This window comes from Lycorma delicatula, chromosome 9 (genome assembly GCF_047948215.1).
Source record: "Lycorma delicatula isolate Av1 chromosome 9, ASM4794821v1, whole genome shotgun sequence".
NCBI lineage: Eukaryota > Metazoa > Arthropoda > Insecta > Hemiptera > Fulgoridae > Lycorma > Lycorma delicatula.
In genome coordinates, this window is record NC_134463.1 from 113224007 (window position 1) to 113512364 (window position 288358).

General features: G+C 30.4%; 2 protein-coding genes and 1 long non-coding RNA gene across 4 annotated transcripts; 2 read left to right on the top strand and 1 right to left on the bottom strand.

The window, feature by feature from the left end:
• The first annotated feature begins 14216 nt into the window (after window positions 1-14216).
• Window positions 14217-189828, top strand: LOC142329842 (uncharacterized). The gene is made up of 6 exons (XM_075374704.1): window positions 14217-14434; window positions 126246-126333; window positions 177508-183285; window positions 184442-184518; window positions 188054-188165; window positions 189503-189828. Exons 2-6 carry the CDS (start codon window positions 126267-126269, stop codon window positions 189682-189684), a joined length of 6216 nt encoding a protein of 2071 aa, XP_075230819.1. The 5' UTR covers window positions 14217-14434; window positions 126246-126266; the 3' UTR covers window positions 189685-189828.
• On the bottom strand, window positions 54683-219370 carry LOC142329844 (uncharacterized). The gene is made up of 3 exons (XR_012757599.1): window positions 219262-219370; window positions 64991-65054; window positions 54683-55216 (listed from the first exon to the last, which is right to left on the bottom strand). It is a non-coding gene; the product is annotated as an uncharacterized LOC142329844 (long non-coding RNA).
• On the top strand, window positions 210823-228124 carry LOC142329843 (uncharacterized). 2 transcript variants are annotated; one of them, XM_075374706.1, is made up of 2 exons: window positions 210823-211049; window positions 226948-228124. In XM_075374706.1, exon 2 carries the CDS (start codon window positions 226948-226950, stop codon window positions 228073-228075), a length of 1128 nt encoding a protein of 375 aa, XP_075230821.1. In that variant the 5' UTR covers window positions 210823-211049; the 3' UTR covers window positions 228076-228124. The 2 variants fall into 2 exon arrangements, with proteins under 2 accessions (XP_075230821.1, XP_075230820.1); XM_075374705.1 differs by lacking the exon at window positions 210823-211049 and adding an exon at window positions 223008-223106.
• The last annotated feature ends 60234 nt before the right edge of the window (window positions 228125-288358 follow it).

The following is a 288358-nucleotide window of genomic DNA, read 5'->3' on the forward strand; positions in this document are numbered from 1 at the left end:
ACTTCCACGTGAATTAGGAACAAATCTGTCTTCTGCTTTATATCTTTTTAAAATCAATGCAGAATCAATTGGTTAAAAAAATTAATAAATAAATAAAAAATAACGACTCTACTATTCAGTGAACATCTGTCTACAATATATATTATACATTCTTCCAAATCAAGTGTTTTAATTATACAAAATAGTGAAAATGTTATTATCCGTATGAATTAAACAGAATATTATTTATTCTTATTGAATACTGTGTAGTATAACTGCACCATTATTGCTTTTCTCTCTCACTCTCTCTCTCTCTCTCTCTCTCTCTCTCTCTCGTCTCTAAATAATGAGGTTCCATTGTATTAATAAATGTCTTGGATGTTTAGTTATTGTTTTAAAAAATAAATTAGTTCCTGTATAATTCAAAAGAAGGATGTAAAAATTAAGTAGCCTATGTTGTAAGCGTGTGTTGTATAAAGTGTCGTAAAACCTTTCATGAATTCCTTTTAAGTGGCCATAAAGAACAACAAATAAATACATAATAAACAAACAGAAAGTGAAATAAAACGCAATATGAGATAAATTTTAACATATTTTTAAAATGTTTATTAAGAAAAATTAAGCTATTTAAATTAAATTTGGATGTAACATTAATAAGTAATTTAGAAGAATTTAGGCTGTCAAGTTTAATAACTTATACTATTTCTGAAAATAAATATAATGGGAGTTTTTTATAAATATTTATCAAGTAATTCCCAAAATTATATTAAAATTGTAATACCGTGTGTTTGGAAACTAATATCGAGGTTTTAAAGTTATGTAATATTTATTAAGTTTTACTTACATACATAAATTGTTTGAGTGTCTCTTTCATAAGAGCACCTAAAACAGCTTTTCCTGTAAGTGTTCAATGTGAGTAGCATTCGTTACACGGTAAACATTCAGCCAATAGGAGAGTTCATTCCATACTTTAATCAACATGTCTGGAGTAATTGACGCGACAGCTGCTTCATTCCTGTGTCTCAAGTCAGACAGATCAGCCGGTAACGGTAGCACATACACTTGATCCTTTATAAACGGCCACGGCAAATAAGCCCTATCATCTGGTCCCTAGCGACCGATCAAACGGTCGGGGAGAATTTCATTCAACCGTTTACGTACAGCGTTATGCCAGTGAGGAGGTGCAGTGGACCGACCATCTTGTTGCCAATTAAAATTCTGCAGTTCGTATTGCAGTTGAGAAAAGAGCCGTAGTTATAGCATATCAAGAGAGTTCATTCCAGATACACTTGGTTCCGCGCAAAAGTATGGCCCGTAAACTTGCCGTCGGGGTACAAAACAAAAAACATTCATTTTTGGGGAGACTCATTCACACTGCAATATTTCGTGAGGATTTTCTGACCACCAGATACGCACATTATGGGTGTCTACTTTTCCATTAACATGAAATGTTCATTCCTCACTGAATACGACACGATAAAGAAAGTCTTCATAGTCACGGTGTATCATTTAATTAGCGAAGCTAGCACGCAAACCATAATCTATAGGTTTTAGAGCTTATAACAGCTGTAAAAGATATGAATGATAAAAATGCTTGACTTTCTCTTTAATTTCATGTGTAATTAATCAATGTATGTGAAAATTGAGAAATATTACGTAATTTTAAAACCCCGATATTCATTTTGAAACACACGCTATTTAAGCAACGAATATTACACCAATTTTAATTTACACATCTATTTAATTAAATTTAAAGAATATCGATGAGATTTAAAAGTCATGTATGGTTACCGGGTTGGGCAAATTATTAGGTTTAGATAGCTGGGTAGAGAGGTTAACTTCGATTATAGCTATAATACTACCTAGGCTTTATGTAGCAGCTGATAAGTAACAAATTAAAAAAACAGTTAAATGCACTGCAGATGATATTAAATAAGATTGATTCTTTAATAATTTCTTAAGTAAAGATCCAAAAAGCCAACTTTTTTTTACAATTTTTGTAATCAGTTTATTTATTAAACGTTTTATTTTGTTTTATATTTATATATGTATAACAATTAATTTATTGAACAAGCATTAAAAGATTCGTGGGTATAATATTAGGCTGACTGACCTAAAATCGTTTTCTAGTTTTCCTACTTATCGAGATATGTAAAGAAACAATAGATTTTTGTTTACAACTAGTCAATATATAGGATAGAGTACTGGGAAATCTGTCTGTTTATTCTTACTTCGTCCCACTCGATGTCAGATCAAAGTTATATTTTTTACATATGAATAATTATACAACTATTTATCTTTATGAACCTAAAAACAAATACGATATACAGTTATTTGTGAATAAATAAGTGATTTAATAAAATAAATGATTATACCTTTCTTATATGTGTACACTTTTTTAAAAATATTTATTTGTTTATTCTTTTAATCACTGTAGGCGCAAATATTATCACTTTAATATAATATATTCTTTACTTTATAATTATAGAATAAAGTAAATCTTGTAACGTTTAAAAAATAGAAACCGAACCGGGATTTGATCCCAGATTCTTTCGAATGAAAGGCAAATGCGGTGAACATTTTAAGGTATATCTAAAGGTGTATGAGGTTTTCAAATAAATAAAAATTAACTTAGTTTTAATAGAATTCATTCTATCTATTAATCCTTAAGGTAATCATCAGCACATAGACGTAACTAGAGACCGGATTATATACATTTGCATATTAAGCCCATTCTCACCGGTTATTGCATATTTTCCTTAAAATCTAGTGATGAAGCATATTTTCGCTATATTTACAATAGTTTTCGGTAGAGTACCTTGTTAATAAATGAAATCTTACGTTGCAGCCGGCAAAACCTATAAGATACACGCCTCTTAGAGCGCACTTAGCAGCCGCGGAACAGTACCTCTAATTGTTCATGTTTACAAAAGTAACAAAATGTAAAATAATTGTTAATTATCTATTTAATATATTTATCTGTCAAAAAAATATATAACTAAAAAATACAATTATCTATCAATATATTTAAATTAAAAAAAAGGAGATGAAGTATGATTTGAAGCGATATCCCTTCCCCTTGCAAGACCAAATATTTCATTTGGCTATAACTCTGGAACCAATGACAATAAGTGCCACTTACGACATATCGTTGAAAAGCTCTCAATGAGGGCTTATTACTGCAGTTAAAAAAAACTACGATAGAAATTTTTTTAGATTTTTGGCTTTTTTGGACACTTTTGGTTCAGTCGATTGCAATAAAAAGGGAGGTGCACAACTAGACGTTACAACAGTCCTAAATTTAAAATTTCAACATAATCCGGCTAATCGTGTTTGACTTTTGCAAGATACATAAGTACGTACAGACATCACGCCGAAACTAGAAAAAATGGATACAGGGAATGGTCAAAATGCGTATTTCTGTTGAAAACTGAAAACCAAAAATTTTCGCGTACAAGGAAGTAAAAAGAAAACAAATAGAAAGAAGAAGAGGACATTATTATGAAGATAAGGAAAATCAGTTAACTACAGTGAAACGGAAATAATTATGCTCTTAAAAGTGCATTAAATGGTTTGAGATGCAAAAAGATACAATTACCTTTTTTTAAATATTTTTTCTTGAAATTATTTGTTATATTTAAATTATTTATATATATATATATACTATGTAGCTTAAATTAGATATAACTACTAAACTGAAGTTCCCGGGATCAGTTCTTTACAAGGATCTTAGATTTTCACGGCGATATTCATCGGAGATTTTTCAAGGCCTTAAGATCAACGAAAATATAATAATACTAAAAATTAGTAATAAAGGTAAGATAAATTAATTAATGAAATATTCTGAATTTCTTTTAATTCTTAATCTATTCTTACAACGAAGATGGATGTGGACAAAGCTTATACGTTGATATGTAGAACAGAGAATTATAGCGTAATAAAAATTCCAATTCTGAATTTGATTTGAACATGAATCCTTCAGGATAAAAGGCTTGTCATTTCGCCAATTATAACAACACAATTGAAACTTTTAGAATACTTAATTTTCCTTAAAAATTTGTTTATTTTTACGGACACACACACACACACACACACACACACATATATATATATATATATATATATATATATATATATATATATATATATATAATTAACAGTTAAATCCACACTTGACATTTTAATTTGAGTAAATTAAAGAGATTACGGTCAATGAGTCATACAATACCACTTATAATAACCCACCTGTAAATAATTAAAATATTTAATAATTCAATTTAACTTAAAAGCATAATTAAAATAATTTTTTAATACATATTTATTAAAATTTGCAATGAAAAAAAAAGATGTTTGCATATAATAAAATTAATAATTAAAAAGAGAAGATATAATTCGCGTGAAAATGCGTCTGAGCATATTAAGTGTGCTGAGATGCATATTTGTCCTCCCACAGAATCTCACAGTTATTATAAAAAGAACCGGTTTTCTGATTGAGGAAGTGTGTAAGTTTAATAAAAGAATAAATACGGAGACCGACCACAAATATGCAGATTGCTTTATTGTTTCATTGAACTTTGATTGTTGTAATGAAGCATGTAAAGAAAAAATAATTATATAAACCATTAGATTACAGGTTCTAATAAGATATGCCGTTAAAATAACGTTATTACAATATTACGTATATGTAATATTTATTTATCTATATAATAACGAAACGTATGTAATTATAACCTATCTATGAATCATTCAAAAATAATTAAATCGTTTTATACAAAAATAAATAAATAAATATAAGTGAACATCGATTTAATAATTATTTAATAATATAAGCAAATAAATTACTAAACTTGTCGTTCAAAAATTAATTAAATAAATTGGCAATAATGTTGTTTTACTTTCCCAAGCGATTTCTTTAAAACGCTTGAAATTTAAATCTTCTCTCAAATGTAATAGAATAAAAAGAATTTACCTTTATAATTTTTATGTGTAAAGAAAATAATTAAACAAAAGATAAATATTAAAAATTAAAAAACACGCTGCCAAAAAAAAAAAACCTTGCTGACAGATACTGCTCTTTTTGTTTGATTCCATCGTCACTTTGTATTACACTAGCAAATACCCCGTTTGAATTTTGAAAATCGGAAGATTGGTTCCGAAGATATAAAAACATTTCCGAATAACCCGTGTTCTGTTAGATCGAGTGTGTACTTGATGAATGGAAAAATTAGCCTTCAACTACTAACAAATACACCGTTTGAATTTTTTAAATCGGACGTTGCTTGCAGAGATATTATTAGAAAACCCCATTACACCTCCCAAAACAACGCCCCCGGGGCAACCCGATTGTTACCAGTTGATGGTGATGATTGACCTACCCTAACACGAGGTGCTCGCATCACCTCACCACTCCAGCCTCACACGAAGTCCCCACGGGAAGCCCATTATTATTAAACAGAAATTTTCTTAAATTTATTTAAAAAAAAAATTATTTATTTAATCTCCTTTTTTTTTGTCTTCAGTCATTTGACTGGATTGATGCAGCTCTCCAAGATTCCCTATCTAGTGCTAGTCGTTTCATTTCAGTATACCCTCTACATCCTACATCCCTAACAATTTGTTTTACATATTCCAAACGTGGCCTGCCTACACAATTTTTTCCATCTACCTTTCCTTCCAATATTAAAGCGACTATTCCAGGATGCCTTAGTATGTGGCCTATAAGTCTGTCTCTTCTTTTAACTATATTTTTCCAAATGCTTCTTTCTTCATCTATTTGCCGCAATACCTCTTCATTTGTCACTTTATCCACTCATCTGATTTTTAACATTCTCCTATAGCACCGCATTTCAAAAGCTTCTAATCTTTTCTTCTCAGATACTCCGATCGTCCAAGTTTCACTTCCATATAAAGCGACACTCCAAACATACACTTTCAAAAATCTTTTCCTGACATTTAAATTAATTTTTGATGTAAACAAATTATATTTCTTACTGAAGGCTCGTTTCGCTTGTGCTATTCGGAATTTTATATCGCTCCTGCTTCGTCCATCTTTAGTAATTCTACTTCCCAAATAACAAAATTCTTCTACCTCCGTAATCTTTTCTCCTCCTATTTTCACATTCAGTGGTCCATCTTTTTTATTTCTACTGCATTTCATTAATTTTGTTTTGTTCTTGTTTATTTTCATGCGATAGTTCTTGCGTAGGACTTCATCTATGCCGTTCATTGATTCTTCGAAATCCTTTTTACTCTCGGCTAGAATTACTATATCATCAGCAAATCGTAGCATCTTTATCTTTTCACCTTGTACTGTTACTCCGAATCTAAATTGTTCTTTAACATCATTAACTGCTAGTTCCATGTAAAGATTAAAAAGTAACGGAGACAGGGAACATCCTTGTCGGATTCCCTTTCTTATTACGGCTTCTTTCTTATGTTCTTCAATTGTTACTGTTGCTGTTTGGTTACTGTACATGTTAGCAATTGTTCTTCTATTTCTGTATTTGAACCCTCATTTTTTTTAAATGCTGAACATTTTATTCCAGTCTACGTTATCGAATGCCTTTTCTAGGTCTATAAACACCAAGTATGTCGGTTTGTTTTTCTTTAATCTTCCTTCTACTATTAATCTGAGGCCTAAAATTGCTTCCCTTGTCCCTATACTTTTCCTGAAACCAAATTGGTCTTCTCCTAACACTTCTTCCACTCTCCTCTCAATTCTTCTGTATAGAATAATAGTTAAGATTTTTGATAAATTTTAAACTAATTGTTCTGTATTCTTCACATTTATCTGCCCCTGCTTTCTTTGGTATCATGACTATAACACTTTTTTTGAAGTCTGACGGAAATTCCCCTTTTTCATAAATATTACACACCAGTTTGTATAATCTATCAATCGCTTCCTCACCTGCACTGCGCAGTAATTCTACAGGTATTCCGTCTATTCCAGGATCCTTTCTGCCATTTAAATCTTTTAATGCTCTCTTAAATTCAGATCAGTTATAATCAGTTTAAATCAGTTTAAGAACGTAAAAAATAATATTTTGATCTAAAAGAATAATTCATTTCTTTCTTTTTTAAATTTCATTAATTCATTAACTTTGTTTATACGAATTGATTAAAAATAGTTAGCGAAAATTTGTTATTCTTCGCAAATAAAACGCTACACAATTACCACAAAATCCGGAAGAAAAAGTAAATTACATTAAGAAATGAAAAATACTGCCAAAATACATCATAATCTAAAAATCTAATATTAATTAATTATTCTTTTAAATAAACTCCAAGACAATTCACAGATTAAAATATATAAAAGTAATTGATTTACCGCAAACAAATTTCATTAAAGATGTCATCATTCAATTAATTAGTCATGAACATCATCAATGGATTTAAATAATTAATTACATGTAATCGACCGAGTAAAGCAAGGTCTTATTTTAACTTGACTTTTTTCATTTCATCTACTTGTGTTTGTGAAACAGTTACGGTCGAATGATTTTATGAAATCTTGTCTTAAGATGCTATTCTATTACTCAAAACTACATATTACGATTTTTCGTAAAATGTTACGTTTCGTACTGATGGCTGTTATATTTATTAGGCTGGGGAGGATGAATTAAAAGCGAGTGAAGGTAGAGAGAACAATATGTTGCTAAAGCAACGAATTAATATCTAGTCTCCAAACTACTTCTGACAAGACTTAACTCCTGACGTTACACCATTTATAGTTGTCTCTCAGCGGCTGCGCGTAAGATACTTTACTTATTCTCATTTTATTCCATCATAACTTATTATTTGTCTTTTGAGATCTTTCTGTTACCGTTTCTCACTACATTATTACCTATTTAATGTTAGTTTTTGAAAATATATGATCATAATCTTCTTATCTTTTTGAAATCGTATTTACAACTTTTTTTTTTAAATCGTGGAAAACAGTATTTTTGATATTACTAATACAGTAATATTATTTGTGGCGCTGGCTAAACTTCCACAATCTATTATAATCAAAATTCATTTTATACTTTATTCCTACTTTCAATTTATTAATTCACTTTCGTTTGAAAAATACATTTTATTTATTCAGTATAAATAATCGAGGTCAACTACTGACAGAACAAGTATGTCTTGCGGAGTATTTCAATGAATGAGGTCTACATAAAAAAAAAATCAATTACCATATTAGCTAAATATTTTTGCAGATTAACTAAATGTAAAATGCTTTTCTACTTAAAAAATAGTAAGTGCCCCTTATTAATTTATAAAATATTTGATTATTTAATTTATTAACCTTCTAACAAAGGTTGAAAACTTCGATGTTTCATTTTCAGGAAAAAATAATATAAAAATTTTCACTGAATAAAATTAAGCAGTAAATTTTAATAAAAAATTTATTAATAATAACGCTAAACTTATCCAACATTTGTATAGAACTTATAATTTAACTAGCCCTGTAATGAAATTTAAATTGTTCTATTCTTAATCCGCCTAATTTGTTACATCAGTTAAGATCTATTCACAAAAATTTTATTTGATTTTTATATGTTTTACCAGTATAACGAGTACATTACGGTAAAAAAAAAATCCCAAAAACATAAAATAAGCAAGTTATCCTACCCAACTAAAAGGCATTTGTCTGTGTGTGGGTTCTTCTTAGCTTAGCACCGTAATCGATCTCTAGCGGAAAATCCCGATTCGTAAGTACATGTCTCGTGGTGGTGGTGAGGTGTATATTTTTTTATATTATTATACATCGGTGTACAGTATATATGCGAAATATTCATCGAAGTTTTGGGAAAATTTAGTACTTTTTAACCGAATCCGAATTTTCGGACAAAAATCGCAAATATCTCGGAAATTATTAATCCTAGCGCGCTGAAAAGTTTTTTCTACCCCCTTACATAGCAACTCCATCTGCTTCCAGTGGTACCCGTTGGATGACAATATTTTCAAGGGCCCCGGGGCGTCGTTTGGAAGTTGGGGAGGGGGTGCGATTGGGTGCCACCGTAATATCTCGGCAATCACTCCTTCGATTTTCGCGATTCAAACGGCGAATGTATCACCAGGTCGAACGCTAACTGTTTAATGCATCGCGTACACTCCTGATCAACCATCAAGAGAGATCAACCATCATTTCCGGGTTGGTTACCCGGAAATTAAATCGTTTAGTTTTGATTGCACTCACCCACTGTAAAACGTACCGATCCGATCTTTCGCTAAATTTTTGCGCTAGCGCAGCTGTAAAGTATAAACCTATGAAGACTAACATTTAGAAAATAAAAAACACATAAAAAAATTTTTTAAAACACCACTCTTAAATTAAACCCACTAAAAGGTAAAAAATAATTTTAGGAAGATATAAAGAGTGGGGTGCGACCGCACCCCACTCTTTATCAAATTTGTAATTTGAAGCTATAAATTCACATAATCTTACATATCACCATCAAAGCTTGTTGTCAAATTCATTCTAAGATACCGTCCTAAATATATATTTTACCTTTTACTGCATTTAATTTAAGAGTGGTGTTTTACTTTTTTTTTTACATATTTTTTTTTTTATGTGATTGTTTTGTTCATAAAGTTCATAAACTATAACCAAAAAGAAGTAGGCACCGGAATGTACTGATCACTAGCGGAAAATCTGATTCGTTAGTTTCAATTTCTAGAGTTAAATTTCTAATTTAACTTTCATTTATATCAATTTTCATCATTCAAAAAAAATATTTTTACTACTCAAGAGGTAATCGATTTTGGACACCTAATGATCCCATTCCGAGACGACGTCCGGAGGCGTGCCATAGGCACGCCCTGCAGCTAGTGTTAAATATAAAATAAAAACACCACTGAACAATAAATACTATTATTATAAATCATTTAAGCTAAAAAAAAAAACCAAAACTAAAACTTAATATCCCCCAAAAAACAAACATATCTAGAGGTTTCCATTTTTTGTTTTTTTGATGTTTTATTTTGATTAGTTTTTTAAATTTTATTAATCCTGTGATTATGCATAATTACCGATGGACTTGATTAATCGCCTCCAGTGTTTGAGAATAACATACATAATTTGTATATTTAACGTAAATTAGAGGTTAGCGAGCGTAGGTTGTTTGATTAGATTAACGTAAGCTACGCTTGATAACTTCGTCTTAACAGCAATATTTTGATGATTTAAATAATACATTCAGTTATAATTGAAATCGAGTTGTTAGTTTATTACGTAAAATATGTTAATATGGAGATTGTGTAATATGACCGGTGTATTTAATAAATTGCTATATATTTATTAAATTCTCTAACATTGGAGGCGATTAGTCAGATTCACTGATAATTATAGATAATAACCGGATTAATCAAATTTACCGTTAACATATATACATTCTAGTTTCATTTTTATTACATTTTAGTTTTAAATCCTAATAAAGGTTTTATACGGATACTTTTATACGGATTTGAATACTAGATCGTGGATACCGGTGTTCTTTGGAGGTTGGGTTTCAATTAACCACACATCTCAGAAATAGTCTGAGACTGTATAAGACTACACTTCATTTACATTCATACATATCACCCTCATTCATCTCTGAAGTAATACCTTACGGTGGTTCCGGTAACTAAACGAAAACTAGAGAGAGTTTCATCTTTATGCCCTTCAGAATCTCTTCCGGTTTAAAATCATCGAATGAAAAATATGCCCAAAGTATGACATAACATACTATTTAGAATTTAACATTCCTTACTATAATACATATATTTTATTCATACTTTTTCTACAAGCTCTGTTTTTTTTTTTGTTGCTAAACTCCAGCATACTTTAAACGTAATTTTAAATAAAACATAATATAACTGCTAGTTATAAAAATTAAAAAAACGGAAATGTTTTGAAAGAAAAATTAGTAAACATATTTTACATTAGCGAATTTATGTGAAGATTATTAGATAAGCTTAAATGATTATTATGCAGTTTAAAGGATTTACTTACAATCAATGTTGTTGCTATTTATATAAAATGCTAAAAAAATTAATATTTTCCATTTAATTTCTTCTTTTTTTAAAATCAGAAACATGAATTTGATAAGTATTATGACTAATAGATTAATTTTATTGTGGTAAAAACAATAAATTTTAAAATAGATATAAATTAAAGAAAATGTAATCACACCTAAAAATAAATTTTAAAATCATTAGAGTACTTTAAAATTAATATTCTTACTGAATTTTCCTGAAGCATTAATATTCTTCAACAGATTATGTTGTTAATAAATTACAAACTGATATAGTGATAAGGAAGTATATTTTTTAGATTCAATTTAAGTTATTTAATGTTACAAGAAATATACGAATAACTATTGAATTAATGTTATAATATTTTGTTTCTACTTTTAAAACGATAGATATTGGTTTTTTTCCAATAGAAAAAAAAACACAAAAAATACTAGTTTTCCACTAGAAAAACTAAACAGCTAGTATTCTTAATGTAAATTAAATAGTATATATACCTCTAGTAAAACAACTTTGGTTCAAAAAAAAAATTGAATTTTGCTTCAGCAGTTAAACGAAATTGTAGTGAAAAAAGGAAGGATTAATAACAGGATTAAATTCAGATATTTTAACCCTTATTTTATATAAATATAACCCTTATAAAATAAATAAATAAAATAACATACTCAAGTAATACAGAATTGTAAACCATTTTACTTCTTTGTGCGAAGTAAAGGAAGTATTGTGATCGCGAAAAATTTCGGTTTTCAGATTTCAACGGAAATATCCATTCCAACCAACCTTGAATCTATTTGGACTAGTTTAGGCGTGACGTCTGTACGTACATATCTCGCATTACCCAAAAAATATTAGTTATAGGATGTTAAAATTTGGATTTAGGACTGTTATAACATGTAGTACTGCACCGTCCCTTTTGATTGCAATCGACTGAACCAAAAGTGTCTAAAAAAAGCCCAACATTGAAAAGAAATCTGGATTTTTGACTTTTCTTAACTCCAGTAATAAGCCCTCATTGAGTGCTTATTAATGATATATAAATGGTACTTATTTTCATTGGTTCCAGAGTTATAACCCACCGAGTTGGTCTAGTGGTGAACGCGTCTTCCCAAATCAGTTTATTTGGAAGTCGAGAGTTTCAACGTTCAAGTTCTAGCAGAGGCAGTTATTTCTATAACGATTTGAATACTAGATCGTGGATACCGGTATTCTTGATGGTTGGGTTTCAATTAACCACACATCTCAGGAATTGTCGAACTGAGACTGTACAAGACTACACTTCATTTACACTCATACATATAATCTTCATTCATCTTCTGAAGTAATACCTGAACGGTAATTCCCGGAGGCTAAACAGGAAAAAAAAGAAAGGTTCCAGAGTTATAACCAAATTAAATTTTAATTAATGAAATATTTGAATGTTACAGGGGAAGGCACATCGGTTCGAATCAGACTTCATCTCCTTCATTTTTTTAATTTAAATATATTGATTTATTAATAATTATTAACCTCTGATTGTAAAAAACATTTACGATAAATAATAATTCAATAATAACAATAAAAAAATATATATATATATATATATATGAAAAAATATGGGAAGTTATTAATGAAATAAAATTTTATGTACTTTTCATTTTAAAAAAAACTGTGTATATATAATTTAATAGATGTACAAGGAAGTCATGTGGTGTCCACATCAGATTTTTTTAGAACTAATCTCCTCCAACACATTTATCTCATCACTATATTAGAAATCAAAAACTTGCTGGATAAAATTCTTTGAAATGTTATCTCAAAATCAAACTTACATGTCATTCAAAATCTTTAACTGAAAGTTTATCGCCTAAGTATTATTTCATTATAATAAACAGTTGGAAGTCACTTGGTGCTAAAGATAGATATTAAAGTAGTTGGAACCCTCCGAAGTTACACCTATGTTCAGTAAGCCTGGATTTTTTTTCGAATTGTATTCTGAGTCACACACATCCGTATTTAATTCGCGCGGATGTGGCGTTACTAGCGGCGACGGTCAGCACTAATTAAATTAATGTAATTTCACAACTTACATAGAGAAAATTTCGCTTGTACCGTCAGCAAACTGGTGTAGCTGCCAGGCATATCGCACCAAGTACCGGATCGACCAAGCGATCGAGTTTGAAACCCAGCCATACCGAGTTATTTTTTTAAACTTTTAATATTATTCACTTATTTAATTCTACCGCTCACCTGTGACGTCACATCAAAGAAGACGACTACAACAAGAATTTTATGAGGTGGGGGTACAATTTTGCAAATTTTTTTTGGAAAATATTATTTTTTAATTGTTAGCAAATGCGCGTAAGAAAACATGAGGGGTGCAATTTTTCAAAAGTTTTTTCCAAACATTGTTTTTTTTTTAATTGTTAACAAATGCGCCTAAGAAAAATATGACCTTAGACGAAATCTCGAGATATTGAGAGTGACCTTGCTCTACAGTTTCACCTCCTTGATCTTTTATGTTGAAATTTTAATGGTATCAATGTCCCATATATAGAAGTAATCTGACCAAGTTCGGTCAAAATCGGTCCACTACTTCTGGAGATATAAAACAGTCAAGATCCGGTGAAAACCGCATATGTCTAAATTGGACCGATTACAATACTTTCCCTTCTAGAGAGCTACATCGCTATCTAAACAGGAAATTAAAAATTACACGAAACAACTAAGTATTAAGTTTGAAATTCGTGGATTTTATTTTGAAATATTTCATGAAACATTCCAAATTTTCTTAAAGTTATGTAGGAGGGAAGAATTTCACGGTGGTTTTATCGCTGAATACTTTTATTTACAGAAATAAACTTCAAGAATTATAGGTGATGTAAAATTAATGTCCATCTATCGATTTATCAGTCATAAATCAGTATTACACAACTTGTTTTTATATGATACTTGTATAAACAAGATTAAGATACTGACTTTTTTTTTTTTACATTTATTATTAATAAATAAATAATATTATATTTTTCACTGTGGTTATTAGACATTTATAACAATCCTATGTATAATAAATATCAGTTGAAAAAGAAATATACTAAAAATATTTTGTTTACCAGTAAGTCTAGATAAATCAGTTGAAAAAGTTCCTTCTCCCCACCAATATCTATTGCGGTTGCTATGGTGACCAGAATGCAGGGAGTAAACAGGTATAAGAATAAGGTAGGATGGCTACTTCCAACATGTAACGCGATTATCAAACTCAACCGAGGTGTTCTTCCGGAACAAGGTGAGCAGACCGCCAACAACCGCCAATTCAATTCGACCTTATTCGCAACAAACGCTATTTTACAATATTATTAACATTTTTTTTTTTATTCCAGTTAATATTATTTGTGAAATTTAATTTTTTTTTTGTGAAAATTATAACAATTTTTTTTATCGATACAAATATTAAATTGCGTCACCAAATTGCGATTCTGTAAGTAAAAATTTCATAAATATATACTGTACATATTAATTTAAATGAATATAATAATTTTGTATTTCAATGTACGTATTTTTTTTTAAATTTAGATAAATTTATGTTAAAATTATATCAAAATTTCAAAAAATTAAAACATATTAAAATTTATTATTATCAGATTAATTATTGTACACTTCTATTATTTTTTTAAACAAATTTCCCGTTCGATAAAAAATATATGTAAAAGTATTTGAATGAAATTTATACATTAAAATATATATTTATTTTTTAGTTATAAAAAAAAAGTTGTTTCAAATAGTAAATTAAAAAAAAAATATATATATATATATATTTTTTAACTAAAACATAAATAAGATAATTTTTATGATTTATTACGTTTTAATTTTTTTTTTTACTTACTATAACACTATAATCTGTTCACTCAGCAGAATAATGAAATAAACAGAAATGAAACAATATCAGTAAAACAAAATGAAAAACATTATTAACAAAAATAAATAAATAAGCTAAATTTGATGGAAATTTTTAATTACAAAAAAAATTAAAAATACTATAATAATAATTTTAACAATTAAAAATTGCATTATTACTTCATATGATATATTCACGAAACAATTTTAAATGTTGATGTTAAATTACAGCTGTTATTACTGGGATGAGAAATGAATTTCATAATGCATAAAAAAATTCCATGTCTGAGTACGGATTCAAAGCGAGAACCTTCCATATGAAAATCAAAGATACTATCACTGCCATGTAAATAATTAGATAATACAATAATTTTATTAATATATAAGAAAACATGAAATTCAATATCGATCGACGGTACAGCCTAAATACCGATGTTATATTTTCATTATTTATTATTTTATTATTAAAAGAAAAAAAAATGATTAAAATATTAAAGGGATTTTCCGATTTCTGTAGTAGCGTTCTGCCTTCCATTTGGAAGTTATTGTTTCGAATCCCGGTTAGGCATGATTTTTTTCACACGTTACATAGTAAATTAATTTCATTATCATCTACTGTCAATTGTTACACAGTCCTAGCCAGAATAAAACGGAATACGGAGGAGTCAATTTCTCTTATAATTCCTCTCCATTAAGTCAGATGTAGACATTCAATACGTCTATTCCTAGAAAAAAATTGTAGATATTTAACTGAGTAAAAAAAAAAGAGTTTTTAATGATTTTTTTTCTGTTTTAAGAGTTTTTTATTTTATTTTATTTTACAGAGCTTTCATTTTATTGTTTTATAATACTGAAAAAAAAAAATAGTAAAATTAAAAAGTTACGTAAAATAGGTAATTTATTTATATTATTTGTTAAAAATTAAAAATAAACGTTATAGGAAATGTCAATGAATCAACCACCTTTCATAAACATACATACAATACCATGTAGATTATACCGTTACATGATTTCAGTGTGCATATACAAACAATTGTACATATAAAGCAAATTTTTTACCTTCAGTTCATATATAAATTTAAAAAAAATCACTCCCCCTGCTTAGAATTGAAATATATGTTTCTTTTGTTCTTTTGCTCTATCTACCTTTGGTTTAAATTTTTTTAAAGTTTATACTTCATATATAAGGCTATAAATAAATGTTTACCATTTTTCTAAATTATACCCAAAACCTAAAATGTAGAAAAGATTTTTGAAAAGTTTATTTTCCCTATATTAGCATTTACTGAAGGGGTGTCAGATTCAGAGAAAACTTTATTTAAGAAAATTTGGTAAACTATTTATAAAGACATATCTTGTTTTTTTATTTTTGGTCTAACTCTTTTAATTTTTATTATTAATTTCTCAGAAGTCAATGCAGTATTTTGCTAGCTTTTTATTACATAAAAATTTATAGAATTTTATGCATAAAACCATTAACAATATAAAAACTTAAGGTTAATTTCTACGTAATATTAATTAATCGTTTAATTGTTTTAAAGCACTGATAAATATACATTATGAGTTTTCTAATGATAATAATTATTTTATTATTTTTTAATTGAATAAACAATAGAAACGTTATTAATAATTATTTCGTTTCATTACATTTCAATTAAATAACAATTTATTTCATTAATAATTTTACATAAATGCTTTTATGACATTCCTTTTATTATTAGTTATTTTTATCATCTTCATTATAATACTACAATACAAAAGAATTATATAAAACTTTCAATTTATATCTATTTAAATTAACAGGATGAATATTTTTCTATATAATATTAAATTTAACACAAAATAACAATTTGTATAAAATAATGAACTACATTGAAAATTTTATTTAAAAAAATTTTTTTAAAAATATTATTTATAAATACCGTTTTCCTGAAAATACAGAATAAAAAATTTAGTAATTAATTTTTTTTGTGGATAAGGAAGAATATCAGTTAATAATCTTTGAAGGAAAAATCCTTTACCACCTAAGATACACTTTTAACTTAGACAAGTATTACACGACTAGGTATGCAAAAATATAAAGGAAGAAAAACCAAGACATAAAATTGAATTAATTAAGGGTTTATTATTTCATTCATTTACTAGCCGGTCGGGGCTCCACCCCCTGGACCTAGGCAAACCCCAAACCCGACTCAGGGACTCCCAGAGCCAATACCAGGGGTGGAGAACTCACTTCACTCGCCATTCCCATCTAGTCAGAGGACTCCCTGGAACCACGCAGTGTTCTTTACCTTCATGGTAGTAAGGATAATAATTAATTATTAACAATAACTATTAAATATTCAGGCTTTATAAAAAAGTAAAAGGAAACTAAATTACAAAAGATAGAATAGCTATGATAACTAAAGTATACACACCTTTGACAATGAAAAATTATAATTTATTTCTGTTGCCATGGTGACAGAAATATAATAATGAAGTAAATGGATTAATCTTTTTACTTCCTTGTACAAAGTAAAGGAAGCATTATAATCGCGAAGAATTTCGGTTTTCAGATTTCAACGGAAATATCCATTTTTACTATCCCTGAATCCATTTTGACTAATTTCGGCGTGACGTATGCACTTCGCATAACTCAAAAACGGATTAGCTGTAGAATGTTGAAATTTTGGATTTAGGAGTACTGCAACATCTATTTGTTCATCCACCCTTTTGCAATCGACCTGACCAAAGATGTCCAAAAAAGCCCAAAATCCAAAATATTTGGATTTTCTTAATTATCGTAATAAGCCCTCATTGAGAGCTTTTCAACTATATATTATAAGTGGTACTTATTTTCAATGGTTCCAGAGTTATAGCCAAATAAAAGTTTAATTAATGAAATATTTGGATCTTACAACGGGAAGGCATATCGGTTCGAATTTGACTTCATTTCCTTTTTTCTTAACTTTTTTTTTAATTTAAATATATTGATTTATTAATAATTATTAACCTCTGATTGTAAAAACAATTTACAATAAATAATAAATAATTCAAAAACAATAAAATAAAAAATTAAATAAAATCAGAAGTTATGAGTGAAATAAAATTTTATGTACTTTTAAAAATGTGTATACGTAATTGAATAAGCGTACAAGGAAGTCATGTAGGTCCACATCAGATTTTTTTCTTTAACAAATATCTTTAATTTGAAACTTCACTCCCAAGGGATGAAGTCTATGGCTAGGGTGAAGTCAAGGGGCCAAGTCTACGGCGGGTGAAATCAAACGGCATTGCTCTATGGCTTAAAACCTTCACTCGGATAACACGAATGTATCCTGCAGATTTGAAAGCTATCGGTTGGTTGGTTTTCGCATAGTACGAGAACAAATAAACAACAAACAGGCAAACTTTCGGTTTTTTATAAAAAAAATAATTAATTATAAAACCAATATATGTTTATATTTATTTATTTTACTTATTCTAAAAAAAAAAATTACAAAATTTATCGTGAAAATTGTATATATATTTTTTAATTAACTACTTGGAATAGTAAATACTATAAATTAGGAAATATTAATTCTTTCATCGATTATAATAAATAAAGCAAATTATTTCATTAAGTAGGATTCACGTTGTTGCAAATACAACTTCCAGGTACTCAACGTTTACTGCGTTAAAGTCTCCACCCACCTAATATACTTAACAATATCTTCTCTTTCCGTTTACGTTTGCCAAACCATCTAACCGTTTTGTTATTATGTTGATTAGCATCTTATAATTGGGTTTAAATTTATGGTAAAATATAATTTAAACAAAAACTAATAATAGTATATTATGTTTAATGTAATAAGTATATGTTATATGCTTTTATTTTTACTTTCTCGGCTTTATTTAGCCGTGAAATATTAAAAAAAGTAAAAAAAAATGTTACCCTACCCAAAGATATTTGTATTTATCCACTTATTGAATTTATAAGATAAAAAATATTAAAATTATAGTTAAAAAAATGTTGTATGGATGGAAAATATATATATGAATTTACTTCTATTTGGAACAAATGTAACTTGTATAACAGTTCATTCATAGAATTAATTTGAATGAACAACAAAAAGTCTTTAGAGGGATTATTTTTTTTCTTTAATTGGTTTATTAAGACAAGATAATTTCCAGTTCTTTTTCTGCAAGTTTAGGTGAATACACTTTACCTTAAAAAAAAACAAAAAAACAAAAAACAAAACAGGAATTAGATTGGCAGAAATATATTTATATTTTATATTTTTTACTGTTTCAACATACCGATTTGAATAGTCGCTTTTTAATATTTTTAACGTCTTCTAAATGAGCATTACCAGAAGTAAAAATTTTTATCACTAAATCATATTTCATAAATTAAAAAAATAATTATTTTTTTAAATATCTAAAATATTATTTATGGTAATTTATACCGTAAATACCATACCATAATGTTTTTATTTATGGTAATTTTCGTAATCTTTTATAACAGTTTAAAAAGAAATACAAAGATCTAATTTTTATTACATTTTACTGGTTGTTGTTTTATAAAAATATATAAGTAATGCAATTAGAAATATGATAGTTTTCATCTTTATTACTAGAAAATCCTGTGAAAATTCGTGAAACGTCCAACATCATTGTCAGATTATTAAATTTATTCTTAAAGAAAGAAAATACTTAAATTTTTAAAAGAATTACCTTAAATTAAAAAATATATAAATGCGGTCAAAATCTAGAAATGAACAGAGCCTTTCTGCGGAACAATATTCCAACCAAGTTCAACTGCTCAATATATTGTATATTACAAATTTTTTTAAATACTTTTATTTTTACTAACTATTAAAATTATAGAACATAATAGGATATAAACATAATATATCATATAAAAACATAATATATCAGATAAAAACAATCTTGATAAAACCATTGTCAAAACTGTTTGCTTCAGTTATACGTTTAATCAATATCCATACATTCGGTAATTAATTGTTCATATTTATACGTTATTTGAAAGCTATATTAATTTTCTTTTAAATATCATATTATTTACACAACTTAATTCAAAATACATTATGTAAAACTTCATTTATATCTTTTCCATTTATCGGATGTTTATGCGAAAAATATTATTTAAAGTTTTCTTCAATTAAATCCTTTTTGTATCTTGTTATAATTCAACACATAACTGTTGTATACGTTCACTTACCTTTGAGTAATTTTCATCTACTCTTCCAATAATTACTTGTTTTTCCAGTTTTAGTGACAATTATATTTTTTTCTCCTCATTAATTAAATTATTATCGTACTTCTGTTTTGGAATTGATCCAATTACCGCTTAAATATACAAAAACATAAATCTTCCATCTTTTATTTATAATTTAAAACGGGACTTGAAATATCTAAGTCAAACTTCATATTGAATAATAATATCCGCTGACAGAGTTATTTAGTATCATAAAAAGTAAGGATTCTAAAAATAAATAAAAAAATATGAAAATTTAGTATTTTGCTAGTTTTTCCTTTTTGTATAAGTAACACTTTTTATATATTTGTGACGGAGTAAAAACATGAACATGTTTTAATTTTGGAACATACTAATGTTTTTGTCATTTTTAAACCAATAATAATAATAATAATAATAGTTTGTATAAAAAAAGACAACACAGCTGTTTCTGATATACGGCTTACACACACAACATTTTCTTGTTTTCAGCTACATGTTTTGACCTGCACAGACATGATTAATTTTATCCATGAAGGCTCGCTCTTCAATATTAGATTTTTTTTTTGTCTTCAGTCATTTGACTGGTTTGATGCAGCTCTCCAAGATTCCCTATCTAGTGCTAGTCGTTTCATTTCAGTATACCCTCTATATCCTACATCCCTAACAATTTGTTTTACATATTCCAAACGTGGCCTGCCTACACAATTTTTTCCTTCTACCTGTCCTTCCAATATTAAAGCGACTATTCCAGGATGCCTTAGTATGTGGCCTATAAGTCTGTCTCTTCTTTTAACTATATTTTCCCAAATGCTTCTTTCTTCATCTATTTGCCGCAATACCTCTTCACAACTTAATTTAAAATAATTATCTTTTTATTTAAATATAATATTTTTTCTTTTATTTAATTCAACAACGATTTTAACTAAAGCGCGCGCGCATACCGTATTTGTTTCGAGAGGTTGTGGTTATAGTAGCGGCGACGGTAGGCACTAACCAAACTAATGTAATTTCACTACTTACATAGAACAAATTTCGTTTATAATGGTATAGCCGCGAGGCTTAACGCACCGGGTACCGAGTCAACTGGGCGATCAAGTTCGAGACCTAGCCAGACCGAGTTACTTTTTTACATTTGAAATATTATTCATTTATTTAATTATTCCGCTCACCTGTGACGTCACAACATAGCGGACAAATACAACAGCATTTTTTAGGGTGTTGTTGCGATTTTGCAAAACATTTTTTTTGTAATTTTTTTTAATCGTTAACAGATGTGCCTAAGAAATGTATTACTTTAATTGTGCGAAATCTTGAGATGCTGAGAGCGACCATGCTCTACAGCCTCACCCCCTTCACCTTTTAAGTTGAAAATTTAATGGTATCAATGCCCATTTGTAGAAATAATCTGACTAAGTTTAGTAAAAATCGGTCCAGTAGTTCTGGATATATAAGGTGATTTAGAGGCTAAAACAGAACACACACACAAACACTAACACACGTTCATATGAACATTAAACGGTTTTTTGGGTTCCTTAGGTGTCAAAAAGTCAAGATCCGGTTAAAACCGTATATGACCAAATTGTGCCGGTTACAATACTTTCCCTTCCAGAACTATAGCGCTATCTAAACGAGAAAGTAAAAATTAATTATGTCAAATTAAAATATTTCTAGAATGTGTCCATTCCAATGGTATATTTTAACCGTTCAATATTAATCTAATTCCAAAACTCATACTATTTTTATTTATTCTACTTTTTAACATTAATAGGATAATAATTCCAAATTTAAGATCGTATAATTTTGAATAAGATAAAATAACACATATCTCAATCCGCCAAATTACTTAAGTGGTTAAACTCGTCATCGCAAGATCAGCTGATTTTCGAAATCGAGAGTGCTAAGTTCGAGTCCTTTTGAAGGTAGTCGTTCTTATATGGATTTGAATACTAGACTACGGATACCGGTATTATTTGGTGGTTGGGTATTCAATTAACCACACTTCTCAGGAGTAATCGACTTAAGTCTGTTCCAGACTACATTTTATCGGTGCATTTACATTGCACATCTGCAGCTATATCAGGCCTGGCAAACCGGTAGCAGTAATTGTATTTGCTTATACACACGCATCCAGACCCGGCAACAACCAGAAAACTGGTTGGAGAAATAAATATATATATATCAACTTCCTAAATACATACCGCAGATAAAGCATTAAAAAATTCAAAATAGAAACAAAATACTTAAAAAAGTATATCAATATTTTATAAAAAAAATATGTTATGAAAACAGTCATAAAAATTGTTATTTTTTTCGTGTAGTTTAAATACCTGCTCTGTAAGTTAGATAATTTTAGTTCGTTAAAAATCAATGATAATATTTCTCATAAACGTTTTCATATATTTTTCATCAAGAGAAATTAAAAAGATTTAACATCAGGATATCCAGATGCATATCATCTGGAAGTATCTGCGTTTGAATCTCCTGGTCAGATTTGGAATTTGTCATATGATATAAAATTCTTAAGAATTATTAATTCTTAAAAAAACATTACGATAACTGTAATATCATACAGCAGTTACAAACCTGAATAAATCCGAGGAGTGAGCAATGTTATTCCTTTTCGAATATACCTGTTCTTAGATGTCTATTTAATTTCTGGAAAAAGTTATTATTTTTCTTGTGGCAGATAATTATCATGATCAACATAAAATCGTTGTACAATTATGTATTACTACAGAAACTATGAATTTAAGCCATAACTAATTAAATAAATCTTTAAAAAAAATCCTTTAAATAAATTCAATTAAGAAGCGATTTAAGAGGAAAATCAAAGTATCAAACTTGAAAGAATATTGGAGGGATTTATTTCAATTTATTGGGTCCTTAATTTCAAGATTTTATCACAATAGTTACAGAAAATATGTTCATATTTTAATAAATAAACATTTAAACCTGTTTAACTCTCTTTTAGGAATAATTTTAAATACAATTATTAAACCTACTGTAAAAATTCTTGAAAAGTTTCAGTGTTGCTTCTTAACCGTAGCTTACGCTTGTCTTAAAAATTCAGTTTGCACTCGATTACCATTTACTGAATGAGGAAAAATTCCTTTTTAGCGATAGCTAACCTTAGAGGAACTTTCCTGCCAGGTTTCAATTTTCAACTCTTCCAATATGAGAATCCTTTTTCAACCTTCTTTTATTAACTCCTTAAGGGATTTTTAAAATACTTTTTACCTTTTTTAAAGACTTTTAGAGATAATTCTGTTCATTTCTACTACCCTAATCCAATAACAATTGGGAAAATTCGTGATAACTGAATCGGTGGAGGGTTTCTATGATGTACATATTAATTCTAATACTTAAGGTCTATGTCATTCGTTCTCAAAGTGGACGATAACGCCCCTTGTGGGCACTGGAGGTCTTCAGAGGGGCGGTAGAAGGCCCGAAGAAAATTGGAGGCGTTCTAGCGGTCTAGGAAGGCGATGGCTGATTAAAAAAATCAAAAATTATGTTTTTATGATATTTTAAACTAAAATTAAATACCTGCTACACTAGTATAAAAAATTAAAGGAACACCTATATTTTATGATAAAAATGCTTGTATTCAAACTACTTTAACTTTCCAACCAAAAGGCTTAGAGATAATTTTTAAAAAAAGTTAAATCTTTAATACACTAATTTTTGACAGTATACTTCAAATTTAAAAAAAAACATCAAATTAAAACAGAAATCAGTGAGAAGAAAAGTTTAAAAAATTTTAAAGTTTTCTTTGAGAAAATTCAACGATTTCTGATAGCATTCCCATCGTCGTATTTGACTGAACGTAGGTTTAGTGCTGCAGCAACATTACTAACCAAAAAGAGAAATCGGCTGCGTGTTAATTAACGCGGCGACTTACGGCTGTTTTTCAGTAAATTCGAGCCTGATATTAACAAACTCGTTAAACCACATCAGATTCATCTTTCACATTAATGTATGTGTAATTTTTCAATCGAAAACTTTGTTTTAATTATTGTATTGTTGAATATGCTATCACTATCGTTGTTATATAACTATATAGATACAACTGTAATTTTTTGAAAGCAATTTTAATAAAAAATATTTCCAAATATGACGTTTTAATTGCTCTCATTTAAAATGTAAGTTTCAAATCAGAAATAGAATATGCCAGGTTTAAAAACAATAATTACAGTTGCTGTTTTTAAGAGCGCATCTTAAAAACAGCAATTGCCATTATTATTTTTAACAGATGGTAAGATTAAAAATTTAGGGGGTGGTAGAAAATTTTTGATTCTCAATGTGGGCGATGGGCGAAAAAGTTTGAGAATCAATGATATATATATTAATAAATTTTATTACGCATATAAATTAATTTAGAATACTTTTATTTCCTAAATTTATGTTCGGACTAGTGACCCACAAATAAAATAAAATAACTAATTTAATTTAATTATTAAAACAATGATTACGGCCATTACGTATAATTAAATATGTGTCGTTAAAGTACTATTAGATTAGCAAATTTTTAGATAAGATTTATAAAAAAAAAGATCATAAACAATATGTCTGGGTGAAAAAAGTATTATCTTCATTATATATGACATAATCAGTTAGGTATTCTAAATCATTGTGATATATCTTGTATAACAGAAGATAACAATACAGTAAAAAACAACCGCTGATCTCATATACTAAATTACTACCACCTAGTAAGACATAAATGAGTGTCCACATTATATCTACCTTTTATCTAACGCATAACTTTTCGAAATAAAGACTTCCAACAGAGCTGAATCATCCTTCGATAAACACCACGTATATTTTCATCATGAATTCTTTATACATCAAATGAATTAGAATGATGATATCGACCGCTAGAAGTATCGGATAATTAATTATCTTGTTTTTAAATAAATTAGTAGTTGAAAATGTATTTTATTAGAGAATCAAGATTTTTGCATCGATTATCATTTTTACAATACGTTAATAAATTATTTTTATTGCCATTTACAATACGTGCTTTATTAAAATATTATTGTCCAAATTAATATTTAAATAATACGTAATTTTTTATCTGTATAACGATGAAGTCTAACATATTATAATGATTCAATGTGAACGATCTAATTCGTTATATACTTTAATGTTTTTATATATAAAATTAAAATCTTATAAAAATCTGCTTAAAAAATAAGAAAACTATTTTATTTCACTTCTATATTAAATATCTATTTTTAAATTCGGCGGAAAAATGAACAGCATCTAACCAACATTTTCAACACTAAGCTTTACTTTGGTACCGATTTCAGTTAAAAATTTAAAGAAGTATTTTTAAAAATTATCTTTTACTTTTTATTTTTTCAATTACGTTTTATTTTATTGAATTTTCTAATATTTTTATTTAAAAAAAATAAAATTAAAATGTTTAAAAAACCCACGACAAAAAACACCTTTAAAAACTGATATAATTAAATAACTGTATTTTTACCTTATAATCCTCTGTGACATGATACTAATTTTTAAAAGCAATAAAATTTAAGATTTTGATTAACCGTCGTACATGACTGTGATGATACCTAAAGCTTATCTATGCACTCTACGGGTCACGCACGGCGGTCAATCAAAATCATAAATTTTATTGCTTTTAAAAATTAGTATCATGTCACAGAGGATTATAAGGTAAAAATACAGTTATTTAATTATATCACGTTTTTTAAGGTTTTTTCGTCATGGGTTTTGTAAAATTTTTAATTTCATTTTTTATTTATTAGTTTTTAAAGAGTAATAGGTCTGTTCCCAACAGTGGGACGTTTGTAGGCTGACATGACGATGAAAGTTTACCACTGTGACTAGTGCAAATTATTTAATAATCCACCATATTAATGTAGCTTTGCTGGAGTTAGAAAGACTTAAAAATATTCAAAAGCTGTTTTAAAGAAACATATCTACTACAGCGCTCCCTTTTACTTTCTTTTTCCTGTTTAGCCTCCGGTAACTACTGTTTAGATAATTCTTCAGAGGAAGAATGAGGATGATATGTATGAGTGTAAATGAAGTGTAGTCTTGTACATTCTCAGTTCGACCATTTCTGAGATGTGTGGTTAATTGAAACCCAACCACCAAAGAACACCGGTATCTAGTATTCAAATCAGTGTAAAAATAACTGGCTTTACTAGGACTTGAACGCTGGAACTCTCCACTCCTAAATCAGCTGATTTGGGAAGACGCGTTCACCACTAGACCAACCCGGTGGCTATTACAGCGCTCCCTAGCGGCCTATAACCGTAAAACGAATCTAAAAACCTGTTCTGAGGTGATACCTATGTAATGGAAAAAACCGCACCATAATCGACCCAGCGTTTTAGAGAAAACATCTACTGCAGCGCCTCAAGGTAGCCTATAACCGTAAAACATCTATATGAAATGTAAAACATGTCTAAGAACCTGCTCTGAAGTGATACCTATGTAATGGAAAAAAACACATTAAAATCGGCCCAACCGTTTTAGAGAAATACAACTACTGCAGGGCCCCCTGGTGGCCTAAAATCGTAAATACCTGCTCTGAAGTGTTACCTATGTAATGAAAAAATCGCATCGAAATCGGACCAGTAGTGTTTGAGGAAAATGGTAACAGAAATACATACAATACAACTTCTTACACCAAACGCATAAACCGTCTCCGGGTTCGAATCCCGATCAGGCATGACATTTTCACACGCTACAAATCATCCGCCTCATCCTCTGAAGCGGTACGTAACGGTGGTCCCGGAGGTTAAAAAAATTTACAAAAATCGATATTTTGTAAAAATTAAAGCTGGAAGGAAAAAGATTTCTTGATAAAAATTTAAAAAGGATGCTGAGAAATGATGTATACTATTAACACAGAAAAAGCTAACGTTGTCTGGAATGCAGAACATAGTTAACTTTTTTTTTTTTAACTTACTATATCCAACTATTTTGTTGAGAATATTATTTTAGAAATACTTTTAAAAACAAACTGACATTAGGTTTTGTATCATTGCTCACTAATAATCCAATATATAACAACGATGACAAAAATATGAAAATTACCCTGTAATCCTCAGTCTAGTTGGTTGAAATTTTTGTTTGAAAACATTTTCCGCTTAAGGCGTCTGTAAAAAAAACAACTGTTACTAACAGAAGAAATTCCTCTACGAATTAAAAAATAATATGCAATATCCGTCAATTTGGTGTAAGGTAAGCGTACTTTAAGAAAAACGTACTAGTCGAATAGAGATCTAGATTTTAAATTTAGTAATCAACAACTCCATCCACAAAAAATCAATTAAAAATTAAAAAAAAGAACATAAAATTATCAGACTCTTTTTTTGTTTCAAGGAAACCGGAATTTTAAATATATCTATATGAAGTTGTCTTATCTAGAAGTCTATATGAAATGTAAATCAAATTTTTAATTGATAAGAAATGCTCATGTTTTTAAAAATAGATCTTGACTTATTAAAACGAAATTTAATATTTTATAAACATAATTATAATATATATATATATTTTGTTAAACATAATATTTCCTAAAAATAAAACCGTTAAAATAAAAATGTAAGAGACTGCCATTACAGTTAAGATCATTATACAAGACGTATGATAAACATTTTACCGTCCATTGTTCTTAAATCCGTATTTCATGTCGTACATCAGACAACATAAGAATGACTATATACTGCAGCACAAACTGCTTCTGCTGATTAGTGTGCTGATAGCATAGTCTGCAGCGAAACAATACCAGTAGATTTACTAGACACTACCTTATACAGATGGATGTGAGGTTGTTTTTAGCCCCCGTATGTTAGTGATTTCTGATTTTATTCTGTTTTTTTTTTATTTGTTTTTTAGAACTTCTCACAAAAGAAATTATCTTATTTAGTACACAATTATTTATTTAAAATAAATGGTTTATTTGTTTGTTCTTAATGTTAACAAATCAAAATAATAAATTTAGTATCCAATTACTGAAAATATTTAATCTACTCGTATTTTACTTTTTTATTCTGTAATTCAAGAAATAGGATTCTACCTTTTACTTTCTAGCACTATAGCTTTAGAAGGGAAAGTATTGTAATCTATGCAATTTGGGCATACGCGGTTTAAACCGGATTTTGACATTTTGACACCTTCTTTCTTTTTCCTGTTTAGCCTCCGGTAACTACCGTTCAGATAATACTTCAGAGGATGAATAAGGATGATATGTATGAGTGTAAATGAAGTGTAGTCGTGTACATTCTCAGTTCGACCATTCCTGAGATGTGTGGTTAATTGAAACCCAACCACCAAAGAACACCGGTATCCGCGATCTAGTATTCAAATCCGTGTAAAAATAACCGGCTTTACTAGGACTTGAACGCTGGAACTCTCGACTTCCAAATCAGCTGATTTGGGAAGACGCGTTCACCACTAGACCAGCCCGGTGGATTAACGTTTTGACACCTAAGGAACCAAAAAAACCGGATGGAAATTTTCCGGTTATTGATGTTCGTATGTACGTCTGTTCGGTGTTAACCTCTAAATCACCTTTTAACTCCAGACTTCCTATACCGATTTTGACCAAACTTGGTCAGATTACTTCTATATATGAGGAATTGATGCCGTTAAATCTTCAATTTAAAAGGTCAAAGGGATGAGGCTGTAGAGCAAGGTCACAGTCAGTCGAGATTTCACCTAATTAAGATCTTATTTTTCTTAGGCACAACTGTTACCAATTAAAAAATAATATTTTCAAAAAAATCTTTGAAAAATTGCAACCCCACCCCAAAAAAATGCTCTAAACCAGTGGTTAAAGTAGATATACTTTTTCTTTTTTTATTTAGCTTCCACCACCGTAAAGTATTACTTCAGAAGATGAATGATATGTATGAATGTAAATAAAGTGTAGTCTTATGCAGTCTCCGGCCGACTGTTACTGTGGTGTATGGTTAATTGAAACCCCAACCACCAAAGAACACCGGTATCCACGATCCAGTATTCAAATCCGAATAAAAGTAATTATTTTTACTAGGATTTGAATATTAGAACTCTCGACTTCGAAATCAGCTGATTTGCGATGACGAGCTCACGACTAGACTAACCCGGTGGGTTAAGTAGGTACACTGCATCAAAAGTACTCCCTGTCACCACAAGAAGCGCTAATGTAGCACTGACCTGCTAAATTAAGTTGTTTGGGTATGCGGGTGTAAGCGGCGTGAGGGGAAAATCTTACAACTCTGCTGTTAGCGTTTTTTTTGTTTTTTTTAATATGAAAGGAGTTTATGGAAATGGCATTATATAATTGTTTAATTAGTACTAGTAATTTATATTTATCGTATTAAAAGGTTTATATATTTTTTTTATACATCTATTTATTAGAAAAATACGAAATGTTGCATTAAAAATTTATTATTTACTGAGTAAAGATATAAAATTAATTTTATTAAATAATTAAATTAATAATTTCTTATTAATCTAATTAAATTAAAATATAATCTTATTTTATTGAAAAGGTATTTTATTGTGTAGAATTTTTTTATATGATTTTTATTGAAGCTTCAATTCAATTTTAAACGTACAAAATATATAAAATTATAAACGAATGAATAAGTTATAAATTCATACAATAGAATAGAAGCTGCCAACTAATCGACTTTTTTTTAGTTTGTTCAATTTTGGCGAAGAAAAGCATTAATTCTAACATTTTTGAAAAATTTGTTACTATTATTATAAAGAATAATGTTTTTTTTTTTTAAATTTAAAGAAAGCTTTATCAACTATTATTACGTAAATATTATTTTATCATAAAACATGGATTGAAAACTCCGATTTTCAGGAACAAAATAAGTTTGTTTTATTATTGTCAATGTATATTGTTGTACAGAGATAGATCTGTTTTATTCATTTTAAGAAAAGATTCAGAATTTTTTAATTCAACTAACGGAAATCAGAAGTTAGTTATGAAAATACTATCTCCATATTTAAGTGAAACAAATTTTTCATCACCCAATTTGTATTCTCTCGGTCTGCGAAATATGAATAATTTCAGCATCCTGATTCCCATAACGAGCTTCCTTAGGGGAAGACACCCTCCTTATGACGATCCCGGTTGTCACACCACCCCATCCATTCGTAGCCCGATCAGCTTTACCGGAGGTCGTCTTTTAGACCCTCTAAATTTGATAACACATCACAATCATCAGTTTGGCCTCTTTCAGGGTACCACTGATGCAAACGCCTCGACAGACATTTCTATCAGTATATTTACACAACTTCCTATATCGCCTTCGAATGGTCTCTTTCAACCATGACCACGTACCATAACTTAAACCCTCAACTGCCAAATCAACCGATTTACGGAAGCGCGATCCCGCACCTTCCTCTAATACCGAACATTTCACATAAAAACTCTTCCTATATCTTATATTTGAAAAATTCTTTCTTAGAAATTAAAAATATTGTCTTTTTAATAAATTTCATTTTCCGTAGTAAGCAGAAATTACTTGTACCGAATAGTTTTTCCCCATGAGGTTTTTGTTTAATATCAGGCTAAATATTAATGAAAATACTGTAAAAGAAACACCTTTGTTCTTTTAAATACGTGAAAAAAATTCATGTTTATTAATTTTTTTATTTTTCTCTTGTATTAAGAACTTACATTCAAAATTTAATTTCACCGTTCTCCGAATCATGGTATTTGTTTACAAGTAAAGCAAAATATAATTCAGTTTTTTAACAAAATATAAGTTTTCATAAATATATTTTAACAACGATACGTAAAAGTCTTACAGGACAAAATATTTGGCGTACACTTTTTTATAACTTCAGTACATTTTAAGGCATATTAATGTAAATATTTTATTTAACATCTTAAAAAATATATGTTAATTAAAATTGTAATTAGGCGTAATATTGCATCTCTCTCCAAAGTTTTTTTTTTTAGACAAATAGTTATAAAATATATATATATTTTTAAAATCGTGTTTCCCTTTTAATTAGCTTCAAAATATTATTCCCGGGAATATTTCTACACATTGAATACAAACTAAAAATTCGGCCAGCGAACTACGAAATTCCTGTAAAACCTATTTTGGGATTTTCCTTTAAACCATTGATTGTCAAACTTTTTCGCCCACCCCCCACATTGAGAATCAAAAATTATCTAGCGTCCTAAAATGTTTAAACTTACCATCTAATCAAAATAATAATTACAATTGCTGTTTTTAAGTTACGCTCTTAAAAAAAACAACTGCCATTATTGTTTTCAAACGTGGCGGCATATTCTATTTCTGAGTTGAAACTTACATTTTAAATGAGAGCAATTTCTCACCGATTTTTATTTTAATTTGATGATTTTTTGAGATGTTTTTTGAAGTATACTGTCAAAAATTATTCAATGTATAATTTTTTTTTATTCGTCTAAGCTCCTTGGTTGAAAAGTTAAAGTAGTTTGAATACAATCATTTTTTATCATAAAAAACAGGTGTCCCTTTATTTTTTTTTGTACTCGAATAAGTAGTACGTATTTAATTTTAGTTCGAAATATCAGGAAAACATAATTTTTCATTTTTTGTTTAGCCTCCGGAATTACCGTAAAATATTACTTCATAGCCATCGCCTTCCTAGACCGCCTGAACGCTTCCAATTTTCTGTAGGCCTTCTACCGCTCCCTTGAAGGCCTCCAGCGTCCACAAGGAGGCGTTATCGCCTATTTTGAGAACGAATGCTTTAAACCATCTTTCAAGCTCTCTTCATTCTTCTTAAGCTAACTGTTAGGGTGAGAATGGATGTGTGGAGAACTCTGAGATGAAGCTGCGATGTGGGAGGGTATAAATCTCACTCCCGAAAACAGAGCAGAGAGAGATAGGTTATGTTTTCATTAGAGGCTTATTAAATTTGTGAATTTGTTTCTTGATTTTTAAATAAATCAAGAGGACTTTGAGTAAATTAAATTGTAGGATCTACTGGGTACATATTTATCAAACTTCCTTCCAAAATTACATTACAAAGGATAACAGACCGACAGTCGTGAAAATCCAGCACACAAAATGCCTTCCCGTCTTCGTCAGCAGCCACTTTTTCTCCTACTGCTCTAGTGATGAAATCAATAACTACACACAGCTGTACCATCCACTCAAACTACCCAAAACAAAATTGAGTTTCCCTTTCCATTGATGCTACTTTCATGTATTTTTTTCTTGTTTAACCTCCGGGACCACAGTTACGTATTGCTTCAGAGGATGAAATGAGTGATTTATAGCATGTGTGAAAAATGCCATGCCTGACCGGGATTCGAACCCCGGACCTCCGGATGAAAGGCCGAGACGCTACTACTCACGCCACGGAGGTCGGCACTTTCATGTATCTGAGTGTTATTAAAAATGAGTAATTCAAGTTTGTAATCGGAAAGATCATTTGTAAAAACTATTTTACACCACATAAATTTATTGAAATTTACCTTAATACAGGAGTGTATTACAGAATATATTTTTTTTGTTGTAGAGTTCGAATTTTAAATTTAAAACAAATACTCTTAATTTGTAGCCGACCTAAAAATCAAGATAAAAATAATTTTTTTTTGTTATTTTTTAAAATCGCTTTATCTCCTTTAAAGTTCTGTAATTTATTATTATTATTCGTGCAAAAGAAAAGTAGCCCTTTTGAAGAAAAGTCGTTTGTAAGTAAGCAAAGATAAGTAAACAAGTCTTTGGTTAAAATAAGAAAAAGGAATGTTGATAAACGACATAAATAAATTGCTACAAAGCTAAAACTTAAGTATTTAAAATATTGCTCTCTGAAATGCAAAAATATTTTTCATTTAGCCTACGTTTTACAAGTATTTTTTTTTTTTTAATTTTCACGTAAAATATTTTTAAACATCAGAATGACATCAGCCTACATATCACTTTACAAACCAATCTAACAACCAAGTTAACTAAGCAATGATAATAAAAATAAAATATAAGAAGATATAAATTATATAAGTAGACATAATTTTTCATTCTATAAACTGTTCACTTAATGTGTAAAAATCTGTTATTGTGTCACTAAAGAAACTTGCTTCACAAAATAAAAATAGTAATTTAAATCAGAAAACTTTTTGTTGTAATTTTTGTTAAAAATGTTGAAAATATGTGCATTAATAAAATATCTCTTATAAATATTACCTTTTAAATATTTTTTAAAATGTGATGATTAATAAAGTATTTTTATAAACTTAAATGGTGACGTACATTAAAAAATAATTAGTGTTATTAATTTTCCATTCAAGTTTATTTCTGTATAAATATTATAATTGGCTTATAATTAAGATATAATAACATAAATAAAATTTTGAAGAACTAAACAATTAGTGACACCTATTTCGTATATCACAGGTGGGCCTTCCACTAACGATTCTTTCGTCCTTTAGAAGCAAAATATTTAACAGTTCTATTCCCATCAATATGTTTTAGGCTCAGGAAAATTAAAATGGCAAGTCGTTTTTTTTTTGTTTTTTTTTGTCTTCAGTCATTTGACTGGTTTGATGCAGCTCTCCGAGATTCCCTATCTAGTGCTAGTCGTTTCATTTCAGTATACCCTCTACATCCTACATCCCTAACAATTTGTTTTATGTATTCCAAACGTGGCCTGCCTACACAATTTTTCCCTTCTACCTGTCCTTCCAATATTAAAGCGACTATTCCAGGATGCCTTAGTATGTGGTCTATAAGTCTGTCTCTTCTTTTAACTAGTCGTTAAAAGGCAAGTCGTTAAAAGTAAAGAATTCGATTTAATTTATATAGATTTTTATCTTTTTGTTTCATTCAAACACTTAGATCGGTTTTTTCGTTATGTGTCTATATCTCGGCTGACAATAGAAAGGGACTCTTGTTTTCTTTAACCCAGTGTAATATTTACTCAACTACTCTTATTAATTAAAGCTACCGATTTTATAACTATTACTACTACTTTTGATGCATATATCAAATATATTAAAAATATAAAGTTAAAAAAAAATTACATTAAAAAAGAAAAGAAAAATTTACTTGCTGGTTGCTGGGACAACGTGTTAGTGTACGAATTTCAATTCATTATTTTCCATGCAGTCATTGATTTCCATAAATTTTTGTGTGGGAGGAGTCGACAGTATTTGCAAATACCATCAAAAAATGATATAATACTCGTACATAAAAAAAAAAAAACTGAAAATAAAAATCAATCGGTAATGCAACACACACGCGCGCGCGCACACACACACACGAGTAGTTGGTCTATTCAAACTACTTTTTATTTTAGTTAGTAAAAGATAATGTATAATAACAACTTTTATGTTTGAATTAGTTTCCCAATTTTTTTTTTTTATCCAAATATGTAGCTACTGTAACTTTTTTTTTATTCTTTTAAAATTATTTCATTCCCTTTAAAATAGACAGTTAATTATTTTAAAATATTTTCAATCCATTACAGTAGTAAATAAAAGGTATTAGTCGTCAAAATTTATAAAGTTCAGTTGACGCGTATTGGGGAATAGATTGTGATTATTACCTTCTTCCTACCAACGACGTCCACCTATCATAGTGCACTATTCCCTCCAACGTACTGTACCACGTATACACACACACACACACACACACACACATATATATATATATATATATATATATATCGATTCGTCTATTTACGATTTATTTTACAAGAAACTAGCTTAAGTACTACTTCTTTGCATGGGAAATTACTCTGAACTCAAAATTCCTCTTTTAAGTTTTCTTGACCTCCGTCTTGTGACGATCCAAACGCCACACCACTCCCTCCGTTCCTAGCCCCAATGGGCTAGGAACGGAGGAAGTGAAATCTTCCCATGTCAAGCTTCAATTAGACTATGCACTCGATTAGACGTGATTGAGTCTTTAAACACCAAAAATAATATCTTCTACCAACATAACAAGTGCTGATCGCAAGAATGACAGTTTTCTCCAACAATTCAATTTACGTAAAGTAACTACTACACTTTAATCAGCTTTAAAAATTAAACAGACAGATTAAAATTTAACAAACAGATTTAAAAATTAATAAGCCTCTAATTGCCGGTCCCCGTGGCGCGAGTGGTACCGTTCCGGTACCACTCTTATCCGGTCCACTCTTAGGAGTGGTACTCTTTCGGTACCACTTTCATCCGTAGATCCCGGGTTCGAATCCCAGTCAGGCATGGCATTTTCACACACGCTACAAATCAGTCATCTCATCCTCTGAAGTAATAACTAACGGTGGACCCGGAGGTTAAACACAAAAAAAATAAGCCTCAATAAAAACATACCCAATCTCTCTCTGCTCGGTCTGGTTTCGGGAGCGAGGTCAATTTCAGAAGCGGTATCTAACTTCAATTAGACTATGCCCTCAGACTGTTACTTAATTGTGTCTATCCTCATACCCATAAAATAAAGTCTTCAACAATGACAATAGATAATTTTGTCCTACAATTGTTATTGAATAACAATTTACTGTGCTGAATAATAATTTACCAGAATGTTTGATGAATATGTACCCAGTGGGCGCAATATCTATAAATGGTATTCTGCCTTTAAAGCAAGGGGATGCGTCTGGAAGCGAAAGTCAATCGGCCCACCATCAGTAATCGAGGCAATTGTGGAGCGTGTGAGACAGTTCGTGCGAAGTTCACAGAAATCCATAACTGGATTAGGATATCAAGATTTAATTTTTCAACAGAATGGGGCTCCACCTTATTTCCACTTAGATATCAGAAGTGTTCTTAATAGGCAACTACCAAATAGATGGATTAGGTAAGCTGGCCGTGAAGATAGTGAACGTTTGGTTGGCCTCCGAGTTTCACCAACCTTACATCCTGTGACGTTTTTTAACCGGGGTTTGATAAAACACGTATATTGGCCACCTTTACCATCTACCATCCTATCTTCGTAATCGAATCAAAGAGGCCATTGCATTTTTGATTGTTACAAAGTGTATGGCAGGAACTGCCATACACTTTGAAACATAGCATACAAGCTTGATGTGTGTCGCGTGATACAAGCAACACTGTCATGTGATGTGAACCAGATGTATTACGATACTTTTTGAGTTTCCCTTTACGTAATTTTTTTAGAAGCTATATATATATATATGAACGAAGTTTGTATATGCAAATATGTAAAATATTTTTAACGTAGAGAAAACATGAAGCCCAATCAATGTTTTACCCGGAATTAAGAAATGAAAACCTAAGACTACTACCACTCCATTTATGATCCAACCTAATTCTTTCTTTTATTATAGAGTAAATTCAACAGTAGCAAACAATTATTTGCTATTATTTAATTTCTAAAATATATGAAATAATATTGAAAAAAAAATATTTATAAATAAATTGTATAAATTTTGTTTATATTAATTATTCACAACTCCAAAATATAATTTGAAATTTAACTAAATTTATCTGTCAAAATTGAAAAATTATCTTTTAACCATTACTCACAACTTATGAAAATAAAATTTATTTGATTTATTTATCATCTATAATAAGTTTTTAAAATGAACAATTATACTACGGGAATAACATACAATACATAAATCTATTTAAAAATGTATAGTCAATAATTATAAAAATGATTTAATGTGATCAGAAAAATAATAAAAACATAACCTAACTATACATATTTTGTAGCCCAAAAAATTGACCAGAATGGCCGTGAACCAGGCCTTGATCGGGCATGCTATTATTATCTCTATTGATTAATACAGAAAAAGAATAATAACTTATGTAATTCGATTACAGTGTCTGCGACTACGTTGATAAATTTTTAAACACATAATTAATTAAGAAATTAATTACAGTCCAGTCTACAATGAGCGGTTAGTTCAGGCTGGAAGTAATAGACGAGGGGGATTATTTAAAAATTATTGTTTTGCAAAGCCCAAGGGCATTATGATCAGTATAATGAACCCGATTGTAGGGACTTTATTATTATCTATAAAATCTAATGTCGTCCACATCTTTTAGCTGGACAAATGATTGGGTAAACCAACATCGTTGGTTCGCATAGCGGTTGGGTTTTGCTCAAGTTTTCTTTTATGTTCTTTGTCTGTACTGATTGGGTTCAAGTTTCTGTTATGTTGTCTGTCATCTAGTTTCAAACAGATCTTGAACGTGTACGCGAGTATTTCTTTCTTTCTCCTTGTTTTCTCCCACACTTTATCCTTTTTATATATTCTCTCTCTTTTTACCAACATGAAATAATCACAACATATATATAAATGCCAGGTCTTTTAACGTATGATAAAACCTGCTTATAAAAACCGCATACCGTTAAAGTAATTTAATCTCTGACAAATACAAATAGCTGATCAAATTAAATATAATTATATAACATTTCTCACAGGCAATTTTAATTAGCAAGAGATTTAATTATGACAATTAAACGATTAGTAACACGTTAATTCTATGAATCGCAACCATTATTGAATTTTGCTTTAGAAGTTTTATAATTTCCTTTTCAATATGTTTATTTTTTAATGAATAAATTTAATTTGCCAAATGTATTTAGGCACGATAATTAATTGATAAAAATATTTAATTATGTTTGATCGGGTTTCTTAATACGACTTTCTTACCGTCTTTTTATCTAAACCTTTCGTTTTATCATAATATATTTTAGCGATTCGATTTTGTGAAATTATTCATTCAACTTAAAATAACACTTAAGAAAAAGTAGAAGCAATATTTTAACCAAATTATAGGATGTGGTTTATTTTTTAATAAGAAAACGTTATAGGATTTTTAGCTAAAAATTCACTCAATGTTTTGTTCTCATTCTTCACATTCTAGTTTTACAATTTTTATCAGATATTTTTTAATCTAGCATATTATTCTGGTTTGCAAAATGTAAAATAATTAACATATTTCCATTCCCAACTCATTAAAAAAATGAGATGAAATTTTCACTTTTTTTTTTTTTTTTAATGCTAATAATAGACTTTGTATAAATTTAATTTGAGATAATCCTTTCTTTAATAACTGAATATATATATATATATATATATATATATATATATATATAATATATAGTCTTTTGTATAGACCTTTATTCTAGTGTAAAATATGAGATTGGTATACATTTTTTTTTTGTCTTCAGTCATTTGACTGGTTTGATGCAGCTCTCCAAGATTCCCTATCTAGTGCTAGTCGTTTCATTTCAGTATACCCTCTACATCCTACATCCCTAACAATTTGTTTTACATATTCCAAACGTGGCCTGCCTACACAATTTTTCCCTTCTACCTGTCCTTCCAATATTAAAGCGACTATTCCAGGATGCCTTAGTATGTGGCCTATAAGTCTGTCTCTTCTTTTAACTATATTTTCCCAAATGCTTCTTTCTTCATCTATTTGTCGCAATACCTCATCATTTGTCACTTTATCCACCCATCTGATTTTTAACATTCTCCTATAGCACCGCATTTCAAAAGCTTCTAATCTTTTCTTCTCAGATACTCCGATCGTCCAAGTTTCACTTCCATATAAAGCGACACTCCAAACATATACTTTCAAAAATCTTTTCCTGACATTTAAATTAATTTTTGATGTAAACAAATTATATTTCTTACTGAAGGCTCGTTTCGCTTGTGCTATTCGGAATTTTATATCGCTCCTGCTTATGAATATATAGAATCTTTATGGTTTACATAAAGATTCTATATTGGCATCTTTCAAAATATAGTAATTACCCGAGATGAATGTTTTAGCAGTATTTAAACCCTCAAGAAACTTAATTAGGTTAACAGTAACATCACCTTAATAATGATTTATTTAAAAGAAAGATTTTAATTTGGTAAAGATTTAAACAAATACTTATAAACCGGACATTTAAAAGAAGCTGGAGTAGATTTTTTTCAGAAATTTGTATTACAAGTATAATGGCGATTTAGGCAAAAAAAAAACATTATCAGTTAAATTTTAATAGACTCCATTTCTGTTTCTACGAATATAAACAGTATCCTTTTATTATCACAAAAATTCATTATCTCCACTTCCGAGGCGGGATGGTAACGTTCCATTCGTATGTTCCTGAAATTAAGCCTTCCTTCCTTTCTTTCTTTTCTGTTTAGCCTCCGGGAATTACCGTTCAGATAATACTTCAGAGGATGAATAAGGATGATATGTATGAGTGTAAATAAAGTGTAGTCTTGTACAGTCTCAGTTCGACCATTCCTGACATGTATTGTTAGTTGAAACCCGACCACCAAAGAACACCGGTATCCGCGATCTAGTATTCAAATCCGTATAAAAATAACTGCCTTTACTAGGACTTAAACGCTGGGATTCTCGACTTCCAAATCAGCTGATTTGGGAAGACGTGTTCACCACTAGACCAACCCGGTGGGTTCTGAATTTAAACCTGAAACCAAAATTTAAGATCAGAGATTTTCTTTCATTTTTTTATTCATTGAGCTCAAAACTTTAAAACACAAAAACTGAGGTGGTATTTTTTTACCAGTAGCAGCACTTCTCTGCTGAAGTATTTTTATAATAATCAGGAAATAGGCTTAAAACTTGAGCTTGCTCTACATTAATAATATCGTTAAATATAAATAAAATTTTCATAATTCTCTCTCCTAAGATCAGAAATGCTGTTTTGTAAATAATAAAAAAATGTTTAATTATTACTATTATCTAGACGGTTGTGTGTTGCTGTCATAACCAAATGATATAACAGCGTATAATATACAAACGTATAACGTATAAATGTATGTTATCACGTGTTAGACAAGATTCATGATGGATAAAGTTGTGGATAATTGATAATTTGATATAATGTATAATATAATGTAAAATATAATCATTCCCAAAACTGCCGTATTCTCAAAAATAACAAGTTTCATTACCAATTTTATTATACTTTAGGCATTTTGTTGTTAGTTGTTTGTATTCATCCATTTATAATGAATGCTACAATTCGTGACGGGGACAAGAGTACGAAGAGGAGGACTGTGAAGCATGAAGAGTAATCCGATTTTTGATGGCAAAAAACAATTCTGGAGCTGAAATTCATAGGCAAATTTGTGACGTTTATCAGGCGAATATTATGATTGGTGCTAAAATAAGACGGTAGTGTTGTTTATTTCGTGAACGGCGAGAGAAGATTCATGATGAAGAAAGTAGTGGATAATGAATAATTTGAAAGAAAAAATTGAGGAAAAAATTCGAGAAAGCCGGCGCTACACCGGGTCAAAATTATCATTGATATTTCCTGATGTTTCACGATTTTTGATTTATAAAGTTTTCACTGAAAAATTAGGCTATAAAAAAATTTTGTTGGATGCCGAAAATTTTATCCGACACACACACAAAAGGAAAAACTTCTTGCTGTAGCGTAGTCATTTTGTGACGATACGAAAATTAAGGTTTGAACGCATTGTTACCGGAGATTAAACCTGGATTTCTGTTTGGAACATGGAGGCAAAGTACTAACGATGCGATGGCGGCATTTATCCTCTCCTAGACCAAAGAAGTTTGCAAAGACCAAACAAGAACATTCGCTAAAGAAACTTATGTGTTTTAATTTTTTTTTTGGGAGGATCAGAAGAATGTCTTCCTTGTCAAATTTAATGACCGCGAAAGAAGGAAAAGTACTGTGAATGCCGATACCTATTTCAAAAGTTAAAAGCTCGTAGATGTACAAAAATCAAACGAAATGGGATGCTAACCCGCGAGATTTTGTTTTTGCATGACAGTGCCCGGCGATCACGGTAAATCAGGCGGTGAGGCAATTGGAAACACTTTGTTGGAAAATCGTCAGTCCTCCTACAGCCCTAAGTTAGCTCCCGGTGATTTTCTTTTTCTTCACTTTAAACAGGGGAACGATGAATTGACAAATGTCGTTACTGCGTGGTCACTGGCGGCGGAATTTCTTGAAAAGGAAATGAAGAAGCTGATGAAACATTATGAAAAATGTGTTTAAATCGAAAGTAACTATGTAGAAAAGTAATAAATAAATGTAATTTTTACGCTCACGTATTTTTCTATAAAGCTTGTTCATATTTTCAATTTTGCATTTATTTCAAAACAAAACTTACTTTAAAAACACGCCTGATACATAGATGCGCAGTAGCTCTACATAAAATGTCTGAAGTTTTTTTTGATACTGTTAGTGGAGGAGGTAGCGTGCCACGAGAGGATACCGTAGGTAGCAAGAAGCCAGATACAATCCAACAAAACCCGCCTTGTTTGTCTAATGTGAAGTCGTCATCGCAAATCGGCTAATTTTCGAAATTCAGAATTCTAAGGTTGAAATCATATTAATGGCAGTTACTTTTATGCGGAATTGAATACTAGATCGTGGATACCGGTGTTCTTTGGTGGTTGGGTTTCAATTAACCAATCGTCTAAAACATGATCAACCTGAGACTGTACAAGACTACACTTCATTTAAATTCATATATAATATCAATGAGGATGAATGAGGATGATATTATATTAACAACCTTACGGTTGTTCCGGAGGCTTAATGAAATATACAATCTATACTCACCTCGGGCGTTTGATTTCTAAACTTTTTGTCTAGTTATACACACATTAGATTTTGTAAAATTCTTAATTTTTTCTACTAAATAACGCAAATTTAATTAACTAATTATCTGTCCTGATTTTTTTTTCTTGTAACATGTAAATAGATACTCAATATAATTGCAGTTTTGTATATATACATATATATATATATATATATATATTCGTATATACACACACGAGTATATGGCAGTATAAAATATTGTGTACACACGGCAGTATTATGTGTATGTATAAAATAAATGCACAGTAATATTTATATAACTAAAGTGTTTACCCTTATTCCACGGTCAATTCATCAATGAAGGTCAAGTGCAAATAGTATCCTACCAGAGAAAATAGTAGTAGACTATTGTTTGTAACAGATTTGAACAAGCTTAACAACTTTTACAAGATTACACAATAAAACAAGCTGTACGATTTAAAATAAGGTTACTGTCACTTTCTTCAAGAGCTATTACCGACTGTAATCCTTTATTACATAAGAAAAGTACGTTTATATTACTATCTGAAGTTACCGGTTTTATTTAATGTATTATTTAATGACTTCGGATTACCTACATATTAAATTACATTGTTTTATTATTCATTAACGATATAAAGAAATATATTATTCACCGAATGGGGAAATAACTGATGAGAGGTAATTCTGGATAAATAATTTTGAAAAAAATAAATTCATGGAAATACACACATACAGCCTAAAATATTCCTTACATGTAATTGTTTCAATATTTCTATTTGTTCTTAACTATTTATTTCTAATCTAGGTGTTATTATATGAAAAAATACCTTCTCCTTATCCTGATAAGGAGAAGGTATTAGGAGGTTCATTTTTTAAAAAAGATTTTTTTTAATTTTTTGTATTATGTATGTAGTATAGATATGATTGTATATTTTTGTTTTTTTTTTATTTTCAACCTATAGACTTGAAAATTTAATTATATTTTTTTTAAAAATCAGCCGTTATGAGGGTGGAAATTTTATTCAATGATTTGTAATATCGAAGGGTTATATATCCCTTAAAAATTAAAATTATATTTTATAAAATTAATAATTTTATACATTGTATATATATTTAATTAGGAGTTAGTCTATAAATTGAGAATAATTTTTCGTTATTATCGGCTGAAAAATTTACAAATCCTGTTTTTTGAAGATATAAAAATATATTACGATAAATTATAGCAGATCCGCGTTGTATACAATTGAATTTCCAAACATTTTTGTAATTTTTAATTGACTTAACGAAAATTTAAATACGTATTTATTTATTCATAAAAGAAAATTTGAAGTACAAGAGTAAGAATAATGTTAAAATTTATCATTCTAAGTAGGATTGTATAGGGTGTTTCAACCCCCTACTCAAGGACAGCTCAGAAAATCTGATTTTACAATCTTTTTACCGACGATATTTGCACATTTCTTTAAATTAGAATAAAAACATGTGCTGTACTGTTGTAATGCCATTATCCATCCAAAATGTATATTTTAGAAATGTATATTTTTCGCTATAAAAATTGTTTAATTTCAAGGACACAGGACACAGGACAAAGCTCTATTATCAATATGAAATTTCTTTATTGGTGTTTAATTAATAAATTAATTAATTAATAAATCAGTAATACTTATCAGTTAGAAACTTATTATTTTGTTAAAAATTAAGTGCTTGTACATTAAATTACTTTTTTTATTAAAAATAAAATGAATAATAGAAATTCGGTTTTGGCTGAAAACTTAGGTGGTAAAGCCAAGAAACAAACTGGCAGTATAATGAACTAATCGTTTTTATATGAATCTTACAATATTTTTTCATTGTAAATAAACTACTTGAAAAAGGTACTATATAACTTTTTTTCAATATTAGTCTCTCATCTGTAACTATATTATTTAGCAGCAGGCTCAAGTCAGAACCTGGACCCTCGGGGTCCGGGCGAACTATGGAATCAACTCAGGGGCGCCACGGGGCATATCCCAAGGCTACAGAGCTCGCTTAGATCGCCATTCCCGTCTACCCAGAGGGCTCCGTCCCCTGGACCTCCGCACTCTTTGTTATCCTCATGATTGTGAGAATAATACTGATAATAACAAATAAAGTATTCAGGCTTTATAAAAACCTGAAAAGGAACTAAATTACAAAAGACAGAACAGTAGTAACTATGGTAACTGAAGTTCAAACACGTTTAACGATGAAAAATTTATAACTTATTTCTTTGTCGTGTGACAAAAATATAATAATGAAGTAAAAGGATTAATCCTTTTTTCCTTAATGAATGTCTTTTTTTCACAACTTCACCCTCCTTGGGGCGAAGAAATAATGAATATTTTTAATATCTTAACGTTCAAGGGAACTAGGGTCTCGGTCTACGGCTTAAAACCTTTCCATGGATAACACGAATGTATCCTGCAGATTTGAAAGCAATTGGTCAGTATTTTCTCGCGGGATGCGAGAAAAAAATAAACCGACAAACTTTATATATATATATATATATATATACAAACAAATACCTCATTTGAATTTTGAAAATAGGAAGATTTGTTGCGAAGATATAACAACATCTCCGAATAACCGTGATCTGTTAGATCGCGAGTGTACGTGATGCATCCAAAAGTTAGCCTTCAACCTACAAGACTACAAAATAAATACTACTGTACAAGACTACACTTCATTTACACTCATACATATCATCCTTATTCATCCACTGAAGAATTATCTAAACGGTAGTTACCGGAGGCTGAACAGGAAACAAGAGAGCCTTCAACCTACAACAAATACTCCGTTTGAATTTTTAAAATCGGACGATTGTTTGCAAAAATATTATAAGAGCACTCCATTGCACCTCCCAAAACAGGGCCCGAGGGGCATCCTCATTTGTTACCAGTTGATGGTGATGATTGGTCTAGCCCTCCCACGAGGTGCTTTCATACCTCACCACTTTAGCCTCACACGCAGTCCCCACGGGAAGCTTATTGTTGTTAAACAGACTTTTTTTTAAAATTTATTTAATATTGTTCTATTTAACGTAAATTTAATTCTATTATTTTTGTAATATTATTCATCCGATTGATTCGAATTATTCAGTTCAAACCCAGCTCATACATTGAGACTCACAGTTCACAGTTCATTAATTCAATTCATAAAAGTTTGTGCTTCAATCGGCAAATCTCCGATTGAAGCACAAACTGATTGAAGCACAAATGTATAAAATATAGATTATGCAAAAAAGGTTTTTTTTTATTTTTAAAAACTCTACTTGTTAATTGTATTATAGTTAAAATAATTATTTTTTATAAATTATTTTATTATAAAATAATAATAATTTACACTGAAGATCGATTTTAAATAAAATTATTTATTGGAATTATTTTCTTAGTTTGTAAATTACAATAATGAAAGAGAATATTTTAATTAAATGTAGGTAATTATAATCGAATGTAAAGGTTTTACTGCGTATATACAGTACAATCGATAGTACCACTCTTTCTCTTTAGCCTAGTATAAAAAAAAAATAGTCCAGTTATTTCATCTGCATATATATTTCGCTTTGTCAACTCGCACATGGAAGAAATTTTATGTTAACATTAAAAAATCGTATTAAAATTTATATATGAAGAAAATAAAGAGGGTTTCAATATATTTGATTAAAATACAATAACTAGAAATAATAAATATAGTGCTCTCTCTCACCAGCACAAGCTGCCTTCTAATAAGCTCGTGACAGCGGTACAAATACTGGCGAAACAAGTGATCTAAATCTCTTCTGCAAGTTCCGAGGTTTTGGCACATAGTGTAACAAGCATCTTGAACACGCCCTTGAACAGATCCGTTATTTTCAAACCGCTTAGAGTTTCTACATCCTAAATAACTATAACAAAAACAACCTCAAGCCGACTATAACCCTAAAATGTATTTAGCACAATGCGTGAGCGGATTGTATTATTTATTTTGCAATTTTATATATTACGTAGCAAAGAGAATACCGTTCGATTTTATTTATACATTACCTATGTGACTTACTTGAACCGGTTCCAGATTAAATAATTAACTTGTCATACTAAATCGATATAGACATCATTTATAATCGATTATTTCATGATTAATTACAGAAAATTTAATAAACAAACTTATTTATTAAACGTCTTTGTAATTCGAAATTTAATTGAGTTTAAAAAAGATTCATTACTAACTTAATCGATTATCCGTGTATATTCATTTCCTTATGTATAATTTAAATTTTATGCCCATAAAATCTTTATAAAAATTTACTTTTGCCAGTTTCTCAAATTTCCGAAAAAAGTTGTAACGAAAGAAAAACAGTTTATATAAGCTTTTACCTACTTATTTCATCATCATCTTTTTTAAGATGATTATTATTTTAAGATGATGATTATTCATCATAAGACTGACAGATGTAAATACTGAAAATATAAATGATACTAACCAGAGTTGATTTCCTCTCTCTTTTTCCTGTTTAGCCTCCGGTAACTACCGTTTAGATAATTCTTCAGACGATGAATGAGGATGATATGTATGAGTGTAAATGAAGTGTAGTCTTGTACATTGGCAGTTCGACCGTTCCTGAGATGTGTGGTTAATTGAAACCCAACCACCAAAGAACACCGGTATCCACGATCTAGTATTCAAATCCGTGTAAAAATAACTGGCTTTACTAGGACTTGAACGCTGTAACTCTCGACTTCCAAATTAGCTAATTTGGGAAGACGCGTTAACCACTAGACCAACCCGATGGGTAGAGTTGATTTCCTGAAAGTAATAATGTTCACTATTAATTTACATTCCGTTATAAAACGAGTAAAGGTATTTATATTTAATAACAGTGCTTACATTTCGGCAGGGATAGTATGCTGATATGCAACAATATATCCGGTCCCATAATAAAATGGGAAACCACTTCACTCTTATTTTTCCCTAGTAAGGGTAAATTAGGATGTCTGTTATTTTTGAGAATGGCTATTTAATTTTTGTGATTGATTTTTGTCTTATTTATGCCACCAACATAAGATTATTGCATCTAAGCAATGTGTTATAACAAAATACCTTTCATATAATAAAAAATAATTACTAAAAAACATTATCATTTTCTGAAAATAATTTGAAAATATCTGGAAATGGTTTCAAATTTGGTCGTATGATTAGAATATCGATCAAACGATAAAAAGTAATGGTATTATGGAATACAGAGACATAAAAAGAGATTAAATTTTAATTAAAGATAAATAAATAATTATAAAATATTTAACATAAATTGCCGATTTCCGTGGCGGAGTGGTAGAGTCTCGGTCTTTTATCTGCAGATCCCAAGTTTGAATCCCGATGAGGCGTGGCATTTTTCATACGCTAAAAATTTCCATTTTAATATTACCCCCGTACAAGATTAATTGTATAAGATTATGTGATGAATTTTCATCAGTCAAAAAAAATTTGAAATTTTTTAGTGATACAAAAATAAAATAAACATGTATGTCAAATACCACATCCGTAAAGATCAAAAAAGAAAAAAAAAACAACCAGAATAACATGCACTCTCACACCAGGCTTATTGAAGAAAGTTAGAAGTGAGGTGGTTTCCAATTGTCTTCTTCAATGAGCAAAATATACGCTTGATTATCAGGACGCCAAGCCCATCGAAATGAAGATTGTGTAGTAAATATCATTACTCTGCAAGAAAACAAATATGATTGATGTTTCTTGTACATCATGAGCTTTATATAACACGTACCTAACAGCCATAAGATAAACCGGAACAGTTAACGTAATGCAACAGATTAATGTACTTTCTGTAATTCAACAATACATTGCTTGATGTCAGCCGGGTAACAAAAATAAATACGTCTTTAGCTTTAACCAGATTAATATTATTATGCCGGCGTCCGTGGCGCGAGTGGTAGGGTCTCGGCCTTTCATCCGGAGGTCCCGGTCAGACATGGCATTTTCACACGCTAAAAAATTGCCATTTCATCTCATCCTCTGGAACAATACCTTACGGTGATCGCGGAGGCAAAAAAAAAATTAACATACTTATGGTTTATTATCGAATGTTAATATAATAGGGAGAAAATTTAACTAGCCAATCAATAACTACTAAAAATAATCAACATATAAGAAAACAAATAACTGGATTCTTTTTCAAAAGGATATTGCGTATGTTTGTTGTATGTACCCATATTTTTATTTTAGCTTCTATTGGCGCAGAGCGGACCAATGATGGTGCGTCAGGCGGCTGCGCAAAGCGCGCGAACGATTTATACTTCTTAAATGATTCATTCGTTCGAACGATTTATATTTCTTGATACGAACGATTTATGTAAAATTATATTTGTGTTTTGGGGATAAAAACGGAAAAAAATTGGGGTTAGACCTGTGTTAAAAAATCACAACTCTATAAACAACTAAAGATTTTCAGAATTTTGAAGTTTTCGTTGTAAAAGTTTTTGTTGTTAGTACGCTAAATCCATGAACGTTATTTAGTTAAAATTGGCAAAAAACATTTAACAAAATCATGTGTAATGAAACATAAATGTAACATTTTTCGGCGGACCCGCCTTTTTTCTAGTAACAAATGAAACATTATTTATTAAAGGATGGGTTTCAAAATATAAAATATTAAATAACAATTAAATAATATTAAGACATAAAATAATGAAATCTACAAAAGTTACTATTTTTTTTAGAAAATTTACGAAAAAATCTTGAAAACCTAACAAAATACAGAACCAACTGGAATTTCAATATCCTCATCATAATACTTGTTGCAACAATAAAAAAATATGTTATAACGTCAAATAATAAGTATACGTCCCTCCCACCTGTTTTACGATTGAAAAATTCCATTTTTCATCTCCTATTATTTTTATAAATAAGCAAAAGGATCGATTTGATTTGCTGAGAGCGTCCTTCAGTAATAAAGAAAATTTTGAGGGGGTAGGGGCTAGTGGCTGTCTATGACGCTATGCTTCTCCCTTTGTGTTTTTTTTTTTAATTTCTTGATTTTACAATTGTTTCTTTTAATTTCTTGATTTTAGAATTATTTCTTTGAAAAACTACCCGCGTAAAACGAATATTTCTTTAATATTATAATGATATATCGCTAACGTCATTATAAAACAACCATCAAGTTTTGATTTCTTGAAACTAATTATTAAGATAATTTCTATCCTTAAAAATTATTGGTATTCCCTTCTTATACAGACGATGAAAAACCATAGATACCAGTACATCTATTATATATTTATCATATTTTATTCAATTTTTGAAAATATTTTACAAAAATTACTCAAGAGGAAATGAGTAATAATTCTATGAAGCACAATTAAATTCTCGTATTAAAATTTATTTATTTTTACATTTCTAATTTTCCTGTTAAATATTTTGTAAATTGAAAAAAAAAAAATGTTAGTAATCAGTATTAATCAGTAATTATATGATAAATAAACATAAATTAGGTAATTAAAAATGTAATTATATAAAATAGGTTTATATATGTAAAATATTTCCAGTTAAATATAATTTGAACAAACAAAAAAAGAATAAGGATAATTTAGGAGAATGACCTTAAGGATGTGATAAAAAAATTACGAAAAAAAATTTCACCATATCGTGATGCGTTATACTAAAAATGATAAGTATTTTACATTGACCTTGCGGTACATGATAATATTCAAAGGACGACATTGCTAAAGGTCATATGAGGTCATCGATGGATGGCGATAAACAGAATTAGAATCTAACTCTTGACCTCAAGATGAGACATGCGGTAAGCTAGTATTTGTCACGAGTTGAATATTAAAACGTGTATCGTAACGTAAACTTGAATAATATGTAGCTTAAATTATTTCAATGAAAATTACATGTAATTTATAATCTGGACGACTCATTGTTGTAAATATTAGACTGTAATTTACAAGATGTTGTAATTTTTATAATTTACTTTCGGTTGTCGATCACGTAAGAATTTGCACCAATTGTATGAAATACAACCGAATTCTATCCAGTAATTATTAAATATTCGCTTTAACTATACAAAAAAAAAAAATTATTGAAATTAAATAATAAATAGAAAACGAAGAAGAACCGATGAGAAAAATTAAAAATTCTAACTTTGTGCGAAATGAGCTGTTAAAGAATCATCTTTAGTAGATAAAAGAGTTAATTAAACATCAATAATGAGAATACTGCAGAAAAAAAAATTAAACAATTATTTCGAAAAATACACATTAACGAAAAATGTTTTCCTGCTATATAAAATAAAATACAAAAATAACTAGTTTTGGTCAGTAGAAACTGGAAGAAAAAAATGTCGGAATAGGTTTAAAAAAAAGGAAATGAAGCTGCATTCGAACCGATGTGCCTTCCTCTTGTAAGATCCAAATATTTAATAAATTAAAATTTTATTTGCCTATAACTCTGGAATCAAAGAAAATAAGTACCACTTATGATACATCCTTGAAAAACTCTCAATGAGAGCTTATTAATGCAGTTAAGAAAAAATCCAAAATCCAAATTTTCTTTTGGATTATGGCTTTATTGGACACTTTTGGTCTAGTCGATTGCAAACAAAAGGGGAAGTTGACAACTAGATGTTACAACAGTCCTATATCCAAAAATTTCAACATCCTACGACTAATCGTTTTCGAGTTATGAGAGATACATACGTACGTACCTACAGATATCACGCCGAAAATAGTCAAAATGGATACAGAGATGATCAAAATGGATATTTCCGTTGAAATCTGAAAACCGAAATCTTTCGCGATCACAATACTTCCTTTACTTCGTACAAGAAAGGTAAAAAAGCAAATTTTTTTATAAAGCTAAGTATTGACATTTATTTTATTTTTTCCTTTGAATTATCTATGAATTGCATTAAAAAAATTACTTTGTAATCGGTGACCATTTTCACCCAGTATTCTTTCATACATTAACTTCATTTCATTATTTTTGAGAGACTTTCTTCCTCTTCGCATCTTGGTTTTTCCAGAAAACCCATAATTTTTTATTATTATCAAAAGTTACATATATATATATATATTTAACCTTCTTGTGGACTCGATAATTGCCATAATTTTGCGCCAATCACTTTCAAATTGATACATAAAATATAACGACCCAAAATCTCGGTCAAGTTCGTTAATGGGCAAAATCGGACCAAAGAGGGGGGGCTATTTCGAAAAAAACAAAATATTATTATAACTTTCTTATTAAGTAAAATATCGAATTCATTTCAAGTTCTATTCTTTTGATAAGGGCCTAAAATATATCTAAGTAATTTTTTTTTATATCACCAACCACTGGCCCAGGGGGTTGAAAAAATGGGGTTTCGAAGACAATAAAGAATCTTATCTCCCTTAATAGGCGCAGTATAGAATCGGCTTAATGTGGTCGTTAGTCCTCTAAACATTACCTTACATTTTTGTCTGTAATTGATATGAACAACCCTTACAACAAGAGAGAGAGATGACCAAAATGTTGCTGGAATTGTAAGAAGATGGGGCTTGTCGTATGCTAAACATGTGAAATTTTTTCACATGCAACCATGTCGTATTAAGTAAATTTGAAGTTTTTTTTAACTTTAAGGTGGACATTTTTTTTATTCCGCACTTAGCACTGGTGATGAAATCTTCCTCCGTCTTCCGGCCTGCTGAAAGGGATTTTTTAAATTATTATTTCATGATGACAGTCTCAATCCTTTAACTGTCATCATTTCTGTAGCATATAATGTCTCTGGTTTATATTATAGTGTTTAAATACTGCATTGAAAAAAAAGGATATTTTGTTATACAGTGTCCGAAAAATCTGGAAATTGCTTAATTATAGAAAACTGAGCGTGACTACGCCCCAGATTAAATGTAGTTTACTGTACAAACGAAACTGCTGTGAGTTGTGTTTGAAATTATTGTCGCTCATCTTGGATTCCCCATATTGAATTCAACGTTATTTTTTTAAATGGCATGTTTGCCATATCATATAGAATTTCAATGTAGATTTGAACCGAAAAACAGTTCGTGAAAACCCCTCATCGATAGCTTCATCCGGGTTTTAGATATTGGCCGTTAAAATTTCCAGATCGGGGTAAAACGGCGGTACCCAATCACCATTCAAAGTAAATATTTTCGATAGAAAGGGGAGTAATTACACATCATGTAACATTGTACTTTTATGCTAGAAAAGATTCTGCAAACCGTTTTTTAAAACCTCTTCCCGTACCTTAATTATTTGAAATTTATCATTAGGATATTTGACAACGATCTAATTTTGTAAGAAATTTCATCATGTAATATAAAAAATTGCGCGGAACGAACAAATTCATAACTATCTGGAATTGCCTTATGTTCGCCAGGAAATCAGGCGATTCGGTTCACATTACAAATAGTTTAGCTCTGAATCTCCTTGAAAACAGTGAGAATGTCCGGCGACTCAAACGCCTTCAAGTGTTGGACCTGGACAAGTACGAATGACTCTGGGTCTGGGACGACATTCCTTAAATGATGAGCATTTTCTCTGTGCCTGATGAAGAACCAAAATTCCTTTTACAAGGAAATTATTGTTTTCTTTCTTTTCCTTTGTCCTTTAATATTATTTGTTTTTTTTTTTTGATTTTGTTTGGGTTTTATGAACCCAAATTTTGTTTTACATTTTATGATGTGAATCTGTTCAAGTGGTTTTATACAAACGAACTATTGCTATGGTTTCTCCTTCATTGAACCGACTGTTAATAAACGAATTATGATAAAAATAAAAAATTATTTAGAATTGATTTTTGTATTTATTAGTAACTAATTCCTCTATTTTTAATATTACTGGTAATATTTAATATTGAAACGTGATTTATTAAATAAATCTAAGTACAGATTCTTCAGCATATCTCTTGAGGAGTTATTTTATTTTTTCACTTTTTATTCTTTTAATTGTTGTAAAATTGTTTCTTTAAAAATTTCACTCGCTTACATATTTTTACGTAGATAAAAAAATAACTGTAATTTGTTATTGCTTTTCCCGTTTTTTTTTTTTCAATAAGATGTGTAAGCATCGACTGCTTTGGTCATTTAGCCCAAATGGAAATTTGTTGTGTATAGAAAATATCATGCCTAACCGGTATTCGAACCCAGGACCTCCGGATGAAAGGCTGAGACGCTACCACTCGCACCACAGTTATTAATTCTACTTCCATGTTCGAAGTAAAAGAATTATTCTGATCGCAAAAAATTTCTGTTTTAAGATTTCAACGGAAATATCCATTTTTACCATCCCTGAATTCATTTTGACTAGTTTCGACGTGACGTCTGAACGTACGTACGTATGTATCTAGCATGACTCAAAAACGATTAGGCGTGGAATGTTGAAATTTTTAATTCAGGAATGTTGTAACATCTAATTGTGCACCTTTTGGAATAAAATTTTAATTAATGAAATATTTGGATCGTACAAGAGGAAGGTACATCGGTTCGAATCCGACTTCGTTTCCTTTTTTTTTAATTTAAATATATTGATTTATTAATAATTATTAACCTCTGATTCTAAAAAAAAATGTGTATATGTAATTTAATAGGAATACAAGGAAGTCATGTGGTGTCCATATCAGATTTTTATTGTTTAAAAAAGAGACAAACTCATACTACAGAAGATTTCCAACTGATTTGTTAATCTGTTTCATTTGAGATCTCCTATTTTACACATTGTAAAAATTATTTATTTTCACAACTTTTTATTAAAAGTTATTTAAAATTGTATTTTGTTAAATTGTTACATCAGAGATAAAATATAAAATCGAAAAATTTAAGATTACAAGTTCTTTAAACATAATTACTAATACAGAGCGATACGGTAATGTGTCACTGCTATATATATGAAAGGGAAATAGCTTATCCTAACAACATAATATTGGGAAATAAAACGATTAAAAATATATGTTAATTACAAATAATTTTGAGCGAATTATTTTTAGATATCTAAAATGTGTAAAAACAATGTAATATAAAAAAGTATAGGAGGGTTTATCTTAATTTTATCAACCCTCTCGAAATTAAAAAAAAATTACAACTTTCATACGAAAATATGACTAGTTTGATTTCAATTCGTCTTCAACTGACTTTAATAAAGTATTAAGATAAATTCAGGGTTTAATATATCTTCTTTTTTTAAAAATCTACAAATGCAGAAAATAAAAATGATTTTTCATTCTTCTTAACTCACAAAGAGCATAGTGTATTTTATAAAAAATACTTTAATAAAATAAAAATAATGAAGATAAAATAACAAATTCTTATTTTATTTTTACAAGTTTGTTCAGAATTATTTTTAATTGCGGCTTTTTTATGTATCGGATACTCACAAAGTAATTTTAAAAACAATTTGAACATTAGTTGAATTGAAAATAAACCTTAAAGAGTTATTACGTAATGATTACATTACGACACGATTGCTATGCCGATGTGAAGCAATATTCTCATTATTTAATGTCTTCCACAACAGTATTGTTCGTCTCCAGGAAGGATCTACAGTCTCCTACTGCAGTGACCCTCATCTGATTAAACGAGACTTACAATGACCTTCCCGGTATTAATCTTTCTCACTATTTCTTTCACTCTACCTCCTTTCTATACAATTTATTCTTTCTCTGTCTAATTCATTAAACCGGAAGAGATGGATCTTTGATCTTAAATTCATCAAAAAAATCTAAATTAACCTCAATTATATTTTTTTACTCAACATTCATTGATAGAGTAAAACATAAATTTTAGGTATGACTGTACAAAAGTACTATCTGCATGAAGGAAAATTTAAAAGTTGATTGGGATACATAGAGAGGAATATATAATCTAAAACTTTTTTTCATTTCTCTAAAGTATTATTTATATTAAAGGTTACAGTTTTTTCGACAATTCAGGATGTTATTCACGTAGTCGTACACCACCATTTCTTAATTTTTTCCTACAAAACTGAAATACATGCTGCAGTCGATTCCCGTTGAGGATTTGTAAATGGTTTTCTAGACTTATTTCTATTAACTTCATTGCGTTATTTTATTTCCTAGTAAGCTGTATACGAAATGCTGCTATGATTGTGGGGAGCAGGATACGGCGGAACACTTACTGTTTTTTTGCACAAGGTGGAGAGACTTGAGGGCTACCATGATGGGCCACGGCGCAGTAAATGTGGGTAATGTCATAAGTGTGATGTTGGGTGACAGAGATGCTTGGACGAGAGTAATGACTGCGTTGTCAGCCATAATTCGAAAAACGGCAGCTGAGAGGGCAAGCAGGCTGGAAGACTACAGTTGACCTGAGGCGGAGAGACCATTGCCGAACAGCTGTGGCGGCCAGCCTTAAGGGGTGGGCGGCGGGGATTCCTCAGAGTCGTCGTTCGACGATGATCCCCTGGGGACGTTGCTCTGGCTATTCTAATTTGGTGATAAGAACGCCCGGGTGATTGCGCAGGGGCTGTGTACATACCATGTGGATTAGGTTTGTTCCCTGTGTGACTAGAGCGGGAGGTTTCTCAGCGGGCGAGAGCTCCGCACTTGCCATCAGAGCGGGCCTGGCAGAGGTTAGCAGAGCTTTTTCTCCCCCTACGGAAAAACAAAAAAAAATAACAGCTTGTATACTAGTAATTTAATTTTTCTTACCAAAAATTTTATGAATGATTAAAAAGATAAATTCTGTGATTAACACTGCCTGTCCCAGTCTTTCTTACTATTTTTTTATGTACATAAATCATCTGCGATACAAGAGATATAAACAAAGTTGCTTTCTCTGAAAGTAATTTCGTTCAATATGTACTGTTATAAAATAATAAAAGTGTCGTTTGCCCTTAGGATACACGCGTACTATACGACTGCGGCCAGGGCCAGCGGCCGGTCGTGGTCGCATTGCATTTGGCCGATCAAGTGATTAGCAACGTGGTGACCGGACCTCTGCCGTCATCACAAGATTGATGTCACCGAGATAGATGCAGTTGTGTATTTATAATCGCTTGAAATGGCAGAGAAAAAAGTATTGGTTATATCCTATTTTACACAGTCGTTTTCCAACTGGTGTGTTTTATGAATTTTTTTTCATTTGATTTCCATCAACATAAAAAAAAGTTTATCATTTTACAAGAACGTCAGTCAAGTATTTTGACATTTATTTACTAAATTGCCGACAACATAAAAATTATTGACGCGTCTATGCATAAGAAATTTCTGTTGGAATATTCATCGGAAGACAGATCTCATAATCTTGGTCTTCCTGCAATTCAGAAATGAATTTTTCTGTTCGAAGTCAATTTCCGACATTATATCAATATTTTTAAACAAGAATCAAGAGAGAAAAACGAATTTAAAAACTACACGTTTGCCCTTTTTAGTCAAATTACGCGCTAAAATTACAGTTACAATTTTGCATACGTTTTTAAAAACTGTACAGGTCGCAGTCTGATCGCATACTCTGGCCATCTGGCGAGCGCGTTGTTCCATTACAATTAATAAAAATTTTGGTTGAGAAATTTCGGTTAGTTGTGACGGCCAGAACGACAACCCTCTGGCCACAGCGGCCAGTTGGTCGTACCGGCCACGTGCGCGTTCATTCATTCAAGTTCCATACAAATTGGCCGCTTTCGGCCAGCTGCTTTCCTGGCCGGGGCAGAACTTACGCTGCTATAGATGTAGATTTTATCATTTAAATCTTAATGGACTTGGCATACTGGTGTACTGAAGGTCTATTGATATGTATTTTACTGATGCAAATGTCTACCGAGGCACTTACATCGGTGGCATCCCGGTCGAGGCCTGGCTGATGACTAACATTTAATCAGTTAGAGGATCTAAAGATGACCTCCGGTAAAGCCCCTCAGGGTTTGAAACGGAGGGGGTGAAGTGGCGACCGGTAACGTCACAAGATCGGTGTCTTTCCCCTACGGGGTTGGGATGTACTGAAGGTTAACATAATGTTCGTAATTTACTCTCTGTAAACGAATAGATTTCAAAAATTGTTTTACGTAAAATCAATTTATTATTTCTTAGTAAATTTGATTCACAGTATAAATTGTATGGATAGAATTCTTATGAAATGGTCAATATAGCATTGTCGCCTTTCAGAATTAAAGTAATTTTACTTTTAAATTAGAAATAAAATTATTAGTTTATCCCTTTATGGTTTTAATTTTCGTACTTAAGGAGGGTTAAGTACGAAATCTTTGAAATATTTACTTAGAGTCTATTCTTTGTTATTTTTTTTTTTTAGATTTATTTCTTTTAAATGCTCTTAGGAAGTTCCTTGTATAATTAATATCAATACGATTCAGTGTAGAAATATCTTTTGCATTTTTTTTTTGTGTCCAATGATTTTTTTTTAATATTTCAATAAAATTTATTTACTTCAAATCTTAAAACCATGACGAAAGTTTAAAAAAAAAACATATTGATAATAATAATTAATTATGCAATAAAATTTGTAGAACAATAATTGGACATGATTCTAACAATATAACGAGATTGGCACCCCACTGTAACAAAATGACTTCTGGTTATTCCAATTGAAATTCCATTAAAGAAATGTTTTAATAATAGAACAAAAAAATGAAGCAAAAATCATAACTAACTTATTCATTATTACACTAATTCATTCCCGTAACTGTCGGGAGTCTTTACTTTTATCTTTTTTTCTTCTTCTTCTTTTTCTTCCTTTACTTTTTTCTGCTTATCATCATCTTTTATTATCCTTGCTTTTAAACTAATCAGCTAATCATGGCAGCATGATTTGCGTACAATAGATACACGTGGCTTTAGGGTTTAATGATTATATTTTAATATAATCAATTTTAAAATCTGTATATGACAGTAAATAGTCAGCACTGGCCACTATTTTAATCTATTTATAACTTTATTGTATAAATGTACGTGTCCATGCGGTGTCTGCGCCCACGTAATCATATACGCTCCTTTAAAACGTGTAGCACCCAGGTTAAAATTAAAATATCTCTCACATGTCCATGTTTTTTTTAAAAAAATAAATCAGTTTCAAAGTGTAAATTATAATTCTTGTTTCTTTTAAATATATGTGTGTGTGTGTGCGCGCGCGCGCGTGTGTGTTACATGTAAGTACTGCTTACATACTGCGTTTTATGTTTAATAATTCATTCCATACACACACTTGATGATGATGATAATTTTAATTTACCTCTATTTTACTCGTATTTTTTCTTGCCCTCGCCTAATTTTGGAATTTTTAAGCCAATGGTTTTTATTTGGCCAATTTTTAAGTTACTACTTCAGGTGGAATAGTTTTTATTTTAATGGTATTACTCTTCAATAATTTAGAAACCCAGTTAACATGCAAGATGGAGATGGATTGGCTTCTTGCAACTTACGACATTCTATCGCAGTATACTATCCTTTCCAATGAATTACTAGCAACCCAATACTATTTTAGATAACTCAGGTAGAACTATTGCACATCTGCGTGATTATACTTTTTAAATTTTGATGATTACTACATTAGTGTTTTTTATAAAATGGATTGAAAAATCTGTATATTAATTATAAGTTATTAAAAAAAATCTGACAACACAGTTTTGTAGGGCTTTACCGTCACGCGGCTAAACGGTCGGCTGACCGGTGTAGCTGCATGGCTTAAAGCAATAGGCATTGAGTCGACCGGGCGATCGAGTTCGATACCCAGTCAGACGGAGTTACTTTTTTACACTTTAAATATTATTCATTTATTTAATTCCACCGCTAACCTATGACTTCACAACATAGCGGACGACTACAACAACATGTTTTGGGGTGGGGATACGATTTTGCAGAATTTTTTTTGTTGCAAATACTGTTATTTTAATTAACAAATGTGTCTAAGAAAATTATGTCCTTAATCTTGGCGAAATATTGAGATACTGAAGGTGACCTTGATCTATAGCCTCAGCTCCTTGATTATTTAAATTGAAAATGTAATGGCATCAATGTTCCATATATAGAAGACATCTGATCAAGTTGGTCAAAATCAGTCCAGTAGTTCTGGAGATATAAGGTGATTTAGAGGCCAGCACCGAACTCACACATATACATCCGAACATTAACATCTGGGAAATTTCCATCCAGTTTTTTGGGTTCCTTAGGAGTCAAAAACGTCAAGATCCGGTGAAAACCACTAATGCCCAAATTGGAGCGATTACAATACTTTTCCTTCTAGAGCTATAGCTCTGCCATAACGCTATCTAGAAGGAAAAGTAAAACGGACCGAAATGATATTTGAAAGAAAAAATAATATAAATACTGTGGAAAGAAAAGTGCTGTAACTGTCACGTAAGATAAATAATAAAACCCATCGGGTTGGTCTAGTGATGAACGCGTCTTCCTAAATCAGCTGATTTGGAAATCGAGAGTTCCAGCGTTCAAGTCCTAGTAAAGGCAGTTACTTTTATACGGATTTGAATACTAGATCGTGGATATCGGTGTTCTTTGGTGATTGGGTTTCAATAAACCACACATTTCAGGAATAGTCGAACTAACACTGTACAAGACAACTCTTCATTTACACTTATACATATCATCCCTCTGAAGTAATATCTGAACGGTAATTCCCGGAGGCTAAACAGGAAAATAAAGAAAAAATATAAATAATAAACTATCTACAAAGCTGTTATTGTGAAATATTACTTATAAGACAACGCGCCGGCTAATTATATTTTCGGCATCCGTCGCCAGTAATGACGCAAAATATTATAATCATATTTTTATTACACGTATAATTTTCACCACGACAAATAATAGATTTTTTAAATTATTTTAATCAAATCGTTATTAAACTTAATAAACGATTTTTTTTATTAGCATTCTTGAAAGAATCACCTGTAAAATGATCGGTAATTTGGGATACCTTCACGTAAATGTATAAACTGTCCAAGGAATATAAAATAAATATTAATTATTAGACATTTAATTGAAATAAATAACCTACTCGTTTCATACAGACGAACAGGAAATTTAGGTGAAAAAGTAATCAAAAAAGGAAGCTTTTCTTAAATTATTTTGGCTTAACATTTTAGTAATGAAATAAAATTTCATTGTTTTAATAAAAAAATATTTAGAGAAACATATAAGTTTATTTGTTATCTATCTTACGAGATTAAACTCGGTAATGATATAACAACTAGTATAATTTTACGAAAAGTGATATTAATGTATGATAAGAGTGGGAATGATTAGTAAAAAATTATTATGTTCCATAACCGAAAAACCAGTTAAGTTTACATTTTTAAAAACCGTTATTTGTATCTATATAGTTCTTCTTTTTTATATTTATTTTTAACGTAATCTTTAAGTTTCTTATTTCCCTATATCATCTACATTGATATAATTTTATAAAATTAAATACACAATGTATATTCATACATCAAACTTATAATAAAATCAAACTTCCAAAATTGTGAAATATGAAAAGAAAAAACTGTTCACATTTTAAATAATTTACAATTGGTGTATATATTATTAAACAAACAAAGATAATTTTAGCAGTGCGATCAAGATAATATAATGTAGCCCTAACGTCATGTGAAGATGCATTTAAGGTGAAAGGTATAAAATTAATTTAATATAAAAAAAAAACAACCAAAAGAAAATACTTAAAACAGTAATTAATAATCAATTAACTTTTTCCCAGAGACTTAAAATTAGAAGAAATTTTATACTACTTTCAGCTCAATCGTTTGAGAGTAATAATTAAAATTGCCAATAAAAGATGAGGAAATATTTTTTAACAATAAATATAAAAAAGCTGGCAAAGTATTGCACGACTTACCCGAATATAAATTTTTTAGAGCTGGGGAAAAAATTTTTTTAAGAAAAAATCTTTTAAATATTTTCATACAGGTTAAGCTTAACAAATTTGCTTAAGTAAAGTTTTCTCCAAAGCTAACACCCCTTTCAATAAAGGTTAAAAAAAGAAAACAAACTTTAACTGGATTTTATAGTTCCGGGATCTACAACTTAAAATCTTTTTAGACATTTCTTGATACCCACCGGGTTGGTCTATTGATGAACGCGTCTTCCCAAATCAGCTAATTAGGAAGTCGAGAGTTCCAGCGTTCAAGTCCTAGTAAAGTCAGAGTTATTTTTACACGGTTTTGAACACTAGATCGTGGATACCGGTGTTCTTTGGTGGATGGGTTTCAATTAACCACACATCTCAGGAATGGTCGAACTGAGAATGTACAAGACAACACTTCATTTACACTCATATTTATCATCCTATGAAATATTATCTGAAAGGTAATTACCGGAGTCTAAACAGGAAAAAGAAAGAAAATATATTTCTTGATACCTCTATTGAATTATAAACTTTCAAAAATAATTTTGAAAAAATATTTAAACCGAAGGCCGAGGTAGAGTAAAAGAAAAACCATATTTCAATTTTAGGAGATGAGATTGATTTTTTGAAGAAAAAATATGTTTGATTATTTATATATGCATTGTGGGTAAAAAATTTTATTTAATAAAATTTTCTCTAAAATGCTTCTGAAGAAAATTCAAATTGGTTTTTTACACACTATCCTCCCATCCCCTCAACAAATTTTTGAAAAAAAAAATAATATGATTAATGTCCCACATATAGAATTATTTGAAGAAAATCGGTTCAATCAATCCTGAGATGTAAGACCAAAAGCAGTGCGACACACATATGTTTTTTGATCTAGGTGTACTAGCTAGACCTTAACACGTAAAGATATATTTAAAAAAAACCGATACCCCATTTTTGACATGATCACCATTCTTTTCCCTTTTTATTTATCTAATCTAACTGTATAAGCAGGGAAAGTAAAATTTAAACAGTATAAATTACGGTTAAATTTGTACTAGTTGATATATATGATTGTATTTTTATTAGTTCTACAATTGGTTATCTTCTTCTTTCGTTACGGCCGCCTAAGAACCACGTAAAAAAATTCATTTCCATCTCCTTTGTTGTTTCCTTAATACTGTTTCATCTTTTGGCTGTTTTTGGCCAAAAGATGCGTTTTATCCTTTCCTCTGATCACTTTTTTCCAATTCTCTTATCCTTCCTACTTTGGAATCCTTCTATTTTTCACACTATTCTACAAAATATCTTTTTCTGATAATTTATTATCTTTTATGTTGTTTCTTTCTAGATCATTTTTTATTTTTATGATCCAGCTTGTTGTAAACTTCTTTTCCCAAGGTACATGATAATTTGTTTCGTTAACCTGTTGTCATCCATTCTATAATAGTGCCCAAAGAAAATCAATCTTCATTTTCTCATTTTTTCTAAGTTTTTACTTCACCGATACTTCTTATTTTCCAGTTTTCATTGGTTTATAGTAGACCGAATATTTTCCTAATAATTCTTCTCTCAAACAATTCTAATTTATAATTAAATGACAGGCATTCATTAGCATATAAATATCCTGTTTTAATTACAGCGTTATATTGTGCTATTTTTGTATTTTTGAAAAGAATTTTATTGATTTTACTTAAAAGAATTTTTATGATTTTACTTAAAAGAATTTTTTATAACTGGCCCATAATAATTCTTACAGTCTGTTTCAAAATGAATATCGGGGTTTTAAAGTTACATAATACTTATTAAGTGTTACTTACATTGATACATTGTACATGAAATGAAAGAGAAATTCAAACAGTATTTCCTACATATATTCAATGTGAGCACCATTCGTTACACGGCACACATCCAGCCGATAGGAGAGTCTAGAGCAGACAGGAATCAGAAAGTCTGGAGTAATTGATGCTGCTTCAATCCTGAGTCTCAAGTCGGGTAGGTCAGCTGATAACGGTGGTAGATACACTTGATCCTTTATAAACCCCAAAAGAAAAAAACTCGCACGGTTTCAGATCGGGGAACATCGAGGCCACGGTAAACAAGCCCTGCATCTGGTCTCTGGCGACCAATTCAGCGGTCGGGGAGAATCTTATTCAACCAATAACGTACAGCGTTATGCCAGTGAGTAGGTTCAGTGGACCGACCATCTTGTTGCCAAATAGAGTTCTGTAGTTTGTATTGCAGTTGAGGAAAGATTTCCTAGGACTACACACAAAAGTCTCTTTTACACGTACAACATTGTCTTCGGACACACATGGTCGTCCTGTACTCTTTCTTCCCTTTAGAAAAACAGCCAAATGGCTGAATTTGAATGGTTTCAAATTGTTTATACCATCTACGAATGTTATTGTCATTAAAGGGATCACAACGAAACTTGAAATAGAACGCATGTTGAACAGTAATCACAGATTAACATTTTGCAGACTGCAAAGCACAGAGCGCTTTCTGTGGGTTGGTTTGGGGGGGGGGGGGGTCGCCATATTTGCCAATAGTGCCAACAGGAAACAGTTTATGAGCTTGCTCACTACTAAAACGTTTTGTTCTTTTATTTCATGTGTAATTATTCAATGTACGTGAAAGTTGCAAAATGTTACACAGCTTTAAAATCCCGATATTCATTTTGAAACACGCTTATTTTTTTGAATAAGTAAATAAATCTGTTGTAAAAAAAATGAATTAAGTATGTTATGCAAATTAATTTCCTATTAAAATTATTTCTAGGAAAAACAATAAAGATAAAAATCTATAAAACATTAAGATCAAATTAATACTGGAAAAAATAAAAAAAGATTTTAAATATACAACCGTTATTATGTGATATTCATTTCATTATTTCGTTAAAGAATGAGTAAGGTATATGCGCCCGCTCTTTCGTACCCGCGTGCGTATTTATAATATTTATGTGTAGTGAAGTAGAATGAATAATATAATGCGGTGCGTTATAAATAACAAGATTTAGGAATGTTGTAAAGGAAATACCTCTGCCACCTTTTTTTACATATACATGTCAACGCCCTCGTAAATAAAACACCAACCCGTTGTCTATATTTTTATTTTAAGTCCCTATAATATCAAGGCCAATGGGCGGATTATAAAAAAGAAAAAAAAAATCATATATCGATAGGTACAATTATCTAAATAATATATGGAATGTTTTACAAATAGGCTGTATTTGATACGAACTCAAATGCATTAGTATTTTTAATTTTTTTAATTTTATATAACCAGTGCATTAACACCGACAGTTTCTTTTTGTTCAATATGATATAACTAATCTTTGGAATGATTTGCATAAATAAAATTCCATATATATATCTTAGTTAAAATCTATATACGTAAATTAAAAATTATGAATTCAGTTGAATATGAATAAAGTATGTTCGTAAATAAAATTATTTTTCTTGTCGAAACATTCCTCTTGCTTCATAATCTGCTTTCATGGAGAAAAGACAATGATGTAATAAATTGTTACATTGATTTTTACTAATTTTTAATTTTGTAATTCTATTTAATATACTGAAGAAATATTACCTTGGTTCGAAAACGAATATTTTCTGTCTGTCCGCCGTTTTTTGTTTTTTTAAGAAAAAAATTATTGTTCAAGAACAGCTGGAGATGTAAGTTTTGTACTTTATTTTAAACTAACATTTTTTAATAGAAAAAAAAATAACGATGCTCTTCGTTAACAAATTTCAAAATGGCGGTCGTTTCAATTTTTCATTCTTAAATATCTTAGGAAGTATCAGATTTATCAAAATGTGAACATTGTTTAATAAATTGTGAAGTTGTATTATAAAAATTATGGAGCATATTTTTGTGAAAAAATGACACCTTAGTCGTAAAAATCCGACGACAAACAACAGAGTTATTGCAAAAAGTAGGCATGACTCACTTGATAAATAAATGAAATTTTGATTTAAATAGCAAAAACTAGCAATTTTAATCAGAAACCACGATAATAATAAAAAACAAAATGACCGCTATATCGGTTTAGACCTACTTTTAGGAATAACTCAGTTGTTTGTCGTCGGATTTTTATGACTAAGGTATCGTTTTGTTCTCACAAAAAAACTGTTTCATAAATTTTATTATACAACACAAATTGACAAATAATTCCTAAGATATTTAAGATTGAAAAATTGAAACGACTGCCATTTTAAAATTTGTAGAGGAAGAGCATGGTAAAAAAACTTTGTTTATATCAAAATGATAGAGCTGGTACGAATAGGTTATGATTTGGCTCTCGTACGAATCTAGAGTTCTTCTTTATATTGGTTACATATATATATTATATATTATCGCAAAACAGCTGATTTTCGAAGTCCAGAGTTCTAAGGTTCAAATCCGTGTAAAAGGCAGTTGCTTTTAAATAGATTTGAATGCTGGACTGTAGATACCGATGTTCTTTGGTAGTTGGGTTTCAATTAACCACACGTCTCAGGGGTGGTCGCCCTGAGTCTATTCAAGATTACACATTTATACTTACACGCCAGACTGCGCACAGATACCTTAGAATCTTTGTAGAGTACTGTTGACATCCTTTTTATGGTTATTATGCTGTTACTCTGTAACCTGGAACACATAAAAGAATAAAATAGATAAATATTGAAGTAAAAATCATTATATTTCATAAATCTTCAAAGACTATACCTAAGAAATAAATCACGTTTATAGCATACTTTCCAAATTATAAAAGAAAATATTTTACACGGCAAAAAGTACGCGTTTTTTGATAGATATTTCGTATTAGTGAGTACTATTTTTTCATTCATGCAAATAATTAAAATAATTAGGTCCAAAAATATCTATCGGCCCTTACTTGATTTAAATGAACGAAGTAAACACTAAATTGATTTCTGGATTATTTAAATAAATGGATTCTTTGTAAAGATTATCACCTGGAATTATTTCAGATAGTTTCTCAATACATCTTACATATGAATACGATAAGGAATTTTACTACACGTTCCGAGATTGAAGTAAGTTTTAATTTCAGAAATTAATTATATTTCATATTAAAAAGTAAGTGTAATTTTACTAAAACAATGTTATACATCTTCATAATTAGATAATGGAAATTTTTTTATAATTCCGGGATAAAATTTTATAATTATACTCAATTTTAATACGTTACATCATGATAGACATAAATTTAACAAAAAGATAATTAAATAAATAAAAACCTAAAATAATTCTCAGCACGTTTTATTTAAAAGATGAGACTCGAATCCTAAACTAAACTCATAAATTATAAGTCCTGATACAAAAGTATAACTATTTCTCTATAATTTAATATTACGTTAGCATAAAAAGATAAAAATTATATTAAATAATAAATAACATATTGATCATACAATAAATTTGTCAAGATAATAATTATAAATTTTAGATAATTTATTAAATTATTGCAATAAAAAATCAGATGAATCTTTTAAATAAATATTTATAAACGTGACTATACGCTTCAAAGTGAGAACATATTTCACCATCTACTTTTAAATTGGAAAATAAACATAAAAAACTGTAATAATAATAAAAAAAGAAGGAATTAGAATTGGGAAAAAAGATAAAACAGAATGAAAGAGTAAGAGATGGTTAGATACATAGATATAAAAGCATAAATAAAAGAGAAAGAGAGAGAAAACATGATACAAAAGAAAGGTCCAACTAATCTTAACAAACTCTTTCTTAATGATAATGAACTCGATTTGTGTTGCAGCAATAACAACAGTGTTCATTGTAAGCTGGTAACAAGGAGAAATAATTACACCTATCAAAAGCCCATAATAAACATTACAAGTATAAACCACATTTAAAATAAATAACTGCAAATATTTCTGTTTCCTAACTTTAATCTGATAATATACATAATTAACGGAACATTCCACAAGACAGCTATTTACATCCTGTTTTTGTTTATATTAATGTATCAAAAATATTTCAATTCCCATGAAAATAAAATTAGTAAAAGAATATTAGAAAAATATTTCATAAGATTAAGAAAATCAATTTTTGTTTGGCAAAAAAAAATTTCAGTTCAGAAATATTTGGTAGGTTCTGTATATCATTAAAAATATAATCCTACACGTAATTAGTTTATCTAATTGTGGTTCAACTATGGATCAATGAATATTGTTAGAATTCAAAATTCTCTGCGCTGAAATTAGTTCAATAAAATCGAAATTATCTTTTCATACCTTCAAATGAATAAATATAATATGTTAAAATAATTTAAAAGAGACTTACTTTTCCGTCAATTGTCCCCCCACTAAAACAACTTCTACACTAGTAATATGGCATAAAAGTAAGTTTTTTATCTGTATTTCATTATTACTGCTGCTAATCTATTAATATTGAATTACTTGGAGCGTACGACTCTTTTCTACATTTTGTAATTTATTTTCAAAAAATAAAATTATTTTGACGGCCAATGTCAGACTAACCTCTCAAATAAACAAATTTCAGTCTTAAAATCAAACAAATAAAAAAAATATATTACTTTTTTTTTTAACAAAGAAAATACATATTTGGTGTGTGTGTGTGTGTGTGTGTGTGTGTGTGTGTGTGTGTGTGTGTGTGTGTGTGTGTGTGTGTGTGTGTGTGTGTGTGTGTGTGTGTGTGTGTGTGTGTGTGTGTGTGTGTGTGTGTGTGTGTGTGTGTGTGTGTGTGTGTGTTATTCCCGTCGCGCCTCTGTATGTACTGTATGGCTACTTGCATTCCCCGTCGCAGTCAGGGAATATTTAGTATGTCAGGACAGGGCGAAGCGAACCCTCCCCATCAAGTCAGGGAGCTCTGCCCCCTGGACCCCTCTGCGTTCATTAAACTCAAGCTTGTGAGAATAATAATGATAAATAAAAATTAAAGTTTGTTCAATTTATAAAAAAAATATCAATGCATTATAATTTCTTCAGAACAACAAGACACAAAAACTTTGAGCGACTTGAATGCGGGTTTTAAAATAGTCGGCCTCCATTTTAAAAATATTAGTTACAGCTGGTTACCCGTCCGTACGAGTAAAAATGTATTTTGCCTCAGCGTTATCCGACAATCAGCAGGAGGTGACCGTACTTCGTTTCACATTTGTTTTTTTTAATCTTTCTTATTTTATGTTTTTTAGTCATGTAACCGGAGGAAGATGCAATTACTTGTGTCGCACGAACAGTAACAATAGCAGTGGAAGAGGGAAAACTTTCAATCATTGTTCGAAGTATTTTTACCTTTCTTTACCCTTTTAAGATCGAATTTCGAAAAATCAAGGAATTGATTTTTAGATATTCACATGAAGATAAACACAAAATATTTTTTTTAAAAAGTAGCCAAGCTGATAGCTTCATTTTTTACGAGAAATCAAAAAAATATCCGGGTTTAAAAAAAATTCAAAATTTATTTTAACCCTTTAAACTAGGAATTTCAAAAAATTCTTTCTTGGTGTGCACTTACATCGTAGGAAGAACTTATATACAAATTTTTATCAATTTATTTTCAGCAGTTTTTGCTGGGCGTTGAGCATAAATCACTCACATGTTTTATGTATATGTATACAAACAGCCCCATCACGGCTTCACTCGCAATAAATTTTAATAGCATTTATTTATTTATAAATAAAAATTATTTAATCAAGTATATTGCTTTTAGATTATCATTAAATCGGGATAAAACGGTAAATTAAAATTTTTATTAAAAATATAGAAGGAATATAAGATAAACAATTACGGCCTCCAGAAGAAAAGTCGACCTGTACAGGAAAGCTAGCACTAACCAAAGAGTACAGAGTACACGATTCATTAATCTGAGATAATCTTTCTTTACTTATCCTGAATAATATTCGGTAATCTAATCTGATCTACATAATTATATACATGCGAAGATTAATTACCTTAAACATCTGTACATTAAAGTTCATGATTATCATTTCTTAGGAAGAAGAATAGAAACATGACCGTGCAAGAAATTAGTCTACATTTAAAATATCTGCTTGGATATTACACACGTGTAATATATATATATATATATATATATATATTAATATATATATATATATATATATTACACGTGTAATATATATGAATCATCCGATATAAGTTTAAAAGAATTCATAAAATAGTATATTCAAATCAAACGGCGTAGGATGAAAATCTTGACATATATCATGTGCAACGTCATATTCACGTATCATTGAAATTTAATAGGAGTGCCTTTTATGAATAATACGTCAACAATTTCTGAATTTATTGATTACGGGCTTCAACACAGCCTTTCAGTCTCGGTTGTCATAATGTGCGTATAACTATAACTAACAGAAAACGAATACTAATTTAGTTATAACCTATGTCATACGTCGAACGAACTAAATTTAATTTGAAGAGCAGACTATTAATAGTTTAAAATTTAAATGTAATTTATCAACTGTTCTAAGGATTATGGCAGTTGGTTGGTAAATTAAGTCTTTATTTGAAAATTATCCTCTTTAATGAAAAGCTTTACTATACTTAAAGACTGTTCGTAGTATTAATTCGTTTTTAAAATCCGTATAAAAACTTTGTATGTAATATTAATAAAAGTAATCTACATTTAAAATATATCCTAAAACAGAACTAAGCAAAGATTTACAATCACAAAATTCAGGACATATAGTAAATTAAATTAAAAAATACAACTACTTTTAACAGATGGAAATAAAATTTTTCTTGTAAAATGTAATACGTATAACAATATTAAATTATATCATTAATATTATTCGGTTCATTGAAGTCAACAGAAAATCATATCACTCCACAACTTTCCTATGAAACAGAATAATTGTTATTCTTGAGAATAACTACACAACTTTTTGGGGTGATTTGAAAGAATCATTTAAATTAAAGAAATTTGCAAGAACATTTTACAGTAGGAAATTATGGGCAATAGGAAAGCTGAAAAGAAAACAGAAGCTTCTGAAATATTGTATTAAAAGTAACTTGAAAATTAGGATGAAAATATCAAAAAAAAAGAAGAGACTAGAATGTACTGAAGAACGATTGTTTATGGAAAATCTTGTGAAAAGCTCTCCCTCTCTCTCTCTCTCTCTCTCTCTCTATATATATATATATATATATATATATATACACATATAGCTTGTGACATAGATATTAGGTAATTTGAAAATTTTAAGCTAGAAAGGAAGCCTCAGTTACATAGTTTACAAAGGTTTTCTTAAGAATTTAATATGAAATATTTTAGCGAGTGGAAAAATGCGATCCTGAAAGATTTAAACTCAGAACGTTTCAGAATAAACATAGAAGCGCTGATATTTCATCCCAGAGACAGGCTGTTATAGCAAAAATCTACAAATTAATCAGAAATTAGAACTGCAAATTATAAGGTACTACGACATATCATTTATTATTGATTTACAACTTAATATTTTGTTCAAATTTAAAAATGTTTACTTTAAAAGTGAAATTCCCACTCAATTACTTTCTCCCTCTCTCTCTCTCTTTCAAATTAGACAAAGCGTATGTGTGCTTTTCTATTAATTTTTCTACCAAAATTTTTAGATTATTATTTTATGGATTTTCTTGAATTTTCAAGAAAATTTACTTTTATTAATATTATGGAAAAAGATTTATTCAAAATTCGATAAAATGGTTTAATTTTTATTTTTCAAGAAATTCAACAACTTAGAAAATTAATTTGTATTTTTAAAACCAGTGCAAAAATATTCTTGTATACCCAAAATTTATCCAAATATACAACATTGACTCAAAGGCGATTCATATCTGTTATTCAAAGTCGTTTCTTTGAATTCTTCCAAATTCATTCAAGTTTGTGTGGTTTTGTAAAATTATTACGGAAATTGTTTTTTTTTTTTAAGGTGGTGGTCGTTTCTTTACGTCTAGACATTGTTTTCTTATTAAGAAAATAATAACTTAAAATAAGAAGAAATAAAAATTAATAATATTTTATTCTTCTTTAATTTTAAAATCGGCTTCAAATAAGAATTGGGGTAGTTGTTTGGCATCTTTTTGAAAAATATTGAATATAAAAATGGATTGCATATTATTAGTTTTTTGTTTATTTTTCATGTTAATTCTATTGAATATAAATAAATCTGCAATTCATCTACCTATAAAAAAAGCTGGCAAAGTATTACTTGACGTTCCCGGCTGTTAATAATAAAAATTAAACGAGCCAAAAAACAAATAGAATATAAATTTTTTAGAAGTGGAGAATAAATTTTAAGAAAACGCTTTCTAAAAAAACATTTGGCAATAAATTGAAAACTTTTGGGTTATTAATATCACTTGATATAACTATTATATTACCATTTTTATAACCATCTATATTTAATTATTTTATAAATATAATTTAACCAAACTTAACTTTTTTTTTCGTTTAACCTTCGGGACCACCGTTAGGTATTGTATCAGAGGCTGAGATGAAATGATTTTTAGCGTGTGAAAACGCCATGCCTGACCGGAATTCGAACCCGCGACCACTGGATGAAAGACCGAAACGCTACCACTCGCCCCACGGAGGCCGCCAACCAAACTTAACCTACGCTCGCTAACCTTGACTAATTAACACAGTAATGTTTTGTGTATTTAAATAATAAATTCAGTAATTATTGCAATTATTTATTATTTAAATAATCAAAACATTACTGTAAATTAGTCGAGGCTAGCGAGCGTAGATTAAGTTTTCTTTTCTTTTTCCTGTTTAGCCTCCGGTAACTACCGTTTAGATAATTCTTCAGAGGATGAATGAGGATGATATGTATGAGTGTAAATGAAATGTAGTCTTGTACATTCTCAGTTCGACCATTTCTGAGATGTGTGGTTAATTGAAACCCAACCACCAAAGAACACCGGTATCCACGATCTAGTATTCAAATCCGTGTAAAAATAACTGTCTTTACTAGGACTTGAACGCTGTAACTCTCGACTTCCAAGTCAGCTGATTTGGAAAGACGCGTTAACCACTAGAACAACCCGGTGGGTTAGATTAAGTTTGGTTAATTTAAATCTATAATTAAAAGTAATAATGCTTATATTATTAATATGTAAAATATGATCCCGTAACTTTGAAAATATTTCAAAGTTACGGGATCATTACGATTATGGTCGACGGGCTAAACGTAAGTACCAAATATTCATATATAGATTGAGCTTAAAAAATCTGTTTAAATAAAGTTTACTCTAAATCTAACACTTACTTCAATAAAGAGTAAATTAAGAAAACGTTTTTTTTTTAATTTCTACTTTTCAGGTCCTGAATCTAAAATTAAAAAAAAATCACAGACATTTCTTGATAGCTTTCTATATGTATGAAGTATAAACTTTCAAAATATTTGTTTAAAATATTTAAACCGAAAGGAGATAGAGCAAAAGAACAAAAATCATTTCAATTTTAAGATATGGGGATTGATTTTTTGAAAAACGTTTTTTAGATTATATATATATATATATATATACACTGTAGGTCACAAATTTGCTTTACTAAATGTTTTCTCTAAAATGCCTCCGAAAGAAAATCAAAATTAGCTTTTCCGCAATATCCTCCCACTCAGTAAACAAATTTTGAAAAAATTATTATTATCAATGCCCCACACATAGAAATATTTGAGCCAAATTAAGAAATTCGATTCGGACAATCCTGAGTATTGCGGTCCAAAGCAGTGTGACACTTTGAGTACATACATAGATAAATTTCCTTTTTTGTCCAGATGAACTAGTTGGACCCTAAAACGTAAAGATTTAAAAATAAAACCTGATAGCCCGTTTTTGACGTGATCATCATAGTTTCCTCTTTTATATAGAACTACATTCACCAAGAAAGTAAAAAATCATTTACATAATTAAGTACGTTATCACCGGTGAACAATGGGAAGCAACAATCAGCTAAACAATTTTTTTTTTTTTTTATAAATATTCACACAAAAACGTCAAATGCAGTATATTACGGAAGAGAAGCATGATAAGTTAATGCACTAAGACGAAAAAAAACACTCTGGTCGCCAACTTATAACAATAATATAATTTACTACAATCAGCTGTGACAAATCAGATTTCCACACATGACCTTCATTCATCTGCTAGTATTTATAACTTTTTGTTCTAATTTACGATATTAAATAATAAACACGTTGTGATCATTTGAAACACATTATCGCCCGTAATATTCATTGTTGTACTTATAAATTTCTTTAAACAATAACTTATATATACTTACTGAACAATGGTCTACGTGATTTTTAAAAACTGTTAAATTACGTAGTTTTTTATTACAAACATTAAAATTACTAGTATTATATCTTAAATTTTTTTCTTGATATATTTTTAATTTTAATGTAAAATTATTTACATTAATAAATCTATTTACATAACATAAATTTAATTTGCATTTATTAAAAACTAATTTCACATCGCAAAAAAATATTCTGAATAAAATAAAATTGATAAAGTACAACAAAAGAGCATAATGAAGTTCAATAACATCTTGTATAATTTTTTAAATACACATTAGAGGCAGAACTCGCTGTTAAATTGTTTACATTTACCTCTCCGATGACCGCAGTGAAGGAAACTCATATTCCTACTCATTTGTTTCAAGCTTTTTGTTGGTGAATTAATCTTCTAATAAAATTGTCTTCTAATATTATCAATAAACGAACAACACACTATTATTCTTATCTACAATGTTGCACAAAAATAATATTATTGACATTATAAAATCTTACAATAAATTCACAATGGATATGAAATGAAAATACCTGACCAATATACCTACAAAAAAAAGAGCCAAACTCGGATATTACACCACAGTGGTGAAATAAGTGGTACTATACAGAAGAGAAACATTATACATTACCGATTTGTGGAACCGTTAATGAAACCAGAGAGAAAAAGGTGGAGAACAATCCTTCTTCTTTTTCCTGTTTTACCTCCGGGAATTGTAAAATTCGGGTTTTTCACCGGAAAAAATTGTTTTTCGTCTGTATTGGATTTGGAAAAGTTGTTAATCTCAAAAAAACAGACAACTTTTATTTAAACAATTTTCTTGTACGACTTACCGTTTTGGAGCTGTAGCTTGTGAAAGTGTGAAAATGTTGTGAATTGGGCACGCATTTGAAACCGGTCTATCGTTTACAACGTTTTTTAAAATTTCAGCGCCACCTTGTATTTCAATTTCAAATTATACGGCATAATTTCAAAGACATTAATTGTAGAGGAGAATGTCCTCTACATTTTTTGTTTTAAAAACTTTTCTCTAAAATGCATAGAATCAGAGAAAAACGCATTTCAAAAAATTTTTGAGTTATTCAAAAATCTACGGGAGGGGGATGTTAAAAATCTGGACTTAAGCGTCCCTCATCACCCCTAATACATGGACAAAAGATCAATCGGTAGGTAAGGATTTTCAAATACAGCCTATTTTGATGATAAATTGCCTGTACTGTTATACTATTATTTTCAAATATTTTTTGATATAAACTTTCTTATTCAGGTTGTAAAAACAATCATAGAGTATCTTTTCTTAATTTTTAAAATAAGCATTCCTTAATGTTTTATTTTTTATTTTTTTAGTGTTCAGTAAAAAATTGTAGGACTTTCCCATCACGCGGCAGTCACGTTCCAGGAAAGTCGTACAACTATGGGTTGTTTCTGATTCGCGGCTTTCAGACACACAAAACTTAATTTAAAACATTTAACACTTTATACAATATTTTTTTCGTTTTTAATTCAATGATTTTAACTAAATCGCGCGCGCACATCGTATTCAATTCGCGCGGATATGGCAGTACTAGCGGCGACGGTCAGCACTAAGTAAACTTAATGTAATTTCACAACTTGCATAGAACAAATTTCGCTTGACAGTCAGCAGACTGGTGTAGGCGCGAGGCTTAACACATCAGGTACCGAGCGATCTAGTTCGAGACCCAGCCAGATCGAGTTTCTTTTTTACACGTTAAATATTATTAATTTAATTCTATCACTAACCTGTGACGTCACAAAATAAACGACTACAACGCATTTTTATATGTTGGGGGTGTGATTTTACAAAAACCTTTTTTTACAAATATTGTTAAGTTTTAATTGTTAAAAAATGTGCCTAAGAAATAAATAATAAAATAAAATAAGTAATAAAATGTGCCTTAGAAATATGACCTTAATTAGGCGAGATATTTGTGGGGACCTTGCTCTACAGCCTTAACCCCTTGACCTTTTAAATTGAAAACTTAATGGCATCAATGGCTCATATACAGAAGTAATCTGACCAAGTTTGGTCAAAATCGGTCCACTAGTTCTTGAGATATAAAGTGATTTACAAGTCAACACCAAACATTAAAATCCGGAGAATTTCTATCCGGTCTTTTTGCGTTCCTTTGATGTCAAAACGTCAAGATCCGGTAAAAACGGCATAATCCCAAATTGGACCGTTTACAATATTTTCCCTTCTAAAGTTATAGCTCTGCTATAGCGCTATCTAGACGGGAAAATAAAAATTAAACTGCTTAAGATAAGAAAAAATTGATTGGGATATAAAATAATATCCGATTTTAACTTTTTGAACTTATCTTTAAAAAAATCAAGTATAATAATTCTGTCGTTTCTTCATCTCCTGATTTTTTATCTTAAATATTCAAAAGTTCACCATAAAAAAAATTTATATATGTATATGTATATTTAAACGTTAGCTATTAACGATTAATGATTGTAGGAAAAAAGAAATGCGGTAAGAAAAACAATACTGGATAATTCAGTATATTAGTTAACATGAATAGTTAAAAAGTATAAAATTATGTAAAATAAAGGGATAATGTTTAACATTAATGATATAAAAAGAGAAACAATAAATATATTTTAAAATAAATATCCATGAAAAATTACGAACGTAGAGTATAAAGAACTACAACAAGCCGGACTACGGTTTCATAATAATAATAAAGCGATTACGATATAAATTGTAACAATAAAAAACTCATAAATAATATTATATTATTATATTACATAGTCCATTAATTTTATACATATGTACGGATGTATGAGATGTAAAAAAAAATAAAATAAAACTGTACAAGAATAGACAAAGAAGATATTTCTTATTGCAAAATAAAATAACACATTTTAATACGAGTCTTGGGAAAACTGAGTCGAGGAAAGAATCACGGCCGTCTGAATTTTAAACGTGACAAAGATATGCTGACTGGCGTTAAAAGTGAATTAAAGCAATCGATGTTATAGATATATAGAAAATAAAATCTTTTTCTACACGAGTGAATAAATTCCACAGTTAATATCAGTTTGTTATTATGAAATGAAAAAAATTTATTGCGAATTAAAAATAATTTTTCCGACTCAAAAATGTTTGTTGTAAATTAAACAATTTTTATTTAATATCCTGAGTAAAACAAATTTATGGATTATAATTTTTCTTAGAAAAACCTAGGCTCTGTCTTACAATACTACAACAAACGCCATATACAGTAAGTGGATAAATTTGCCGTGTTTATATGTTCATTTTTTGACTGTATAGTCAAAAGAAATTGAAGAAAAATTTAATTACACACTTAGAATCATAAAATCTTTCTGCTTAAAATATATAAAGCAGTTGCATGTCCTTTTCTATTATTTTTCTGCCGAGAAAATAGAAAAAAGCAAAAATTTTCAGATTTTCGGAAAAGAGAAAATTTAGATAAAAATAATCGACGCGTAAAAGTTTTAGATTTTTACAAACTTTTCATCTAACTCTTATTTATTACTCTACCGAATACTAATTCAATTAGACTAGTATTGATTTTTAAAAACATCCATGAGTTTTTGCAAAAGAGCGCATACCAGGATGTTTTGAAAAAAAATTGGTTTCGTTGGAACGTCAGTCCAGCACGTGGTAGTATTGTCTAGTCGTGTGGGATTCTTACCCTTCAATCGATGTTTTCCCCGGGTTGGAATCACTTTCACATTATTTCAGTACGGGGTATGACCTTTTATTGCGTTACTTACGAGCAGCCGTCCTATTCCATACACCTTCTTCTAGGGATCCAGTAAGCTCTTTGTTAAGTTTCAGAACCCATAAGTCATAAGTCAATAGTCCTTCAACCGGATAATGTTGTCAGGGGAGATTACCTCCAATACCGGAGAAAACTCCACGCTTTGTAGAAAATGGGCGCAGCCAAAAAAGCTGTCCATCAAAAAGGAAGACTTGAAAAGTCTTCTTCTTGTTCTCCTTCTTGTTGTACCGGGACTTGGGGATCCTAACGTTTCCCGTACGATGACTGTACTTCTCCCCAAAACAGAATCTGATGGGACAGAGTAAGAAATCCGTTTTGAAGAGGTTTCCGTCTTGCAGTGTTTTATGAAAAATCGAGCTAATGTACAGCGAGGCCCTGTGGAATGCGTTATACCAGTGAACCCCAAATTGTGCACCGCGGCCTCTTCACAGGGGCGCGATATATATTGTAAAAACTTCATAATTAATTAAACCAAGACATTTATAATTATTAAATTAATGTTGATAAATAAAAAAATAATGAAGATACACGAGTTTTTTTTATTTTTATCTCTTACTTACGAGTAATCATACTTTATTTAGAGTAAGACGCCATAGAAAAATTTTTAATTGAAAAAGGGCGCCGCGACTCGAAAAAGTTTGGGAACCGCTGAGTTATACGAATATAAAATATTTATTACATTCGGAATATTTTGATATTCCGATTGTAATGTATATTTGTACATTATATATGTATGTACTGTATATAGATAACATAATTCGCTAGTTTTTAAAAACTGTAAAACTGAAATTGGTTATTTTTGGAGAATACGTATTTTAGACCTTACTGTATACATTTTATATATACATTGAATTATGTATTTTTATACATTGAACTTTATGTATTTTATATACAAGAGAACTGTTTTCATAGACAGAATTTCACAACTATAAAACTATCTTCGTTAAAGTTATAATTCTTTAAAAAATAAGAAAAACATTTAGCCTAAAACAAAACACAAACACTAATTTTAAAATGATATAATTTCCTAAAATCATTTAAAATAATCAAGTACTATAATTAACCTTTAAACAGATATCGAACATCAAAATGTGAAACAGATCAATAAATGCTCACGAAAAAATGTAAATTAATTAAACTTCCAACTAACCTAACTAATGTAAACTAATTAACTTAATTAAATAATTAACTAAGTGTTTAACTAATTAATGCTTCCAATCACTTTGCTGCACTGAATAAACTTATTCTCAAATGATGTGTATAGAAATTCTAAGAAACGCTTAACTTGTTAACAAATTAGAGCACATGGATTGTTTACGTAAGCTATCGCCCGCTACTTTATTTCATTAATGACCGCAAGGTTGTAGACCGGAAGTAGCAACCATAAATGTTATAAAAATTCTCGTGCTAAACAATTAATCATCTACTCCATTTATTATTTTACAATGCAGACATATGTTTATTGTGGACAATCTTTTAAACATTATGTTTTTTACAGGCTATTCGTTTTTTTATTTACTTTCCACTTTACGGGATAACTTTAACACGTGAAAAGTAAAATCCATATTTTCCGTTTCCGTTTTTTTTTTCATGAAAGAATAATTTCTATTAAAATAAATCGGTAACCTGGGAAAACGTACGTCTTAAGGTTTCCGTTTTTAAGAGGTTCCATTTTTCGGAGCTTTCACTGTATTATTATAATTAATTTATTATACTTTTTTTAAAAATAAACTTAAAAATTGTTTAAACCATTCTCTAGAGCTAGTGCTGCTATTCATATCAGTATGATAATCATTTTGTGCATTTTACTTCCTTGTACGAAGTAAAGGAAATATTGTGATCGCGAAAAATTTCGGTTTCTAGATTTCAACGAAAGTATCCATTTTAACTAGTTTCGGAGTGACGTCTGTGTATGTATCTTGCATAACTCAGAAACGATTAGCCGTAGAATGCTGAAATTTTGTATTTAGGACTGTGTAACATCTAGTTGTGCCGTTCCCTTTTCATTGCAATTGACTGATTCAAAAGTGTCCAAAAAAGACAAAAATTAAAAAAAATTGGATTTTGGACGTTTTCTTTACTGTAGTAATAAGCCCTCATTGAGAGCTTTTCAACGTGTATCTTAAGTGGTACTTATTTTCATTAGTTCCTGAGTTATAACCAAATAACATTTTAATTAATGAAATATTGCATCTTAGGGGAAAACAAATCGGTTCCAATCAGAATTTATCTCCTTTTTTTAACATTTTTTTAAAAGTTAAATATATTGATTTATTAATTAAATTATTAACCTCTCATTGTAAAAATTTTTTACAATGTATAACAATTCAATAACAAAAAAAAAAAATCAGAAGTTTTTAATGAAATAAAATTTTATGTACTTTCCATTTAAAAAAAATGTGTAATGTAATTTAATAAGAGTACAAAGAATTCATGTGTTGTCCACATCAGATTTTTTAACTTTCTAAACACCTATTTGCACTGTTTACTGTTATGCCGATTCTGCAGCGGAAATGAGTCACCGCGCACTTTTACCAAATGACCTCCATTAGCCTTTGAATCTTGCCTTATTCTACTGTGGCGGAGATTTGGATTAATCCGAGTATAAGTCATATAGTAAAATGCACGGATAGTTGATGATGGATAATAAAATGTGCACCTTCCCTGTTGATTGCAATTGACTGAACCAAAAGTGTTCAAAAAACCCAAAATCCAAAAAAAAAATGTTAAAACAAATATGCATCTCAGCACACTTAATATGCTCAGACGCATTTTCACGCGGATTATATCTTTTCTTTTTAATTATTAATTTTATTATATGCAAAAATCTATGTTTTTCATTGCAAATTTTAATAATTATGTATTAAAAATTATGCTTTTAAAATAAATTGAATTATTAAATATTTTAATTATTTACATAGGTGGGTTATTATGAGTAAGTGGCCGTATCTCATTGACCGTAATCTCTTTAATTTACTCAAATTAAAATGTTATATATATATATATATGCCCGTAAAAATAAACAAATTTTTTTGGAAAAAATATTAAATATTCTAAAAGTTTCAATTATGTTGTTATAATTGGTGAAATGGCAAGTCTTTTATCCTGAAGGATTCGTGTTCAAATCTATATCAGAATTGATGATATTTTTATTACGCTATAAAATCTCTATTCTTCATCCCAACGTATATGCTTTGCCCAGATCTATCTTCGTTGTAAGAATAGATTAAATAAAATAAATTCAGAAACTTTCATTAATTATTTTATCTTACCTTTATTCCTAATTTTTAGTATTATTAAATTTTCGTTTATTTTAAGACCTTGAAAAATCTCCATTGAATATCGCCGTGAAAATCTAAGATCCTTGCAAAGAACTGAACCCGGGACCTTCAGTTTAGTAGTTATATCTACTTTAAGCCACATAATATATATATATATATATATATATATATATATATATATTATTTAGATATAACAAATAAATTCAAGGAAAAATATTTAAAAAAAGGTAATTGCTTCTTCTTGCAACTCAAACCATTTAATGCAGTTTTAAGAGCATAATTATTTCCGTTTCACTGTAGTTAACTGATTTTCCTTATCTTCATAATAATGTCCTCTTCTTTTTTCTATTTGTTTTCTTTTTACTTCCTTGTACGCGAAAAATTTCGGTTTTCAGTTTTCAACAGAAATATGCAATTTGATCATTCCTGTATCCATTTTGACTAATTTCGGCGTGACGTCTGTTCGTACGTATGTATCTCGCATAACTCAATGACGATTAGCTGGATTATGTTGAAATTTTGGATTTAGGACTGTTGTAACCTCTCCTTTTGACTGCAATCGACTGAACCAAAATGGTCCAAAAAATCAAAAGCAAATTTCTATCATACTTTTTCTTAACTGCATTAATAAGCCCTCTTTGAGAGTTTTTCAATAATATATCATTAGCGGTACTTATTTTCATTGTTTCCAGACTTACAGCCAAATAAAATTTTAATTAATGAAATATTTGGATCTTACAAGGGGAAGGCATATCGGTTCGAATAAGAGTTATCTATTTTTTAACATTTTTTTCTTTTTTAATTTAAGTATATTGATTTATTAATAATTATTAGCCTATGATTGTAAAAAAAGTTTTACAATAAATAATAATTCAATAATAACAATAAAAAAAATGAAATAAAACCAGAAGTTATTAGTGAAATAAAATTTTATGTACTTTACATTTAAAAAATGTGTATATGTAATTTTATAGGCGTACAAGGAAGTTATGAGGTGGCCACATCAGATTTTTTTATACGTTTACATAGAAAAATTAATGATTCCAATGGAGTAATTCAATTTTTTTTGACGTCGTAACACGACACCCACCTACTAAGTTATATAGCGCTTAGTTAAGTAAGAGCAGATGTGTGATTTAAAGAACAATTATAAAACAATCAATTTTATGACACTTCAATCTAACTATCAGTTATGGTAATTAAAATTGTTTGGTCAATCAAAATCAGACGGTATTGTTTTGACTCGCTGAACATTTTAACAAGGCAAATAATTATAATTGCATTTCATCCTTCTGGCAATATAAGATTTTTAAGCATGATTCATTTATTCATTTGTTTTGGCCTTGAATAAAATTGTTCTTAGATCTATATTGTACATTACTGGCTCGGAGAAAAGAAGTATAAAAGCAAACAAATGTGATATGTTTTTAGAAGTTACAAAGAGTAAATAAAGAAACATCGGAAAAAAATCTATTTAATATTTCTAAAAAAAAAAAAAATTACTTTAAAGCAAGCAGATTATATTGGTTGAAGACCATTTCATATTATTAAAATTTATTCAAACAAAAAAAAAACTGAAAACTATCTATAACAGAATTCCTTTTCGAGTAGTACCTGTACGAACATAGACGTATTACGAAATACTCATTAGGCAGTAAAGAACAAGGTGTTAAACCACCAAAACTATTTTTTTTATCATTTTCAACGAAAATTTATTTTTTATGATTCCGATATTATAACAGCCTCTACAAAATACACATTACAGAAGAAGCCTGAAAAATACGCTGGGAAATTCAACTACTTCTTGTAGGATTAAAATCACAAAATTTTAAAACTGAATTTTTTATGTAGAATGAAATATTCTGTTGCTGGAAGCAATTTTTATTTCCTCACCCCTTCCTTTCCTCATCTGATGACAACTATATATTTTTTATTCTGTCCCTAGAAAAAATGTGTATTAATTAAATTTTTTTATTATCTCGCTAATTCCAGTTTTTTATCATGAATACGACCAACATAAAGCATCTAACATGCATAAAAGCACATAAAGTATTTAATAAAATTCTAACGAAATAAATCAAATTGTCATTCAGTAGCCTTAAGCACCGTTATAAATCAGATTGATTACCTCTAAATGGTTGACGTGATTTTCTAAACGTTGTTGATATTTAGCATCCTGACCCCCGTAAGGGAAGACACCCTCCACCAACCCCTCCGTCACGGCCATTATGGGCTTTACCGGAAGTCAACTTCGAAACCTCGTTTTTTGACATATTCCAGTCCGCCTCGGCCAGGATGCCACCGAGGCGAATGCCACGAATGACATTCCCGTCGGTGTACTACTATTTAATGAACTCAACACAAAACACATCTCACCGAGTCTTAAGTAAGACTGAAAGGACCTAACTAAACAAAGGAACTGAACTACCTACCCGTATAAGGTAAAAGTGAGTTCAACAAACAACTCGAATCATAAAAATATTATAAGAAACTATAACAGCACAGTAACATTGAAACTAAATAAAAGACAAAAACAACAATAAAAACATAATTTATATAGCAAAACATCAATAAATACAGAATAAAAGAGAAATCCAAGCAGAGCTCTAGATCCCCTGAGCAATCCTTTCCTTTTTTAAGTACACTATAAAACTCTCCACTATTGCCCATTCGGCCTGAATCCTCCAGTTTACACGGAGATCGAACGTCGACCCGATAATATCAAGCCGATAGATGGTCTCCGTACGCATTAACTCGTACTTCGAGCTCTCATAAAGAACATGGTAAGTGTCATTCAATTATGCACACTGAGGACACATCCCAGAATCTACCAGGCCGAATTTCTGCATTTTATCCCTAAAAGCACCATGGCCGAAAAGAAATTGCATCACATTTTTATTAGGATGCACCCAAGAGGCGTCCTGCAAACCAACAAATTTGGAGAGAGATTAACAATGTGCTGCTCCCCCTCTCACAACCTCACGAACCGTCAGAAACTCCATATACTCGTGAATCTCATCATTCCATGTGAATCATGGTGCCTCTGCAATTGTTCTTGTTACCCTGTTTTTTTTTTGGAAGCGTTGTATGATAGCTGTCTGAAACGTTACTATTACTTGCTGTCTCCCACAACTCCAGACCACAATTCCAGATTGGTCGTTGGATAACTTTGTAAAACAGAATTTTTTTAAACAACGTGAGATGCAAGTTCCAATGTACTTCTCGTTCAGTTATTTTCTTTTCATTCTCAAGTGATACTTCCGGGTCAAAAGCTGGTCTAAGTCCTAGGTACCGGCACACTCTCTGTTTGTGGGATCAAGACACCACCCATGTTCACACTGGAACAGTCACTCCTTCTCATAGTTTATATTAAAAAAAAAAAGAAAAGATGATAATGGAAGAATAATAAGGCACTTTCTCGTAAGCTGAAGTTATTATGTTGGGCTAATACGAAAACAGTTCTGTTGTCTGGTTTAGTAGAAGTAGATACTGATATTTTTTAAGAACAAATGAGAATTATTTTAGCAAAGGTTGCACACATTTATAAAGATAAAAACATCAATAATTCAATTTTTATTTATTAAAAATATTGATCAACTGATTCATATTTTAGAGGCAAGTGATTTTACAGCCGGTTTTTGTAACTTTAAATCTCGTTATAAATTTTTAAGGAGCCTAAAAATTATAAACTCAGCATTCTACTAAGATCTTCACTGCAAAATAACTCGATTTAATTTTTTTTATAAACGAAATCAATTTTGTCGTTTCGTGAAGAATTTTTGTCTAAAAAGATGTCCAGAAATGTTGAAATAGTAATAGAAATGGAATGATATTTTTATTATATTTCTCATCTCTACTTTTATCTGTAAATAATTTTTTATTTATTATTAATATAAAACAAGAACATGAAAATAAACAAGAAAACGAAAGTAATGAAATGTACTAAAAATAATGTAGATGGACTACTGAATATAAAAATGGTAAGAGAAAAAATTACGGAGGTAGAAGAATTTTGTTGTTTGGGAAGTAGAATTATTAAAGATGGACGAAGCAGGAGCGATATAAAATGCCGAATAGCACAAGCTAAACGAGCCTTCAGTAAGAAATATAATTTGTTTACATCAAAAATTAATTTAAACGTCAGGAAAACATTTTTGAAAGTATATGTTTGGAGTGTAGCTTTATATGGAAGTGAAATTTAAACGATCGGAGTACCTGAGAAGAAAAGATTAGAAGCTTTTGAAATGCGGTGCTACAGAAGTATGTTAAAAATAAGGTGGGTGGATAAAGTGACAAATAAAGAGGTGTTGCGGCAAATTGATGAAGAAAGAAGCATTTGGAAAAATTTAGTTAAAAGAAGAGACAGACTTACAGGCCACATATTAAGGCATCTTGGAATAATCGCTTTAATATTAGAGGGAAACATGTAGATGTGAAAAACTGTACAAGCAGGCAATGTTTTGAATATGTAAAACAAATTGTTAGGGAAATAGGATGTAGGGGGTATAACGAAATGTAACGACTAGCACTAGATAGGAGAGCTGCATCAAACCAGTTAAATGACTGAAGATAAAAAAAAAAAATATGTAATCAAACGAAGTAGCTCATTTGTGAATACAGAATGCATAAATGACACGTGTAACAGATAAATGAATGATTAGGAACTCCCTAGCCAACAGCCAACGTTTAAATAATATGTAAACTATGTTTTATTTCAACGTAGTAAAATATAACAGAGTTTGCGTATTTACGTGCATGTATAATACGGCACATATATATATATATATAGATTATGTGCGTGCATAGTGTGATGCCCTCTAAGAATATAGCAAGGTCATCGTACTATGATCTGTTCTGAATGAACCACAAACTACCTCCTCTTTTTCACTATAGAAAAAGAAAGAAACATAATTTATGAGTTTAGAATAAAATAGAACAAAAACAACTAAGAAGGATCGTTCGTTGTATGAGAGAAAGAATACATTAAAAATTACACTGTTAAGACATTTCTGCTGTAAGAAATTTTGCATATGATTTGTTGTTCTTTAATTAAGTGTACGTGCAAATTTTCTGTTTAAAAATAATCTGCATGCATAATAAATTTTACAATACGAAAGGTTTAACGAACGCCACCATACTGTGGTATAGCATTATTTAAATAAATTAATACGTGTGTACGTGTATATGTAAGTTTTTTGTACATACGTGTACGTGTAATTGTAAAATAGTATATGTCTCACATAATAGGCTATCCCTTCTGGATAAGGTAAACACATTAGTCTTTATAAAATCTATTTTTAGACTATTTTAATACATTTAAAGACTATTTAGATAAAGGCTATTCAAAACGTCAGCCACTTCAAAACTAGAAAAAAAAATCATGAACAGCAGACCACCTAAAGGTTGCGTCTTATGCTCAGGATGTTGCAGTTCCTGCAGCTTCCTTTAAACCAAAAGACGTAATATCTAAACTGTTACCAGCTCCATCGGACATGATCGAACATATCAGTGAATTGAAAAACGTTGACCATTTAGAGAAACTACTCCGAATCCGACGCAAGAAAAAAGCCTCCAAACAAAGTATTGTACATAATTTAGGAATGAGTCTTCGACCTGTCAAAATTGATGGAAAGTGAAGATAAACTGCAGAAGAAACTGCAGAACATTATGCACCGACGGTAAATGTTGAAATAGAGAAATTTTCAATTCAGGGAATTAGGAAAGAATCCGAAGTACTGATAATTCGAAAATTGTCCAGGACCAGTGTTACTATAAAACTGGTGCTGGACAATCTTCGGGCGATGAGTTTTTAATAGATTTGCGTTTCTATAGAATGCAAATAAGTCGCTAGTTACATCATCAGGGAAGGAAATAATTTATTTTTCGTTTTTACTTTATTTTTTGGGGAAAAACTAATAATCACAGCAGTCGATGGCCGTAATCCCGGAAAAAGATTATTTAGTTATTATTTTGAAATATTTTCCCATTCTTCTTAGTAATTATTTTCATGGTCATCTCTTTTAACCATTTGTTTTTTTTAATTTGGCAAATTATTCCCTATATATATATATATATATACACGAAGTACTGATAATTCGAAGATTGTCCAGCACCAGTGTTACTATAAAACTGGTGCTGGACGATCAGTTTAGCTCAAGGAAGCTCGAAGGTTTCAAAAAGAGATGGCAAACTTTTTTGCCGTCCCAAACATTTTAGCGAGAAGAATTTTCACATTTTAGCGAGAATATATATATACAGCACGATGATTACAAATTTTTCTATTTAACAAACTATAAATTTTATTTTACTAACGATAATTTTTGAATGATTGCTAGGAAACACAATTTATAATAATTTTATTGTTATTTGAATTTTAGCTTTGTATACTTTAATTTTTTTATTATTTTTACTTAGAATACAGTTTTTTTAGTTATGTTCACATTAAGTACTTAAGAACTTGCCCTTGCTGATTGCAGCTTTGTTTAAAAATGTAGTGCCTTATTGAAAATTCAATCAGATCAGTTACCAAAGAAGATTTAAAATAACCATTTTTAAAACGGGTTTTTTATATAAAAAATAAAATGTTGTGATCTGGATAAATTGTGGTATAGACATTTTTCTAGATGAAATACATTGTAGACGATATCAAATCACTTTATCATCATAAATGAGTACATGATTGTATACTGTTATCTTTATTAGCCTTTGACACCAAAAAAATATTTTTTTTTTTTTAAATTTATCCGTGATCTAAAATTTGTATTTTAAACACATTCATCTGAATATCTTTAGAAATAAAATTAATGAATATGCTATTAGCTTTTTTCTGCTTAAGCAGATTAAACTTTGTTATATTAATTTCTAATATAACTAGAAATATTAAGTGTTTAATTTATTAAACTGCATTTATCGTGAGGCAGATTGATTTATTTTACCAAAAGTAGAGAAGAAACAAATGAATCACAAGAAAAGTGATTAATTTATTTTTTTCTAAAAATATATGAATTGCTTGTGTTAAATCAGTACTAAAGTAATTTAAAAAATAAAAATGAAATATCCTTTGGTAATTATTATTTAAAGAGTCAAGGTTGTTAAAGCCTGTGTAGATTATTAATCGAGCTTGTATTATTTTCTTAAATTTTATTTTATTAATACAGTTAATTTTGGTTTTATGATTATGATAATGAACTTGCAGGAAATGAAAAATGTCATGCCGAACCGAAATTCAACAAAATAATACAAGCTTGATGAATAATATAGTTGAAAAGTAAATAAGTAGGTAGATTAAAAATATTTTAATCATTAATTCATGAAATACCTGCAGGCTGACAATAAGCGTCTGGACTGATAACAGCGGCTACTATTTATAAAAATGTTAAAAATATTTTTAATAATTCATTTGTAATTACAAATGATGATTATTTAAAAACGAATGATGCATCTATTTGTATATTTTTTTAATAAAATGATAAGTTTTTCTTAACCAATGAATTTTTAGAAAGTCGTAATTTTTGAGAAGTTAGAGAGATATCCGTTTTTTATACAATTTATTGATAACAGATACATAAATTTTTAAATACGAAAGCTATATTGTTTCATAAAATAAACGATATACAATTAAATGTCAAAGACGGTTGATGAAAGTCAAATCAAAGGAAACAGATACAATGTATATATGAAAATTAAATATAAACAATTTATAATATTTATTACATGTAATTTTAATATTTTATATTATAATAAAAGAAAAATATACACAGAGAAAATAAATTATTAAACAAATCTAAACAATTTTATAATCAATAAAATATATATATATATATATATATATATATATATATATATGTAATTGACAATGTTACATAGTTATTATTACGCATGCCATTATTGTTGAAAATTTTTATTTAATTTTTTTTAATTATATATTACGTGAAGGCTGATGATTTTTTCCACGTTATTCATAACAATGAAGGTTTCGCTAATGCAATAATTTGTTTACTAAAGTAAAATCTATTTTCCTTTAACATACAATAAAAAAATATTATATACGGAATGCTTCTTCAAAAACATGACGTAATAAATGTATATAAATACGAGTATACTTTTATTATTATTATAATACTCATATTTAAATATATATATATATATATACATGAGTATAATATATATATATATACAATATTCTCATGTATTGTATACTTCCTTCTCAGCAGTAAATAATAATTTAAATTATCTGTTATTATCGGACCCGCCAATGCTTTGCTATAGCTAGATTTGAGTACATATATATATATATATATATAGATATGTACTCAAATCAAATGTAGAATAGATGAACGCATTCAAAATTTGATAAAACGTTAAAAAACTGAAAATTACTAACTTCAGAAAATGTAACCTTCCACTTTATCCCTTTTCCCTTATTCCCTATTTCCCCTTTTCCCTTTTTCCCCTTTACATATCTCGACACCGTCAATACTTAGCGGGTATAATTTTAGCAAAAAATTTTCTTTTGGCGTAACTAAAATATATTTTGAATATGAGCCAAATCGGTCCATAAATACAATTTTTCTAAGTATCTCAACACCAGCGCCATCTAGTGAGTCCATTTTTTACAGAGATATTTTTTTCCATGTAACAAATATTTTGAATATGAGCGAAATCGGGACCATAAATACAATTTTTCAAAATATCTCGACCCCAGCGGCACCTAGCGGGTTCAAACTAATGCAGAAACCTTTGCGGGCATGCGCACAACAAGTCACCGAAGTTTCATCGCAATCGGATGAGTGGTGTAGGGAACGCATACAGGACAAACAAACATTTATATATATATATATATATATATACATATACATATACATATACATATATATATATATATATATATATATATATATACATATACATATACATATACATATATATATATATATATATATATATATATATATATAAGACAAGAGATAAATATACGTTTGAACAGAAGCCAATAGAAATTTGATATTTCTTTAACTAAAAAATTTAATTTACAATTACTTATTCGTAGTTAAATACGTAATTTATTAAAGTGACAAAAATAAGTCCATTCATTCGTATTAACAGATTTAACGTTTATATTAATATATAATTAACTTATAATTACATACTTGAGCATTATATTAAATTAAGATTACAACACTATAAAACAATATTTGTAAAAAACTTTTTTTAAATTTCAGTAAGTGAAATTATGAACAAAAATAAAAAAGAAAGCGATGCCAAAATTATATAGCTTCTAAATAATTTCCCCTTACCCTGTAAAGCGTTCATAAAAGGGAAATGTGAGAAAAAATTCAAAAGGTAAAAAAAAAAAACTGATATAAAAGACATATAACTTTTCCGTCTAAATAGCGTTGTAACAGAACTACAGCTCTAAAAGTAAAAGTATTGTAATCGGTCCAATTTGGGAATATACGGTTTTCACCGAATCTTGACGTTTTGACATCTAAGGAACCCAAATAAACGATTGGAAATTTTCCGGATGATAATGTTTGCATTTACGTTTGTGTGTTCGGTGTTGGCCTATAAATCACCTTATATCTCCAGAACTAACAGACCGATTTTGACCAAACTTGGTCAGATTATGTCTATATAAGGGGCATTGATGCCATTAAATTTTCAACTTAAATATTCACGGGGGTGTGGCTGTACAACAAGGTAACCCTCGGTATCTCGAGATTTCGCCTAATTAAGAGATCTTATCTTTCTTAAACACATTTGTTAACGATTAAAAAATTACAATATTTACAAAAATAATTTTTTTCAAAATCGCACCTCCACCCAAAAAAAATAAATGCTGTTGTAGTAGACTGCTATGTTGTGACGTCACAGGTAAATTATAGACGAAAGATTTTATGAAACATGTTAATATGATATTAGGGAAGTAAAATCATAGAAAATTATCCTTATAAGTTTAAATTAATAGCATTACACTAATCCCTTAACAGTGTAAATTACAAAAAAAATATATATATAAAAAAACATGAATAATATAAAATACTCATGTTTTTTGCAATGTTATAATATCTGCACTGAAGGTCAAAAATAGGATTAAAGAAAACCCCTTCTGGTGGATATGTAAACATGTTTCTTTTATTATACTTAATATTTCTCAATAACACGTTATAAAAAAGTAACTGCAAATTTATAAATAATGTGTTGTCATAAATTTATTACTTGAAGGAATTTTACATATAGGGTTTAAACGAAAAATTAAATTTTAAATGAGTTAATGCATCATTATAGATGACTTACTAAGTAACGTCATTTATTGTAGAAGTTGTACTGAAGTAAACGTGCAGTGGTAGCTAATTAGAGATTCATTCTTACTGGACAATATTTCACTATATTTCAACGTCAGAGAAGTTAGCTACGTGTACAATTTAATGGTCGCTTTTACTATATTTACATTGTTGTATAAATTACGTTTTTTTTTAAATTAATTTTTGTATAGAAATTTTTTAATAATATGTACGTTATTTATTTTGTTTATTTCCAGTCAGCTACTTAAGAAGAAAATTAATTAATTTAACGATTTTTTTTTTAATTTAAATTAAGTTGTAGTATGTAATAATAAGACGATTTTTTCAATAAAATTAACTATCCATAATTTCCTCAATTTAAATTGAGGAAAAATAAGCTGACCCTAATTACACTGAAACGATACCAATACTGAACCAATAATTACAAGATACTAAGAATTGTATGTGTTGTGTATCTACACATTCAGAAAACTGTCAGTGTATATTCATTATGAATGTTAAATATGAATTTATCAATATAATCCACAAAAAATAATTATTTATTCATAATAGATGAGCATAATATATTATCGGTGTGGATGACGTAAATTTTATTTCTAAAATTACTAAAAAGAAAACTGTATATTAAAAAAAAGGAGATAACCAAACTGTAACACTTTCCTGGCATTGGTTATTTAGTCTTATATAGTGGAAAACTTTAAAGAACATGAAAAAATTACCTAATTTTTTTTGGGGAGGGGTAAGATTTAATTTATGATGAAGTTTTTATTGTAAAATTATCATGATATATTGAAATAAACTCAAAATTAAAAAAAAAAATTATCGGTATTTTCCTTAATTCTGCTTCCCACCTCTAAAATCACCTTCCAAGATTTTTTTAAATTTATCTTTGTTTACTAAGTTAAATGAAAGAAGCTAAAAAAAATTCCACTAAAAAATATACAACCAATAAAAAGTTACCAAATTTTATTTTTGGTGTGGGGGTGAAATTATAATGAAATTTTATTTTAATATTATTATTAAAAGTTGAAATAATGAATATTTAATGATATTAAAAGTTAAAAGAGTTTTAAAAAATTAAAAAAAATCTATATTTTTAAACTTGGTCAGCTTTCTCACCCCAATAATATCCCCAAAGTAGTTTTTTTATTCACTTGCACCACCGCTATGCACATAGGAAGACACAAAAAAAATTCGGTTAAAAAATATGCAAGAAATAAAAAGATAACTTTTTCGATTATTGATGACGCGGAAATTTTGGAAAGATAGCGCTATTGCTCTAGAAGGGAAAGTATTGTAATCGGTCCAATTTGGCACATGCGGTTTTCACCAAATATTGTCGTTTTGACACCTAAGGAACCCAAAAAACCGGATGGAAATTTTCCGGTTGTTAATGTTAAGTGTGTGTTCGGTGTTGGCCTATAAATCCCTTATATCTCCAGAACTACTACTACATCGATTTTGATCAGAATTGGTCAAATTACTTTTTTATATTGGAAATTTATATTAAATTTCCAACTAAAAAGGTCAAGGAGGTCCGGTTTTAGAGCAGGTTCACCCTCAGTACCTCGAGATTTCGCCTAAATTAGGTCATATTTTTCTTAGGTACATTTGTTAACAATTAAAAAATAACAATATTTACAAAAAAAAGAAAAGATTTTTGCAAAAATCCCACCCCAATCTAAAAAAATTCTCTAAACTTCTGCTGTGTTGTGACGTCACAGGTGAGCGGTAGAATTTAATTATGAATAATAATTAAAGTATAAAAAAGTAACTCAGTCTAGCTGAGTCTCGAAATCGATCGCCCGTTTGACTCGGTACCTGGTGCGTTAAGTCACGTGGCTAAACCAGTCTACCGATCGTACAAGCGAAATTTATTTTATGTAAATGTGAAATTGCATAAATTTAGTTAGTGCGATCGTCGCCGCTAGTACCGCCACACCCGCGGTACTAATTACGGTATGCGCGCGCACATTTGTTATAATCATGAATTAAAAAACAAAAAATATTATATTTAAATAAAATGATAATTATTTTTAATTAAATTGTGTGTGTATATGAGTTTAACCTATGTGTTAGAAAAAATCAAGCTTTTTTCGTCTTTGAAAAGCAAGAAACTAGTCAAAAACTTTACAAATAAAAAATGCTATTTAAAATTTAAGCCTAGATGACGGTTTCGTTATTAAGCTCGACTATCATACTAATAATAATAATAATGTAAAAAAACATAGCTAAGCTAAACGATTATTGAAATACGAGTAGATTATGTTAATTTTAGCGTCGGATGGTAAAACCCACCGGGTGGTGAACGCGTCTTCCAAAATCAGCTGATTTGGAAGTCGAGAGTTCCAGCGTTCAAGTCCTAGTACAGGCAGTTATTTTTATACGAATTTGAATACTAGATCGTGGATACCGGTGTTCATTGGTGGTTGAGTTTCAATTAACCACACCTCTCAGGAATGGGCGAACTGAGACTGTACAAGATTACACTTCATTTACACTCATACATTTTATCCTCAATCATCCTTTCAAGTAATACCTGAACGGTAATTCCCAGAGACTAAATAGGAAAAAGAAAGAAAAGTATCGCTGATACAATCGAAATTCGAAATCATTTTTTAAATTTAGATTTAAGTAAATTTTTTTATTACAGGTTTTTAAAATTTTTTCTTGTTTTAAATTTACTTTAGCCGACCTCCGTGACTGATTAGGCAGCGACACGGGATTTCATTCCGCGTTCGAATCCGGGTAAGTCATGGCCCTTTTCATACGCTACCAATATCAACTGGCTAATGACCATAGCTGTTATTAATACCTTCTCTCTTTCATAACGAAGAAAAATTACTTTAGTAACCGTTTATCCGAGCACTTTTATTTATTTATTTATATTTGTTTTTAAATATATCCCTTTATATCTATCTACTGATGTGTTTAATATTGGAAATACACATCTAGTTATAGAGTTTTCATTACGTTTAAATATTTTTCAAACGTTTCTCTTTATTATATATTTTATTTTATTTATTTATTCGTATTTTTAAAATTTATTCTATTTCCTAAAATTTTCTATCTGGCTAAGACTGGTAAATTTTCTTACTAAACCATTTAATGTTTGATCTATACAACATAACATACTATTTCTATTACAGATGATGAAATCAATATTATAACTACTGATATATATAAAAAAACACACAAATAATTCTTTTTTAATTAAAAAAAAAAAAAAAAAAAAAAAACACCGCATTCATGTGAAAATAAAAAAATTCATTCTACGAAGCTGTAATTAAAATCAAGATTATTCAATTGTTATGAATACTCTTTTAATAATAATAAAAAAATAATTAATCAATTAATTATTACTCAGTAAATGACCTTGCGATAGCACCAGTGAACTAATTACAAAGGCATTGTTATCAAAGAAGGAGCACAATAGCATATATAGTCTATATGTATATTTGATCATTGTAACCCTTTTATTAACTAAGTAGAATTCAGTGAGAGTGCATACGTATACATTCTTTGGTATAAATAAATGAAGATGAAAGCAAATATTTGCTTGGTTATTCTTTGTTCACCTGAAGATACAAGGTACAAGGTCAATATCATCTTGTATTCTTCATCGGCTTTCATGAATAAGTTATCCTTCATTTTGTTACGTTGCTACATCACATATTAGTATAATAAAAATAATTATTGTAATTCATAATAAATGACTTCTTAGATTTATCTTGTGGTTTGTTTTTAATAAATTTCATGATTTTATTACATTCGTGAATTATTATAAAATAATAATTTAAGTAATCATTATTTCGTTAACTTCCTTATTAATGCTATATATGATTATAAAATGTATTTTATATATATATATATATATATATATGAATTAATTATGCAGAATTTATTTCTTTAAATTAAGTATTTGTTTTTAAAAATTCTCATGAAATTCTCATAACTGGAAGCCAAAATTCATTTTTACTTCCTTGTACAAAGTAAAGGAAGTATTAAGATCGCGAAAAATTTCGGTTTTCAGATTTCAACGGAAATATCCATTTTGACCATCCCTGAACCCATTTTGCCTAGTTTCGGCGTGACGTATGTATCTCGCATAACTCAAAAAGGATTAGTCGTAGAATGTTGAAATTTGTATTTAGGACTGTTGTAAAATCTAGTTGTGCACCTTCCCTTATGATTGTATATGTCAGACTGTATATGTGTATACAGTCAGACCTTTAAATAAAGCGAGGTTTCATTTATGAAACAATTGAATTTTGGAATTTTTTTTAACTGCAGTAATAAGGCTTCGTTGAGAGCTGTTCAACGATATATCATAAGTATGTTTTCACTGGTAACAGAGATATAGCCTAATCAAATTTTAATTAATGAAATATTTGGATATTTCAAGGAAAATGCACATCGGTTCGAATTTGGATTCATAAGCATACATTTTTTAAAACTTAAATATATTGATTTATTAATATAAATTATTAACTAACCTCTGATTGTAAAATTTTTTTATAATATATAATAATTCAACAATAACACAAAAAAAATGAAAAAATCAGAAGTTAATAGTGAAATAAAATTTTATGTACTTTCATTTTAATTCAAAAATTTATACAATCAGAGGTTAATAATTATTAATAATTCAATATATTTAAATTAAGTCAAATAACTGATGACAAATAGTGTAAGTCCGGTATCGTAAGTCAATAAAATAAAATTACTGTGTAAGTAAAAAATAAAAATAAAAAAAAAATTATATATATTACTGCTATTTAAAAAAATTATTTTCTTTAGTTCAGTAGGTTTGCAAGTCGACTCTTGTGTACCTTTTTGTATTAAAACCACACTCACGACTAACTACACCGATTTCAGTGATTATTTAGAGGAAGTTCATTGGTTGTTCCATAGTAAAATACTTCAAGGTCGACTGTTTTTTAACGAAAAAGTATTCGGTTTGAAGATAATTTTTTTTTTTGTAGTCAATTATTGATTAGTAATGGATAAGTTTTTTTTTAATTTTTACTTCCTTGTACGAAGTAAAGGAAGTATTGTAATTGCAAAAAATCTCGGTTTTCAGATTTCAACGGAAATATCCATTTTGATTAGTTTTAACGTGACTTCTGTACGTACGTATGTATCTCGCATAACTCAAAAACGATTAGCTGTAGAATGTTGAAATTTTGGATTTAGGACTGCTGTAATATCTGGTTATGCATCTCCTCTTTTAATTGTAATCGACTCGACTAAAAGTGTCCAAAAAAGCCCAAAATACAAATAAAAAATTGGATTTCGACTTTTTCTTAACTGCAGTAATAAGTCCTAATTAAGAGATTTTTAACGATATATTTAAATAAGTGGTACTTATTTTGATTGGTTCCAGAGTTATAGCCAAATAAAATTTGAATTAATGAAATATTTGATCTTACAAGGGGAAGGCACATCGGTTCGAATGCGACTTCATTTCCTTTTTTTAACTTTATTTTTTAATTTAAATATATTGATTTATTAATAATTATTAACCTCTCATTGTAAAAAAAGTTTTACAATAAGTAATAATTCAATAATAACAAAAAAAAAAAAAAAATGTAAAAGTAATAAAGAATATAAATATATAAAAAAGATATGTAATTTAATAGGTGATACGTAATTTAATAGGTATCATGTAATGTCTATATCAAATTTTTGTAATACGATTTTTCATTACTCGAAACTGATAAATAAACATGTTGAGCCAAAAAAAATACAATATTCTATTGTTTGCAGATCAATCAAATTATTTTAAATTGTTTGCCCACCGGGCTGGATGTAAATCGGTTATTTAACAGCTGATTTTCAATGTCGAAAGTTCTGAGGTTCAAATCCCAGTAAAGGTTAGTTGCTTTTATACGGATTTGAATACTAGATAATGGATACCGATGTGCTTTAGTGGCTGTGGTTCAATTAACCACACGACTAAGAAATGGTCGGCCTGAATCTGTACAGGATCTCATTTACATGTCATACATATCATCTTTATCTCATTAGTATATGGAGGAAGATTGCTTATTGTTCACTAGTTGAACAGATTTCAACGTAGATATTAGGAAAATAAAAAAAATAAACAAATTATTATGGAGGTTAAAGATTCGAATGCAGAAATAAATAAAAAATTATGGATGTAAAAAATTTTGTTATGGTTAAAATAATGAAAACATGCAAAAAATAGTTTTGAAATAACATTTCTCTGTAGATATGTAAAATAATGAATAAATAAAACTTCACAATATTCCTTCGGTAGCTCATACATCAGTTCCCATCTATTAATTAAATTTTCAAAAGTAAAAATGAAGAACATGTTTAATATGCTACCTTAGAAACTGTGTGTTTGGTCCACAGTTACGAGTAACACGAGCAAGTAATATGATTCTATGTACGTAATAGGAATATTTTTAACATTCCATAAATTGTAGATTACAAAAAGATATTTCTACATTAATGAACTTTATGTTTTATACGGATTTTAATACTAGATTGTGGATACCGGTGTTATTCGGTGGATGGGTTTCAATTAACCACACATCTCAGGAATGGTCGACCTGAGACTGTACAAGACTACACTTCATATACATATCGTCCTCTGAAGTAATACCTTATGGTGGTTCCCGGAGGTTAAAGAAAAAAGAAAGAAATATTTTTCAGTTGCTCACAATTTTGAAAATCTTACAAGCTTTTTTGCTATGTTATTCATAATTCAAATAATTGTAATTATAACAAAAATCAACCCAGAATAAAGAGATTTTATGTTATTTTAATTTTAGATACCCTGTTATATTAAATTCCTTATATAGAATAGTGGGATTATTTTTAATTTATTTGGATTATAATTTAAACAAGTCATGTTTAGAATTTTTAAATCATTTAGAAATATTTTTTTTATTTAGAAAAAAAACAAATGTTTTAAAAGAGGGGTCCAAAAAATGTAATCGCTATTTGTTATTAAATAATATCTTAACAAAAAGACTTAGTATTCTACTCACTAGTCTAATTGTGTAGTGTACTGTAAGGTATTAGATGTATCGTGGTAGGCGGAGCTGGTAGTTTATACTGCGCATGCGCGGGTGGATGGTGGTGGAACGAGTCAGTCATATTAGCCAGTGCAATAAAAGACCATCAAGTAGTAGCAAGGAACCCACCGAGTGGGTGTATTGGTAAACGCGTCTTCCCAAATCAGCTGATTTGAAAGTTGAGAGTTCCAGCGTTCAAGTCCTAGTAAAACCAATTATTTTTACACGGATTTGAATACTAGATCGTGGATACCGGTGTTCTTTGGTGTTTGGGTTTCAATTAACCACACTTCTCAGGAATGGTCGAACGGAGACTGTACAAGACTACACTCATACATATCATCCTTTGAAATATTATCTGAAAGGTAATTACCGGTGGCTAAACAGGAAAATGTAGCAACAATGGCTGAGATTCGCTTATCGTTTGTTGAATTGAAGTGGTACTGGAAATACGAGAACATTCACGAGGTAAAATGGCAGTGGCTGATAGAGTATGGAAGGCGGTGTTCCATACTCAATACGTCGAACAATTGTTCGCGTTCGCGATAAATTGGAAGCCGACGGAACTGTTAAAGATGTGCACAAGAAAAGTTCCGGCAGACCACGAGCAGCTACTACAAGCGTGCGAAAGTGGAATGAGCCGGTCAGTTGTAAGACGCATTCTGAAGAGTGCAAAATGGAAAGTGTACATTTCAATACTGTTACACGCGATGAATTAGGACGATCCAGATTAAAAGATGGAATACAGTGAATGGATTCAGAACATGGTTGGCGAGGATGAGGAATTTACAGGGAAATTTGTATGAACTGATGAGGCCCAATTCAAACTTAACGGTATTGTGAACCGCCACAATTGTGTCTACTGGGCTCCTGAAAATCTCTACGCTCGTGTGGAAAAGGGAATGAATCTACCGAGAGTTGCTGAGTTGTATGTTCTCAGTGCGTGGTTGGATCGGTCCCTTTTTCTTCGAGGGTAATGTAACTGGTGAGGCGTATGCTTCGGATAAGGATTTGCCTGCCACCCCAAACTTGTATGGTGATGAACTCTTTTACGTGCAACAAGACGGGGCCCCGTCTCACTACCATCGAGATGTCAGGTTGCATCTCGATAAAACTCTACCCGGACGGTGGGTGGGTCAAAGAGGTGCTATTGAATACCCAGCTCGATCTCGTGATTTGACACTTCTGGACTTCTACCTCTAGGGGACCGTCAAGAATGACGTGTATCGACAAAAACCAGTAACAATCGACGATCTACGTGAAAAAAATCGCTGTCATTACGCAGATACACTGACAACCGCAGTTCGGCGCCATGGGCGTTGTATAGAAGCTGCTGGTTGTCATTTTGAACAGATACCATAACCCTTTCTCAGTGACAAAAATTGTCACGTCAATTCAAATTTGTCACGAGATATGAACTAGCAAACAGTGAGTACATTTTTTGGACCCCTCGGTATTATGCAAAGTGACACCTGTATTGCTAACAATATAATATTATTATTTTACTTAATTCAATTCATCATTCCTTACTAATAACGCTATAAAAGGTATGATTATATTTTTAAAAATATATTTAATCTGTTTCACATTAATATTTGCCGCAAAAAATTCGTTTAATTATAAAGCTTAAAGATGTCAGCTTAAAACAAACAAATTATATCTATGAAACCGTTATTAAAAAAAAAAAACAAAAAACTGGTTTTATAATAAAAGTTTATTTTTATTATTCTTAATCAAGTACACATTTGGAAGTTCTTTTTTACGATTAATAATGATTACTTTATCAATTAATTAAACACTTAAGTAACTGTAACATTATTATTATTATTATTGCAAGATGCACGGATGCAGCTACTGAATATGAGAGAATTGACTTCTTTATGACAAATGGAAGATCATTCGTTAAAAGCCTTAAGCAACTATTTGAATAAGACGACATTTATACTGATTCATGTTGTTTTATACTGAAGTTGCACGAGGATGGTGGAGGTGCAACACAAAAGTGTTGTTTAACTAGCTGTTTAGATGTTTTTGGGGTCTGTAATTATTTATTCATAATAATTGTGATATTCCTTCATAATTTGTAATTATTGTTATTATTATTTGATAGTGTGATAGATATCAGTTAACAATGTTTGTTAGTGATATAAATTTCTTTTTTGTGATTATTTTTACCTGCACGTATATTTATATATTGATAGTATGGTATAATTACCAGCAATTCTAATTAAATTATAATACAAATGTAATTGGATGAAGGAGATAAGATGTAAATGTGAAAATGTGATGTACTACAACTTAGATATATTTAAAATTGTTATTAAAGTTATCACTCAATAACTACCATAATGAAAACTCTAATTATTATTTTTGTTGTTTTTGAATTTATAATTATGATTATCATTAAAATTGTTTTGTACTATTTTATTACTATTATTTTTATGTTATGCATAGATTCATAACTTGCATTTATTATTTACATGTAAACTTATTATTGATTTGTATATGCACATATTAGTTTTTGTATACAATATACAAGGGCTCAAGTAGCTGTTCTGTTGTACAAAATAAATAAATAAATTATTACTGTTATTATTATTACATACTTTTCCTTAACTTACAATGATTCAACCGTGTCCACAAATCTTGCAACCTTAATTAAACTCATTTCCCGACGTATGATGAAATTTTACACAGCGGTGGGGTGACAGTACAATATTCCATTGTTAAATTCATATATTTTTGTATTTTATATTTATATTATATTTTAATTACATATTATAATATTATACTTCATAATATAATATTATATTTTGAATATATACCGTGTTTCCATACACAGGTATACGCTTTTGATTTAGTATCACTCGTCCATTCCTCCATCGATTATATTGAAACTTATAACTTACAACCTATTCTATAATTTTTAACAAGGTACTAAAAATGTTCTGTGAAAATTTCAACCTTCTAGAATTTATAGAAACAAAATGGCGGCTTTTAAATAAAAATATAAATTTCAGAAAAAGCACATTTTTTATCCATTACAAAATTGCTGATAAAAATTATTAAAAACAGATGATATTAAGAACTAGAGTAATTAAAAACAGTTAGATAATTAGTCATGGTTATGACTAATTATTAACCTGTTTTATTCAGTTTGAACAGTTATTCAGTTTAATACATCATATTGCGTGATGTATTGTTTTCAAATATTTAAAAACCTCGATATGTAAAATCTGACCCGATTAGCATGCTTTCGCGTATATGTTAAACTGTACAGCAGTACCAAACATTACATGTGTACGGAAAAGTACAAATTTAAGTTGTGAAATTTTAAATAAGAGCATTTTATAAATGAACAAAATTTTTAATAATGAGTTGAGAGTCAATTTTTTTTTAAATTGTATACTGTTTTTTGAATAGATTTTTATAAAAATCCCGAATATTTCCTATTAACTAAATTCAGGATGATAACTTGTTTGTCTTTTTGAAAATGCGATAAGAAAATAAATCAGGAAAAAACAAAACAGTAAAGTTGTTAACTTAATTTAAAAAATAAAATAAACTAAAACTATTTTTTACTTTTTTCGCAGGGAGGGTTCTCAAAAATTTTATAATTCTATTAAAACTAAATTTATAAATTTGTTACTCTTGTAATTTGGTATTATGAGTATTTTTTTTAATTTTTTATAAAAAATTTCCAACATATTTCGTAAACGGTTTTTTCATCATTCATAATTTTACAGTTTAGTATGTTGATTTTAAAGTAAACATAATTTTTCAAATACTAAAATGTCATTTACGAAGAGGAAGGTTAGTGATAAGTAAATGCAGTATAATTTTAGTATAAAATTCTCCTCATAATTATATAATATATGCAGGGTAATTAACGTAGTGTTACCTGCGCTTTCTGAACTCATTCTACTTGCAAAAATAATGAAAAACATTCTTATAAACATGGGTCCGGAAACGCTCCTTTAGCGAGTTACGGCTAGCAAACGTTTTCGCCCTGATTTCTGAGCAAGGAGTGAAATAAAACCATACTGAAATTAATAACCCAAATTAAGGGGTAAAATTAATGGTTTTTGAACTGCAAATTGAATAAAACTGGTCCCAGAACCATATCTTCAGTAGTTTTTATAACATTCAAAGCAAAACAGAAAAAATTGTCTAAAAACAAAGGTTTTTTCGTTTGCAGTCCAAAATTATGTTAAATGAATAATAAATGAGTAAAATTTATTACCGAAATTTGTACAGAATTTAATTCTGAGAAACTTGAAATAAATAGCCCCAAAAAACAAATAAAAGCTCAAGAAATTTTATTTTATTAGTGAGATTTACCGTATGAAAACGAAGGGATTAAACGTACAAAGCTTGTTTGCTTTGTACGTATTGCACTTATGTGTATGTGTATATAATACTCGTACTTCTTTTTGCGTGATGAATCAATTTGTCAAAGAAGCTTGGGAAAGCTTATACGTAGGAATATGAAAAAGGAAATTTAGTATTTATGAAAAATGCCTTGCCTGGTCGAGATTCGAAACCCGGGATCTCAAAATGAAAATCTGAGACGCTATTACTTCGCCATAAAGATTAGAGGATACATAATATATTTTGTACTGAAGATTGAATTGTAGTGTTTCGGAAATCGAAAAATTAAGTTAATAAATAAAGTTACGTATCGGATATAAAAGTAATATGAACTGGAAAAAATTATACTTAATAAAAAGAATAAAAAATATTTCATCTTTTCAAGTGCATGAAATTATACATTATAATATTGCATTAAAAGTTTAATTATTTCCAAGTTAACTTGACAGTTAGTTTATAAACAAACAAAAAAAAATTTGGAATTCTATTGTTTATTAAAGATTTTCATGCAATAATATAAGGCCTTGAAAAGATACTTCCAAATAAAATCTGATATGGTATGGTAACAATTTTACTATTATATAATAAAAAAAAAATCAAATACCTTTTATGGAGTGATAATACTGTATATATTTCTTACTATTACGGAAATATTCAATAAAGAGGAAGATTAAAAAAAAAAAAATAAAATGAAGAAACTCACTTCTGACCTCATAAAGTACATGTCCATGAGATTTTTATTACAAACTATAATGATTTTATCTGTTGCAGAAAAACTAGAGACCTTTTCCTTGTAAAAGTAAGAAAAAAAAATTCCGTGAAAATTACAAGAATTGAATGCTTAATTTGATTTTATAATAAATCAATCAAAAACACTGATATGACAACCGTAAAAATTATTGATTTATTGCTAAAATAAAATTGAATTATGCTATTATACAAATAATATAAATTTTGTAAAATTAGATTCAGTTTGTTTCGCAGTAAAAGATAAAATATTCCGTTTAATAATCATAAAAAAATATGTATATAATTTGGAATATTATTATTCGGTAATTTGTTATTTAACGGATTTTATCCTTCTTAAAACCCGTATTCATGGGTAATTTAAATTAAAAGCTTTTGAAAATTCTATTAATTTAAATAAAATAATTTCTGTTATTTAAAAACCAGCAGGGAAAGTAATTTAAATTAATTTTTAAAACCAGTTTATTGTCTATTAATTTATGAACACAAGTTCATTTAAGTCGTTAATAACAACCGGTCTCCATGGCGCGAGTTGTAGCGTCTCGGTCTTTCATCCGGAGGTTCCTGGTTCGAATCCCGATCAGGCTTGGCATTTATACACGCTACAAAAATTGTCATTCACTACCTACTCTGAAGTCATACCTAACGGTGGTTCCGGAGGTTAAAAAAATTTGCTAATGATTGTTATCAATGATGCGACTATAAGCAAACAATAGGAAAAAAAGTTGACTATTTTATACTTTTCATGTAGCAAACAGAAAAAAATCGACTACATAAAACAAGAAATGTTTATTTTTAAATAATTTTTAAAATATCGAAAAATAGTAAAAATTCTATAATTAAAAAAAAAAATATTTTTTATTTCTACGCGACTGTTATAATGTATTTAGAGTGTGTTTGTTCCACCATAGCAGCTCAATGGTTGAACCGATTTAGATGTATGACTCCGCATTGGAATCCTTACGTTACCGAGAGTGTCATAGCTATACCAGGAGTTCTCAACCTTGTGCCCGCGGGTGCATATGCGTCCTCGGAGCTATTTACATACGCCTGCGACAAAGTGTTGAAATAATGAAAAAAAATTAAAGAAAATAAATCAAAATTTATTTAGTTTTTAAGATCTTACTAGCGAGAAATTCGCTAAACTGGCTAAACTGAACGCCTATTATAATCATGCCTCCATCGATGTCTTTGTTGTATTATATGGTATACGTTGTCACCGCGTGCTGTTCTTGTAATCTCGTACTGTTGTCATGACATGTTATCGATGATTTGTGTTTTTTGAAGTTATACTTTTTTTACGCGATTAGGTGAAAAAGATAAGAATGAATTTTTAACATGTTCGCTGCAATAATGGATTTATTTGCCATTTCAAAAAAGATGAATCCTTTCCGAACATTACTTGTTATCATTGCATCATACATCAAGCATTATGTGCCAAAATATTACCCTTCGAACACGTTATGAATATTATTGTTAAAATAATTAACAAAATTCGAGCAAATCCTTTATCACACAAATTGTTTAAAGCCCTTTTCGAAAAGGACGAATTTTACCAAGCTAACTTTATCATCCATACAGATATAAGATGGTTAAGTAAAGGCAAAGCACTGGCCCGATTTTTTGATCTTTTGGAAGAGATAAAGAAATTCTTTATTTTAACAAATTAAACGCTTCCACAATTAGACAACAATTGTCGATGGACTTGGCTTTTTTAACTGACATATGTGAAAAATTTAACAGTTCAAATCTAGTTTACCTCAGTTTACCTCTAGGGAAAAAATAAACATTTAGGTGAAACGATTAGCTCTATAAAAGCATTCAACGCCAAAATACAGTTTTGGATAAATAATTTCTCGAAAAATCCCCTTATACATTTTCCAAGGATGAAAAGAATGATCGGTGAATATAATTTTGATCTAACATTATTTAACACTCATCTTAAAAAACTTTTAGAACAGTTTGAAAGTAGATTTCAGCAATTTACCATTACCGAACCCGTACCTACATTTTTTTCTAAAGCCTTTTACTGTACAAGTAGACATTACTGAAACTGCTAAATCTATAGCAGAACGTCTTCAAGAAGAAACACAAATTGAAGAAGTGATTTTAGATTTTCAAAATGACATAATATTAAAATCTCAAGATACGGATGAAAGGTTTTGGAATTTAGTTGACCGTAAGAAGTATAATTTTTTGAAAAAAGGAGCCTACAAAATTAAATCCTCTTTTGGTTGCATATACTTGTGTGACTCTTTATTTTCAACCAAGAATATTTTTTGAAGTAACTAATGCCAACCTTGATTAGGATTATCATCTTACACTCCCAACTATGAGAAATTAGTAAATGAAATGCAGTGTCAAATATCGCACTAATTCGGCTGTTAAAGTTAATATATTATATGCTAAAAAATGTATGTTATAATAAAGGATATATTACTTTTTTATTTTTTAATCTGATTGCACCCGCCACTATTTTTTGCAATCTCAAATGGCCCCGCGCCACAAAGGTTGAGAACCCCTGCTTTAGTCCATTAAGAAAAATTATGACTGAGGTTGACCTTGAGAAACTAGTCGCGTAAGTGCTTCGTTCTTTCGGCGTAATTTCCCTTCAGTTCGTCCTCTGAAGTCCTTTCGATGTTAAAGCCTTCTGGCCAGGCAGAAATGCACCTTTCGGGGGCCCTAGTGTTTGGGGATGCAATTCACCCCCGTCATAGGAGGGGGTGTATTGTATGTTATGCAGGGTTCTGCATAAACCGTTTATGCAGAACTACTCCCAGATAATTGAGTTTCGTTCCAAAGGGGATTTTCAATTGACTGGCCGTAGCGCGTCGCGAGTATGTGAATAGTACGGCACACAACTTTTGTAATGCCCTTTGTGTATATATGTAGTGTCCTGGGAATGTCTCCTTCCACTTCCTTCACTAATTGAATTAAAAATAAATAATAATTTATACTATTAGTAATAATGGAACAAGCACAAAATTGTTAAGACTATATTTTTGCGATCCACTTTTACATTTTCAAACGGTTGTCAAATGGTTGTCAGTTTAATGACAGCCATTAACAACAATTAATGGCAGTCATTTAGATAAAATTTTATCTAAATATAAAGTTAAGCCGGTTAAATGTCTTATACAAGTTGTCTTATAAGGTTGAAATTTTTATCTGATAGAAGAGTATTATTCCATAAAACTAAGAGTAAGGACTATTAATGATTAAGAAATACTAACGGCCGTCATTTTTTAATTTTCAAAGATTAAATTTTCAAACATATTTATTTTATACAAGATGTTAGGTACATGTAACCACAAATTCATTAAATCATCTCATTCTGTTCTTATTATATAAATTTTTGTTAAAAAAAAAAAATTACAAAACGGCAGTCAGAGGGGAAAATGAAGCATAAAGGATTTGTCCATTTGTTTATTTTTGTATTCTAAATCTGTCCCTTAATTTGGTCAACACTTCCACACATACGCTTTGTATGATAATAAAATGGGGAGTAAAAAGAAAAATTATAATTGTTATTATTTTTCCGTAATATTAATTTATTTTTTCACCTTCATTTACCCAGCCTCCCGGAGCCGGAACAAGCATCTAAGCATAACTCAGCTCCTGGGGGTGTCTTCGCCTCAAACTACCACGGCAGAACACCAGGTCCCGCCCAGGTAGCCGGGATTCGGTCTTGCAGTACATGCCACGCCTCTAATGAAAGAAATCCAAAAAGGTTCCCTCACCGGGACTCCGGTCTTAATGCTATGCCTCTAATGGGGAACCCCCAAGAGAATCCCCCACCGGAACTACGGTCTTACATTCCCTCCCCCAGAGGCGCTGCGAAGGAGGCCCCTTCCAATCATTGATAGTGGGACATCGGAGCCTCCCACTCTTCCTGGACGGGGCTGTCCCCCACAGACACCCATCAGCACTGAGCAGGCGCCGCATCTTCATGTCGCAGGTGAAGCCTTGCAGCCCCTACCCCCGGGTGCATATCCATGCAACCGACAGGAAGGACACCGAACCTCTCGTCGGCAGTCCTTCCGTAGAGGACCGGTCTCACCACTGGTGAAACAGTGGCCACTACGATCCGGCCCGGTACACGAATTGGCCCTGGCCTGGCTTCCAGCAGCAAAAACAAAGGTCGTCGAATGAATCTCATAACCCTAAAAGGCAACCATCCGATACGGATCCGTCCATCAGCCAATAATTTATGCACAAGGATGGGCGGTACAGGCACAGTGACTATTTGCGTCGCACCATAGGCCGGTGACATGGACACAACTTCGATCGACACTGACTTCCCCGTGATTTCCGAAAATCCTTAATGAATTCATCCTGAGTGGTGAATACATACATAATATTAAACTGAAATAATAATAGTCAAGTGGTCCATTGGTAAACTCGTAAATCAGCTGATTTCGAAGTCGAGAGTTTCTCATATTAAAATTCTAATACAGGAAGGTGTTTTTATTTCTATTCTGTTTAGCCTCCGAAACCTGCCTCTATAATCACCATTATAGTAAGAGATAAAAATATAGTCGTAATTAGAACTTAAACCTTCTAGAATTGAATCTTAGGATTTTTTGTTTTTTGAAAAAAAAACCAATGGATGGCTCATTTGTATTAAGAATGTATAATCACAATTTCACAATTCGCTGAATGGTATCTTCTCGTTTTCGGTGTTTCGATTTTCCATTATTTAAGATTTCTATGATAACATTAATTAAAACTAATTTACACATTTATCGCTAACTTAAATAACAATAATTTATTTATAAAACATTTTCAAAATTATTTATAGAAAATAAAGATTAATTAAGGTAAAACATTTTTTTTTTTTTTTTTTTAATAATACATAAATAACAAACAAGTAAAACAGAATAAGGTGAAACACGTGTCATAACATATCAGGTTTTGGTATACACCTTCTTCTAAGAATCAGTTAGTTGGATCCTACAATTTATTTTCTATTTTTATAGTTATAATAGAACTTAAAATAGCCTAACGCACGAAAGAGATTCGTCTATTAGTTTACCTATTTATGTTGTAAGTCTTACAAAACAGGACTACGTTTAATCTGTATTATTATACCCGAAATAATAATAAACAACAGAAAAACTTGAAAAACATCTTTTAGGTAAAAAAAACCTGAATATTAATTTGAGATTTATTTTATTATTAGATAAGGTACTCTCACTACTTAGAAAGGAAAACTAAAATTTTATTTTCTACATTATAAAAAAAGTTTCTTAATGAGAATTTCTAGATTTCATTGTTTATTTCGTTAAGAAATGTTACAGCCTATCTTATTAATACTGAATACGTTTAGATTCAACAAGATTTTTTTTTTTAAATTTAGATGTCTGAAAATTATTGATCTAATACCTCTTTCGATTAAAGAATTAAAAAAATTAGTTATATGATTGAATATCGATACAGAAACTTGCTTGAAATTACAGGTATTAAAAATAATAAGCTGCAAAGTGTAATTTACCAAAGTCTTTGGATAAATATTTTTGTAATAAGATGCGAGAGTCAATTATTCTTTGTTGAACCCCATGTTTAAAAGTGCAGTTCTTGTGCTGAATATGCAATAAGAATACGGGTGGTATTTCACCTACAGCAATTCACCTTTATTTTTATTAAGAGCTCACACGCTGATTATTAATTACTTATAATAAACGATTTCTAACATTTACGGGTTGGGTTTTTTTTATAAAACAATAATAAATTACAAAAAAATTATAATTTAAAAAAATTGTAAAATCAGTATTATTGTAAAAGAAAAACTTAGTACAAGAGTTTTTTTTAATTCATTACGTATAATATGTACGTAATATCTAACTGCAAAAGCAGTTACATTAACATATTTAAAGAGAATTTTTTTTTACTTTGGCATGCTACAGTCAAGTTCAGGTCAAAGACCGTCCTAAATGACGACATCGCATATGTTTAGTTTCTCACCTAATCTCCTTTTTACAGACAAACTTGTTTATTTATTTATTTATTCATTCATTGTACCATACTCGTTATTTCTGTTCTGGATTTATATATTTCCTTATTACAAAAAATCTGATGTGGACACCACATGACTTCCTTGTACACCTATTAAATTACATATAAACATTTTTTTTTTAATGAAAAGTACGAAAAATTTTATTTCATTAATAACTTCTGATATCTTTTCATGTTTTTTTTTCATTGTTATTATTGAATATTATTTATTATAAAAATTTTGTTAATAATTATATATATATATTTAAATTAATAAAAGGAGATGAAGTCGGATTCGAACCGATGTACCTTCCCCTTGAAAGATTCAAATATTTCATTAATTAAAATTTTATTTGGCTATAACTCTGGAACCAATGAAAATAAGTACCACTTATGATGTATCGTTGAAAATCTCTCAATGAGGGCTTATTACTGCAATTAAGAAAATTGGATTTTGAGCTTTTTGTATACTTTTTGGTTCAGTCGATCGCAATCAAAAGGGGACAACTAGAGGTTACAATAGTCCTAAATTCAAAATTTCAACATCCTACGGCTAATCGTTTTTAAGTTATGCGAGATACATACGTTTACGTACAGCCGTCACGCCGAAACTAGTGAAAATGGATTTAGAAATGGTCAAAATGGATATTTTCGTTGAAATCTTAAAACCGAAATTTTTCGCGATCACAATACTTCCTTCACTTTGTACAAGGAAGTAAAGATATGCGAAGTATAACTTTTTAAATAAAATTATGCATTTACAGCATATTAAACATAAAACATTATTCGTATATAAAAATAAACATATTCTTGTAATAAAAGTTTAATACACTAAATATGTATACGATTTGGATAAATATCTATCCGTATTTCTAAGCACATTAATATGAAAGATAATTAATATAAAAATTCAAATATATCTGAAAATATGACTGCATCAACCAACCAAAATATAATTAAAATTTTAAATCTAAAATAAACTTACGATTAGACTGTAATATTATATACCATGTTAAAAAGTGATGTAATTCTTTAATTCTCCCCTTTAGTTTATAAAAAAAAAAATCACTATACAAATTTTTTATGACTTCAGAGACTGAGGAAGTAAATATCCATATGTAAAGAAACACCTGAACGAAGAAAAGGTATGAAGGACGAAAGTAAGAAGGAAGTAGATTCTTCTATAGAAACATAAATTGGTTAAAGAAAGCAGAAAACACTTAAAACTGAACTGTTATAACTTTTTTTAGAAACTGGTGTAAAAAAATCACATAATGTATGTACCAATATAGATTTCTAAAACTTAATTCAACAAGAATTTGCTTCCTACAGTGGCATCAAAACTGAATAAAATAATAATAAAATCCTATGATTCTGATTCAACATTTTATATATATATATATATATATAAACCAAATGGAGCTATATATATATATATATATAAATACATTTGACACTGAAACTCCAGTTAAAACTTCACCAGTAAATATCAACCCGCCAACAATTCAAGAAGTTCTCGCAGCCTTAAATGAAATAAAAAACTACAAAGCAAGCGGAGAAGACCAGCTTTTCGCAGAACTCTGGAAACACTCATCAGTTTATTCAGTCAAAACTTCCCTACATCTATGCCTCGTGAAAATATGGAACGAAGAAAAACTTCCAGAACACTGGACCACAGCCCTCATTCATCCAATACATAAAAAAGGGGATAAAACTAATCCGGAAAACTACAGAGGCATATCTCTCCTGGATTGCACATACAAAGTCCTGTCGAGAATCATATACAACCGATGCAAAGACCAACTTGAACTGGAACTTGCGGAATACCAAGGGGAATTTAGGCCATGGAGAGGTTGCCCGGAGCAAATAAAATCCCTAAAACTTATGATGGACTTATATAAAAGACGGAAAAAATAACTAACAATCACCTACGTCGACTTTAAAAGGGCCTATGATTGTATACACCGACCATCCATGCTGAATATTCTGAGAAACCTGGGCCTTCACCCTAAACTCGTAAACATGATATAATTAACTTTAACCAATACCCAGTCCAGAGTGAAATTCAGAGCTGAACTCTCTCAACCCTTCTACATAAAAACTGGATTGAGGCAAGGAGACGGCCTCTCACCACTCCTTTTTAACTGCGCCCTCGAATTTGTCATGAGAAAATGGTATGAAATAAATCCCAAAAATATAAAAATGGGTACTAAGAAAAACTCCATCACACTAAATTGCCTAGGATTTGCAGATGACCTCGCTCTTTTAGCAAATAATATTCAAGAAGCCAAAACACAAATCATGAGCCTTCAAAACCTAGCACAAAAGATAGGTCTTCATATCTCTTTCGAAAAAACTGAACTAATGGCCATAGATCCTCTGGTAATAGAGCACATTACGGTAAACAATCAGAAAATTAAAATAGTAAAACAATTTAAATATCTAGGGGAAATAATAACATAATTTAAATGAAATAGTGACATGGCAAAACAGGACAAATAAAATGATTAAATCCCAAAAATTAACTTGGTCAACATATAACAAAAAATGCCTTTCTGCTAAAACAAAACTTAAACATTATAAAACTGTAGTACAGCCAGAAGTCACCTACGGAAGCGAGACCCTTTTCAAAATCACTCAGAAAAACCGAATTGAAAAAATTCTGAAAATAGAGAGGAGAATTGTCAGAACGTGTATCAATAAAAAACACCAAAAAGAAGGCCGATGGTGGATTGTGCCAAATGAGGTGGTGTATCGAGAAATAGAGCCTGTTACTGATACTATGCGGAAAAAAAGAATCTCTTTTTTCGGTCATCTCATAAGGACACCGGAAACAAGACCGTCAAGAAATATCATTGAAAAGCTCTGGTTCCAAAAGCTAGAAGTAGGATGGATCAAAGAAATTAGAGAAGATATGAAAGAATTGGGAATTTCCCTGACCGACGTACAGAATAAAACTGGAAAAATTACAAAGCTAAAAGATAAAAGCATTAGATTTAAACAAAAGACAGACAAACGACAAAATACAACGAAGAGGGTGTTTACGGATGAAGAAAAGAAAGCAAGATCTGAACGGATGAAGAAATACTGGGCAGCTCGGAAGAGTAAAATAACACGCTTTTCTCAGAAAAGATCCAACTAAAATTGACTTAAGTGGTCCCATGTTGGCCGTAAAAGCATAATAATAATATAAATACATAATACAATAATACATATAAATATATATATATAATAATATATATAATTTATATATATATATATATATATATATATATATATATATATAATGTATTAAAATTTTATTTTTTTTAATTAAAGAAATAATAATTTATACCTGTGTTGATGCATGCTATTTCCAAGCTTTTACAACAAACAATTCCAGATTACGATTTTGTGAAATGTGTAAAAAAAACTCCAAAAAAACTGTGTTAATATATATAGTAAAATATAATATAATATATATAAAAATATATATATATTTTTCATATATATGTATAATTATAATACAAACTTTTATTTTTATTTTCATAAAATTTCATAAAAGTTTCACCAAAATCAATATACTTTATATTAGAAGGAAAAACTCTTCAACGGAGGAGTAAAAAAAGTCTACTATTATAGCCAGAAAGCTAAATTTCGGTGGAATAATAGTATACAACGAGAACCCCAACAACACAGTCTTTTTACCTAGAAATGAGAAAAGCTATAAATTCTAACAATTATAGGCAAAATATAGAGAATCTTTAAACACGAAATCCATCAGAATTGTTTTTGACGTGAAACGTCTTTAAAATTACACCGAAGCATACGGATACCAGAACAGAAATTTAATTTGTAGCGTAACGAATTGGTCTATATCGTTCTGCCTTAATAACTTCCTAATTATTAGTCTCAGAGACGTAAATGCGGTGTCATTTTATAACGTATATGGTCAGCTCGCCGATACGACTTTGAGTTAGCATCAGGGGCGAGCGGGTTAGCGGGGAGGGAAGCACAGCGCAGATCGGCCAAAACTGGAGCTCTCGTTTATTTCCATTCAGTATAGCTCATGACTTAGACGTGATAGCGCGGTTATTCGTGTGTTTGTCGAGATAGATCGATTTAAGTAATAATAAGTGTATTTTGGACAATATTTAATGTAAAAAATTAAACATGTAAAAAAGTACAAAAATTCAATATGTCAAGTCAACCTCAGCCCGCGCAAAAGCCAACCGGAAATATAGATTGCACATATCTTTGGAAAGGGGACTTATGGGTCACGCACAGCTACCCCAATGTTCGGTGCCGAACGAGCGAAACTGTTTCGGGAGCTTCGCAAAGCTGGCACGGCGCGCTCAGTGAACAACGGCGACGGCGCGAGCACCTCTACCGTTGCTTATTATGCTTTACGTCTCTTAATTCTCATATCACAGGCCAATGTTGAACAAAATTATCGTCGAATATAAGTCGAAATAAATATCATGTAACATTTGGTGTCTGTTTTATGTTAAAATTAAAATTCGTACGCAGCGAACGTCTCGTTTGTATTTCAATCCAATGGACTAAAAGTGACTTGCTTACATACAGGCCGACCAATTTATCTGTAAAGTTGGGCAAATGAAGGGAATAAAATTTTCCATCGTACATTTTCAATTTTGTTAAAAAAAAAATACGATTGTGGCTCTCCCATTTAACTCTACAGATAAGTTGGTCGGTCTGTAGCTCGGAGGAATTTCATTCAAGGTTTCACATTAAACCAACGGCCGTACGCTCCGACACAGCCCCACCTGATTTTTTTTTAACCGAGAGATGGTATTTTAACATAAAATTTATTTGTCATTTAACAAAGTTATTGTACTTCAAACCTAAAAAAACGTTTTTCGACACCCAATTACTCTGTTTTAGGTTGAATATCATAAAAAATATGGAAAATACAGTCATAAAACCTGTTTTATGACTATTTTCAATCAGTCATAAAACTAAAATTATGGGGTCATCAGTACGACCCCATAATTTCAATCGAGCTTCGTTTCAGCGGAGAATCAGAAATCGGAGCGAAATCTTGACTAGTCGTAACGCGCTAAAGAAGCGTTTTCGGACCCATATTTATATGAAATTTTTTCATTATTTTAATGAGAGAAATACGCCTACGAAGTTAGCGGAATCCTCCCGGGACACTGTGTAAAATACATAATTGTTAGTTAAATATTACAGCATACGTTCTCAAACTGTGGGATAACGGGCCCTTGTAGGTGCTGGAGACCTTCAGGAGGACGGTAGAAAAGCCACAGAAAATTGGGGGCGTTCAGGCGGTCTAGGAAGACGATGGTTGAAAAAAAAGGCAAAAATTATGTTTTCCTGATATTTCAAACCAAAATATAAAGTAAAATGTAAGCTTCAACTCAGAGATAGGGTATGCCACGTTTAAAAACAGTAATTGCAATTGCTGTTTTTAAAAGCGAATCTTAAAAACAGCAGTTGCAATTATTATTTTTAACAAATGGTAAGTTTAAAATTGTGGGGGGGGCGCTAGAAAACTTTTGATTCTCAATGTGGGCGGTGGGCGAAAAAGTTTGAGAATCAATGTATTACACTAATATTTTTACTCGTGCATTTAAATTTCTATAGAAATCTTTTTTTTTAATTTATCATCGATTTGTAAATCATACAAAATAGAATTTGTATAATTACCAACATTACAGTTCAAAAATTTAATAACATTTTTTAGAGGAAAGTTATCAAAAAATCGTATTCTACGTTGTATTCAGCAGTTAAAATGTTTTACTAAAATTGGGTTTAGCGTATAAGCTTAAAATACAAACCCATTAGCTAAAGTTTCTTCCAAATTTAAAATTTCAGAAAACGTTTTCTACAGTTGTTATTTAGTTTTGATTATCAATTAAACTGGACATTTGTTTTAGATTGCATCTCAATAAATGAGTGATGAAAATGTATTTCTACGGATTATAATGAAACAAAAAAAAAACTGCTTCCAAAATTTTCAAATTTTATCAGGGTTTTTTTCATTTATTTAAATAAATATGTTGTTTATTTATTTAATTAGTTTATGAAATTTATGTGAGTCTGTAAATTTGAAAAAATATGTATAGATTTCACAAAAAAAAAATGGATTTGTAAGGTCCCAATCGAGATTAAGAAAATTGTATCTTAAAAATTTCATTAAATCGGTCTCACTCACCTTTTGTGATACCAGAACAACAAACAGACACGCCAGATGTAACACATCTTTTAAGAGATTTATAATTTTCGTTCATTTTTAAATGGAATAAAAAGATGAATCTAATGGAAAAAAGGAATTTTTTTTATGAATGTACAGAGAACATTTCAATTTTATTTACCGGTGATGCCTAAAGATACATTTTTTTTAATCAACATTAAATACATAATCTCGATTTCAATTTTATCCGAAACTATTAACATGAAAGAACTTTAATTTGTATGCTAAAAAAAGATTAGTAAATTAACTAAAGTGTTAGGTAATAATACATAATAGCATACAATTTGGTTAATTTCTAAATTACAAAGATAAATTTGAATAAAAGTAAAAATGTAATTATTCATTAATAGAAACATTTATTACGAGAAGTAATAACAATTATCCGGTTCTTGGCCAGTTATTTAAATTTTAAAATTTGCATATCACATGTACCTGTCTCATATAGGTGTGCTGGTAAGGAATGTTGTCCTTCCTGCTGATAGTAATACTAAATTAAAATATTTTTATATCGTTTTTCTTATTTGTACTTCATGCAAGGTAAAAAAATAAACTTAAAAATGTAAAATTTTCTTTAGATCTGTAGTTACAAATATTTTTTAGCTGTATATTTTTACGTACACGCGCGCACACATTATATTAATATTTCAAATTGGTATATTTAATATAAATAATTTCTGATTATTCTTACAATTAATTTTATTTATATCTGACTTTTATATCCCAATCGAATAAAAACCTTTTAAATTATCGTCCAACTAATATTAGTTTTGTTCACCTATTTACATACACTTTTTTTTTGGCTTATAATACCGCCACATAAGCTTGAAGCTTGTGAGAGGGATGTGGAAAAATGGAATCTGCGTATGAAAAATGCCATGCTTGACCGGGATTCCAGATTAAGGGAACTTCGGATGAAATTCCAACAGTTCCTATAATTTCTTGTTTTTATTAACATTAAATACATAATCTCGACTTCAATTTTATCTAAAACTAATAACATGAAAAAACTTTATTTTCTATACTAAAAAGAGAACTTTAAATTACTAAAATATTAGTAGATTAAAAGATCTACTATTTTTTAATCACTTATCCGGAGCTCCGGATGAAATTCCAAGACGCTACCACTCCGCCATTCGAGTGGCAAAGTGGATTTATTATTATTATTTTATTTATTTTACCATCCCCGGGCCGGATCCTGCAGTTAAATATTACACAGCCGAGAGGAGTGTCCTTTTACACGGATTTGAATACTAGATCGTGGATACCGGTGTTCTTTGGTGGTTGGGTTTCAATTAGCCACACATCTCAGGAATGGTGGAACTGAGGCTGTACAAGACTACACTTCATTTACACTCATACATATCATCCTCATTCATCCTCTGAAATATTATCTGAACTGTCATTACGGGAAGCTAAACAGTAAAAAGAAAAGAGGGGAGTGTCCTTTACTCTAACGCGCCTCCACGTCTCGGCCCGTCGGTCGGATCTTACTTTGTGCCCGCCTCAAACTCCCAGAGTAGGATCCGGCCGGCTATCCCGTTCCTGGGTCCCCACTCCGGGAGCCGGGACTCGGTCTTTATGCCAATGCCTCTAACTGGGACACCCCAAGTGGGGCATCCCCGCCGGGACTCGGTCTTTTTCGCTCGGGGATGCGAGATTCCCCGTGCCTCATCGCTACCGCCCACTCGAGCAAGCACGTGCGAACGGCAGCTCCGCAGAGGGCTATCCCTCATCCCCGATCCTTCTCCTGAAGAAGCCTCGCCACGAACCCTGCGATGATATCAAAACTCTTGGGACTCTGCAACATGGGGCGATGATGTTCTCTACCTTGAACGGTCCGGTAATCGCCGAGCAAGCTAAGCGGTATACATCCCACTGCGAGCACCAGAACACCACGTGTTCTGGGGTATCCGCGTCGCCTCAGTAAGGGCAGTAGGGGTCATCCGCCCTCCTCCTACCACACAGGTAGACGCGGAAGGTTCCATGGCCGGTCAGGAATTTATTAAACACATGTTTACAGCACTATGTTCTCTCTACGGAAGATATGGTTTTTAATGATAAAACTGGTTAAATTATCTGAGATAAAATTTATTTTTAGCAAAGATATCTATTACTGAACTCAGTTTGCAAATCTTACACTAAAAATACCGTTAAAAATAATAATTTACACTTTTTTTGTAAGTTTGTTTATTTATCAATTAATATTTTTATTTTTCCGACTACATCTCTATTGATGCAGCAACAGCATAATTATGAAGGGAAAATATTGCGATTGGTCAAAATTTTGAGAATGGAGATTTTTGTAAATGTCGAAGTTTCAAGACTGCCCTTAGTAAAAAATCTGTTGTGGATACCACATCTCTTCCTTGTACGCCTAACTAGTGTACGTGTACACAAATTAAGGTCAGAAGAATTATGTTAAACCAAAGAGCGATTAAATGATTGGTAACAAAATACAAATAAACGAAACGATGGTATTGGAAGTATATTGTCCGACAATATCAGAGGAGTAATAAACTAAAAGATAAGAATTTTTTGCAATTTGTTAAAGATCGGGCATATACGCCTTAGTAAATATGTTGTTCTTGTGAGGGTCTATTTTTCAGTCACTCTGTAGTTAAACTTTAATGTAGAGAAAATTAAACAGAAATTCCAGAATAATTAAAATTAAACTAGAAAGAACAAAAATAATACGATTCTAATTATAAATTTCAATTAATATTAAATAATAAGATGTCTCAGCAATCTATTACTTATACACATATGTAATAATGTCTATTAAATTGCATTTTTAAAAGTACATAAAATCTTATTTCACAAATAACTTTTGATTTAATTTTACATCTTTTTATTGTTATTATTGAATAATTATTTATTGAAATATTTTTTTACAACCACGGGTTAGTAGTTATTAATAAATCAATATATTTAAATTAAAAAAAAATTTATTTAAAAAAAGTTAAAAAAAAAAGAGATGAAGTCTGATTCGAACCGATGTTCCTTCTCTTGTACGACCTAAATATTTCATTAATTAAAGTTTTATTTGGCTATAACTCTGGAACCAATTAAAATAATTAACATTTATGATATTATTGAAAATCTCTCAATGAGGGTTTATTACTGCTGTTAAGAAAAAGTCCAAAATCAAAATTTGTTTGAATTTTGGACACTTTTGTTTCTGTCGATTTCAATCAAAAGGGGAGGCACACAACTAAATGTTACAACAGTCCTAAATCCAAAACTTTCAACATCCTACGGCTTAATCGTTTTTGAGTTATGCGAGATAAATACGTACACGTACGTACGGTCGGACGTCACGCTGAAACTAGTCAAAGTGAATTCAGGGATGGTTGGTCAAAATGGATATTTCCGTTAAAATCTGAAACCTAAATTTTTCTTAATTTTTTTTTAAATAGTAAAAAAGTTAAAAAATAATAAAATATTATGGTTCCACCCAATTTTTTCATTAACTATAGTTTATAGATTATTAATATTTTTCACATCTAATAATATTGTTTCTTATAAAAAGATTAAAAAATTATTTTAAATTTAGTAGTTTCTTAGAAGTAGCTTATAATTATTCAGGTACATACTAAGTGATATATGTATGTGTAATGTTGTAAATATAACAACAAGCGGAAATACAAAAAATACAAAAAAAAAGCAACTCACGTATAGTAATTACATATTCGTGTGTATTTTTTTAAGTAATTATCAAACAATTACCTTTTTTTTGTGTAAAGTTTATTTGCTGAGTGGTATATTAATTTTATGTAAATTCTTATACTTCCTACAAACAAATTAACAAATTAGATAGTTGAGTAATACAGATAGGAATGTCTAGAATATTAAAAAGTCTTCTAATTGTTCTAATTTATAATAGACGTTATTTATTATTTAACAGCAGAATTAAAATCTTAATTTGTTATTTCACTGAAAAATAAGACATAAATTACAAAGCAGATGCAGGAAGGTTTTCATTCTAATTAAACATTTTATTTAATATGCCGGTATCGATAACAATCTTTTAATTAAAACTGAAATTTATAAAAATCTTATTGATTTTATATTTTTATAGTGTATCATTTAAATGAGAATTTTTACTTTCCTGCCATCATAACTCTAGACCTATGCTGCAAGAGAAAAATTATGGTAGCCAGTTAAAAGTTGGGGTATCGGTTTTTTGTATTTCTCAATGTTTCGTGACCCAGTAAACCCTAGTAAAAAAAAAAGAAGCCTACATGCCTACCTAGGGTTTCTGGTTCACCTACATGCAAAAGTTGGGGATCGGAGCTACCCGATAAAGGTATGGGGGACCCTCAAGATACGAGAGGACGGGTCGCGTGGGATACATCCCAGATGTGCAAAACGCACACTTGGTGCTTCATAGATTAAGGACGGGAAGGGCAGTTCTCCAGCTGAGCTGTCCGGAAGAGAAAGTCAGCGTGTCCTGATGACTTTAGGGAGACCCCGGTTGGTTGGTTCTACAGGGGGCTAAAACAGGAGGGCAGGCTGCTGCCACGACACCCTGAGGTGACCGAGTGATGCTTTTGCCGAATTGGTTGCCTTAGAAGTGTTTAAAACAAAAAAAAAAAACAAAAAACAAAAAAAGTGGGGGGTAATGTTCGTACGTACGTATGTACGTGTGTTAACTTACCGGGTTGGTCTAGTAGTGAACTCGTCATGGCAAATCAGTTTATTTTGAAGTCGAGAGTTCTAAGGTTTAAATCCTATAGACAGTTACTTTTATAAGGATCTGAATAGTAGATTGTGAGATTGTGGATACCGGTGTTCTTTGGTGGTTGGGTTTCAAATTAACCACACATCTCAGGAACGGTCGACCTGAGACTGTATAACACTACACGTCATTTACATTCATACATATAATCCTCATTAATCCTCTGAGTATTACCTTACGGTAGTTGCGAAAGCTAAACGGAAAAATAAAGAAGATGTACGTGTGTTGGGGTGCTTGAAGCTGAATAATTTTTGACTAGATGAACAGGGTTTGATGAAAGTTTGTAAAGAGACTCGTGTATATAGGACAATGGGTAGGCAAAGGTTTGGGGTCAATATCTCCAGGGAGTGGGGTACATAAGTTTCTTTGGAGTAAATTTTCTTAAAATTTTGCAAATATAACTCCACTTCTTTTTAAGCTCGGTATATGCTTATCTTACCATTTAAAAAAAAAATTTTCTCCCAAATTCTTCTCCTCCCACAAAAATCGAAAAAGCTATCTTTTTATGTATTGCATATCTGTTAACCAAATTTTTTTTATTCACAAAAAAAAAATAGTAGTATTGCAAGAGGTCCCCAAAAATAATTTGGGAACAATACTGAGGGAGGAGGATTAAAGTATAAAAATATCGATTTTTCAAAAACTCATCATTTCCCTTTCCTTTTTCCTTTTTTTTTTAGAAAATCATCATTTCTCGGCTTTTTCGATCGGTTTGTTCGAGAACAAAATTTGAGTTTTCTAACAGAAATATCTTACAACTTATGAAAAATAAGGCAAAGTTCGAAAAAAGTTATATAAAACATTTTTCTAATTTTTTTTTTTTAATTTCTGGTAATAACAACTGATACCCGGGCTAACATAAATTAAGTCAGCCAGTACGTTAGGTATATAAAAAGGGTTTAATCTACGACATAATTGTATATCCTACATACCTAATTAAATTAACCGTTAACTAACATGTTTGTTTTTGACCTACATCTCAACCATTGTTTTTGAAATGAATTTTAAATGTATGTTACCTAAAACCTATTTAATTCTCTCAATTTCTATGATGAGCGGAATAAAATTATTTACAATGATTTTATCATCATAAGGGTTATCATAAAAGAATGGTGCGGTTTCAGTAATTCATAGGAAGATTGTAGGGAAATTTCTAGATGTTATATTGGTATCCCTGAAAGCCTCCAACCCAAAAGTTTGTTTATCAGCAGTTGTACCGTAACGTCAGTTCTTGTATTGTTGTTGCGGTGAGTTTAGCGAGTTACTATGTTCTCGGATAAAGACAAAGCAAAGTGTGTTTAATTGATGGCTGAATTAAAATCCGTAATTTTAGTTCAACGTGAATTCGGAAGAGATCCGCCACACAAAAATAACATAACACGTCGGTTCAAACGATTCGAAGAAACCGGATCGGTTAAGAAACAGAAATCAACCGGCAGACCAAGTGTACCAGACGAAACGGTTGAACTAATTAGACGATCGGCAATTAGAAGTCCTGGGAAGTCCATGCCCTGTTGAACCGTCGAATTAGGTATTCCAAAATTAACAGTTCACAAAGTCTTACATAAAAAACTGAAATTACACGCTTATAAAATCCAGATACTGCAGGAATTGAAACCCGATGATGGTGTAAAACGTTACAATTTCGCTGTTGAAATGTCGGACAGAATAAGTGAAAACGAATCATTTTTAGATGATATAATTTTTACAGACGAAGCTACATTCCACGTGAATGGATGTGTTAACAGACACGATTCACGAATACGGGGCTCTGAAAACCCGCACGCAAATATTGAGAAACAACGCGATTCGCATAAAGTTAATGTTTAGTGTGATGTGATGAAAAATCGTGTAATAGGGCCTTTCTTCTTTGCTGAAAAAACAATTAATGGAGTTGTGTATCTTGACATGTTAATCGATTATTGCTTTCCTCAGCTGGATGAACTCAAAAACATTCATCGACTTCATTTCCAACAAGATGGTGCTCCCCCGCACTTCAATGCATTGATCACGGACGCTTTGAACGAAAATTTTGGAGATCGATGGATAGGCCGGGAAGGACCCATACTTTGACCTCCAAGGAGTCCAGACCTAACACCTTGCGATTTTTCTTGTGGGGGTACATCAAAAGCGTTGTTTATACACAAAAAATTCGCGACCTAAACCGCTTAAAAAACAGAATTAATGAAGCAATGACAACCGTTAACGAAGAAATGTTAATTAATGTTTGGAGAGAAGTTCAGCATCGTTTGGACATTTGTCGAGCGACTAAGGACGCATATATTGAAATTTATTAATTATGTAAAAAAATTTTTGAGACGACAAATTTGAAAAATAAAAAAAACATAAACTGTAAGAAATTCTGTTTTAATTTAAATCATGTTCAAAACCGCACCATTCTTTTATGATAACCCTGTACTTTAACAAATGAAAGAATATCATGATGAAATCTGTAGAATTACATGACAAAATATATAAATTAAACAAAAATCAGTGATAAATAACCTAAAAAATAAAAAAAATGTATTGTAAATTTGTTTTTCAGTATATTTAAAGTGTTAATGAAATACTAAGAAGATTTGAAAATGTATATCTACTAAGAAAATTTGCATAACAACCCGTTGTTTTTTTTTTCAGAAAGTTTTTTATTTTCTATTTATGAATAATCAATTTTAATATCTAAAAATAAGTTTTAGTCTACATTCCAAAATGTATAACATAGAAATGTTTCATATATACATTAAAGATAAAAATCTATGATAATATAAATTTAAAATAAATTAAATTTGAAAATAAATTTCAAGATCAATGTTGTGTAAAATAATCTTTTTTAATTAATAAAATGATTAAAGAATTTGATAAAAAAGAAGAAGAAAACGTAATATAAAGGTTGAAATAGGCAAATAAAAGAGATAAGAAAAAAGGGAGAATCTGAATCGGCGTGAGTAGGGGAATGTTAAAAAAAATATTTGCATAACAGGTCTGCAGAATAACATAGAACTGGACCAAAGTCTCTTGACAAGGTAAACAAAGTTCAATAACCTTTTTCTTTTTTCTTTTTAATCTCGTATCGTATTTCAATTTTACATAATAATAATAAATAATTTAATAAATACCCAAATTATATTAAATAAAAAAATAACACGCTTTTTTTTATTTTATACATTTACATCAAAGGTGAATCATTCTCCATAATAACAAAGTTCCTTGTAATTCATGCCAGTTAAAATGTAATTTCTAATTAATATATTAAACATTAATTATAAGTAATACCTCAACTCATTTACGCTATTAAACTCTGTTTTTTTTTTTGTTTTTTTTCATGAATTTTTCTTTCTTACAACTTCCATAAACTCTTGTACATACACTAATATGTATAAGTTTTAACATATTTAAAGTAACATGTTTTGCTGTTTTATAACAGTGTTAAATTTTTGTGATAACACCTAGAATTCTTTTATAAATAAGGTAATTTTGCAATAAAAAAAATATATACTTTTTTTCGATTAGGCCTCTAGGGATCACGGACAGAAAAAATCCAACAAATTTATTCTTTTTGTTCTCGTTTTATCTTCAGTCCGTTTTATTCGTGATCTTTTGGCTTTATCTGGGAGTTACCGTTTTTTATGTTTTATAAATTGATCTTGATCTTGTACTATATTTTCGTTAAATTTTTAATATTTTTATCAACATCCGAGAACCATGTAAGTTAAGTTTTTGCTGCATTAAATCTATCAAAGATTTGTTTTGTAAGTCTTTGTGGATCAATTCTGTAAAAGTGGCCATAAAATTGTAACTTTCTTTTTCTTATTGTGTTGTAGATTTTATATATGTTTCTGTAAATTTCGTTTTCGCTTTTGAGTTTCTGGATTCCGCTTTTAAATTCTGAAAAACATAAATGTTTCTTAGGATTCTTTTTCCACTAGAAATTTTTGAAAATCTACTAAAAATTAAAATTTCTGAAAATGATTCGGTATTCGGTTACATATAGGGCTTCGGTTAAAATGATTGTGTTGTAATGTTTTATTTCAGTATTATAAGATAGTGATTTTTTATTGTAGATGTTTTTTGTTAACGTAAAGGCGAGATTTTCTTGACTCTTTCTCTCATCGCTTCTTTTTCTAAAACGTTAGTGGTTATGATTTTGCTAAGGTATTTAACTCTTTGGATTTCTTCATTTTCGTCTATTTTGATTCTGGTTTCTTTATTTTCCTTATTGTTTGTGAACCGTTACGTTTTTTGAAAGGAGTACTGTAATACTATTTTATTTGCGCATGCGTTTAATTTTTGTATTTTAGTTTGTGCTTCTTGATTATTTTTAGCGAAGATGGCAATATCATCTGCAAATGCTAGCAGTAGTGCGTTTATTTTAGGTCCTTTGTTTCTAATAACAGGGTGTTTGCGATGTTTAGTTTCTCAGATTCTTTGGTTCATTCTCTGATCAGTTTTTCCAATGCATAACCGAAAAGATTGGGGACAGTCCATCTCCCTGTCTCACTCCTGTCTCGATTTCAAAAGGGTCGGAACCCTTAACTTAACTTTAGATTTTGTGTTAGAATTTGTTTGATTGTGCTTATTACGCGTGTATTTTGAATTCTTCGAGCATTTTAAAAAGGGATTCGTGATGTATGGAGTCATATGCTTTTTTAAAGTCAACGAAAACAGTTATTGTATTGGGGTTTTCGTTTTGAGATATTGTAGAATTTATTTAAGGTTAAAATTTGCTCTATGCAGCTTTGGCCTGGTCTGAAGCCGCCTTAGTATTCCCCAATTTCTTTCTCTATTGTGGGTTGTATGCGGTTAAGTAGAGTTTTGAATAGTATTTTACAGGAAACTGATAACAGAAAAATTCCTCTGTAATTGTTTATATCGGTTTTTGCGCCTTATTTTGTAAGATGGGTGGATTAAGACATTTATCAATTCTTCGGGGATTTTCTTGGTTTCCCAAATTACTTTGAAGGTGTTCTCTAGTTTTTCGCTTAATTAGTTTTTCCCGAATTTAAGCATCTCTGCAACTATCGATTCATTCAATATTATTCATTCATTATAATAATATTACTTTTATTACCGAAGAATAAATAATTAAAACTGATGGTTTTAACGAAATAGGACCGACTTGTTATAGAACAAGGCGGTCATTTAATTTTACAAAAATTTTATAAATGATAATTACGGTACTCTATTAATGCAATATCATTAATTTAATTTAAAATTACCTGAACAATTTACAGTGTGTATATTAAGCAACATAATCTTAACACGGCTGTAGACGATCTGATATAAGTTACAAGCTACAACCAAAAATGTTGTAGCCTTCATTTAAGTAACCCTCCACGTCAGTAAAACAAGAGGAAATGAGGAGTAAAGAGGTTTCCTGTTAACTTCTCCCAATAAAATATATTCCAAGTTCACAGAATTATATTTTATAATCAAGCCTTCACTTTGTTCACCGTAGGAACTCGTTACATAATTGATATCATTATTCTCAGAAAAAGCAACTCTGGCTAGTAACCATTTTTAATGTGGATATTTTACTTGTGTTACAGTCGTAACAAAAATTGAATCTGTATTTGTACAGTATTTGTAATGGAAAACAATCAGATGAAATTTTAAATAAAAAAACGAAAATTTAGAATACTAATAAATTAAAAATATAAAGCTTGCTAAATATTTAAACTTATGCTTCTGCAATAAAAATTATTTTATAAGTAAATCTCTAAATCCACGAAAATAATCGATCAAAGAAATGGACCCGTTTTACTAAGGTTACAGTTTAAATACGACGCAAATATATTAATGTTTTTTTGTTTTTTTTTTAATTCTTAATATTTATTATTTTGTAAACATAAGATGGTAACCTTAAAAAAGTCCCTAAACAAGGAAAATAGAAACCTGTAAAGAAAGATTCGTAGCGGTGATAATTTTTTTTAAATTACGATGAAATAATTCGATTTTTTTTAGCTTTCGGGACCACCGTTAGGTATTGCTTCGGAGGATGAGATGAAATAGCAATTTTGTAGCGTATGAAAATTCCACAACTGAACCGGATTCAAACCGGAAAATCTGAGACGCTACCACTCGCGCCACGGAGGCCGACAAATGATTACATTTAGTTACAATGTAATGTTTTGTCGCTAAGTAAAATAAAATAAATTACTTAGTGGTTGACAGGAATAAAAGGAGTGGGTTATATCAAATACGAGAGTGGTGAAAGTGGTGGGGTAAGGTTCAACCACTACCGCAGTCGACCGAGGGTATGTACAAAATTGTTACACATTTCAGTTGTTACAGCTGTCTTTTCCTATATACCCTTATATAAATAAGATATATATGTCTGAACTTATTAGATTATATATTTATTTTAGAAACTACAGGGCTGACTACCCGACTAATGTTATTAATGAAAGATGAATTTTTTATTAACATATGAAAAATCTCAAACCTGACTGGGATTCGAACCACTCCGATGTAGAGGTCATTACACAACTAATTGTGGAATACATTTTTAACTAAATGCGTCATTACGAATTTTATTTTTTAATCTATATTATTTTGTAATTTTATTTTTCTAACTGCCTCTATACATCAATAATGCAGATCAATCTAAAAAACTAACTGTATTTCTAAAAACATATTTTCTTGAGAAAAATAAAAGTAATGATAATAAATTTTTGATTATACATAATTATATATAAATGCTACACCACTATTCATAATTTTTTTTTGTAATCTGAAAGGGGAAATTATGAATATCTAAATTTTACAATTGTATAATTAACGAGCAATTTAAAAAATATATATAAAGAAATTTTAAATTAAACAATAATAATAATAATAATAAAATTTAATTACTATACAATGTCCTTTGCAGCATATAAATAATAAAATAATGATTATAAAAGAACAATAAAATAATAAAAAAATGATAAAATAAAAAAGAATAATCTTTTACTGATTTCTATTTAATTTTATATTGTAAAGATGACTTGACAAGATGGTTATATTGTTTTTTTTTTTTATTGCTTACTTTTAATTTTAATATTTTATTATGTTTTCATTTTTTTTTTCTAGGGTGGCGGATGTTCGGCGAAGATGACGTCATGGTTGACTCATCCACTGTTCATATATATCACGATCATATTAACTGTCCACCCTCAAGGTAAATTCAAAAAATAAATTATTAATAAATATAATTAAATTTATTTAGTTATATATGTATTTTTATAAAAAATCTATGTTTTTTTTATTAGTCATGTTCTATATTTAAAAACTAACTCAAGATTTGTTCGCCAATTATAAAAATTACATATAAAGGTTTTTTGAAATCACATACTTATATAAGATGTAAAATCAGTGTTAATTTCGGTAAATATACAGAAGTTAAGTAATACTATGAATTATAAAGTAAATAGGCAACAATATATGTATATTCTCTTTTCTTGATACTCTCCATTAGATTGGCATTTGTTAAAGGCCTCACGTCGAAAAAAACATCGGCTTTTATTCCTCCTGTAACCCTATAAAAATTAGGAAAATTATAAGCTAAAAGAAAAAACCTCAATATAATACGGCTAAAACATTTCGTTACTTGGAATGAGAAAATACACTATCATTAGTTTAACCTAAACTCTTCTATTCGCTCCCAAAATACTAACATAAAATGTTCAATGTATGTAAGTTATACTATAACTCATTGATTCTCAAACTTTTTCGCCTACCGTCCACATTGAGAATCAAAAATTTTCTAGCGCTCCCAAAATTTTTAAACTTACCATCTGTTAAAAATAATAACTGTAAATACACTTATTGTTTTTAAACGTGGAATATCCTATTTCTGAGTTAAAACTTACATTTTACTTTGCATTTTAGTTTGAAATATCAAGAAAACATAATATTTGCCTTTTTTTTAATCGGTCAACGCCTTCCTAGACCACCCCAATTTTCATTATCCCCTTCAAAGTAGTTCCCCAAGGGAACTACTTTGAAGGGGATAATGTTGTTGTTTGAAAAAATAAAAACTTTGCTAAGTAAAAAGTCAGTCTCATTACGTTTCTCACACACTTCGTATAATAGGGTCAAATAAAAGAAATAGCTAAATGGTTTAGTTAACTTTAAAGATAAAAGGAGATATGAGTAGTACGGTGTCAAAAATGACATCATCCAAGATGGCGGTGTTCGGCCATTTTGGATTGTGACGCCGTAGCCCGCCAAGATGGCCGAAAAATTTGTAACTGAAAACTTATTTCATTAAAATTTTCCTAGCGGTTCGACTTGTAATGATTTTCGAATACACATTGAATGGAAATATCTTTCTGGCTGGGTACAGTCTGTTAAATGTAAAGGATGTACGGTTACTACTGCGCATTCACAGTCGAAAAATAATTAATATGACTTATGAATCTATGTATAGTAATAATAATAATTTATTTTTACAGCAGCAGCTGCCGTTGAATGATAATGCATTTTTATAGAATGTGACAATACCTCTCCGGGCCTCGAACCCACAACCTTCAGAAGAAAGACAGATACGCTGCCAATAATAATAATAATGTCTTTATTTAAATCAAAAAATAAATATAATCTTAGTTCAACAAGATCAGCAGGCAAAGGTGCTACATAAACCCGATCTTTAATAAAACGCTACAAGGAAACATTTAGCGGGATCAAATCTAGCGAGCAAGGTGGCCTTGAAATTGGACCTTCACGATCAATTCACCGACCTGGGAATCTTTTATGAAGAAAATTACTGACTTTTACGCGGTAGTGAGGTGGTATCCCGTCTTGCTAATAGTAATGGCGTCCATCTTCTAACTGAGGAAAACGAAAATTTTGAAGTGAAATTTTCGAAGTCGAATCTTGGTATCCATTACAATACGTAGCTTTCTTATGAAATCTACCTAAAAGAGCTCTTTTCAAAAATACTTATAACAAAGAAAAAATAAATAAGTTCGCTACAGTCCTTCAAGCTTTCAGTAGTTAAATTCTCCTGTCATCATATACCGTTACTCCCAGATTTTTTAGTTCATTTAACAATTAAATTCATTTAAATAATTTAAAAGTAAAATTTCGAAATATCTTCGTGTTTCACATCCCCCAGACCCCAGAACTACCGTCAGCTCAAAAGCTTAAATATATATATATATTTTTTTTCACTTTCTTGTGGACAGATAACTGCTGTAATTTTGCGGCAAACACTTTCAAAATGTTCCTTAAAAATAACTCGTCTTAAAATCTCGGTGGCGTTTGTTAACGGCCAAAATCGGACCACGGGTGTGAAAATAGGGGAGGGGGCTTTTTCGAAAAAACAAAATATCGCTATAACTTTCTTATTAAGTAAAATATCGAATTCTTTTAAAGTTCGATTTCTATGAATAAGGGCCGTATATGAATAAGATTCCTATTCTTTGAATAAGGGCCTAAAATGTATCTAAGTAATTTTTTTTATATCACCAACCCAGGGCCCAGGGAGTTGAAAAAATGGGGTTTCGAAGACAAAAAAGAATACTTCCCTTAACAGGCACAGTATCGATACGAATCTGTTTAAAGTGGTCGTTTAGTCCTTCAAACATACCTAAAACTTTGTCTGAAACAATTTTTGAGGGATGACCAAAATGTTGCTGGAATTGTAAGATGGGGTTTGTCGTATGCTAAACATGTGAAACTTTTTCCATACAACCATTGTCGTATTGAGTAAATTTGAAGTTTTTCATAACCTTAAGGTGGAAATCTTTTTTATCCCCTACTTAGCACCGGTGAAATCTACTTCCGCCTTCCGGCGTGCTGAAAGAGATTTTTTTATTTATTTACAGTTATTGTTTTTGCACGTTCTTTCAAATTTATTCCTACCTGCATTTACGTTTTTCCTCTTTCCTTTAGTGTATTTATTATTTTTGTTTTGTTTTTATATATTTCTTTCTTGTTTCTCATTATTTAGTAGTTATAAATCACTAGTGTTGTTAAAGGGGTTAATTTCCAACCCCTTTAACCAAGAGTAATTTTTTTAGTAACTAAATAATGTTAAGCATATTTTTTAATGTTTGATTATTATATTTATTTTTTGATTTAAATAAAGACATTATTATTATTATTGGCAGCGTCTCTGTCTTTCTTCTGAAGGTTGTAGGTTCGAAGCCCGGAGAGGTAATGTCACATGCTACAAAAATTCATTATCATTCATCGGCAGCTGCTGCAGTAAAAATAAATTATTATTATTATTACTATACATACATTGATAAGTCATATTAATTGTTTTTCGACTGTGAATGCGCAATAATAACCGTACATCCTTTACATTTAACAGACTGTACCCAGCCAGAAAGATATTTCCATTCAGTGTGTATTCGAAAATCATTACAAGTCGAACCGTTAGGAAAATTTTAATGACATAAGTTTTCAGTTACAAATTTGTTATAAATATGAATATTTCTGCTGGTAAAGCATAAGCACTATAATAACATTTTTTAGTGTTCTGTACGTATAAAAATTGTGCCTATTAACTGACACTTTAATTAATTAATACATTTATTGATTAAAATGTCGGTTGCTACGTTTTTTCTATATATATATATATATATATATATACATGTATGCTTATAATCCTTAAATGCAAAATTTATTGTACCTTTTTTTACTTTCCCGTCTAACGCTATAACAGATCTATAGCTGTAAAAGGGAAAGTATTGTAATCGGTCTAATTTGGGTATATGCGGTTTTCCCCGTATCTTGACGTTTTGACATTTGAGGAACCTACAAAATCGGATGGAAATTTTTCGGATATTAATGTTCGAATGTACGGGTTGTGCTCGTTGTTGGCCTCGAAACCACCTTTTATCTCCAGAACTACTGGACCGATTTTGACCGAACATGGTCAGATTACTTCTATGTATGGGGCATTGATTAATATTTTTAACTTAAAAGGTCAAGGAGGTGAGGCTGTAGAGCAAGGTCACCCTCAGTAACTCGAGATTTCATCTAATTAAGGTCTTATTTTTCTTAGGCACAGTTGTTAACAATTAAAAAATAATAATATCTGCAAAAGAGTTTTTTCAAAATCACACCCCCACCTCAAAGAATGTCTAATCTAGTGGCTACATGGGTATATTACGTCAATAGTACTCCCTCTCACCACAAAGAGCGCTGCTATTTTAGCACTGACGTGCTAAATTAAGTTATGTATGTATGCGTGTGTAAGCCGTGTGACGGGAAAGTCCTATAATAACTGTTTTGTCAACTTTTAATTAAGCAAACGCTACAATATTTTCTTTGGTATTCAGATTAATGCTAAATATAAATGGTTATTGTAAAATCAACGAGAATCAAATGTTCTGCTTTTTTTCCAGTTTCTATAAATGTAAAACAGCATCATTATCCTCTAGGATAATTGTCCATCAAGATAATCAGGATTTTATATTAAATCTTACGTATAATTTAAATGTAGTAAAGATTTATTGAAAGTTAAAGGTTTTATAAAATCGTAATTTTTGTTTAACTGTAACACGCAATAAGTTTATATCATCAGTACTCCATCTAAATACACTGGTACATCTCCCATAAACGTATCTCTCTCTTTCTAAACACTATTTTTTTCTCAGTTCAGCACACATCTCAGGGACAATTTAATTCTTACTGGATTGTATCTCACTTCCTTTATCTATTAATTTACACACACTTCCTTCCATTAAACAATCAAATTACATAATACTATTTATTGAATTTAGAGGTTTATAAAATACGTTTGTAAATTTAATACATTGTAATCTTTATTTCACGCGATAAGCATAAAAAAATAATCACCTGCGAATTAAATTACCTATAGATTATCTATTTATCACGCGCATAATGATACGAAATTAGGGACATAAATAGTTAGAGGTGTAAATAAGTTACGACAAAAACCCCGTTCGTAGTTTAAATATTTAAACGCTCTTTCATGGTGTTGGTTCACGTGAAATTTCATTACGTAAGAACAGATTAAATTTTTAAAAGTTATATAACAAGAAGTTTAATATAAGAACTCACATTTTTTATATTTTTATTTATTTATTTGAATTTTTTTTTATTCAATTTTATTTCGGTATTAAAATTTATCTTAAAAAAAAAAACTGGAAAAAATTAAAGGAAAATATTCATTTTACTACATTTTAACTTAACTCGAATTTATATCTAAATGAAAGACGTAGAAAAAATCTTAAAAATAGAACCAGTTAACTGGTTAATAACCTGATCAACACAAATTTGAAAATTGTAAAGGATATGGATGTTTCAAAATCTATTTTTCATGCTAAATTAAAAATATGTATTCAAAAGTAATATTATAATTTTATTATAAATTTACATATAAATAAGTATAATTTTAACGTATACATAAAAATCGTTATTTTTTAGCATAACTGTCCATCCGTGTCTGAGTTACTATCTGACTAATATTGTAGACATAATTACATGCTGCTGTAAAAATCAATTTGATCTTAACGTAGAAAAATCAAATACTCAATCGTATCTTGTCACACAAGCAGAACTCGTCAATGATGTAGTTCGTGACTTGTATATTTTTAAACGAACACAACTTCTAGATTCACGCTTCAAGAAGAGGAATTTATTAAACAAACACGCTAAAACTTCATTGTATAGAAATAGAAATCAAAATTTAATGAAACTCTTTATTATGAATGTCTTATTTGTTCTCGCTGTGATATTAATGGGCTGATGTTTACTTGAGTTATATTGACTAGCGTCTTTATAGGCTCATCGAAAAAAGCTTTTTTTCCATATAGTGGTCATCGAGTATTGTGGTCATTAGACCTTGTCACAAACTAACCCTCCCCCGGTCTTATTAACATAAGCGACCAAGTCAAAAGAATAGTCTTGTCAAACAGATAATCTGTAAAACAAATTTTTCATAAACCCTAGAAGAAAATAAGAAAACAAGGAAGCCATTTAAAAACATACAATCCATTCCTAAAGAAATGTCGTCAAAATTATCAGAAGCGGGTGTAAAGAGCTCTCAATTATTAAGAACACTTAATCCGTCATTAAAAAAATTCGTCATTACTTCGAAAGAAACCCAAATACCGATTAAAAAAAACAAAACATTAATATATAGTCATCCTGACATTAAACGTATTACATGTTAAAGTAATAGTCGTTCTAATAAATCACTTTTTCTTTAGGCCTAATAAAGAATTTTTTGAACGTATTAATTAAAAATGGAGAAGACTTTAAATATTTGACACAGATTTTTCTGCGACTAAATGATGCTAAATTGAAAAATCTGATGTGGGCACCGCGTGACTTCTTTGTAAGCCTATTAAATTACATATTCACATTATATTTAAAATGAAAAGTGCATAAAATTTGAATTCATTAATAACTTCCGATATTTTTTAATATTTTATTATTATTATTCAACGTAAAAATTTGTTTATAATCAGAGGTTAATAATTATTAATAAATCAATAAATTGAAATTAAAAAAAAAAAGTTAAAAAAAGAGATGAAGTCTGATTTGAATCGATGTGCCTTGTAAGATCCAAATATTTCATTATTTAAAATTTAATTTGGTTATAACTCTGGAACCAATGAAAATAAGTACCACTAATAATATATCTTAGAAAAGCTGTCAATGAGGACTTATTACTGCAGTTTAGAGAAAGTCAAAAATACAATTTTTTTTGGATTTTGGGCTTTTTTGGTTCAGTCGAATGCAATCAAAAGGGGAGGTTCACAACTAGATTTACATCAGCCGTAAATAAAAAATGTCAACATCCTACGTCTAATCGTTTTTGAGTTATCCAAGATACATACCCACATATGTACGAACGTACGTACAGATGTCAAGCCGGAACTAGTCAAAAATATTTCCGTTGAAATCTAAAAATCGAAATTTCTCGCGATCACAATACTTCCTTTACTTCGTACAAGAAAGTAAAAAATCAAGTGATGTCAAAAATTTATCTTCTGTATTTCACTCATTTACATACATGTAAGAATATTTATAATTTTTTTTATTGTGTAGTAGTTTCTCTGGTTCTTCTGTTACACTCTTTTTTTTCAAGATACAAATAAATATCTATATGTTCTCTCAGAATAATGAACAGATATATTGGATGTCTCTTATTGAATTATAAAAAAAAGCTAGAGAAAACTCAAAGCGATTAATTCCTCATATTCCGTTTATTTTGGCCGGCATCCTATAATAGCTTCCGATGGAAGATTCTGGAATGAATCATTTTTAAGGTGTGAAAAAAAATCACATTCCTGACCGGACCCAAACTCAGAACCTCTGGGATGAAAGGCAGAGACAATACCACTCCGCCCTGGCGATAGACTGAAATAACTTAAAACATAATTTTTCACACAAAAAGTTTTTATAGTTGAAAAAATTTGGAAAAATTTTTTTTTAATGATTTTTTGTTTAATTAAATTTATATTGAAAATATTTTCTTCTTTTTCTTTTGTTCAATATCATTAATTAATTTTGGATTATTATAGAGTAATACAATTAAACAGCATGGATGATATTCAAAGAATTTTTACGCAAAAATTTAACGAAATTCACCTGGAAACTTAGGGTAAAAAATTACTTACATATCCATTCCTGCCGTTAACGAAGAAATTGAACTAGCCTCTGCAGAATTGAACTTAATCAGGATAAATCGTAGCAAGTGACATTAGAAGGGGGCTGACTGTCCCAGTGTGAACATGGATGGTGTCTTGATCCCAAAAACAGCTAGTGCACGGAACCTAGGACTTCACCTAGATCGGCGTCTGAGCAACTGAACGCGAAATATAGGAAACTGCATCGGCTGATGTAGAATCACGTTATTTCTGGATTTTCTAGTTTAATTTCTGTTAAATTTCATTTAATTATTCTGGAATTTCTGTTTTATTTTATCTACATCAAAGTTAAATTACAGAGTGATTGAAAAATAGACCCTCACAAGAACAATATATACTAATATATAATATATATATATATATAATATCGTGCATATATAATATATATGCGCGATTATTAATAAATTGCAAAAATTATTATCTTTTAGTTTATTACTCCTCTGATGTTGTCGGACAATATTCTCCCGGAGTATAAGTCCGGAGTTGATCATCATTTTGTTTATTTGTATTTTGTTGCCAATCATTTAATCGCTCTTTGGTTTGATATAATTCTTCTGATCTTAATTTGGGCACGCGTTCTTTAGTTTTAAAATGTTCTCTCTCGTTATATTCATCATTTTCTCTTAATATTTTTATTCTCTCCTTGGTCTTAACGTCATCTGCATCTTTATATTTATCATCTTCTCTTAATGTTTTTATTCTTTGTTTGCAATATTTTCTTCCTTTTTTCATTTCCTTTTTTTATTTTAAATATATTTATATATTAACTTTTAATTGTAAACAAATTTTTAAATAAATAATAACAATAAAATTAAAATAAAAAATATATATATACAAGGTGTTCACATCAAATTCTTTTGAATATTTTTATGGAAAAAATTCGCATAGAATCTAGTAAAGTTAAAAAGAGCTCAGAAAAGTGTTTAATCCATTTTACATCATTAACGTAATGAAACTGTGTAGTTTTAATAAAATTGATCGTGGGGGGGGGAAAGACCACCCGCGATTTTGTTAATAATTTTTATGCTCGTTCACAGAAATATAACATGACTAGATTTATAAATATTAATAGAAATAATTAAATATTAAAACCTATAGCAAAGAATGATTAATTTTTTTTTTTACTTAAAACAGATTGACGGATAGCGATATTATAACTATTATTATTATTTTCATTTATGATTTTAAAAAATAATTACAATCGTGTCAAATTTATTTAATGTAATTTTAATTTTATGATGAAACATGACAAACTTTATGTTTATTAATAAAAAAAACCTTCTCAATGTCATATCACACGATGTTTTTTAAACAAATGCTTGCTTTATTATTACCTATGTTTTCATATTAATATACAATATATATAACTAACTAATAATACATACCTAATTAAAGAATATATATTATCGGATAAACAAAAATAAAAATTACACTGGCAATATTAAAATGGAATTATAAAGATGATGCCAATTAAAATACAAAATACGTCACGATTATACTTGAATTATTTTTAACGTAAAATTATAATTTTTTTTTTAATATGATTTATAAATATGTATTAGGTTATAATTTCATCTATTATTATTAAATAATTTTCGTATTTTTTCCTGTAAAAAACACAAATATTAATGTATAATTTATTGCTGTTGAAATCTTAATGTCATTAAAGCTTGAATGTTAATTAATTATTAATAAATTAATTAATTTTATTATTAAGTTAAATAAATAATTCTTCATGATTTATGTATGTATGTTTGTTTTTATTTTTAGAGGTAAGTATTATTAATGAGCCCTTTTCCTTTGCTTGTATATTTTACTTGAAATAAATTACTAATAAGCTCTATAAAAAAAAGATAATTAATTTTGTACGATTAATTTTAATATATTTTTAAAATAGTAGAAATATAAAAAAAAATATACACAAAAACTTAAAAAAAAAAAAAATTATTCAGTATTCTTTAAATGTTGATTTATAGATGGGAGTTGTCATGAGATAAAAAAAAAACTTCCAATAATTTACTGATTATTAATTTGGCACACCCTTTTGAAAATAGAAATTTAATACGAATTGAATATTATTTGTTGTTTTCTATGATTTTTTTTACGACTTCTGATGTCTTGTTTTTCCAATTATGAATAAGTATAAAATGCTTAAAAAAACCCCGTTTACAAGAAAGGTAAAAGTATAGAAATCTAAGTAATGAAAGAGGAAAATAACAAAAAAGATATTTAGAAAAACTATATAAAGAATCTGCTACTTAACATGAGTTAATCTTTTCCGGAATGTAGGATTTTCCACCACAATTAGTATATTTACAATTAGCTCCTTAAATGCAACCATTAATAATGTGGTTTGATAATAACCATTTGCTAGGAAATTCTTAAGGAATTCCCATAATAAGTCAATCCATAACAAATGTTATCAATAAACAATAATCTTAAGTTCATTAGAAAAAGAATATATCTGCCAACACTTAATAATCCATAAAAACAAATAATAGCTAATAAACGAAGAGTCAATAAAAAAAAAAAAAATAACAAAGCGATAGCCAGTCGAACAAAGAACAAAATAACTTGTAGTTATAAACAAAAAAATAAAAAATAAATGAAGTAAACAAAAATATGATCACTAGATTTGGCGATAGTCCTTTCTTTCTTTTTATGTTTAGCCTTCTGAACCACCGTAAGGTAGGATGAATGAGAACGATATGTATGAATATAAATGAAGTGTATTCTTGTACAGTCTCAAGTTGACCATTCCTGAGATGTATGATTAACTAAAAACCCAACCACCAAAGAACACCGTTATCCACGATGTAGTATTCAAATCCGTACAAAAGTAACTGCCTTTACTAGAATTTGAACCGTAGAACTCTCGACCTCGAAATCAGCTGATTTAGGATGATGAGTTCACCATTAGACCAACCCAGTGGGTAGATTTGACGATAGTAACTACAAACTATCATTCAGTAGCTCCTAAGTCAAGCACATGGAGACGTTTCAACCTGTGGACGTCCCCACTATTATCAAGCAAATTGAACGCTAAATGGTTGTTGACATGATTTTCCAAACGTTGTTGGTATTTAACACCGTACTGTCTCACAACCACAGGAACCGTCGGATAGTCCAGAGATATTCATGAATCTCATCATTCCGTGTGAATTATGGCGCCTCTGTAATTGATCTCGTTACCTTATTTTGAAAGCGTTGTACAATATCTACGTTACTAATATTTGCTGTCCCCCACAACTCCACACCATAAGAATAGATGGGTCGTAGGATAGTTTTGTAAATCAGAAATTTATTGGACAACGTGAGGTGTGAATTTTTCCGCAGTAGCCGATGCAGTTCCCTATATTTCGCGTTCAGTTGCTTTCTTTTCATCCTCACGTGACACTTTTAGGACAAACGCCGATCTAGGTGAAGTCCTAGGTTCCGTGCACTAGCTGTTTTTGGGATCAAGACACCATCCATGTTCACACTGGGACAGTCAGCCCCCTTCTAATGTCATTTGCTATGATTTATCCTGATTAAGTTCAATTCTGCAGAGGCTAGTTCAAGTTCTTCGTTAACGGCAGGAATGGATATGTAAGTAATTTTTTACCCTAAGTTTCCAGGTGAATTTCGTTAAATTTTTGCGTAAAAATTCTTTGAATATCATCATGCTGTATAATTGTATTACGCTATAATAATCCAAAATTAATGAATGATATTTAACAAAAAAAAGAAGAAAATATTTGCAATATAAATTTAATTAAACAAAAAATCATTAAAAAAAAAAATTTACCAAATTTTTTCGACTATTAAAACTTTTTGTGTGAAAAATTTTGTTTTTAGTTATTTCAGTCTATCGCCAGGGCGGAGTGGTATTGTCTCTGCCTTTCATCCCAGAGGTTGTGAGTTTGAGTCCAATCAGGAATGTGATTTTTTTTCACACGCTTAAAAATGACTCATTCCATAATCTTCCATCGGAAGCTATTATAGGATGCCGGCCAAAATAAACGGAATATGAGGAATTAATCGCTTTTTATTTTTTTCTAGCTTTTTTTATAATTCAATAAGAGACATCCAATATATCTGTTCATTATTCTGAGAGAACATATAGATATTTATTTGTATCTCGAAAAAAAAGAGTGTAACAGAAGAACCAGAGAAACTACTACACAATAAAAAAAATTATAAATATTCTTACATGTATGTAAATGAGTGAAATACAGAAGATAAATTTTTGACATGTTTTTGACTTGTTTTTTTACTTCCTTGTACGAAGTAAAGGAACTATTGTGATCGCGAGAAATTTCGATTTTTAGATTTCAACGGAAATATTTTTGACTAGTTCCGGCTTGACATCTGTACGTACGTTCGTACATATGTGGGTATGTATCTTGCATAACTCAAAAACGATTAGACGTAGGATGCTGAAATTTTTGATTTACGGCTGATGTAAATCTAGTTGTGAACCTCCCCTTTTGATTGCATTCGACTGAACCAAAAAAGCCCAAAATCCAAAAAAATTAGATTTTCGACTTTTTGTTGACTGCAGTATAAGCCCTCATTGAGAGCTTTTCAACGATATATCACATGTGGTACTTATTTTCATTGGTTCCGGAGTTATAGCCAAACAAAATTTTAATCAATGAAGTATTTGGATCTTAATAGGGGAAGGCACATCGGTTCAAATCCGACTTTATCTTCTTTTTTAACTTTTTTTTTTAATTTAAATATATTGATTTATTAATAATTAACCACTGATTGTAAAACAAAATTTAAAATAAATAATTATTCAATAACAATAAAAACAATATCTGAAGTTTTTAATAAAATAAAATTTTATGTACTTTTCATTTAAAAAACAAATCTGTATATATAATTTAATAGGCGTACAAGGAAGTCATTTGGTGTCCACATTAGATTTTTTTTTTTTTCAGTTAAAAAATTGACCAATCTACTATTTATAAATTAATTAAAATAAAATAATATAGCTGCATTTTTTACAACTAATTTCACTTATAATCAATTAAATACATAACAGTAAAGAAACACTTAATTTCGAGAAAACAATACTCGATAGGAGATTGGTTATACAAACAAAAAAATAATTTTGCTTATCTATGAAATTTGAATTATGAATTAATAAACGAATAACAGTTGATAACACCAAAGTAGTTATAAAATAACAATAAACCATGATAAAAAATAAATAATGATAACAATTATACGTGATAAAATTATAACTTCTAAACAATTCATAGTTTAGAAAATTTTAATGTCTGTCTTTAGGAATAGGCTATTTACATACGTTGAGAGATGTTTTTACTGGAAAAAAATCAGAAAAAAAAATTTGGAAAAAAATTCAAATGAAAATGAGATTACATCATTTTCCGGAAATCCGATTAATAATTATATAATTTAAATTACAAAATACAATCTCATTACCAATATAAAACATACTACTACTCAAGATTCAAGGAAAAATCCTTGGTTCTTGAAAAGTTTAATTTAATTTTGCAATTGAATTTTATAACTGTACTAAATTACTTAGTAACGCCAAATACTAAGATTTTCAAGATATAAAATGCTTTGCTTGATCAATAAACCTTAAAATAACTTCTTTGTTTCCTTTCATGATTAATAAAATAATTATTCAAATAAAACAAAATGAATTAATTCATTTTATCAATTAATCAACAATTCAATAATAAAAGTAGCTGATTAAAGGCTGAGTAAAATTAACAAAATTATTGAAATTTATCTGTGATAAATTATTCTATTATTTCTTCAAAATTTCACGTTTGTAAGGTCATGTTTGTGTATGAAAATGTGTATGTTCAACCACTACTGATAAATTTTTGTTTTTTCTAGTAAATTAACAAACAAGCACATCTGAATGAAGATAATAAGAAAGAGAAAACATCTTGGTTTCGGTTAAAGTATATCCTACGTAAAAGATTTCATAAAAGAATCTTAGAGGAAAAGAGGAAGAAAAAGAAGAGGAAGTAAAACTGGAATGTTGACATTAGAAAGGGAAGAAGTTATTAAGAAATGATGAAAGTTGCTCAGGACTAAGAAAAATGAAAAAGGTTCATTTGAAATTTGTTAAAAGATTGCTTTAGCAAAAAGAAAATAATATTTGTACATAAATCAGAAAATTCATGAGAATATCTGTCTGTATGTTTGTATGTTAATAAAGATATTATTCGCTTAAAAATCAAGAATTTCTAGGCTGATTTGAATGATTCTTTCTAAAATGGTTGTATTAAAATAGAGGATGAATTTAAGCGTATCCAAATAATTCCACTATTGGGTTAACAGTAAAATTTAAACTAAGATCGTGTTGCAAAATATAACAACGCCATTTTTTCCTTGAATCGCTGACTAAATCACCTTCTCTAAATCGTAATTAGTTGATTTCTGAACGTAAAATTTACAAAACAATTATTAAACTTTATTTTTATTATTTATTGATTAAATTAACTTACTCTCGAAAATTATTTATGATTAGTGGATCCGGTAATGCTTCGCTATTGCTAGATTGTTTATCGCAGTTCAAATCTCACCAATCACTAGTACGAGTATATAAATAATTAAAAAAAAAGTATAAGTAAGTAACCTTTTATTTTTTTTGTGGGGAGTTCTACGAAAGAGGAGGACAAAAAATCTGCTCGCAGATACCACAACGCGTCCGTATCTGGTTATGCTGGGTTCCAGCCAAACCGACCCGGGTAGATCAAGTCAAAACCGACTAAAAACACCCCCTATCTGCGACATGCCTGATACCAATCTTTCGCCATAATTCGGAACATGCCGCTTCGCTGCGTCACCAGACGTCAGGAGAAAGGAACCCAAACCGCACAGAATGGAAACGATAATGATCTCCAACTCCCGGCGACCAGGCAACCCACTACTCAGACGCAACTCAAGATAAGACTAAAGAGCGTAGATGCCTTAGCCGCTAGACTTGAACAAGTCTGTATTCCATGACAGAGGCAGAACTTAAGTAGTCCAAAGCCTCACGTAGCTTGGTATATTCTTAAAAGCCTGTTTCCAAAGAATGATCATTAAGGCTCGACCGCAGTCGAACATTACTACCTCCACTCATACTTGCATAACCATACACTCATCCACACCGTGGAAATAAATAAACTAAAACTTATTTTACTAAATTTAATGTCGTTGTATATATCGAGAGATATCGTTTATATCGTTTGTCATTGTTTATATTGATCGTTGTCTATGTCAATATGGGGACTTCCTCAGACAGTTATTATGTGATTAAATATTATGTTCCTCGGCCTCCTTGGCGCGAGTGATAGCGTGTCAGCTTTTCATCCGGAGGTCCCGGGTTTGAATCCCGGTCAGGCATGGCATTTTCACACGCTACAAAAATTGTCATTCATCTCATCCTCTGAAGTAATATCTAATGGTGGTCCCGGAGGTTAAAAAAAAATATATATTATGTTGTATTATTACATTTTATGGAACTAATAACATATAAACATTCCTGGGACAAATAATAAATTGTGAAATTTTCAGCGAAATCGGTTAAGTAGTTTTTAAGTTATTAGGGCACACACAAAACGAATCTTGTCTTTTATTTATATATATTTCAAGAAAATATTTAATAAAATGTATGACATAATATCACACGATATTTTTTTGGTAGGCGATCGACTAAATTTTTGCAGCGAGTACTAATATATAGGCTTGTTTAAAATTATTACTATGAATAATTATGAGATGCACTCTATTTTCATATTTCTTTCGTTCCACACAATACTAAAGCAAAAGAGCTTTTACTTCAACAGCTTTATTTATTTCAATTTTTGTTCTCATCTTTAATTGTACCTATTTTCAAGCTTTTTATATTATATTATACCTTATTACCCGATTTTACAGAAAAAACAGTCTTTTCTTAATAAAAATTGAAAAAATTGTACACTAAACTTCATTAACCAGACATATTTAACATTATTGAAATTTTAGAACGTCTATTATTTCATAACGGGAGTTTTTACTAAAAGGCCGCCTTCACTTGATAAAATTCATTCATTTATCATTACTTATTCTCAAGACACAAATAAAAAGCAATACGACTAAAGATTAATAGAAAGATATGACAAAAGAGGGCGTTATTCTCTCTCTGTTTGGTTATTTTATTTTATCTTTTTTTTAAATTAAACCCTCAGAATGTATTTTAGCGAAAAATTTCAAACAATGAAAATTAAATCAAATAAAACTTTTGTATTCTAAGGTTCGAGTCCTTGTAAAGGTTTTTATATAGTCTTTAAAGGTTTTTATATAGATTTGAATGCTAAACTAGGGATGCCCGAGTTCTTTGGTGCTTGGATTTCAATTAACCATGCACCTCAGGATGGTCGACTTGAATTTGTTCCAGACTTCATGTTTACCGGTACATTTAAACTTACATTGCACTACATCTGTAGCTATGTCATGCCTGGAAAGCTGGTATCGGTGATTGCATTTGGCTACACACACCAGAATCGTAGTAGCTGGAAAACTGGTTGGAGAAAAACAAACAATTATTGTAAGTAATATTAAAAAAAAACTTTTTGAAATTTAAAATATCAGACCCTATTTACCTTCCTTTTCGATGATATTTTTTAAGAATTATAAAAATAATATGTGGATGAATTTTAATGAAAAATAAGAATGAAGGAGGTGAAGGGTTAAATTTGTTTTATATATTTGAACCCGAAAACTTTTATTGAATTTTGAGAGCTCCCTTCCGAAAATTAATAAAATCTGGTAAATATCTAATATTTTAACTCGGCCTTTTGGTCTTTAGTTTGGTTTTTATGTTTGTGACGCAGCTAAGCCAAAGGGGATTTTTATGAAATTTTAATATGACATATTTTTCTTTTAAATTTTATTATTTCGAGTACATTATCAAGTTTTTGTACGTTTCCTAGTACTATCAAGTACTGCTATCTAGCGGTGCAATTCGTAAAGGTACATTAAAAAATTGAATAAGATGATATATTCGAGTCCCGCGGTTCACCAAATGGATAAAAAAATGTTCTCTAACAAAATTCGAGGTATTTTTTGAAAGTATTCTTTAATACAAAAATCAAATTAAACTGAAATATAGTGTTGCTTATTTTTCCCCCCTATTTTAATTTCATTGTTAAGTCATATTTAGAACTGTAAACGTTGACTTCGTCGCCTCTTACCGACGAAGTTCTAACAAACTCTGTGATGAAAGAAAATCGTTCGAAAAATAATTTTAGATATTTGAATTTTCATTAATAAACGTTTTAGTCAATCAACTTTGTATATAATTTTTTTTTTCTTGAAACTGAAAATATTTCAGAAATCGCATAGTTTTGTTATTCCTTTTCTTTTATAATAAAAAAATTACATATTTTATGTTTTATCTAAAATTCCATATTTTTAAATACTTTTTGAAATTTGACTTTTGATCGAAAATATTTGTGCAAGTAATCGTTGTATTCTTTTACGTCACTATAATACGTTAAAATTATATAATAGTTTTATAAATTGTCGACCTCGCTCATTTTATATTCATTTTAATAAATTGAGAGCATTAATTACTTAATAAAGTAAAAAATTAAATTAAATATAAAACAGAATTTCAATCGTAATTAACTCTGGAAGATTTATGAATATGAAAATAGTCTTACTCTATTAGAAATATCGTGATCACAGATTTTAGCAGCAATGCACATACTGACCGATGACTATCAAGAAGGTAATTCAACTATAAATCCCCATTTTATATGAAATTTTTAAATGTGTGTTTTTTAAAATAAGTTGTCCGAAGAGTAAACAATAAAGATAAGTTTATCAAAAATCAATCTAATGTTTAGAATTCTGTAGTAGTAATGAAATTGGTGGACGCCATCGGGAGTACTTGGGTCATGAGTGGAGGGAAATGGGGAATGAAAATTTATTTTCTTCTACATCTCTCCATTTATCCCTGTTTAAGAAAAACAGACCGCTACTATTTTTGTGGAAAAATTTATGAAAAACCATTACACATATGTCATATTAAAATTTCATAAAAATCCCCTATTTGGTGTACCGCGGGACTCGAATATGTCATCTTATTCAATTTTTTAATGTACATTTACGAATTGCACCGCTAGATAGCAGTACTTGGTAGTACTAGGAAACGTACAAAAACTTGATAATGTACTCGAAATAATAAAATTTAAAAGAAAATATACTTCAGCTTGTTTTAATAGTAAATGCTGTTATGTAAATGAAAGTACTGAAGATGTTTAATTGTTTAATTACCATCACTTCTTTAAAAAAAAATAAAAATATTAGTTTTCAAGAGTTTATACTAGTTTTATTTAAAAAAGTAATAAATAAAACAGAAATAAACTTTATTGGTAAAGTCGAAATTAACGAAAAAATCGAGGGTTACACTTACAAAGTTATAAGTGCAATATTACATCACGGATTTTCGATTCGTAAAGGTACTAGTTTTATTAAAAAAGGAAAAATATGGTATAAAGTGAATGATATGACTATCAAAAAAAATTGGCCGTGAAATTCAATTTGTTTGTTCGAAGGCAATAAATTTTAATAATAAATCCATAAGATAACAAACAGTAATTCATAAAAATAAAAGAATAATCTAACAAAACGCAGTGATATCCAAAAAAATTACAATGAAATTGTAAACCGCACGGTAAGTCTCGCAGATATTATTTCTTCCGCTCAAATAACAAAAATGTCTCTAATATAAATAAAACTGTTTTTAACAAAACAATACTGATATCAAAAAAGGTTAAGAAATATTTCTATTATCAAAATCTGTTATTAATTTAGAATTTTCTTTAAAAAAGTACATGTTAAATATATGTAATAGACAGTAGATATACAATAATAGATAATAAATAATGTTTAAGCGTTCCATACAATAAGAAAATAAAATAAATATTTGTTACAAAACTCTTACCGGCCCGATTTCACTTATATATAATACATATCACATTACAGAAATAATACAATTCTTATGATTATTCGTTATTTAATAAATGAAATCGAGCTGGTAAGAGTTTTGCAATTTTTTTTTGCTTATATGGAACGCATAAACATTGTATTATCTATTACTATATATCTATTGTCTATTACATATATTTAATATGTACTTTTTTAAAGAAAATTCTAAATTAATAACAGATTTTGATAATTGAAATTTAGGTCTTACCTTTTTTGATATCAGTATCGTTTTGTTAAAAACAATTTTATTTGTATTACAAAAATTTTTGTTTTTGAGCGGAAGAAATGATATCTGCCGTACAGTTTACAATTTCAATGTAATTTTTTTTTATTAATATACACAAATTTTTAAATATTTCTTCAAAAATATTTCCAACGATTAAATTTTATTTATTTAACAATGTTCAAATTTTTATTTATATTTCTAGTAAATTATTCATATCACAATTTTTATTTTATAATTATTTACGGATAAAATATAAAACACCATAATGTATGTAATTTTTTTAAAACTCTAAGCATTTCCATTTGATATCTCACTTAGAAAAAAATTTTAAAGAAGTAAAAAAAAAAATCATAAACCGAAAGAGAATAACCTTCTGGTGTAATAAGGTAAAAAGAAAAAAATAATCTCCATAAATCTAGCACTAACTTTTTTATTAAACGTTTAGATTTCATTGTAAAATGAAACCATATTATTTTTGTATAATTTATAGTTTAATTTTAATTTTGTTCAGTGTAAATAAGTTTTACTCTCTCTCTCTCTCTCTCTCTCTCTCTCTCTCTCTCTCTCTCTCTGTGTGTGTGTGTGTGTGTGTGTGTTGTCACACACACACACACACACACACACACACACACACACACACATATTCTATTATAATGTATAGGCATACTATATATGTAAAATGGTGTAAGTGCAATGTCAAAAATAGAAAATGTACGTTGACAAACCAAAGAATTAATTGGCTATGTCCCAAATGGAAATATACAAGTAATTGCAGAATCACAAAAAAGGTTACATAAAAAGTCTCTTATTACAAACAAGTACCTTTATTTCAACAGATCATTCCGTTTTCTTCTTTTTTTCTATATATATATATATATATATATATATATGTGCTCGAACCATGTGCAAACATATATAATTTTGTACTATTATACAAACATCCATTTATTTCAAAAGAAGAAACACGCAAAGAAAGTCATTAATTTATGTTTAACCATGGCAAATCAAAGTTTAAACGGCATAAAATGAGTTGAATACTATACAATTTATTAAACACAATAGCAAAAGATAAACATCAAAATGTTATTCTTACTGATTCGAGATATAAAGTTAACATCATGTCATCGTATGTTATTTGAGAAAGAAATATACCAAACTAAAGTATAAAGAATGATTATTCAAATAATAAGTGCTTTTATTTTCTGTGATCTGATATTTTTCAAGGTTAATATTATTAAGTTTTTAAGTACGTACTAACTTCAGTTATATTAAACTGAAATCAGAAATGTTCTATTATTTAATACTTGGTCACGTTGATATTCATCACGAATATCTTAAGGCATCTTTTATATATATATATATATATATATATATATATAAGCCATAAGATAGATGGTTTCGCTTTTGCCACTCCCCGTATAAATTTTGCTATTACATTTTGACCTGAAGCTTTATATTATAAGTGAACATAGGTCTGTAATCCGGTTTTTGTTGCGAATTTCTACCCGTTTAAGATTACTTTTTATGGGAAGTTGTGGTCATTGCTTTCGTTATGATGTATTGCGAATGTTGAATTTCAATTAATATTTAAATAATGGAGTGAAATTCAACCTGTTTTTTTGTTGCATATTTTAAAGTATTAACAGATATCATATGCATTTGTGTGTGTGTGTGTACGTACATATGTTTATATATGTCGGCGCGCGCGCGTGTATATATATATATATATATATATTCATTTATATAGTTACATATACATGTTATATAGTTAAAGTTACTAGTTACACACACATATATGTATATATATATATAGAGAGAGAGAGAGAGAGAGAGAGAGAGAGAGTTTGAATGAATCTTTAACAAAAAATACGATATCAAGTATTCTTCTAACCTCTATCTAATTAATCAATTACAATGAAATGGAAATGTCACGGAAAAATAAAATTTGGATGAAATATGATCCTTGATTAGAATACAGGTTGCAAAAATCATATTTTTATATCAATTTTTATAAACAAAAGTATTATTTTTCAGATTTTAAGTATTTTTTTTCATACAAAAAGAAACATTTTCGAATTAAGAAGATAAAGTCAAAAATCTTGATAAGAAAGAAATTCGTATAGTTCAGGTGTAAAGAGACAACTACCGGGACGTGAGCTAACATAGACGGTTTAATTTTTAATTTAAAAAAGTTTCACTTAAGTTATCTAGAAAAAAGTATAATTGAAGAATTATGAAAACTTTCTTTACTAAATTAAACACTTATATAAAAGGAGAACTACACTTTGAAGAGTATTACCCAAACAAAGATAAAATAAAATTAAATCTGGTTCAAATTAAACTTTTCTCCTTTTGTCAAATACATTAACAAAGTCATATTTCTTCCTAAAAATCCGTAACCGTATCTCTGAAACCCAAAATAAAATCTTCTTTGCAGTCAACGGAACGGAACGCAAAAGTGCCGGGAGTATTACCACTTCTCCCTACGAATCGCAGAGCCTGGACAGTGTCCCTTGCTGCTGTATGATTCTGTAATCGGGCGTGTTTCAAGGGTTTTCTTTTAATGTCGGTTATAGGTTTTAAATTTTATTTTATTTATGAATGGATTTTGTGATTTGCGTTTTGCAATTAAGAATATGTAATTTTAAAATTTGTGTAAAGCTTGAATTTTTGGGTTCTTTGATTTTTTTCTGTAATACATTAAAACCAGGGCAGAATATAAACCTAAAAAGCAATGCTTCTTTTTAATATAATTAAAAATTTTTTTCTATAATAGAGTTCCAGTGTGTGAAAGAATATTATGGAATTTTTAACGTCTCAAGGATAACCAATATAATTGATTAAGTCAAGATACGTACGTACCATCGTTACTTAATCGTAAATTTTAAATGGACCTGAATCACATCCTAGATCCGATATAACAAGATAAAATATATATATATATATTGTTAATTAAAAACTAACAAAAAATAATGTCTCGATAATGAACCGAAAACCGGTATTTTAAAATTTATTGTTACGGTTAGATCTCGATCTGCTAACTTTCCAACAAATATGTATATATTTAAGTCCTTTTTTCCTGAATCATTTTATGCAAAAGTTTTAATGCTGCATAATAACTCTGAACATATTTTACATAAAAGATTTATTACAATATCCTATGATAAAAAAAACAAAAAACAGATTATATATATTTTTGAGTTGTGGAATAAATTTTATGAATTTGTTTTTTAAATATTCAATACAGAATAACCTCAACAAATTTGTTTAAGTAAATTTTTCTCCAAATCTAATAATACATTCAATAAAGGCTGAAATAAGTAAAAAATTATTCAAAAGACTTTATTGCGTTTTAAGTCCAGGGTCAATAATTTTAACAAAATTATAGTCATTTCTTGATAACACTATATAAGATGTACAATCTTTAAAAAAAAATTTGAAAAATATTTAAACCGAAGGGAGACAGACCAAAAGAACAAAAAAAAAACATATATTTAATACATTATATATTCATTGTAGGTAATAAATTTTCCTTAATCAAATTTTCTCTAAAATGCCTCTGAAGAAAATCGAAATTGATTTTTTCACGGTATTTTCTCCCCACCCTCTTGACAAATTTTTAAAAATAAATTAACATTATCAATATCCCACATATATAAAAATATTTGAGCCAAATTTGAGAGTAATCAGTTCAATCAATTCTGAGATACAAGGCCAAAAACAATGCGACACACATACCTAGCTAAATACGTAAGCACATATGTAAAAAAATGTGTATTTTTGGTCTAGAATAACTAGTTGAATCCTAAAACTTAACGATTTACAAAAATTGAACGTATTTTGGGTCAGTTTTATTATTTTTGAATATAAAATGTTACGAAAATATCAACGCATCAGTCGGTGAAAGCACTAAACGAAAATGGATGGGCAAATTTGGATCAGGAAAGATGAATGCCAGGGGTGAAAAATTGCTAGATTTCTGTGAACAGTATAGAATGAATGCCACTAACACATGCTTTGAATGCCCAAAAGAAGAAGGTATATTTGGACAATGCCAAGAGATGGCAGGAGATAAGATAGGCTATATTCTGGTTAAGGATAAATATAAAAACCAAATAAAGTCTAGTCATTCGCACCCTGGATATGACGTAGAAGCGATCATGTCCTTGTGATATCAAAGTGTGATATTAGATTTCGAAAACACAAAAGAGCTAGTCAGCATAAATCGTCGTAGGAAAACTCAAGGAAGAGGATATAGTTAAGAAGCTGAAAATAATGACAGATGAGTTGATCAGCAGAGAAGAAGGATGGGAAGGAATGAAAGAAACCGTAACAGCAACGGGTATGGAAATAACAGTGCTAAACAAGTTAAAACCAAGGAAACCATGGATTACCAAAGAAATATTGGACCTCATTGAAGAGCGAAACAAGTTAAGAGGAAAAGACCTGGAGAAGTACAAAAGGATAAAGAATATGATATCTCAAAAATGCAGACTGGAAAAAGAAAAGTGGATGCAAGACAGAAATGAGGAGAAGAGCGAAATTGATAAGACATATAATACGACGTGAACAGTTCTTGACGAATATATCTGAGGGCAAGGTTTTGGGTAAAAAACCTAAACGTAGACTGAGAGCAACCATCATCAATAATGTTAAAGAAGAGATGGGCCTTGGTTCATATAATGATTTGAAGAGAGAAGCGGAGATGAAAGTGACTTGGTTAAATAGACAAGGCGTAGCCTTTAGTGAATGATGATGATGATGGAAATATAAAAAATAATGAAATAACTACATTTATATATTAAATACATAAAATTACAAAAATTTGTTGTAAAGAAGGAATTATTAACAAATAATTTTTAAATTTACGGGTCGCGCGCTTGAACAAAAAAAAAAAATTTTCTGTGTTAAAATGTAGTATTATTTATTCATGTTAAACAAAATTAAAAGTTAATAATTTCTTGTAAATTTCATTTTAAATTTATTTGTTTAAACGTATTCACCCGTTTCATCGTTATTTTTTTATTTAACATTTTTTTTTTTTAATTTATCTAGTAAAATAATCAGTTTTCAAGAAAGAAAAAAATTTGGTGATTTTATTGTGAAAATAAAAGAACTATATTAAACGTTTATTAAAATTAAATTATAAATAGAAAAATTAAAAAATCCTTTACAAGAAAATAAAATTTAAAACTACATACTATTTCGTGCATTACGGTCCATTTTGGGCGGAGGTCCGGGTTCGAATCCCGGTCAGGCATGAGGGATCTTTTCATACGCTATCAATTCTCATCGGGCTAATGATCATAGCTGTTGATGCTCGCTCTTTCATAGCAAAGATTTCGATTATTAAGTAATCATCATAACAGATTCAGAGGAATATTAAGGAAAAATACCACTATAAAAAGAAAAAAAATTATTATACAAAATCTAATATTAAATACGAATTTATGAAATACCAAAGAGGAGTGCATCTACCTGAGTGTATAATATTAAAAAAAGTAAATAAATAAATTCTTAAATTTCCCATCATACTGCCCCTCAAACTATAATCCGAACCTCGTTAGACCATATGGGTTAGGATAATAGGAAAATATTTAATCCAATAAAGACAGAAATAGCACGGACATTCAGCTGTTGTAAATAGTTCCCTAATTAAGAAAAAAATTAGGATAGATCTTTAATGAATTTATGATAGAAAAGGTCATTAAACGAACAGGTGAGAAAAAATTTACCACAGAATCTCGTAATGAATGAATTACCTTGGTAGGGCATGAATTTGACAATCGGGTTTAGTTAATTTGATTCTAAAGTGATATGTCGAAAATTGTAAAAAAAAAATTAGAATGTATGAATAATTAAGATAATAGGATGTAGTAAATATGCTGAAGTTAAAATATTAACGTAAAAGAGAAAGGAACGAAGAACAGTATTAAACTAGTCAAGTGTTTTACTGAAAAAAAAAAAAAAAAAAAATAGAATAGTAGTTTATTATTTTTCAAAATTAAGAAATTTTAAAATGGTGTTCAGTATTGATCCGCAAAGTTATTCAACACTGATTCGAATAACATCATTCATCACCAATGTTAATCAACTTTCTTACATTAAGTTGGATAAGTTTATATTATAAAGAAATTTAAGTAAATCTTAAAATAAAATTATATATAAAATTGTACGTTATTATACAACGAGCCTATAATGATAGCCATTAATGCAGGAGTACGAAGTAAGTTACGACATGAGCTTCGGCAAGTGCCGCAAACTTCGCAAAAGTGCATAATTGGCTGAGAAAATACTGGGATTATTGATTTAAATCAATGATAGAATACACTGTTTACGAAATATATATTTTTTTAATTTTCAAAGAAAACATTAAACAATACATTTCTGTAGCAATAGGTTATTTTAGTCATAAGTTCGGCCGTTTCTTTAATATCGATCGGTGTTAAACACGCATCTTCTTCAAAATCCGACATTAACAAAAGAATAAAGAGTATAATATAGAGACTTAGCTCTACCTGCCGGTGTACTTTCAAATTAACCTCTGCTTCCTAACTACTAATCGGATTGAAATCACTGTAAAAAGAAAACCTGTTGAGATACATTAGACAATACCAGCTTCTGATTGGTCAGTGGTTGAAAAGAGTAGGCATTTTATTAGTCGAACACCGTATCATAATGAAATCCATCTCATCTTGACTCTCATTATGATATACGAGGGTAAGTCAATTATTATCCGCAATTTAGTTATATTTTTGTTTATGTTGGTAGTACTGCTGTGTTGCGTATATAACGCATGCGTGGTTCAATTTTTGTTATGTCTGTGCAGGTTTGATGCTGCTAACCCACCGGGTTGGTCTAGTGGTGAACGCGTCTTCCCAAATCAGCTGATTTGGAAGCCGAGAGTTCCAGCGTTCAAGTCCTAGTAAAGCCAGTTATTTTTACATGGATTTGAATGCTAGATCGTGGATACCGGTGTTCTTTGGTGGTTGGGTTTCAATTAACCACACATCTCAGGATTGGTCGAACTGAGAATGTACAAGACCACACTTCATTTACACTCATACATATCATCCTGACTCATCCTCTGAAGTATTATCTAAAAACAGTAGTTACCGGAGGCTAACCAGGAAAAAGAAAGAAAGGTTTGATGCTGCTACGTTAGCTCCATTATCGCTGCCCTGCAGTTAACCATGGTTGCTCCGCCTTCTGTTTGCACGAAAGAAGAGCAACGTTCAATGATCGGTATTTTCGGTCAGAAGGTGTATCAGGGGCCGAAATTCATCGAAGACTTTCGGTACAGTACGGGAACAGTGTGTTGCTGCAACAGAGTGTCTACGAATGGATTGAAACATTCAGAAATGGTCGCACAAGTGTTAACGCACGGCGAAGGAGGCGGACGACCGTTTACCGTCACAAATGAGGAAAACATTGAGCGTGCACGTGACATGGTTATCTTAGACAGACGAGTAACTATTGATGAAATGGCACATCGTCTGCAAATTAATCACGGTTCTGCCTACGAAATCATCCGCAACAGATATGGGCTTCATAAAGTCTGTGCAAGATGGGTCCCAAAACAACTCACACAGTTGCATAAACAAACGCGCTTGGACATCTGCCAAAAACATTTGGATCGCTACGGTAACGAACGGGACATCTTAGACAGAATCATCACTGGTGACGAAACATGGATCCATCATTACGAGCCGGAGAGTAAACGGCAAAGTATCGAATGTAGGTTCCAGCCGCGTTATTCAAACGTTATAATACAGCTGTAGAAAAAATATTTTTGAAACGGGCATGTTAATATAATTATTATTATTATAAGTACAATTCGGATAGTTTTCCCCATTAATGAAATAAATACAATATGAAAATTTCCATGAGAAAGTACAGTACTGCTCTGTTCAAAAAAAAGTTACAACATTTACTTTCAGTTGTAGCCTGTAGATGCATTAAGCTTAGATCGAGTCATTTTTCACGGCAAACCTATCACAAGCTAGTTTTAATTTTATTAAGAATTTATTGTTTTCGCATTGATATTACAGCCGGCCTTATTTGTTGTTACCTTTATGTGAGTGTTACGTTGGGTACTTTTTTCCCTTGCTCCCAGGACCGGACCCAAATTTAAGCATAAACACAGCCGTGGAGGTTCCATCACCTCTGACCAATGGGAAGGAGCAGTGCCAGGTTCGGCTATGTCGCCCCCAACCCAGTAGCTGGGATTCGGTCCTTTGATGTCTAGCCTCTAACTGGGGCTCTCCCAGGGGGACATCCCGCTGAGACTCGATCTTTTAAGCTTGGGGGATCAAGAGTTCCTCTGCGTCCTCACTGCCGCACATCCGAGCAAGCCCAGACGAACTAAAACTCCACAGAGGTCTGTCCCTCACCCCCATGCAACCCAATCTTTCAGCTGAATCACCCTTGCTACGTATTGCGAGAGCAGCGTACACCAACGCCGAACAAATAAGCCTGCCTTATTTGTTGTTATTTTTATATGAGTGTTATGTTGGGTACTTCCTTTTCCTTTTTCCTGTTTAGCCTCCGGGATTACCGTCAGGTATTACTTCAGAGGATGATATGTATGAGTGTAAGTAAAGTTTAGTCTTGTACAGTTTTAGATCGACCATTTCTGAGATGTGTAATGTTGGGTACTTTTTTTTTATTATCGTTTTTCCATCACACCAGGGCAAGCGTTAGTCGCCTAACGCCTAACGGTCAGCCTGATGTGACGGAGCGGTAACTAACCACCATCCTTTAGCACCGTCCACCCATTGGACCTTCCCGTCGCGGTCTCAGGTGGCTTATTGAAGCCACACGACCTTCGTTTCTGGATGCCGTGTAGCCTCTCCCCAGATGGGCTACCCTCCCCGTTCCAACCTCTAGTCGGTGTCCGAGTAGGCCCCACGCATACCCCCTCGACCCACGCGCGCAACCCTAAAATGTTGGGTACTTGTTTGTGTATTAATGCACGCACTCGCATCAACTTGATTTAGGGGAACAATATTCATAATTCATATAATAAATTATCAAAATTTATTTAGTTCTTAAGCTTCTTGAGATCTTTATTTACCCCTTAAGAAAAACCTTCAGTCGGAATTCTAATGCTACTGATTTTGATAAAAATCAGTCTAACAGTTTAAAAGAAAAAAATGTTTTGTTGATCATTAAACTTAAAATTTACTGTATTCGTTATCTTTGCTCATCGGTTAATTTAAAATACCGTATTATGTTACATAGTTTTCGATACATTCTTTTCTTCAATATGGCGGCTACTTCCTTTTTACTTCCTTGTACGAAGTAAAGGAAGTATTGTGATCGCGGTTTTCAGATTTTAATATAAATATCCATTTTCACTAGTTTCGGCGTGAACTGTACGTACGTACTACGTATGTATCTCGCCTAACTCAAAAACGATCAGGCGTAGAATGTTGAAATTTTGGACTTAGGATTGTTGTAACATTTAGTTGTGCACCTCCCCTTTTGATTACAACCGATCGGACCAAAAGTGTCCAAAAAGCCCAAAAACCAAAAACTTTGGATTTTGAATTTTTTCTTAACTGTAGTAATAAGCCCTCATTGAGAGCTTTTCAACGATATATCATTAGTGGTACTTATTTTCAGAGACTTGTAGCCAAATGAAATTTTAATTAATGAAATATTTGGATCTTACAAGAGGATCGGTTCGAATCAGACTTCATCTCCCTTTTTTTTTAACTTTATTTTTTTTTAATTTAAATATATTGATTTATTAATAATTATTAACCTTTGATTGTAAAAATGTTTTACAATTAATAATAATCCAATAATAACAATTAAAAAAAAATTATGAAAAAAGTCAGAAGTTATTAATGAAATAAAATTCTATGTAGTTTTCATTTAAAAAAAATGTGTATATGTAATTTAATAGGTGTAAAAGGAAGTCATGTGGTGCCCACATCAGATTTTATTTTAAATTAATAATATTATCTAGTAATATGGTGGTCTAAGTTTGTGTAATTTTTTATGTTATTTAAGGAACAACATAAAAGATATAAAATATTTTCCAGATTAAAAAAAAAAATTGTAAAGGATAAAATAAAATAAGGAAGACATGCAAAGACGATTGTCACCTAAACTTCATTGATGTATACTTAATGTACATAAGGAGACGTATAAATAAAAAGAAAGACAAAATAGAGTTAAAAAAAGTAAGAACAAAATAAAGAAGACACATACTTATGCGTGCACGTTCACATGCACGCGCACATTCACTTTAACAAGCTACTGTCTCCTTAATCGTCTAAGAACGAACCCGTTCCAGGACGCAATCATGGGAGAAAAACAACATCGTTTTTTTCTTAAATAAAAAAAAAATAGGGAACTGGTCATGTATCAGTTTCCCTTTTTAACTGCAACCGAGTTTTTTGACCCCCGAAATTTAAGAAGGCATTTTTGTTACGTCAAATAAACAGCATCATTCTAATAAACAAGATCATCTAAACCACAAAATATCTTTTGACGTTAAATCTAATTTATATAAATGAATTGTAATAAAATATAACATTTTTGAATAGAGCATAAATTAGAATTATTATACAATCAAATTACATTAGTTACGATTATTATTAACTAATTTTAGCATGAAATAACTTTCATTTCTTTTACTCGCTCTTTCTCTTTTATTATCTCAATCTTCATTTCTGTCTGCCACATTCCTTCTGTATTTTGCATTCTTAGGCAATGACAATTAATCCTTTTATCATATTATATGTAGCTTTTTTTTATTTGTTAAATTTTTACATTTTTATTGTAAACGTTACAAAAGAAGATTAAGAGTTATGCTGTGAAATTGTTTGTTTTGTAGTAATATCTTTTTTAATGCAACACGAAACATCAAAAGTTGAAATAAAGAAGATTAAGAATTTATTAAAAATTTAATAATATTCTACCTAGAGTGGAAGAAGTGTTAGGAGAAGACCAGTTTGGTTTCAGGAAAAGTATAGGGACAAGGGAAGCAATTTTAGGCCTCAGATTAATAGTAGAAGGAAGATTAAAGAAAAACAAACCGACATACTTGGCGTTTATAGCGATTAATTATAGCGTTTGGCGATTAATAATTTCTTCTATCATACATAAAATTTTAATTTCAGGAATCGGCCGAGCAGTTTGTTTGCAATGAGTGTTTAAAAAAACAGTTACTGAAAAACTGGAAATTTTTCATAACGAAAGGTTTTCGTTGGATGATTTTTTTACGATTTTAGTAAGGGCCTAACTCAACAAAAATGCTTCGAATTGGTTCGTTCAGCTTTTGGTAATGAATCATTAGCAGAAAAGACTACGATTAATTGGTTTGCAGAATTTCGTCGTGGTCGTGCTTACGTCAGCTATGAATTCCTTGAAGGTCGATCAAAATCGGTTGCTATTCAAAAATAAGTTAATTCTGTGCGCAACGTGATTGGAGATCGGAATTTGACTTACCGTGAGATAGATACATCCTTAGACATATAGAAAATTACAGTATATTAAATTTTGCATGAATATTTAGCTATGAAAAAAATCTGTTACCGATGGATTCTGCATAATTTGACCGAAGCTCAAAAATAGGGTCGTCAATCGGTGTAAGGAACGCTCGAAAAATTCGACCCAGGAAATGCAAAATCCGTGTACAATATCTAACAGGAGGCGAAACTTGGATATATTCGTACGAACCGAAAACTAAGCAACAATCAACTGTTTTGAGTGTTCCAAGATGAACCGAATCCAACCAAAGTGGTTCGTTCGCAAATCACTTCTAAGAAAATGATCGCTTGTTTCTTCAGTTATACTGGACATGTAGCAATCATCGCTTTAGAGGATCGTAGAGCAGTTAATGCTGAACGATATACAATTTAATTAAAGGCATTTAATTTTATACGGATTTGAATACTAGATCGTGGATACCGGTGTTCTTTGGTGGTTGGATTTCAATTAACCACACATCTCAGGAAAGGTCAAATTGAGACTGTACAAGACTACACTTCATTTAAATTCATATATATCATCCTCTGAAGCAATACCTTAATGATAGTTCCGAAGGCTAAACAGGAAAAAGAAAGAAAGGGGGAAAAAGGGATATACAACAATTTTGGCAAACAACTTGTTGTATATCCCTTTCATCATTGAAATCATCATCATTGAAATCAGGAAATACAACCGAAAACTTCACATCATTCTTCATCATGACAATGCCAGCTCTCACACACCACATCAAACTATTGATTATTTGACGGAGGAAAACGATGAATAATGTCTCATTACCCATATTCACCTGATTTATCGCATAACGACTTCTTTTTATTCCCGAATGTCAAACAAAAAATGCGTGGATAGCGATTATCATCACCTGAAGACGCTGTTGAATGTTTCCAAAATCATGTTTTTGAGGTATTAACTTCAGAGTGGAAAAAAATGTTTCGAGAATTGGTTCGAACGCATACAAAAATCAATAAATCTTAAAAGCGAATATTTTGAAAAAAAATAAAAAGATTTGTACCGAAAAATTATTTTTCTTTCATTATTTTTGTAAAAACTTAAAAGGCGTTTCTTGTAATATAACAATTTAGAATTTTTTTTTAAAACCCAATTGCTTCTATATATGCATATTTGACCAACTATCAACTATCAAGATATTAACTATCTAGGTTCTTTAGTTTGACAAAATACCTTATCGGCAATAACTTTCTTAACATTTATTCCCACACGATTTTTTAAATTGTTTTCCTTATCGTCAGTTTATTATGACGTGTAAATAAAATTTGTAGTTTTATTTAGTAAAATTCATATTTCAAATTTTAGTAAATCTTTATCGGAAATTTAAAAATTATTAAAAATGCTCTTAATAATGGAAAAAAAATACCACTTATTAATTACGACAGATATTAGTGAAAAATATTTGTTATCTAAGGAAACAATTACAGAAAATCTGGTTACAGAGAATATTTTTAAAAAATAATTAAATATTACGTCAAGAAAGATATTGTTTTTTTTGTTTTTTTAAAAAACTATAATTTTTTTAATAAAGAAAAATAATCAGATTCTAATGGAAAAATAGTAAAAAAAATAATAATGAAAATTCAATTATTAACCAGATTACGGAACAGCAGTATTAACTATTCTATAATTATCTATTATCATAAAATTTATTAAACAATCCCAACAAGGCTCCAGTATATTAAACAATGCGTATCAATAAAAATGATGAATCAATAATTCTGATATTACATCAACATAATTTTATACCAAAATAATATTGCCTATTAAATAATAATTACTATTTTCTAATTACGTAATTTATTAAATTGTCCCTGAATTTTATCATAAATAAATTTCTCATTTTAAATTAGCTAATAATAATTTATCATGAGCAATATAATTACTATTTTTTACTCGGTTATACGAGAGAAGATTAGTGTGTTTTATTGTTTTTTGCACGAAAGAACGGATGCACCGATTTTTATGAAATAGTTATTTCAACCTAAAATATAACGATTTCACCTAAAATCCATGAGAGTTTTTAGATTAGTAGAATTTTGTTTGTTTTTTTTTAGTTTGTATTTTATTCACACAAAAATTCGTATTTCCTCAAATATGTCGTAAACGACAGAGAAAATCTGTCTTCCTCTTTAGTTAGACCGAAACCTCTCGGATCAGTGATTTTAATTGAATTTCAACAACCGAAGTAACTTCAAAAACCGCAGCAAAATCCGAACGATTGGTAAAGGCATTACACAGGCTGCTTAGTGACTTATCTAGTCCAAGGTCTTCTCACAGGAGAATATATGCTCATGTCATAAACTCAATTCTCCTCTATGGAATCACGGTCTGGGATACTGCGCTGGAGAGGGACTCGAACAGGCGCATCCTGGAAGGGGTCCAACGAAGACTAGCCCTTAGAATCGCGTCTGCCTATTCTCAGTCTCAACAGAGGCTGCCCTGGTTGTTGCTGAAATTCCCTTTCTCCTCCAGTTGGCGGTGATGCGGTGTGACATGATTAGGGGAGGAAACAAAGTAACTGCTACGGTACTAGAGTGATAGAGGAGGTGAAATCAATCATCAACGAGGCGTTGGACCCACTGCTTAATCAAACAGGCTGTACCATGGATCGACCACAAATTTGGTCAACTAAATTTTTGACTAATCCAGTTCTTAACGGGGCAGAAAATCTTCCGGTCATATCTTGTGTCGACGGTGGATGGTCGAAAGAGGAATCTTCGAACAACTAACTAGACCCCTCGTTGTAGACACGACTGTATCGACTGTCTGGAGTCGACAAATTTAAGGCTGTGTCAGAATGTATAATAACGATACTGCAGCACTAAGGCAGGGACGACGAGATGATGAACAGCCTCCTGTGAAATCGTCGTTCGTCCGGGCTTGCCGGGATGGGCGGCAACGATGAGACACGAGGACTCCGTCGCCCTCGAGCTGTTAAGACTGAGACCCGGCTGGGGATCCGGTTAGAGGCAGGCAGCTGTTGAAAGACCGAGACCCGGTGTGGGCCCCCTTTGTAGGACACTCACATTGGAGGCAAGGCATCAAGACCGAGTCCCTCTAGGTCCCTAGGAGGCCCCTAGGATAGGGTAGGCAGGCACTGAAACGATCCGTTAGAGTGGACAATCCCCTGAACTGTGCTATGCTTCACGGTGAATCCAGCTCAGGCGAGTAAGGAAACAAGCTAAAACTAAAAAAAAAAAAAAAAAACAACCAAAGTATGCAAGCAACACACGAGAATTTAAATTTTATTAAAAATAATTATTTCATATTTACTTTGTTTTCAAATCTGGAATCTAAAGCGTTGCTGGATAGTAATTTCAGTAGTCCTTTTAAAATGTAGACTAAATTATTCAGATAATCAATATTGATTTTTTTATTTACCGAAGATTGAGACCATCGAAAGAAAAATAGAGTTTTGATGAAATTAATATACTAACCTTTGCGAATCTTTAAATAGTTTCCAAACTAATTACAGCATTACGCTAGTACAATAAAACGTAAATAAATAAATCTTATGTTTTACATAGATCGCATCAGGAATAGATAAATATATTACTCGATGGAAGAAAAAAACTACCTCAGCATTTGTCTGGACGGTTCCAGGGAAACCATGTTAAATAATTGATCAGTGTATCAAAAAACCCCCCCCCCCAAAAAAAAAACAGTTAATTATAATTAACTGATTATAAGTTCATATTAATTATTTAAAATATAAACATGTTAAAGAGTAAAATTAAAAATACATGAAGATATAATAAATATAGAAAATATCTAGATAATTAATCACAATTCAGGATGCGTTTTATTTTCGAAAGATGTACATAGCAAACGGAGATGCAAAAATCCAGGACTTTTTTTACCGACTTTTCGAAGAACAGTACGATATTAATTTCGGACGCATGGTGTGATTGGGGGATGAAATTGAATTTGCTTAACGTTTTGAGTTACAAGGAGTACGAAAATACCATTTACTAAAAATTTAATTTCTTTATAATAATCCTTTATACATAAGAAGTACCAAATTTGTGGCTCAAAAGTCTCCAAAACTACTCGATCAATTTCATTGAAATAAAGATATGCTGCGACAGTATAACTGAAGTTGTGCATATGAGAATTTGATGAAGTTTGGCTGAGTCGTTCTTAAGTTATGCTCGATTTAAAAAAAAAAAAATGAAAATTTTGTGGCTCGAAAATATCAAAAACTACTTAGTCCATTTCACTGAAATTTATACATGCTGTAATAGTGTATCTGACTTTGTACGTGTTAAAATTTAATGAAGGTTAGTTGAGTCATTTTTTAGTTACGCTTAATTTAAGGTCGACAACAGACAACATAACCTCAATTTGAGGTTATGTGTTGGTATATTTTTATACGCGCTTATGCAGTGAGCCACAGTGATGAGTGAGTTTAATCTTGATGCTTGTGAGTAGGGTCTACTGGTTATTTTTAATTATTTCATCAAATTTCACGTAAAATAATTTAATTTTCTTATAAACAGGAAATACATTTTAATATTAAATAAAAAATTTATACCGTTTTTAGTTTTCTCATTTAATTTACGTTTTGATATATTTGTTGCGCAAAAAAAATGATACAAAAAATATTATATAAAATAACGAAAAGTCGGGTCTTCTTCCACAGAACTGTGCAAGAATTTTTTAAATTATTTTATTTACAGATTGATCGAGGGAGTAATATTTTTACTTTAAAATAAAATCTTTTAATTGTATATTTATATTAAATCAAAACTCCCAAAACAATAAAATTGTTAAGGTTTCGGCGAGAGTTTGCCGTCAATTGAAAAAATCGAAAATCAAACTTTAACAATTATTTATTTATAGTTCTTCAAAAAGACATTGTCCGAATCAAAAAAGTACAGATATGTATGAAAGTTGAGATAATAACTGTTATATATTTTCCTACTTCATTTTCTCAAAAAACAAAATATACACCTTAAATTTTCTTCCTGCTCTACTAATATTGTAACTAAATAATAGAATTTTTTTAATATCAAACAAATACGAAATCATCGAGAAATAATTGGAGATAAACAACTTTTTTATATACTTGTATATATACTTAATAACACAAATCATATAATAAAAAAGTTCCTAAAATTTCTTCAAATATGTTGACTAAAGATTCAAAAACTCTTGCCGGCCCGATTTCATACTTTTAAGAACGAATTTGAACGAAACTTCAAGCTAATTAATACACAATTAGAGGCAGTACTTGTAGTTATGATAATTTAGAGTGAATGTGATATTAGAAGTGATTTCATCACTTTGAATATTCAAAATATCAAGGAAACATTTTATTAAAGGTAAAATTACATATGATTAATATTGTGTGACTTTTTAATTATTAGGAACATATGATAAATACACCAATAGAAACCTTCGAATGATAATTAGTTCACATTATAAGGTGTGTAACATTCACTTTAAATCGTCACAACGACCCGTACTGCCCCTATTGTTGATCTTTAATCAACACTTGATATTAAGTGATCTTTTTATTGAATATCAGAAATTGATTACTGTTTTTTATAACATTTTTTCGCCGTAACGAACAAAGTTGAACTTATTGTTGAAATTGTAATGCATTTGCGTAGAACAATAAATAATATAGCGAAAAATATTGAATTTTCGTTTGAGTTTTTATTTTCACCGATTTGAGCATTTGCATTAACAATGTGAAAACGGTTCAGCATTATTAAAAAAAATGTTTATTACTTTCAATTATATAAAATTATTTACAATTAAAACAAGCTGTAGTATATTCTCTTTTAAATTTTATTATTTCAAGTATACATTATCAAGTTTTTGTACGCTACCTAGTACTATCAAGTACTCCTATCTAGCGGCGAGATTCGTAAACGGTTTAGGGAAAAAACCAGGGTTAGAAGAACGAAAATTTCACATTTTACAATTAAAAAAACGTGAAATTTCAAAGATTATCACATATTTATCGAACATTAAGAAAATCTATTTCTACGATGATATGTAGCTTTATTTCATCAAAATTATTATTTTTGTTATATTTTAAACAATTTTAAAAATTTTACGAGTTGATAAGAGTAAATAAGTCTTCAGTGTTTCCGCCGTCGGACAAACTCTTGCCGGCGTCATTCTGCAGAGCGACTTGATAAATCGGTGGAAAAATTTTTAAATGATCTGATAGATTATTAAAAATTTCAATAGAAATATGATAAGGTCCTAACTAGTAAGCCGAAGTATTGGGTTGAGTTATATGATATATAAAAAACAGATCTGCCGTCTAGTTTTATAAAAGTGAATATTGTGTTTGCTTTCTTTTAATCAAATATTTTACATTCATATATATTTACACAAGGATAAGTTAATATTTTTAATTTTTTAAGAATCGGTTACACGATTCATACTTACCCCAAAAAAGTACTAGCCCAAAAATGATCTACTAGCCCATTTTTGAATCTTGAAAAGTCGTTCTGACTTTTAGAGGGATTCCTAAGAGATAAATAATATTTTATTTTGCACAGTAATATATCTAAGCTAAACAAATAATTATTAATGATAACGCTTATTAATAATAATAAGTTAACGTTTTATAAAGTTGCTTTTAAGCAAAACATAAGGATATTTATACAATTTATTGTTTGAATTTAGACTTATTTTTCCAAGAAAATTAAAAAATGTCGTAAAGAAATTTAACAGAAATTAATTTTGTTTAATACACTATATTTTTTATGGATGTGAGATATATCTGGTGTTTATTTGTGTAGCACATATGCATTTTATGCGTATAATCAGTGTTTTCATTTCATTTTTTTTAATTGCGAAATCAGTCTCTCAAATCATACATTAGTGTATGATATAGCGTAGTCAATTACGTGCTTCAGATATCTAAAGAAATTTTTTTTTTGTCTTCAGTCATTTGACTGGTTTGATGCAGCTCTCCAAGATTCCCTATCTAGTGCTAGTCGTTTCATTTCAGTATACCCTCTACATCCTACATCCCTAACAATTTGTTTTACATATTCCAAACGTGGCCTGCCTACACAATTTTTTCCTTCTACCTGTCCTTCCAATATTAAAGCGACTATTCCAGGATGCCTTAGTATGTGGCCTATAAGACTGTCTCTTCTTTTAACTATATTTTTCCAAATGCTTCTTTCTTCATCTATTTGCCGCAATACCTCTTCATTTGTCACTTTATCCACGCGTCTGATTTTTAACATTCTCCTATAGCACCGCATTTCAAAAGCTTCTAATCTTTTCTTCTCAGATACTCCGATCGTCCAAGTTTCACTTCCATATAAAGCGACACTCCAAACATATACTTTCAAAAATCTTTTCCTGACATTTAAATTAATTTTTGATGTAAACAAATTATATTTCTTACTGAAGGCTCGTTTCGCTATTTTCTAAAGAAAATGTCAGACTTATTTTACAAATATGTCAATTACTTAGAATGTGTAAAAAAAAATTAAAAGAAAAAAACAAACAAAATATTTAAAAAATTCTGAATTACTCGTGCTTGAAGTATTTATTTTAGATCTTAGATATTCTTTCTATTGTCTGATCAAAATAATATAAACTACAATACGAGGTAAACTAACTATTTACAATATCTAAATATTTTTTTAATATTATCAACTAATTAAAAATTATTTATTGGGTTAAGTTGTATACACTCTTTTTTTATCATTATAAAAAAACTGATGTGTACACTACATGACTTCCTTGTACACCTGTAAATTACATAAACACATTTTTTTTAAATGAAAAGTACATAAAATTTTATTTTATTAATAACTTCTAATATTTTTTCATATATATATATATATATTTACTCGTTAATATTGAATTATTAATTATTGAAAAACTTTTTTTTACAATCAAAGGTTAATAGTTATTAATAAATCAATTTATTTAAATTAAAAAAAAAAAAGTTAAAAAACAAAGGAGATAAAATTCGAACCCGATGTGCCTTCCCCTTGTAAAATCCAAATATTTCATTAATTAAAATTTAATTTGGCTATAACTCTGGAACCAATGAAAATAATACCACTTATGATATATCTCTGATAAGCTTTCAATAAGGGTTTATTACTGCAGTTAACAAAAAGTCCAAAATCAAAATTCTTTTGGATTTTTTGGACACTTTCGGTTTGGTCGATTGCAATCAAAAGAAGAGGAACACAACTATATGTTACAACAGTCCTAAATCCAAAATTTCAACATCCTACGACTAATCGTTTTTGAGTTATGCGAGATACATACGTACGTACATAGGTCACAATAAATAACAAGAAAACATTCAATAACAAGAAAAAAAATTTTTTTAAATCAGAAGTTATTAGTGAAATAAAATTCTTGTATTTTTAAAAATGTGTTGATGTAATTTAATAGGCGTACAAGGGAGTCATATGGTGTCCACATCAGATTTGGTAAAACATCTGATTATTTTATTTATACATCTGTTTCAATCTACTTGATAATAAATACCGCTATAAAATTGAGTAACTTTCTACTGTTTCGTTTTTGTTTTCATTTGGTTGATGGTTACATCATAATAATTTTTAAAAAACATAGTATTAGATACATATAACACTTACATTTATTTAAAGAATAATAAAGGGACTTTAACCTAATATTTTAGATAACGTTTTTGAATTAATGATTGTATAAATATTTTATGTTAATAAAAATTAATATTTTAGCAATTGTGTAACTGTCCATTTTTATTAAAAAATTGGAGGATCGTATCTCACTTTCAAATGAAATAAGTTTAAATGAAGTGCAGCAAAAATGTGTATATGTAATTTAATAGGCGTACAAGGAAGTCATGTGATGTCCACATCTGATTTTTTTATTTTTTTTTTAATTTAAATATAACATTAAAATCAGCTTACCAGTAGATTAGTTAGATAATAATTATGACACTCTTACAAATCGGACGTATGTACTTTTACTTTAAATTACAATCTTTAACTTATGACGATCAATTGTTATGATTCTAACTATATTTTGTGAATTTTATATATTTTTATACTTTAATTCTAAATTATTATAAGATCAATCCTCCTGAAGATGGCAAAATGGCCGAAAACGTTTGAGGAAATTAACTAATCTATTGGTAAGCTGATTTTAATATTATATTTAAATTAAATTATATTTTACCAACGGTGCCGTCGTTTGCAAAACTTAAATTTTATTTTGGTTTATATACTCGTTATTAAGAACAGAAGAAGATTTTTTTTTTTTATTATGAAATTATTTTCCGATTTGAAATTTTATGCTTAACAATAAAATTTGTATTATCTCATTAATTATAATAATGACATAAACAGGCAGGTACAGATTAAATAAACAAACTAATGTTTTTTTAGTAAAGTTAAAATATTTAACAGTATTCTCTGGAGAATAATTCTTTTTAAAGTAACTTTAAATTCTTACGTAAGTCACATTTTTATCTTAAAAAAAAATTTAAATAATAAAAAAGATACATATGTATAAACAAGTAAAAAATAAGAATTAAAATTTTTTTTAAAGAAAATAAAAATAAATATGAAAAGAGAAAGAAGTAGAGGTCGATGACTTTTAACGTATATATAAACAAGTCCGACAAAATACTATTACTATCTAGAGAAACGAGACTGCAGTCCTCGACCTTGGCCGTGTATGTCGTCCGCCGCATAAAGTACTCTTTTTTTTTTCTCTCAATAAAAACCGGTTTAGCCGCATCTTAAGTAAAGTATCAATCAAATATATGTTGCGAGATATTAAAAAAAAAAAAAAAATAATAATAATAATAATAATAAACCTTAGGGACATACATGAATTATGTATTCTATACATATAAACACAAAAAACGTTAGCGTAAAGCAATTAATCTTTTCGTAGTAAAGAACCGTTCAAGTTTCTTTTTTAAAATTAATTTATTGAGTAATCCGGATAATGGTCATCGATGGGCACCGCCCACCGTTTAAATGTACCGTTTTATTAAACGAAGGTTAAAATCAAAAATAAAAATAAAAATGTAAAGATCGATATATTATAAGATAATGCAAATAACCGGAAAGTTTTACTGACAACAAAACTGCATTCCTTTTCCTCGATATTTTCTTTATAAATCTGAAGCACGTAATTGACTACGCTTTATCAAACGCTGGTGCAGTTTTTTTCTTTTTTCAATACTTCTTTACGCTATATAAAATTTCTTGAACTTGACACTTTATAAAATTATACAATTATAGACTTGTAGTTACGTTAACGATAATATTAAAATCTACTATACTATTATATAAAGAAGAAGTGGATTTTTGTTTAATCGGGGTAAACAAAAAACTACTCGATCAATCGCAACCAAATTTTTACCCGTGTTTCTTGGCATAACCAAGAAGGTTTTTGGATATATTTCATCTAGAAAAAATATATTGTTAGCAGAAATATTATAAGAGGACCCCGTTGCACCTCCCTAAACAGCACCCCAGGGTCACCCGTCTGTTACCAATTGATGGTGATGATTGGTCTAGCCTCCCACAAGGTACCAGCATACCCCACCATTCTAGCCTTACGCGCAGTCCCCATTATTAAACAAAGTTTTTAAATTTATTTCATTTTATTTAACGTAAATATAATTCTATTATTTTTGTAATATTATTCATTCGATTGATTCGAATCATTCAGTTGAAACCTAGCTCACACAGTGATAAAGACTCACAGTTCATCAGTTTAATTCATTAAAGTTTATACTTCAACCGGTAAATCTCTACTACTACATACATATATTTATCAAGGAAAGAAAAAAGTTAAGGGAACGCTCTACAAGGTTTTTTTTTTCTCCGCCCGTCTTATACATGTAGATTAACACGTTTCACTGCGGTAAAAAATCCTGAGTTAAAATTACACTTAACATAGGCTCTCCTTGACGGGTGAGCATCGCATATAACTTACATCTATTTGGTAAAATACAGTAACATTTACACAAATAGGAACTAACACGTAGGAGCTCGCCTGTCAAATGAATTAGATAATAAGTGTGTGTAGCAGGAAGGAGTGGACGTATCCCTCACAATAACATTAATTCATGTTTTGTTTAAAGAAACAAAAGCCAGTAAACACAAAAAATATTTAAAGAAAATAATAAAAATTCACTAATGTATTAACTGCGTTTATAACAATAACTTTTAAAAATGTAAAAATAAATAAATAAAATATTCAGTTAACGAGAGATCAAATTTCTCATTCACTAATGATAGAACAAAAAGCTGAACAAAAATATTGTCTTCATTTATTGAAATATTTTTATTTGTTATTTAAAATAATTACCCAGCTGTTGCAGGAATACAATGTTACAGAAAGAGTGGTATAATTTATATCACAAGTGCCTGCCTTCCACAGCCGAGCTTATATTTTAGTTTGGCGCACTGTGAAAATATCTACAATGTATATATAACCCAACTATTTCATAATGAGGATTATAAATCTATAATTTAATCATAGTTAATATATAATTTCCATCCTCAGGAACTATTCTCCCTTCCTATTTTTTCATAACAGTTTAGGTAACCGCATTGACAGGACGTTTACGTTGACTTAATTTTAAATATATGAGGACCAACTGTTATAATTACGTAAATATTAAAAATGCAAAAAAATTAACATGTGAAGTTTTGATTATGATTACAAATATGACGAATTATATGAGTTCCTGAGGATGGAAATTAATTCCGAAAGCGCTTAAACGTTTCAAATTCAATTGTTAGTAAGCGGTTTTCTATATATTAACTATAGTTGTATACTTATACCAACGGGCCTTGCTTAACAAAATTATTATAATTTGATCCCTTCATAAAAAAAAGAAGGTTTTTCGCTTTTCGTCTAGCGATATAGCAGAGCTATAGGTTTAGAAGGAAAAGTATTACAATCGGTCCAATTTAGGCATGTGCAGTTTTCATTGGATTTTGACACCTAAGAAACTCAAAAAACCAAAAAAACGGATGGAAATTTTCCGAATGTTCGTATGTACGCGTGTATATTCGGTCTTGAATTCCTTATATTTCCAGAACTACTGGACCGAATTTTACCAAACTTGGTCAGATTACTTCTATAAATGGGGCATTGATGCTATTAAATTTTCAACTTAAAGGTCAAGGGGGTGAGGCTGTACAGCAAGATCACCTTCAATATCTCGAGATTTCGCCTAATTAAAGTCTTATTTTTCTTAGGCACATTCCTTAACAATAAAAAAAAAACAATATTTGCAAAAAACGTTTGCAAAATCTCTCCTCCGCCCCAAAAAATTCTGTTATAGTTGTCTGCTATGCTGTGACGTCATAGATGAGCGGTAGAATTAAATAAATTAATAATATTCAAACTTAAAATGTAAAAAAGTAAGTCGGTTTGGCTGGATCAGGAACTCGATCGCCCGGTTGACTTGGTATTTAATGCATTAAGCCTTGCGGCTGCACCTGTCTGCCCACCGTACAAGCGAAATCTGTTCTATGTAAGTTGTGAAATTATATTAGTTTAGTTACTACCGACCGTCGCCGCTAATACCGCCACAACCGCACCAAATTAAATACAATATACGCGCGCACTTTAGTTAGAATCACTGAATTAAATAAAATAAAAAATATTATTTTTAAATAAAACGATAAATATTTTTAATTATTTTTGCGTGTATGTGTGTGTAAGCCGTGCATCAGAAGAAACTGTGTTGTCAACATTCTTTTGTAATAAATAAAATCTCTTCGTATGTAACATCGCAAAAAAATATTTCTACCCGTAATTAAAAGGTATACTATAAAAATAAATGTTAATTAAAAATAAATGATAGACAGAAATGGAAGATTAAAAATGAATAAGTAGCTATCCATCGAAAGTGGATTAATGGTTACAATTAAATTACTTCTAAAAAATTCACAATTAAATAATAAGCAACTCTCTTTTTAATCTTCAGATCGACAACGTGATCATGTCAATTTTCATTTAAAAGAATCTATCACTGATATTATTAGAAGAAAACTTGCTACGGGTCCCCAGATTTTTTTTTTGTATTAGAATAGAAATTATAGTTTTAAATCGGTAAAATTTTTTCCGAGAAAAAGCATTTAAAATATACGTTTTAAACATATATATAAAATATGTCAAGCCTTCTCCTTTTTAAAAATCAGTTTGAAAAACATTACGCTATAAACTCCTAAGTATTTTTTTTTTTTTTAACTAACATAAATAATGTGAGCAGCGTTCAGAAATAAAAATAACGGTAACATTTTTCAGTTAACGCAGACAAAAAATTACTAATTACAAAGTTACTAGTTTACGCCTTTCATCAAGAATAGGTGGGTTTGAGGTTGAATCTCATTTAAGCTTAACATTTTTGATACAATACAAACGTTATAATAATAATAATGCCCCGGATTATTATTAACATCACGTCCGTGCAACAACATCTATACACACGTCCGGGCGGGCAACGACATGGTATTTCGGTACCTCTACTTATGTCGGCCAACGGGGAAATGGTCTTGCTCAGGATCTCCTTTGGAGTACGGGATTGGCGGTTCCGAGCTATCCGAGCTGGTTGCGGTTGTGCTTCTCGGTTTCGCTCTTTGCAGCGGAGGTGGGAGGCATGACCGTGATCTGTTTGCCGATGCTGGGCGGAGTGCGGACAGGAAGTGCCCATCCCTCTTCTCGGTAATGGAGCCGGGTTGAGGGTGGGCTGCTGTGAGCTTACTCTGCCGTCTTGCGCCGTACAGTTTGAGTCAGTCATTTCGGCCTTTGTCAGGGATGTCCCACGGGTAAGGATGTCGGAGCCCTTACTGCTATGTGTGAGCCCTATGATGTCGGTATCGTGGGTCAGGCAGTACCTGACTCCCCGGCCCGGGTTAAATTTGTGGAAGGCGGCTGACTGAGGGAACCCAGGCAGGATCATTGATCCCGGGCACGCCCAACCGTCTCTCCGCTCGCACCTTGTGACATATTGACTGAGAACTTTTAGGATTATAGAAACAACAACTTCCGTGGCAGAGAGTCAACGTAAAAACCTTCGTTCTGGAGATTCTTTATCTTCGGTAGCGAAGAGAAGGAAAAGCGTTGTTTAGCGATAAGGAGTTTATAGTTCTAGAAGGAAAGGGTCGAACCACGTTTCGACCTAAGAGCGGAGGACTTATTCCTAAGTATTTAATAATAAAGAAAAAGGATGGTGACTTTTCTAAAATCAAACCCTTCGTGATAGCTCGTGGCATCACCGAAGCAGCTGGAGGACCGGTTAAAGATACAAGGAAACTGCGATGGGATTATTTTTTGAAACCGTTAACAACGTACACTCTTCTCGGTTATTAAAAGCAAAGAATATTGGACTTATCGACGTTGAGGTTGTACCACACGGTACTCTAAATACCTCTAAAGGAGTTGTGTGCAGAGATTTGCTTAACTGCACGGAGGATGAAATTGTTGAGGAACTTTACGGACATTGGAATAAGGACATTGGATAAGGAGTCATTGCTTGTCCACGGCTAAACACTCTACGAAACGGAGAAGTTTTACCCTCCGCGTCGCACGTGTTAACCTTTAACAGACCTAAATGTCCAGAGAAAATAAAGGCAGGATTTAGTAGGCTTGATGTCCGTCCGTTCATCTCAGCACCATTGCGGTGTTTCGGATGTCAAAAATTCGGACACACTGCTGCGAGATGCTCGAGGAAACAGATTTGCACGTGTGACACCCCTTTGCACCCGGATGATCGGTGCAGGGGTCCACCGATTTGTGTAAACTGTAATGGACAACATAGCGCACGATCAAGGAATTGTCCAAAATATAAGGAGGAAATTACTATTCAGGAAGTGAAGACCGTTCAAAGGGTCAGTTATTTCGAAGCTAGGATAATCGTGCATAGCATAACGCCAAAGACCATGACTTATAACTTATGCTCAGGTTGTTGCTGCTCTTGGAGTCACCGTCAAACCTATGGACGTGGTAACAGAACTGGCGCCAGTCATAACAACGTTGATGAAAAGAATCGTTAATCAGAAGTTTAGGAATCGAACATTTAGGGACAACACCCCAAAGTCGTCTAAAACAAAAACAGACCTGTCAAAGCAACAGCGTCTGACTTGTCCGAAAAATGAGCCTACAACTAACTCAAAGGCGACGCAAAATCTAAAATAAACGAAGGAAACTGAAACCAAAGTTCAGATTGAACAAATCCCAACTCCAAAACCCGCGAAAATACAAATACCTATTTTAGAGAAGAAAGATTTGGGAAAAGCTAAAATGGAGCCTCCAAAATTACAGAAGCCTTTAGCTGAGAGGGCGAGACATTCGATCGCCCCATGCGTTCTTGTAGTGAGTACATCCAATCTTGACTCTGATGTGTTTCTGGCTGCACCAACGGAGCCGGTGTCATCCGATACCGGCAGCAGGATATCCTCCACGTTTTCCACCGGAGGAACTGAGGGGTCGATGTCGGATGTATCAGACACAGCAGAATTCGACATCGAGGCCTTCAGGAAAATGGAGAAGAGTAAGAAAAAAGATGGCCTAAAAGAAAACCAAGGCGATAAATTTCATAAACCGAAAGATCAAATATCTAGATTGAGATTTTTATAAATAAATAAAATTTTAATTTTTTAAATTAATATAAATATAGATATTTGAGATTATATATAAATGTTTTGCGTGTGATGTTAAATGTCAAGAACCATTTACACCCTTGCCATGTTTTCGTTTAATAGATTTTATTGATGTGTATTTTATTTTACATCACTGACAAGTTTCGTTTTGAGAATTTTTGACTAAATTTCATAAGAAATGGCTAGAAATATTTTAAAATGACAAGGGCCTTTACATCCTTGTCATTTTGTGTTTTTTTGGGGGGTTTTCAATAACCACAGACAAGTTCTTTCTTTAGATGCTTTTTTTTTTATAATACTAGTATCGTTCACTATGTCACCTGAGTTCTGTTTTCAGGGGAGGAAAGATATTTTGGGTATTGACTTCATAGTCAATAAACAAACAACTCTAGCTTCATAGCTAGAGTTGTTTGTACTGGGAGGAAATAGAATCTTTTTCTTTTTTGTTGTAGAAGGAGCTAATTACCATAGCAGTCGATGCCCTTAAAACTCAAAAAAATAAATAAATAAATAAAAAATAATACACCTAGTAAAATTTTATGTAGTCAATCACTAGAAAGAGAATGTACATTAAGAAAAAATAAATATATCTTCCTGTTAAAAAAAAATATTGTGAATTTTAATTTGTGGTAAATTCAGTTTGGAAAAATATGGGTCTTATCTGTTTCTCTCCCACAATGATTTTTTTAAAGAATAACGATTTAAACTCATTAAGAAAATTATAATTGTTATGTATTAATAACTTACCTAGTAATTTCCAGGTCAAAGGAGTCTACAGTGTTAATTTTGTTAAATGATAAAACTTTTTTTTTGTTTATATATATATATTTGGTTTCTTTTTCGGAATCCGACAGCCATTTTTTTCTTCGAAATCAGTGGGTAATTTGGAGGTATTTGCAGAGAAATTAAATATATAATCTAAACAAACTTAACCTACGCTCGCTAACCTTAGTAAGCGTAGATTAACTTTGGTTAGAGTACATTTATAATTTCTCTAAAAATATCTCCAAATACCCACCGATTCGGAAGAAAAAATTGAAAAACAGTAGTTACCGAATTCTGAAAAAGTACCAATCTTTATATGTTAGTTTTATTTTCTGGTTTTTTCTTCATATACTTCTTGGGCCTAGAAGTTACTAGGTAAGTTACTAAAAAATAATAATTATTATTTTCTTAATGAGTTTAATTATTCCTAAAAAAACAAAAAAAAAAAAAAAAAACATTGCTCTTTAATATAACAATACGGAGACACGTTTTCTAAGTTTTTAATCTCTCGTATCGCAAGCACGGAGACCCTTTATTCCTACTATCCCCTACATACGGCGAGCTTTTTTCGATTTCCACGATAAAGCTATTAGTCGGTCATGATCGAACATACTGCTCGTTAAAAAATCATGTATGATTTTACTTCCTTCTACGAAGTAAAGGAATTATTGTGATCGCAATAAATTTCGGTTTTCAGATTTCAACGGAAATATTCATTTTGACCATCTCTGATTCCATTTTGACTAATTTGAGCGTGACGTCTGTACGTACATATGAACGTGTGTACGTACGAACGTATTTCGCATAACTCAAAAACGATTAGCCGTAGTATATTGAAATTTTGGATTTAGGACTGCTGTAACATCAAGTTGTGCACCTTCCCAAGAAGTCCAAAATCCTAAAAAAAATGGATTTTGGACTTTTTCTTAACTTCGGTAATAAGCCCTCATTGAGAACTTTTCAACGATGTATTATAGATGGTACTTAATTTCATTGGTTCCAGAGTTATAGCCAAATGAAATTTTAATTAATGAAATACCAGGGTGTCCCATATAAAACGCAACCCATCAATCACTCATCCATGAAATTTCAAAAGTCAAGCTTACTCCCTTACTCGTTACTGAAATGGACTCGTCCGACATCTGAACATCGCGGCGACGCAGTAGAACGCTACCGATAGTAACAACAATGCAATCATAACGTTCAGTGTATTGCTAGAGACAAGATGGTGTTTTCGCTAGATGAACGTGTTTTCATTGTCAAGTCGTACTTCAGTACGAAATCAGTGGTTGGTTGCAGTGCAAGATTTGTTTCGCCATAAGTACCCAGATAAGCCAGCTCCTAACAAAACATCAGTATTAAGGTTAGTCGCAAAATCTAGAGAGACCGGTTCTGTTAATAACAAGGAACACAAAAGATCTGCGTCAGTATTGAATACAGATAAAGTCACTGAAATCAAAGACCGATTACTCGCCTCGCCAAATTAATCGATCAGACGTTTGTCTGCTGCAATTAATTTGTCTACATCAACTGTTCATCGGGCGACCAAACAATTGCAATAACGACCATATCGCATTCAAACGGTTCATCGACTTCTTGAGCCCGACAAAGAAAAACGGCTACAATATTGTCAACGGTTCCGTCGATTTCTGCGTGAGGGAATTAACGTTATGGATTCGTTATTTTTCACAGATTAAGCACGGTTTCATTTGGATGGCTACGTAAACAGCCAAAACAGTAGAATTTGGAGCGCTGAAAATTCCCACGTTTATCACGAAAAACAATTACACCCTAAGAAGTTGGGCGTGCGGTGCGTGATATCGCGGAAGAAAATAATAGGTCGTATTTTTTTCGAGTACACCATTAATGCAGAACGATATCAGGATATTTTATTTCAGTTCATTACACTCTTTGAAGAGAAAGACAGACACTGCTGGCTACAACATGACGGTGCGACATCGCCCTACGCAGGTTCAACTTCTGATTTCGTAGAGGAATTCTTTGGTAATCGTGTTATCGGTCGAGGCTTGTGGCCACCAAGATCTCCAGATTTGACTGCGGCGGATTTTTTTTCTACGGGGTTACCTCAAAGAAAAAGCCTACACCAACAAACCACGAACACTTGAACGATTGAAAGTCAATATTGAACAAGCCGTATTAAATATCTAGCCACAAACTTTGAAAAAAGTTGCAAGAAACGCTGTAAAAAGAATTGAAGCTTGTATTCAAGAAGATGGCGGCCACTTCCAAGATTTACTCTAAATGTAAGGTAATGGATGGTAATAAAAAAAATTACTTTTACATTTACACATGCCTTTTTATTATTTCAATACCTACCAATATAAGGTTGGGTTACGTTTTATATGGGACACCCTATATTTGGATCAAGGGAAGGTACGTCGGTTCGAATCAGACTTCATCTCTTTTTTGTTTAACTTTTTTTTTTCAATTTAAATACATTGATTTATTAACAATTATTAACCTCTAATTGTAAAAAAAAGTTTTACGATAAATAATAATTCAAAAATAATAATAAAAATGAAAAAATATCGGAAGTTATTAATGAAATAAAATTATATGCACTTTTCATTTTAAAAAAAATGTTTGTATGTAATTTAATAGGCGTACAAGGAAGTGATGTGATGCCCACACCACATTTTTTCTTAAATGTTTATAAACAATAAGTAAGAAGATGCAACACCAAAAAATAAGAGGAAGAAGAAAGAACATGCTTACATGATTGAACATACGACCCGTCAAAAAATTATATACATATATAAATATTTATATAGCTTATGACACTCCCGGTAACGTAAGGATTCCAACGCGGGGTCGTACATCTAAATCGGTTCAGCTGTTGAGCTGCTACGGTGGAATAAACGAACATACATATATAACCCCAAATAAGTTACATTAATTTTTGGGGAGTCCTGTAAAAATACAATCTATGTGATGTTAGGGCAAAGTTAGTATCGCTTCTGTCTTTTATCAGGAAGGGTCTGGGTTGGAATTTCTGTCATAAAACATTTTTTCACATCTTAAAATTTTCCTAACATCATCTCTTTAGTAAGTTACAATCACGAAGGGAACCCAGTTGCAAAACTTTCGCATAACTTCACATAAAAGAAATTTCGAAAAATTGGCGTAAAAACAGAACATTTTTTTTTTAATTATAGTCTTAAAAAATTACCAACTGAATAAATTTATATTATTTGTGATATACAGGTTAAAAATATAAGAGCTAAAAAAAAAGATTATGCTAGTTCAAAATCATTTAAAAAATTAAATGAAATAAATTTAAAAACCCATAACAACATGTATATACATATATATTGATTAGGACAATTTGTTTATTTTTTTTTATTTTGTTATATAAATATGTATAAGAACCGCTATAGTAAATGATCATCTTAAGGGTCAACTTCTTTTTCCGTTAGAGCTAAAGAAATCAAATTACCTATATGGAATGTAGTTTGGCCACACAGTAAAAAATGAAACGCCTTCAAAGTTTAACTAATGCAACATGCACTACATAAACAAAAAGTTAAACAAGTATGACATAATATTAAAAAAAACTTCCGCGTTACATATAATAGCTCCCTTCTTAAATGTTTACTTACCGGGTAATCATATGAAAAGATAATTCATAAAAATGATCTTTGCTAAAATAAAATTTTATTACTCACAAATTTAAAAATAAAGAAAAACATTTAGAAAGAAATTTAGAAATAATATAGAAATAGTATAGTATCATTTCCATCGGTTGTTGGATTTTTTTTTTGGGGTCACCTGGCTGATTAATTCACCTTCTCATCTCCTTTTTTATACACTACACATGTAAACAACATGGAAAATATTTGATAAAAAAAGGATTCCGACTTAAGAATTTTAAGAAGTTTTAATTTTTTACAATTTCTAATATTTTGTCTGTTTTTCAATTGTTTATCCAACACATTCATGTGTATCTAACACCAGTAATAATGAGAAAGTAAAGATGACATAAAATGAAGTGGGAGCTGTTCAGAGCTCAAAGGTTTAACTGGAGTGAAAGGAGCATGGAGACAGGCATAGTGAAAGGGACTTATATAAGATCCAAATTAAATGTTACATTAAATATCACTTCATTAATAAATTATTTTAATAACTCTTCTAACTAGAATCACAAAACGAAGTACTATTTTCTAAATATTCTAATATTTCAGGTTTTCCTTTGTACCTTCACTTCAATAACCTTTTAGTACATATTACATAATTAAAGCCTATATTAAATTTAATTTCAATTTGATTTTTATAGTAATTCGCAGCCCACTACAATTTAATTCTTTTTTTTTGTTATTATTAAAATATATATACCAGCTAACAATTTTTCAATAACTTTATAATTTTTTGAAATGCATTAATGATTTTTTAAAAATTAATGTAATTTTATGTTAATGAATTTATTATTGTTATATAATTTAATATTAATATAAGTTAGCTCTTTTTTTAACAAGTTAAAATTTTCATTATATATTTTATAATAAAAATATCTAACAATTACATATTTTCTTGTATATTTTTATAAACACATATATAATAAAAGCAACTTGTTTTAGGTTCTGAGGGCAGAGGAGATAGAATAAGAACAAGTCGTCAAGGCTCAACAACTACTAAATTTAAATGTCCAAGCGAAGGATTTCATCCAGATCCTGAAAACTGTTTCGTTTTCTATAGATGTGTTAACTTTGGTGGATCTACTCGTAGTTTAACGCCGTTCCAATTTCAATGCGGTCCAGGGACAGTATATGACCCACAATTAAATGTATGCGGTCATCCACATAGTTCACCAAGGCCAGAATGTCGTAATGTTGTACCACCAAGTGATCCAGAACCTGAACCATCTCCAGATTATCAAGATTATGGTCCGCCACCAAATTCTCAAAAACCAGGTTACCCTTCATCTCAACCATCATATCCAGAACCACCAGGTCAACCTTCTTATCCCCAACCTCCTGCACAACCATCGTACCCTCAGCCACCTGCACAACCTCCAGGACAACCTTCTTATCCTCAACCTCCAGCACAGCCACCTTACCCTCAACCACCTGCACAACCTCCTTATCCTCAACCCTCTACACCACCCTCTTACGCTCCAACTCCTGCACCACCATCATATCCACAAACTCCTGCACAATCTTACCCTCAAACTTCAGCACAACCTTCTTATCCTCAAACTGGCATACAACCATCCTACCCTCAAACCCCTCAGTATCCTGAAAGTCCTGCTGTCAGTCAACCCCCATTCCAAGAATCGTCAGACTCTTCTAGCTCAGACTCAGATGTGGCTGGAAATGAAATTGACAGTGATCAATGCCAAACAGAAGGACTGCAGCCTGTCAAAGGTGATTGTACAAAGTTTGTGAGATGTGTTGACTCTGGAAATGGAAAATTTATTCGATATGAATTCAACTGTGGTGCAGGAACAGCTTGGGATCAGGAATTACAAACCTGCAATCATGCTCATCTTGTACATAGACCAGATTGTGGTCAGGACTCTACTACAGCCAGTTCATCAGTTTCACTTATACAATCAGATTCTACTGTTGGAAGCACAATCACACAGTCATGGTCAAATTCATCATCATCAGCATCAAGTACATCATCATCATCTAATTTTGAATGGTCTAACACAACTTCTACTGGAGGACAAACTACTACAGCAGCAGGAGGAGGCGGACAATCAAGTTCATCTTCCTCAAACCAACAAAGTTCATCTGCTGGTGGATCCACTCAAACAACATCAGGAGCTACTCAAGGAAGCACATCATCAGGAAGTAATCAACAAAGCACATCAGCCTCAAACAGTCAACAATCAACAGCATCAGGGAGTAGTCAACAAAGCTCATCATCTAGTAATCAACAGGGCAGTAGTGGTAGTAATCAACAAACTACAACTTCAGGAAGTAATCAAGGAAGTTCATCTTCTAGTAGTAACCAGAGTGGTTCATCTGGAAGCAGCCAAACTACATCATCTGCAAATAATCAACAATCATCTACAAGTGGCCAACAACAAACAACGTCCTCCCAAAATAATCAGCAAACTACTTCCTCTGGCAGTAATCAGCAAACAACATCCTCAGCAAATAACCAGCAAACTACTTCTTCAGGTACTAATCAACAAACTACTACCTCTGGAGGAAATCAGCAAACTACTTCCTCAGGCAGCAACCAGCAGACAACATCTGCAGGTAGCAATCAACAAACAACATCTTCAGGAAGTAATCAACAAACAACATCCTCAGGAAGCAACCAGCAAACAACTAATGCAGGTAGTACTCAACAAACAACATCTTCAGAAAGTAATCAACAAACAACATCCTCAGGAAGCAACCAGCAAACAACTTCTGCAGGTAGCACTCAACAAACAACATCCTCAGGAAGCAACCAGCAAACAACTTCTGCAGGTAGCACTCAACAAACAACATCTTCAGGAAGTAACCAGCAAACAACTTCTACAGGTGGCACTCAACAAACAACATCTTCAGGAAGTAATCAACAAACAACCACTGGAGAAAATCAACAAACTACTACCACTGGAAGCAATCAGCAGACAACATCTGCAGGTAGTACTCAACAAACAACGTCTTCAGGAAGTAATCAACAAACAACGTCTGCAGGAAGCACTCAACAAACATCCACTGGAGAAAATCAGCAAACTACTACCACTGGAAGCAACCAGCAGACAACATCTGCAGGTAGTACTCAACAAACAACGTCTTCAGGAAGTAATCAACAAACAACATCTGCAGGAAGCACTCAACAAACAACCACTGGAGAAAATCAGCAAACTACTACCACTGGAAGCAACCAGCAGACAACATCTGCAGGAAGCACTCAACAAACAACCACTGGAGAAAATCAGCAAACTACTACCACTGGAAGCAACCAGCAGACAACATCTGCAGGAAGCACTCAACAAACGACCACGGGAGAAAATCAACAAACTACTATGACTGGAAGCAACCAGCAAACAACATCCTCAGGTAACAATCAGCAGACTACATCATCTGAAGGTAACCAAAGTACAACTAACTCAGAAACTCAAACAACTGGAGACCTACAAGGAACAAGTGGAACAACAGTTTCTGGAACAGAGCAATCTACTACTGATAATCAGTCAGCTACTAATAATCAAGAAACATCATCTTCAGGAAGTGGTCAAACTACACCTTTAACTCCACAGCAAACTAACAGTCAGCAGTCAACAACTACATTACAACCAACAACTCAATTCACTACAGAGCAAACAACAGTAAGTCCAACAACCTTACAACCTATTATAACTCAACCTCCAGCAACATCAACAAAACCATCTGTTCAGACCACTCAAAAACCTACTCAACCTTTACCAACTTACCAAACCACACAAAATCCATCTCAAACAGATGCCTCTATGCAACCATCACCATCAACACCTAAACCTACCCAAATACCTACAACTCAAGCACCACCAACTAGTAGTTCACCTGCTCCTGTTAGCTCATCACAAACACAAAAACCCTCTCAACCATCAACAACAGAAGCAACTACAGGCATCTCTTCACAACCAGAAAACTCTCAGGAACCCGATGGTGATCAGCCTACTGGTCAACAAACTGGGAGTATTAATGAAAACCCACCTACTAGTCAGCAGTCTTCAACAAGTCAGCAACCACCACCATCTCAACAGCCTCAGTGCAAATCTGAGGGTTTCTTTCCAGTATATGGCCAATGCACAAGATTTTACAGATGTGTTAAATTTGGGGATAAATACACAAAATTTGATTTCACTTGTGGTCCAGGTACTTTCTGGGATCCTGATGTGGAGACATGTAACCATCCTTGGGCTCTAAAACGAACAGACTGTATGAGTGGTTCATCTGGTAGCAGTTCATCTTCTAGTATACCATCCAGTACAGCAAGTAATAATGTAGACACAGGAAATGAAATACCTCATGGACCACCTTCTGAGAAGCCTAGTGGAACACAGTCTCCCTCTAGGCCTGATGGAGGACAACCAACATCAAGTCAGACAACATCTCCAAGCCAACCTCCAGTTCAACCTACTCCTGGAAGCCAGACATCTGGTTCTGGTTCATCAGAAAATCAGATACCAAATTCAGGAGGGCAACAATCTTCAACAACCACAACTGTTTCACCCCAATCACCAAGTCAAACAACACCAGGTCAACAAACAACAGCAGGTCTTAATGGTAAACCCTGTGGAATATCTCCACCATCATCTCAAATAACATGTCCTAAAGCTGGATTTTATCCACACCCTACTGACTGTAAGAAATTCTATCGTTGTGTAGATCTGGATGAAAATAAGGGAGAAAGATTCACTGTATATCACTTTGACTGTCCACCAGGAACTATATTTGATCCTGCGATAGGAAACTGTAATTATCCTAATTCTGTATACCCAGCAAGAGACTGTAGTGGAACTTCATCACAACCTCCTCCAGGGGATAATACATCAAGCTCTACTTCAAATCAGGGTCCTGGAAGTAGTTATTTACCACCTGACCCTGGAGCATCGAGTTCAACTAGCCCAGCACCCAGCAATCAGCCATCTACTCCTTCATCTAGTACAAGTGGTGTATATCCAACTCAACCTAGTGATAATGCATCACCAGGTGAAGAAATGGTTCCTGAAGAAAGTCCTGAAAGTGTAGAAACACCTTTTAGTTCCAGTCAAAAACCACCATCACAAACAACACAAGGTAAACCAGAAATTAGTTCACAACCTTCTTCTACTCCAACAACTACATCAGGTTCATCTGAAACATGCACCAGCGATGGATTTTTCCCAGTAAAAGGAGACTGTTCTAAATTCTATAGATGCCATAACAATATTAAATATGACTTTAAATGTGGGACAGGCACAGTATGGGATCCAGATAACACCGTCTGTAATCATCCATGGGCAGTAAAACGTACTGATTGCTCAGCATCTTCTACTTCACCTACTTCAGAATCTTCTACAACACCTACACAAGGAAGTACATCATCTGGTAGCAGCACCAGTTCAACTTCTGTAGAAACTAGTTCACAAATAAGCAGCAGCCAAACTCCACCATGCAAACAACCCACAGATACAGAGTCATCAACACTTTCACCTTCAAAAGGTGATTGCAGTGGAGGAGATGGCTATTATCCAGTAGAAGGCGACTGTACAAGATTTTATAGATGCCACAACAACATAAAATATGATTTTAAATGTGGAGAAGGTACTGTCTGGGATCCAGACAATACAGTCTGTAACCACCCTTGGGCGGTTAAACGAACAGATTGTGGAGGATCAACCACTTCTAGTACCAAGCCAATACCACCACAACCAACACCACCAGCACAAACAGAGGTTTCTACTATTCAGGAAACTACAACACAGGTTACACCAGTATCTGAAACAACTATCCCCACCACTGGCACTCCCCCTGATAAATATCCTTCCACTAGTCAAACAGAACAATCAACAGGTGGTTTAACAGAGACACAATCTACTGGAACTCCACCTGGATCCACTCAACCAGGAACAACAACTGTAACATCTGAATCAACTGAACAAGCAAGTACAACAGAAACATCACCTGGATCAACAGGTACTCAGCCTGGATCAACAGACACACAACCAGGAACAACAGGAACATTGCCAGGATCTACAGGAACTACACCAGGATCTACAGACACTCAACCAGGATCAACTGGTACTCCAACAGGAACTCAACCAGGAACCACTGGTACTCCTCCAGGAACAACAGGAACTCAACCAGGAACCACTGGTACTCCACCAGGAACCACTGGAACTCAACCAGGAACCACTGGAACTCCACCAGGAACAACTGGAACTCAACCAGGAACCACTGGAACTCCACCAGGAACAACTGGAACTCTTCCAGGGTCAACAGGTACACCACCAGGAACCACTGAAATATCCACACCCCCACCTACAGAAATATCATCAGAAACAACTATTACTGATTCAACAACACCAAGCCTAACTACCTCTGAAACCTCAACACCATCCTCACCAGGTACAACAAATCCAGTCACTGAGCAAAGTACAGAGACCAGCCAACCAGAAGGAACAACATCAACTGCTCCAGAGGAAACCAATCCTCCAGATTCAACAACCAGTCCTGATGGAAGTGAAAAAGATGAATCATGTCCAGCAATTGATAATGATCAGTTCCATCTAGTTTGCCCAACTGGATTCAGAAGACATCCAAAGTACTGCAACCTCTTCTACCAGTGTACAACATCACCTAATAATTATGACATGAGAGTTGTTGTCTTGTCTTGTCCAAATGATACGCACTATGATGAAAGAAAAATTCAGTGCTTGCCACCAAGTAAGTTTACATTAATAATAATATTATTATAATCTGAATTATTTCATTTAATCTTTTTTTTGTTGGTTAATTAATATATATAAAAGAATGAAAGATTATAAATATGAGCATAAAAACAAGTTATCTTCTTTTAATTAAAATGGCAATAATGAATCCTAGTGCTAACAAAATTTAATAATTTTATACTTGTAATATTGCATCTATGTTGCTAAAATCTAATACAAAAATTATGTCACAATATAATTAATTTTTTGATTATTTTTTAGCCAAAGTTTGCACTTTTTAAGAATATGTTGTAGAAAAGTCTGTACTTTTGAACAATTAATTAACTTTATCAGATATATACCTCTGTTTAAAAAATAATCCAACCATTTTCTTAAAAAATATTATCTTATACACCACTAATAAGAAACATGATTAAACTTAAATGATATATATGTATATATATATATATAAAATAATAATCTTTCATGATGATAAATAAATAGAGCATGTATTCAATTTAGAATACCAATGGAACTAGACTACTAGTTGCTTGGGGTTCTAGATATTATTTTTATCTTTAAAAACTATTACTCAATTATTTTTTCTTTAAAAAGAATATTTAAAATTTAAGAACCATATTAAAGGTTTTTTTATTCTGAAGAAGTAACATTAAACTTACCCATATTAGTAAAAAAATGAAATTATATGAAATGTTTAACTAGAATATTATGTAAAAAAAAAATATGAAATTAAAAACATGGCACCAACCAGGACCATCTCTTTTTTACTATGATCCCAGACTTCAGCATAAAGAAAATTATCATTTCTTCAAATTTTGTCACATTAAATAATTTTTCAAATTCATTAACATAAAATAATAACATTTTTATATTAATAATTTTAATATTGTAATAAAGATAATTTAACTTTCTTTTAAGTAAGAACATTTTATTCTTCTGAATATAAGTATCATACATTAACAAAGAAATGAGAATCTATAAAAATTATTAATATTTTCCTTCATGAAGAGAAGCTTTTAGTCACAGAAACTGTATGTGTTTTGATGTATATGTATGTGTTGTGTATGCATGTGTTTTGATATATGTTTTTTTATTAAGGAAATGTTACATATCTTACAATTTAAACTGATAACATTTTTTTATTTTTAAAGCTGAAGCCACTCCTTGTTCTGGATCTCTGGCAAATCAAAGATTGGTTCGCAGAGTAGCTGATGGCTCAACTCCACCGGTAAATGCATATTCTTTTTTATTATTTATTTTTAAATAAATATGTAAAGCAATAAACAAAATTATTTTCCATGTTGATGATACCATAAATCTTGTAATGAGAGATACAAGTTCTTAATAAGCATAAGTAAATAAAAAATTTAAAGCAAGTTGGTTATAAAAATTTGACAGAATAATTCGCTTATTGCAATTCATCTTTATTAAATTATATCAACACATCTACAGAAAGAGTAATGAAATATGTTTAAAAAAATAATAGAAAGAATGAAACCATATAGATTTCTCATGAAGGAATTTTTAGAATAGAAATAATAAAAGGAACTTCAGGAATAATAAATAATACTATTAAAAGCTCTTCATATTGGGATGTCCCCAGTATCACCAGCAGATTTGAAATGAATTATTCATGAAAATAAGTCAAAGAGTTTTGAAGTTTTAAGGTTAAATTTAGAATAATGTATTAATCTCACTATGTTCCTTTATGAACAGTTAATAACTAATTTTAAAAAAAATTGATATATTTAATAATTTTTTTTTACAAAACTGCAGAATATCAAGGAAGATTACATGTTTTAACAGTTCAGCTCTAATAAAAGCTGATTTTCACCACTAGCATCCAAGTTTATGGATAATTATTGTAATGTTTAAGTAAATAAATAGATAATATAAAGCAGCAGATTTATGTATAAAATAAAATCTATCAAATTCTGTTGGTGCACATATCTTACGCAAATCCCATATCATGGGTTCAAAAAACTAATGAAGGAAGTACTGGGTGATTATGGACAGTATTGTATGACACTAAATTATTTATGGACTATATTGATACTGTAATGGATTTGTGATTGTCAACCTGTAAATAAAGTATATATTCATTCTAATTTTGCATTGCTTTAAGCATTAGATTTAGTTATCATAATTATACTCTGGTTCACCCTGTTAGTTTTTAAGTGTAAAACATTGTTATAGATTTTTGATTTTTATGTGTTATTAAATAATTCTTTCTTGTTAAAGATAGGAAAATCTTTACATTCTTTTCCAGACAATCATTTAATATATTTGTTGATATTTAGTTCAGAGATTTTAATTTGGGTTGGTTTTAAACTTTTCTTGATTATATTTTATTGTAGTTACACCTCCCTGTAGCTCACATAATAATTTTTGTTTTGATTTATAATCTCAAAGTTATTCACTCACCCAAACAAACAAAAACTGATATTTTCTCCTAGCCATAATTTTTTTTAAGTTCAAATTAAAGCATATCCTGGTTAACCAAAAAGTAATAAGCTACAGGATAGATATATGTACTACACAAACACGTAAGTGTAAACAGTTACCTATATGGAGGCCCCAAAACAACGAAGTACTATGTATTCAAAGATTTTCAGAATTTAATACACAACAATCATAGAGTTCTGCTGTGGTGACTATTAATATGCAAGAAATGTGATTGGTTGAGTTACTACCACTACCTTATTTTAATATTTCTAATACTAATAAGATATGTAACAATATGCAAGATGAGTATTATAAAAACATAGATGTTTTTGTCAGTGAACTAAAAAATATGGAGTGAAGTAAGATTTGTCAACTAGGATAACAAAACGAACTGGTGAATAGTCAAAGAATAAGAAATAGAATTAAGAAATGGAGAGCATAATATTAAATGCTGTGCATCTGTGAAGTTCCCTTCACATATGATGTGCTCATAGTTAATTTAGCTAACTATAGCTAAAGTAACTACTTTAGCTGTAGTTCAACTTGTAGCTAACTATGCTTGATATTTCTTAAGTTTGACAATCTCATGATATCTGCTTACTATTACTAGAGATGCTGCTGACCTTTTTCTGTTTCGGTTTTAAGACAGAAAATGAGGAATGAAAGTAGGCCATTTAAGACGACCCATAATAGTTATAAAATAGATCAAATGAAGTAATAAAATTAGAATATTCTCCAAATTATAACCAGTCATTAAAAATAAATATACAGTGTATGTATAATTTATAAATAAACATTATACAACATTTTTAAAATAAAAACCAAATACGTTATTTAGTAATAATAATAATTATTTTTTTAAGCATTAAGGTTTTCTTTGGACCGGTAAATGAGTTTCATCTTTCTTGCTTCCCAGATTTTCTTCATTCGCTCTCTACTAGCCTTCTTCTGTTCATCAGCCTTTAAACCCATCTCGTGTATCTGCTTTTGTTCTTTAAATTGCTTCCAATTATGTATCTTTTTCCTGAAAACATCCATGTTAGCTATGTCTTCTTCCAGGATGCTCATTTCCACCAGATCACTTCTGATTTCCATAACCAAATTTGTTGTGTTTCTGATTTTTAAGATGATCAAAAATCAATTTCATAAGCCTGACCCTGTTGATCTAGCCGTATCTTGTTTCTGGATATTTTTCATTCTTGTGTTTCCATTCCATATATTCCGTTTTTTCAAATGAAATTTGTAGTCCAGATTTTTGTGCAGTTTCCTGTAGTTTCTCAACCATTATCCATGCATCTTCTTTGATGTCAGAAGTGCTATGTCATCCGCCAATGCCTGGCAGTCTATTGTTAATTTGTTTTTTTTGGTCTCAGTCCTATTTCTTTGATATTCTCTTTTTCTAGTTGTTTCCACCATTCCCTGATGATTTTTCCCTGTATAATGTTAAAAAGTGTTGGTGATAGTCCATCCCCTTACCTAACTCCCATCTTGATGCTGAAGGTTTCTGAAATTTTGCCCATGAATTTAACTTTGGAGGTTGTACATGTTAAAGTTTGTTCTGTAATTTTGTGGTCTTTTTGTCTATGCCAAATTCTTCTAAAATTTTAAATAATATTAGTCTATCTATGGAGTCATACGCCTTTTTAAATTCCACAAATGTTACTGTATTTTTGCTGGTTATTGCTCTAAACCTAATAATGCTCCTGAAAATTTGTTCGGCACATGATCTGCCCTTTCTAAATCCTCCCTGGTATTCACCGATTAAATGATCCATTTGTTTGTCGATTTTATCTTGGAGGGCCTTTGATAACATTTTGTATGCTACTGATAGGAAGGACATTCCTCTATAATTATTATTGTCTATTTTGTCACCTTTCTTGTGTAGAGGGTGTATGAAGGCTCTTTTTCATTCTTCCAGGATCTTTTCAGTTTTCCAAATCTCTTCACAGATTTGTTGCATCATCTTTACTATTTTCCCTTCTCCCCATTTTAACATTTCCGCCATTATTCCATCTTCTCCAGGTGCTTTATTGTTTTCCAGTGTCTTAATGATGTGTTATATCTCCCGTTCTGTGGGGGGGTTCTGAGTCTGGGTTGGGTTTATTATTAGTTCCAAAATTTAATAATTCTTTGGGGTTTCACAGTTTAGTAGATTTTTAAAATATTTAGCTAGAATTATTATTATTATTATTATTTATCCATTTCTATTTTTGTTTCACAATATTGTATTTTAATTTCACTGCTAGAATTAGTACTATATTGATGTTTCAACAAATTTAAATTTTAAAAATTCTGGTTTTTTATCTGTTAATTTTCAGTTGCCAAGATCTTCAACTGAACCAATTTGTCCAAAAGAAGGCCATTTCCCATATGAGGGAGATTGTAATAAATTCTATAAGTGTAAACGATCAGGACGTGGAATAATGCAAGGTAAACAAATATAAAATTATCTTTCAATCAATTCTAGAATTTTTTTTAAGTCATAAGTAAAATAATTTCAATATTTTTTCAAGTAATTAGCAAAGGATATTTTGTAAACTATTGAATTTACTTTTACTTCTGGCAAATACAACCAGAAATATTATAAAGTTAAGTACATTTAATTTAACATAATTATAATACGTATTGTAATATACTCAAATGCAATCCTCTACAAGAATTCATGTCATTATTTATAAACAGCAGCATAAAAAAAATAGTAAATAATATTAACTCTTGACTAATACATTACTTCACAAAAGTAATTACTAATCATTTAACCCATCACAGCTTATTCATTAAACAAGACTTGTGATAGATTAAAGATGCTTGTATATATATATATATATATACACACACACACACACACACACACACATTTTTTTTTGTTATCTATTAAGTTATAGAGTAAGTATGGACTGAATTGAAATGATGGTTGAGATGATGAAATGAACTAAAACATATTCTTCTTGAATCATTAAATTTTAATTTGTCACATTAGACATTTTTTGATTATCGAAAATACAAATCACATTATACCAATGAATAAATGACACATTAGTCAAAATTATACTATTGAACATTATCAATAAACACTATAAGCCACATTAGACTTTAGACTACAAAATAAAACTATTCTGCACTAGAATGAAATGTTACATTAAACAAATCATGACCGCTTCAAGCGGGATCCGACTCTCGAGAGACCCCTTAGACCCGTTAGTCACCTTAGACTAAACAATCATGACCGCACTGAGTAGGATTCGGCAGTCGAATGGTCACATTAGACTCGTTAGTCACCTTAGACTAAATGTACATGACCACACCTGGTGGGATTCTCGACTGTAATGATTGTACGAGACTAACTCGTCGGCTAGCGCTAGTAGATGCTAGAGTGCAGTACCAACCGGCTCAACATGGAACGAAACAATAACAAATTTTATAATAGTTATACTCTGCTCTGTAACACTACTTGATATCAATAATTTTCTTCTGTTTCGTTATGTTTTTTTTTTTTTTTACTGTACTTGAGGGGTCTACGAATAGAATAATCCATCTTTATGCTGTTATGACCACACTAATTCCTCCCCACAGTAATGCCTTGTCACCTCCAACATTATTTAACATTCAACTGTATTCCTATTATAAAAAGGGATATAATTGAACAATAATCTAGCAGTAAAAAAATATAATTAATTCATATAAACTTTGTAAAGCTTTAAATATTTCTCAAAATATCTGAATGTAAATACAAATTGGAATTTAATTAATGCTTGTTTATATTTCAGGTGAGATATACCAATGTCCTGAAGGATATGCTTTTTGGAATGTATCATGGAGATGTGAAAAGATATCAAAAATACCAAGATGTAACCGTGGTGCAGGTGCATTATTACCAGAACCTACAATGAATATACCGCTTGAAACAATTGATATAGGTTCAAGAAGAAAAAAATTCATACAAATATAAATAAAATAGTATTAATTCACAAAAATACTTATAACAATTTTTTTTAAGCACATCGCAAGAAAAATATTTTAGTAGAGAATGTAAGAATGATAAACAAACTTTTTAACCACATTATTTATTCCTATAATTTTTCTCTAATTTCTACTTCTTTTTCTTGTAAGTATATAAATATTATTTAATGAAGAATATTTGATATAGCTGAAGGTGCCAAGAAAATATTTAATATTTTAAGTGTATTTTTTAATATTATTATTAATTCACAAATATAAGCCAATAGTTTTATAGTTATTGTTAAGTAATACCTTGAATAAGTAAGTAAAATATAATTGCTGAGTAGATAAAATAGTTCTATACATTACATGTACAGTGTAGTTTATGACTAGTTAATTTTAAGTCAACTGCTTATAGATTTTTTTTTCTATATATTTTAGTCGTTAAATAAACTTAAGTTATTGAATATTGCTCATGTCAAATCACATGGTAATAATTTTTATTTTTAAACATAGTTTAATTTATAGAAAAGATAAATAAAGAACGGGGTTATTATTTTTATTAAAAACAAAAGCACTGATAATATAATTACTATTATTATTATTATAGTTAATTACATTCAGGTTAATGAGTACGTCAATAAGAATATAATTTTTATATTAAATAAAATTTTTTAAATAAAGTACATTTTCTTTAAGTGAAAATCATACAAATTTACCTGTCTGAATTATTGAGTTTCAATTTATGTTAAACTTCTTCATACGTTTCAGTTTTGAAACTATAGTTAGTTTCACTTGGAGAGGTTTAATGTAGAAGAAAGACAGATATAATCAATGAATGTAGAGGAAACTCAGATATAAGTAAGTTTCATTTTAAAATGATGTATACCGCTTTAAAAACTCTTTCAGTTAATTAAAACAGTACATGATTAATATTAAAATATCAACTTTTTATATTGTTAATTTTTTGCTTATTTTGTAGAACAAATCATATGTGCACATTTTTTACATATTTCTCTCCTTTTCCTAATCTTAATTTTATAACTCATTGCTAATTACTATATATATATATATATATATATATATGTAGTAATTATATATAAATATACAGATTAAATTAAAAAGTTTGACTACTGACAGCATTTTCCACTGTACTAACTTCATTCTGCATAGTAAGGAACTTCTGTGACTATAGTGTTACTATAGTTTTGGTATAACAAGAATGCACTTTATTATTGAAACTAACTTGATAATGCTTAGATGAAGTTAGTAACTAACTTAAGTGCTTAGATGGTCCAATGAACTATAAAAAACATCTATCTTAATCATTAACATCAAGTTTAATATCCAGTCAGCAATAGTTTCAATAAACTTCTTTCTTCTTGTAATAAATATAAACTGTTATTTAGATTTTCTTACTAAATTTCATTTGTGCAGTGTCAGGTGATTAAATACAGTCACAGTAAATACAAGCAAAAACTACTGACCCTTTCTTATACTTTCTATTAGCATATTAAAAATTAACCCAACTGTATTTTAACATAATCAAAATGTATAGAATAATAATATTAGAGAATATATGATAGTTGGCTAGTTAGTTACTTCATCAGTATGAATATTATCAAATTGAATAAAAATCATGAGGTGGATTCCCATTCTATTGATTTTGGGTCAACTCTTAGCCTGAGTGTGTCAATTTCTTATAATTTCTTTAATCATTATACAAATAAAATTTGTTTCGTATACCTCTTTTCAAAACCATAAATAAATACAATTCTGGGATTGGAGGGGAGGTTCAATAACTTATGTAAATTTATTTTATAATTAAAAATTTCTGAGATTTCAATATTTTTATTATTAAAAAAAGTTTATTTAATACAGGTTAAATTAACTTGTTTCATTATAAGATCATAATTAATTACGGTACTTACGTATTAATGCCACCGCAGCTACAGCTTTATTTAAAAACAAAGTAGTCAATCGGATTTCGGTGGAAAATGGGCCGATATAAAGTTTAACATAAATAAATAAATATTTATTTTATAAATATAATTCAACCAAACTTAACCTATGCTCACTTCGCTCGCTAACCTTGACTAATTAACACCGTAATTTACGGTGAAATTAGTCACAAGATTAACACAAGAAATTACGGTGTTAATTAGTCAAGGTTAGCGAGCGAAGCGAGCATAGGTTAAGTTTGGTTGAATTATATTTATAAAATAAATATTTATTTATTTATGTTAAACTTTATATCGGCCCATTTTCCACCGAAATCCGATTGACTACTTTGTTTTTAAATAAAGCTGTAGCTGCGGTGGCATTAATACGTAAGTACCTTAATTATAATAGATAATAATAATTATAATAATAAAAAACATCTTTTGAAGAGATCTTAATCACTGGTTGGACAATTGAACAATTTACTGATTATTAGAAAAATATTTATAATTATTATAAAATACTGAGAGGATGTTTAATATATATATATATATATATATATATATATATATATATATATATATATAAAGATACAAACAAATGAATGACAAACTATAATTTTTGAAAAGTAAATGTAACCGTTCGGATGAGGACTTTATTGAGCTAAATTTTTTACAAAAAGAAACAAAATGAGACAATTAAATATACAGTTATCATGTACAAGATTTTGTATTGCATTCCTGGTTATAATATTTCCATTAAGATATAGGAAAATACTTCACAGGTTTACTACATAATAAATAGCATTTAATATTTCTTGTTTGCTAAGCATATAGTAAATTAATAATGCTATTTTGACTTTCACCAGCTTTTACTTATTTATATGAGTCATAAGTCAGTTACCCCCAAAACAACTGACAAATTGGATAAATTTAGGTTTTAATTTTATAAATTTTAAATCTGTAATTTCTACTTAATTTGTAATAGAATTAAGTTATTTCAAACAAATTAAATTATCAGTGCTTTTCTGTTTTTAATAAAAATAAAATTGGTGATGGCAAAGGGACCCATAATAATATATATTGAGTTGGTTTTACAACTCGTTAATGTTAATATTTAATGACGGCATTATTATTAAATAATGTTTCTACATAGTTAAAAAAATTAAATGCATATAAATATGTTTGTGTTTATAGTGTAAGGTTAGATTATCTATTATAACTTAATTAAAATAATTTTACATTTAACAATCCTAATTATTTTATGTTATCTAAATAATTATAATTGAAAAATTAGCTCTAATTTATACATCATATTCAGTCTTAATAAACCACTTGCTTACATTTAGTTATGGATCTATAATGTCACATCAATTGCATATGATGAATTTTTTTTGTTACATAAATAAAGTTAGATGCTTTATAAAACAAATGTAAAATAAATGATTGTAAACATAATTATAAAATTTTTAGCCATATCATAGATTTATAACCAACCAAGAAATTATTAAATCGACAAAGAATAAGTAAAATTTCAGGTGATTTAAACAATTTTTAGAAATAAAAATTATAAAAAAGAAAGAATAAAAGAAATCTTATATTTGTTTACTTAATTAATCTGCATCTAAAATAAATATCAGCTATTTGGAATGAAACTTAATTTTGTCAAAATTGGTCAATAGCAAATTATATTACTTTGAGTAGTTTGAAAACATTTTTTCCTATGAGAGAAAAAATAGAGCATAATTTATGCTTTAATTCATAGTCCTTGCTAATTCTTCAAAGAATTAGCAAGGACCATGTAATTATTTAAAATATTAGAACCAGTTCCTTCCATAGTGGAAGGAACTATAAAATAGTTTATTATAGTTTTTATCTGAATTTAGTAAAGTTTACATCAATCACCCCATGATTAATAAATCAGACTCTTACCATTTTTTGTAATAACACATTCATTTGTTTACCAAATATTAGGATTTGCAATGTATTTGTATATATGTTAGACTTTTGGAAGAAACAGATTTGTTTTTAATATAATGCAGATAATACAAATCTTATGTCAAGAAAGATCTGGGAAAATAGGTGTAAAGCCCCTCCAAAAAAATCTACTGTACTTCTCTTACGCGAACAGAATATATATATTCTACACTTAATGTGTAATTAATAATAAAAAGTTAACAGCATATACAAAACCAAAGTTTTAAGCTCTTAGCTTTAGCATCTGGAACGAGGCTTATGTAATACAACTGGCTTGTAAATAAAAGCGTTAAATTTTAAAGCGATATTTGATAATTGGGGTATAACATTTAATTTGTTTTAATGAGTTGATGGAATAAAAAATGGAATTGTTGTTAAATTAGATCAAGGAAACAAATATTTTGTTAAAAAATTATGAATATACATATTTCTTCAATCAGTCTTCCACCAGCTACTGCCAGTGTGTATATATATATATATATATATATATATATATTTGTAGGCAGATGCAATTACTGCTACTACTTCACCAGGGTTGATGTAGCTGTAGATGTAGTGCAGTGTAAGTGTAAATGTACCGGTAAACATATAGTCTGAAACAGACTCAGATCAACCACTCCTGAGACATATGGTTAATCGAAACCTAACCACCAAAGAACACTGGTATCCACAGTCTAGCATTCAAATCCATATAAAAGTAACTGCCTTTACTCAAACCTTAGAACTCTCGACTTCAAAAGCAAAGTGATTTTGCAGTGACGAGTTTAACCATTAGATAACCTGATAGGTGGCAAAAAATTATGAATTTAAATTTTTAGAACATGATGTTAAATATTGTTAATCAATTTGGCAACTGAAAGTTTTATTAGGATAAAATCGAACAATATATTAAAAAAAGAAATTAAGAAAAGAAAAATGCAAACAAGTTACTTCCCATATTAATGGGAAAGATAATTGCATATAGCTGACATTTTTTTTCTAATGCTAATTAAAAGTATTTCTATAGAATGTTCTATCAATATTACCACCTACTATTTTCTAAAATATTATATCTTTGTAAAATTCCTGTATTTATATTTATTATAAATACAGCATTTATTTTTTAACATAATATAATGTTTGAAATATTGCACATTGTTAAAGCAAGAAATTATTTTTTGTTCTAACTTTTTAATTCCTATTTTATTTATTAAAACCAAACTCAAACTGAAAATATCTAACAATTCAGCAAATGTTTAAATGCATGTAAAAATTTACCTTACAGATAAATATTACAATTTGACACTAATGTTATTTTATATTGTACCAAAAATAACGTATCAATAATATCAGATAATTATTGAGATTAAATAAATGTTTATAATTTCAGAAATATTATATTGTTATGTTCATTACTGGAAAGAAAATAGACATGATCCGCAACCAAAATTATTTTTAAAGCATAACAGTCTATCCAAATTTGTTATAAACAGAACATAACATTAGCGTAGAAGTTTTATAGTATAAAGTAATAATTTTGTAGATGGATTAATTTAAGTTCTAAAATTAAAAAAAAATTAGTCACCAGTTAAAAAAAAAAAAAATATATATATATATATATACACACATCACCTAAGTTCATAGTTAATAAATATCTGCTGAAAACACATTTGACAGGTATTTAAATAGTGTTAACTTAAGTTAGTAGATTTTTTTACGGCATATCCTAACATGTAGAATTAGTTTAATTACTTTTCAAATCGGTTTCAGTAGTAATCAGTTGTACAGTTTCTAGTATTCATTTTTTAGCCGATGTATGTGATAGTTTTCTGGTGACTGCTAGGCTTTAAATGAATAATTTGTTATCTTATAATTTCAAAAACTTTTTTACTTCCTAAATCCACCATAATTAAAATTTTTTTGTATCAATTTTAATTACTAAAAATAATTCTTCATTTTAATAAATATTTTCATTCGCTAATTAATGAAGATTGAATTTATCCTGACAATTACATTAACTCTTAGATATTGTACATTAATAACTTTTATATATACTTCCTCATTAAAATATGCATGATGCCACAGTTCCATACATATTTATAAGACTTCTAATTACAGCTTATGAATTAAATTATTATGATGTGCTTTGACGTATACGTGTGTAAAAAATAAAAATTTTGTAGTGTAGATTGATTATTTTTGTTAGCCAAATAAATGTAATTAAAACATTATTTTTATATAAATGCTAATGTAATTCATGAATATGAGTGAAAGAATGAATGAGAGTTAACTTCTAAAAATGACTGTAAATATTAATGTGATTAGAACACTTTATAAATCAAAAAGTGTATTTTTTACTAAATATAAGTATACTTGTCATATTTATTTATTATGATAATAACATTACTATTTAATAAATAAAAATGAAATTTATTTGCGATTGGTAATTTTATTATGATTATACCTTTTTATACCCTTATAAAAATTCTTTAAGAAGTGATTCTTATAAAATCACTTCTTAAGCATTAGTACATTGTGATACTCAGTCTCAAAGACTAAACCAATTAACAATTTTTTTTTTTACTGGCTTTAGCAAGCTTTAGGTAACCTCCTCGCTTCAAGTAACAAGCAGGTCCCTTAATGTCCAGCCTATTTGATTATCACCTGAAGAACAATCTTTTGTTTCAGTACCAAAGATTGATGTCATCAATCATATTCACCATTCTATTACGGAAGGAAAATAATTTCTCAATCCAAGTTTAAACATTCAATGAATATCTCAGTTTAGTTCTGTAATAATGTACTAAGATTTCATTATGCAGAACATTGAGTGCTGTTAATAAATTATTTTAGAAACCTACCAAATAAAAAAAAGGAGGAATTTTTTTTGGCAATTTTTTTTTTAGAGTAATCAACACATTCTTACCTTGAATACTAAATACGAAGTGATATATGCAAAAAATAATATAAATTATTATAATAATATAATAAATAAGATAACATAAACTTGAGATAAAAAGAGAGTACGAGTATCATTCGGTTTTTCAAAGGTAGATTTTTTAAAATAATTTCATTGCATTGACAAATATTAATAATCATATTGACTAAAACTTGCAACAAAGAAAAATCCAGTTTTAACAAGATCAATGCAGTGTTGTCTATGACTGTCTGTGACAAAGAATACGTAAATTATTCTTTTTTAATGAAACACTGAACCTTAATAGATACTTGTAGAATGAAAGTTCTGTATTGGTCAAAGAGAAAGCTGTATTAAACATCATACACAAAAAAAAAAAATTGCTTCATAATAATATGAACCCAATCTTCTGCACAATTATTGCCATATATTTTAATTGCTTAGCTAATGAATCAAACAGAATTGCCGATTGTGTAAATAATGAAGTGAATAAAATATTTAAAGATTAGACTACAATTTATTTAAATTGCAAACATTTATTTTAATATTTCAGAGTCCATGCACCATATAAATTCTTACTAGTAAAGATTTTATACATTTTTTTTAAAAATTTGGGTAGGTTAACTTTTAGGATCCTAATAAAGACAAGACATGTTACTTGTTTGATTAATCATTGAAGACTAAGAAAAAACACCAATAAGTTTCTTAATAATCACATAAAGAATAATAGAAAATTATAAAATTTCTTAAAATCAGTTGTACATTTACATAGGACTCTTTACACAATAAAGAAGAAATCATTACTTGATTTCATGTCTGAAAAACCTCATTAAGAGAAATTATTAGTTTACCACTAACCTTAACAATATTAATCAAAATATTCTATATGAAAATTAACTGAATCTTAACTTATTTGAACATTATGAATGATAAATATTAAAACATGTAAAACTGTACAAACTGAATAAACACAGTTCAAAATTAATAAACGTTTCTGAAAGTTTTCTGTTATATCTCTCTTTCACAAAATAAAACACCTCCCAAAACTCTTATAAAACTGCCGTACTGGAATTCTAGTGCTTCATTTATTTAAAAACAGAAGATTTTGAAATAAGTAATAAATGTTCATTGCGAACATGATAAAGAAAGTGGTAGAAAGAAGAAGGAAAGAGACAGCCCAAAAACATATACTTATAACTAATTGAAAAGGATGTAGGAACAAATTCTCATGAAGAAATTAATAGATAATAGGGAAAGTTGGAAAAAATGAATCTCTCCTAACTAAACTTCAGTATGGGAAAAAAATATAAGATAAACATCCATCAACTTTCATTTGGTTAGTCATTAAATATTTAATCATTTTGTATAAAATTTAGTGACTTATTGTAGCATAAACATAACTAACTGACTTTATCATGTGTGTCATCAATAATTTTATTCTCCTTGTGATACACAGTGTTAAAGTAAACAAAGGTGAGAAAAAAGCAAGGATCTCTAAAAATATAAAAATAAATAAAGACAATATTTGGCGAAGTTTTATTTTGATAATTTTATTATCAGCAGGATTTCTTTATGTTCTCAAATATAATATCTACTGTCTAGTTTCGAATTTTCATGAAAGAAATATTAGATAGTGGTAATTCACCACCTTCACAACCCATAACTATGTTTAAGTTAAAACAGTATGCTTAAGTGTAAAACAAATGGACTTGAGACAAAAGAATATTGAGGAGAAAATAAAGGTTAAAAGAAAAAGAAGAAAACTTACAAAAATATACCACTCTACAGATTTCTATGGTGGAATGGTAGCATTTTGTTTTTTCATCATGAGATTCTGGGTTCAAACCCCAATCAGGCATATAATTTTTCATACGCTGTAGAATTTTAATTTCATATTCTCACAGCACAAGCTTACGAGCTTACATGGTGAATTTTCACTGATAAACATAATTTTTGTTTCCTAACATGCGATACATGACTTTAATCAGTTTTTTATGCTGAAAACTAATATGAATTCAGAATCTTTCTATCACCCACCATTTTTGAAAAAGTTTTAAATTTTAATTAAAGGATTTTTTTCATTTTTCAATGTATAGTTAGCATTTTAAGCTTCTATATTGTATTTTGTTAGGTCATATTTTATTGTTAAACTTTGTTAAAGTAAGCTATAAATAAACAATACTAGACAAAGAATTAAATCATATCATGGTCACACATTATGACACACTTACCTATGGTTTGGTGTGAACCAAAGAATCATGAAATCGATTGTTACTTTTGTTTAACAAGTGTGTCTGGAATTTCTAAAAAATCTAAACATACTGTAAAATATCCTTCATTGCAATCTGCAATTATGCCTGTACCTCACAGTGAAATTATTCCAGTTCCTGAGTCACCTGTGAATGTATGTTTCAAAAGCAGTGATGAAGAATCAAACAGTACTGAAGAAGACAACAATGATTTTGATTTTGAATTATCTTCCAATAAGCCACATCTTATATCACAAGATGAATTAAATGACTTGGTTAGGGATTTAAATTTATCAAAAAATCAAGATGAACTGTTCGGATCAATACTGCAAAGTTAGAATTTACTTTTAAAAAAATACAAAAATTTTGGGCTTTCAAAGCCAACAAAAAGTATTTTCTCAGTAATTTATTGATGAAAATAATTTGATTTATTGCACAAATATTGATCAGCATATGCTGCACTTCGGACAAGTTGATAAACCTGAGGACTGGCACATTTTCATAGATTCGTCGAAGTGTAGTTTAAAAGTGGTTCTACTTCACAACAGTAACAAATATCCTTCGATACCAATCACTTATGGTATTAATTTGAAAGAGACATACAATGGGATGAAAAATGTTCTTAAAAAAATAAATTATAAAAAACATAGCTGGAACATATGTAGTGATTTGAAAGTTATAGCTATTTTGTTAAGCGTGCAGTTAGGCTATTCTAAGTACATGTGTTTTCTTTGTGAATGGGATAGCCAAGCTAGGAATAAACATTATGTTACCAAATAGTGGAAGAAACGAGACAACTTAACTCCAAATGGGAAAAATATTATTCACGATCCCTTAGTTGAACCCAAAAAAATATTTTTACCCCCTCACCATATCAAGCTAGGACTAATGAGAAATTGTGTAAAAGCAATGAAGAAGGATAGTCCTGGATTTTTGTACATTAGGCAGAAATTTTCAAATGTAAGTGAAGGAAAAATTAAAGGAATATTTGTTGGTCCTCAAATAAGGGAGTTGGTCAAAGATGACGATTTAACTCAATGTTAAATAAAATAGAAAGTGGAGCTTGGGCTTCATTTAAAGACGTTTGCAAAACTTTTCTCGGCAAATAAAAATCCGATAATTACCAAGATATTGTTAATCAATTTCATACTTCATACAGAGCTATGGGATGTAATATGTCTTTGAAAATACATTTCCTCCAATCATATCTGGATTTTTTCCTAGACAAACGAAAACGTAAGTGACAAACATGGTGAACGTTTCCACCAAGACATTTCGGTGATGGAAAGCTGCTATAAAAGAAAAATGGAATACTAACAAGCCAGCCGATTACTGTTGGACATTCATTTTTGGATGTGCCTGAGGCTATTTATAAAAGAAAAGCATCAACGAACTCATTCTAATACAGGTATGGTCATGCAAAATTATAAATTTTACAAATAAATTATAAATTTATTTAAAACTAGAAGTGATAGAAAAATTGTATTTACAGATCTATAATGTATGCAAAAAAGCAGTTGAAGAAATGGTGTCACACTTAGAGAACCATTTCTTTTTTGTCTATCAGTGTTATTCACAAAAAAAATAATTCAATGAGAAAGTAAACACTCTCTTACATTTTACTGCTTCATTAATTTGTAAAAGCTCAAACAAAACGTATAAAAATATTAAAATTTCTAATGTTGAATCTCAATGAGGGTCTACATACTCATACATATTATGTAATGTTAATGAGTGTTTCAGAAAACTAAATTTATGACATTTTCCAGGGCTACTTGGTCTTATCTTCAACCTTGCTATGCTAGTATTAAAAATTTCACATTGATGTTATTATATATACTCATCTATTATCTGACCTACTTCCTTGAAAAAAGAAATGAAATAAGTACAACATAAATGCCATAATCTACAGAAATGAAAAAAATTACTTTATTTCATAAATTTAAAATTATGTCTTATAAACAATTAAATTTTATTTGTTTACAATGAAGCCTAAAAAATAGGCCTTAATGACACAAGTGTGTTGTATTAAGAAAATGAATTGAAACAAAATAAAACTAAAACTAGAAATACACACTGACTGATAATATTTACTCATTATAACTGTTGAGTGGCTAATAACATAATTTTATAAAGTAAGGTAAACTGTTTCTAAATAGATATGTTGCTGTCTTTTTAAATTATTTAAACTGATAAAGTTGTTAACTAATTTGTTCATACAATAATGAACTATATTGTTTCTTGAAAAACCGACTTATTTAATAGTTCAACTTTCTCTACAAAATGATGAATAATTTTACAGAATAATATTAGAGGCTCATCTAGTTCTCAACAAATCAATAAAAAATATTTTATGTAATCGGTGAACATGAAATCCCATGAAACAGAAGTAAGTGAACTTTTGAAATACAAAACTTAAAAATTTGTTTTCCACAAGCTCAATTGAATTGATAAACATTTTTTTGGAATGGATTCCAGATAACATACCTATTCCATTTTACTTCATACAATGGAATACTATAATCTTATAATAATTAGAATATTATATGTAAACAGTTTCACCTTTCTAATTACAATCAAAGTAATTTATTTGATTGCAGTTGCTTACTGAGTGGATAACTGTTTGTAAGTTAGAGTGGAATCTAAGATTATTGTCTAAGAGTAGTGTAATACTCTCTCTAAATATAAATTATTTATGGAGTAATTATAGATTTGGTAAGTCTGATTTTTTGGTGAATCTCAACTCAAAATGAATATTGAATCACAAAATCATATCGTAAAAAAGTGCAGTCACCATCTGAGTTAATCAACCTGTACAGCTTCAAATTACTTGCATTCAGAAACTACTAGAATATTTCACAGATGTCCTTAATAATAAAAATAGTAAGAGGCCTAAATTACTCCCTTGGGGAACACCTGAACCGAAAACATATCTGATTTTACATTTTTACATGTTACAAAATTATTGTAGTGCCTTAGATACATATTAAACAATTTTATAAAGTTAGGCTGAAACCAAAAATATTACATTTTAAGCTTTGCTAAATGATGAACACAGTCAATTCTTTTCTGTAATCAAGATAAGTTGCATCAACATAGGACCAACAATCTGAATATTACAAAATATAATAAGCGTAGGTAAACGTAACAAGATTAGTTATTGTGAAGTACTCTGACCGAAAACCAGGCTGAAAATTTGAAACTTTTATTTTACTTGATTAAATATCATCTTATGAATTATATGTACTTTTCTATTTAGAAATCATATTGACACTGCCTGATTTAAATATAGGGATGATTCTAACTATTTCCCATCGAGATAGAATTTACTTAGTTTCAAAGACTAAAAAGAAACGTATGGGATGGGAAATCACTTTTGCACAGCCTTTAATCATGTAAGAAGAAATACTATCTACCCCATAAGATTTGGATTTAAATCACTTAATATTTACATCTTCAAGTACCATTCAATTCACTTTAAAGACATCAATATCACAATTTCCATTTAAAAAATTACTTTCAAATTTGTCATTTTCCAAACTGGCTTTACGACAAAGGTAGGAAAAGGTTTTGCAAATGTTTATGGTACTTTAGTTATCAGGAATCACTATAACAATATCTTAAAATCTCACTAACACAGACATAATACACTGTTGGCACCATTTCAAGCAATTACCATTCACATAATTATAAAAAGAGTTCATATTAGTTAATATCATATTAATTCTACGAAACTAGGAAATAAGAATGGTACTCCATCTTTACATCATGCTTCAAAACAGTTTCTTTTTTTAAATCTGATTAACAGATACGTTCCACTTACATGCTAACTTATTCTTCAATTTAATATTTTGAATAAAATATTATCCAAAATATTAAATTGAAAAATATGACCTGCTGAAAAAATTGACTTTTTAAGTCTTAAACTCTTTTATAGTAGTAAAACAATAAAAGGTGTAATAAGTTAATTCAGCTTTAGAGACTGTTTAGAAATAATCAACCATGTCACTGACATTTGCACAATTGCAGACAGATACCCAATTCAATTTGGATAATATTATGTAGTCATACGTACAGTAAGTATATTATATGATATGCAATTTATAAAATTAAAATATTCATGAATAACAGACTTGCATAGCAATAAATGAAATCTATTCAGAAGTAAATCAAATCAGAGGTAATGCCGAATGAAAAATACCCTTTTCAATGAGAAAATCACTTCATGTTCTAATTTCAGACAGATGATACTCAGAATCAAATCTCATGTATTTACCCGTATATTCTTAATAGAGTGATAAACCTTCAAGTTAAAAAGTATATTAAATTACCAAGATGCCTCCTCCTTTTAGAACCATAAACCACAGGTATGGTCTACAATTAAGGCACGTCAGAATCTCAAAATATCATTAAGGTTGTTTTCTAAATTTTCCAGAAATTAATCCATTGATTTCTTCTTTTTTTCCAGGAATCCATTAATTTTTGTGGTGATGATGGAAAATAAAGGGCTACAGGTTTAATATGTCTAATATTCGATTTAAAACCTATTTTTATCATATACTTTACACAGAAACCGAACGAAATAGTTAGGCCTTGAATTTAGGTAGATATTAGCTATCAGGAATCCGCCAATACGTGATATACTTGTAGAGATAGAATTTTTATCACGACAAACACAGTATCTGGAGTCAAACAATTTGCTATTACTAATATCATAATTAAACAGTATCTTAAACAGTATCAGTGTAAATTTCTCCGATAATAAATTAATATATTCAGATTACCGATAACATTCATAGATACAAAAATAAAAAAAATATAATAACTAAAGATAAAATTTCTTGTTGTTGCCTTTTATTTAATAAAATCAGACATATCAAACAAAATAAAAACACTTAATTACAACTTTTTAAGAACATTTTCAAAGATATTATCACAACTTTCTCATGCTTACTTCTTAACTTAACGTTTCCCAAATTAACAACCACCAAAAATGCAAGAAAAATTTGCATTTTTCCCCTTGTTTAATTTCATTGAATATTGAAAAGAAGAATTAAATGCTTGCCACGCATTTAATTGCGTGGGCTAATTCGTTGTACCGATTGCCGGTTATCGAAGTGAATGTAGACGATCTGAAGGTTAAGTAATATTTGTTTTCACAAACACATATTTGAATAGAATGATTAAAGAGCCTACGCCTTGCACCTTTTGTTACGATTAAATTAGAACAAAGAGTTAAACAATATATCACTTAAATTTTGAACTGAACGGATAAAATATTATGTCATGACTGAATATTCTTTGCTGTTTAGAACTAATAAATTATTAAATAATGCATGTAAAACAATTCAATAATCGATAAAAAAGATTACAGGGTCCCAGGACCGTTAAAAGAATATAGAAGTTAAACCAATATCATGTCGCGATTGACTGATTTATGTAGACGGGATTTATGTCTACGTCCAAGCCTAAACGTTTTGTAGACAAATCTCTCTTCACACGTCTTCTCGGTAGAAATTTTTCCCTGTCAAATCATCTTGCGAATTTGGTTATTATTCCCGAGAAGATCAGATTAGTTTTTTTTTATTTTAAGTCTGTGGCAAATCCACTAGTTTTTAATAAGAGACATACTTAAAGCTTTCCCTGTTTTAATTACTCTTTTGTAAGGTATTTTTATTAGGCTTTTCCGGGATACCAAATGTGTCAATTGTATTTACCCTGGAGTACTGCTCACAATAATCGAAACCAGCTCCTAGATCCACTTCTTTTTGCAGAATTAAATTTTTTGTAGGCGTTCCATGATTTCATTCGTTTTTGGTTTATTTCTTATTGCTTGTCCCAAACTTTTTTTTATTATTATCGACCACTTTATTTTAACACAATTCTAAAGACCTTTATTTTTTTCTTCTTCTTTTTTTCCTGTTTAGCCTCCGGTAACTACCGTTTAGATAATTATTCAGAGGATGATATGTGTAAATGAAGTGTAGTCTTGTACATTGTCAGTTCGACCATTCCTGAGATGTGTGGTTAATTGAAACCCAACCACCAATGAACACCGGTATCCACGATCTAGTATTAAAATCCGTGTAAAAATAACTGGCTTTACTAGGACTTGAACGCTGGAACTCTCGACTTCCAAATCAGCTGATTTGGGAAGACGCGTTCACCACTAGACCAACCCGGTGGGTTACAATTCTAAAGACCTGCCTAAATGTCACTTAATTTTTTCTTACAACTGATTAATGTTCTTTCAAATTGTCCAGTTACTTTTTTAAAATCAGTTAATTTTGAAGAATATCTTTACTGATTTCTGTAGATGATGAAAAATCGTTAAAATTATAATTCATTCTACGATTACGCCCATGCTCTGCACCGGAAAAAAGAAACTCCCGATATCTTAATCAAAAAACGATACTCTGATAGAAAGATAATAAGTTTCACTCTAATCCTTATCTTTTGAACAACGATTAACCGCTTGAAACATTAATAATAATCGTTAGTCATGATTTAATTCTTGCAGTACGCTTTAACTGCCGGCCTCCGTAGCGCGAGTGGTAGCGTCTCAGTCTTTGATCCAGAAGTTCCGGGTTCGAATGCCGGTCAGGTGGTATTTTCACAACCTATAAAATTAAAATTTCAACCCATCCTCTGAAGCAATACCTAACGGTGGTCCCGAAGGCTAAAAAAATACGCTCTTATTAGTCAGAAGATCGTTCGCAAAACAATGATACACATCGACTACTCAGTCTGTATTATGATTCTTTTTTAATGACTTTTTACCTTATACCGAAAAATTTACAACTTATAGATTAATTTTAAAAAAATAATTTAATTAATATAAACAGAAAAAAATCTTATGTGGACACCACATGACTTCCTTGTACGCTTATTAAATTACAAATACACATTTTTGCTGCACCTCATTTAAACTTATTTAAAAGTGAGATACGATCCAACAATTCTTTAATTCTGATACGATCAGAAGAATTATATCAAACCAAACAGCGATTAAATGATTGGCAACAAAAAACAAATAAATGAAACGATGATCAACTCCGACTTAGGAAGAATATTGTCCTACAATATCAGAGGAATAATGAACTAAAAGATTAGAATTTTTTGCAATTTATTAAAAATCGGGCACGTATGCCTCAGTGTATATGTTGTTCTTGTGAGGGTCTATTTTTCAGTCACTCTGTAGTTAACTTTAATATAGATAAAATTAAACAAAAATTCCAGTATAATCAAATATAATTAAACAGAAATTAAAGTAGAAAATCCCAAAATAATACGATTCTAAATTATAATTTTCAATTAATATTAAACAATCAGATGTTTCACCAAATCAATTACGTATACACATGTGTAATAATGCCTATTAAATTGCATATACACATTTTTAAAAATACATAAAATTTCTTTTCTCTAATAACTTTTGATTTTTTTCCATATTCTTTTTTTATTGTTATTATTGAATTGTAAGTTATTGTAAAAAAAATTACAATCACGGGTTAATAATTAATTATTAAATCAATATATTTAAATTAAAAAAAAAAACGAAAAAAAAAGAAATTAAGTCTAATTCGGACCGATGTGATTTCCCTTGTACGATCCAAATATTTCATTAATTAAGATTTTATTTGGCTATAACTCTGGAACCAATGAAAATAAGTACCAGTTACGATATATCGTTGAAAATCTCTCAATGAGGAGGGCTTATTACTGCAGTTAAGAAAAAGTCCAAAATCCAAATGTTTTTGGAGATTTTTGGTTCAGTCGATTGCAATTAAAAGGGGAGGTCCACAATTAGACGTTACAACAATTCTAAATCCAAAATTTCAACATCCTACGGGTAATCATTTTTGAGTTATGCGAGATACATACGTACGTACGCACAGACGTCACGTCGAACTAGTCAAAATGGATTGAGGGATGGTCAAAATGGATATTTCCGTAGAAATCTGAAAACCGAAATTTTTGCGATCACAGTGCTTCCTTACTTCGTACAAGGAAGTAAAAAGTTACTGATATATTTGGAAAACATAAATATTCTTTATCAATTATTATTTTTTTTTGATTTCGACTTTCAGAATCGGCATCGAATTTCAATAACCGCTTAGATTAAATTTTTTATTTGTACGTTTATTTTATAAGTTTTTAGGACGTGTTTTTTTTTTTAGGTTAGTTTTATTATATTTTGATAACTTAAACTTTTCTAGTTTTCGAACAGGCCTGCAGAGGACCACGTAAAATGTCATTTCAATTCCTACTGTTACGAAACATCTTTAAATATCTTGTATAATTACAAACGCCAACAGAAATTCGACTCATTTAACCGCGGTCGCTTGTGCTTAGCGTTCCTCCTGGAAAAATAATGTTAGGTAATTGTGTGCCTAAACGTCCTCAACTTAACATTTCTTATATTGGAATATGATGAGCAATCGAACTAGTACAAAATAGAAAACATATAGTAGTCGTCGGAAAGTAGTCTTTATCTTTTTTTTTTTTACCTGAACAGGCTTCATAGCTGATAAAGCGCTCAAAGGTCGTTTGTGATATTATTGTAGTATTGCGAGTTATGGCTAGCTGTTCGGAATTACTGGCGTGTTTGCGATAACTGTGATTAATAACGGTAATTAATAATTACCGGCACTGAATTTTCGCAATCGGTTGATAACGATCGTAAATTTTTCTACGATCATGGGGAATTAAAATCATATCATATTATTTGATGTAAAAAACGTGTTGAAACAGTAGACAAGCATAAGAAAAATATTAAAAAAAGAAGTGAGATACATCTGTTTGCCGGTATAACGGTACATGGCTTGAGAATTTTTCGCTTTTCTCTATTTTGGTGTTTATTAAAACTACCGCGTCAAGAGTTGTGCAATTAATTAAACATAAGTTCCCATGCAGTTGTCGACTGGTCTAACTATTACCGTAAAGTTTTTTTTTCAATTGTTTTGTTCAAATCCGGTACCGATAGGAGGACCTAACAAACTAGTCGAAATCGACAAAGCTAAATTAGGAAAGAGAAAATATAATAGAGGAAGTGTTAATGGTAGTTCGGTTTTCGGTTGCACTGAGCGAGAAACAAAAGCAGTATTATTGGTTCCTGTTGCAACACGTGGGCGCGCCACCTTATTGCTTATCATACAAAAGTATATTCTTCCCGGTACAATAATTATTAGCGATTGCTGGAAAACATGTAATTGTTTGCAAAATGAGGGCTACCAACATTTAAAGGTGAACCACAAATATAATTTCATACATCCAGACACAGAAACTCATAGATAGATAATCGAGCGTACGTGGCGGTAAGTGCGTTCAAACGTTCCTCGGTGTACGGAAATTATAAACACCACTTACACGGGCATCTTGCAGAGCTCTTTTTCAAAAGAAAATACATGGACTATAAGACCAAAATACATCATTTATGGTCCAATCTTGCTTCACTGTATCATGACTATACGATGGAGTTACCCGAAACAGCTGATAACAACGGTACTGCCATTACAGATTCTGAGGAAGAATACTAAGGTAATTTCACTCTTCCGACTTTTGAAACTTGTATTTTTATTAATTATATAACATATTTTTCAACATACTTCAATTTGAAAAAGATTAAGGTAGAGGACGTTCAGGCTCACAATTATCTAATGTTTTGTCTATCGGGAAAGACTTCGTCCTTCGAACTCGAAGATGGTGTACGGGAAGTAAATAGGTTTGTTTGATTTCATTACCTCTAATAATACACCTATGTCGAGAAGGACAAGAACAATTTGTTTTATTTAAATTATTATTATTAAATATCATGTATACTAGCTTTGCCTGCACTGTACGCGTATAGAACTTCAAAAACTGGAAATAGTTTTTTAGTAACTATGTGTGGGCTGTTGTTCTTACAGATAACGCTATTCACAACTTACCAGATAAATAAAATCTTTAGAAAAAGGATCTGTTCACAAAATCAAATTTTTTAATGAAATTCTTTCAAGAAAAACTTCTCCTCAGCACTGCAAAGTCTAGGATTTTCATCATTCCATTTTTTGGCATTACAATGATTACATATTTTAATCATATTACCTGTTTAAATACCTTTCAAATTCGGATAGTCAATTTCAGGGAGATAATCAAAAGCTGATCTGAGCCTTAACATATTTATCGATGGTTGAACTCGATTTTTAGCCAAGCGTATACGTTTTTATTCAAGTCTAAGAACATTCTGGGGTAGATTCTTCGTCGTCTATGATCATAGATTCTAGTAGCCCTGTAAGTTGTCCTATCTGTGATCTCGCCGACCTATCGATTATGAAAATATAAATACCAAATTGAAAATAGAATTTATGAAAATTATATGTATGGCTTACACCGATGCAATTTCTTAATTCGGAATGTAAAAATTTGTGTTACTTTGCTCGCGTGAGGATGGGTTCTCGCAGGTCTCCGCCAGATTAGACAATGACATTCTTCTTTCTGTTTAATCTCTGGAACCACCGTAAGGTATTATTTCAGAGGATGAATGAGGATGAATGAGGATGATATGTACGAATGTAAATGAAGTGTTGTACAGTTTCAGGTCGACCATTCCTGAAGTATGTGGTTAATTGAAACCCAACCACCAAAGAACGCCGTAGGATTAGACGATGACATTAAATTTAGCAAAATAGTCGATATCGAATGTTCTGAGAATTCGATATCGATATCGAAATTCAATGTGCCTCAAACCATCGAAACTAATAAATATGTAAATAATCGTCATTCACTTTAATCTTATATTAAAATAACTTGTTTTTATGTTTAGCCTATTGCGATAATAATACAAATTGATTTTTTATAGATGACATTAAATTGAATAAATCACGTAATAACTATCTGAATAAATTAATAATGACACAGAAAATGATCGTTATAGATAATGACAATTTGCTTATATACACAAAGAACGCTACTCATACGAAAATAAAAAAGGCAAGAAGCCAGCATTTTGATAAAATAAAAAATAAGTGCAGAAAAATTATGTAGACCACTGAGCGTGTGCTAAGAGTATCTGGAATTCGTGAAAATGAATAATTTTTTCTATTATTTTGAAAGACGAAGGTTCTAGGTTCAAATCCTATTAAAATAAAAAATTGTTACTTTTATACAGATTTGAATACTAGTCAGTGGATACCGGGGTACTTTAGCGGTTGGGTTTTAATTAACCATAATACATCTCTGAAACGGTCGGCCGAATTTGTACAAGAATACACCTCATTTGGTCGGACCGAAGGGAAGTTATTTATTTTTCACAAGTTGAACAGATTACAACGTACACATTGGAATAGAAAATAAAAATTCTATCTTTTCTTAATAGTTTTCTGTTATGAGAATACTTATAATATCCGAATGACGTCATGTTATTTTACTTATTATTGTACTACAGATAGATGATACAATAAACAATGACGGTGAGAAAAAATTAAAATTATTTTCAGATCATTTATATAAACGAGTATAAATATAAAATTAATTATTTAATAATAAAAGTAATTAATTAATCGGTACAAAGTTAAGATTTGGACATAACAAAAAATACAAATAAATAAATAAAAGTCCGTGAATCTGATTTAAAACCTTCTCCCTTTTTGTGAAGTCAATTGAAAAACTCAAAGTTAACTACTAAGGTTTAAAAAAAGTGTCATAAAGTATTTTTGTCTTAAGTTTTATACTTTTTTTATGCATTTTAAAATAATAAATTTAATAAAAGGAAGATCATATAAAAAATAACAAAAATATATACGGTATATGAAAAAATATTTAACGATTAAGGAAACGTGTAAATTACTTTCTTCTTTTTTTCAAACATCACATGAAAATATTATTTTATAATACTATTCTACATAATATTATTATAATTATGTAATATAATTCATTATGATTTTATTTAAATAATTTTATAAATATTTAAATTGTTAGATTAAAAAAAATAATCGGTTAAGAAGGTCGTGAGAGTAATGATTGTATTTCCTACTAAAGAATTTTTACCTTTACGATTATATTTATGTTTATACTGAATTATGATTTATAGTTGTAACAAAATAAATCAGTATTCTTTTTACGACAAACTGCATAGTAAGCTAATAATATATAAGATACGTCGGTAAACAAAAGATAGGTGCGAGTGAATGACAATAGGAGGTTATGTGTAACGTCACGTTTGTTGGTGCAGTAATAGTAATAATAATAATGTAATAGACGCCTATCCATAAAAAAATTGTTTTTAAATTAGTTTTCTTGGTACGTTGCTGAATAAGAAATATTTATTCAAAAAGTAAGTATTAAATTTGTATTTTTTTACAGTTTTTATTTTAATTATAATTCTGTGATTTTAGGTTTAAAAAACATTCAACATTGTGTTCTATATTAATAATTATAATATAATTATTTATAATTATGTTAATAATTATTATTAATTATTGATTATTATCTTGAATAATCTAAGAAATTGCTATGGTTAACAAATAACATATGGAATACTAATTAAAATTACAAAATTCTACTCGCTTCTTTTCTTTTCTTTTTTCTGAAAATTTAAGTAAATAGTAACTCACAAATTTATATTTACTTAAATAGTAATCCTAACAAAAAACCGAACCCTTCCTAGATTTCTTATAAGAAGGTTTTGTAAAATTTATTAACCTTTCATACTTTTCTGAAATTATTTAACTTATTCTTTAATTATAGTCTTAGAATATTATTACTTTCAAAACAAACATATAACATTAATTCGGTGGACCTTTATTTAATACAGTTCTGGAAATAAAGGTCCACCGAATTAATTTTAACCGTATTATTTTTCTTCATATTGTAAAATTAAATCATAAGCACGGAGCGATCAATTTAACTTCACATATGGAAAACACATGAACTACTGGCTATTCTAATCCCCCCCCATAGCATGCACCCCGGCTACTATTACAGACTTTTACAGATAGCGTCTATTATTGGGCATAATAAGCGTTATTTATTTCGTTATAATAATTGTTATTGCCAAATTTTATACAATTATTTCCGTTGAAACATTAATATAAATTATTAATTTCCCGGCGAATATAGATAGAATAGCTATACTAAAGAGGAAATTAAGTCGATCATGTCAAAAATGGTTATCAGTATCAGGTTTTTTGAAGATTTTTACTTTTTAGGGTTTAACTAGTTCATCTAGAACAATAAACACATTATGTACGTATGCGCGTACGTAGTGCGACATAAAACTTACAGGAGACATCATAGTTAACATATATATATAAGGATTCGATTTTCTTTAAATTTGACTCAAATATTTCTATATGTGGGGCATTAATTATATTAATTTTTCTTTCAGAATTCGTTTAGGTGGTGGGGGAATTCACGAAAGAACCAATTTCGATTTTCTTCAGAGTCTAATTAGAGAAAAGTTTATTAAAGCAAATTGGTTTTCTACAAAGTTTTTCAAAAAAATCAACACCCACCTTTTAAAATTGAAATATATATGTTTTTTGCCCCCTTCGGTTTTAATAATTAAAAATAAAATTTTGGTGTTTTATACATCATATGTAGGACTACCAAAAAATGCTTACAAATTTCCAAAATTATAAACGCAAACACAGAAAAGTTTATTTTGAAAATTTTTACGTTCTTAAACTTCATTCAAAATTAGTCTTATTCAGGGGGTGTTCGATTTAGAAAAAACCTTTACTTAACTTTATAACCTATATATGAATACTTAAAAAAAAGTTTTTTTTAAGTTTTATTCCCAAACTCTAATAAAAAAAAATTCTGTTTTTTTTTTAATTTTTTTACCTTTAACAGCAATTAAAATTTAAATAGTTTTGGGTCACTCCTGAGATATAAACTCAAAAGTAATCCAACACTCATATGTACCCGCATACACAATAATGTTTTTTGTTCTAAATGAACTTGGACCCTAAAACGTAAAGATTTGCAAAAAAAACCCTTTCTTGACACGATCACCGTACTTTCCTCTTTAGTACTCTACCAACACATTTGCCAGGAGAGTAAAAATGATTACAAGTTATGGAATCAGTTACTGATTAAACCTTATTCATAACATGTTAAAATATATTTTTTAGGTATAAAATTTAATTTAAATTTTTTCCTACAAAAAAAACAATCGCAAGAACTTTTTTCTCTACATTTTTTCTTTGTTTTCCTGGGAGTATCAATTCTTTATAACTACCTGGAAGGGAATCCTCTATAAAAAGTTTGATATTTGTTAACGAAAGTTTTTTTTTAAATTTATTTGCTTTTTTTCTATTCCATGAAAATTTTTCCAAGATGTAATTCTAGCAAACCACAATTTTCAAAACGGTAAGGTAGAATCAAAATATGTCCCTGTCAAAGTTGTTTAAAAATGCTATTTGCTGTTATATCAACATCCATCGAAATTTTTTTATCAAGATATATCCTTTTCAGTAAATAAAAAAATTATGGAACTCCTCCTAATTCCATTATTTTTAGAAAATTTGTTTGAAATTATGTTAAATTTTTTCATTGCAAGTTTTGGGAAAATTCATCCAAGAAATGGTAATTATAAAAAACGCAGGCAAAAAGCTGTTGCATAATTTTCCCTGCCTTGCCCTTGACAAATTTTGATTTGAAATATACCATACGTTTTATAGATATTAATGACTTAATTATTCAATATTTAAAATGCAGTTGTAAAAAAAAAATAAAATGTTCACTTAAATTATTTTCGTCCGATTTGACCAGTTTGATTAAATGATGTTTTTATTTTAAAAATTATGCTGGATTAACTGAGAAAATAATAAATATTTAATTGAACAAAAATAACTTACTTTTACCATCAAAATTTACTGTATTTAGAGTATAAATTCCCCCCAAAAATCTAATTTTTTAATCAAAACATTCGGGCCCAATCGGACTCTTTTGCTTAAAACATTTGTGGAACGTAATAAAAGTACAGTTTACAACAAAAATGAGTTCCGTGATTGCCCGCTTTCCCGATGGAGTCGAAAATCAGCTCTAATCTGTCATACATACAGCCAAATATTTGTGCCAAACCTCATTGTTTTTGGTCAACAAGTTTCCGTAGACGAAAAAGAAATTAAAAGTTTCACTCCTAAATTAGATTTAATAACATTGGAATTTTAAATAATTTTCATTGTACTAAAGCTCTAATATCACTACACAAAAAGTAAAAAAATTGCAAAAAAAACGAATCCTGCCCTTTCTTTAATTTTGTTGAAAATTTAACGCCATTAATGTCCCACATATATAGAAATGTTAGAGCCATTTTCAAACAAATTATGTGAAGGCATTCCCTAAGATATTACCAAATAACAAACAAACACACGTACGCACAAAAATACATTCACCTTCCAGAAATTTCTATTATATTTTGTGTTTTTTGGACTAAGAGGTCTGGAAATGTTGAAATTTCTAAAAGACCCCCATATCCAACATTTTGGTCGCCGTTACACTTCACCTTTATAACTAACTATCTTGCTGTAGCAGTAATCAACGTTTAAAATCTCAAAAAAGAAATTCTAGAGAAGTTGTTTTAAATCTTTTACTTCTAAAAAAATGCGCCTGAACACGATTATTAGTGCAACAGATTAAAATGTTTTAAAAAGTTTTATAGGCTTTAATTTTTGTCCTAACATTGTAATTATTCTATTAAAGTGGATCTGAGCAATTAATTGCCAAGAAAACTCTATTTTTTTTAACAGCAACTTCCCTGCTAATATTTTCATAAAATTCCACACCTAAGATTATTCTTCAGTTCAGAGCTAAGATAGATGGTCATAACACAAATTTCGTTAAAAACAGTTCAACCGTACACACTTAGCAAAGAAAACGTGCATAAAGAAACCAATAAAAAGGAATAAAAATTTGCTTCAATTTTTTTATAGAAGATAAAGATATGAAAAAATATGCACGAGCATTCTTATATAATAACTTATATAAGATTATATAGATATAATTTTATATATATATATAACATAAGTACAAACAAATAATCAAATTTAGATGTTGATAGTGAACTCGCTACGGAAAAACTGCATTACTTTTTTACCTGTAAAATTTTAAATATTAACATTTGGTATTTAGGCTTTGATATCTCCAGGGCAACCGCTAGATTTTTATAAATATAACCAAAAAGAAAGTCCTACATCTCTTTTAAGATTTCCTTGCGATAACTATGAAGCTTCCTTAAATATTATGCAGCGATTATTACATAGGCAGAAATTGTATATACATACATATATATATATGTATATTAATGAAAGTTCAAGCCTGTCCCGATACAATGTACTTAGAGCAGCAAAAGACATTAAAAGAGAACAACAATATGCTTTTATAAAGCAAAAATGGTAAAATTTTCTTCCGTAACAAAAAGGTGACAGGACAATCACTCTGACCTGCATGGATGATGTGCGTTGCACGTGTTAAGTTTGTACATATTTTTGTAAGTTGAATTTGTTTTCCTAAATTTTTATTTTTAAATTAATGAGTATATACTAATTAAGGATATGTTCAGAGGGTTTTTGACAATCGCTTATCATTTGTTCAACAAAATATTACAAGTATGAATGAGAAAAACTTTGATCATTTCATTCTTAAACTTAGAACTCTTGATAACATGCCGCATGTAAAAGTTCACAAGTAAAAATAAAAATTTAATAGTAAGTAGCGACTTAAATATTAACACCTTAAAGCCCAATAGGCAAGTTGACAGTTATCATGATGGCTAACCTTGGCCTAAAATTATTGAGGATCCCACTAGAGTGACAGCTGACACTATTACTCTCATTGACCTCATTTTTTTAGGTCTAGTATTAACTGGTAATATTAAGCAAGTCAGTTGGGTGGTTGATAATCGGATAACTAATCATCACATGACTATTGTGTGTATTATGTGCGAGAGAGTGACTCAGATTTGAAAAAGTGAGATGATCGTATAATCTTGATTATCAGTTACTTAAAAAAATTACTAAAATCACATGGGATGAAGTATATAAAGCTGAGTATGTGTCAACGGCATTCAATAAGTTTATATATTATAAAACTTAATATCCAGCTTTCGGAAATTTAAAAACAGTTGGGCAGGAGAAAATAAAAAATTGAAGAGGTGGATGAATAAGAAGAAGCTGTTATTAATGGTAAAGACAAAAAATAACTTGTGTAAACGATACAAAATATTCCCAAATAATTTGCAAATAAAAAATTATTACATTACATATGAAAATTATTTAGTTAAGGAAATTATTAAAGTAAAGAGTTGTTATAATATTTTAATTTATTTGCTGCAAATCAAAAGACACTAAAGGTTAGTGGGAAATTATAAAACGATGGGAGAAACAGGTAAATAAAATAAAAATATAGTATTAAAGGATGAAAACAATGAACTGGTAACGTGTTCGAAAAAGTATCTAACATGCTAAATATGTTTTTTACAACTGTAGCTAATGATATAAGGGAAAATATTAACAGGGATAAAGAGCTAGACACCATATGACAATAATAGTTATAATATCAGCTTCAGGGACCATCTATGTAAAAATTCCATTTTCTTGCTCCTGACTACAAAAAAAAGAGCTAAATCTGTTATAAATTCCTTATGAGATTGAAAATCTCCTGGATTTGATTAAATAACTCCTATAATTATAAAAATCTATCGCTGAGTACATAATGGTTTATTTTATTAATTTTAGTATAGCTTCTGGCATATTTCCAGGTGTGTTGAAGAAAGCTGCGAGTTATACCTGTACATAAGGGATCTGACAGGACCGACCTGAGTAATAACCTACTAGCCAATAACTACCTATTATATCCAAAATTTTTTAAAAAATAATAGTCAAATTAGCAAGTTTTTTGAATAAAGAGTTCGTTTTTAGCAGAAAACAATTTGGTTTCCAAAGTAAACTGAATACAGAGGATGCTCTGTTATATTTTGTCACAAGTACATACACGATGGTATAAATGATGGAGTTTTTTGTGCCGGTCTTTTTGTAGATGTAATGAAGGTTTTTGATACAATGCACCAATATATCTTACTCAATCAACTACATAATGCAGGAATTAAAGGTGTCTCATATCAGTGATTCTGTTTGTACTTATCCGATCAGATTCAGTATACCAAAACGGGAAGAGAAATCTGTGATAAGAAAAAAATACTGTATGGTATCCCCCAGGATTCAGTACTGTCTGGCCCCTTATTTTTAGTGATATAAATGACGTATGTATTGGACTTTTTAAAGAAAGCATATCTGCCTTTGCAGATGATATAGCACTGTTTTATAGAACAAATTAAATTATTGTTTACCAATGATTACTTGGCGATGCCACATATGTTCTTTTCAATAAAAAAAAAACTATAGCTTTTTGATTCATTTAAAATACCATCAGGTATCTTGTAATAATAGCAAACAATGCATAGGTCCAATACAGAAATAGTAGTGTAAATAAAATACCTGGGTTTACTTGTAGAAAGAGTTGGAAAAATCATGTAACTCATTGGAAGAATAAATTACTTACATATTCGAGTATGTTTTATACAATCAAGCCAATGTGTAATAGATTAGTACTAAGGAAGATATACTTTGCTTTAGTTAATTAGAATACGATTTAACAATTTGGGGAGATACTTATCATATAGCAGTCAAACCAGTTGTTACACTAAAAAAATAATTTTTTTGATCAGATGTATCTTAGAAACAAATTACATGTCTCAATATCTAAACCTAGATTAACAAAAGAAAGTTTTAATTATATAAATTATTATATAAGTAATAATTATATCAATATATAAATCTATTGATAAAAATAATAATATTGTACTGATAAGAGGGAAGGTCATACTGATATAATTAACATATATATACTATACTATATACTATATATATACTGTACTTATATATATATATATATAAGTACAGTAGCTTTAATTTATGAAATAATGTTTTGGTCGACCACAATTCCAACTCAATGAATTTACAATAAGTAATATATGTACCACCCCCACAAGCCTTGGGATGTATGTTATTAATCTCTAAATGCAGTGGCAGAATAATAAAATTAAATGCATTAGATAATAACTTAATAAAAAATATTCACTTAAAAACACTTTAGTCCATTGGTGCTTAATTTAAATTTCTATGTACACAGAAACAAATACATAATTAGTTTTTACTAATTACCTTCTCTTTCACCCTTCCAGCATGTTTTTGGACAGATTTGCCAATCAAAGAGCCCTTGCTTTTTGCCATCTCCTGATCACTACCAAAAAATAACTAAACCACTTTCATATTCCTTCCACTGACTAAACTAGAAAAGGGAATGAACAAGGAAGGTTCCATACACTCGCGGAGTGAAAAAAAAACCCTTTCACCAGCACACCGGGGTACTTTCCAGCACTCATAAGCGACAGTGCTTTCTCTCCCTTGCAGCCTTGTGTGCGCTTCCTATGTGCACATGCATACAACAGCCAAACACCATGCTGCTAGAACTGTGAAGCGCACAGCTCCATACAAAGTTTTTGTATCTTTTCATAAACCGAGGGGGATAGTTACTGACAAGCTTAAGGATTATAAAGAAAGAATAAAGAAAAAAGGACTCATTATATTAAATTTTATCAATAATATCTATTGGAAATAGGGGGTTCTGTAGTTCCACAGTGCGACTAATAAAGATTAAATAAATAAAACATATATTATTCATTACTGATATTATATTATATATATCTGCCTTTGTAAATTTCAGCCTGACCGAAGAAATTATTAAAAAAACTTTTTGTTAATAAATGAAGACAAACCCGTTTAAAAAAACCTGCTAAGATGTTAATCAGGATTAACATATCTTTCAAATTTCGTTAAAAATCGGTTCAGTCGTTAATAAAGATTTAATAACATTAATTTCCCGTACACACAAATGGCTTGATGTTATCACCACATAAGTATGAAGCTTATGTGAGAGATAAGGAAAATGGAATTTTGTAGCTATGAAAGATGCCATGCCTGATCGAAATTCGAACCCGGTGAAATCATCATAATTATTAGTTTATTATTTAATTGCATGATTATTTACCTTCACTCGTACCCTAGTTACTAAGCAAAACAAACGTCAACACATACATACAGAGTTATAAGTAAAAACCTTTCATGCAACCTTTTTTCCCTATTCGATTTCTATAATTTTGAACCGCGAGAATACGCATTAGTAAAATAAAAGTATAACTTTCGGCGTTATACTATAATTAAAAAACAACAGAATATATTTTGGACAAATATTTTTCAGTTTACCTATCTTTTCTTTAAACATAGCATACAAGAAGCGACACAAGCTTTATGTTGAATACGTAATGAAATACTGTTACCCTCGTAAATACAGCGATGTCTTATTATATTACAATAAATTCGACCAAATGTATAAAAAATTAATAAAACATTATTTCATTTAAAATAAGAACTCATAATTCTTGTACAAACCAGTATAATGAAGGTTATTATGAATATATTTACCTTTACTCATAAGAAAGTATTTCGATGCACAATTTTAAAAAATTACTTCCAACACATTCACCTCAATCATAGTTTGGTAACTGCGTCCAACATAAGAAGAGAACTGTATGAACAATACAAAAATAACCTAAAACGTATGCGCGTAGATAACAGTGTAACAACGAGTCTGAACGAGACAAACAGAAACAGTCGAGTTAAGTGCAGTCAACGTATCTCATCAGTTACGTTCATATACAGTATAGTTATTTAATATTAGTATTTTTGTGTCTTCTGTTTAAATGTCTTATTTTGTTGTTGTTACATTCATTTACAATGCTTAAATTCTATTTCGATTTATTTATTTATTAACAGATAAAAAGCTAGTAATTTATAATATAAAACCCTTAATGTAAGTTTATCAAATTACGGAGTGTGTTTTTTCAGGTTCAAGAGATTATCATAAAGTTTCTTAGAGAGCAAATTCCCGTAAATACTCCACCCTCCACGGATCAACCCCCAAGATTATTAAGGGAAAAATTTAATAAAATTTAGTGTTATTATTTTTGAATCGTTGTTTTTCATAACATATTCTACCTTCAACGACAACTAAAAAAAAAAATATGATGTGGACAACCATAACTTCCTTGTACGCCTGTTATATTAAATATATTTATATTTTATTACCTTTTTTCTTTTTTTTATTACTGCATTATATATATATATATATTTTACAATCAGAGGTTAATAATTATTAATAAATCAATATATTTAAATTAAAAAAAAGTTAAAAAAAGGAAATGAACTCGGATTCTCGTCGATGTGCTTTCCCCTTGTAAGAGCAAAATATTTAATTAATTAAAATTTTATTAGGCTATAACTCTAGAACCAATTAAAATAAGTACCGCTTGTGATATATCGTTGAAAGGCTCTCAATAAGGACTTATTATTGCAGTTAAGAAAAAGTCCAAAATCTAAATTGTTTGGATTTTGTGCATTTTTTTGCACACTTCTGGTTCAGTCGATTGCAAACGCAAGTAGAGGTGCACAACTAGATGTTACAGCAGTCCTAAATCCAAAATTTCAACATTATACGGGTAATCGTTTTTGAGTTATGCGAGATACATAAGTAAGCACGTATGTACAGACGTCATGCCGAACTAGTCAAAATAGATTCAGGGATGGTCAAAATGAATATTTTTGTTGAATTATCAAATTTTTCGCGACAAATTACTTACGTTACTTCGTATAAGTAAGCAAAAACTATACTAACGGTAAGGGGGATTTAAGTTCCCTTACACCACCAAGTTCTCTTACCTTTATAATCACCATAAATTAACAAAAAATGAATATTCAAACAATTTTTTTTTTAATGTTATGCTCCGTTGGAGTCAGTATAATAAAACTTAATTTTCATTTTAATTTTAATGTGCAGATCCCTTGCAACCCCACACTATCTATGTACCACAATCCCCTTCGAATATATATAAAAAAATTGCAACATTTAAACCGTTCTTTTTCAAAATGTCTTTAGGGTCTCCTGACCCTCCACACAAATGGAGCCACTTACCCCTGAAGATCCTTTAATTAAAAAATATTCACATAGTGTGAAATTTAAGCCATTCCTTTTAAAAAGATCTTATATTTTTGGAGGCTTAAAAAATTTAATGGTGCCACAAAACTGGATTTCCTGTGTCAATAGGCACTTGACACCTTTAAGAAAAATAGAAATATTATGGAGTAATTTGATTCTGTACTTCAAAGCGCTTTCTACGTTCTAGAATAAGTAAATTACTAGTGTTATTAATAGTGGCATATTAATTAAAAATTCTTATTCCTCTAGGTCGTTCTCCCCTATCCACCAATTAACAAAAAGTAAAAATGGCGATTTCTTTTTTTTTGCATTTTGTTTTCTGACCAGTAGAAAATATCTATCATGTTCGGGGACACCCCCTTGCACTCTTTGTTCTTCTAAATATCGTAGGCTATCTTAAATTAATAACAATTTAATGATTCAATATTTTAACAATTTTTTTTCAAAACAAATAAAGATTTTTACAGCGGGCCAGTAAAAAGCTCAATGATGTCATAAAGTTTGGGTCCCATTAACTGTTCATTCTACACTTCTGTCTCTTAAATTAAAAATGAACGATTATTGAAATATTGTTGTATTTCAAATAATAAAAATATAAATATTGCAACTACAGAATAGTAAAAATAATATTATATTCTTTTTGAGATACTATAATGTCGAAACACTTCTTATTAAAAATGAATTGTATCTTCAAAGACAAAGAACTGATCAGCTTATGATCATAATGCAATTCATGATGAATCTAGAATTATAGGCGATTGAATTAATATTCGTTGAAATCTATCCTTTTAGTTTGAAAACTTGTCTGCATATAGGCCACAATATGTCAAATATGTCTGTATTTAATCTTGTGTTGAAATTTAAAAAAAAATAAGAATTTGAGTTAAACAAACCCCTCCAGTTTTGAACTCTGTAATTTTTCACTTCCATACAACAGCAGAATCACTTTAATAGGATGTGCATGAAAATTTAACTTTCTGTGACTAAAATATACAAAACATTTTTTCTAAACTTTCACATTTATCCCCTTTACATAAATGTAATTCAAAACTTTAAACTGTGCCTTATGGATGGCCTTGTTAAGTTTTTGTTTTAGTAAAAAAAAATTTTACTACTGTAAGTGACAGTCATTTGTAACATGCAAGAAAGTATGGTATATTTGAATAAATGGCTGGTGCGGAATCACTACCCAAGTTATCACGAGGTACTCTTTTACTAATCATCAAATAAAATTATTAATTTCAATTAAATTTAACAAAGTTTGTTTAGAACTTATTTGCAAAGAAAGTTTCTGCTTTTTCTTTAATAAAATTTATTCTAATTTATCATTTAAAAAAAATTTATTATTAAATGATTCTAATAAAATTCAACTGAATTCAATAAGAAATATATTACTAAAATAAATGAATTTATTAAAGTACCTCTCCTTCCAATCTCTCCCAAAAATTCCACCAAGGAGAAAATATTGGAAAAGACTGGCTCTGCATGATCAAAATATTAAATGACAAATTTAAGTGCACGTATTATGTACTTAAATACTTTATAATTAATATCTTAAATTAGCATTTTTATCTGTAATAATTTTTATTTATTTTATTATCTTCACATCACATACTTGCATCACTATTCACCGATTAATTTTATTTATAAATAAGGATAAACCATTTTTTATTTTGTTTATTAATTCAGTAGATTTGTTGCTACTCTGATCAAAGTTTTTCCATGAATTTTCTTGTTCATATTCTGAACTGAAATGTTGAATAATTTTTATGTAAGTCATTTGATTAACAATGAGCAAGCCCATTTAAAAATCTAACGCAGACTATTTTTAATTTTTATATACTTTATATAATGAAATTAAATAAATAAATTCTATATAAAAGTTCATATAAATAGTTAGAAAATTTTGCTGCAAATTATAACTGATTGTTTTAATTATGACTTAGAACAAAAATATATAGCAATAACACTAAATATAGTTAAAATTATAATTCAGTTCCTCAATCTCAAACAAATTTTATAGCTCATATGAAGTAATAAATTTTTTCAAACAATAAAACAAATAAGTATGGTTAAAAAGACATTGTTAATGTGCTTTTATTAGAACAGATGATGTTATCGAGTATTAAAAAAGCTATGTATACGCATATATAAATAATGATTACTTTGTCTAGAGGATTAGTTAATCTTTTATTAAGGTGAAATATTTACACAGAATGACTTCTTATTTCAATTGTATCATAAGAATATTCTATCTTTTACCAGACATAAAAAGGTATTTTAATCATTTTATTAATTTTTATTTTAATTTAAAGATTTCTATTTTATGAAAAAATCCAAGAATATATCATAGAACTAATTTAATTAAACAATAATTTACTCTAGCAAGAAAAACGTGTTATTTTGCTTATCATTTAATTTATATTTATTGATTTTAAACTGACTTTAAAGTAGTACTAAATTCAGTCTATTTGTATTTTTTTTTAAATATATTCATGCCTTACTATTCACCAAATTGACCAATTTAGATGGTTTTTTTTTCATTTCATGAAGAAACTTTCTCTTCTAGATCATTTGTAAGATTTCAGACATAGCTGAATAAAAAAGATTTTTGAAACCAAAAATTTCACACTCTTTAGATATGATTTGAAAATAATTTTAATTTTCATATTTTGCCATATCACTGCTTAATAGTATTATATTTATTTATGAAATAAATACATATAAAATAATTCATTTCCCATTTCAGGTACTTTTGATATTATTTCTTTGTACCTTACTTACTTCTATGAAAATGCAAATTTCTTGATTAATTTTATTTTTATAGAAATATAATTACATATTTTATACAAATATAAAACTTAAGGTAACAAACATTAAAAATTGATAATTATAAAAACCCATTTCATTAAAACCACTACAAAGACAAAAAAAACTTTAGCTTCTTTAAAATTTGACTTAGAATTTAAGTCACCTTCATTCTAACCAGAATATTTCTTCTAAGCATCATATGCCAAAGATTTCAGTACTATTACATCACACTCTTATTAAATTCTTCGCATGACAACAAAGAAAGTCGCAAAGATGTACCAGTTTCTAATAACTACTTAATACTATTACCATCTTCAATAATACTACCCTAACCCTTTCTCTAGTAAGACTTTTCATTGGCTTCTCTTCCAAATGGTCTATCCATTAAAGATAATTGTCTTTCCCATTTCATAGGCTTTGTTAATTGTAAAATTTGATGTAATTTTCTAATTGCACGGATAGCTCCCATGCAATTAACTTTGTAGGGTACAAGGTACCTACCGTGTAAGGTATTACAGGTATTACTGATAACCGTAGTTATAATACTATATTTTTAATGACAAATTCTCTTGGAAAGATTAAATTTACTGTTTACAACAACATCAAATCATGTTTTTTTTCTTTGAAACATCTAAAAAACACACTACCCTTGTCATCATTATTTTGCCTAAATATATATATATATATATACATATATAGTAGACCCGGCAATGCTACGCTACTGCTAGATTTAAGATTAAATGAACACGTTTAATAAAACATTACGAAACTTCACAAAACTTAACCTTTCACTTTCAAGTCAAAATGTAAATACATCCAATTGGCAAAACAACAGCACTCCCTACCGGATTTAATTCAAACCACTCCCTAAACGCAATAGTCGACGGAAAATAACTTATCAACGAAAATTAACTTATCAACGAAAATAGATATGGCTGCAAAATCATCACAGTTAATACTGAACATTTAGAAATTTACAGAACTTCGCAAAATTTAACTTTCACTTTATAGAAGTCAGCATGTAAATCCAATTGACAAACAGCACTACCTATCGGATTTATTGAAACTACTCTCTAAACACAGTCAAAATACCGCTAACTTTCTTTGTTGGTCAGATCGAGGATATCATTAGCTTTAAACCCTCTTCGGACAACGCGGATCATTTTGCAAAAACCCGCGCGTAAATCGGTTCAGAAGTTGTTTTAGTCAATAGCGGACACATATACAACACTGAATTTTTAATACAGGAAAAGGACTGTTTGTATATTTGTTTCGTAAATATCTCATAACAGCGATGAACTTGGGTGATTTACGTGCGCACGCCCGCGAAGATTGATTCTGAATTACTGCTAGTGCGCTGGTATAGAGCTAGTTCGAAAAATTGTATTTATGGTAGAATTTGGCTCATATTCAGAACATGTGTTATTACATGGAAAATAATACTTCCGCAAAAATTCCGATTGCTCAATCTTATTGGAAAGAAATTTCAGATTCCCTAGAAGGGTTAACCCTTCATTCCCTAGAGGGGTTAATGAATACTCAATTTCAATTGATATTAATTACATTCCAGAAGAATCAAATACTGGACCTCACCTCATCACATAAGCAGAACTGAGCGATCTAATTTGTGACTTGTATTTGTTGAAACAACATGCAGAACCCCTAGGTTCATGTCTTAAAGAATGGAATCTATTAAAAAAAGGATACTAAATTTCAGTATATAGAAATCGAAATGAAAATTTACTGAAATACTTTAGAAGAGACGGTTATTAAGTATGATGAATAGTCATGGTGAATCATTGCTTACCTGAATGTGATAGGGCTTCTTCTCGGTTGGTGGGATAGCTGGACTAGATAGATATAACATGGATAGATAAACATTACACAGTTAAAGACTGCCCAAAAAGGAATCAATTTACCCCAGGAAAGGAAAATGTGATTATTTCATTGTGATTTTTATTATTATTTTTGTATTCAATTATTTAAGAAGTTTCAATATTTTAAAGGGTCATAACTAAAAATCTGAGGGTGATGAAGAAAACTGATTTCATTAAAAAAATTCAGCATAAAAAATATTAATTCACCTACTTTTATCTCAGTTCCAAATTATTTTTTTTATTGACCTGTGTTATTAATATGAACATTTTTACACTGTAGTATATTTGTAATTATACTTTAATCAATTTACAGTTTCTCCTACCATCCAGGCGAATGTGAGCAGTTTTGTTTATCTGTGGTGTATCATACCCTACTTGATCTATATAAAGTATCATAGATTTTTTTTTTAGTGTTAAAAAATTAAAAATGTGGTAGTTTATTGAACCATAATTATTGTTGGTAATTATGCTGAATAAATGTATATTATTGACATTAATCATGTAACAGAACTTTTTATTAATTATGATTTATTCTATAGAAAATTTAATTATAATAAAGTATCACAATTGAAATTAGTAGTAAGAAATCCAGAAACAAGAAGTGACAGTTGTCCTTTGTACGTAAGAATAGGGTCACAAAAACTTAAGTTCAGGCCAGACAGGTTTACTTTTATCCTTTTTATACTGCACCTTAATATGATACCTACCATTCATAATTTTGTTGTTAAATTTAAATAAATAATAAATCTGAGCTGTCCAGGAATGTAATATTTATTTAAAATTTATTAAAACTGAATTTAACAAGTTTTTAAAAGCAAACTTTTTTTACAAATTTCCTTTAGGAAAACAATACTACTCTGTTGATGAGATTTTAAATAATATTTTTTAAATTAACAAAAAAATTTTATTCATACTTGTTTAAGACTCAAATAAAACATAATAAAAACTATAAATTGTCTTTCACTTATTTCTCACAAGTTCATCAGTCAGATATTAATTAATATTAGAGACTATACAATAGATGATGGAAGAAAAATTATTTACATATAAAAAAATCTGTAAGTTCCAGTATATTACAAATGATATGGGAATGTCCATTTTCCAGTGTGAGGATTGTAGCAGTTCAAGGTCCAGCTGAACCGACTGACATTTATTTTCATCATTTGATCATTTCCAAGGCCACCAGTATGTTGTTAGGCTCTAATTAATAACACATATTGTCCAAATGATTTATGGATATAACAAACTCACTAAATAAACAAAGAATACAACTGCATATAAATGCCGTATAAGAAAGCCACACTAGATACTTGAAGATTTCCAAAACATGAATCCATGAATTATTTTTACATTACTATTTAAAATTTTTCATTTTTAAAAAAAATATTTTTAAATAATAAAATTATTGATTATTCTTTTTATGTTTAGATGTCCAATGATCTTGAAAAGAAAAGACTACTTTGCGATGATAATTGTCAGTGTGGAAATTCTTCTGGTTATTGTAGACATGTGATTCGACAATGTGGGCGTAATTGCCAATGCGGTATTACATTACAAGACTGTAAGTGTGAGAAAATACCATTTGAACGATCAGAAGGAATATGCAAAGGTGCAGCTTCAATTTTATCAGAACGTATAAATCATTTAACATATGTTATTTGTTGCACATGTATTATTGTGATTGCAATATGTGTTTTGGTTTTAATAATGTATAATTTTTTTACAAAAGATAAGATTGAACATTCTGGTGTAAAAGAAAAACAAAGTTCATTATGTAAAAGGATTGTAGATGAACAGAACTCAATTTTAATGGGATATAATGATATAGAATCTGATAAATTTAAAAAATTTACAGAACCTACAAGAAATGTATTTTATATAATTAATAAACCATTAACTAAAGAAAAAGCATGTCACATTGAATCTGTTCTAAAGTTACTAACAGATAAGCTTGTTTACATCATTGAACTGAACGAGGATTTACAAAAAAGAGACCGTACAGGAGAACCTGATTACATCACAAATCTCCAAAAATATTACATGAATTTAAATGTAATTAAAACTAGTGAATCACAATTTTTTCACGGTTCATTGTTTGAAAATGACTGGCGATCTAGCAGTGAAGAGTTATGTTTGCTTGCAGCAAAAGCATTAGCTGTTTGGCAGTTCGGCGGTGCTGCTATCTCTGAAAACTTGTTAATGAATTCAAGGGACATTTTTGATCAAATAAAAACTATTTGTTTTGCCGATAAAGATATAATTTATTGCCCTCAAGAATGTTCAGCATATACATATCAACTAATGAAAGAAATCTTAAAACAAATGAAAACTTCTCAGAGTGGTGAATTTAAAAGTATTATTGATAAATCTATCAGTGATTTTTGTAGTAACAAAGCCACTAGAACTGGTTGTAATCGTGTATATCGATTACAGAATGATGATATGTGCGAAGGTAATTCTGGAAATTGCAAGTTTTTTCGAACAAAAAATATGCAAAAATTGAAAAACTATCAGAAAGTTTTAAAACGTTTCTGTCCAAATATAATGTTGGATTAGTTTGATTATAGAAATTAATTTTTTTATTAAATTATGGTAAATGCTTGTGTTCTTTTGTTGTTTTTTTATGTATATTAATAATTTATTAATTAATATTAATAATTAATATACATAAATGAGTTAATTATAATTCTGGTAGTTTTTATAATTACTTCTTTAACCTTTTTACAATTATTTTAGCTACCTTTATTTCCTTAAATGAGATTTTTTTTAGATGAATTTGAATAAAAGATGCTAAATTTAGAGGTAAAATTCAGTCAGTTCTGATTGTAACTGGTGAGTTCAATAATAAAATTCCTAAAAATTTTTAAGGATATGTTAAGAATTTTTTCTTTTAATTACATGCCAAATTTCAAATATACCTTTTACACATTAAATTAAAAATTATTACCCATATAATTAAATAAAAGAATAAAATATACAAATACAATAACATACATATAATAGTAGAATACGTATAAATAATAGCTGTTTGATAAATCAAACAGATATTTTAGAACTTGTTACAAGTGTCAAAGCTAGGAGGCTGGAAGGGCATGGCAATATAGGGAACACCAAAAACAGTCATATATAAAGTAGCAGCCACATAACAGCGAGCTTGGATGATCAGCCTGCACATTACTGCTATATTACTGTTCTCTGAAACATTGGCACACCATGATTATCATATCTTAGTTGTACAAACATGATGCAACTTAGACTGGGTAGTAATTGTCCCCACGCCAACCTTGCCATTATTTGGCGACGATTGTATACTTTTATATATATATATAAGTAAATTAATAATAAATCTATGAAATGAAAAAAAAACCAACCAAATTTAAATTGTAAACTAAAATATTTACGCATGAGATAAATATACTTCATTATAATTTCAACTGTCCACCTTTTAAACATTACCGAGTGGTAATGTTGTGCATTAACATGTGAGATTTTGATGGAGCTGCTGACCAGAGATCTTTACTCTGGATTAAGGGCCTTAGAGACTAGCATCACGATTACAATGAACCTTGACTACAATGATTCTTTAGAACTTTAAAGAAATATAAATTTCTAATGGTAGAAAAACATAATAGTCATGGTAGAAAAATAAACACATAATAAGAAGCTATACAAATAATTTAAACACAGAGTTTTGTTAATGATAAAAAATTGTCTATTTGATATATACTTGTATTTATATCAATGAATCAACTTACAGAATATGGAAGTGATAGCTGCTTATTATTTATACTTTCATAGCAGTGTCTTCATAATTGCTGCAACTAATGAATTGAGGTATTATTGTAAAAAACAACATTGACTAAAACAATTGATTAAGATATGAGTCAATTTCAGTTGATCTAATATTATTTTGCATTACACGGGGAATTAATTGCATTAAGAGTGTGTGTGTCATCATATCTAGTCAATCTATATAATTTCATTTAAATGTATTTCATTATTAAACCAGTTAATTCTATAGTTAAGTTCATCTTTAAATTCTACTCTACTGAGATACTAATGAGATGTTATGTAAAACTTTCATGAAGATTGCAAGAGAAATTCAAGTATAATCATGTTAATTGCTAGGTGAAGTATAGTGATTTTACAGTATACTCATTGTTAAGTGCACAGAATGATCAATAATTCTATTTTATTGTAAAAAAGAATGAACTGAAGATAACATAAAGCTCAAAAAAAATTGTGTAAAACTTTTTTTAAAAATAGAGATATAATTAACTTGCTTGGAAATATGTTTATTGATATTTTCAGAAGTATTGTGCAGTTATCTCAACAAGGTTAAATGACATATTTAATGAAGAAACTGTAAAATATTTCTGCAAATAGTCTCTGAAAAAAAAATTTACTTAGAGAGCAAGTCGTTTTCAAACATTGGAATGTTAAGTAATATACTGAAAAGGAAGAGTAATGAATGAGAAGCATAGATAAAATGAATAATCTAATAAATGAAGTTTATAATTTAAGTTTAGACAATTTTTTTTTAATTTTATCCAAAAATAAATTAATATTTATTTATTATCAAAAGAATAACAATGATAATATTCATATTTATAAAAACAATATTAAACTAAATTAGTAATTCAAATTCACAATTAGCGCATCCAAAAGAAGGACCATAATGATGATAATAATGGATGTACTAGTCCTCAATAATAAATTGTAGCATTAATTCAGTTTATTATGACTGCAAATAAACTTATAAAAAATTTTTGAAAAAATTTTAACTATAGGAAGATGAAACAAAAACATTTTAATTTTAAGAGGTGGGGGTTGATTTTCTGAAAATTGTTTTCATTATTTATACATTATAGAAAACAAATTTGATTATGCATTATATTTTGTAGATGAACAAAACTATATTGGTCTTTCATGACATTTTTTGAGGATTTTTTTTATAAATATATTTTCTATAATTATAATTTCTATAATGAACAATATTTAAAAAATTAACTAGATAAAAAAATTACTGTTCAAACTTGTAAAGGAAAAACAAACCAATAAAAAATTTAACACAATATTTTAAAAATGTGATTTTTATTTTGTGTATTTTAATTTTATGTATTTTAATTCTATCAATTATATTTCAAATACAGAATGGTTATATTTGTATGTATGTTTTGTTTATTATTATTATATTTCATGATCACACAGGATTACTTCAGTCAGTCTATTATCCAAGTCTCTTTGATGGAACAGTTTGGGCCTTGTGGTTCTCCCAGTCCTTTTATCATACGTGCCGATCTTTGTAGTGTCCTTTTCTAGTGTTGAAAATGTTTGAGTTATTATTTTTTGTTGTGAGTGTAAAGCGAGTGCTTTTGTTCTTGATTTTCTTATTTAATTTTATGTTACAAAAATAAAATAACCACAGATATTCTGTGGTGTCTTCTGGTGTAAGGCCGATTTCCTTAAGATACTCATTTCTCTGATCCATCTGCATCCTGCCTTAGTGTTTTTCTAGTTGAGATTGTACTGTACAAACTGTTTCAGAAGTCTTGATTCTTGCATCCTTGTGATATGTCCAAAGAATCCTAGTCTCCTCTTATGGGTGATATCAGTGATGGTTTCTAACTTTTTGTACAACTTTGTTGGGCACAATCCATCACTGCCTGTCTTTCTGGTATTTTTAGTGATGCAGGTTGTTCCAATTTTCTGGAATCTATCTGTCTGTTTGTTCAGGTGGATGAGTGTTTCTGCTGCATAAGTGACTTCTGGTTTTACAAGTGTATTTCAGTGTCATATTTTTGCATTTATTGATAGGCATTTTTTATTGTAGATTTACCAGGTTAATCTTTGAGCTTTAGCTAGCTTGGTTCTTCTTATTTAGATTGAGGTTTTTTAGTTTAGATCGTTTGTTATTATTTCTCCTTGATATTTAAACTGGGTTACTATTTTGATTTTATTATAGTTTATGTTGACTTCTTTTCTTGCAATCTACAAATGTCATCACCACGTCTGTTTCTTTTCCTATTGTAATCCATTATTAGCTTGAAACTCATGATCTGGTCTGGATAGCTTTTCCAGAGATTGAAACCTCGCTGGTATTATCCTAGTTCTTTCTTGAGTTGTGAACCGATCCTGTTGAGGATGATTCTTGAAATAAATTTGTATGTTGTGTCTAGGAGTGAGATTCTGTATGTCTCATTTGTATAGCAGATGAATTAGAGCTGTCATACAGTGGTCTGGTAGTTCTCTTTGATCCAGATGTTGACAAGCTAAGGAAAATTTTTGCAGATCTTCCTGCATGTCTCCAGATCTCTACAAAAGTCTCATCTAACACAGTGCTTGGTGGACTTCTTTTATTGTGGGAGGGTTGATGTTTTCTGGTGGTGTTATTGGGGTGAAATTTTGGTGTTCAGTCGGTTCTTCACAATTTTTTTTTTTTGTTGTCTTCAGTCATTTGACTGGTTTGATGCAGCTCTCCAAGATTCCCTATCTAGTGCTAGTGACCTGGCGTCATGGTATAATGCTCCAGATACATGAATGGGGCATTCGTGGCAATCTGCCTGTACTGCTCAGTAACTATATGAATGACCGTACCTTCCAAGTATGCGTCAACAATGAATATTCATGTGAAAGAATCTTGGAAAATGGCATACCGCAGGGTTCGCCGTTGAGCGGTACCATGTTTACCATCGCCATTAATAAATTGATATTAGCCATTCCAGTAGAAATCAGCAAAAGCGTCCATGTGGATGATCTGGCAATTGTGTATGCCAGCAACAAGACTGCTATGGTGAGGTACAAATTGCAACGAGCGATCAATGCTCTAAATGAAGTTGCAAGGAATAATGGATTCCAATTCTCACCAGAAAAAACGTGCTGTGTACACTTTTGTAGGAAGAGAATTCCTCATCAAAGTCCTGCGTTGACAATTGATGATAATCCAATACAATATAAAGACAATGTAAGATATTTAGGACTAGTATTGGATAAATCCCTTACATGGGAATTACATATACAGGACTTGAATGATAGATGCAAAAGAGCCCTAAACATTATAAAATGTTTATCGAACTTAAATTGGGGCTAACAAAGAGACAAAGAGACGTTATTGAGATTGTATAAAGCATTGGTTCAATCTAAACTAGACTACGGATGTATCGTATATTCATCCGCTAGAAAGTCGCATTTAAAAAAGTTAGACGTAGTTCATAATACCGGAATAAGATATGCAATGGGGACTACTAAGGAAGGGGTCACCAGAAAATTAAAAAATAACATTCTACGAGTCGGAGCGTGGAATGTTAGAAGCTTAAAAAAGGTTGGTAGGCTAGAAAATTTAAAAAGGGAAATGGGTAGGACAAATGTGGATATAGTAGGAATTAGTGAGGTTCGGTGGGAAGAGGAAGGCGACTTTTGGTCAGGTGATTTTAGAGTAATTAACTCAGCGTCAAATAATGGGCAGGCAGGAGTAGGTTTCGTGATGAACAAGAAGATAGGGAGGAGAGTGGAGTATTTCAAAACGCATAGCGATAGAATCATTGTAATAAGGATAAAATCAAAACCTAAACCGACAACGATTGTTAACGCGTGTATATGCCTACAAGCGCCCATGATGATGATGAGGTAGAGTGTGTATACGAAGAGATTGATGAAGCAATTAAACACGTAAAAGGAGATGAAAATTTAATAATAGTTGGAGATTGGAATGCAAGCATTGGAGAAGGCAAGGAAGGAAATATAGTGGGTGAATACGGGCTGGGCAAAAGGAATGAAGGAGGGGACCGACTTATAGAGTTTTGCACGAAGTATAATTTAGTAATTGCCAACACCCAATTTAAAAATCATAATAGAAGAATATACACTTGGAAAAAGCCAGGCGATACTGCAAGGTATCAGATAGATTATATCATGGTTAAGCAAAGATTTAGAAATCAACTCGTTGACTGCAAAACTTACCCTGGAGCAGACATTGATAGCGACCATAATTTGGTGATAATGAAATGTAGATTGGGGTTTAAAAACCTGAAGAAAAGGTGTCAGATGAATCGGTGGAATTTAGAGAAGCTTGAGGAATAGGAGGTAAAGAAGATTTTTGAGGAGGACATCGCAAGAGGTCTGAGTAAAAAAGATAAGGTAGAAAATGTAGAAGAAGAATGGGAGAATGTTAAAAAGGAAAGTATTAAATCAGCAGAAGCAAACTTAGGCGGAATAAAGAGAACTGGTAGAAAACCTTGGGTTTCAGACGATATATTGCAGCTGATGGATGAACGTAGAAAATATAAGAATGCTAGTGATGAAGAAAGTAAAAGGAACTATCGGCAATTAAGAAATGCTATAAACAGGAAGTGCAAACTGGTGAAAGAAGAGTGGATTAAAGAAAAGTGTTCAGAAGTGGAAAGAGAAATGAACATTGGTAAAATAGACGGAGCATACAGGAAAGTTAAGGAAAATTTTGGGGTACATAAATTAAAATGTAATAATGTGTTAAACAAAGATGGTACACCAATATATAATACGAAAGGTAAAGTCGATAGATTGGTGGAATATATTGAAGAGTTATACGGAGGAAATGAATTAGAAAATGGTGTTATAGAGGAAGAAGAGGAAGTTGAGGAGGATGAAATGGAAAAAACAATACTGAGATCTGAATTTAAGAGAGCATTAAAAGATTTAAATGGCAGAAAGGCTCCTGGAATAGACTTCAGACTTCAAAAAAAGTGTTATAGTTATGATACCAAAGAAAGCAGGGGAAGATAAATGTTAAGAATACAGAACAATTAGTTTAACTAGTCATGCATCACAAATCTTAACTAGAATTTTATACAGAAGAATTGAGAGGAGAGTGGAAGAAGTGTTAGGAGAAGACCAATTTGGTTTCAGGAAAAGTATAGGGACAAGGGAAGCAATTTTAGGCCTCAGATTAATAGTAGAAGGAAGATTAAAGAAAAACAAACCAACATACTTGGCGTTTATAGACCTAGAAAAGGCTTTCGATAACGTAGACTGGAATAAAATGTTCAGCATTTTAAAAAAATTAGGGTTCAAATACAGAGATAGAAGAACAATTGCTAACATGTACAGGAACCAAACAGCAACAATAACAATTGAAGAACATAAGAAAGAAGCCCTAATAACAAAGGGAGTCCGACAAGGATGTTCCCTATCCCCGTTACTTTTTAATCTTTACATGGAACTAGCAGTTAATGATGTTAAAGAACAATTTAGATTCGAAGTAACAGTTCAAGGTGAAAAGATAAAGATGCTACGAGTTGCTGATGATATAGTAATTCTAGCCGAGAGTAAAAAGGATTTAGAAGAAACAATGAACGGCATAGATGAAGTCCTACGCAAAAACTATCGCATGAAAATAAACAAGAACAAAACAAAAGTAATGAAATGTAGTAGAAATAACAAAGATGGACCACTGAATGTGAAAATAGGAGGAGAAAAGATTATGGAGGTAGAAGAATTTTGTTATTTGGGAAGTAAAATTACTAAAGATGGACGAAGCAGGAGCGATATAAAATGCCGAATAGCACAAGCTAAACGAGCCTTCAGTAAGAAATATAATTTGTTTACATCAAAAATGAATTTAAATGACAGGAAAAGATTTTTGAAAGTGTATGTTTGGAGTGTCGCTTTATATGGAAGTGAAACTTGGACAATCAGAGTATCTGAGAAGAAAAGATTAGAAGCTTTTGAAATGTGGTGCTATAAGGAGAATGTTAAAAATCAGATGGGTGGATAAAGTGACAAATGAAGAGGTATTGCGGCAAATAGATGAAGAAAGTAGCATTTGGAAAAATATAGTTAAAAGAAGAGACAGACTTATTGGCCACATACTAAGGCATCCTGGAATAGTCGCTTTAATATTGGAAGGACAGGTAGAAGGGAAAATTGTGTAGGCAGGCCACGTTTGGAGTATGTAAAACAAATTGTTGGGGATGTAGGATGTAGAGGGTATACTGAAATGAAACGACTAGCACTAGATAGGGAATCTTGGAGAGCTGCATCAAACCAGTCAAATGACTGAAGACAAAAAAAAAGAAAGATATGCAATAGGCGCTTTCCGTACAAGTCCGGCGGCTAGTCTGATGGCTGAAGCCGGAATAATGCCACTACATTATAGAAGAGAGATCCTTTTACTAAGATACGCAGCAAATATATGGGCTTATCCTGCCCATATAAATAATAAACTTTTCAACAACCATCCTATGGCTGCATTATACGAACATCGTGCTACCTATTCCAGACCAGCCGGAATTAGGTACCACGAATTAAGAAGTAAATACAAAATTGCCATTCCAGATACATTGGCAATTTCTACTAGAGAAATACCGCCATGGCTCTTGCCAGCGGTAAATACAAGTTTGGATCTCTCTCAAGGAGAAATAAAAAAGAAACCAGCAGTGATCATCCAACAGGAATTTTTGGCAACCGTCAGTAGTTACGAAGAACATATTAGAATTTATACTGACGGTTCTAAAACCGATATGTAAATGGAGAAGCCCACTTTTGGAAACTGCCAGATGTGGCCAGTGTCTACACGGCAGAACTCACTGCAATTCAGCAAGCTCTTGCTACACTGAACTCTATTGCGAAGAGAGAGTGCTAATATGTTCCGATTCTTTAAGTGCACTTGTCGCAATTCGGAACAAGAACATTAAGGATGTCCTAATTACAAACATCCTGTCCATTTTATACGTTCTAAAACTACAAGGACAGCGATGCGTATTTGTATGGACTCTGGGGCATGCTGGTATTACAGGTAATGAAATCGCAGACGAAGCTGCCAGAAAGGCAACAGTCTGCGATGATTTGGATGCATTTCCTGTAAGAGTGGCAGATGTTAAAAACCGTTTAATAAACATGGTAAAAAACAAGTGGAATGCTGAATGGAGGAGTTTAAATACAAAATTAAACTCAGTAAAAACTTCTCCTTATAAATGGAAAAGCGACTTTAAGTTGACTCGCCGTGAACAAGTAGCGGTGACCAGACTTAGAATCGGTCACACGCGATTACCAAATTTACATCTGTTAACCGGCGAAGTGAGACAAATGTGCGGTGTTTGTAATAAAACACTGACAATCAAACATCTAATAGAAGAGTGTATCATATATGAGGACCTCAGAAAGAGGTTCCGTCTTATATAATATTACTGCTAATCTGGATAATGGAAATGAAGAAAATATAGTTGCATTTTTACACGCCAGTGGACTTTTTAAAAGTCTATAAAATGAAAATTTAAAGCTGTGATAAAAGAATCTCTAAGCGGTAGTTTTATATATATATATATATATATAAGGGAGTCTCGAAGCGTGGCACGTATAGTGACGGGAGGTAGCCCTCTTGCCTAGGCAAGAGGGTGCAATGACCATAGTAGTCGATGCCCCTAAAAACCTCAAAAAAAAAAAAATAATAATAATAATGAGTCTTCAGTATGGGAATCAGTCAGGACAGAACGTTGTTTAGCCTTCGTTAGCTTCAAGTATGAAAATGCCGATTCGCATAGGTATCTAGATCCGAAACAAGAATAGATATATATTCGCTACATTTGGTGATACTGGGATATTTTTCTCGGTTGACATATTTCCAAAAATCTTCTTCAAATTTTCTGGCTTGTAAGATTAAGTCGGTTTATAAAATTATAATTTAATTTTCTAATGCCCTTTGGTCCATATGAAATATGTCTGAAATTTTTTTGCTAATGCGTTTCACAGTTAAATCTTTTTTAAAAGGAAAAGATATAAATTCCACAATTTCTTTAATTTTTTCAAAATCTTAGAATTTTACCTCAAAATCTTCAATTACTTTTTGGATTTCCGCGACGTATTTGTCGATATTATAATTAATATTTTTATGTTTTTGTAAGTTATCTGCCATATTTGGAAAATTATTCAGATTATTTTGTTGCAGATCTATTAGCAAAATAAATTTTGTTTTATATGCGTCTATGCAGCTGATCATATCAATTACTGTTTTATTTTTACCTTGTAATTCTAAATTTAAATGACTTAATATCGAAGTAAAATCGGTAAGAAATGCTGTCACTAAGCCAAATTTCATCATTTAAATTTAAATTCTTCACAGCTGCAGAAATTTACCTCTGCTTAGCCATCTGACATCGGTATGCAGTAATAATTCAGGTTGGCCTTCATCGAGCTGCAGTTGGAAGAGACGCTGTTTGAGGGAACTTCCTCGAATTCACCTTAAATTTCTACAAAATTAAAAATATATTTAAATAAATTAAAACTGAAAGTTGCTCGGTCACCCATTATTTTATGTAATGAAATACTGCGTAACGATATTTAGTCCTTTATTTCTTTGCCTTGTTTTATTTTTTTTAGTTCGATTTATTTATTTTTTATAATTATTTAGTTTTATTTTTTGGCAGTCATATTTTTAAATTTTTATAATTATTTTTATTATTGATTATGTTAGGTATTATTCCAACTTCCCTTTAAAGAAAGAGAGACAAAAAAAAATACATTTTTGTCATTTTTAGAATTAGTTACAATCTTGTACTGATTAGATGATTTCATTACATTAGTATATTAGATACTTTGGTTACGTATTTGGGTTGTGGGATAATAAGCCTGACTCACCGGGTTGGTCTAGTGGTGAACGCGTCTTCCCAAATCAGCTAATTTGGAAGTCGAGAGTTTCAGCGTTCAAGTCCTAGCAAAGCCAGTTATTTTTATACGGATTTGAATACTAGATGGTGGATACCGGTGTTCTTTGGTGGTCGGGTATCAACTAACCACATACCTCAGGAACGGTCGACCTGAGACTGTACAAGACTACATACAATTCATTTTCATTCATTCATACCTCTGAAGATAATACCTTACGGTGGTTCCGGAGGCTAAACAGAAAAAGAAAAAAGTCCTTACACCGATAAGAAAATTTTGTTCTTCAGTAAAAAAATTTAAATGCATACATAGGGAAAAATCATCAAAGCAATTTGATGCCCGACATCAGAAAAAAAATCACTGGTTATAATCTTTAGGTAATTTCATTCAAAAGGAGTATTAAGTAGTATTAAGGGAGTAGTAAATAATCATATTTTTTCATCAGATATCCGTTTTCTAGATATTTTCAGGCTGGTTAACCGGTTTTTATTAAATTTAGTACAATAACTTTTCAATACGGATCACTGATGTCACTTAATTTTGGTTACAACTATTCAAGGGATCGAGGAAATGTGGCCATCATGAATTCTGTATCTCAAAATAGGTAGAATAATATTTTACATAATTCTTTTCATACTTACAAATTTTAATTTTCCTCCTAAGTACCAGTCTACCGATGGCGAAATCTTCTGTAGTGGTATTCCATTACTCTCCAGATTTTTTTTGATAGTAAATTGTATGTATGAAGTAGTTTGATGAAAATTCGTGATACTTTTTCGGAATCCGATAGCCCTTTTATTCAATTCTTTCTTCGAAATCAGTGGGTATTTGGAGGTATTTGAAGAGAAATTATAAATATAATTAACCAAACTTAATCTATGCTCTCTAGTCAAGGTTAGCGAGCGTAGGTTAACCCACCGGATTGTAAAATATTTAGGCATCTGAATTGATACCAGGCTGCGATTTGGGATGCATGCGGTAGAGGCAAGCAAGAAGACAGACAGGGTCATGGGGCTAGTTGCCGCCCTGTTGTCTAACTGCAGCGGACCAAAGCAACACCGAAGAAAAATCCTGATAAGCGTGGCCAACTCCAAACTATTGTACGGTGTAGAGGTGTGGGCGGGCGGAAGCCATGGTATACGCCAAATACAGGGGAATACTGGCGACATATCACAGACGGTGCTGTCAACGGATCATATCCAGATACCGGACTGTCTCAGGAGCGGCTGCAGAGATTCTAGCGGGACTTCTTCCTATCGATCTGGTGGTTGAGCGACGGAGAAGGATGTGGGAGATTAGGGCTCTCCCACCAGAAGAGAGAAGGCAGTTTTTTTTTGTTTAACAGTTTTGTTTTTAACCTCCGGATCCACCGTTAGGCATTCTTCAGAGGATGGATGATATGAATGATTTGTAGCGTGTATGAAAATGCCATGCCTGACCGGGATTCGAACCCGGTCCCGGGAAGAGAGAAGGCAGCAAAATAATAAATGGGGGAAATAAAGTGACGGCAGTGAACACATATGCAGTAGTAGTACTCACGTATGCGTTAGGTATAATAAAATACAGTGAAGCAGAGTTAGACGAGTTGAACAGACTCGCTAGAAAAATATTCTACCTAGGAAAGTCCCACCACATCTACTCGTCAAAAGAAAGATTCACGCTGCTGAAAAAGGAAGGTGAAAGAGGAGTACTCGATATTAAAAATCTATGCTACGGCCATAATGAAAACTTAAGGGATTACTTCCATAGCAGGCATCACCCCTTCTATCAAGCCATCGTAGCGGCAGACCAAAACTACACGCCATTGAACCTAGCCAACAGGACTACGTATAACACAAGAAGGAGAGTAATGCAGATAAAATTCTAGATCGGGGAAGAAAAGAGCTGCACGGGAGATATAGGCACCGTCTAGAACAGGAAGGAGTCGACAAAGCAGATTCAAATAATTAGCTTGTGTAGGGAAAGTTACATTCTGAGACGGAGGGGTTTATATGTAGCAGACAGGAACAAGTAGTAGCAACGAGACATTTTAAGAGATTCATTCTTAAAGAAAATATCAACAACGAATGTAGGCTATGTATGCAACACAAAGAAACAATAGATCATATAATCTCTGGTTGTCCGATTCTAGCTCCGACGGAGTACACCAGGAGGCACAACAACGTGGCAAATATTGTACTCATAGAACTCTGCGATAGATAAAAGTTTCAAAAAGGGCCCTACTATACTTATGAGCCAGCCTCCTTTTTGGAGAACAATAACGCAAAAATTTTCTGGAAACAGGGAATTGTAACATCAAAACCCATCGACTGTAATAAGCCAGATATAGTAGTAGTTGATAAAATAGAAAAGTAACTTATCTAATAGACGTAGCCATCCCATCTAGTAACAACATAAACACTAAACCGAATGAGAAGCTGCAGAAATATACAGATCTTGGTTTTGAAATTAAAAAAATGCGGAATCATAAAGAAGTTTATACAATCCCGATAATTATATCTGCGGAGGGAATAATACCATCTACTTTGCACAACATTCTTGAAAAATTGAAGATCCAGTGGAAGACCAACGCGCTAATGCAAAGGAGCGTGGTAATTGACACCTGCCATGTTGCCCGGAAGGTACTTAGTCAACAATAGCAAGCCTAATCTCGTTGGTATAAATTACTCCGAGTTTAAGGAATGTCACCGGCAAAAGTAAAAGCTGTGAAGATGTGGGATAATAATACTGTTTTTATTAACAGAGTTTTTTTTTAGAGTTAATATTATTTAACGTCACTTGCTTAAGGTACAATAATTGTTCACTTACATCACTTATTCCGGTATTTAAGAACTGATTTCAATAAAATTATTATTTTTAAAATTTACTTAATAACCTTTACAAGTATATTTTTATTTCTATGATTTAAATTTAATGAATGATTTGGAAATGAATTTTGTCAAAAATAACCAAATCGCTAACATTTATTAACAAATAACCATTGATTATGACAACAATGAATAATATTTAGATTAATCTGTAAGCAAACAGTGTAAAACGCGCACGCACACACATATATATATATAGTATTTAACATATGTAAGCTTTATTACGGTTTGCATAAATGTTATGTCGAAGCCTTTCTTACTTATATTATTTTAGAGTAGTCGGATATTTGTTTTTAATAATTATTTTATTAGGACTTTTTTTTTCCATAACTTTACTTTGCACACATTTTTCGATTTTATCACAAGAACAAGGGAAAAATTCCTCGTTCTCGTGAAAATTCACTTGTAAATTTTTTTCACAAGTGGCAAAATGTGTTTTTTAATCGTTTTCTGGAATAGCCATTATTCAGTTTCACGTAGTTTGAAGCATGTACACCAAACATAATTCATAATACTCCTGTATTTGGAAGTTACATCCAAATACAAGAGTCATTAAATATCTATACGTGAAATAATTATTTTATACGTATAATAAAATAAACGTATTTTTTTTTTTTTTTTAATATTCATCGTGAAGAAGTAACAACTTACGCGCGCACGCGTGTGTGTTATTTTAAATAATTCGATGTATAGTTAAAACCTGGAAATGTTCAAAATAATATTTTTGTTTATAATGTCGTATTATATTTTTATTTGATGTAATTTAGTAGTTTGTTAATTATAAAGTTTAAGCACAATTTTTAAGTTTCTTTTTAATCAAATTCTTTCATTATTCACAGCTACTTACTTGCATTACTTTTACCGTAGTAAAATCAGTAACTTTGTCGATCAATATTTATAAACATTTGTAATCATAATACATACATAGTTATACCTAAAAGAAAACCCTAAAAAAAAGTTACTTTAAAACATATAATAACATTGCAGAAAAAAACAATTATTAAAAACACCCGACTACTCTAATTGTACACATCTACCTAAAAGAATTATGAAAAACAAAACTACTTAATTTTTTTCTTTCTTATCTTACAGCCATTTTTCGGATTAATTATTCAGTGACGTAAAATTTGATATTACTTGTATATTTTATGTGGTACTCGGTGTACAAGTTTATGTACTATTTGATGTTTTACTATTTACTCTTGTACTTTTATGTTGTACTGTCGGTGTCAGTTAGTCAAAGTGCAGGCCATTAAAGTCACCTCTCGTTTAGCCTGCACTGGGCCATGACTACGACATCAAAAGTAAAAGTAATACTAAATTTCACATCGCTAACTAACTTACCGTATCCTGAAAAACGCTTGTAAGGTAAAAAAGATAAACTTGATTAACTTTTTTTTTGTTTTCATAATTATTCTAGGTAGATGACAAATAGATTAGTCGGGTATATGTTATTCAATAATTTTTAGGGCTTCCTGTTTCCATAACTTTACCTAGCGCACATTTTTCGTTTTATCCGGAGAGCGTGGAATTTATTGAAAAAAAATCACAAATGAATTTTTCTGTCGTTTTCTGGAATACCATCATTAAAATTACGAAAATAACGAAAATTTTAAATTTTTTCCCCGGTGTATCCCTTTCTACATAAGACAATTCAAGATATTCTATATTACTTCCAGATCAAAGACCTCTCTTTTTCTATTTAGCCTCCGAAACCACCGTAAGGTACAGAGGATGATATGTATGAATGTAAATAAAGTGTCTGGAGCCACTCCTGAAGCGGGCGGTTAATTGAAACCTAACCATCAAAGAATACCGGAATCCACGATCTGGTATTCAAATCCGTATAAAAGTAGCTAGCTGCCTTTACTAGGATTTAACAGATCAAAGATCTGTTAGTACCCAAAGGTTGGTTGTAATTAGTTGGATTTGCACAAATATAAAAACAGTTAATTACTTACCACTTCTCCAATGGACGTAGTTGGAGTAAAAAAAACGGCAATTACCTTTTTATATTTATAAATATATATATTTTTTCATACCGATATTAAATATTCATTAAATTATCTAACTGATAATTCCATTATTAATTGAAGAGAAATGTATCATAATATATTTTCTTTTTTCTTTAACTGAACATCAATTATACATTTTTCAACTGAAAAAAAGTTAAAAAATTACACAAAATAATACAGAATATTTTGTAACTAAAATTAAAAATATGATATTGTATGAAAAGAAAAAAAAGAAATGTTTCCCAAATTCATTTTTTTAAATATATTTTCTTTAAAATTTTATAAAATCTATTTGCTTTCAGCCATATCTTCCAATATACATTTTTAGAAAAATATGTCAATATTTAATTCGGTTAATAATTTTTTCTGCTGCTCACGTATATTTTTAGCATCTAAAAAAATCTTTAAAAAATCCTACTAATAAGAAAATAATGCATCATCTACAGTTAAATATCTCCAAACCGTTCTAGTTAACAGATGAAAATATATATATATTTATTTAAAAAAGGTAGGCGATCATCTTTATATTAATTTTATTTTTCATTTCCATCTGATATTACTTCAATACCCATTACTTCAAAGTTTTCGTCACCATGGTAGTCGTTTATTGTGATTTTATATAACATTATTATATACGTAGTTAACTTTTAAATAGATGTCAAACTTCTTACATTTGTATATCTTACAAACTCAGATATAGGCCTACTGAAGAAAGTTTAGAAATTAAACATAAGTTATCCCTACTCATGATAATAACGCCTTGAACAAAATCCAACCCCGCGTTCGTGCAGTTACATCTACGCACACGTTTGGATCGGAGAACGACATGGTACTCAGTATTTTCACCTATATTGTCCAACTGGCAATAGTATTGCTTAGGAGCACCCCTGTGTAGTACGGGATTGGCGGTCCCGAACTGCCCGAGAAAGTCGCGGTTATATTCTCGCTTTCGTTGCTTGTAGCGGATGCGAGAGGAATAACCGTGATCTGTTTGATTTATCTTGAGCGGAATGCGAACGGTGAATGTTAACCCTTCCCGTTAGTAGAAACCGGTTTGGAGGTAAGCTGATGTGACCTTGCTCTGTCGAATGCTTGCACCGTTCAACTTGAGTCAGTTACTTTGGGTCTTGATAGGGATTGTGCCATGCGTAAGAATATCAGAGCCTTTACTGCTACATGCGAGCTCTAGGATGTCGGAATAGCCAGTCAGGCAGTACCTGATTTGGAAGTCAGGTGAAAGGCGAGTGACTGGGGAATTCAGACCGGATCGATGATTCGGGGCACGCCCGATCACCCATCCTCCAGCACCTTGCAACATATTGGCTTGCCTCACTTCAATCAAGAAAGGTATCTTCCATGATTTCTGTGGCAGACGGTCCAGACGAAAACCCTCGTCCAGAAGAGCCTTTATCTTCGCAAGCCAAGCGAAAGAAAAAAGTCGAGTTTGGTGATATTGAAAAGAAATATTGAACTAAGCTTTGACCAAAGTGTAGAGAGGTGTTGCCAAATTGTTTGGTGATAAAGAGGAAAGAAGGAGTGGATATTTTACTAAGATCAGTCGTTGCGATAGCTCAAGGAATCACAGAAATTGCAGGAAGTTCAGTTAAGGAGTCAAATAAAACTGCTACAGTACGGTTTGTTGAAACCGTCAACGACCTTCAATCATCAAGGCTACTCAAAGCCGGGAATATAGACTTATAGACTCAGATTTTACCGCATTTACGCTTAATAACTCCAAGGGAGTAGCACAGAAGACGAAATCGTAGAGGAACTATATTTACAAGGAGTTGTTGCATGTCGATGAGTAAACACACAAAAAAAGAGAAGTTGTACCTTCCGCGTCGCATGTCTAATGTTTAACAAACCCGATTATCCCCGAAAAATAAAGGTTGATTTTTGTAGACTAGATGACCGTTCATTCATTCCGACTCCGATGCAGTATTTTGGATGTCAGAAATTCGGACATACTGCGGTGCGATGCGATGCTCTAGGAAAGAGATCTGTCCTTGTGGTGACCCGTTATAGCCGGATGACCGCTACACGGATCCGCCGGTTTTTGTCAACTGCCATGGGCATCGATCTGCAAGATTGCATAGCTGTCTGATTTAGGAGGAAGTAGTAATCTAAGAAGGAAAAACATTTAAACGGTCAGCTACTTCGAAGTTAGAAAAATCGTGCGTAACAGATCACCGAACGTTGCGTCTTATGCTTAGGTTTTTGCAGCTTCTTCAAACCTAAAAAGCAGTAGACTCTTTTGTAACGATTTATTAATAATGACTAATTGAAAAATCGACCGTTTAGAGAAACTAGTCCGAAAACGACGGAGAAAAAATGTCTCAAACCAACCTAGAAATGAGCCTTTGACCAGACAAAAAATGGAGGAAAATGAAGCTAAACCGCAGAAGAAATTAAAACATAATTCTCCGACGGTAAAAGTCATTATAGAGAAAATCTCCATTCAGGGAATCTGCAAATAAGACAACGTAATGTTAATCGGAAAAGAGAGTGTTGGACAAGCATCAATGGAACCCCCCGAATGCTAAGAGGCTTCTTAAGGAGAGGGTGAGCTCTGTAGCTTCCCCAAATATTTTAGCGAGGAATGCATCAAGCCAATATTCTAACGCAGTGCTCACTTCACCATCTGGGTCGGTATCATCTAACGACGGAGCGTCCTCCGTTATCTGTTGCAGAGATGAATCAATCGGAAGATTCCATTTCAGAGGCCTCAGACATCCTGGAAAACTCTGGAATCAGAGGTGGAAGCTGTCAGAAGGATGGAGAAAACAAGCAATAAAGGATGACCTAAGGGCGATAAATCGTGTGCATGTGGTCAGTTTTATTAGTTGTTCTGACTAATTTCGTGTAAGTTCTGCAATTATTAAATCACAGAATTTAAATCGGTTTTGATAGATTTGAAAAAACATTTTAGAAATAAAAAAGATAAAAAATCTATTTCCTTATTTATAAATTAAAATAGAGTAAGATTAATATATATATATATATATATATAGAGAGAGAGAGAGAGAGAGAGAGAAACTCTTTAGCTTCCCCAAATATTTTAGCGAGGAATGCATCAAGGTGTCAGTCAGCCGCCTTCCGTAGTTTTTTATTTATTTAATTCTACCGCTCACCTATGACGTCACAAATCCACAGCTTATGTGCTACCAACCTTTGAAATAAATAATTAATATTTACAGCGAAAAAAAATAAATACAATACCCTGTGGAATTTCAAATCTCCCGGTCCAACAGGACGAGAGAAAAAGGAATTTCTCACAGGGAAAAAAGAAAAATTCCAAGATGACGGAGCAAAGTTAGGTTATATTAAAGTGTGATCGTAGTAGGCAATGAATGAAAGATGGGTGGTGGTGGAATAGTGAGGAATATGCAGTAAAATCACTTGTTTATATGAAAAATACTTGTTACCGATCTTTTGGCCTTTAAGTTCTTAGCTTTTACTTTCTCCCAATATTTAATCATTCTTAATGATCTTGCTTTACTATCCTCTTCTGAATAAACCCTTTTTGTATAATTAAAAGTTCTTACTCGGATCTTTAATAAAAAATTTTAATTTTTCGGATTTATTAAGTCAAATTCGTTAAGTCAAATTTAATTCTTGCATGTCTTCTTTAATTTCATTGATCCATAATAGCGGATTTTTTAAAAACCAAAATCGATCGATAATTCTCTTAGTAATCCCATCCTGCGATAATCGTAAGTGCGCACAGAAAGAAATTCGCTATTTTATAGTATCTATTAAGGATTCCAAGTTTTCGTACAAAAATTTATTAGGCAATAATCTGTACTGATTTTCGTGTTTATATTTTTTGTATATGCAGGTTCTAAGAATCTGGCGTTCAATTTTAAACAAAGGTTCAGTTCTATTTTTCTGATTTAATCTAAATAAAGTCTCGCTCGCTCAAGTAATTACTGGTTTAACCACAGTTTTGTAAGGTCTAATTTTAGTGTTAATCGAGAGCGATTTTTTGTTGCAAGTATTTTTGGTTACTTGTAGCACTATAAATAATTTATTAAGTCTTTCGGTCCAATTTTGTTTTTCGTTACAATTACAAGTAATGATCTCTCAAGATATTTAAATTTATTACATAGAAAAACTAATTTATTACATATTTTTTTAGTTTTTTAAGTAAATTTTCAGTATACATTTTGCGATTAAGAATGAAATTTAAGATAAAATATCATTTCGCGTCTTTTAGCATCAATGAAGCGTCATTTTGCGTCTTCAACGCGAAATTTTTTTCTGCAAAACATTTCGCGTTGAAGATCAAAATTTTCTTAAACGAGTTACAATTTTTTTAAATAAATTTTCATAATTTATGCATTTTTAAAAAAAAAATTTAAATGCAAAAAATTTAAGATTCTACGTCAAAAAACATGGTAAAAGTGTAATGATTGTACCGATGAACATTTGGCTGCTTCATAGGAACAATCATTGCAATAAGAGTAATACCAATAATATTTGGTGATGACGAATAAATGTAAAGTTTGTCCTTAAAAAAGGTAAGAAACGTTTTTTATTGCTCTATTTGTACATCTTAATTGATATAGACAGCTGTGACTTCCTTGATTTATTTGCATGACAAAATTATTTACATTGTTAAGATATCGATTCATTTGTGTTACTATGGAAACGAAAAACTAATTTATTACATATGGCTTTAGTTTTATAAGTAAATTTTCAGTATACATTTTGCGATTAAGATTGAAATTTAAGTTAAAATTTAAAGTTATTTGTAGTAAAACACTTCGCGTTGATCAATTTTTTTTTATAAATTTTCATAAAATTTTGCTTTTAAAAAAAAAAGCCGAAATCTGCATTAAAAGAAAGTTCACTTCATAAAGATGACTGTGATGTTTGTCGAACGAGAGATTTGTATTGTAAAGTAAAAGTTACATTTCATCCAGATTGGAAAAGTTAAGATTCTACGTCAAAAATCAAGATAAAGGTGTAACAAAAAACATCCTGACCAAGGTCGGGATGTTCTTCGGTACGATCATTATAATAAGAGTAATATCAATAATATTTGGTGATGACGAATAAATGTAAAGTTTGTTTTTAAAAAGTAAGAAACGTTTTTTATTGCTCTATTTGTACATCTTAATTGATATAGACAGCACAGTGACTTCCTTTATTTATTAGTTATTATTATTAGTTATTAGTTATTTATTAGACAGTAATAGATAATAAACAATGTTTAAGCGTTCCGTAATAAGCAAAAAATAGAAAATTTGTTACAAAACTCATTTATATTGAATACATTTAAGTAAATAATACAATTTTTATGATTGTTTTGTAACAAACTTTTCTATTTTTTGCTTAATATATGGAACGCTTAAACATTGTTTATTATCTATATTGTCTATAACATATATTTAACATGTATTTTGTTTTAAAGAAAATTCTAAATAAAACAGATTTTATTAATATAAATGTAGTGTCTTATCTTTTTTGACATATTTTTTAAAAACAATTTTACTAAGTTACAAACATTTTTGTATTTTGGTTAGAAGAAATGATATCTTTGAGACTCTTGCAGTTTACAATTTCATTGTAATTTTATTTTATCATATATTAACCCTACAATGCATGAATTTTCAAATTTAAAAAAAAAATTTTCTATTAAAAAAGTTAAAAAATTGGTTTTTAAATTATGTAGAAATGTTTTTTATATGGCTGACAAAACTACTTTTATGCTTTATTTACCATCTATTAGGTTCTGAATTATTTACATGTTATTTGTTATTATTACAAAATTACTTAATTGTAAAACAAATGAAAAAACTATAATTTTGATAAAACTGAAAAAATAAAAATTTTACATAATTTTAATGGATAAATCACATAAATTATTTTTATTGTAGTTTTTTAAAACACTTTTCTAAGCACTATATTAATCAAAAATAGAATAATCAGACTATTAAAACTTAATACTATATTTTTGATAAGCCACAAATTTTTTTAAATGATTTACAATCCTTTATCCAACAATGAGTTCTATATTCTGAGTTCAATGTTAAATATTCTAAAAACCCTGAAAACAATAATTATTTTGTAATCCCTTGACATTATATTAACAAATAAATAGCCAAAATATGTTCATCAGTATAATGTTTCATAAAGCATTTATTTTTGTTATTGAAACTTAAATAAAATAACGCTTTGTTTTTTTCAGTCTTGTAGATACTTTACAATTTGGAATTTTACATTTTTGTTTTTTGATGAAACACTATTCAGGCTGATGTTAATATTTATCCAAACTTAACATCAGCTGGAATATTAGTTGAAGTTTAAATCTTTTCTTTGGCGGTTCTTCTTTGGTAGAAATAGGATGACCTCACACAATTATCAAACATTGACCCATATATGGTTCATCAACATGTCTATCGACATCATTTTCTTGTCTAGAATAATGTCAAAATTATAAGTGAAACCAGATACTCTATTCAGAACATTTGTCTTTTATTGCAGAATAAAGGCTACCATATCTTTTTTCAGAGTTTCAACATGTTTTTTCTGGGTTTTACTACATATTTTTTATTTTCTAGTCTTATAACATGTATGGCGTATTGTATTTTTTAAAAGTTGAAGCTAAACAGGAAAAAGAAAAAGGAGGTCCCCTACCGCAGGAGTGGCCAACAAGTCGATCGCGATCGACCGGTCGATCGCGAGGCCAATTTTGGTCGATCGCTCGCAATATCTGGGGTGGAATTCCGTGTACCATGGACTTTGAAGCGATTGTAGAAAACAAAAACTTTCTAGCAATAGTTTAATGCATTCTGGGAATTTGCCAAGGTCATAAATTCCTAGAATTCTTCTGTTTAAAACGTAAGTACCTTTTCTTTGTTTTAAATTAAATTGCTTTTCTTACCTATTTACTTGATAAGTGAGCATTCTCGGCAACAGATATCTAAACTGCGGTCATTACACCGAGAGAAAAATAAGGGACAGTATTACAAATATATTAGGAATAACAATTCTAAGTCGGTATTGTAAACCGTAATAAATATATTGTAACTTTAACATACTTCTTGTAACTTTGAATATATCTATATTAGATTTTAATATACTTGTTTTGCTGTCTCCGATCGTAATATGCAGTATTGTTATTATTTCTCTCAATGTAACTGAGATAATTGCCGCAGTTCATGATTTTTTGAATTTTCTAGGAAAATATTTAATTCAATATTTATTCTTTAATTTGTCATATTTCTTTGCATTCTAGTATACCCATGGACACGAGTAGTAAATCGAAAATTGATCGCTTCAATGAAGAATGGGAATTCGATTACTTTTTTACAACGGTGAATGATAAAAGTTGTTGTTTAATATGCCTTACCCTTTTAGTCATTGCTAAAAAGGGTAATCTGGAGAGACATTTTTTAGCTTTACGTAACGAGTATCAAACAGATTATCCACCAAATTCTGAACTGAAAAAACATAAAGTTAGGGTTCTTAAACTCAATTAACGAATCGACAAAGCGTTTTTAAAAAGCCAAGGTCCCAAGCAGTAACTACTGCATTGTTCAAAGTAAGCTATCTCTTAGCAAAAAAATGTAAGCCATTTTCCGACGGTGAATTTGTAAAGGAAATTTTTTTGGAAATGTCAGATTCACTTTTTAACAATTTTAAGAACAAGAGTGAAATTGTTGCTGCAATTCAAGATCTACAATGGTCTCGAAACACAGTGATGCGACGAATTGAAAGGACGAGTGGGAATGTAAAAGAGCAGTTATATAATGATATTAATTTAATAGATGTTCTTGTTTTTCCCTTCAGTGTGATGAATCGATAAGTGATACAGCACAATTACTTGTTTTCGTTCGTATGGTTTTTTTTACATCCTTAAAAACCAATATAAAGAACTGTTGAGTATGATTTCTTTGAAGGAAACGACTAGAGGTGTAGACATATCTAAAAGCCTTTAAAAACTTGCTCGGTGATTTGAAAGTACCACTTTTTAAATTAGTCTCAATAACAACGGATGGCGCAGCTGCAACGATAGGTTGCAGAAATGGATTTATAGCCCTATGTCAAAATGAAGATGAATTTCCAGCCTTTTTGAGCTATCATTGCATAATTCACCAGCAAGTGTTAGCTAGCAAGAGACTAAACACAAAAGAGGTGATGACATAGCATTTAAAATTGTTAATTCAATTTGAGAAAGTTCCCTCAAACGGCGTCTCTGCCAACTGCAGCTCGATGAAGGCCAACCTGAATTATTACTGCATACCGATGTCAGATGGCTAAGCAGAGGTAAATTTCTGTAGCAATTTGGTGATTTATTGTCTGAAATTACAGATTTTCTTCACGAACAAGATAGAAACTGTGAAAATTTAAATGATGAAACTTGGCTTAGCGATTTAGCATTTCTTACCGATTTTACTTCTATATTATGTCGTTTAAATTTAGAATTGCAAGGTAAAAATAAAACAGTAATTGATATGATCAGCTGCATAGACGCATATAAAACAAAATTTATTTTGCTAATAGAAGATCTGAAAAAATAATCTTTCCAAATATGGCAGATAACTTACAAAAACATAAAAATATTAATTATAATATCGACAAATACGTCGCGGAAATCCAAAAAGTAATTGAAGATTTTGAGGTAAAATTCTAGGATTTTGAAAAAATTAAAGAAATTGTGGAATTTATATCTTTTCCTTTTAAAAAAGATTTAACTGTGAAACGCATTAGCAAAAAAATTTCAGACATATTTCATATGGATCAAAGGGCATTAGAAAATAAATTATAATTTTATAAACCGACTTAATCTTACAAGCCAGAAAATTTGAAGAAGATTTTTGGAAATATGTCAACCGAGAAAAATATCCCAGTATCACCAAATGTAGCGAATAAATGTCTATTCTTTCAGATCAACATACCTATGCGAATCGGCATTTTCATACTTGAAGCTAACGAAGACTAAACAACGTTCTGTCTTGACTGATTCCCATACTGAAGACTCATTATTATTATTATTATTATTAATAATTATTATTATTATTATTTATGATTCCTTGGTTAGAGACATGCAAACTCAGTCTTCCCATTAATGTTAAGGCAACAAAATAAATTGTAAATCTGTATTTATCCGTAGCTACTTTGAATGAATAAATATTGTTAATAATTATCCATGTTCTTTTAATTCCCCTGGACGTGAGTTTTTTGGCCCTTTAAATAATTATTGTTGTTGTTGTTTTTTACGTAGATAGATAAGCCGTATATCTATATTTCAGTACGAGGTGTACTCGGCGAGCTATTGATAGATTATTAGTAAGTCATTTCATTATAAATTTTCCTGGCCCAACAAAAAATAAAGTGAAATACTGCAATCAAATTCACCCGTAATGTGCATTTTTATTAAAACTTTTTCATATTTACGAACAAATAGTACAACAACTTAAACATTGCAGTCGATAAAAAAAAAATTAAATTGCTTTTTAAATTAGTAAAAATCTATCTTGAAAAAGCGTCGGAAAATCGAATTTTTTAGGTACCGCATGTACGGAATGCTGCTATCAAAAGTCGGGTCTGGAAATTTATTTTCTTCGTGAGCCTATATCTCGAAAACTTAATAAGCGAATTAAAAAATAATATATTTTACTTATCTACCCGTACCTCGCTGGAATGCACCTTATACTGAAACACAGTGTATAAACATAGTATGCATTTCACACACCTTCTTCCCCCTTTCGTCGCGCGCGACACACTTTTAAGATAAAAAGTCGATCTTATATACAGAAAAGTTGGCCACCCCTGGTATAAACAATAAATTTGCACGACAAAATTATTTACATTGTTAAGATATTGATTCATTTGTGTTACTATGGAAATGGAAAACAAATTTAATACATAATTCTTTAGTAAATTCATTAACTAAATTAACAGCATAAATTAAGCATAAATTTTCAAATTAATCAAAATTATCAGTTTTTAGTTGCAAAATTTATTAATAAATTTTTTTCATTTAAAAATATAATTATACCTACATCATTATACCTACATCATTATACCTACATCATTATACCTACATCATTACATAATGCCTACATCGATATTAAAAAAAAATACAAAACAAAAGGACGACGTTTGTGAAGCAAGAAATGTCTGTCATAAAGTCCGATTTCACCCTGATGCGAAAACTGAAGATGCAAACAGGAGCAGAAGAAAAAAGGGTGAAAGATCGAGCATATTGCCACACATTGGGTGCTTTATTGGCACAATTGTGGCAATACGAATATTAGGATTTATACTGAATACTGAAGAATAAAGGTAAACTTTATTTTTAAAAAAGCTAACAAAGGTTATTTATTGCTCTATTTGTACATCTTAATTAATATAGACTTAAGAAACTTATTAGTTATATCGCATATTTATAGCATAAATAAGAAATAAACATTTCAAGTTTTGATGGTATTTTAACATTCAAATATACATAATTTATTGATGTATAATTTTAAAAATGTCATGGAAAATAGATTTAAGAAAATTATTTCCTTATTATGAACCCCTTTGGATACGTAAAAGAAATAATATAATATAGTATTGTTATATAAAAAATAAATAGTTAAAATATTCGTGTAAATATTTTAACTGTATATAAATATCAGCTCGGTGAAACTTGGTAGTGTATGAAAAAGTGCCATGCCTGGCCAAGAAAAAATTATATTATCAATTAATAAAAATATTTAATATTTAAATATTAATTCTTTTACACAATTTTTATATCAAGTTTTTAATATTCAATACTAGCAAACATTTATTATATGTTTGCTAAAAGTAGATATATTTATAAATGCTGAAGAGGGAAAATATTACAGCAACATATAATATCTATTTTTCATGTATAGTTTTCATCCCTTTTAAGGTTGACTTTCAAAATATCTAGAAATCTCTTATTAGTTAGTTATTCGTGTGAAGATTACACACACCAAAACTCCAGAAGTGCGAGCGGTGTGTGTGTGTGTGTGTGTGTGTGTGTGTGTGTGTGTGTGTGTGTGTGTGTGTGTGTGTGTGTGTGTGTGTGTGTGTGTGTGTGTGTGTGTGTGTGTGTGTGTGTGTGTGTGTGTGTGTGTGTGTGTGTGTGTGTGTGTGTGTGTGTGTGTGTGTGTGTGTGTGTGTGTGTGTGTGTGTGTGTGTGTGTGTGTGTGTGTGTGTGTACAGAACAATATTCTGCTCATATTCCAAATATTCAGTATAACAAAGAAAAAATTTAACTTATTTAAACAAAACATACATAAACTTACACCTGAACCAAGGAGAATAAAAAGACCACACCATAAAGATACACTTTAGTCAATAGAAGAATCTCTCAGTTGAGAGACTATTACAAACCTTCAAAAATTGCCTCAAAAAATGTGAATCCCAACCATGCTAATAAAAAATGAAGCAGTAAACTGGCCCGTAACAATAAAGACAACACGGAAATCCTAGCTAAATATTTCAAACTCCTAAATTGTGAAGGTCTGAGTAAAAAAGATAAGGTAGAAAATGTAGAAGAAGAATGGGAGAATGTTAAAAAGGAAAGTATTAAATCAGCAGAAGCGAACTTAGGGGGAACAAAGAGAACTGGTAGAAAACCTTGGGTTTCAGACAATATATTGCAGCTGATGGATGAACGTAGAAAATTTAAGAATGCTAGTGATGAAGAAAGTAAAAGGAACTATCGGCAATTTAGAAATGCTATAAACAGGAAGTGCAAACTAGAGAAAGAAGAATGGATTAAAGAAAAGTGTTCAGAAGTGAAAAGAGAAATGAACATTGGTAAAATAGACTGAGCATCCAGGAAAGTTAAGGAAAATTTTGGGGTACATAAATTAAAATCTAATAATGTGTTAAACAAAGATGGTACACCAATATATAATACGAAAGGTAAAGTCGATAGATGGGTGGAATATATTGAAAAGTTATACGGAGGAAATGAATTAAAAAATGGTGTTATAGAGGAAGAAGAGGAAGTTGAGGAGGATGAAATGGGAGAAACAATACTGAGATCTGAATTTAAGAGAGCATTAAAAGATTTAAATGGCAGAAAGGCTCCTGGAATAGACAGAATACCTGTAGAATTACTGCGCAGTGCAGGTGAGGAAGCGATTGATTATACAAGCTGGTGTATAATATTTATGAAAAAGGGGAAGTCCGTCAGACTTCAAAAAAAGTGTCATGATACCAAAGAAAGCAGGAGCAGATAAATCAGAAGAATACAGAACAATTAGTTTAACTACTCATGCATCAAAAATCTTAACTAGAATTCTATACAGAAGAATTGAGAGGAGATGGAAGAAGTGTTAGGAGAAGACCAATTTGGTTTCAGGAAAAGTATAGGGACAAGGGAAGCAATTTTAGGCCTCAGATTAATAGTAGAAGGAAGTCTAAGAAAAAAAACTGACATAATTGGCGTTTATAGACCTAGAAAAGGCATTCGATAACGTAGATTGGAATAAAATGTTCAGCATTTTAAAAAAATTAGGGTTCAAATACAGAGATAGAACAATTGCTAACATGTACAGGAACCAAACAGCAACAGTAACAATTGAAGAACATAAGAAAGAAGCCATAATAAGAAAGAGAGTCCGACAAGGATGTTCCCTATCCCCGTTACTTTTTAATCTTTACATGGAACTAGCAGTTAATGATGTTAAAGAACAATTTAGATTCGGAGTAACAGTACAAGGTGAAAAGATAAAGATGCTACGATTTGCTGATGATATAGTAATTCTAGCCGACGGTAAAAAGGATTTAGAAGAAACTATGAATGGCATAGATGAAGTCCTATGCAAGAACTATCACATGAAAATAAACAAGTACAAAACAAAAGTAATGAAATGTATTAGAAATAACAAAGATGGACCAATGAATGTGAAAATAGGAGGAGAAAAGATTATGGAGGTAGAAGAATTTTGTTATTTGGGAAGTAAAATTACTAAAGATGGACGAAGCAGGAGCGATATAAAAGATATAAAATGCTGAATAGTACAAGCTAAACGAGCCTTCAGTAAGAAATATAATTTGTTTACATCAAAAATTAATTTAAATGTCAGGAAAAGATTTTTGAAAGTGTATGTTTGGAGCGTCGCTTTATATGGAAGTGAAACTTGGACAATCGGAGTATCTGAGAAGAAAAGATTAGAAGCTTTTCAAATGTGGTGCTATAGGAGAATGTTAAAAATCAGATGGGTGGATAAAGTGACAAATGAAGAGGTATTGCGGCAAATAGATGAAGAAAGAAGCATTTGGAAAAATATATACATACTAAGGCATCCTGGAATAGTCGCTTTAATATTGGAAGGACAGGTAGAAGGAAAAAATTGTGTAGGCAGGCCACGTTTGGAATATGTAAAACAAATTGTTAGGGATGTAGGATGTAGAGGGTATACTGAAATGAAACGACTAGCACTAGATAGGAAATCTTGGAGAGCTGCATCAAACCAGTCAAATGACTGAAGACAAAAAAAAAATTGAAGAACCGACTGAACACCTAAATTTCACCCCAATAACACCACCAGAAAACATAAACCCTCCCGCAATAAAAGAAGTCCACCAAGCACTGTGTTAGATGAGACTTTTGTAGAGATCTGGAGACATGCAGGAAGATCAGCAAAAATTTTCCTTAGCTTGTCAACATCTGGATCAATGAGAACTACCAGAACACTGTATGACAGCTCTAATTCATCTGCTACACAAATGAGACATACAGATCCTATTAATTATAGCAGAATCTCACTCCTAGACGCAACATACAAAATTCTTTCGAATCATCCTCAACAGGATCAGTTCACAACTCAAGAAAGAACTAGGAGAATACCAGCGAGGTTTCAATCTTTGGAAAAGCTATCCAGACCAGATCATGAATTTCAAGCTAATAATGGATTACAATAGGAAAAGAAACAGACATGGTGATGACATTTGTAGATTGCAAGAAAGCTTATAACTGCATCCACAGAGAATTCCTACTAAAAATTCTAAGACACCTCGGACATAGCAAAGTAATAAACATAGCAAATTATACATACCAATAACACATACCAAATTAATAAACATGACTAAACTGACCCTCACAAACACTAAGTTGAAGGTAAAATTCAGAGACGAGCTCTCGAAACCATTTGAGATCAAAGCCAAGGCGATGGGCTATCATTGCTATTACTCAACCGTGTTCCAGAAGTGGTAACGAGGAAATAGCTCAAAAAATGCCCCCCAAAGTAAAAATAAGCTGAAAAAACAAAATTAATTATCTTGGTTTTCCTGACGACTTGGCACTGGCAGCAAATGACATCAACAAAACTAAATCACAGATATTAGAATATCAAAACATTCCAAATAAAATTGGTCTCAAAATATCATTTCAAAAGATAGCAATTATGTCACTTACACAATTAAAAGAAGTCAACATAAACGATAATAAAATCAAAATAGTAACCCAGTTTAAATATCAAGGAGAAATAATAACAAACGATCTAAACGAAAAAACCTCAATCTAAATAAGAAGAACCAAGCTAGCTAAAGCTCAAAGATTAACCTGGTACATCTACAATAAAAAATGCCTATCAATAAATGCAAAAATATGACACTGAAATACACTTGTAAAACCAGAAGTCACTTATGCAGCAGAAACACTCATCCACCTGAACAAACAGACAGAAAGACTCCAGAAAATTGGAAGAAGAATTGGAACAATCTGCATCAATAAAAATACCAGAAAGACATGCAGTGGTGGACTGTGCCCAACAAAGTTGTGTACAAAAAGTTAGAAAGCATCACTGATACCACCCACAAGAGGAGACTAGGATTCTTTGGACATATCTCAAGGATGCAAGAATCAAGATTTCTGAAACAGTTTTTACAGTACAATCTCAATTCGAAAAACACTAAGGCAGGATGCAGATGGATCAGAGAAGAGTATCTGAAGGAAATCGGCCTTACACCAGAAGACACCCCAGAATATACAGGTTATTTTATTTTTGTAACATAAAATTAAATAAGAAAATCAAGAACAAAAGCACTAACTTTACACTCACAAGAAAAAAATAACTCAAACATTTTCAACACTAGAAAAGGACACTACAAAGATCGGCACGTATGATAAAGGACTGGGAGGACCACAAGGCCCAAACAGTCCCATCAAAGGGACTTGGATAATAGACTGACTGAAGTAATCCTATGTGATCATGAAATATAATAATAATAATAAACAAAACATACATACAAATATAACCATTCTGTATTTGAAATATAATTGATAGAATTATATTACATAAAATAAAAATCACATTTTTTAAATATTGTGTTAAATCTTTTTATTGGTTTGTTTTTCCTTTAACAGTAATTTTTTTATCTAATTAATTTTTTTAATATTGTTCATTATAGAAATTATAGTTATAGAAAATATACTTATAAAAAAAATCCTCAAAAAATGCCATGAAAGACCAATATAGTTTTGTTCATCTACAAAATATAATGCATAATCAAATTTGTTTTCTATAATGTATAAATAATGAAAACAATTTTCAAAAACAAAAAATCAAGTACCACCTCTTAAAATTAAAATGGTTTTTGTTTTTTGTTTCATCTTCCTATAGTTTAAATTTTTTCAAAATTTTTTATAAGTTTTTTTGAGGTACAAGGCAAAAACTGTTCAGAAATATCTGCAGACTGACTTAAAACTTTGGAATTCTGAATAACTTTACAAAGCATTTTCATCTTATTAAACCTCAATCTTCTACAACTATTATACAAAGCCAGAAATTAAAAAATTGAAAACTACCTCTCCACTTTTTAATTTTGTCCATGATTTTTAAGATAAAACCATCATGGATCACAGAGATTATATTAAACCGAAATTTGTTTTTACTAACATTCTGATATTTGCATTTATAGAGTTACTGCGTAATTAGGTCATTAATATTTTAAAACCTATTGATTTGAGATTTTGAGAAAAATCTGTCAAGTGAAAAACCAGGAAAGTTATCTTTTGCAATCTTTTAAAAAAGATAATTTTTCAAAAATACACGAAAATAATAGTTTAAATAGAAATTTAAGCAAACAAATGATGTACTGAGTATATTAGGTACACACACAATAATCATTATGGTATATAAATTGACAATTTGAAATAAACATAAATAAAGCACTTGCTGTATTACAAAAACAGTGGATACTGATATCATGACATTTGTAATATTGATACCAAATACTTTTAAATAATTTAACAGTTAGAGAAGCTTCCAGAAATAAGAGAGAGGAAATAAAAAAGGAAGAATCTAGAAGGAACAACAAAGGGATTCTTTCCAGAAGAGGACTTATAGAAAAGCATAAAAAGCGCAGACAATGAAAAATTATTATGTTTGAACGATCAAAAGAACGAGGTGGGTACCGGTTATAAAGCAATCTTGAAAAGATGCAATGAACTGGAAGTAACTGAAGATCAAAACCTACTATAGATCCCAATATTTTAAACACCCATTTTGCACACGTAGGTAAAAGATACACAGAAAAATTAAATGAAAATCTTAATAATCCAGCACCCTCCACTAATCCATACCCTGTTATGGAAATAAATTTTCCATACTCCTTTTTTCTATCTCCCATGAAAGTAATAGAAATTTTAAACTTTATTAAATCTCTTAAGAATAACTCGTCTCCTGTCATTGATGAGATAAGCAATAAATTTTTGAAAAATATTTCCGCTTACATTGCAATACTTTTGAAAGAAATCTCTTCATTTTAGTTTTTTTAATTTTCTTAGTGTTAATTTTTCTTGAAAATAAACTCTGAATCACAATAATTGAAACATAATAAACTGACAATAAAGTCATCAAAATGAAGCACCTTTATGTCTTAGTACATATTCCACCCACCAGACTGCAGTATCCGCAGCTGACATTGGTTTATCTTTAGTTATTAATGATAATCTCTCTCTCTCTCTCTTTCTCTCTTTCTCTCTTTCTCTCTTTCTCTCTTTCTCACTTTCTCTCTCTCTCTCTAATTGTAAGGTATAATTTTTGTAACAATAACTTTATTGAATTAATAAATACGAAAAAATTACTTAGGAAACATTATTTTTAATTATTATACAGACATTAGATAGACAAATTTTATGTATGTTATGTTACTTTATCTTATTATTTAATTTTCCATTATCTCTCTTTATGCCACAGTTCATAACCTTTGCCTAAGTTTATTTTCAAGTTGAATTTCTTTTCTAGTAATTAAGCCAATCATTCAGAATTTTTTTATTCATTTTTCGTTTCTGATAAAAGAACAGTCATCAATCAATTTTAACAATTATTTATTTTTGGAGATTTAGTACTTTTATTTTACATTTGTCTTCAGTAGTTGAATTTCTTTTTCATATTCATTCTTCTTTTCTGAGTTGTTAATTCTTTTCTTTCTATTGTGTTTGGTAAAATTCCCGCTGGATATGAGCTGGAGTAGGATTGTAGGGACCAAACTTTGAGCAATGAATTCTTCAAATTTATCTACTTTTGGGGAGGGGGTTAGTTTTTCCTACTGATCTATACAGGGACATTGTTTCCTATCTGGTGTCTATCGAACCTCCATTGTTGGGCTAAAAGACAAACTGGGTGCAACCATACTAATTAATTCCATCCAATAGCTAAATACAAACTATCTTATATAGTTCTCTCTGACTGCCTTTCTTTTCCCAATTAGATATGATTCGGATTTCAGAAAATATCTTGACTTACATCTAAAAGAGTTTAATAATTTTTGTATTCAACCTAAAAGAATATTGACTTTGTATTTGTGAGAAGCTGTTTTAGGTTTTTGTACACAGCTTCATAATTCATGTCCTGAAATTCAACCTTTAATCCAGCACCAGCAGTCAATAAAGTTTTAGCATTGAAATCTTGGTCACCAAACATCGGTACACCAAGTATTGGTACACCACAATAAACTGCTTCTTGAAAACTCTGAAGATCAACCTGACTTGTAAAAACCTTCATCTTTGGATGGGCTATAACAGTAGTAATTTATTTAAAAGTTAGTAACATTTTTAAGTACATGTTTTAAATTATAGTTGTTCACCTGAGTTACATTTTATAAATTTTGACTTTAAAAAAAGTACAATATTTTGTTCATGCCTGTTAAAATCGCCTTTTTATATATGTATAGAATATCACTTATCATACTCGAACATAATTAATTATATAAATAAAGAAATAACTGTAATGTACTTTATGAATAAGCATAATTTAGATAAAACACCCATTTCAATCACATTCTACCTGTATGTCTGCCAAATCATAAAAGCCTAATTTGAATCCCATTTAGGCTTGACATTTTTCCAGTGCTATAGTAATTCATATTTATAAAAAAAGCCACATTAATCGAACAAGCCTGTAGTGGTAAGATTAAATATTGAATTAGAACAAGAACATATTACAAGTATAATTACGGTACATTAGCTGACCAGGGCCGCTGGTACAGTTGTAATGTACTCTTCAGCAACAAACAGATGGTTTTAGTAGAACGGCAGATTCAGATTCTTCATTATTATAATTCTTGAATAAATCCCACTGGACTGACTGGCTGGCTGGCTGGGTTGTGAATGAGAGATGAAAGTAAATGATTGATGTTAAAATTAATAAAATACAAATTGATCTGAAAGATCATACAATTAATTTATTTAAGTTAAAGTAAAAGATTTACTTTTGCAGAAGCAGTATTACTTTACTGATAACTTAAAATGTATACTGAATCTTCTCATGTTACTCATGTACAGTGAACTTAAACGTAGTACATAAATATTTAGCAATTTATACCTGAAAAATTTTTATTTTACGTCAAATTTAATCCCTATTTATATTTTTATATTTATGTAGTTGCATCATTATTATTTGATATAACTATAACATTCTCTATTATTATTTCCTTATGTTAATACATAAAACCTGAACAAGGTTTATCCATAGTTTTCCTTCATCCATTTCTGCAAAATCTAGAAAAGTTTCCTTTTGCTATGCGTAGAATAACACATGATTCCTGTATGGTCTATAAAAAGCAAATAATTATTTATTTAGTGTTAATGTATGGTCTATAAAAAGCAAATAATTATTTATTTAGTGTTAACTAATGGCAATTTGAAATTTTAGTTTTAATTTACATAGTAAACAAACGGAACTATAATTCAATTATAAGCTAAAACTACAAAAAATTGGTTGACCTAACACCAGCTAAATCAGTGTTATCTGTGTTGTTGGAGACTCCTCTCATACATAATGCAATTGAAAATTACTGCATTATTCTGGTTATTGCCACAAATTATTATTAATACACAACAAGTACAGTGTAGAAATTGATTATTTAACTTACTAGATAGGAACTACTTACTAGAGTTGCTGCGTTACTTCTTGGTTTACAAGTAGGGTTTACGAAAGAAATATTGTTTTCTTTGTCTTTGGGCTAGTCATGATACAAAAAGTCATTACTAACTAAAGAACTAACTAGCCATTCCGGCATAACTTCATGGCCGGTGAAAAAAATGTAAAGCATTTATCATTAAGAGTGGTAAAAATCATACAGTCGCTGTTTCACATAAAACTTGGACGAATAAAAATTTTTTTAAAGGCACACTAGACAAAGATGGACGAGGATTTAATCATTTAACAATAAGTTTTCCTAAACTGAGTGACGGTAAGTTCCAGGAGAGTACATTTATCATCAAAAAATGCTTAAGGGTTTAACTTTTGAGGATGAACTTAGCAAATGTGAAGTCCATTGAAGTCCTTCCATTGCATGGAAGTCCTTTGAAGACACTATTGGTGTTTTTTAGGTAACAGAAAAAATGAAAACTGTTTTTTAGGTTAATAAGCTGTTAAAACATTAGGATATAGAAAGTCATTAAAAATTCATTTCCTACCTCCCACCTAGACTTTTTTCTGGAAAATTTGGGCTCTGCCAGTGATGAACAGGGAGAGCTTTTCAGTCAGAATATTCTTACTGTGGAGCATCAGTATCAAGGAAGATGGGATGCTGGAATGATTGACGACTGTTGTTTGTTTTTATTTATTACTGTATTGAATATTTCAATTCATCTGTATTTGAGTAAATAAAAATTTAGCAGATTTAAACAAATTATAAATGAATACACATAAATAACTTGCTTTAAATATTGCTATCACACTGATTATGAATTTATTGTTAAATATGTTGTATGTATCTAAAAATGCAACGTATTACACAAAATTTATACTCACGTTTTATTCAATCCAGATTTGAAACTACGATGATTCTCTACTTTCAACATTACATTTGAGTAATCACTAACCATTGTTTTTGTCACAGCTTCCATGAATTTAAAAGTACTCCCAGTATAGCACCTACAACTCAAAATCACTTGGCAAAAAGATTAGTAATGTACATAATATGAATTGTTATATATTTTTTTTTATTTTGTTTTGTGTAGGAGGAGGGAACAGCTCTGCCAGCCACTGTCTGCGCCCGCAACAGACGGTAGTGTCGGGCTCTCACAGACTAAAAACCCTCCCCCTTTACGACATAGGAATTGGACCTAACCACAAATACATTGAAAAAATCATATCCTATCAATGGGGAAACCCTACTGGGACCCTTATCACCTGAAATTTATTTACATAAGTTCTCCCTCTCTCTATCTCTCTCTCTCTCTCTCTCCCAACCATGTTTTGTCACTTTCAATCCTCTGTTATATGACATTATATGGTATTAATGTTATCATTTCACATGTAATAATGTTTTTTTTTTTTTTTTTTTTTTAGTTAGTAAGTTACGTGGGATATGATTTAAGTCTATCTGAACATGGTCTGTTTATTTAATGTCTAATTTTGTGTTTTTTTTTATATTGTATTCACAATGTTTCACTAAACTTAAGTTTATCCTTTTTTGAGTATACACAGAACTGAGATTGTTTATAATAGTACTTGTGACTTTATGTCAAATACAGCTAGTTATTAATGTTAAAAAAATAATAATTTTACAAAAATGTTTAAATTAAAGACCAGTAAAACATTTATTGGTCTTTTATAATATACTTACCTCCATGAGAGTAGTGTTTCCATCTTTCACTTGTAAAGTTCTAGATTATGTTAGTCAGTCCATACCTGAGGAGAATAATCCAGTGTTATCTCAACAAAAGGTCAGCAGTGGGTAATATCGTCAAAGGAGAGGTACAGATCAGAATGAGCTGTGGTGTTCCACAGGACTTTGTGATGAGGAAATTATTGATTGATCAATAATGACTGATATTCACTGATGATTTGGAACTTGTTGATGTAACAGTCAATGGGGGCAGTGATGGAAACTAGGAAGAAGGTGGTAAATATTATTGTCTCATGCCTGCCGGAAGTTGGGCTTCAGTTTTCGCCCAAGAAGATCTGAATGTCATAGTCTCGTTGGCGGCATACGCTGACCCCAATTTCATTTAGTCAGTACCACAGTAGTCCACCCTACCCCTGCAGTGAACGGGTGTGAATAGATAAGAATGCCAAGTTTGAGATATGTAACAGAAGTGTTGGTTAAGACTGAAAAACTGCAGCCGTCTGACCAATATCGGGATCGCAGGACATCGAAACAAGAGGGTCTTGTCTCAGGTGGTGCTTACAGGTTTTGTACAGAACACCAGTCTCATTGATCACAATGGATAGGAGGATAGCCCCTCCTATGAAATTGTTGTAAGTTATTAACTCTAGTTGCTGTGGAAAACTTTTAAGCGTCATTGTATTTATTTTTTGAAGCTGCATTCTGTTTCACTAACACTGTGTAAAAAGAAAAGCTTAATTTAATAAAAGATAATTAAATTAATAGTTCAGATTGGCTTGCTTTATCATTAAAAAATCACAAAATGGAAATATTTAAATAACAGTAACAAGTTGTACAAGCCAAATGAACCTAACTTAGTGGCAAAACTAAAGTGACTGGTAAGGCACATGCCTTAGGTGCCAATATACATGGGGTCCAAAATAACCTACCACACATAAATAAATAAATTAAATAATAAAAAGAAAAAACAATTTCAAATGTATGATTAATAAAAAGTAGTCATAATATGTATTAAATAACACTCGCTGGTCAACAAAATCTAACTTTTTGTTTTTAAATGAGAGTGAATGACTGATTCTTATAGTAATTTTTATGTTGATTTCAGATATGTTAATACATTTTTTCTATCGGGCTCAGTTTTTTCGTAATCAAATTCTTTTGAAACAAAAGTTTTATTGAACATATTATGACAATAAATTACATGCATATTGTGCTTATCTAAAATCTATATCTTTTGGATTTTTACTGTAATTTGCTGTAGGTAGATCCCTCTTTAGGTTCAAACAATAGTCAAAAATGGAAACATTTTTTGTTTCCATTTTCCCTGGTATCGTGTTTCAATTGTAGATATCTCCTGATGAAAGTGTTCTCATTGTTCAAACTGATAAAAAAAAATCCAGTTTATCAATGGAAAAAATCTAAATGGGAATGTAAGAAATGGATTTTGAGTGACATGCTACAGTCAAGTTCTTTGTAGCTTTGAAGGAGTTCTCACAAGTTCTCTGTAGTTACTGGTCTTATGATTTCCAAGGAAGTTGTTTACCACATTTTGAAATTATTTCCATGCAGTAACCTCAAAGTCATTCAAACATTTTCTTATTTGTGGTCCAACAAATGTACCTTTCTTTATTTTAGCATCGCTTATATTAGAGAATTAGTTTTATAGAAACTGAAACCCTGCATCATTATGATCCATTGCTTTAACAAAATTTTTTTAATAAACTTCTTAATTTTTTAAGATGAAAGTTTTCTGGTTTTACTAATGCCTGACTAACGATATTCTTCCTACAGTCAGTACCTCTCTCTTTGGCTTATACTAGTCTTTTATGTAATGAGTTTTCCTATCCCTGCTCTCCCACTTTCATAAAAAGCTACAGAACTTAGTGTATCCAAATAAAGGTGCTATTGCTTTCAGATCTTCATAAATATGCCATAAATATTTCTCATACTGAATCCTGCTCAATAGAAGTTTTGTATTTTCACACGACTCCTTTATGTGAGCAGCATATGCTAATGGTATTGATAGGTATTTATTTCCAATGTGAAGTAGAACAGCTTTAAAACTAAGCTTTGATGAGTCAATAAAAAGCTGCCATTCGTCAGGATGGTGCATATCTCCCAAAGCTTCCAGTAAAGAGTCCATAACATTATATTCAGTGTATTAAGTTTGCATACTGAGAGAAGAAATCTTCAAATTCTGACCGTCTGTCATGGAAAGCAGTTATTTTAGTGTTTGGTTGTAAAAGATGCCATTAATTCAGTCTTGATGCCAATATTTCTGCTTGATTCTTTGATAAATTAAGATCACGAACCAGATCATTTAATTCTAACTGATTAATTAAATGGGATTCAGTAAATCTATTTTCTAAAAAGTTTGGAACTCTTTCTTCATTGCCTAATAAGTCAGCACAAAATCTAAGTTTCTTGATTCTGGTGGTACTGGAATTGGAAGCTCTTGGCTATGTGGTACTGGCCGCATGGCAGAGGGAATATCAGGGTATTTAACAGTACATCTAGTTTTAGCTGCTATTCCAGATATCTTTATTACACAAAAATAACAGTCTGTGGTGTGATCCTTCGGTTCTCTCCAAACCATTGGAATTGCAAATGGCATGTGACGAGATCCATTTAGCCAACCAGTCCACAATGTTACCAAAGGAAGTACAGCAAATATGAGGAGCCCAAGATTTATCTGATCAATTAATTTACCTCCAAAGTACAGTTCATACAACTTTTTTATCAGTGAAGTTATATTTCTTTTCTGAGACTTCAACATTACCTCACCGCAGAGTAGCAGAAATTGTTTGGATGATTAATGCAACTACAAGGCATTATTATATTATATAATAATAAATTATAATAAATAATATTGTTTAAAAATTAACACCTTATAAATGCACTAATTTAATAAACATACACTCTACTAAACAAAATATACCTGCAAATTCAAAAGCCAGTACATAGTTGCATGTTACACACGAGAACTCTCACTTGAATGAGAATTAAAAATATTTTTCTAGTCTGTATGACAATTTGTAAGTAAATATAAAATAACTAATGAGCAGATATGTTTATTGTAAGATGAAAATAGGAAAATGAGTCACATTCTTGTCATTTTATTTAGTGTGTAAATAATAAACATAACTAATGTCCAACAAATCAATGTGACAACAATTAAAGCACTGCAATAAATAAACAAAAGCTATTTAGTTGACAAATATTATAATAAAATGCATTAACAAAATGCTATGCTTTGGAGTTCAGGCATAATACTACTGGAAAATAAGATAATTAAATGCCAATCTCTGTGATGGAGTGGTAGCATTTTTGTTTTTCATCCGGAGGTCCCGGGTTTGAATCCCAGTTAGACATGACATATTTTTTTTTGTGTGTGGGATTTCCATATCCCACACACAAGCATCAAGCTTATGTGGCAATATCACCAGGTCCAGAAAAAAAAAAGAATTAGTCGCTCATGAATGTTTTTGTTATGATTGATCAACAGCGGGGTAATAGAAATATTATATTATTTAATTACGATTAGTAAACTGATTAATCCTATGTAAATTCAACAGTTGCAAAAGATAAAAATTTTAAGCCGACAATCATGTAATTGAAAAGTGGAGGAAATCAAAGAAAATAACCTTCTTGTAGATGATTAAGTTACCATGACAGTAGTAAGTAATTATAGTTTATTAATTATGTATATTTATGTAAAATGCAGCAGATTGGAGTAACATTTTGGTAATGATAATCTATAATATATTGTACAATCTATAAATATGGGAAAAAGTTATATTATTCAGTGATATCAGATTACATAAATCCAAATAGCAAGAGCATATAATCTGGTCTTATATAGTCTGTTGAGTAGTACATTTTGATACCTCCATGTGCCACCTAATTCTAGGGATGGGTGTGGCCTTTCCTTAAGAATGCCTAGTATGTTCTTGGATGATTCCTAAGTATCTTGAAGAAAAGCAATAAGGTTATCTGTGACATATTTAAGCTAGTTAATGCAAAATCATTCATATGCTTTTTCAGTCCTACGTAAATCAAAAAATCTCTCAAGGAATTGTAAGTGATAAGAGGGGAGATTTGGAGCAAACCTGTGTTATCTTTTTATCCCTTTGGGTTTGTTTACTGTAATTTCAGTCCTTTAGCGAGCAGATTTTCTTTTTCCCACTATTCAACCCTTTCCTTCAACTTTGAATTCTTCTGTTTCAGGGTGTTTTTTGGATTTTAGTTTCACGGCTAGGAGATAATTAAAAGGATAAGGTGTATCTGTATTATGTTTATCTTGGCATTTGAGAGGTTTGGTGGGGATGTCCTTCTTATTTACCTGTCTCTGAATTATATTTCTTATCTGGTAACTCAATAAAAACTCTAGTATGGGACTGAAGGGCTTGTAAAGTAAAGCTAATTCAACTAATTAATACATAGATACACGTTTCTGACTATTCCAACACTAATATAGAATATCATTCCTTCAGTTCCTGATTCAGCTAATTTTCTGCCTACCTGGTAAAAGTAATGACTATGTTCTCATTATATTTAGATTAATTTGTAATAAAGATTTTGAGTTTAAGCAAAGTGCAAAGCGGTGCTTGCTTTCTGTCACTTGATGTAAATGATTTTTTTCTAAAGAGGCTAATGTACTGTCCTGAGTTTATTTTATATTCTAAAATAAAAATAGAACAAATGGATTATTTTTAATAAGATTACATTATCCTACAATATGCAGTAAGCTTTAAAACACTGCCATATGTTGCCCCAGTTGCACCCTTCGACTTAATATAAGTCGAAGGTGCCGATCAATATAATGGGAATGGTAATATAAAAATTTCTTTGCTTTCTTATTTAGAAATAAACATCTATGTGTTTTATTATTAATAGATTACAGATTCTTAACTCTTTCTTCCAAACTTCCTCTACTAAAAAGTTAAAACTTATTTTTTAATTGCAAGTTATCACTTCAGCCAACTTAAGCCAACAAGATTATACGTGTAAAGAAAACATCAATGATAAGTTCACATTTTCATTTACCAGGAAATATTATGTCTATAACTAATAACCAAGCTTGTTATATTACACAATGGACTTATGTTTCATCAAACTGTTAAAAGCATGTATGATTGAATATAATTTATGAAACAGAAAATTGACAATGAATCTAACATGATTACTGCTATAATTAATTGGATCAGTCAAATTAACAAAATATCACATCACCATTTACTGAAGAACAGCACTACTGATTAGCTTAAAGAGAATAAATTAATCAAAATAATGAATGCAGGACAGAAATGATAGAATAAGATTACTGTGTAGCCAGGTGACATACTGATATACACCATTTTTTCACATATTGATAAAATTGACATCTCAATTCAACAATTGAATTCATCTTTTCCTATGTCAATAATGTACACTTGTCTCAGAATGTAAGGTGTTCTTCTATAACTTATTTGATTGTTGCTACTCTTTAATCAACTTTTACCATATGCCATGAGTATTGTTACTCATATTTTATGTTTTTTAATAATTTATACAACTACTAAAACATATTTGATTAACATACTGTCTTAGCATTTTTCAGAACAGGAGCACTTTCAAGCAGGTTCTCGTCTTTAGTGGTATCTTTATATAAACAGAAATATGCTAAAAGATGTACTGTATACATAAAATTATTTCATACAATTGAAGCATACTGGTATTATATAAAAACTATTTTCTATCATAGCATTGGTATTTTAAGTAAGTTTGATGAACAACATTATACAAAATGATGATAATTTAAAATTAGATAATTAATGATCAACTTTCAGTTAATTAATGACATAGTTACTTTTTCATAATAAATACTTTCTGATAATTAATTATTCCTTCCAGTTTGAAAGTACTGAAACTTTTACTTTGTAAGAATCTTTTGGAGCAAATTAGCAGTATGTTAAACAACTGGGTTATCAATATCGCTGTTAATGGCAAATGTGAATTTAACAAAAATAACATTACTTGTAAATGAACAAATAACATAGATCAAATATATTTAATATAATATGATACTAAAGGTTTTGGGTGTACCTAACCTTTTTCAGAGAGTTGCGATCAGTAGCACTGTTGGTAACTACTGAAGGAGGATCAGCCAACTGAAATTCTGTTTTAAAAGTCTAGTTTGCAATTAATTCTCAATTTTTGTATTTGTTCGTTAACATTTACCAACTATTCCAGTTTAATGTTACTACTGAAAGTTTCAGTTATTTATAAATTATTACATTTGACAGATATTTTTGTCAAAATGTGGTGCTATACTAGAGGTGTGGCACGGTATACGTCAATTATAAATAGTAGATGCTTGCATTTTTTAACTTTTAAGAATCATTTTATAGTATTATAAGCATATCTATCAACTTCCTCATACAAAATCTACTGCATTTGATGACTTGAAACTTTAACAAAATATATTGTGTTTTGGTAGTTAGTTAACATTATTAATAAATTACAAGTACAGATTTCAGATATTAACATGACAAAACAGTTCATTCATTAAAAAACTGCATATTGCTACAAAATGTGGAAATAAATAACTATTAATATATTATACCATTACTGTTAGAAACAGTGACAAAACATTTTTATTTTACTTGCTGTCTATTTAATAAAATACAGAAATTTAGTAACTTCATCAAAAGTAATAATGATTTAAAAGAAAATGCAGAAGAGTTTTTTTAGGTATCCAGTAATAACTTACGTTTTAAGTTATTAAAAACTTCATGCAGTAAGAAACTAACAGTAACATAATTAACTTTATCAAAAATTTAAAAAAAAAAAATTGCAGTGGTTGGAATAAATTGAAATGTGGTGGTTGAAATAAAATGGAAAACATCAATTAGATAAATAATAAATTACAATAGTTCTGCTGACTTATATGATAAATAAATAAATAGCATGTAATTAATCAAATAACAGTTTCTAAAATTCAGTCGGCTTAAATGTTAAAATTAAAAAATGTGTGTTTTCTAAATTGAATTTGGTGGTATACCTTAATTTACGGTGAAAGTTGTAAAACTACATAAAGTTTTAAAAAAGACTGATTTGATCAAAAACTAGCTAATACTGAGGTAAACTTTTTGCAACTTTCTCTTAAATTATTCATTATGAATAATAATAAATAACTTATGAATTTATTTATTTGTTTAAAATGAATAAATTTAAAAAAATTAAATTTGATTACAATGCACTGATCTTTTTTTGTTTTTAGGCAGACAACCAGAGAATATCCCCTAAAATGTCAAACAACACATTGTAGGTAGATAGAACAAATAATATTAAGTAAATAATATTAATTTAATTAAAGTAAATAATATAATTACTTTAATTTAATTAAAGTAATTTAAGTAAATAATATTAATTTAAATAATACATGATGTCATTCCTACATCGTGTAGGAAAAGTTACTTCTGCATCATGCTCAAGGTTATTTATAAATAAATGTTATCATGCATCCTGCAACTTATCAATAATTATTAATATGTTCAGTTAAAATCGAATGAAAAGCACATATTGAAAGTTTTTAAAAATAGAAGGCTGCCTAAATGTATTTTCATATTTTCTTTTTTTTTCAGAGGGTATTGCTTCTAGTGGTATTATGTTTTTAGCAACATATATTTTTCAATTATTTAATATTAAATATGAAGTAAAATTTTGAAAGTTCTATAAAATATGGGTGAATGTTTTAATCTTTTTAGAGTGCAATTTGATAACTTTTATTATAGGTTATACAACTTTTCAGTGTATTAATTTGTTTAAAAAAATCATAAAATGGTTTAAATTATAAATGAGGAAATAAAAACCTGCATGAAATTATCCAGTTCATATGGAATAATTTACAACACAATTATTATGATCGGTTGAAAACTTTTGAACAACAGTTTTTCCCTCAAGAGCATTCAATTACAAAATATATATTTCTAAAGTTGATCTTTTCAACTTTATAATATCATTATAATTTCAATATAGTATAAAATAGATTCAACTTGATCCACCCAAATACAGAATTGAATAAAATAAAATGACACCTTATTTTTTCATATAATCTCTACAAAAGCACTTTTGCGGCAACCTGCATCTTCAGTTGTAGATTTTTTCTTTTTTGTAAAATGTTTAGCGTTAGGTTTTAGTAAGTGTTCCAGCATAATAATTGATCATTTAACTGATTGATCAATTTAATATTATCATATATTTTTTACTTAAATAGGTTAAAGTTAAAAGGTTCAGTTAAAGTAGAATTAACTCCTTTTATTTACTACGAATCATTCTATTAATTAATAACAGTTCTGTTCAAGGTAGAAAATTATAATCTGTATGCCAAGATACAGTGTATTATTCGCTTACGTTCAACAGGTACCTACGTCCATCTCATAATGTTCATTACATTTACTTGTGTTGCACTTATAGTATAAGTATACTCGGGAATGCACGTATTAGTTGAATGCACAAGATAATTAAAGTATTGTAAAACAAAGTCCCCAGAAATGATTAATAGCCTTTCCCTCAAATCACACAATTATCAAGGTCGCAATTAATCCCCTTATGCAGCGTCTCGGCCTTTCATAAGGAAAACCTGGGTTCGGTCAGGCGAGGAATTTTCACGCGCTAAAAGACTATACCTGACGGTGGTCCCAGGGGCTAAAGAAAAAAAAGGTAGGATGCATTGGCATTTTAGATCTGCATCTTAACCATGAAGAACATAGAAAAGGTAGATTTACACCTAATAAACGAATAACAGAATATATTTATTAAGAATATGATAAAGGAGTAAACGTTGAAGAATATCAATTTATTCAACGAGTAACTTCCTGAGTACAGAGAGTTTTGAAAATGGAATCTATCCGAAACTCGTGTACAGGTAAATTAATTATGACTAAGCTAAAAAAGGTAGATAATTTTAATCATTATAAAAATTACGATCTTAGAAAAAAAAATTTAATTACAATAATAAAATTTTTGCTAGCATAAATTAACACAGAATTATTCACAAGCTTGCTTCACGATCATCCACCTCTACAAAATAATTCCGTTAAGTTAATTTTACCTATATTTTATCAAACTTTTAAAAGAGGTAAAAAATTCTTACTGTCGCGAAATATAAAACAATTTCTTTGTTTTAGAGCAACAGAAGACAAATGTTATCGAATTGTTTATCCCCTTGTTACAAGGGGATAAGAAAGTATTTGGAGACTGAGTTGAATACGTTAGTAAGTCGTGCTTGTCATTTAGTATATCTGTAATAGCAACTAATCGCGAATATTGTTATCTTTAGAAAATGTATATTAGTGCAAAAAGGTAAATTATTATTTATTAAAATTAAATCTATAATTAAATCTATTATTTATTTATTAAATCTAGACGACGTATAATACTGACGGTGGCTTCTTCTATCATATTTTATGCCGTCCCTGCGTGAGTAGAGGCCCTTGAAAAGAAAAGGAATGTAGATAAAATATCATCACTTCAAAGACGTGCTGAAAATTGCGGCCGCATACCGCACGGTTTCGCTATTGAGGTCATCTCCGGGATTCCCGCGGTGCGGCTGCGTGCATTGATGCTCCGGCTGGTTTATCATGGTACGACTAAGACCGAGCCTAAGGACTTATTTCTGGCCGAGTGGCAGGAGGCCTGGAACATCTCACCTACTGGTGTATGGACGAGTAAATTAATTCCGAGAATGGATGCAGAGAGGACTGGGTGAGGTAGCTCCTTTCTGGACATGGCGAATTTGAAGCCTACCTGCATCGATTTGGCAGGAGAGCGTCTCCTCTATGCAGGTACTGCGATCTTGAGGATATCGTTGAGCACACCATCTATCAATGCCGGCGGTGGGATGTGGGCAGACAAGAGTCGGGTTAAGCTTTCTTCGGAAGAAACAGTTCCATACATGTTGACGGAACAAGAACAAGAACGGAATGGGACAAGGTAGTACATCTAGCAACTATATATAGAGAAGCTAGAGAATGGGATAGAGCCTGATTCAGGACCCTACCAGCAAGGAATCAGAGTTCCATACACAAGACCTGAGACTCAGGCGAAGAAAGTGACGAAGGTGAAGGGGCGAAGGACAGCCCCCTGTGGAGCCGTCGTGCGTCTGCACTTGTGCGGATGGGCGACGGTGATGAAGCACGGGGACTCTGGACCCCTGGACCCTAAAGGCGCCTCCTAGGCTCGCGAAATGCTTAAACTGCAGGACCGACCCCGGAAGAGGAGAAAAGGTGAGATATGAGTTTTAGTTGGCAGGGTGCAGGTACACATAGGCTCTTAATAACATCTAGCCGAACCCGTGCGAGTCCGACACTCCCCCATTTACGGGGGGTTCGTAAATGGAATTTCTCAGACTCATCTATAACAAAAACAAATCATGATGTAATAAAATAAATATCACAAAAAATGGATTAAATCATCACCCCTTTCTCCCTTGTACCTTCATATGTTTTTTCTATTTAATTACGTTTAGGTAGCTCTTGTAAGCATTCTCACTGAATGCTTTCAAAAAAAAATTATTTTTAAAAATGTAGTTAAATTCTTAAAAATAATTAGAAAATCCACTTGACATATCAGATTATTCTGATTCTTCTACCATTTATGGATTTAAATTGCGATAGACAATAATTATTTGTACCAGATTAGTATTCTTTGATTAACCTTTTGTAAATTAATTACATTAGTTTTAATATATAATAAAATTACATAAACAGAGAATTGCATAATGAATTGGTTCAATAGTAGGTAAAAAACAGAAAGATGATGGCCTGGAACTTTAACTAGCAATTAAAATTAGTATGAAGCTATATTAACTGACAAAAAAAAGATTCATTGTATAACAAATCAAATAATTTGAAAAATATACAATCAAATACACCTTTGATAATGCGTATGTATAGATTTCATATATTTTACATATTAGTATAATAAAATATTTATATAATATAATTAATAAAATGAAAATCAATAAAGCTCTATATCTTCAATCGACAACAGTCAAAAGGTTTTCACTTCTATGCATTTAAATTCCTTTGGTAAGTGATTAAATATTTTTGGACTTAAGAAAGAATAACATTTAAATAACTCGATTCATGTCCTAGGAAGAACTTCACTATCCGCTTGCCGTTAAGTCTTCGTAACCAAAGTACCAAGGATCCTATCCTGTTTACAACCTTCATAATACGTCATTGGTATTCTATAGAAATACATATGATGCAGTGGCAAGATCTTAAGGTCTCTGAATAATGGGAAGGATTCATGTCATCTACTTTTACCCCAATATTACACGTACTGCTTGCTTCTGAGCAATATAAACAGATCTAAAAACACTGTAATAAACTCCAACCCATACTTTAACCTTGACTCTTAAAAAGCGATAATACAGTGATATTATACTCTATATTAGTTGTAAGAGCACTAAATCTCACAAACTTACACAAAGAAGTAATTTACTGACCTGGAACTTCTTTAAAAGGGGCACTATCATATCAATCACCAAAAATTTCAGCACCTGTTTTCCTTACACGATAATATAGTAGCCCATACTATGACAGAAACTCTTTGTTGTATTTACTAGAACACCATCACAATCCTTAAACCATTACATTACAACTATATCTCCGAAGTGTAGTTTTGTACAGTCTCAGGTCGACAGTTCCTGAGATGTGTGCTTAATTGAAACCCAACCACCAAAGAACACCAGTATCCAAGAACCGTAGAACTCTTGACTTAGAAATCAGCTGATTTGCAATGACGAGTTAACCATTACACCAGCCCGATGAGCTTAACTTACACTTTACTCATTGTAATATATCTGTAGTATAAAAATTTGCTGAAAATTTCTTCCTAATTTGTAACTTGTACAATTTTTTTTAATAAAAATACTTTTTTAAATTAATACGTTCTTTCTTTACTTTAATCCTCTTCATCACAAATTCTTATATAACTTACTTCTAAAATACAAACCTGTCTATAAAACTATTAGTTGTGCTAGTTCATATCAACATGCAGAGGCTGTAGACATACATAACTAGTTAGTTGAAGATTTAGGATTATGTAAACTTTTAATACGTAGCAAACTAGATTTTAGTCATTTTTGGGGCCATCTTCAGTAATTGGTGCTTTTGTTTATCAATTTAGATGCACGCACGCTTTGCATTTGACATTCTGCAATCCCTTACACCTCTTTTGTACTGCTGAGAGCACAATATGTTCAAATGTATCATATGCATATTCAAAGATGACGCTCTCACAGTGAATATTATGCAAGCAGACCAAATTACAAGGAACGTGTACAAAAATTGGAAACTGTAATTTTATACAGCTAAAATGTTATATATATATATATATATATATATATATATATATATATAATTTTTTTTACTTTTTGGAGGTTGTGGAGCTATCTTTCTTTTTTTTCCCGTTTAGCCTCTGGTAACTACCATTTAGATAATTCTTCAGAGGATGATATGTATGAGTGTAAATGAAGCATAGTCTTGTACATTCTCAGTTCGACCATTCCTGAGATGTGTGGTTAATTGAAACCCAACCACCAAAGAACACCGGTATCCACGATCTAGTATTCAAATCAGTGTAAAAATAACTGGCTTTACTAGGACTTGAACACTGTAACTCTCGACCTCCCAAATCAGCTGATTTGGGAAGACGCTTTGATGTGTATAATGTATTATTAAATACAAATTAGAAGAAATGGTTTATTTATCTACATTTATTGGAATAAATACTAAATCACAAACGTTTACTTATCATTTGCACAACTACCATCTGATGAGTCCAGCTGTAATCCTGTTTATACCACATTCAAATTTATTGGACTATTATGTTATTTTATTTATAGAGCATATACTTTGTTCCAATTTGTGGGTTTAGAAAATTTTTCTAATAACGTATTTTCTATTAAATTTTGCTTTGACATGGTCACTAAAAAAAATGCTCTTTACTTTTGTAGTCCCTAATGAGCTAATGATTTAAATTGGTATAAATAGGCAATAATAACTCATTAGCTCATTAGGGACTACAAAAGTAAAGAGCATTTTTTTAGTGACCATGTCAAAGCAAAATTTAATAGAAAATACGTTATTAGAAAAATTTTCTAAACTCACAAATTGGAACAAAGTATATGCTCTATAAATAAAATAACATAATAGTCCAATAAATTTGAATGTGGTATAAACAGGATTACAGCTGGACTCATCAGATGGTAGTTGTGCAAATGATAAGTAAACGTTTGTGATTTAGTATTTATTCCAATAAATGTAGATAAATAAATCATTTTTTCTAATTTGTATTTAATAATACATTATACACATCACATTCAAAGTGCATAGATATACTACTTCATGATTAAAAATGGAACTGTGCATGCATTTAAGGAAACCATGGTAAAACTTTGATAAAAAAAAATAACAAAAATATAATATTAAAAAACAATAATAACAGTAACATAAAATAATAATAGCAACATCACAAAATTTACAGTCAGTTATATATATTTTCTAGCACCATAACTCCACCATAAAATTCCACCATTTAGCTGGATAGATCAAGGGAAACCACGGTAAAATTTTGATCAGAGCAGCAAGATTTTGTATCAGTCTGACAATAATTTGAGCTTATTTTTCTATTAAAACAGCAGAAATATATATAATATATAAACATTAACAACTAACAGTTTAGGATTAAGGCAATAAAATACACAAAAAACAATTAGTTAATATTTAATAATATTTTATTGTTTCAAATATAATAAAGTTTATTTAAGCCACGGAAAGTAAAACTAACTGTTCTGGCATTTACCCTATTGGACCAAGGGAAACCGTGGAAAAACCTTGGTCAGAACAGCTTACAATGTTTTATGTCTGTAATATGCTACAGCATTAAAGGCATATTTTACTATTGGTGATACATTCACTGTATATTATTTATACATTTAATTAGCTTTTAAACAATAAAATTTGCTGAATTTTAATTGTTACTTCTTGAATATCATACATTCTTTAAATCCTGTAAAAAAAAAAATAATAAAATTTTAAGATGAAACATTTAATAAAGTTCTGTATTATGATAGGCTGACATACTACACACAAATTCGACAAGAAAGATAAAATGGATTTAAATGACAGATAAAACGATGCTAGGTCTTGGCAAGATTACGACTAGGGATCACAAAAGAAGAAATAAGAAGCATCTATTCAAATCCATTTAAAAAAAAGAAAATTTACTTTTAATCAAACTGACATACATTAACATCATTCAATTTGGGACTGTCTTGCATTGATAAATACAAGATTGAATGATTAAGAGTAATTATCAAAAGAGTAACTCAGCTAATTTATTAAGGGACAGTACAAATCAAACAAATTCCACTTAACATTTTATTATAACAGTTTTAGCCGCACTTAAAAAAACTTGTTTTTGTGGAAAATAGAGTTGAAAATTTACAACAGGAATGTAAAATAAATAATCATTTTTCTTGGTAATAAATACAGAATTTGCATGTTGACGTTAGTTCCTTTTTTGAGCTTAGTGAACTCAAAACAAAAAATAAATCTTTGACATCATAGAAGGTGATAGAATGAATTTAAATAATAAAAATGAAAGTCTATAAAGTTAAATAAAAGTCACCACTATTGTGATGTTACCTATCTTAAGTATAATGTAGTCAAATAGTTTATTTAGTCCGCATTATGTCAGTTCATATAATATGTTGCATTTGTCAAAGTCAAATTTAGTGCATTTTTAAACTCCATTCTGTTCAATCATATTTGCAATTACAATAACATGCTATATGTTAAATTTCCTGTTATGGTTAATATCTTTGTTCATTAGTTTTGAACCTGTAATAGGTGATTTACAAAGTTTGATCCTGATGTTAAAACTGTAATGTTTTTTAAACAAATGGTCCTGTTTTAAAATTTCCTTTTGATATTTTGTCAGTGTGTTTGCAATAGATTTATGTTCAACATGTTTCTGATTTTAGTTTCATTACTGTAGGCAAAACAAATTTTCCCCTTGTCAAAAAAATTATCAGTTTTTCAAAATAAAACAGAATAACTTAATTTATAAATCATTTAACAACACAACAGATCAACAAATAAACAAAAAATTGGAATTGAGGTAAAAGTAGGTGAATTAAAATGTATTTTTTATGCTGAATCTTAAAAATTAAAGCAGTTTTTCATCTTCACCCTCAGATTTTTAGTTATGACCTTTCAAAATGGAACCCCATTATCGCTGTCATGATACTGAGAAAATATACTTTGAAACAGTTTTTCAAAGTGGAATTGTTCAAATATAAAGAAGTGTATTCACAAGAACAACTTTTAGATTCAAGACGGTTGGATAAATGTTGAAAAAGCTTAGATTTGTCATGTATCTGTGAAAAAGGACCAGTGTCATCTGTACACCAGTTATAAACACAACTAAAGAGGACTATAAAAACTACATAAAAAATAAAAGGGATGCTAGGAAAGAGAAGGAACAAGATAATTTGAGTACTGAAGGGGTTAATGTGTTCACAACGGATTTAGGAAAAGTGCTTCTGGAACCAAACCTTAAAGTTTCAGCTCTTTATTACAAACAAACTCTGTGTGGATAATTTTACATTTTATAGTTACAAAAAAAGGATTGCTAATTATGACATGAATCAGAAGGTGGTATCTCCCAAGAATTTTCATTTGTTTTTTGCAATTTTATTTTTTAAAAGACTTGTGTAAAATCAGGTGAAACAGTCATCTTTTTTAGTGATGGTTGCACCTATCAGAATAGGAATTTGACATTATCTAATGTTTTTTTTCATCAGAGTTAAAAGCTGAATATTGTAATTATTCAAAAATTTTGTGGGAAAGGTCAGGATTAAATTATGTATTGTCTATTTGGCCAGGATGTAGTGCAGGAGATCCAAATGTAACTATCAGATCTATGAGATACAGTTCTGATGGAATTTATTATAAATTAAAATATGTGAGTGGAAACCTCTTCCTAGGCATTTCAGCAAATTTGGAGAAGAAAATTCAAAGTTTCTGAAAGCATTATACTCACAAGACTAGAAAAATTATGAACAAAAGTACAACCATCTTGTTGTTCATTCTAAATTGTTCATTCCAGCCGATTACCAATCATTCTATGACAGCTTAAATCATGAGCAATAATTATATTCAAGGAGTTCAAATTCTCATATTTTTGCAAGTTCTGCTACCTCTGTTTTTAATATTTTTTCCATTATTCTTTTCTTTAATTGTTATAATTTTTTTTATTTTGTTTAATTGAAGTTTTTGATGTGAATTTGGTATATTAACTTCGGTATGCATAGTGAAGTTAAGAAATGTTTAAAAAGTTATTATACGAGTATGCAATTTTCTTCTTTATACAACTTGTAATTTTTAACAATAAAAAATTTTACTGTTATTATGATCTTTTATGGGCTAAATTTCCTTCAGCATTTGAAAAAAACTGTTATGTCTGCTTTAGGTGCCATTGCAAAATCTGTTAAGTTTTATTTACAAAGAAAAAATGGCTACTATCACGGTTTTATAATATTTGAGACCACTACAACCTAATAATATTTGAAAAATTATGAATTAATAATGAGGATAACTTTTAGCTTCCTAGTGAAACGACTTAGCAGGTTTTGAATGCCAGCCAACAGTATGTAAAATAAAAAAATTATACAATAAATGAATATATATATATATATATATATATATATATAATTTAAATATATATATATATATATAATTTAAATATATATATATATGTATATAATTCCAGTACTGAACAGGAAATTTACACATACACTCATAATATCATTCAGAATAGAAAACATAACTTCAAATAAAAATGACAAATTATTAAAATATATGTTTTACTGTAATAGATATAGAATTTAATAACAATTGAAGGTGTGGATTATGTGAAAACCAATCATTGGAAATTATTATGGTAAATATTGAAAAAAAAGGAAAATGCATGTCGTATGAAAAGTATTTCATAAGCCTTAAAATTAGCCCATATTGGACATTCTAGCTCAAAAATGTCAGAAGAAAATTGCTTTTAATGATTCAAACAGTTGTTCTCCTTTACCCAAGCAAAAAAAAACTTATTGGTTTCTCACATCAGAATGAAATGTTATGAAAATCATTACTGTGTTGCATTACAGAAGTAGATTTTACACATGTTTTTGTACAATTCAAATGAATGACTATGATATAATATTATTCATACAATGATGATATAGTATTCATACTACTTAAACATTTAAATGTAAAGCAACATTTTATATTATTGTATCATTATCCACCAATAAATCTCAACAGTTCAAAGATTTTGTTAACTCTGATGATCTATAGGAACCAGTTTATTTTACACGGCTAATGCTATTTAAATTTGGCCTTACTTCAAACCCTTCATTATCCAGGATGGTATTCTTCGAGACATTTTAAATGTCGTTTGACCACCAGGTTATATTCAGTGGTTTTCCATCTTATTCATGACTAAAAATTGAAAAACAATGTTTACCCTTATTAATGTGTTAGACTGAAGTCTATAAACCTGACAGATGAGATAAAATAACACCTTATCACAAATACAAACAATAACACAGTGGATAAATCCAATATATAAATTTCAATTCTCAAAGTATAAGAATGACAGACATATCTGCTATCTGAATATGCTGATTTACAGTACTACATTTAATGACTGAATCTACTACTGATTCTGTTTCAACTGTACTTTTTGGCATTTAGCTGGGTCATTTTTCATGGAGTAAAGCCATAAAAACAAATAAAATCTGGCTATAATAATTTTCATAGTTATTTTTACAAAATTATTTAGTTGTAAACTGACAAAACAATGCATAAATATGCAACAACTTTTAATTTTTGTCTTAATTATTTTTATTTTTAGTTTTACATCTTTATGAAAATTTTTTTCATTAAGCTTTAAAAACTTTCATGTCTGCTAGCCATCAAATGACATTTTCTGAAGGTCAAAAGAATATTAAGGTTTAACTACTAGCTTGAGTGATAAGAATTTTGATGAAATCATCTATGTTACACTTCGAAAGAATGAAAATATTTTATGAATTGTTTTCACACTAAAAAAAAAAAAATAATATTTTCAGTCTGAACTTGTCTGCAAATTAGAATAAAACATAGATGGATAGCTTTTAAGGTAAAAAATATTCAGTTAAGATAAGAAAAAAATAGAAAATCAATTTGTGTTGTAACAGGCTTATTACTTGAGATGCCATCTATCCAGAGGATTTTTTTGATATGAAAAAGAGATTGGAAAATTTTAAGTAATCTATAGGATGATAAATGGAATGTCTTGGAACAAACTTAGACAAGATTTTGCTGAAATTATGTAAAACATGACTTTATCTTGATATTCAGTAAACACTTTCACAAGGAAATATAAACAACTGAGAAAAACATAGCAGTAGGTAAAAAAAAAGATGGTTAGCAAAGTAAATAGCTGTAGCAAATTTTTGAGGCAATGACAATAATTCATTTTCTCATACCTGAGTGAAGGAAGTCCATATTAGCTGTGTTATTACCTGGATTTATCATGCAGGTGTAGAAATCTACATCAAATAATAATTAAGAGACAAGACTGAGAATGAACAATATTGAAACGCAATTATTTCAATCAATCAATTATTTCAAGACATCAATCTAATAACCTTTTTCATGGAAACACATAGTTAATCATTGCCCTGAAATACATACTATTACAAGTTAAATGTATTTCGTTATTTTAAAAATAAATACTTTATAATTCTGTTTGAATATCTATACTTACGTAAAGTATTATTGCAGTTTGATGTAAGTATAAGTATTTGCCCATTTCTTGGTTTACTGCAATTCTCAATCCCTTTCCGTTCTGTGCGAATCTTTTAATCTTGATTTATTTACTATATCCTACATCCTCAGATTTCTGTTTTATATAATTATTTATTTTCATCTGCAGTTTTTACTTTATACACTTCTCTCAATCATCAAATTAACTAAAACCAGATGTCTACTATATGAGCCACCAACCTAGTTAGTTTTTCTAAAAGAGGCTGCCACAAATTTCCAGCATTTATTTCTCTGTGACCATATTCTCTAATTGCTTTCCCTTTTTGTTCTTTTACTGCTACAATTTCCAGTCACTTGTTATTTAATTTTTTCAATCCTTTATTTTTTAATGTATATTTTCATCTTCTGTTGAAGAGGTCTCTATGTAAATTCCACACTAATGTTATAGGCTTGAGCTTTAAATCTATCCTGATGTTTATAATTCTTTTGCTTGTGGTAATATATATATTTTTTCTACATTTTTATCCTCTTCTTATGTTTGTATGTTAGTGTTTATTTAATGATAATGATCCTACACCAAAAAAATGAAGCAATTTCATTTTTCCTGATAACATTAAACATTTTTTTTATGTGATAGTTCAGTATAACACAGATTACTTGATATATTGATACAAGACAGATTACAATACATATGTATATCATTTAAAATTACTCAAATTACCACAATTATATAGATTTCAGATATTCAAACTTTGGGTTTAAGAACAATGTTATACATGATTGTGGTAATCTGATAAATTGTGGTAATTTGATTAATTAGGTTGTTGAAATTACATTGAGCAAATTTATTTATTTTTTCTTATTTTCTTACCTTTATTATGACTACAATTACTATTAAGCAACTTGTTTAATATGTTTGCTTTGCTTGGCATTGCTCCTGCCACTACCCCATTCGGTCGCCCTAAAGCATAAGACTGAATGTCTATGCCACAAACAGTTACTAACCCTTGAAACAGTTTAGTTAGTGTCCTAACTAGCTCCTAGAGCTAACCTAAAAGCACGGTACCATACAACACTCGCGAGTGTCTCACCACGTGGGTGACCACGTGGGTGGTGACCCACTTGTCATGGGTAGGTGCACCACAAAAATGGGTAGGTGCACCCCATCAACTACTAAAACATATGACTATCAATAATTAAATTTATCTTGTAATGACAGCAATTCGCTGCCATGCCTAAGCCGCTGAATGCCAGCAAGTAGCTGTCCACCATTAAAGCGCTTTTAGCCTTAATCTGGCTGGTAGCCAGCCATGTCTCTCGGTTAGCTTCCTACAGTAGTGCGGTAGGAGTCTTTTCCCTTAGGTAAACTACTGATGTAGGTTGAACAAAGCACCGCATCATCAAAAAACTCCTACACAGTTCAACAATGTGGCTCTCACCACGTTGACTTGCCGCATGTGAGTTTTGAGAAGGTCTTATATTTGCATATTAATTTAAGATTGGCCACTGATCATTTCCTAATGGACAACTACGATGGTTTCCGACCGGGCAAGAGCACTGAGGATGCCGTAATAATGGTGATGGATATAGCTTTCTCTAGTCCATGTAAATATGTACTAGGGATTTTTCTGGACATATCTGGGGCATTTAACAACTTTTGGTTTGCCCTGTTTCAGATGCAGAAGCGTAAGTGTATACGAAATAAACTAGAAGTGCTCTAAAGTTACTTCAGACATCGGACCGTCTCCCTACGTGATGGCGGTTCAGAGGTTCTATAGACCTTAACTAAAGGATGCCCTCAGGGCAATGTTCAGAGTCCCTATCTTTGGATCATAGAATTTTATTCGATGTTGCGTTTAAGGTTGCTATGTGGTTGTGTCGTCGCTTATGCTGACGACGCGCTGCTACTGATTGAAGGGGATTCGCGTAACGAGGTAGAGTTCCAAGCTGCTCGTGCTTGTGAGACACTCCGACTCTAGGGTCTCCGAAATAAGATGATTTTCGGCCCAGAGAAAACCACAATGATATTGCTTACGAGCCGATTGGCTGCTTCCCGAAGAATCGGGTTCGGATGGTTGGTCTCCCCATTCAGTGCATTACGACCCAAAAATACCTGGGTGTTATCCTTGATGAGAATTTTCTGTTCAAGGAACATCTACAGTATGTAGCAAAAAAGGCCAATGATGCCTTTTATGGAATCCGTAGAGTCATTCAACCCAATTGGGGGTTGGATTATCGTAAATGCGTATAGTTTGCAAAGGTGTCAGCGAACCTATTATGCTGTATGCCGCAGCTGTCTAGGCTCACCGCATGACTTTTGGGCATTGCGCGGACATTTTGCTGCGGGACCAGCGACTCCTCTTGCTGGCTATTATAAGCGGTTATAGAACAGTCTCGTGGGAGGCAGTCTGAGTTATAACCGGAGTCAAACCAATAGATATCTTGGCTAATGAGCGTAAGGAATGCTACATTTCCAATGTAAATAACCTACTGACGTCAGAACAAAAGCAGAAGATTGAAGACTGGGGCCTTGCGTCTTGGCAGGTCAGGTGGGACGAATTCCCCACAGATCGCTCCACGCATGGTATATTTCCTGTAGTATCTGATTTAGGTGCGATTGGATGAGTCTCCTCCAATCGTTTTATCGCATAGTTTCTCTCCGGGCATGGTGCCTTTCGGTCGAGTTTGGCTATGTTTCATTTGGTGGATTCGAGTCAATGCACGGATTGCGGGACTGATGATACAGTGGACCACGTCCTCTAAGTCTGTCTCCAATACGAGGTCAAACGTTCACGAGCTGTTACGGGACTTGAGAGAATACATTCCTTTCTGGATCTCCCTATTAACTGGATGATCCGCAAGGAGTGGTCTGTAGTGGCTGGTTTTCTTCGCACCTTGCAGTAATAGGTCTGAAGAGGGAGTTTAATCGAGGTACTTAATCATGGTAGCAGCCCGGGTGGCTAGTGTTCCGGCTTAGGCATTGGTTGGTTGAAGGTAGGCCCATTGACATCGTGCCACATTTATATTGGTATTGTTTGTGATTCGATTTGGGGCTCCCGCAGGTGGGGGTGGGTGCCCCGCCGGGGTATGTTAACCCGTGCGACCGGTGGTGTGGCTTCCGTCCGCCGGTGGCGGTCCTGATCGTGACTTGGTAATACCACGCGAGACACCATGCTGGGACCTGGTGGCGGTGCGGGGTTTGTCCCTGACTCCTTTACGGACCGGAATGAGGTTGCGTTCCCCTTGTTAGGTGATCTAAATTGGTCGATTTATTTTGGTGTAGGTCTGAATTTCTATGTGGCGTAAGATAATTTTGATTGGTATGAGGGTAGCACTGATTTCACTTTAAACTCGTTCGTTTTCTTAGGCACTCACAGTCACGAAATTGTTGTCAGATCTGTAGTAGGCACGGGGTTCGCGCTTCCGCGGTTTCGGTCAGTTAGTTTGAAGGAATCAAGTTATGTTGGATGTGAAGATGTCCGATTGAAGCCTACGTGAGGGCGAAATTTGATATGTATTTTACTGATGCAAATGTCTGCCGAAGCATTTACATCGGTGGAATCCCGGCCGAGGCCTGGCTAGGTCGAATCAGTTAGAGGATCTAAACACGACCTCCCGTAAAGCCCCTCAGGACTTGGAACGGAGGGGATGGTATGACGACCAGTAACATCACAAGGTGGGCGTCTTCCGCCTACGAAGTTAGGATGATTACACATCCTTTATACTAAATACGGGGGTTACAACTGCATGATAATTTGTCTGCACCCTTGAGAATCATAAACTTCGTGTTGGACAAAGATATCTTAGAATTTTGAATCCAGCCTCTGCGGTTGAAAAAGCCGCTTGCGCTGCGGTCGTGAGTTACCACGAACTAACAGGAGGCAGTCGTCGGCGAAAGCCTGGGAGTGACCCTTTTGCGAATGTCAGTCCCAAAAATCTGTCGAATACCAGGTTCCACAGCAAGCGGCCAAGAACGGATTTTTTCACAACTAGGTGCGCATCCTTTCACAGAGCCGTGCGATCAGACAAGCAGTCACATACCACGGCTTTCAGGGCTGCGGGAACATTGCGGCGTTCCAACTCATAGAGGACAGAACTCCAACACAAGGAAGGAAATGCTGCCTTTATGTCAATAAAAATTGCCAAAACATTTTTGCAGGCGGCGCTTTCCAACTCGGCAAGAGCATTCAAGATGCAATCCTCGGTTCCAACCCCTTTCAAGAACCCACACTGACCTCGATTTAGAAGCGAGTTCATATCGATGTTTTCCCAGAGCCGTTCCACAACCAGCCTTTCTAACAACTTGCCGATTACCGGCAAGAGACTGATGGGTCGATAACTGCTGACATCACTCGAATCCTTTCCTCATTTTAAGAGCACACTCACCAAAGCCACCTTCCAACAAGTCCGAAAGCAACCCCAGCTTAGGCACCCGAGAACAGGCTGCTAGGCAGCTCTCTTGTGACAGGCAGCAGATGATAGAAAATATCCGGATCAAGTTGGTCAATCCCTGGTGCCCTCCGGTGTTTAATGTATTGTAAAAATGCTAATCATTAGCATTGTTTCTGAATTGAATAACGAATTCATGAGATACTTTTTTTATTATTTTTTATTTGCTAAACAGTAGGTAATAGTTTATTAGTGATGTTAAGTCGAGTAGGATTGTTAGCATCGGCCAAAACACTGTAAATAAATAAAATATCTTTCTTATTTAAAAATTATGAATGTATTGATGATAGAACGGAATGGAACGCACGGATAACGGGAGTTGTTTTATCCCTACCAATTGCAGAACTTGGGACTAATATCTCTTGCTGCTTCATCTTTCTATTTTGTCTGGCGGGTTATTATTTGCTTAGTGGCCGTTATAGATTTTATTTATAGACGGATTTGGTATTTGCGTTCCGATCCTTTAAACCAATGAGAAATAATTGACTGGGGCAGATACGGGGAGACTAAGCGTGTATTTGCTTTGTATCCTGGCAATATTCCTCTTCAGTCCGTCCGCTGAAGTCCTTTGCTAGAGCCTTTCAGTCTAACAGGAATTTTCCTTCCGTGGGGGCCCTAGTGTATGGAGGAAACATGTGTGTCCGGGAATGGTACGAGGAGGTTCGCGTGGCCACAGTCATTATACTGGTTCACCTGAAACAGATATAAAAAGGAAGGCATGTTCTATATTGCAAGAAATATATAACAGATCTCGTTAAGAACAATATGACAAATCATGACATTAAATTATCAAAAAATTTAATTTTTATAAAGCGCGGCAAAATCGCTCTTAACCATTCCGTTCGCGCGCGCAAAAAAAAACAAAAAACAAAACCTTATAATGTTGAAAAATATTAATTAGGATGGTATGGGCTTAGATTCAGATGTTTTCAAGAAAAGTTGAAAGGTACCA

Excerpts from the sequence above, each read along its gene's own strand:
- LOC142329843 (XM_075374706.1), top strand. The coding sequence starts at position 226,948 with ATGTCCAATGATCTTGAAAAGAAAAGACTACTTTGCGATGATAATTGT.
- LOC142329842 (XM_075374704.1), top strand. The coding sequence starts at position 126,267 with ATGACGTCATGGTTGACTCATCCACTGTTCATATATATCACGATCATA. Across the intron at positions 126,334-177,507 it reads ATTAACTGTCCACCCTCAAG|GTTCTGAGGGCAGAGGAGAT; the intron begins GTAAATTCAAAA and ends AACTTGTTTTAG. Across the intron at positions 188,166-189,502 it reads AGGACGTGGAATAATGCAAG|GTGAGATATACCAATGTCCT; the intron begins GTAAACAAATAT and ends TTTATATTTCAG.